Source organism: Scatophagus argus, chromosome 11 (genome assembly GCF_020382885.2).
Source record: "Scatophagus argus isolate fScaArg1 chromosome 11, fScaArg1.pri, whole genome shotgun sequence".
Lineage (NCBI taxonomy): Eukaryota > Metazoa > Chordata > Actinopteri > Scatophagidae > Scatophagus > Scatophagus argus.
In genome coordinates this window covers 14562619-14850976 of record NC_058503.1, presented here as the reverse complement: position 1 = coordinate 14850976, position 288358 = coordinate 14562619, and the positions used below count along the sequence as shown (strand labels likewise).

At 39.7% G+C, this 288358-nt stretch overlaps 9 protein-coding genes across 20 annotated transcripts; 4 read left to right on the top strand and 5 right to left on the bottom strand.

Moving 5' to 3' along the window:
• The first annotated feature begins 121537 nt into the window (after positions 1–121537).
• On the top strand, positions 121538–143494 carry vwc2l (von Willebrand factor C domain containing 2 like). The gene is made up of 5 exons (XM_046404319.1): positions 121538–121714; positions 122600–123130; positions 128049–128168; positions 136260–136389; positions 141360–143494. Exons 2-5 carry the CDS (start codon positions 122717–122719, stop codon positions 141509–141511), a joined length of 816 nt encoding a protein of 271 aa, XP_046260275.1. The 5' UTR covers positions 121538–121714; positions 122600–122716; the 3' UTR covers positions 141512–143494.
• Positions 143495–146321: 2827 nt separating this feature from the next.
• Positions 146322–166562, bottom strand: bard1 (BRCA1 associated RING domain 1). 2 transcript variants are annotated; one of them, XM_046404317.1, is made up of 11 exons: positions 166348–166562; positions 165407–165463; positions 164631–164779; positions 162972–164032; positions 162143–162223; positions 160337–160509; positions 155733–155859; positions 155496–155628; positions 153453–153545; positions 148577–148674; positions 146322–146846 (listed from the first exon to the last, which is right to left on the bottom strand). In XM_046404317.1, the coding sequence occupies exons 1-11, from the start codon at positions 166437–166439 to the stop codon at positions 146499–146501; spliced, it is 2412 nt and encodes an 803-aa protein (XP_046260273.1). In that variant the 5' UTR covers positions 166440–166562; the 3' UTR covers positions 146322–146498. The 2 variants fall into 2 exon arrangements, with proteins under 2 accessions (XP_046260273.1, XP_046260274.1); XM_046404318.1 differs by having other exon boundaries at positions 146709–146846; positions 148577–148666.
• Positions 166563–167087: 525 nt separating this feature from the next.
• Positions 167088–230757, bottom strand: abca12 (ATP-binding cassette, sub-family A (ABC1), member 12). Its single transcript, XM_046404335.1, has 71 exons — positions 230422–230757; positions 230105–230182; positions 229867–229960; positions 227374–227518; positions 226105–226226; positions 225656–225729; positions 224651–224803; positions 224302–224495; positions 223359–223477; positions 223102–223199; positions 222605–222751; positions 221370–221536; positions 220670–220803; positions 219929–220059; positions 218655–218816; positions 218193–218401; positions 217632–217765; positions 217015–217129; positions 214023–216641; positions 212584–212696; positions 212296–212363; positions 211776–211924; positions 211438–211568; positions 210924–211066; positions 209616–209783; positions 209176–209393; positions 207153–208094; positions 206904–207010; positions 205590–205696; positions 204728–204927; positions 204240–204316; positions 202625–202755; positions 201541–201711; positions 199366–199530; positions 198927–199119; positions 198570–198709; positions 197975–198094; positions 197721–197811; positions 197149–197328; positions 196281–196608; positions 195243–195357; positions 194807–195136; positions 194244–194313; positions 194029–194163; positions 193215–193376; positions 192833–193016; positions 191944–192162; positions 190969–191165; positions 189658–189815; positions 188278–188511; positions 187931–188078; positions 187178–187424; positions 185396–185485; positions 184321–184408; positions 184012–184139; positions 183234–183321; positions 182778–182886; positions 181093–181147; positions 179218–179395; positions 178834–178949; positions 176250–176412; positions 175743–175996; positions 175144–175348; positions 174442–174551; positions 173782–173932; positions 171215–171349; positions 170434–170537; positions 170048–170140; positions 169721–169826; positions 168378–168515; positions 167088–167913 (listed from the first exon to the last, which is right to left on the bottom strand). The coding sequence occupies exons 2-71, from the start codon at positions 230168–230170 to the stop codon at positions 167809–167811; spliced, it is 13440 nt and encodes a 4479-aa protein (XP_046260291.1). The 5' UTR covers positions 230171–230182; positions 230422–230757; the 3' UTR covers positions 167088–167808.
• Positions 230758–232453: 1696 nt separating this feature from the next.
• Positions 232454–239396, bottom strand: pofut2 (protein O-fucosyltransferase 2). Its single transcript, XM_046404768.1, has 9 exons — positions 239181–239396; positions 237565–237818; positions 237212–237356; positions 236674–236784; positions 235914–235980; positions 235632–235757; positions 235184–235364; positions 234783–234906; positions 232454–234260 (listed from the first exon to the last, which is right to left on the bottom strand). Exons 1-9 carry the CDS (start codon positions 239354–239356, stop codon positions 234107–234109), a joined length of 1338 nt encoding a protein of 445 aa, XP_046260724.1. The 5' UTR covers positions 239357–239396; the 3' UTR covers positions 232454–234106.
• A 760-nt stretch (positions 239397–240156) lies between these two features.
• On the bottom strand, positions 240157–246567 carry LOC124067293 (tubulin alpha chain-like). Its single transcript, XM_046404544.1, has 4 exons — positions 246410–246567; positions 242169–242391; positions 241741–241889; positions 240157–241366 (listed from the first exon to the last, which is right to left on the bottom strand). Exons 1-4 carry the CDS (start codon positions 246410–246412, stop codon positions 240392–240394), a joined length of 1350 nt encoding a protein of 449 aa, XP_046260500.1. The 5' UTR covers positions 246413–246567; the 3' UTR covers positions 240157–240391.
• A 3917-nt stretch (positions 246568–250484) lies between these two features.
• LOC124066584 (tubulin alpha chain-like) lies at positions 250485–252013 on the top strand. The gene is made up of 3 exons (XM_046403074.1): positions 250485–250622; positions 250756–250904; positions 251024–252013. The coding sequence occupies exons 1-3, from the start codon at positions 250502–250504 to the stop codon at positions 251996–251998; spliced, it is 1245 nt and encodes a 414-aa protein (XP_046259030.1). The 5' UTR covers positions 250485–250501; the 3' UTR covers positions 251999–252013.
• A 1704-nt stretch (positions 252014–253717) lies between these two features.
• LOC124066583 (tubulin alpha chain) lies at positions 253718–257299 on the top strand. The gene is made up of 4 exons (XM_046403073.1): positions 253718–253869; positions 255230–255452; positions 255828–255976; positions 256184–257299. The coding sequence occupies exons 1-4, from the start codon at positions 253867–253869 to the stop codon at positions 257159–257161; spliced, it is 1353 nt and encodes a 450-aa protein (XP_046259029.1). The 5' UTR covers positions 253718–253866; the 3' UTR covers positions 257162–257299.
• A 1294-nt stretch (positions 257300–258593) lies between these two features.
• dnajb2 (DnaJ heat shock protein family (Hsp40) member B2) lies at positions 258594–268956 on the top strand. Of its 11 annotated transcripts, none has more exons than XM_046403081.1 (11): positions 259292–259697; positions 260608–260704; positions 261146–261255; positions 261533–261586; positions 261818–261934; positions 262451–262525; positions 262853–262985; positions 263495–263565; positions 263859–264122; positions 264938–265074; positions 268331–268375. In XM_046403081.1, exons 2-10 carry the CDS (start codon positions 260640–260642, stop codon positions 265072–265074), a joined length of 1026 nt encoding a protein of 341 aa, XP_046259037.1. In that variant the 5' UTR covers positions 259292–259697; positions 260608–260639; the 3' UTR covers positions 268331–268375. The 11 variants fall into 11 exon arrangements, 10 of the variants coding, with proteins under 10 accessions (XP_046259033.1, XP_046259035.1, XP_046259036.1 ...); XM_046403085.1 differs by lacking the exon at positions 264938–265074 and adding an exon at positions 268598–268956 and having other exon boundaries at positions 259295–259697; positions 263859–263973; positions 268331–268402; XR_006844631.1 differs by having other exon boundaries at positions 259296–259697; positions 264898–265074; positions 268331–268376.
• A 281-nt stretch (positions 268957–269237) lies between these two features.
• Positions 269238–287928, bottom strand: ptprna (protein tyrosine phosphatase receptor type Na). The gene is made up of 24 exons (XM_046403072.1): positions 287610–287928; positions 284592–284642; positions 281175–281285; positions 280623–280740; positions 280339–280486; positions 280008–280197; positions 279636–279794; positions 279353–279478; positions 279123–279157; positions 278787–279034; positions 278455–278541; positions 278275–278354; positions 278044–278108; positions 275625–275834; positions 274332–274592; positions 274080–274227; positions 273313–273386; positions 272856–272933; positions 272576–272695; positions 272059–272225; positions 271193–271246; positions 271035–271099; positions 270402–270475; positions 269238–270236 (listed from the first exon to the last, which is right to left on the bottom strand). The coding sequence occupies exons 1-24, from the start codon at positions 287683–287685 to the stop codon at positions 270165–270167; spliced, it is 2817 nt and encodes a 938-aa protein (XP_046259028.1). The 5' UTR covers positions 287686–287928; the 3' UTR covers positions 269238–270164.
• Between the last annotated feature and the right edge of the window lie 430 nt (positions 287929–288358).

Sequence of the window (288358 nt, the reverse complement as noted above, 5' to 3'; positions counted from 1 at the left end):
GGACAGAGCTATGAGCTAAGCAGCTGCTCTGTTGTTAGCTGTAAAAATGTATACAAGTCTTATAATCTCATCTGAGTATGTAACATTTTGTCCTGTTACTTAATTTTTTGTCACTGCAGTTCCTGTTCAGTCCTGTGAAGAGTAGCTGCTCCCAAGGCCAGAGCTGGAAACCGATTGGAGTCTGTGGACCAAACACACCGCCACACAACTCTTTGCTTATTGCAGCAAAGCCTGATTCTGTCTGAATGTTTACCATTAATGGCTGAAGCACATTTTTTACCATCTCTCTAAATGATTATCAAGGAACAACATAGTCACACCTATTGTCTGCCTACTTGCAGATTGTGAATATTGGCGGGTGGGGTGGGGGGTTGATTATGAGCCCCAGAACTATGACTTTGTCTTTGTCTGGAATGATATGTGCTCATCATTCAACACACCATCCATCCTTGTAAACGACACAGTGTGACAACAACATGTGACAAATGAAACGCCGCACAGGCTACTATTACTCTCCTCCTCTATCTATCATAAAACCCAGCATTGCTTTATGTGTGATATGCATGTTGTGCCTCTGCATTTAAAGCAGACTATCTCTATAGGAATGCAGACAGTAATTAAGCAGCATGCAGGTGGCGTTTAAACAGCAAGGCACTTGGGGGGAACTGGATCAAAATCAAACTAAACTGAACACCTGAAAGTATAGTGTATGGTTTATGTTGTGAATGTGTGTTATACAGCTTGACAAGTGTGATATGGTAAGCACTGTGGGGCAGTTCTCAGGCTGAAGAATTCACCATGATATAAGAAAATTTGCCAGACTTTCAATGCATGTAGTGATGCAAAATCTATCTTCCATCCTGAGCTGGGGGAACATTAAGATATAATTAGTCAGAGCTATAAACTGTACAATACAAATGGACAGCATATTTAATTCTTTTTGATTTGATTGATCTTTTGCTTCAAAGCAGCTTTATCCCTTGCAGCAAGTAGTTTTCCCTAATCCCCCCCCATGGTACTGGCCTGAGCACTGACCAACTTTACTAGAGCACATTAGAAAAAAAATAATGCTTTTCATTTATTTTGTTTTATAGGTCTGCAAATGTGGTTTAAATTCAAATTAATTATTTACATTAATTATAGTTTAATAATTTATAAATTCACATTTCTAAATATTTTATATGTAAGGAAAGAGAACATGAAAAGCCACAAGGGTTGTATGAATAGACAGTATCAGACTGGAAATAAAATTTGCACTTGGCAATTTTCATCGGGACTGGCCCCATTTTTTCCTAATATGTGCAGTTATGAGTTGAACTAGCAGTAGCAGTGTCATCTGCTGAGATGCTGTCATGTCACTCCTTCTTGAGTTGGCAGCAACCTCCTCTTTTTGGCTTTGCCCTCCACTGGAATCAGTTTGTATTTACTCCATCCAGACTTCCTCCTCCACCTTCATTTGGCACTGGTGGACCATTATCACTGCATCTAGCCTTCTTTCGCTCTCTGATTTTGACTCCTTCACCTTTTTGATTTATCGATTCTTTATCCATTTTATTTTCAATTCTGCTCCACAGTGTTTTGTATAAAGTAAACTGACGTGTTGTGGTAGCTTTGAGAGGGTAATTCAAATCATTTTGTTGCAAAAATAGCATTTTGAAAGAGGATTGTTAGGTTTTGATTGGCTTTCATGTAGTCTGAAACAATGATATGTAAGCAATTATAAAAAAACTGTAATTTGTAATGTGTACACTGTATACTATGTACTGACATGAGTATATGCTTGCATCCTTTCCTTTTTAAACCCTTCCTCTGAATGTAATGTAAGTTGTGTCTTGTAAGCATACATGAGCCAGGCACCTTTCAGTGTATGGCACTGATTAATGGTAGGGTATTCATTGTTATACACAGTATATGTGCAAGTGTGATTGGGAGGGGGGTGTGCATCCCACCAACACTTGCTGTGTTCTGCATTAATGCTGTTATCTAAAAGCCATTACAAGAGAAGTTGTTCTAATTTCTCTGTGTAAAGGAGTGGGAACTTGGCAAAAACATCCCCTTTTCCACAAAGACCTGTAGAACACTGCATACTGTGTCCACAGCATTTTACACAAGCCTGAGGACTTTTGCCAAAAGTGTACCCTTATCTCTTGTAGTCAGAACCCTGAATCACAAATGTCTGGCCCTCTTAAAACTCTGGAATGCAAAAACTGTTTTTCTTCTCTGAGTTCCAGTTGAAGTTGTCCTCCGTTTAATACTCATATAGCTGTACACTTTGAAAAAAGGCCTCCCTACCTACCAATCTATCTACCACTTTCCGTTAATGAAGATTGGACTATGAAGAATCAGAAGTAAGAGCTAAAAGTTAGGGAAAAAATGACTTTCCACTTCCTTCTCTAGTGTCACTTTTACATATGCAGGGTGGTGTAGGACTTTGAAAAAGAAAGAGAAAGTGTAGGGCCACTGACCAAGCTCTATTTGATGCATTTGTAGTCAGAACAGGATGACCTGTGACCATGAGATAAAAGGTATAATTTGACAGTTTTCACAACTTTTCACATTTGTCTCTAAATTCATCTTTTCAGAACTCACACAGTGAGCACAGCAAAAGTCAGCGTGGTCGACACTGTGTAATCCCTTCAAACTGATTTCACGCCAAATGTATGCAAACGCCACATCAAAGTGTTTTTTCATACAGCGCAAACAACAGTAACAAGAAAATAAGGGTCCATGTCCAAAGCAATGGCAGGGCATTCGGGACAGCTGAAATGAAGTGCTTGTATGTTGAAAGAAAAAAATGATGCACGCTGGTTTTGACAGACGTGATGTTAATAGAGGGTTGACTACACAGCTAAGAACAACCTTACAACTCATCAGCAACACTCCAGCCAATCCACTTCCACATATTGACTTTTCTGTCTCTGTTTTGAAACAAAGATCCTAAGTCTTCTGCATATACTGTAATATATACTGCATTAAGCCAGCTTCCTCCATCCACTTCAGTAGGATTCAGAATTCGATGGTGGTAGATGAAGAATGGAAAAATGTCCGTGGTTGAAGAACCAGGTGCAGAGGAGAGCAGCCTGATGGACTCTTACATTGTCCCACATGATGACGTATCTGGGCTGCTCTAGGCCATCCACCTGCTTGGCTGGAGTGACAATAATATGTGGTGTGTCCAGGAAAATTATTAAATGGGCAGTATTGTAGGGGTCAGAGCTTGAATGGTAATGGAGCAAGTCATGGTGATTTACAGTCTAGTGATGTTTCCCATTCACTGACCAAGAACCTCAACAATGGCATGCAGGACAATAGTGTTCCTTCCCTGGATGACACGCAGGAAAATATTGGCAATAGAAATTTTGAAAGAGAAGTTCTTTCCATTCATTCCAAATAGTTTGGTCTGTATGGAGTGACTGTCTCGCAGTGAACTGAAATCTATAGATGTCTTTTACAGCAACAAATGCAAAGGTTGCAGAGCAGAGTAGGAATGTGATGTTGTCAGATGGTCTCACAAAGCTTGGGTTACTCTTCCTCATGATTTGCAACAGAAACATGCTTTTCAACATAGGGCTAATGCACAATCATCTGACAATAACCTTATCAAAACCATATACACAACTTACTGATGTTTAGGGATAACTTATCTGAACAGCTAACTACTGATTTTTTTCTTTCAGTTGGTGCATTAGTTGTTCAGAAAACATTACAGGGTCTGCAAAGGTTGGCTTCTGAACCTGTTTTCATCTTGGCATTTGAGTGCGTTTGGCTCTCTTACTTTTAGTTTGCTTGCTTGCTTCATACACATTCTTCTTCTTAGTGCAGGTGGGTATGTTGAAGACTGGCTTGATGAGAGAAACTGAAATATTATAAACTGAAAATAACTGAAACTGAAAATATTCTTTAAATACCTTTAATATTTTTGCATGTTGACATTTACGTCTCTATATTTCTGTTAAATCAAATTACAACACCAGCAATTGTCTACTGCAGTGACCACGCTTGTTTCTGTGGTCTACACTGCGTGTTGCCACTCAGGTGCAACAGTATGAAGCTTGTGCCAATGTTAAACAATAATACACTAATTTGGGAAAACACACACACACACACACACTGCTGCCTTTCTTGCCACTGGACGAATGTAGTTGACGACCCCTGTACTACAAACAATCTGACATACAGTGAACCAAGGCCAGCTTGGTATTCCAGTATGAATACTGTTTGGTTTAGGAGCTCTGGGCAAAATGTGGAGGGGAACATGTGCAGGTGAGCTCAATAAGGACCCACAGTTCATTTTTTTGCCCCGGGGTGCTCTGATGGGTTAAACTAACCCCCAGAGGCTGTAGCTCAGTTGGTAGAGCAGGTTGGACATTAATTCTAGAGTTGTTTTATTTTCAGTTCTTTGAATGACCTTGAGCGAAGACACAAAACCCAAACTGCTTCCAGTGTGTGTATGTGTAAAAATGCAAATCTCTTTGAACAAGAGCATCTGCCAAAAGAATGCAATGTTGTATTAGATTAAAATATTTAGAGGGTTGTGCAGCCTTGCAGGGGGTAGTTTTCCACCGACCTTCAGCTGTGTGTGTTCAGTTGTGTTCACCTGTTCTATAGCTATAATATTCTCTCACTATGACCCAAGAAAGAAGAAACAGTGGTTCTCGAAACATAGCTGACATTATATCCTACAAAACAAATGGATATTAATGAAACAAGCTCAGCTTTCTAAAATAGGCTCAATAAGGTTGCTTACCCATTTAATATATATATTATAATTTATATATAATATAAATATAGAGTTACAGTATAATGACACAAGATTCTTTTTTTCTAATTATTGGTCAGTCAGGAGGAGACTAAATGTTTAACCCAAAGTTCAAACTGTCACTCCTCTCTCCCCAAGTCCTTATTGTGCTTCTCATGCTGAGGCTTACTGTAGTTGTTTGATGAACAGTTTTCCAAAGTCTCTCAAAACAGCCAAGAGCGACATCTACTTCCTCTCGCTCTCCCTCAGTCTCTCTGTCTCTCTCTTTCTATTGCAGGCCAAGACTCTAAGTTTTCACATTTCAGCATAGTGAATTATTGATATTTTCTTTCCAGCCATTCCATCACTTTCTTTTCTGCCTGCAACAGATTAAATCTACCTTTCAGCCAGTTTTAGAAATATGTAAAAGTGTGAATGTTGAACCTTTCCAACTCAGTTAAAAACATCTTCATAAAAAAATCAGTAATTATGATGACTTGTGTTAGCATTATAAAATTTAATAATTAATGTGAAACTAACTGAAATTAACTGTCACTGCAGGCTGCTTCTTTAGTTCTATACTGGTATAGTCGCCACAGATGACCTAAGATTCTATACCATGATTTGCTGTAAAAAAGATGTTAACTGATCTCCTATATAAATCTACAATAGATGCTGATTAACCAAGATGTAGGAGTGCTTTATGATACACAGTGAGTCTGACTGATCTCTGCTGTTGTCTTCACTCTGAATCCAAATGAAAGACAAATCAATACCAGAATTGGACTAAGGGAAAGATTGTGTGGCAAAAGCAGGCTAAAGGCTCACAGCACCCAGAGAGGGTTGAAAAATCCAATTACTTTGGTTAACAAGCTGACCTTAGCACACATAATGCCACAGTGTCCCTTGGCTTATTTTCTTGGCAGAGCGTAAGCACTCCAGGGCCTCGACAAAACTCTGAATATTGCAGTGATTGCACTCAAAATTAATGTCCACTGAGTAGCTTTGAAATATCTGATAAAAAAAAGGGCTAATGAAGAACTGAGGGTTTCTCATTTGAGCCTAAAAGCCAGCAAAAAGTACGGAAATGTGTTTTTTGTTTTGGGTGTATGGTTTGCCATCTACAAGAGCAATTTCACTGACTTGAATATTCATGAATGTATGTCATTACAGGGCTCCTTTATTCTTCCTTCAGGCAGGGATTCTGAGAACCAAAAAATGAAATGTGCTGATTTACGAAATGTTGTAGCATCCTGAGAGGCATGTTTGTGGGAAGGGCTCCAAGCATGCGCCGGAGCAGTATTTTTATGGACATGGACATAAATCTAATTTTATGCGTTTTCCTCCAAGGGATACCGCAACACTTTGCTAGAATCAAACACTAGCAAGTCTTGAATCACCAGTATCGATACTGATAGTTTTTAGGATTACTAATGTACTGGGATGTATGGGACAGCATGTGTCAAGAACCAGGAATACATTTTCATTATCACTGAACTATTTGTGATTTCTCTTTATTATTTTCTGTTCATTGCGGTAATATGGAAATTTAAGTTGCTGTACTAGTTTGCCCACCCCTTGTGCTGCATTGTTAGTGGTGTCATCTGAAGGATGTTCTGTGTATGATTAGTGACAGTTTACCCATTGTGCATGACAGTATACCTATTGCTGCCAAAAGAGCAACTCTACAGGGAGAAGTCATTGAGTACGTGCTGCAAATCTGAAGTAAACATAATGCACTGAAATTCGTCACCCTGTTGTCCTTGCTAAAAGGGAAACAATTACAAACACAATGTGTTGATCTTTTCAAATCAACTATAGCAGTAGGGATTTAAATTGCAGTCCTTCTCCAAAAAAAGCTTTTAAATGACTTGTGATGAACATGGTGCCTACTTGATAGTTTGTCATGGCAGCCATGCAGATGATGAGTAAACAAAAGTGGGCTTTCAATTTTGAGGTATAATGTATGTGGCAGCCTCAGAAACTGAGGCTCTCTCTTCCTCTCATGTTGAGCCAACAGTGCATGCTTCTAAAGGTACAACCATTAGCATAATTGGGTAATTTACACCACTAGGGGGAAAAAAAAATAAAAGAGCAAAACATATCAGCCTACCGAATAATGCTCCAGAGCTTGCATTAGCTTTGCAACCCTGTGGGAGGTTGTGCCAAAAGTACTCTTTGGATAAACAACATGGATTATTGGGCTTCCCAGGGTGATGAGTTGCTGAAAGCCCCACAAATCCCCACTTTAAAACACTGCTCGGATTTCACTGCCTAAATAGAAATAAGATGTACATATTAGCTGGGGTTGCCCAGAGCAAGGTTAGCTTTCTGATAGGTCTTCCAGTGCTAACTGGCAATTTAATATATTTTGAGGTAAGTAAAATGGAATGAAAATCTATTTTACCTCTGCGGTGAGCTAAAAATGGTTCACGATAGTCTGTTCACATTCATGCATTTAGTCTTCACTCTCACACTGTGGGTTAGTTATTGGACTGCAATAACAGTAAACAAACAGATTAAAGTAGCACCAATTACAACGTAGAGGGGCGCACTGAGCACTATGTCTCTGTCTCCTCACAAATGATGAAAACATCTGAGGCAGTTGTGTACAATGGTGAACTGGGGGATACGTGTCTGTTTAAAACTTTAAAACCTTGGGTAGATACTCTACACTAAACATATAGATGGGTGAAAAGTCCTATTTGTAGGTGTAGGTTGATGTTAGTCAGTACCTTCCAGAATGCCTCATATGACTTTTCTAAATACTACTCATGCTCATTTGTAAAAGGACAGCCAGCATTCACACAGCCACCTCTTATTGATAACACCTAATTGCTCATGATAATCTGTAAACTGAAGATGTACTAAATGTTAGTCAATGCCATACTGAGGAAAAATTAAGGAAAATTTAGAATTTTTTCCTGTGATTACATTGGTTCACATGTTGGAATTACTGTATTTCAGTGAAATTATCCTTGTGTGCTTCAGCATTTTGTGAAAATGTTATGAATTGATGTTGAATTTGCATATTATGATAATGAATGGAACAACACTGTTTATCAATAGCTTACAGGTTTGTTTTCGGTGTCGGTAACATTTCGTTTAAATTGCTCTTGGTAAGTGAACATGTCCGTCTCTGGGAGTGAGAATGATAGTCAGCCTGCTGGAGCTGTGGATCTGACTTCCTGGACAGTTGAGGAACAAATGGCTGAGTTGTGTCCTACATCAGCACCTTTCTTGCAAAACAACAACCCAAGGATAGAATAGACAAACAACAGGCCCTTTACAGCATAAATGATCTAAGGAGGACTTTGGCCAGCCGCTGTTTCAACAGCAGCAGTATACTTCCCTCAATACACAAAGAATTGCTGACAGGTAAGACAAGTTGTTACAGCTTTGACAGGCTTGTACTCTACTTGTGGAAGTTCACTCACACCTCCTGAATGCTTCAGTGATTCAGTGCATAAGCTGGAAATGGCCTAATGGCTCCTTTACCGCCATCCTATTAACATCATTGTTATTTTCACCAATACAGCAAAAATAACAAAAGTTTATTTGGAAAATTATGGCAAAGTGGAGGTTTGTATCAAAAAATCATGCATGAGGAGCTTTTTAATGTTCAACATGGAAAATAATCTGCAACTGCATGATGCATAATGATACTCATGACTTTATACACTCAATCACAGGTACAGTCACATACATAGCCAAGGAGTTTGACTGAATATTATGTCCAGAAGCAATAATGGATCCGAGGGATGCATTGGGCACAGTATTTTACACAGCTCACTTTTGAAAACTTGTAGCTTGTATTCTGCACCGCTCATACCCTGCAGGACCACTGATTCCCATTATCCAAAAAGCTGGATTGCATCACTTCCACAAATTGTCAAGTTCTTTACACTTTAAATTCAGTTATTGCAATGAATACTCTGAATCTATTATATCACAATGAAGAAATCTTGTGAATACACTTTTGAAAGAGGAAATAACCTCAATCAGAGCTGAATAATTGTCATATTACACAATTCAACAAACCCTCAGAGAGCTCCGCTGTCATACACTTCCAGATCCCTGTTCAGTTGCTAGCATGGTGCATGTTCGATCCACTCATGAACAGCTCTATTTTCCCCTGATAGACAGATGTGCAGTGCCCATCCTTGGCACCTGTAGATACCTCTGGGAGAACACCATGTCAAAAGGTGCACAGGAGCAGACAGCTGTCAGACTCAAGAAACGCATCCCAACTAACCTTCCTGTCAACGAGGAGGACAGTGAAAGAAGTCGGGTTGACCCACCAATACTGCTGTCAGAAGCATCACAAATTTGAACAGTCCCACCTCATGTGTTTATGTGTCATGCAGCCTGAATATGTAAATATTGTTATAATGAAACATCTGCGTGTATTTAAACAATTCAGTTTTTCATAATGGAAAGAAACTTGTAACCATTTTTTTTTAAAGTCAGCTGTCATTAAATGTTGTGCTGTAGATACATATACAACATTAGTTATTCACATTTATATACTTATATATATATAACTGGTATATATATAAATAAATATGTTAACATATGTGAAAATGTATGCCTGAGGGTGTGAAAGTGAAAACTGACAACGAAAGTGATGAAAGTGTTGACATAATAAAGACTTTAAATAGATCAAATCATGAATTAAACATGGCAATTATTTCACATTAAAAATTTCATTCAATATGAAATGTTATATATTATGATGAATAACAAGCAAACCGTCAAGTCAAAGAATGCACAGCTAATCTACAGCTGATTATTATTGCTCTGCTTTTCAAATACATGCCATATCACACATGCTGTAATATACTAGAAGTCAATACAATTCAATGGGACAACAGCTGAGTTTCTGAATAAATCAGCAGTCAGCATTCAAGTTCAGTGGAAGAACCTACAGGCAGGCTTTATGGCTGCTGAAAAAGCTGGAGGCAACACTGATGCTGATGGGAGACAGATGAAAAAGAGGCTTCCTCTCATCATGCCTTCATCACCATAGCACCGGAGGATGCCGACAGAAACAGAGAATTATGGCAGCTGGAGGGAGAGTAAATCTCAAAAACCTGTTCTCTCTCACGCTCCCAGGCTTGACCATTAATTTAAATCACCCCAGGAGAGTAGAGTAGAGGAGTTTGTGCACATCTGTGTACATGCTGGTTGGAGCAAAATTAGAGTGGCCATGTACTGTGTAAGCCGAGAGAGGCGTTCAGTGAGGGATGGGACACCTCGCAAAGATGAAGAGAGATAAACCACCATTATATATCACCAGCTGATAGAGATATGACACACATCACACTTTGCAATCATCTGAAGCTTGAAAGCATCATCATTATTCATTGGCTTGAAATGTGGCTGGATTTGCTTGTGTGCATATCGTTATGAGAAATTTTAAAAACAAAAAATTCAAGTTTGAGTGAACATGCAAGGTTTGTCACTCGTCCTTGCATGATATGCAACATGTGTGTATTATTTCACCATTAGTAGCATTAACAGTGAAGTGGCTTCTCACAGAGGAAGGTCAGAAATCTATCATGGAGTATATAGTATATAGAATAGTTTATTCGAATTCAGAGGAGAGGATGATGACTGGTTAGGCCTCACACAATCCACTTACTGTCTTACCATATACACTATATATACAAAAGTATCCAGACAAAGCTGTTTTTCAGGTGTTGGACTCAATCCCTTACTTCAAGGAAAATCTTAATGGTTCAGTATACCAAGACATTTTGGACAATATATGCTTCCAACTTTGTGACAACAGTTTGGGGAAGGCACAAAACAAGGTCCATAAAAACATAGCTGGATGAGTTTGGTGTGGAAGAACTCAACCTCAACCCTTTCAAACACCTTTGAGATGAACTGGAATGGAGACTGAGAGTCAGGCCTTTTCCCTCAACATCAGTGCCTGTCATTAAAGTCCTTGTTGGTGTAATGGTCAGGTGCCCCAGTACTTTTGTCTATGTAGTGTACCTCTCATGGACAAGCAAACAACAGGGTGAAGTGTTTGAAGCATAAGTCATATTTGGGTTTATATATCTAAGTGATCAATTTATTGTCTGTAACGTAGTTTGTCTTTGCTGCTACAGAGTAAACCAAGCAAACTTTTAAATCTTTGTTTTAGCAATAGAACAGTAAAACAAACGTCAAACATCAGCGATGCCGAAATGCACATCTAACTTCAAAATCAGAGGGGTTGACCACCACAGCTGCTACATACAAAATCAAACCTAAATATTGATGCAACACATTGCAAATTTGTTTGAAATAATTGTTTATTTGTGTTGCTGTTGAACTTGGGTCTCCTTTTTCACACTACCAGCTGTCAAGAGAAGAGAGGAGATTTCTACAAATGAGCAGATATGTTTCTATATATGAAGAGAACAGACAGAACTCTCTGTTTCCTAAGCATCTAGTTTTTTTGTGTGTGTTTTAATCCACATTGTGCCAGATAACAATGCAAAGCACTTATATCCTCAGAGATAAAGAGCACCTGTTCAGTGGTTTTGACAAATAGCAGCCATAAATCATCAGTTTCTCCAATACACAGGACAGAATTATATGCTATAGAGCAAACTGTCAAACCTCTCTGCAGAATGTGTCTGTAATGAAGGCTCATTAACTTGTAGTTATGAATCATATAGATATTATTAACATTTTCTACAAATTATTTAAGTCAACTGTGTGATGTTTATTTATAAATGGAGAAATCGCTCAGTGATTTCCCAACTGGCTGAACTTGGGTCAAATGTGAGCAAGCAGAGTAGGCAGCAGGAAGTGCCTGGAGATCATCTTGCTCAAAGGTTGTGCCGGGTTGGCGGAGAAAATGTGGGCAGAGAGAGAAAGAGAGCTTTGACTAACTCTTTCCTCTTTTATTCACTTTGTCCCATCTAGTGTGCCATAGACCTAGCAGTGCTCAGGAATCACCGGTAGAGGAGTTTGTTTTCACTAGAATGATTTCTGAATCATTAAATTAAAGTATTTTTAAAGGAAAATTTAGATGGGGTGTAATTACATACAAAGTCGGTATTGATAGGTAGCAACTGCTTGCCATTTGATTAAGAGACATAAGCATCCACTGACAGTGGCATGGTTTTCAAAATCCTTTGATGGAAGTCAAAACTTCTGTATCTAAATGTATGGAAAAATGTAGAAATAGCTGCAGGTCTATGTGTGTGTTCCACCAAGGGTAGCTGAGCTACATTCACATGCAGAGTGGAGAGGCAAATGCTGATGCATTCACCCAAAATCTGGCAATGTGGCACCTTCCAACAGGGTTGTGTGGAAGTGTGGGCATTTTATTAATGCTCTAGAATATATCTGTTCTGAAACTACAGAAAATAATATCTTAATTCTCTAATTCACTGCTTTGCTCTCACTAAGTATACATTTAACGCTTCAGTAGCTTGCGCTGGTAGTTCATGTCTATTTGACTGCCATCATATCTGACTTTGTATTGTATAGGCAGTAAAACCAAAAGTGAAAATTAAGTAGAAACATGTTACCACATGTGCCAGCAGTGTGAGATTAAGTTCAACTGGTACTTTCTATTCAGTCTGACCTACCTGTGTAATTCTGACAATATGTATATGAGTTCTTCGAAAACACCTTAAGGATTAAAATTAGAGCTTTATTTACATGTAAACCTCTGTCAGCACTGAAGGTGTTACAGTTTTAAATTCAAGTCCAGTCGCATCAGTGTGATACAGACTGCTTGGTATTTCTGCACTTCTCTCTGCTCTGCCTCCCTTGAGGTTTGCTGCCAAGGGGTTTCAGAGTTTAGAGAGAGGTTATCAGGTGGCCCTTTCCAAGGAAATGCAGCTATGATACCACACACAAAACAAAACTACAGTGGAAAAGAAATGGGTTTGCCAACTGACATGTAATTCTGAAACATTCAGTGGAGTAGGTTGACAACTGGGGTAGTTTGAAATATTCAGAAGGGCTGGAGTAAAAAACTTGGCATCAAGAGTAAAAAGCAGATTCAACACAGAAAATTCACACAGTCGTGAATGATTGCTATTCGGAAGGAAGCTAGAACACCCAAAGATAATAAGTGCAGCTACCAAAAATTTGCAAGCTGTGCCCTGTAATGTGACAGTGTTGTGTCGCCATTGATAGGAATCAGTCATCATGTGTATTGTTTCTAGCTATATATATATTAAAGCCATTTTTTTTTACTATGACACCCATAAATATGTAGGATATTTCTTGGTAATTCTTTGAAATTGAGGTTATGTGGTTCCCTCTCTGTTGAGGAATGTTTGAAATAGATGGGCTATTTCACCCCTGCTTTCAAAATATCTGTCGTTGAGGTGTGAATACTATAAGTGGTATAGAAAATGGATGGATGGATGTTTACCTCATCACTACACTGACACTTGAACTGTCCATTGATGTCTGGGGATGTGACTGTGCTAACAGCTGTAATAATAGTGCCATGTAGTCTACCACATTTAAGACTTTCATCACAGTGAATTTCAACTGGAGGCTTTAGTCTTAATTTCTGAGGATTTTCAATACAAAAAACAATTAAAGGCTAATGCTGACTCATTTCACATGTAGAAAATGCCAACTTTCACTTTTCTTGTCTTTAGAGATTGGCAAAGAGTTCAAGTAGAGTGCAGTGTGAATATAATAACATTTCACTTTATACAATTCATTTCCTTTTAGTTCTGCCATCTTCCTCTCTCTCTCTCTCTCTCTCTCTCTCTCTTTTGACCGTATGGTTCTTTTCTGAGTCAAGACAGGAGACCATTCATCACCCATTCTAATTAAACATACCCTCATAGTGGAGCCGTGGCAGCTGCAGGGAAAAGAGACAAGAGAAGGAGATCAATTGCCATGGGAGAAATAGAAAAAGACAGAGGTGGAAGAGAGAGGGGGTGGAGAATGAGACAGAGAGAGAGAGCAGTCACTGTGATAGAAAATACAGAGAGGATGTGAAAAAGCTGTGGTGGCCAAAAGTCAGCTCTCCTGCCAGATGGGCCAAGGCCCCCTACCTGGGTAATAAGAAGAGTGACTCCCTCCTCAGGACGCCTGACAGCCTCGTCTTAGTCCATTTCTTTAACAACATGTGGCCCTTTTTCCATTCCACTGGAGACTGATGGAAGTTGTGTGTCAGCAACTACACCTTTGGGGCTGGTAAGGCTGCACAACAGGCTGGAGATTGATTCCAATAGGACTTCTTGATTTCTGATCCCTTTTTTTCACTGACATATTGGTTAGATTATCTTGACATCACTGGTGCTAGATCTCTCTGATGTTGTGTATACCTCTGTCACTCCCGGTTTACTTACACTCAGTGCACATAAAATGATTTGCCTGTGGGGTGACACGCCGATGTGAGGCAATAGCTGCAGCAATATATGATACAGGTCCTGTGTGTAGTGGTATGCCAAAGGGGAGATGCAACTTAACAAGATTTTTTGTATCCAAAGATGTAGTACAACATTGCTCCACTGGTGAACATGGGTGTACACTTTGGAGATACAGCAAGACTGTTCTGTCTGCATCATTTAGTGTTATCCATAGTGAGATACCTTTAAGTAATTGAGTTTTTCAACAACAAAATATAGAGGTAAATCATGATATGGTGGTTTAGTTTTGTCACAAATACACCTTCCACAATTACTGTACTGACATTATCAGTCATTCTACAGTGAAGAGCATCTGACAAGATTAAAAGCAAAAAGCAAGTGATCGTGTCTTTTCTCTATAAATGCCTGTTTCTTGTCACCGTTGGTTACATTCTTGGATTCAGCGGAAAAACACATCAGCCTGACCTTTTCCCTTGATGTAGCATAATTTTTCATTCTGTGGCTTCTGTTCAGTTGAGTCTGTTGCAATTCATTGTTCATGATAAGGACTATTAAATGTCTCAATCTGACTCATTGACCTTTATGGAGCAACACAAATATCAAAACTATCACTCTTCCCTGCAATGCATGAAATGGAAGGCAATGGGCAGGGGCAGGGTAAAAAAATAATTTTATAATCATCAGCTTCTTGTTGATCGTAACGAGAAAGTAGGGCTAAGGATAGAAAACTTTGCACTCAATAATAACTGCTGATGCTGCTGTATAATCACTAAGCTCGACTTTTTTTAAGTTGCAAAACTTGAGAAATACAAAATGTTAACCTCTAATAGACAACATTGAAGCAATGGGCTTAAATCCAAGTCAGGTATTAAGACCACAGGGTAGACCGTGAGTACAACTTCATGTTTCATGCAGTCCTGCAGAAAAATACAATACATCTCCTTTTGCTGTTGCGACACAATGCAAAACACAAAATCTGTAATGAATTTCAAGATAACTGTTTTTTCGCACTAAGAGATAGATTTTAATAAATCACAAGTCTCTTCGGATTTAATAAAGTAAAGAAGTCATTTTGAAGGTGTATGTTTTTGCTTTTAGAGAGATGAACTGAGGGTTCACTTTCATGAGCTCAGGTAAATGATTATGTTTGGGCCTCAGTATGATGGCTCTAAATCTTGAAACTGAAGAGGTGCCTGGAACTGATAAAAGGTCAATGGTATCAGTATGGAGCAGTGACATGGACAACTCACACAGCCCATCATTTTAATTAATTCAGTCTTTTCAGTCTCTACCTTTGGATTACCCATACTACTATTGCTGTCATTCCCATTGTCGTTAAAGCTGAATGACCACCGTCAAACTAGTGCAGTTCAGGCAGGATGATGAAGTGATAGTCCAGTGATTACCAGATGATGTCCCCAAGTGCCAGCTACCCAGAGCAAATTACATTACTGCATCTGAACCTGGCTCCATTTGCTGGCCATTGCTGGGATACAAACTGAAAACACATCGACCAACCTTCACTACTACTCTGTTCAAGATGATACTTCACTCCACATGTCCAGCATCTTATGCCTACAGGGAGACGCCTCTGCAGTTCAGGGTTAGGGTTAGGGTTAGGGTTAACCCTAACCCTAACCCTAAAACTTTGGCTTGCACAGATGAGAGACAGAGACATTGATATGAGTCATTCAGTTTTTTGCTGTGCTTGTGGCATGGCTACATGTCTTTCTCTAGAAGTGAAAAACTGAAGAACAGATTTGAATCTTTGGAAAAAGAGGAATAAATCTTTGGGGAAAAAAATAAGTGACTCTCCTCTCTGAGTGCAATGAGTGATTTTCATAACTTTGAAGATATACAGTAGATTTTTAATTTTAAAAACATTATTGTAAGAGAGAATTACTTTCAAATTGTTTTATTTCCTAAGCTTATTTTCTTTGAATCAATTTCAATTCAATTTCAATTCAGTTTATTTATCTAATTCACAACAAAAGTTATCTCATAACACTTTCCAATTAGAGCAGGTCGACACCAAACCCTTCAATTAAATTAGCACTTTACCGTTTAAAAAACACATTTTACTTTTTTTTTCAGTTTTCAATTCAGTTGATTTATATAGCGCCAATTCACAACAAAAGTTATGTCATGACACTTTCCAGTTACAGCAGGTCCAGACCAAACGCTTTAATTAAATTGTAATACAGAGAACTGAACATTCCCGCTTGAGCAAGCACTTGGTAACAGTGGCGAGGAAAAACTGCCTTTTAGAAGACAGAAACCTCAGAGCAGACCCAGGCTCTAGATGGGCATTAGATCAATGACACTGTGGGCAACTAATATAACCTAATAATAATAAGAACAACTACAATGCAAAATTCAAATAACATGACATACAGTATATTTGGCAGTGCTGTGAACAATTAAAAAAATGAATGTCAGAATAATGTAAAGGTACTGGAGAAAAAAAAAGATGAGGACAGAGATACAGAGTACTGTGATTTATATTTTTCACCCTCTTTTCCCTCTATTATTGACCCAAACTGCCACAGCAACATGTAACAAAATCAATTTATTGCTGCTGTGAGGGCAATGAGTTGTCACAGCACAGGGAAACAAACACCCCCCCCCCACACACACACACACACACTGTATTGATAATTAAGGAAGAAATAGAGTCCACAGTGCTTGAAAAAAAGAAACAATCACAGGACTGAATGACTGATGACTGCAATCACAGTTTCAGAAAATAAACAAGCTCAGTGCTTCAAATTAGAAACAGCAAAGGCTGTCGTGCAGGCCATGTAGCATAAGTGACGTAAAGCAAAATGGACACAATTGTTATAATCTCACATCAGCAATCACAGACTTCAATGTGCCTTTAGGTTTTAGTTTAGCATTTATAAGAATGACTGACTGAGGAAGTGACCTTTCATACTGACACACATTCATTACCAGGCAAAGGTGTAAATGTCTTTTAATGTGACTCACAGACGCCTCCTTAATATAACAAATATATAATCTGCTCATATGGGGGAGTTGTGAGGCAGAGTGTGAAATTAATTCTTCTCTCTCTCTCTGAGGTGCAATAAATAAAGTCCTTAGTTTATCAAGGGACAGAGCCCTTCTGCTTGCTTATTAATATACTCACCCACACGATGGAAAAGGCTACGCGTATTGTATTCAGTGTTGATTCATGGCTCTGTTCCTTAATGTCAGAGCAACACACGTGTAACTGAAGACAAAAGACAGATTTGCTCAGATGGTGAGTGTTAACGTCTATCAGATTTCAAAGAATAATTTTATGATGCTTTAATTGTTCACATCATGAAGAAACACAAGACAAAATAAACAACACGAGGATTTAAATAACTCGGATCTGATTTTGTCAAATTGGTGACCTTGTTCATAGATTTGATGAAAAAGGCAAAAACAGTCCATAAAAAATTAATTAAATTAAACAAACAATGCGCTTATTTAGTTTCCTTGAATTTTTCAAATTTTAGTTACTCTTAAGAATTTTGCTTGAAAATGTGATTAGCACCTAAAAACTACTTTGTGTTCTCAGAGGTTTTATGGTGATTATTCATGTATAAATTGTCAGTGAGGAAATCTCTATTGCTGTTATACAATGATTTTATATGTTTACTTTTATAGGTATTATTTACTTATTTAGCAGGCCATTTAGTTTGATATTGTAGGAGCCATTTTTCAAGACTGGGGTTGTGAAAGTTACAGTTATGTGAGATTCCTCAGCAAGCAGCAGTGATGCCATCTGATTCACACATGTGGTTTCCTTGGGGATGAGCTCTATTTCCTTACCCAGGATACCTTCATCACTGTCCCATGCAGAAATATCAAGAGACATAATGGTGATAAAAGGCTGAGCAATGGAAAATTAATGCTGGCTAGTGATTAAATGTTGGCAGGAATAAAGAGATTGCAGCTGCTACTTCATGTGCAGGTGAATGCACTGTAAAAAAGACTAGATAAAATTCAAGAAATTAACACTGAATGAACTTAATACTAGCCACTGATCCATTCATGCATCAAGATCATTTTACAGGACAAGAGGCCTTAAAATAAGACAAATACTGTGTTGACTTGATTCTGAGGCTGTACAGTCATTATAAGGAGTGGTACAAACCTTTTTTTCCAATATTCCTTTCCCTTCCTTATGAAAATGAAGGGGGAACATAACCTCATCACGGTTCTATGTGGTAACAGACTGGTCACTGACTTTTGGCTGTTGTAAAACCAAAAATTCCCTTTACCACAATGCCTTTCATTCGCTCTCTGGTAGACTGAACGTTCAAGGGAAAAGAATAGAAAATCATACCCTGATACAAATCCTGCAGTAACAGGATAAACCCTGCATGGTTCATATCAAATCAGTGTGAGGGATTGCTGTTTTTGGTTGTGTTTGAATTTGTATTTCTGCCTGACCAAACAAGAATTGCTAGCTGATATCCCAGTATCATGTTTTGACACATTCTGTGTTTTCAAGCAGAACCAAAAATTGAGGCGATAAGCTGACCTCGGAGCACAATTTGTTGCATCAGCAATACATTCTGTGAAGCCGAATGGCTATCAATACAATGCCAGAGTCTCTAAGTCCCTATCGGACTGATCTGATTACTGTACATAATTTTTTTCCCTTTTGCAAAATGTCCCTAACAGTGCTTAAGGTGAATCAGTGCTGCAGTCACTCTGTTCTGTATGTGTGTTCACTGGAATCTCTGGCTAAGATTTATGATGTCTCCTACATATGTGTATATAACTGTAAGGTCATAAAAGCTTTGGCATAGTATCTCTTAGAATATTGCATAGCAAGAACTATGAGCTTATCTAGTTTAATATGCACTCTGTCACTCTTCAGCTCTCTCTGTCCAAGGAAGCTTTTTATCATCACTGTCTCAACAGTAGTTCATCCTCAAGAGAAAATTCATGTTAAAATTCAGCTTGGAGTGACTTCTAATCTGCTGTTCCCCGGGTTACATCTGCAGCATCTTCGAACAGTCGGTTGTATACTGTCTCTAACAGCATGCGTGTTCCCGGGAGGGTAGTTTATTCCACATGGACCTCTGCCCTACAAGCTGACTCCAAGCCAACCAACACCACTTGTTTCATCTCATTCTTCTGGTCATAAAAAATCTGCTTCATTGTCCATGACGCAATTTCAACCTCTGGAATGCAGTCTGTCTGTTCTCCTGCTCTGTCTTCATGGCCACGGTGCATAAAACATCTTCAACATGCACTATATGTTGTCAAAGAAAGGTACCACACTGTGCATTATAAAAGAGATTTTCCACCAGCAGCTGTCACAAAAACGACATTGAAACCGATGAAATATTACCAGGTTGCAAGCTGCTGTGAAAAGTGACTGTGAGTTATCACACTCAGATCATTTACTTCCTTTCCTGGTAGACCTTTAAGTCTGCTGAGAACCTATGTGGTTGAATGCTTTGACCATTTTGACATGTTTATGATTTTACTTTCCAGTTGCACAGAAAGTCAGGATTTTGTTATCAGCTACTGTATCACTGAGTCTTATTTTAGTAGCTTTCTCAAAAACCTACCCTTAAGAAATCTGTGGCCTGTAATAAATAGTTTATATATTTCCCCTATCTTTAAAACTAACGAATTTCCTGTCATGATCTCTCTATTATTCAGAATGGCATTAGCCTCTCACACCCCAATCTAATTAAGGCTTAAGAAAATGTAATGAAATCCAATTCAACAATCTAGCTCTGGTTTCCCCACACCATGTCTAATGATCCATTGCTTTTCCAATATAGAAAGGGAGCTAAAGGGAGAGAGCAGGCCCCATCACATCAGCAACTATTCAATCCTCTGACGGCGATGCTCTTCCCTGGGTTATTAGATGAATCTCTTTTAATCAGACAAAACTTTTCTGCACGGGCGCAGCAGCAACACAAGCCCCACTCTTTCCCTGTCAACTGCTGATGCATTTGATGCACCACCGTCTGCTCCAGGGGAAACTCATATCCCTCAACAAATTATCTGGAAGTTACTCACCATACTGTGCCATATTCAATATTATGCTTCTATGTAATATGCATTATCTCCAATCATAGGCTCTCCTGTCATCTCAATTGGATCTATGAATCACTATGGTGAACAACACAAAATTCCAAAAGTAGTTTTGTGGTAAATGAAAATTTGTTTTGTTCAGGCCCTGAAGACTTAAGAGGAGGATAACATTTTTAAAGGAGTGCTGATCTTCACCCCACTCACCTGTGTGGGTTTTTTTTTTTTTTTTTTTTTTTTTTTTGCAAATAATATCTTGCAAACTTAATTTTCACCTGACAATAATTCACTATTTGGAGGTGTGCAGTTACTATTAGTTATATACTTACTATTTTTGTAAGCATCACTAGCTGGTAATATAGAGTATATATTAGTCAAAGGCCAAGTGCATCTTGCAAATAAGACTCCAACTCCCACCCTCCACTGTCTGATTGTTGCTCTCTCAAGTGGAAAGAGAACATCAAGATACTAATAAAACAAAGAAGCAATGAAGCTTAAAGAAACTTTAAACAGATGACTCTCCCCCCAGGTTTCTTTTTCAGAGCAGTCCAGCTAATGCCTGAGTCTGAGCCAGCTGATTTTTCTCTCAGTGACTCTCTCTATTTCATCTCATCCCTTCGTTTCTTCCTGGGAAATGCTCCAGCAAATCGCCCTGGGCCGAAGGGCCATTTGCTTCCTCCAGCTACTCTGGCCTCCCAGGATGCCCCAGATGGATCCCGTTCTGGGTGTTCATTGAAATCATTCCAACTACCCAGTCCCTCTGCCCACAAAAAAGGCCCCCTAGCTCCCTATGCCTCCTCTTCTAACACCCTTGGGAGTCAACTTATTGAAGAGTCATTTTTCATTTGCAGTGAGCTGATGGGTGAGCTGGTCACTGGCAAGCCTAAGCCCTGACTTCTTTTCTTCAGTTGATGATATGCCACACAGACACGGCAACATATAGAAAGCCTGCTGCCCCCCCCCCCTCCAAAAAAAAAAAAAATTCAACCAACCACAGAGGGAAAAGACTTCAACAAATATTGTCTTTCGTTACTATACTGCACATTTTAATGACAAGAGGTAACAATTTACTTTGTTACATAACATAAGAAACTTATCATTTTCTTATGGTAATTCACAGACTTTGTTGTAATCAGTTTCATTCTGGGAACTGTTTTCTTCCTGACAAACTACATCACTACTACTGTATCACTGCACAGAAGGGAACATGCATATTCTAGAGTGAGGAGCTTGTGGTCATGCAGGGTAGAATGGAAACATCAATGGTGCCCTCTTTTGCAGAGCTTTGAAATCAGCTAGCTTAGTTAGCATAATTTACTAGCTCCTTGCTAGCTAACTTCTGAAAATTTGGCATTAAAATAATACAGTTTTCTATTTTTGCCTTACTTCGTTGGATGATCTGTATGACTTTGCTTTGAACATGTGTGTGACTGAAATGATTACTGATGCATATACAACCGTGATATCTCATTTGATATTATATTTTGCAGCATACATTACCAAAAACTTTTAGAGGCACAGATGAGCTACCATACAACTGCTTTAAAATCTGGACAGGCTGTTTTGGTTTCAAACCAGGTATGGCCCTTTTGATGCCATTCTTTTAAAATTTTGTGTTGGGGTTAGCGGAGTGGGCCACTAGTAATTGTTTTCAAAAGGTGCATTAGAACTCAAATTGCCTGAGTGCTTTGTTTTGAAGAACAGAATGGGGGTGATAAAACCCTGTTACTAAAAACCTCTCTCACTGAGAACCTCTAAGTCAAGTTGACTCACCAACTACTTTGCCTGATCCAGTGAGGGCAGTGTGTGTGTGTGTGTGTGTGTGTGTGTGTGGGTACTGTGGAGGATGAGGACTCACTCTTCTGAGTTTACCCATAATATAGTTGTACTTGCAAGAGATACGTTATCGTTCAATGGAATATAAAATAGTTTTATTTTCCAGTTGTAGCATTGTTACTGCCACAGTGCTATACCAGTACAGGTTGTGTGTGCCAGCAGCTCATTACGACCCATATTTATGTTTATTGTTCAGTGGAGAGCTGTAGTGTCCTGAATAATTTTTACAGGAGAAAAGGGGGGAGTCAGGTGACTTAGTATTAAGAGCAACAAAACCTAGCAGTAAAATGCAAGACTGTCACCCAGGAGACTGGCTTTTATTTTAATATATATACATAACTTATCTAAAGTATTTAACTTAAGATACAGATACATAACATAACTTGATTTAATTATAATTATATTTAACCCACCCATGATCTTTCCCTTAACCTATACAAGCAGTTTTGTTGCATAAGCCAAACTGTGGCCATTTCAAAACCATATGATGAAGAACATCAGGTACGCATGTCTCCAGAGGTCATACATGTGCAAGCAACCGATTCTGACGCACAAAAGATGTCATTCAAAACTCATCTTATGCCTTACAAAAATATGATGATGACCTTGACAAGACAACATTTTTACAAGTCATTCATTTATTATACTATTATACAAGATTCTGACACATAAATATACAATGCCAGTAAAACAATTTCCCCAAGTAAGAGTAGGTTTTCTGATGAAGTGATGAAAATTGTCTATAACTCACTGAGCAGATGAGGCACTTACCTCCACCCATAGTCATTTATTTTCAGTCTCAGTCAATCAATTAAAAAAAGCTAATTACTTTTGGTCCAATTTGTTCTGTCTCTACCCAGGTCCGGCCCCTTTCTCATTTCTGTTATGTGGTGACATTTTAATAAAGATGGACAAACATCAAAGGTAGTGGTGAAAAGCTGAATGATAAAAGGCTCAAGTGTCATGAGGCTCTTACAGTCTCTTATGCATTTACCAGTCAATCATCTCAGCCTAATGAGCCAGAACTGGCAGCAGATAGAAGACAGAACAGAGACAGCAGCCAGCTGAGTCAAATGATGCCGGTTCGACTGTTAGTGTTAGTTTCACAGCCGAAACTGTTAGACTGAGGTGAATAGGGACAAGTTAAGCAAATTTGGGGTTTGGATAGCTGGTTGTGTAGCTCCTTTTGGTATATTTTGTTGAATCAACTTTTCATGAAGTCAGTGCTCTTGTCAATGTCACATTAATGGATCAGTGACAGCCTTGATGTGGCAAGAGTGCTTATGATTATTGACAAGTTAGTACCTTATTGACAAATTACAGATGAACCACCAACACAGACCACTTTTCTTGTACAAGGATTTAGTAGAGGAAAAAAATGATAAATGTTGGTATGTAGTATACAGTTTCCACCCCCTTAAAAATGTTAATATACTGTCAAAACATTGTTTTTACCAGAGTTGATGTCAGAAGTACCTAATGAGCTATCTTGCTCACTTATCATCTCTGTTGACAAATGTACATGCACATTTACCACACCACATCTGTTGATTACATTGCTTTGGCCAAGGGTGGGGTACCGAGGCCACAGTGGCTGATGGAGACACAATTTTCAGAAGGGTATCTTGGCCAGACAAAGGGCAAGAATGTTTGTTTGTTGGCGCTCAGCAAGAAAGCAAATAAGACTATTTGCATAATGTCAACTATTTCGTAAATGTCTTGTAAAGTCTTGAAAAACACAATTTTGATGTAAATCAACTCTCAGCCTCTCTTTTTTCTCCTAAGCAAAATAATCACAGAAAATCCTGCTTTTAGAAAAAAAATAAAATCTGAATTCAAAGGGTGATGTCTCCCCTCGTCAAAAAAAAATCACAAGCAAGGACAATTTTTGCTTGAAGCATGGATGCCAAATGTGACATTTTTCTCTCCATACCTGGGAGAAACAAAACTGTCATACACAGGACTGATCTCCCTTTCAAACTGTAAGCATTGCACATAGGTGGCTGGGGGGCCCCACTGGGAATGACACCGTGTCAAGCCTCCTTTCGATTGGAGTTGTCAGTGAGAATGAGCGATGTAAAATGCCGATGTCAAAAAGCCCTGTGTTTAGCTTGTCCGTGCTGACAGGTTAGGAAATGGAGCGTGCTCCCTGACCAGTGTAAGAGAATGGCTGCCCTCCGGTGCCACAGCAGTCACATCTGCAGGCTGACGATAAACAAGTTTTCATGCCGTCAATCAGCTTCAACACTCCTTATTTTCTCTGTGTTTTGCTCTCTCTCTTTCTGACTCTCTGGCTCTTCCCTGCCTGTCACAATAACAAAGCAATGCTGTCAAATGGACCACGATTGAACTCTTCAGTTAGTTATTTGTCAAATGAGAACTCTTTAATGTACTTGGTGGTCATTTGTGTAGAGTGCAAATTATTCACAAGCAGTTCATTGTGTGCTTCCAAGTGTGTTATGAAGCATTTGTAAGTGATTGTTTGTCGCATCATTTCAATTTCTCTGATAGCAGTAATTTGTAAAAAAAAAAAAAAAAAAAAACAACAAAAAAAAAACCAAAAACATAAACAAACAAAAAACAATCAATCAGAAAAAGTTGTGCAGTGTGTTTTCATTTTTTCATTTAAACACAGTAGTTTTTCTGTTGTTCGTAGAACTGATTCATGATGTGAATATTCTCTCATCACTGGGAGTCAACCAAGTAAGACATTTTGATCAACATTCAGGTTAGTGAAATTCCTGATTTGCTAGAGCTCCGTGCCTAACATCTAGGATAAATAGGATAAGGAAAGCATTCTCTTATAAATTCTTTTTTCTGCCTGCTTTTGTGCAAACAGCGATGTACGTAGCACACTTCTCATTTTCAGCAAGCGTTCACTGTCACTTTTTGCCAGCTTAACTGTCAGTTAAGATTACATCAACTGTAGCTAATTAATGTTAATAGCTTATGTAAATAGCTCATCCAAAGGCCAAATGAAATTTGTCTATTGCCTGGTTGATGTTCTGTGTCTTTACTCAGCCAAATATCATTTAAAGTTCCAGTGTGTGGGATTTGGAAAAAAACTTCACTTAAAAAAGTAAATATCTAAAAATTATACATAATCATTTAATATTGTAAAAAGACACAAGAGTGCAACCATTTGCCAACATGCCGTTGGTGCAGGAGTTTTTAGGCTAAAGGTTTGCTCACAACAAAGTCTGCAGGTTATATTTGAGAGAAAGCAAACATCTTTTCAGCCAGTATCTCCAAAACTCGGCAGGTCACATCAAGAGGATCTAGATGGATAAAGAGCACTACAGGTAAGAGGAAAAACTTTTTTTTTAGGGGTGAGCTGTCCTTTTAAAGTTCCAGGTTAAGACATGTTATGTAGTCCCTGTATAAAGAATGAGGGTACACATGTGCCTGTAGGAATATTCACACACCTTCTCACACTATTCCTGTAGTAATGTTAACTGTGCATCATTAGCATGGCAATAATATCTAACAATCCGTCACTTACAAGCAGTAATCCCAGTGAGCTGCGTAATGCTTTTATATGAGAGGATTTGGGAGCTTCTAGTCTGACTCACTATGAAACATCTGAATTTCTTTGTAGCGGAACAGACAGGGTGATTTTTCATAACCATCTGAGAGGAGAAATGAAAAGAGGATCGTTTGAGCTTGTTGCAGCCCTGGTAGTTGAATTCATCCCATCATACTGGAATCAGCAATGAGTTCAGAGTCAGAAATGGATAAGCTAAAATGTGGCCATAATGATTGGACGGCCTGAGGTGGATGCATCAAAACGTTTTATTCATATATTTATTTTCTTATTTCATAGCTGTTTTTTGGTTACCTCGATGTGGTTATTAAAGGGGCTGAAAGATTCCAACAAAATCATTTTGTAATAAATCAGCCTCTGCAGCAGCTATTTGTTTTTAAATCTACGTCAGAAGGAGAATGAAGATCTCAAAGATATGTGCAGTATAGACAGACATTTATAGATCACACCTTTTCTGGTACTAACAACTAGAAAATGAGATCCTACAGTCTCAAATGCTGTTGCCTAAAAGGAGAACAAGGTTAAGACTGCCCCGTTGTGTCAAATTTTATATTTTACAACTTCTATTTCGAATTAATTACCTCTCAGTGACCTTGTTCCACAACTTATGAAGAATGCATATGAATTGCAATTACGCCCCATAAATTCCATGGCCCAGTGCCTTAAAAATGTGCGTAAACTCATAAATAGATTCACTGGATACTAAGTAAGTGTCGTTGAGCAGGCAGAGACAAATGATTGTTATTAGCAGCACAGAGTCTTCCATATGTTCTGCAGCAAGTTTAGAACTCACTCTAGGATCAAATCATAGATCTGGATCCATTTGGGAGCTAATAATCAAATGTGAATGAAGTAATGTGATATACGACTGATGACAGATGACCATGACAAGAAAAAAGAATGACAATACTGGTATCTCCTAATACATTTTATTGATTATTGCACTGAAAAAAAAAAATGTAAATGCAAATACAATGTGCAGTAATTCTCAAAAGGAAAGACTCACCAAGATAATTATTACAAAGTATGATTTGTTTGGTCTGTTTGAGATCTTCTGTTTACTGGATGTTGGCTGCCATGGCAAGGCAACAGTCATAAGTGCAAATCAGTGAAAAGGAAAGACAAAATTGAAAGGAAGAACCCATTCAAAACCTTTACAGATTAGCTTTGTTCACCATTTATTCTCCAAAGGCTGGATTTCTCTTTGCCCTACAGAATAAATGCACACTTCACAGTAGCCTTTTAGAATGAATGGCAGGTGTTGAGCTATGAACTAGAGAGGATGGGAGCAGAGAATTCTTTTTGGGTTCCAAACAAACATAGTTTTAACATTACAGCAAACTTTCCAAACCTTTAACAAAGAAAGAAATTCTTTAACTGTATTATACAGTTCCATATCAGTGAATCTGCCACCTGCACATAGTTATTGTTTGAGCATTATCCAATGACAATTTCTTTTTTCCTCTACAACCATTTGAATCCAACTGACTGTCTCTCCCACCATCATAGCTGCACACCCACAAAAGACTATTGGTCTCCTGGTAAAATATGATTGTGACACTATATCCATTTATATTTCTTGACAGTACCTACTGTAATATCCCCCAAATCAAATAAATGTCATCATTCATCACGCAATCCAGCCTCCTCTGATTTTAGAGGTAGAGAAAAATTCAATTCACTTTGAGTTGACATCCATCTATCAACATTGGACTCTCTAATTGAACTTTAAGGTTAAGGCACTGTTGTATATTATTCTTCACTGGAACTTTAAAACTTTTCATGCCTTTGCAGGCTAAGAAATCTGTATGCTTGGATAACTGTTTCACCAATTCTGCACCAGTTTTAGGATTTTCATTGTGCACAGTCCTTAAATTGAAGGACTGCTACATACTCTCCCCTGGTATCTCAAAATAATATCACCGTAGCAGTGAGTGAAGGAAGGCAAATACAATATACTGTTATTGCCATTAATATGAAAATGCATGTGTATCTCACACTTGGATGGGGAGCACAGCAAAGGAGATGCTATGCAATGATATTCTAAAGGCTTGGCCATTGGTCTTATATGGCATTAGACTCACATAACAGCCCAATCTCCATACCTCATTTTAGCACTGTGCCAGCACTGGGGAAAGGTCTGGCTGAACCCATTATCATTGTGGTATATGGGAAAAATTCTCTGGTTTGTGCAATTACTGTGCCGTTGCAAAACAATAACATGCAGATAGTGGAAGGAAAAGCGAATTCTGACTGAAATACTTGGCCAATCCCAGGCTTATACCCACAGTCTACTTCCTGTGAGTCACGCTAATAATGCATTAGGGTGTCACATTATCTTCACAAAGCTGTTAATAAATCCTTTTCTCACACACCAGCTAAATTCCTGGGAAAATATTGCTTGGTATTTTTTTTTTTATCCCTGCTTAGTGTTCATGTTACAAAAGTGGGAGGTTTAAATACGTGTTGCATGCAAATGAGGCAGTGGAAGGTGAGATGATGGCATATTAGTGAAAATTGAGTTTTTGGCATTGACGACAGATTAGACATTCAAAGACTGGCTGTTTTACAAGTGTATGACCTAACTGCAAAGCAAATACAGATTAATGATGAATAATTAGAATAATTATCCATTCAGTAGTCATATTTATAATAGTCAATAGTCAAACAATCCTTGAATGACACTTTCAGTATCTAAAATCAGCTAAATGTAGATGGCATGAAGTGGTCTATACTTTGTGCTGTGTATATTGTATATGATTGTAAAAGAACTTATTTCAAGTCATTCATAATGCTTGTCTTTTTGAACATCCAAGGATCTCATTTTCATATTGGATTATCTAGCTGAAAAATACCATGAAAAAACTGTTGAGGGAGTATGGCATGGGAAAGCTGAACTGAGAGAGGAAATCATAAAAGGCTTTTCACACTGTGAAGAGCACTGAGAAGCAGATCAGAAACGGCAGTCCCCCAGGATACACCGTCATTCTCAGCTGAGGTCACCCAGTCTGTTTGTTTTCACCACTGCACCGTTCCCTGAGTATTTCAACGTTTTAAACCAAATCCCTCAGAGAAAGATACAGCAAATTCTCCTTTAGTTTTTTTGGTACATTTAGGGATTTGGTATAAATGCCACTTGAAACAATGAAATGTATTCTACTTAATTTAAGTAATGTTTGAACTGTGATGAAATAGAACACTGGTGTCGGTGCTACAAAGCAGGATTCAGGCAACATGACATGAGTATCTTTCTGAATTCTCTGAGGCCATGTGTCATTTTCATTGAGATTATATCAGAAAAGAGAGCCATTTTCAGATGATATTGTGCTTGATAGGAAACCTTTAACCTTTTTTGTCTTTCAGAGATAGGACTTATTTCAACCACTTTTTTAAAGTGCATGTAATTATACTTACAATGTAAATATTCAGCATCTGTTGCTGTCATCATTTTGAAGACATTTATTCAACTATCTGATCAGACCAGATTTAGGTTCGGATGTTACATTTTAAAGAAAGATGCTTACAGATTGCAGAGGTAACTAGCCAGAACACTATGAACAGAATACACGACTTTAATTTTGTTTTACACATTTTCTTTTCTCTGTATCTGCCAACACCTGAGACTTCTGGGGCAAGTATCCTGGGGCTGGAAACAATGCGGTAAAGCAAAATATATAGAGGCCTGTAGATCAATATGCTTGGGAGGGCTGGCAGCACAAAAGGACAGACTAGTCTTTACACTGTGTAGGGACTTTGTGCCACTAAGCCCGTGACTTTCCCTTTAGCCAAATACACTGATACCAATGGATGTTCAGGCTCTGTATGAGACTAGGAATCAAAACCTTGAAAACAAGGTCAAAAAATGCCCAACACAAATGCGCTACTGAATATGTTGTATTCTAATTTTCATTTTATGTAATTAATTATGTCATTCCATCATGTTAAATACATAACAGTGATGCTGAAATACATTCTGTTCCCACATCATGCCATTGATGTATTTTACATTTTGACATATTATGCTCATATCCGAATATGCCTGCCTCACCAGTGACTCTAATGCAATGTTTGCCACCTCGTTGGCCATTTGAGCTGCCAGGGGAATTTCTAGAACAGCGATGCACTGACCTCTCCAGTCAGTACATGGATGTGTTTCTAATTAAATGCACTTTCAGAGCAGAGAAACACTGGATGATGTGGCTGGTATTGGTTTGCGGCAGATTTTACCTGTATGTTGTGAAACGGCTCTATGGCATATGCGTGAGTAAATACAGATGGCACTGGGAAATGCTGGAGACTGTATGTCTTTCTGCTGTGGGTATTTGTGTTGCCCAACACTGTTAAAGTTGAAGACAGTTCTGCATATATTTATGAATTATGTATTTCCTCTGCTATCTGGCATGCCTTAGAATAGACAGAAGGCAAAGAGAAGAGCTCGTGAACACTGAATGACACTGGGCCATTGACACTGAGATTGGTCTTTTGGCAGGGAACATATATGGAATTTAAGACAGGTGAAAATGTCATTGGCCTTATGCCAAAATGTTTTCAGATGACTTGGTCCATTTTAGCTCTGCACTCAGTTGGGGCACTCCATGGTCCAGTGGGTTTACACAAATTGTACAGTATGTATCCTTGTGGAGAGTTCATTTTGGGTTCTTCACCTACTGTGTACAAACCAACGAAGCAGAAAGAGCAGCATAAATAGCACTTCTAAAAATACAGTGAGTCAATGGATTGAGGCACAGCAACACGTGTCTAAAGCACCCAGACAAAAGCACATGTGATATTTTGTGATGAGTTGAGATAAGTCTGCGCTCTCTCACGTTAAAATGAGACAAAGTCCCTTTTGCCTCATAATAAATGAATTGTATATGAATATATATATAACTGAATATGTAGCAGCAAATCCACATCTAATATTTCGTATACTTTTGATATCATCTGTCCAGAGCATTGTTTATAGTTGTGACTTGTGAAATTGTGGCTATTGTCACACAACAAGCCACCCAATATGACTTTTTATGATTTTTCTGACGATTATGTAGTCTTAGGAAATGACTGTATTTCACTGCTATAGGGCTGATGCCACAATGAGTGTACTGCTGTTCCCTCTGTTGTCACGGGCATAGTCAGAGGAGTCGATGGTGCAGAAAGGTTCTGGGCTGATGAACAAGCACACAGCCCTCTGATTACAGCAGCGCTGTCTCTATTCAAGCCTTTGTGACACTCAGAGACGCAATTAGTCTTGACGAGCAAAGAGCTCTCTTGTGCCTGCCTTTTACCTGCTCCCATTCCTGTCCTCTAATTCAATTTATAAGCAGCAAATATGATTGCTATGTGGATTCCAGACAAAACTGATGCTACCGCTCCTTTGTTGTCTTCTTGTAATTGAGTCACAGATGAGTGACTGTCCTCCCCCCACATGTAATAAAGATACACATGAGATACTTGAGTGCTGTCAGCCTATCACAACAGAACCACACATCTGAGAGGGCAGAGGCATGTCGAGTTAATTTTTCATCAGCTCTTTTGGCTGCACATAGTAGGTGGCAGGATGGCAAGTTGGTACCATGAGCAGCCAATACTGCTCTGTTTGTACAGACATACTGAATGTGTTTGCAACACACATATTACCACACACACATTGCATGCACATATCAGAAGGTTAGACGGTGCACCCAGAAATGCCCAAACAATTAAATCAAAATCCAATGTCATTAAAATCAAAAGGCAAAAGGCACAGACAGTGCGAGACACCTAATTTACTTCTAAAATCAATTTCTGCTGGCCCTATCAGCCAAAACCTACAATATGTTCTATAAAAAGAATTGACCAGACAATTTCAGCATCTTTACAAAGGATGCTTTCATTAGAGAAAATCGGCTCCAGGTGGGTTTGCACTGTTGAGCTCTGTGTTATGGTTTAAAAAGTCACCATAGTACCTGTAGATTGAAGTCTTTGCAGTGGCTTTCACAAGAAACGTGAAATCTAGGAAATCCAACCTGGTAACTGTACTGCAAAGTATCCGCACTCATCAGTGAGAAGAAACTGCCAGAGCAGGTAGCATTTTCAGACTAAAGTACAACTGTGATGGCTATTTAGCTTGTGTTGATATGACTGTGGTAATTACCAGCATTGTTTATTTATATATTTATTAGACTAAATATACTAAGCTTGTTGATTGTGGTGTACTCACTGCTCACACATATCTCCCAGGTGAAGTTTTCCAAATATTTTCTAAATTGTAGTCCTACTTTGACTAGAAGTTCAGCAGTGTTCCACACATGGTATAGCAAATCCATGGAAAAAGAAAAATGAAAAAGAAAAGAAAAGCATTAACTAGATACAAACTAGAACTAGATACACAGTGTAAAGAATAGTGATATAACTAACTGTCATAGTTATAAAACTTTTCTAATGTAGTCCATTATATCATTAGCTGGCTGTTTAGCCACCACTTGTCTGAAATAAATAGCAGCGATTACATGTATCTTTGCAAAGTGATAAACAGGATGGCTGCATACCTTGACACATTAAATGGTACACAGTAGTGGAAATAGCAGAGAAGTGGGGTTACCACATGTGTGCATCAATAATATGAGTTTAAGCTTACAACCCTTTTTTTTGTCTGCCTGCCTTTCACACAGCAGGCCTTTTCTTTGCAGAGTATGGTTTAGTCTCACCAGAATCTTGTGTGATTAGGGCAGGACAACTTTGGTACTTGGTACTTTTGGTACTTTGGTACTTTTTGTACATTTCCAGTAATGTTTAGCAGTAACCTAAACAGGTACTGACAATGGGAATAGGCAGTGGCACGGAATGGCTTAGATGAGGGCAGTGTTGTTCTTGTTGAATTTATATTATTATTGCCACACATGAATAGGTTTTATACTTTGCAGCAAGTAGTTGAACTGACATAGCAGTTGTATTCACACTGTTAACATTCAAGCTGACACAAAAAAGCAAATTAGTGGTTACCATTTGACATTAAAGTCAACACTGGCAAAATACTGTGGTTCCTCACACAAAAGATCTAAGGCGCTTTTCTAATTATGGTCAATTATGTAGAGTTAATAAACCATTATGCACAGCCTACAGGAAATGAAGGATTTGAGCCTTATCAGTATTTTAGGGTAATTAGTCTGCTTTTGAGGACTCAAATTCAGCCCCTCCTTCTCATTCCATTCATCTTCCAGAGAAAGAGGTTCTGAGGTCACGTCCCTCCACCTCAAATGTCCTTCTTGATCAGGACTGTTTTGGTTTTATCCCAACACTGCACTGCCTGGTTTTGCATGTAGCGGGTTTTCAGGAAGGCAAGAGAAATGTCAGCGCAATGCACAAGGAATATTAAGTCAAACACCCTATTCTCTCCATATTCCGCCCCAAAGCTTTGACACCAAGCCAAGGTCACCTTTAAAAAAACAACAGGCACCCATGGATTTCCTGGTACGTCAAGCAAGATTTACAAGATTGTAAGAGGCAATTACTGTGGAGCTCTGTGCCCACAATAAGCCGACACCTGATCAGGATTATGATGCCCTAATTTCCATAAATCTGCCATCACCACAGCAGGAGGCATGAATGACTGATTGTAATCGCAAAGAACTTGTGACGATTAACAAACCTGCCAGGTCAAAGTACCAATCAAAATGCAGTAGCACTGTGGTTTCTCATTACTCCCACCGGGAGTAATGAGAAACTAGCTCCCGGTGTCCAACAACTTCATTGAGATGCAGATGACATTTCTCAACAAGTTTTTTTTTTGTTGTTGTTGTTGCTTTTCTAGCCGTAGGTGCGCCTCATGATCGCTCTCCAAGGACTGTTGTAGTTCCAAAGTAGTGAATGTCTTTTGTCACACAATAGGGCAGGATAAGAACCTGATCAATCATAATCAGGAGGCTTGTCTTTGTGACACTGACAGGTAGTATTAACCTTGCATTGAAGGAGATGATGTCTGTTAGAGTGCTATGTATGCAGTAGCAACAGAGGCTTTGTTACCTTTGTCCTTCACTTGTACATGACATAAATGAATGAATAGCCTGGTTTCAAATTGGAACCTGGCACTTGCAGAGATAGATGCAACACACAAACATGTTTGCACATAGTAGTTGCACACAGGAATCAATTACACAATTAAGTCAGTCCTTTTGCCACTATTTGCCTGAACAAAAAGCCCAAAAGGTGCATTAGCTACCATTGTAATGCAATGGACAGAGACTGACCGAGGTGCGCTAATATTTGCCATTCATTTCATTGTTCATATCCATCCATTTGTCAACAGAGCAGTCATCCGTGAATAGAGATTTTTTTTTTTTTTACTACCACTGGATTAATTAACTGTGCTGTGTCTTCTCTGAGAACAAATGTTCTTTCCCTGGTGCCAAAGTCATGAGAATCTTTTAAATCCAGTTTTAAATCTGACATGATTTTTTAATGCGTTGAGCTCAACCCAGATTAGTGATAAACGAATGCGATATACGATGGTTTGTTCTGGGCTTTTGTTTGGAAACACAAGTCAGCTGTTGTTTGATGCTGAAATTTTTCAGGTATAGTAGATGCTGGTTATCAGTACTGCCGTCTGTTCCTGTGCACCTGTCTAAAGGGATATTCCCCTGAGTCGAGTCTCTGTGATCCTCACCCAGCACAGATAATGGGATTGTAGACTGCCATGCATCAAAAGAAAAAAATGTTTGGTTGGCTTTGTTGTCACGGCTCAGTTGTTTGTTGTAATATTTGTCTCTTTCTCTACTTCTACCTCATTCTGATAGTTGTATACTATTGTTGTAGTATGTCTTCAGCGGAACAATGACAATGAATTAAGAAAATGGCTTATACATAATGACTGTAATGTGCATTGCACTCTGGAATTAGGAAAGACAGTAACGTTTCTGCCATGGCCTAATCAATAATAAATCTTGAATGATGATGTAGGTAGCAAAAGAAAAAGCAAATTAATAAATAAAAAACATCAAGAAGACACATGTACCGACAGGGCAACACTTTGGCCGTACAGCTGAAGATAATATGCTACACATATCTGTTCATCAGACAAGTAGCAGGCTGTTATTGCATGGTACTTGCATTTTTCATTCAGCCAGCGGCATAAAAGATGGAGTTGTGACACAGAATAAGACTTATGGATGTAGATCAGACTAATAAATTCTGTCCACCAGCAGAAAGGAGACGGGTGCATTAGTTTAATTCACTTACAGTGCCTAATGCTAGAAAGTCTGTCAGTGCCAAAAGCTGTGTCAGTCTACATCTTGTGAGACAGTGGCTGCACAATAGAACCATTTACTGTAGGACCCAAGATATTGACTGTCTTGTTCTGGACTGGATGAAGCTCAAGCTATGCTTCAGAGAGATGAATATGGTATGTGATGTAAATCTTTCATATTTTATTATCTATTAAGAAGTTTTCCCTCATAAATCACAACACATTGAATCATAATATTACAGATAATACCTAAATCTTTCCTCCTCTAACCATAAGTTACCCACAACAGCAAAAGCTAGGGCCCCACAAATTAATTTATGTTACCATTCAGTGACCCCAGCATAGTCAACCACAAAAACATATAACCAACTGAGCAAAGGGAAAAGACAAAACTGAAAAAAATTCAGCACCTTTGTTTATATGGTCCAATTGGCTTGTCTTCACTTAGCATGTCAAACATTGTGTATCATTTACCTTCCCAAAGATAAACAAAGTCCTTTGTGTCAGACATAACAGGATTGGATCACATGTAAAAAACAGTTTCTATTCTGTAAATATGTAAATGTGAATAGAAAGATGTCCTTGGTCCTGCATTGTGATTGATGAGGGCTCCTCAGCAATAGAAGTGAGCCTGACACTGCACATGTAGCAGATAAACTTAACGGGACAGTAAACTGAGAGTGTGTGTGTGTGTGTGTGTGTATAAAAACCAGGCCAATGTCACACACTGTATAGTCAGTGGTGCATTATGAAAGGCAGTGCCATACTGTAGTAGAGGCTCTCGGCGAGGCATCCGAGACCACACATTCATGCAAACAAAACATGCACTCACTTATTTTTCACTGCCCTTCAGGGCTCAATTTACCACATCACTGTGTTATAAAATGCATGTTGTTTGCCCTGGGCCTCTTTCAGACCGACAAACTGGTAAGAGAGCAGTAAAATCAACACCGACATTCACATATTCAATGATTCTATGCCATCACAACAATGGTTGCTAACCAACATAAATATCTGCAACATAATATAAACCACTTATCACTTCCATTTTCTGGACATATATATAAGTATGTATGTATATGTCGGGAAAATGTCCATACAATGGGCAGATTATCTCTGATGAGTTGATTTATGTGTGTTATTATATAGGTATGAATAGGCTTTGAATATTACTAGTGCAGATTTGTGGGCAGACACTCACACACACACTCTTCCTTACATACTAACACTGTGTATCACCAGACATGTTTCATAAATTCAAATAAGAAAATAAGATAACAACAGCAAGAAAAATTAAGAAGAAAATATTGTGTCTGCTGCTTGGTGAGAATATGACCAATCATGGGGAATACAGTATATACATGCAGTCTATGAAACAAAAAGTACACTTTACATTTCTAGTGCATGTGCAGTGTGTTTTAGCGGTTCAAGGAGAAAGCGCTCATGCAATTCCAGAACGCATGACAGTGGTATGATATATTTGGTCATAAAAGAGATGCTGGAATGAGTAAGATTAAGTGCTGGAAACGACAATGGAGGCAAAAGATGAGAGAGATTTTTTTGGAAATCACTGACATTTTTGTCCAAATGGGTTGCCTTTCAAATGGCAGACAGAGTATGCTGCTGGTTGTTTCACATTTAAAGATGTCACATTAGTTGATGTCAGCCACTGTGGAACTAACACTTGTGTCTAATACATCTTGAATGGAATCAGTTATAAATCACTCATGGTGTGAGTTTGCTGTTATCTTTGACTGATTTTAGGTGCTATATTGTTAAGAACAACATACAATATGTTTTTATGGTTATGATGGTGTTTATAAAAGTATATGCTTACATATGCAAGTATTGCTTGTTAAAATCAACATCTGTTGGCAAGAATATTGTAAACTCTCTACGACAAGATTTTATTCTCTGATATCTCCACTAAAGCAGCTGCAGTAGTGACAAAAGTATGTCTCTTATAAACAGCACCCACAGTACAATCACTCCACGTTTCAGCATTTATCCAAATAGTGTGGCTGGATGAAATAACTCAGACATAACTACAAATGACAGAATCTCAGCAAGTACCTGTTCTGGTGTTCCTAACTTGACTAGTCAGCACAAAAGTTGACTTCAGTTTCACCCACATGTAGTATCGCCATAAGGTAGTCATTCCTACTGATGTTTGGTTGAGTTTCCCAGCCATTAGTCCTTCCGCAAAGTTGCTACTGCCTTGTCAGCAGGCTTCTCCTCCCAATTACTGCCACTGCAGAGGCCCCAGCTACGCACTCTGATTCAGCAATTAATGCTCTGCACCAGTACTCTGGAAAGTGACCCACTATCTACCCCTGCTGCCCCTCCGATGCCTCTTTCGGCTTCAAGGTATGTCTTGAGGTGAGTTTGGATGCACTTGGAGCTGATCCAGAACAATAGCAAATGTTTTTCAGCACCAAGAAGCATTACACCCTTAGAAAGGTAAAGAAAGAGTGTTGCAGGTGATGAATGTGTTATGATTCCCATAGGAGAAAAGCATAAAGACATGCATCTCCTATCTGTCCATTTTCCCTTTTTTTTGCAGATTCCACATGCAGGTGCAGCATTCCACAAAGCAATATGCTAAATTATGAAAGTGGTGTTTAAGTGGAGATGGTGGTTAGGATGAAGGGACATCATGTCACATCTTATTATGTGTGGGGACTATAGGGGGAAGGGGTATTTTCACTAATATCTTTGTGCAGTCATCAGATTTCAAACTGATGGACTGGAAAACAGTCACTCTCGGTCAATTATTCAGACCTAGATGCAAATCCATCATAATTTGAAAAGATGTTAACCAGTGACAATACTGATGATCATGGAAATAGCCATTGTCTTTGGGTAGCTATTTAAAGGTGGGAATAGAAAGTTGTTTATCCAGCCTCTTCACACTCTGCTGAATTGGCAATGACTTTAAACAGCCTCATTTGTTCTGATTACTGCACAGAAGAAAGAAGTATTTAAAATTTCACAGTACTATATATACATGTACATCTGCTCTGGGCTTGTAGATATGAATATTTTATTTAAGAGCTTCATTTTGTAGCCTGCTCTCAGACAGACTGCACGTAATACTTTGAAATGCATTCAAGAGTATCAGCATTCTTTGCCTGGGAAAGGTTTGAAGGTTTTTGTTCATTTTTTTATTGTCCCCTGTTACCTTATATCTAATGCAACACTGGTGGATTGCTTTCTGAATTTTAAAAAGTCAGGTTTCATTTTAGTGCAGCAAATGATTGTGTATGACTTAATGACACTCATTGGGATGTGAAAGATGAGGGGAAAAAATGTATTGCACTGCAGAGATGCCTACTGCGAGCATGACTCAGTATGTACCATTCTATCATTTTTATTTATAAAGGCCTACTAAAAAATCTGCCCCACTATATCACTTCTCTTTTCAGATTTAAACCCTCTGCTCACCAGACTGGATCTCAGGACTGTGTAACTCTGTATTTACCCCTTGGCAAACACTAAACTTTGTAAAACTTCCTTCCACTACTTTGCACTTTATAAAAGGGATGAATTACAGAGAGTTTTAAAACTTGAATGTCTCACCCACTGGCCAATTTTAGACTTTGGAATTTGCTTGATGATGTCTGCGATTGTCTCTGATGCTTTATCTGCTTTTGTTTGTCTGGTTTGTTGTTTGTTTTTCTTTTTATCTGCTGTACTTGGGACGGTCTTGCAAAAGATGTTTTGATCTCAGTGAGATTACCTAAAGAAAAGCTTTGTGCCAAAACACAGTATTTATTTCTTGCAATACAGTTTGTAATTCTGTACAGATGAGTCACTTACATTGAGACACAGACATCCACAAGACTTAATTAAAAGATATCGGTTTTATAAAGTGAAAACTCTTAACTAGCATCTAACCAAATAAATGATGGTCCAAAATAATGAAGCTCTTATCCGATTAAATGACAATAACCCTTCACTTGTCCACATTATCACAGATTAGAGAGGTGCTAATGAACATCTAACTCTGATTAATGCCTCATCAAAGGAATGATTATATCGCAGGTGATAAGTATCCATAAGTCCCCTGAAACATGCATCATTTTGGTCGGGAATACTGCATGTGCAATTGTCTGTAGAAACAAGAATTTCCCTCCAGGGATTAATAAAGGAATTCTGATTCTGATTCTGATTCATTTCCTCCACCAGAGAAGGTGAAAGGCAGTTATATTTTCTTTATTGCCAGTCTGTCTGTCTGATCTAAAAAATGAATTCATTTGTCCAAAGATTCAGAAGACAAATCACACTTGAAACAATATTCTGTTGATTAAAGTTTAGCGGAGGTCTACTGAGTAATAACCACGGCAGTATGCTGTGTACCTGGATGCTAAACAACAGTGCATTCATACAGTCCAGATTTTGGTAGAAAGACAGATTTTGGAAGACAGTAAAAGAAGACCAAGTTCTTCTGAAGTTTTTCACTTTTCTACTTCTGGCTGCTGTTGAAGGAAATGCTGTAGAGGCCAAGACTGTTGGTTGAAAAAAAGGTGACTGCGTTATTCCATAAAGATACAAACAGACACTAGCGTTAACATCTTTAAAATAATATTTATGTAAAATCCTATGTCACATTGTGAGAGGTCTTTGGTTGAGGTGGCTGAGAATTACACAGTAATCTCTTTCAGGAACTCTCTAAGTAATTGACTTTGCTCTGCTTGTTGCATGAAAAATTCAAGTTCCAGCAAATGAAAAGATCCATCTGTTAGAGTGGGTCTAATGTTTGCTGTTCTCATAACAAGCAACAGAAGTATGCAAATATTTCAGGGCATTCTGGAGCTCTCCAAAAGCTTTTCATTTCAGTCTCCTTGTAGCTTGGAGAAATGCAGTCCCCTCTACATCCATGATTGGATACAGATTATGTGTAAATGGCAAAGAAGTTTCATGCTTAAAACATGTTAAGTTTCTTTGTGTGCGTGTGTGCTTCTGATGTTTCACTGAAGACCACAGTGTTTGTCAAATAACTCCACCAGACAGCACTTTGTGGTAAATTATGTATTTTTACAGCGTTTTTTTTTTTTTTTTTTTTTGCTAATTCATGCCAAAACTGAAAAGGAAGCAACATTATTAAGCTTGGTTGATAACTAAATACAGAATACTGTCTGGCTTCAATAATTTATTTGTGCTCCTATTCCTAGCACACGCATCACATGAGACAGTGGGGAAAAATGCACTGTATGTACTCAGAAGACGGTGACAAGCAGGATCACTATGCTTCAAATAGAGTGTGGTCTCATGGGAACGGAGCCTGAGGCCATGGCATCCATCAGACCACAGATGAATTACTCTGACATATACTCTTCAAAGCCTGTACCTTGTAAACAGTCCAATACTTCATCCAATCTAGTTCTATGTGTAAGAAAACTGATGGGAATTTGAAATAGTGCCATATGAATGAAAAGAATGAGTATGGAGTTCAGTGTTTATGTACCTAAAATGTATCTTTATTCCACATGGATCTGCCTGCTCTGGTTTCTGTGCATCTGTGTGTTCATGCACTACACAGCATGTACATGCCTCAATACACATGCTCATTTGATGGAAAAGGCTGGTTGAAGGCAGTGTGTTCTGTTAGTCCAAACATTGATTTGATTGTAGTAATATGCCAATCTGTGCTGTAGCTAGGGGATCAAATTAATTTGTCACTCTCCTGCTTGCTTTGGCGTGAACAGTAATGCTAACTGGGAAGAACAAAATGAAGCGAGTCTGATGGTGTTTTCTCCCAGCCAGGCTCACAAAGAAAAGTAGGCTCTGGACCATCAGGTTTTGTTGATGCATGTAGGCGCCTCCTCTGACATTTAGTCCCTTTGGCTCTGAAAACTCAGTTTGTTTGTGGAGCAGCACCGAGGAGTTGTATGTGTATGCATGTTTTTGTGTGTGGAAGGAGAGGCAGTGGGTAATGCCTTTTACACAATACTACACATGAAAAACACAAGCCTTGACTGGAGCACAAAAACAGATACTAATCACAATTGCGGCTTCAGTAAGAGAACTGTCCCACCTTGAAACTGTGTGCAGCGGTGAACAACGGTGGGAAGTAAACAGAACAGTACAGAGAACATAGAACATAGAACAAAGTTCCAAGAGCTATTGTGACTTACTAACCAACTGAGTGGCACGGTAGCAGTTAGCTTGTCTAATTTACTACAATTTCTTCACAATAGAAGTCCCCCATCATATTGTTGTACTGGCTTTTATTAAGAAGCAGCAAAATTAGGAATCGTTGGCTTTTAGCGTAAGACGACTCCTCCAGCTGAAAGTAAAAATGATGAAACAGCTAAACAAAGCAGATATGTCAAGGTACAGTGAGGAACTCGGAAGAGAAACTAAACTTCAGACCACATAGATTGTGAAAAATATTACTGAGAGCTTGTGGGAGAAGCTCAGCACAACTCAGTACAGTTTGACTGATATTGAAAACACAAATCAGTGCAGCATGGTCTGGACCAACCTATTTTGCATGGACGAGCAAATGACAGCCACTTAAATCAGGAATTTTGTACTAAGTACCTTTCCAGATAAAATAGCAGGTTAGCAAGTACCTTGTGCTAGTGCATTTTATGTTAATGTTGCACCTGCGGACATAATGCCATTAGTTTGTTGAGAACTGTGATGCGTTACACACAGTGGAGGTTTGCTGTTTTTTGCATTGGGATGGCTCGGCTTGGTATTTATCTTATATGAGAGCTAAGCAGGGGAGGCTTTAGTCTTTATTTAAAAGTGGCCCTGCAACTGTGTCTATGGACTGGCTGCACAGCTGATGTTTTGACATGTCGCAGCGGGAAAAACACAGGTGAACCAAATGAAAGGAACAACGACTCAGTTCCATTAAGTGTCATGGTGACAGTGAACCAGCAGCACAATAGCAGGAAATACTCTAAGCAGAGCGCGGTTATCATTACCTTGTGCGTTCCCTGCTATGACATGTCAAAATGGCAGCTGTGCAACCAGTCTGTTGATATTGATATTTAATTATAATGCTTTAAAGACAATAATGAGAGGAATCTGAATGCTATTTAAAGGCCTTATAATGAAAAAAAAGTCATGGTCTGAATTGAAATAAATATAAAGTAAGTTTAATAGTTTTCATTTCCAGTAACACAACAAAAGTTAAGTTTTGAATGCAAATTAACATTTTTCCTCTAACTCTGATCAAATTGTGAACCTGCCAAGAGTTATTTAAAGAGAACTTGTACATATCAATTAAGAAGTCTTGGTGACATAAGCATTCACCAATTCTTTAATTATCTAGTTCATTATCCTTCCTTTTCTTGTTGGATGAGTAAGATATTGTTTTATCTCTGACTACTGCTTTCACCCTTTCCCCAGGCAGCTGCAGATGAGCTTCCTGGGGAATCATTCAGTTCAGTTCCATAAAGGATGCTGACTCCTGATGAACGTATTGAGCTCTGAATGTTCAAGCACAGGAGGGTGATTGCTGCTTGTAACAGGATGGGTGTTTATATGCCTTTTGTGGTGTAGTCAAATATTGCTGGCTGTAAATAAATCTGTCCGGACACTTAATGCACCAGCCATCAAACCATCATTTATATAATGTTTTACCATGTTTGTGGACTGTGGAAGCTGAGGGGTTCCCACTATTTTTTGATTTGTCCTGACTGGGGTTAATGATGTCATTACTTATTTTTATTGTACAATCCAAAAGATTGGGTGGGTATGGGAAAATAACTTAGCAGAAAAGGGGAGATGATGAACAGACAACATGGTGACAGTTACTGCACTGGGGTGTCTTATATTTCTGCCTTGTTACTACCCTGACAACAACTTTGGTTTTTTGTGGTGTAGGGGGGAAGACGACCTCCATTACGATGATGGAAGATACACTACTTTTACAGGAAATGAGAAGTAGCTCATTTGAATGTCCATGATTTATTGCAGCAGCGAACACAGCTACTGGTAATTTATTATCTATTTCAAACTGTGCTGGAGGTGCGTTTCAACTGTGATAACCTTCCTCATCGTAAACTCACAAAAAAGTTCTGGTCACACCCATGTGAACCAACACAAACTGTTTCAATTAGGCAATTCAGCAACGACAAATAATACTTTTTGACAATCTGCTAATATGCTTTACAATATAATAGAATTTAGAGCCAACTGATTAACTCTGCTGAGTCCAGATTCCTTAAAATACTGCGTGAAGTCTCTCTAATGATGTTGGCTAGTCAATAGTCATGTTTGCAACAAACAGAGCATTAATAAGGGAGGAATATGTCTTATTTCTTTGCCTCCAGCTCCAACTATTGTAAATAAATATGATATACAGCCATTTACTGTATAGCTGAGATGGATCACGATTATGCATGTTATTTAATTAAGAGAGAATGAGCAGTGGTTAGCATCATGCAGAGCCGTCACCTTGACTCAGCTTAACTGCTGCTGCCCTGCTGCTGCATTCAGCTTTCTGCTCTTTTGCTTCCTTTATGATAATGCTATCGCCCCACTTTAGCCCTGGCTTTTTAAACCTATTCCTGTGGTTGTGGGCATTTATGCAGTTTAACAGAAAGCGTAGTAGTCAGTTGTACACTGTGAGTCAGAAGGTACTGCGCATTATCTGTTTAGTGTGTGATCCTTGAAGTCAGGCACAGACAGTTTTCAGGGAGTCTCACAGCCATCATCCATCTGGCCTGCAGTTTACAACTTGCTAGGCTGTGTGTGTATCTCTAGTTCGGAGTGGTGTTGAAAGCGCAATATTTGCCTCTGAGATGTATTGAAGTAGAAATATAAGATAGCATAAACTGCAAAGCCTCAATTAAAGTACAAAACCTTGACAATGTAGTGAAGCACATTACTTGAGTAAAGGTAGTTGGATTACAAACTGGTATGAACACAACTGTGTTGTTGTTAACTATACACACATTTGAATATAACATAGCAGAATCAAACACACACACACACACACACACACACACACAGAGTCATGTTTCCATCACTTCTGGGGACACATTAATTTCCTGGAGGACATAACCATAACAATAAACATTACCTGCCTAATCCTAATCCTAACCTTAACCTGACCTTAAAGGAAGTCTTCATCCTGATATTCAATGATTTATATTGTGGTGATTTGCATTTTGTCCCCATAAGTAAGGTGGGTCCTCATAATGTGACACACACGCACACACACACACACACACACAAAACTTCAATTTCATTGAATTTGAGCTCAATCAAAACTAAATCATCTTTCACTGAAAAAAGAAACTTGTAAACAATCATTTTATTACTAGAAAACTGCACTTATATTCAAAGCCTGCTCTGCTTAAATGTCAACATCAAATACTATCATATGGTACACTTGAAGTTATTCAGCGGGAACAGACACAAGCGACATGGCATCATTCCTGCCTTCATACAACCTTTAACAGCAGAGAGAGCAGCAATAGCTGTAAGCGGCTTTCCATGGTGTCTGACTCAGTCAGACTGTGTGGGACAGACGAACACTTATAAGGACATCAGTTTCTAAGGCTTAAGCTTCACACAGAGATTTCCTTTAGCCTCTTTTATCTCACCTCTCTTTGTCCCCTTGGAGACTTACCAGGGCTAAGCTATTTGCCGTCATGGTTGTCTGTGCTGTGACATCTAAATCTTTATAGCATTGTGTCACACATTCTGAGCTGTTCACTTGAAGCTACCAAATGCAAATTGTCTCATGTTTACATGATGAAGATTGAAGCACTAATATGGTCAATTGAACAGGTGCGACCATAAACACCTGATGAACATTTTACAACAACAAACAGTAGAGAGTGTCTCTAGCCACAGAAAAAGTTCAGATTTTAGTGTTCTTTTAGGGTTCCTCATCTAATTTTTTGAAATCAGCAGCAATGTAATGTTATTCTTTATTCTTTATTGTCTTTACTGTCAAACTGTCAAACAACAAACAAGCAGTCTGAAAAGTTTAAAGGATTATGCTCATTATTTTACTTATTTAGCTGTTATTTATACGGAGTGGCCAATGAGATTCATTTTGTATTTTTCATTGGTGCCCTGTGTACATAAGACAATACACAGTATGTATGTATTGTAACACATGTAAATGAAGGGCCCAGGCTTAAAAATAGAGGAATTTTTATACACTTCCAGCAATTGAAAAAAATATGAATGACTTATACAAGAGTGTGTTTGCTGCTGAATAATAATAATAATTAGTATGAATTCATCCACTCCTCATAATTTTACATTTTAAAGGCTGAATGGAAAATTGCTTTAACCATCAGTTTAGTGTATTGTGCATTTAGTGGTTTGCCACTTGTTTGGAAACATATCTGTTTGACTAGTTTCACTTACTGCTACCTCTGCATCAGTTGTTAGAATTTTGTTATTGTCATTAAATCCACCTCATTCTAACACAGGAGTATAAAGATCCCATCTTTAAGGTAATAATATGTCATCCAATGATTGCTGTTTATTCTAAATAATAAGGAACAGTATTTAGCACATACACATAGAATATCCCAATCTCATTTTAAATTTGCTGTATTGCAATGCCAGAGATAAGTCTGCTTTGTTTTCTTTGCTATGGCTACTGCTTTTTATTTACAGCGCATTTGGGACATTTCTTTGGTCGAACTATTTGTGAGTTAATATCATCATATCAAAATAAAGCAAACCAATGCAGCATCCCGCATCTTTAATGTAATATCCATCTGGACACTGAGTTTTATTACGAGCACCACTTTTGAATTTTACTCGTTCTCCCCAGCCCCAGTCTCCACCCCTCTCAGGAGTTTCTCGCTTGAGGTACATTCGAGCCCAGAGCATCTCATTCAGCTGTACAAGGGTACCGTCAGCAGGATGCAGAGGAAGATGTTATTTGGCACCCTGGCAATGGAATCAGTCTTGTTTGTCCAGTACACCTCTCCTTGGTATTCTCTGAAAGTCATTTATGTTGTTTCGGAGGACAGTCATAAACTGAAGATTGTTTTGGTAGTCACTGGCAAATGAACTATACTGTCATTTAGATAAGACATGTTGGACTAAAAACTTGCACAAGAAATCTTAAGAAAAAGAACAAAAAAGGAGAATTTTCCTTTCTAATTATATCCCTCAGCGAACAGGTAAATAACTGTCTTACCTGTCTTGCCCACATCCTACACAGCAGGGGTGTACACAGATTCCCCCCCTTGCTGAGCACACTAAAATGATTTACAAAATATTTGCTGTCCTTAAATCAATGATAGGCCAGAGTAAACATTATATCACTATCATTGTCGTGAATTCTTTTTACTGTGTTGCCTCTGTATTCTGCCCCACACACCTTCGTCTCTCCCCTGTCATCATGCCTGATTAAAACTCTCACTGTGGCTGCCGAAGCCGTCATTCATGTCATTGCCGAGGACAATCCTGTGATTTCCCAGTGGTGTCTGCAGCCAGGGACAATGCTCTACTTAACAATTTCTCAGATGGATCAATTCATCTGTGCAAAACCTGAAATAGTTTCACAAAGCCGATAATCTGATTTGGTGCCTGAGAGAACTGACACACCTGCCAAATAAGATTTCATAACTGCATGAAATTAGAATTTAACCCTTAGCAGAGTAAAATGTCGTCCTTTTTCTGTACTACGTACCATCAAAGCAAACAAGCTTAAGGAGTGTGTATAGTAGCAGCTTCTTCAGCCACTCTAAATAGCATATTACTACATCTGACATTTTTACACCCTGATGTGTTCAATCAAAAGTCCTCTGTGCTAATGAATCTAAATACCTTGTATAGACCTAAAAATCAGGCATGAAATGTTGTCTTGTGCCTAATGCTTCTTCATAGCCTCATCAAGCCCTTTTCAAACTATACCTCGCAGCCCAAACTCTTTGCTGTAATCAGCACACCAAATAATGGAGGGAGCGTACCTACAAATCAAATGCTATCTGACAGCTGCTCACTTATTCAGTGTGCTTTCATTTTATCCTGTTACAAATCAATGAGTTTCCACAGTGACAAAATCATTTGTCTTTCTTAGTTCTCTTATCGTGACACAAAAATCAAGTTCTGTGCTCATTTGATGGAAACATTGTATTTACAGGACTCGCCTCAAGTCAGCCGTGTGCAGGACGTTTAATGATGTTACGGTGTGTTGAAAACTAATTTAAACCACATTGGAAGTTGTCAGGAACTCAAAGAAAGACCGGATTGCTCACAACAATGGAGGTGAAACCTGTGTACTAAGTTAAATTTAACTACAATTTTCATTTTGGGGTCTTGAAAGTACTGTTGAGGTCCAGTCTGTCAGCCGTTGTCCAAATGTTATGGGGATGACTTAGAGGATACATAAGGTTTCCAGAGGGATAGACATGCTGCAACAAGCACATGCAAAAACACAAGAAAAACAAAAATTAACATGAAAACAAATGCACAGCATACAGGAAGTGCGGTACAAATACTCACAATACAACACATTGCAGAAAACCACTGCAAATATAGAAAAAGAGAACTTAAGTGTCTTTGTTGTGTAGAGTGTAGCTGGTTTTCCTAAATGCTGCACATGTATTGTCACAAGACTGCATTTGTTTTCTTAAGTTGCAGTGTGTTGTCCTCTCTCAGCCACTGTAGAATGTGTTCCATGCATGGCCATATAATCGAAGCCAACCTGTTTCCCAAACAGTTATTCATTTTTGTGCGCCCATGCGAAGCTCCAACTCACAATTACAAAAACGACAAGGTTGTTGCTAAGCACACACACACACACACACCTGCACAAGTACACACACAGAAACACACGTGTACAATGACTTGACAAAATGGCACAAAGATGTATGATTTTTCAGATGTGTATCAAAGCAAAAGAAAAACTACTTTGTAAATTCCTTGTAGCTCTGAAATATAGCCCTGAAATTTAATGAGATACACAACCTCAAAATCTTATCAGCCAAAAAATGTGGAAACTTGTGTCTTTATTAGAACATGAACCTGGCCAGAATGCTTAAACTTTCACAGTTTTCTTTGTTTGTCATTAACAGCTGCATAATTTGTTTTTCTGAATAGTTAAATAACCAAGGTTTGGCTCACATTAAAAAAAATGTCGCTTATTTCATATTCCATGCACCTTTACATTTGTCTATTACAAGAAAAAGGCAAGAGGTGGCCCGCTGGTGACTTGACCTTGGGATTCTGGCTCATTACATTCACAAAACATTCAAAACATGGAACAGCTCAATGAGCAAAACATACTGGAGGCACCGTCTCAAATTGAGAACATTTTAACAATTGTATGGTGCCTCTTCTACAGCCTGCATGGCAGATCTTTTTTTTTTTTTTTCTTTTGCAGGGCACACTGTGTTGCTTTATTTGTACAGAATAACAAGACTGTACATCTGTCAGAGACCTGTGACTCTGCAATTTGTATCCTATTTGATATTCTGTAAGTTTAAAATCCTGTCTCTAATTAATCATGTTCTTCTGCAACTAATCTGCATCAGCAATTTTGGGTTAATGCAGGAACTGGTGTGAGAAGAATAAGAGGGTGGTGGATGGGTGCATGAGGCTGTCCTAGACACCAGCGATTCGGTCTCAGATTGGACATCAGTGATGACATTTTCATTATTCACCATGATCTTGATCAGTCCTAATTTATGACTTAACCATAAGGTAAGGTAAAAATATACCTCCTGTTGCTGTGTTTTAATTGCATGCATTGCAATTAAGATCACGTAGAAAAGATTATGCTCAAAGTATAAATAATTAGCCACAACAATAAAATCGTTGATAGCTAAAGTGTGGAACATTAATCGGACGATGAGTTCTGGCAATCATGTGGATGTTCTTTATCACCCCAGACAATGCACGCCATCGCATTTCAAAAACAGCTCAGGAAAGTCTCAAGGACCACAATAATGGCTCTTTTGGCACCGTAAGGGATACCTACTGAAGGTTAAACAGGTGGTTTTAACGTTGTAGCTGATCAGTGTAAGTTCTAGTGCTAAAGTCAAATGATTATGCAAAACATGACTTCCCAATCCTCGTCTTTTATGCTATGCCAGCAATTCAGAAATTCAGTGACCTTAGACAGAGAACTGTTGACACATCTACAAAATTCAGGGCACACGGATCAGCTGCTAAATTTACATCAGTCCCTAACTGGTTAAGTTAAACTGTGACATAATCACAGCTGCATTTATATTTGGATTTCCTCCAAAGTGCCATGCCCAAGCTCACTTCAACATCTGGGGATGTCATCAGCAGATCAAACCACCAATGCTGGGATTAGAAGACAACCTCTCTTACCTTCTGAGCTACAAATAAAGTAAACAGAAAGCATAGGGTTTGGAATTCAGTTTACTTTCAACTTCAAAAGAACCTACTTTATGTGCCACTGTTAGAGGAAATTCAGAGGAACAAGACTGCCACTGTTGTAACACAATATTGTTTTGCGTTTGTTAAAAACTAGATCAAAATCAAGTGATTTAAAAATAACCATGACCCTGCCCCTCTTCCAGGATTTGAACCTTGGATGCAACCTATTCAAAGTGAGAATCATTTCTGTGGACATGCAAGCTTTCATGGTTGCTTTAATAATGAAATTGATTTTAGTTGGCATATGGAATAATTCTGATAAAATAACACATATGAAACTAACTGACAGTTTTGATGTGATGGTGGAAAGCACATCGCGTTTCCTTGCAAAGTTGGTTCACAGGTCAACATCAAAGTGGGATTTGCTAACATTAATTATATATTTAGTCACATTTAGTAAATGTGCATGTTATCCCCAATAATTTCAAATATGTTTCCCCTTTTATTGACTTGATCAGGGCAGGAAATACTCAGACAGTATAGACATAAAGTCAGTGCAGCACATACACTAACTGAAAAGTCTTAGTGGTTCATTCAAGCATTTCTGATTATTATTATTTTTATTTTTATTATTATGGAATTGTGGGTTGGATACCCCACTGTGCTACTCCATTGAGTAGAGTTTCACATTCCCTCCAGAGATCAAATTTAATTTGTCTGCCTAACTGTGAGCATCCTGAAGACCCCATGACTGATAGGCCATGTCAGAGGCAAAGGCCATGAGGATAAGTGAAGTTTCCTTGTAGTTTAATGGAGGTTGTAAAATGTAAAAGAGGTCTGTGATGCATTCACTGTTGTCCATAAAATAATACTCCTCAGATGGCCGCAATGATGTAGAGCCACCAGGTCTCCACAGGCTGTATCTTTATCCAGTTTTCATGTCAACATGCATATCAAAGTGCGTTGACAACATATTAAGTGCTGAAATCTTCACTCTTAAAGCACAGCCCTTTGACCTTGAAAATAAGCTGGTCAACAAGCAGCATTTCCTCCAATCTTAACCACATGTTTTTTGTGTGTGTGTTTGCATGATTTCATATATTATCTGAGACAATATGGTGTAGTGGTAATGACAGCAGACCACATTCAATTACCGGTTGTTTATCATAATTAGAGTCGGTAGTCTGAACGTCTCCCTAACTATAATGAACGAGCTGTGCTAAGGGCAGCATGTTGGTCAGCAAATGAACATTCAGCTTCCCTGTCCATAATGTCTGCCATTAATCTTAGTCAGCTCTTGACTCAGTCTGTAATGAAGGAGTCATTTTTGGCCTCATTATTGCAGACACATCTCATCCTCATTCATGTTTATTTTTCATGTTTATTATTATTATTATTTGTATGATTTGAACAGCCAAACAACAGAAAAAACTATGCCTACTATGACAGTGTTACACAACCTATAGTATGAATTTATTATGGACACAGTAGGTTGTGATTACTCTGCCTTAACGCAACATGAATGAACAGTAGTAGTTTGTGTTTTATCCATATTGGCATACATTCATACATTCCACTGGATTAAAATGGAACCACTACTCCTTATTAAACTGTGCAGAATCAGTGTATTGAACTTCCATTCATACTGGCTTTTTTTTTTTTTTCATTTCCAGTGCACATGCTTAACTTGACTGGACATACTCAGAGTTAATTGAGAGTTAATTGGCTGTTCTGGAATCAAAAACTCAGAGATTCCTGTGGCGGTACTATAGGATGTGGTAGAAGATCTGTTTGTTCCATCAAGCATGTAACCAAAACTATATTCATCTGTTTCCAGTAATGACAAGTCAGTCAATTTGAGTTAGAAATAAATCCCAACAAAAAAAATTATTAGAGTTGTGAGATAAATAGAAAAAGAAAACATAAACTGCTTTGAAATAAGCATTCTTTCCACTGACATACTTAGTATTTCAGTGTCAACCCAGATATATTTTTAGAGAAATATATGGGTCATATCTTGCATTGGATGGAAAACTGTAAAGATCCATAGCAGCACACTGTCTGGTTAGGTTTATTAAGATTTTATTAGATAAGAATTGCCACAAGAATTTAAGGCCAGTGTTCTACTTTCAAACAGTGCAAAAATGATGCGTAACTGGATGGTTGAGCCTAAGGCCACACGACTGTCTCGTTGAAATCGACAGACTCAATAGTGTTTTTGTAGGTCACTACAAGAAAGAACTATAGTCTCCTCACATAGATGGCCTCGTTTTCCATTAAGGAACAGGATTAATGAGATCTATTTGTATGTTGTTCTGCCTCCTCTGCTGTTGACAGAATGGGCCACTCTTAATAATCTTGCTGCAATTAATCATTTTTAAAGCGTGTATGTTTTCCTCTATTTCTCTCTGCTGAGGAACACAAGGTGCATAGAATATATAGGTTCTATATGTCTATACGTTCTTGAATATAGAGTATATTATGATTATATATAGCCTATGGTGTATCAGTGTAATAAAAAAAGATACTCTTTTATGAATGTCAAGAAAGCAATATAGAGAAGAGACATGAACATGAGCAAAGTGCTTCTTTGATGGCTTTCAATTATTAAAGTGATGAAATAATAATGCAGGTTATACTTGAAATATTGTTTTTCGGGTTGTGTTTCAGAGGAACTTTTCATTGCAATTTTATAGGATGTTTGCTCTGCATGCAGTGCTTTAAATAATGTATATGTATATGACTAAACTATAATATAGGCTATATTAAGTCACATGAGTGAGTTATACATTTGGTTATAACCTTAACATAGCTAACTTTAACCTCATAAGAGTGTGCTTTTGTATGTTAACTTTATTTAACTTTCACTTAATGTTTCTTTGAATATTAAATTTCAGCGGAATTGTCTAGAGTATGTAGGTTTTGATAAATGATTGGATGCTCCCAAAATACATATATCATAGATCTAATAAAGGCATTTAATGCATTCAGAATCCTCACTGTAAGAGAATATATGGCTATGCACAGAGCATATTACTCAAACAAAAAATGAGAAAAGATACTGTAAAGTGCTGGTTTAAAACACATAAATGTTCTGTTGACTAATTCATCTCTAGCTGAAGAGTAAATGATTTAACTCATCTACAGTCAATAGTCAATACATAATTTTGCGTTCAAAGAATTTCCCTTCGGGGATAAATAAAGGAATTGTGATTTTGGCACCATAAATTGACACTAAAATATCTTTTCATATGGGAAACACTGAGTTCTCTTCCATCCTCAATGCATTTACTTTCTTTTGGCAGCTCTTGCTTATTGTTTTATATTTTATGCAGAGTGGATAGGTGGAAAAGTTGCCCAACAATCATTACAAGTGAAATTGCTCCTGTAGCAGGGGTTATAAAGTAGCCCTTCTTGTGAATCTTAAAGTTATGTCCAACCGGGAGGCCAGGCTGTAGCACATTGTAGAAAGAATAGATATGTTTTCATTTCCCATTTTATACAGCCTAATTCAATGGATACAATTCCAGCCAAACCACTTTTCAAGGATAATAAATATTTTAAGGCTTCACAGAACACATACTATACATTTATTACCTCAGCCAAGAAGGTTATGTTTTCATCTAGTTTCTTAGTTTGTTTGTCTGTTTGTCAGCAGGATTATAAATAAAACTACTGACCTGGGTTTCATGAAACTCAGTCGAATTGTATAGCATGGGCCATCGAAGAACCCATTAACTTTTGGAGAGGATCTGAATCACAGGGCAGAGACATGAATTATTTTTCACTTTCACAGACTGAGAATTGGAGCCAGTTGTTTGATGGCCCCTCCTCCCTGGTTTGAGAGAGCTGAGCAGCCAGTCAGTGAATGAAGAGAGGGGCTGGCATTTGTGACAACAAATGCGACAAATCAGAGATTATTTTCTGATTGTTTCACAGCAGTTATGTTCTAAAGCACAACTACACCCACACCTCTGCACAATCCTGCAGGAAGGTTACGGTGGATTTTGTGTGAATTCAGACAAAGCACACGTCAGATAACAAACCCGAAGCTTTTTAGAGGAGAGACTGACTGGGACACCTCTTGGATGTCCATGGACGTGGAAGAAAAACGAAATATTTGGACATGTAGGCAGGATGTCTTTTTGGTTCGATATCTCAATCTCTGAAATGTGTCACTGTTGCTGTTGTCTGATGTTTTTTGACAAAGAATCAAAAAAAAAAAAAGTTGAAGTAAAAATAGTAAACTGATGTTATGTAAGTCTTTCAGAATTATTTACAATTATGTAATCATTGCAAAATTTTGCATAGAATCAATTTCAATAAAAGCCTTTCCTTCTATAATCCTGATTATAAAAAATTTGGGACACAAGCAAACACGTACACTGCCCTCACTAAAATCAGTGTTATTGAATACCATGTTTTGGTCATCCAACCATGGAACAACAGCCTACCTGATAAGATTTGATGACCACAGATGCCAGATACCTCTCTGAAATCAAGTTCTCAGTGGCTCTGGTCCAAGTCTAATCTTTGGCACCCTGGTGCAAAGAAAAAATGCGTGAAATGATACTGTAAAACTTTGATTTTGAACTCTTTAAACAGAGAGTAACTAAAATTGCTGAGGGATGAGAAATGAAGAAGGTGATTTGTTGCAGAGGGCACACACATGCGACTGTCCAGCATTAGAAGATCGAGCTGTCTAATGGGTGGCCATTTGTCTAAAGATGCTTGATGGGACTTAATGGGCACAGGATGTGAATTAATAAACAACACCCTGTGGTACATGTGTGGACAATTAATAGTACTTAACGAGAAAGAAGGTGACTGGGGGGGCTCGTGGTGGACCGGAGTTTAACAGAGTTGGATGTACAGGGCAGCTCATACATCGCCCTGCTAAAAGAGACATAACTTAATGGGGTTGAGAAGTTGGGGACAGAAAGCTTTTAATCATGGGAAGCAGGCATTAGGGAAGCTAGCTGAAAGTAAAATATAACTCATTACTCTTGTATGGTATTTTCATTATGACCCACAGCTGTATTTTATCTTATAGTACAGTGTTTTCACTTTCCCATTCCCTTTCTTTCCACATGCAGAGTTCATAACGGCCAAGGTTGAGTGTACTAAGTTTATGTGGGATTCTGTCAGTTTGACTCAACCCAGAAATCTGCCCAAGAGGCCTTTTGACGTTTGAATAACTGCCTACACCAAAGTTGAAAGCCTCTGTGTAGGCAGCATTGTAGCACCATTACATTTGTTAGTCATTCTTTGTTGTGTAATGCTTTGAATTACACATCTAAATGATTTTATGAGCTCAGAATAGTAATGAATCCTGATCTTCTTTATCATTTCTATATTACGGTGAGCATTTAGCATTGATCTCATTAAATATTAAACCTGCTCTCCTTCTGCATGCTACTAACTTTTAGGCTCTGGTTTGCTGCAGCCAATGCAACTTCTTTAACCTGCAAAGTAGGGAAAAAGTTTGAGGCCATTCATATTCATAGAGAAAGGTGAAGGGAAGAGCATTACAAAACATAGAGAGCGTTCTGAGCTTGGTGATTCAGCACTGGGCTTGTCTCTATCAGATAAGATGACAGACTAATATTGATGGGCCCTGTCCTTGCTCAAGCTGATACTGTACGGTGTACACAGATGCAGAGCTGGACCATTCCCTGGGGCTTCCCCTTGGCTTTGCAGCACAGAGAGAGTGACAGATAACTGCTACAGGTGGATAATCCTCTGAGGTGAAGAACAGAATTGGTAATGAGAACTGAGCAAGTAGTATTTGAAGCAATGAATAGCAAGCACATTTTTTTTCTATTATTGACAAAATGCCTTTTACCCGATGAGGTCCAGGAACAGGACCTGAGCCCATGTTGACTCATTGTTTGTCTTGTTCAATCCAAAAAATGAGCATCCATCATGGTTTACCGAAGAGGTGTTTGCAGTGACCATGTTTACTTGAAATATTACCTGTAGACTGAATAGAATATATTTGAAATTCATATCTCTATAAACTCTGGTTTTGTCTTTGTAAAAAGAACAAGAGAAATTTATGGGTTCAAGCGCTCTGGTGATCAGCAGTTTGAATGTCTCTTTGGTGACCATGCCCACATGCCCACCGACAGCCTCTCTTTCATAGCCGTATACAGTGCTTCCAGAAAGTATTCACACCGCTTCGCTTTTTGCACATTTTGTTAAGTTACAGTCTCATTCCAAAATGGATTCTATACAATGGAATCTACACAAAACACTCCATAATGACAAAGTGAAACAAGCTTGCTTGATTTGTTTGCAAATTTATTTAAAATAAAAAAACAAAATATAACATGTGCGTAAGTATTCACGCCCTGTGATAAATACTTTGTTGAAGACCCTTTGGCAGCAATTACAGCCTCAAGTCTTTTTGAGTATGATCCTATAAGCAATTGGCACACTTATTTTTGGGCAGTTTCTCCCACTCTTCAATGCAGAACCTCTCAAGCTCCATCAGGTTGAATGGGGAGCGTCGGTGCAAAGCCATTTTCAGATCTCTTCAGAGATGCTCAAGAGGGTTCAAGTCTGGGCTCTGGCTGGGCCACTCAAGGACATTCACAGAGTTGTCCCGAAGCCACTCCTTTGTGATGTCGACTATATGCTTAGGGTCGTTGCCCTGTTGGAAGATAAACCTTCGCCCCAGTCTGAGGTCCAGTGCACTCTGGAGCAGGTTGTCAGCAAGGATGTCTCTGTACATGGATGCAGTCATCTTTCCCTCAACCCTTACTAGTCACCCAGTTCCTGCTGCTGCAAAACATCCCCACAGCATGATGCTACCACCACCATGCTTCACAGTAGGAATGGTATTGGCCAGGTGATGAGCAGTGCCTGGTTTCCTCCAGGCGTGATGCTTGTCATTCATGCCAAAGAGTTCAATCTTTGTTTCATCAGATAAGAGAATTTTGTTTCTCGTGGTCAGTCCTTCAGGTGCCTTTTGGCAAACTCCAGGTAGACTTTCATATGCATTTTACTGAGGAGTGGCTTCAGTCTGCCTCTGATTGGTGGAGTGCTGCAGAAATGGTTGTCCTTCTTGAAGGTTCTCCCCTCTCCACAGAGCAACGCTGGAACTCTATCAGAGTGACCATTGGGTTCTTGATCACCTCCCTGACTAAGGCCCTTCTACTCCGATCACTCAGTTTAGTCGGGCGGCCAGCTCTACGAAGAGCTCTGGTATTTCCAAACTTCTTGCACTTGCGAATTATGGAGGCCACTGTGCTCTTTGAGACCTTAATGTTGCAGAAATCTTTCTGTACCCTTCCCCTGATCTGTGCCTCAACACAATCCTGTCTCTTGGTTTGTGCCCTGACATGCACTGTCAACTGTGAGGACTTGTGTGTGCCTTTCGAAATCATGCCCAATCAGCTGAATTTACCACAGGTGGACTCAACTCAAGTTGCAAAAACCTCTGAAGAATGATCAATGGAAACAGGATGCACCTGAGCTCAATTTTGAGTGTCATGGAAAAGGGTGTGAATACTTATGTACAAATTGAATAAATTTGCAAAAAATTCAAGCAAACTTGTTTCACTTTGTCATTATGAGGTATTTTGTGTAGAATTTTAAAGGAGAATTTTAATTAAATTCATTTTGAAATGAGACTGTAGCATAACAAAATGTGCCAAAAGCAAAGTGGTGTGAATACTTTCCAGATGCACTGTAGGTCATGTGTGCAAGGAGTTTAGCAGGATTAATATTTACATTCATTGTTAACCGGTGAACTCTCGTGGCTGTGATAATTATATGATGGGAGCAAATTAGAAAATCAAGAGATGTAGTATATGAGAAACAAAATCCACGGCAAGAGGAGGTCAGCATGGGTAGGAGGGTTAAACAAAGACCTAGTATTCACCTAGAAGACCACTGTTCATATCCTGTGTGAAACCTAAAGTCAGTGGTAAGTTATTTTAACTCACATAATGTTCTTTTTAATTTACTGTACCATACCTTTTACATGAGTAGCTCACTTACAAATGAAAATCTAATATGACATTACCCACTGGTTTGTGGAATGCCATTTTGAAGCCTCAAGTTTGGCATCATGGTCATCGTCATCTTGGAGCCAGAAGTGATTGATCCAGAAGCTTATTTGGACGACAGAACGGAGCCTGGGAGTATAGGCATTGCTACATCTCCGTCCTGATCTGACTGAGGACACCCTGGGTTAATGTCTGTTTTACACTAAATGGGACTATAACTTACAAAATTAACTTGTTGGTGTGCTGAAGAACACTTGAAACTGTGGACTGGAACCATACACTTATTAGGAAATTGTTTACTTAGTTATTAAATTAAGTAAGAAGTAGCATCATCTTCTCCTAAGCTTAAATCTCTCTCTCATTTTTATGTCCCACCAAATATGATTGCAGGTTACTCTACATCTCCACTTAACACATTACGTTCGCGTTTTTTTGTCGGACAGTGACGATATGTAGTTAAGGTAATCAACCTAGTCATTCATTTAGGTATGAGCAGCTATTGCCCTTGAATTCTAAGGTTGGCTTCAGAAGCCCAGTGGGAGTAAACAGGAACTAGCAGGTTGAAGATAGATTGGTGAACAGATTTTAGTTTATCTATGAAAATCCATTCTACATTTCTTGAAAATTAACCAATTACCCGACTGAATCAAAAATGTGAATGCAAGAATATCTCTAGTTTTTTTTTTCTATATCTACTGTGAGATTTGTTTCGGTCCCCACTATCTTAACACTAGTGACTATGGACTATGAGTAGCACAGAATCCAATATGTCTTCCAATAAGTTCCACTGAAAAGCCATTAAACCCACAGTGCTCCTTCCACTGAAAACCCTAATGGCCTTCTGCTTGGGACAGGTGCTCCACAAATTGCTTCCTCTAAATGATTAATGAGTGAAGATTTATAAGAGGGATGGCCAAGGTGGATGGACTATGTGTGTGAGGAGTGTGTGTGTGTGTGTGTGTGTGTATGGTTGACAGGAGTGTAGAATAGCATGTTTAAGTTACAGCAGACTTAAAGTATAAATTTACAAATTAATCCATATTGAAAATTCAAATGTACATCCCCTTTTAATCACATCACCAGACTTGGGGCATACTTTATTTTGTGAAATTTGGAAGCAACTTTAACGAAAACTATGGTTGTCCTGAGACACAATGCGGCAACATGCATCAAATAATCAAATACAGAAAACACAAATAAATACACAACCCCACTGAGCAATACTCAATTTTAGTAACCTTATAGCCACAAATGGATGGGCCTAGAGAAAGATTGCAGTCATGGCAAAAAATTTATGGTTAAAGAACTATTATGTTCAGATGACTAAAACACTTTGCATTTATTTTTTATAAATTAATATCATGTAACATCCACTCCCGGAGGAGTAGATCACACTAGAAGGAAGGTGGGAAGATAAGGACCCCAAAACTTTACTTGGATACTAAATCAACATGGGACAAGAAAAAAGTAGAAAACTCCAAGACTTGTTCAATAACATACACTGCTCAAAAAATAAAGGGAACACTTAAACAACACAATGTAACTCCAAGTCAATCACACTTCGGTGAAATCAAACTGTCCACTTTGGAAGCAACTCACTGACAATCAATTTCACATGCTGTTGTGCAAATGGAATAGAAAACAGGAGGAAATTACAAGCAATTAGCAAGACATCCCAATAAAGGATTGGTTCTGCAGGTGGTGACCACAGTTCCTATGCTTTCTGGCTGATGTTTTGGTCACTTTTGAATGCTGGCGGTGCTTTCACTCTAGTGGTAGCATGAGACGGAGTCTACAACCCACACAAGTGGCTCAGGTAGTGCAGCTTATTCAGGATGGCACATCAATGCGAGCTGTGGCAAGAAGGTTTGCTGTGTCAGCATAGTGTCCAGAGCGTGGAAGCGTTACCAGGAGACAGGCCAGTACAACAGGAGACGTGGAGGAGGCCGTAGGAGGGCAACAACCCAGCAGCAGGACCGCTACCTCCGCCTTTGTGCTAGGAGGAACAGGAGGAGCACTGCCAGAGCCCTGCAAAATGACCTCCAGCAGGCCACAAATGTGCATGTGTCTGCTCAAACGGTCAGAAACAGACTTCATGAGGGTGGCATGAGGGCCCGACGTCCACAGGTGGGGGTTGGGCTTACAGCCCAACACCGTGCAGGACATTTGGCATTTGCCAGAGAACACCAAGATTGGCAAATTCGCCACTGTTGCCCTGTGCTCTTCACGGATGAAAACAGGTTCACACTGAGCACATGTGACAGACGTGACAGAGTCTGGAGACGCCGTGGAGAACGTTTTGCTGCCTGCAACATCCTCCAGCATGACCGGTTTGGCAGTGGGTCAGTAATGGTGTGGGGTGGCATTTCTTTGGGGGGCTGCGCAGTCCTCCATGAGCTCGCTAGAGGTAGCTTGACTGCCATTAGGTACCGAGATGAGATCCTCAGACCCCTTGTGAGACCATATGCTGGTGCAGTTGGTCCTGGGTTCCTCCTAATGCAAGACAATGCTAGACCTCATGCGGCTGGAGTGTGTCAGCAGTTCCTGCAAGATGAAGGCACTGATGCTATGGACTGGCCTGCCCCTTCCCCAGACCTGAAACCAATTGAGCACATCAGGGACATCACTGGGTGGGTTGCTGGTTCGATTCCCCGTACCGGTGTCCATGGCTGAGGTACCCTTGAACAAGGTATCTAACCCCCCACTGCTCCCCGGGCGCTGCACGCGGTCGCCCACTGCCCCGGGTTTGTTGTGTGTGTGCACGTCACTTGGATGGGTTAAATGCAGAGCACGAATTTCGTTGGAGTGAGTTCCCTCCAATGACAAACATGTCACTTTCTCACGTCTCGCTCCATCCACCAACGCCACGTTGCAACACAGACTGTCCAGGAGTTGGCGGATGCTTTAGTCCAGGTCTGGGTGGAGATCCCTCAGGAGACCATCTGCCACCTCATCAGGAACATGTCCAGGTGTTGTAAGGAGGTCATCCAGGCACGTGGAGGCCACAAACACTACTGAGCCTCATTTTGACTTGTTTTAAGGACAATACATCAAAGCTGGATCAGCCTGTAGTGTGTTTTTCCACTTTAATTTTGAGTGTGACTCCAAATCCAGACCTCCATCGGTTAATAAATTTGATTTCCATTGATAATTTTTGTGTGATTTTGTTGTCAACACACTCAACTATGTAAAGAACAAAGTATTTAATAAGAATATTTCATTCATTCAGACCTAGGATGTTATTTTAGTGTTCCCTTTATTTTTTTGAGCAGTGTATATTTACATTGATGGACAAGGTACAAAGGTAATGACCTAATCATCATTGTGCGATCATCATGAGTGAAGAATGTGGGAAAATATTCAAGGTGTGATCATCCATTTTATAAGATTCAAGTTGACAGGTTTCATATTACTTTAGAATCTTACCTTCATGTCTGAAAAACGAGGAGGCAAAGATCTTGCAGCCTCTCAGTAAATGATGCACTCAGCCCCTCTGACACATTACACCACTGCAAAATTTGAACAAGATACAGTACATAAGTGCCTCTCTAACTTCAGACATCACTAGACCAAAATGCATTCATTTGATACAGAGACATCATCACACACATCCTGTCTGAGTGCTACTTCTTTGGTGCTTAACACACTCAAACACAATTTAGCTTGGAGGCCATTTCAAGAAAAGAAAAAAGGAAAACAAAAGACTCTAATATAACCATCAGACACTGTAAGTAGTTTTCTATGTGGTTGCTCTAATTATTTATTTATTTATTTATTGTTTAATGTTTAGAACCGATGCTAAACTACCTTTAACTAATGGGATGCTCCTTTGTTTTAATTTTAATTTAATCACATGCATTTTTTCAGATAATTAAATTACTTCATCTAACTGGTTAGATGTTTTCAACTTAGATGGTTCAAACGAACATGTTCAGCTGCTGAACACTAAAAAGTGAAATAGGGGGGAAAACATGCATCTTTAAAATCCTTGGAAGTTTTATAGAAATTGTAACTTTCACAATAAGGAGAAAGACTGAGGAAATATTACATTTTACAGTTGCACTGGCAACAAACAGCACATGTTAACACGATGCACATTATAATGATTTCAGAATTTGTGCACAGCTCATGTGCAGACTTTTCATCCACCAAATGCTGACTTTCAGTCACAAGTCAGAAAAACGTAGAAATAAATTGTAAAAATATTTCAAATCCATCCCAGTGTGCTGGGTTTATCTTAGTCTATTGTTGTTCTAAGCACCAACATGTGTTCAGCTGATGTTTTTCCTTGATATTTCAGAAGTCTGTCGTGTATCAAGAAGTGATTTTGAGTATCTTTGTCCTGCCAAATCTTTATATATACTGTGCATGCCAGTGCAGTGCCAGTGCCAGTGAAACGGCAAAACACTTTTTATATTTCTTTGTGTTTTTAAAGGAACACATTTGACCACCATGGATCAGATTAACATGTAACTACGTTGGTGTTTTAATGAAAGGCAAAAGGAAAACCACGTATTTGCTAACATCAGTGAAGACTGTATTCCATAAAGAGCATGGTCTGGCATTGTACATGGTTGCTCATTGGAATATTTTGCTGGGACACTTAATGAAGGGTTAAGCCATCATTTTATTAATTAGTTTTGAGTTCTTCCTACAGGACCTAATCCTAGGATTTTTAAGGCCTTTTTCATAGCAGAGATTTTGTCATTGTCCCACAAGCAGAGCAAGACAAGACACAAGGTTGAAGTGACCAAACTTTTACTTGAGCTAACTAGGAATGTTTCATCCAAAACATAGTCTTTTAGATTGATGAGCAAAAAGGATTCATGTGGTCTCAAAAACATTCTCCTCTGGGGCTAGAGACTGGTTGATCCAGAGCAAAGGCTGGGCAACAAGGGCAGAGACTGAGCTTTAATGGGCTGACAAACATGAGCCAGTGAACATGGACAACCAAAGACCAAAGGGTAAGTTTTAGAAGTAAGTAGACGAAGTAAGAGACAGAGATCCAAAGATTAAAGGAATAAGGAATGAAAACTACTGTGCCGTGTGAGTGCAGGAACAATCTGACACGAAGGCAGGTGAAAGCCAGTCTTAAATGGGCTGAGCTCAGGATGGAGTTGATTGCAGAAAATTCAGGACAGGTGCACTGCAGGTAAGACCATCCAGCTTCACTCTGGATTGGAGCAGGAAAAACACAGACACAGGCAAGGGGGAGGAGAGAGGGCAAATTCCAGGAGAGGCATGATCCTCACACCTGGATCCACTTACACCATGCTTTTAGACACTGGATAGCCATCTAAACAGCCCAAGAGGCATGAAGTATAACTATGGCATTTTTTATGAAGCAAAGATTGCACTTATGTGGAAAACTGTAAAGGTAGGGGAGGGAAAGCAGAAACGTGTTGTTGGTGCTGCTATATGAAACAAAGATAAGGTCATAGTTACCTGTTCTTTTTTTACCAAGCACAAGACATCACACACACTGCTTTGGTCAATATGAAGTTATTTCTCTCTGGTTGACAGTGACCATATTAAGAAACAAATATATTTTATAGTCTGTATGCAGGCTTAGATCAGGATCATGATGTGGATGTGGATAGGCGTATGATATCACGACTTGACTTCATATTTATGGTGGCCTAGAGAGCTTTATGCACTGAAACTGCAGTGTAGAGCAAAACACACACACACATACACACACACACGCACAAAGAACATATTTATCAATTTGAAAACACATGTTCAGAATGAAGGAAACACACTACGAATACTGTCATGGAAATTGTCTCTGAGCACTGGGGACTTCATACAGACGACACAACCAAATACAGAGATGCACTGCCAATTCAGACAACACAACACATGACAGCACTGAAAATACAGAGAAAGAACACAGAAGTGTTCCCAGAGGATACTAGTGCTGAACACGCTTTGGACATGTTTGCTATTGCTATACGGTTTGTGGCTCTTGATGTTACTGACACTGGCTGGGTACATGCAGCAGTCACTTTCCACACATGCACAGAGTACAGCAGTGAGTCCACAACACAAACATAAACAATTACACAAACCTGGCTCCAATACATTTATTTCAGTCAGACAGCTTGGGATTCAAATGTTTATCATAATAGCAGAAGATGTTAAAGTTTGCGTGAGGTCCACATTGCTTTTCTGTAATGTGTCTTGGTGTTTCAGCATATTCCTGTGTTTGGTTGTGTGTGTCTGCAACATGTTTGTACATTTATAGCACATTTCCTTCCTTTCCTTAATGCTGCGCATCTCTTGTCAGATTGATGAAGATCTTAATTCACTTTTGTTTAGTCTGTTTTACTGTGTTTTCTTACATTGCAGTGAACTGAGCTCTCTCAGCAACCAAACATACTGTAAATGATTTTGGCAATAGCTGCAGTTGTTCCTTAAATTGTTTTTGTTGCCAGATCTCAATTGCATTTCATTCTTGAAAAAAAATAAATAAATAAGTGAAACAATTACCCATAACTTTGCAGATGTCAAGATCCTGTGTTAACAAAATGTGTCGTCAGCAAAGGTTTTGCAAATATGCTCAATATGAACATTCAGATAAAAATCCCTAATCCAGGAAGTGTGTGCAGTTCATACTTTAAAGTAGCTGTACAGAAATGCAAATCATGTAGGATGTGGATGACTTGGCTATGCTGTCACTCAGCAGTAATCCCAAGATGCCTCTGGACTATTTTTTGGAAACATAACACTAAGAGTCACATCAAGTTTTCGGAGGAAGGAGAGAGAGACAGAGACAGAGGGAGAGAGGAGGAGGAGGAGGACAGGCTACAGTGATAAAAGGTTTATTTTTTCATCGACAGAAAGACACACTATGTAACAATATCTGTCTTGCAAGAGTCTTATCTCATAACAAACCTTTGGCACATCATATTGATGAATGTACAGCTGTGCCATCTTTCGGCTGTAACAAAAAAATATCCTACAAATTTACCTTGAAAAGTACAAGGCATTTTTCTTAATTCAATATCTTTTTATTTATTCATAACACAGCTGAGGCAAGAGCATTGCAGTCCTGACATGTTATCTGCAAGGGTTGCAGCATTTAATGTCACTTGACAGATGTTTTGTTTCAGGTAATCAAGGGAGAACTATTCTTGAATGTGCATTCCTCCAATTCAGAGTGTTAGACAGACATTGAGCTTGTGTTCAAGACTCTTTTTGTTTTTTAAAAATGAGATTTCCTGCAGTGAATCTGAATGAGGGGAGAAGTCTCCCCCAAGCTGAAAACTCACTCTGCAGTGTGTGTGTGTGTGTGTGTGTGTGTGTGTGTGTGGATCTTTGTTATCCAGGCACAGACCGCTAGGCAGCAATGATTAAATTTAGAAATTGGTGAGCTTTCTCTGCCAGGAGTGTTCACATTACCATGCTACTCATTTAGAAAAAAATATAACTTTGAAAGATGTAATACCAAATAGTACTTTTTCCCCCTTCCACAACTGCCATATGTTCACAGTTCAGAGGCAGAAATTCTGTATTGCTGACGGATGTCAGATAAAAAAAAGCATTATCTCTCCCCAATATGGCCATAATTATCGTGACCTAGTGTCCTCCTGCTCAGTCAGTGCTTTGGCGCAGCGACATGGGGCCACAGTAATGGCTCTCGAATCATTTTCACCTTCACCACTGCCATGCTGAGAATTCAAATCATATAAAGCAAGCCAAGGCTCAGATTGGCTCTCAGATTTGCTGCTTATCCTGAATATCTTCCCTGCAACCTCCAAGGGCACCAATCAGAGAGAGAAAAAAAAAATGATTTCCTGACATTTTTCTCAACCCTGCTCTATAAATGTCCACCATTTTGTATTATCCATTCTGGAGAACTTAGGGTAACTAGAAGGGCATACCTCTGCCAAGGCCAACAGTTCACCCTTCTATGACAGTTGTTCTCAAACTTTTTCACATTAAGGACTCCTAAACTGTCCCCAGCTTGATAATATTTTGTCCCAAGCTCCCCCATCTGGAGTTGTGCTTACAGGAAGTGAAATGAAACCTATGAAACAAAACATTCATACTTTTTGTCACTGTGGATGGACTTATAATGAAATAAATTAATACTCTTTTGCTGCGGACACCCTGGAACCCCTCTCTGTACCCCACTTTGAGACCCATCATTCTATGATGTGCAAATCTGCAAAGGCAGCCACTATATGTCTGGATATCCTTCCAAAAACTACTATATGTATGATATAATATGTCATCTAATGTCAAAAATGTGCGTTACTGAAACAACTGTGTTGCCCCTCACTTCATCACTTGACCCACTAAAAGTGTGTGTATGTACAGAATCTGCAGAGACCCCATATGTCCCTGTATTTTCTTATTCTTATCATTTTTGCGGTGTTGAAGATGTTTCCGAGGGTCACCCTTGGAGCAGATGGCTTGTTGCCCATAGTCAATAACAGTGCACAGAGTGTGAGATTGGACTATAGACTAAAAATGTCATGTACATATAAAAAGCTAGAGGTGTGAAGTCTGATGTCTGTTGGCTTCATAGAAATTCACACATGATCTGTTAAGGTAGCACCTTTTTTGCAGGGTTTAATTTAGTTTTATTAGAATCTCCAATAGCTATAGCATTGCAGCAGCTATTCTTACTGGGGTCCGCAAAAGCTTTACATAGTAACAATGCATCATAATAACAGGTAAAATTAGAATTAAACCTAGCATCACATACATCACTGCTTTCACAAGTACTACTCACTCTCATCATTCTCTGTCCAGCTCGTTGCTCAGGAAGAAGAGGTCAACCCACAACTGAATCCTACAGTCATTCTGCAAAAGAGAAAAATAATTTGTTTCCCTGCCCTGTGATTTAGGTCTGCTCCAAAGTGTGATCGGTTCTTCCTTGGTCTTTGGCCCAGGTAGTTTTTCTGTAATCTTGCTAACAAACCAAACCAACAAACCAAATAAAAAATCCTAACTTCCTCATGAAACTGAGTAATAAAAGGTGCAATGCAACACTTTGATGATTTGTACAGAAAGCAGCTGTACTGTTGTTCTGTGTCTACTGATGTGTCTGCAGTCTTTAAATTTAATGACTTTTTATAACTTTCAGGATATCATCACTGCTTGACTCTGTAGTACACAGCTAGAGGAGCACAGTGATGTTTTTGAATCAATGCATTTTTGAATTAATGGATGAATCCAGTAAGATTTGTAAATGTTGTAGAACATTAACAGTTTTTAAAACATCCCTCAGAAATTTGTCGGCCATTTGATTTTTAGAAACTGTGCAACAAAATGTTTGTCAATATTTTTTTTTAAAGTAGTCAATTGAATTATTGTGGACTTCCCGTTTCAGACTTACATTTTACTGCACTAAGAGTAACCTGTCAAGAGATGATAGACTTTTCTCATACCAACATTTTTTCTTTCCTTTTTTTTAGGTTGGTGACTATTTAATATGGAAGAATTAAGCTGATTACTCATCTCTATGGTTTTGGTCCATACCTTTTGGTTTCTTACATTAATTTGTTTACAGGACATAATTTGCTTGATACAAAATTCAATCCAGGTGGGTGCTGAACAGCCAGCTGCATGCCCTGGCAGGACTGATGTCTCTCTTAATGGTTTGGGGTCTATTGTGATTGATCAAACATCTATAATCAATTGGTTGGCACCCAGTAAGGAAATGATCAGACAGGAAAATCTGCCAGTTTGACATCAAGTCAGTTCCTCAACTCTCCTCAGGGCTAGTAAGTCATTAATCTACCTTTAATCACCATAGTGTCCATTGCAGCTTCTGTTTCTCCTGGCTGTCAAAAACCCATTAAACTCCTCTTAGACTGAAGGACGTGTCTGGCACATCACTTAAACGCTCGGCCACCCCATATCATCTCCAGTCCCTTTAAACATCTATTGAAACTGGCAATCAATGGAAACAAACAGTACTGGCAATATTTTTGTTAAATATTTGATTTAAAAGGTTGAATTCAGTTAGTCATCTCAGTGTAAGTGTGCACAATAATGTCTCTTCTGTTAAAACAGTGAGAAAGACAATCTGTTCACTTACACAAACTAAGCTATCCTATAATAATCCCGCTGACAGAGCAGAATTTATTGTAATTATCCAGAAAAAAACAGGGTTTGGAGATTGACTTAATGTAAATAGTCAGCTGCTACATGATTTCACTTTAATGGAACATATCAGTAGTCCATAGAAAAGAACCTAGAAACCAGCTAAGAGTCAAAATATGTCCTGTGCATATACTGGAGACGGAAGATGCAGCATGCATTCTTCCTGCTGATGTCTAACATCTATAAAGATAACTTTAGAGATTCTTACAACAGGTGTGAATGACATGACTGTCTGGTGATTTTGTGTGAACCTCAGCCAACAAAACAACTGTCACGAAAAGGTCGATGGAGCAGATGGTTACACGAGTAACACTGTTGGCACTTTTTCCTTCCAATTAGCATGAATCACACGCCCGCACGCATGTGAACGGTGGTGAAGCCATATATATTTCTGCAGTAACTTCACACTCAATTCATTTACAGGCACTAAGAAAAGCAGCAAAGTGACAACAGAATTCAGGGATAAAAGAATGATAGCTGATAGTCAACACTCATGTCAAAAATGCATAATTTTGCAGCAAATTCAAATGTTTTTTGAGGGAAATCAAAGCACTTAATAGGTTTTCACACCTCAAGGGAACATACAGTGTGTTTGAGTATCACTGGATGTAAACATAAAATGTGTTTGTTAACAAGAAACTCCACAGGGCACATTTAACAATAGAGATGGAAAGGAAACAACATCAAGTTCACCTTATAAATCTGTTTTTAAAATATTATTTAAACTCTTTACATCTATCTAGGGAGCCTTTAACTTACTGAGTGAGTGGGGGACTAATCCAGGTTAATAGTTTTATAGAGGACTCAGGGATTATGACCCCTTTTAAGTAATCAGATGTGAGATGCCTCTTTGACTTCACACTAGTAGCTAAAGATCAGTCTTTTAAGAGAATCTTGGGATTCAATGTGTTTATCCCGTTTGCATCTTCACTCAGGTTTGCTAAATTGTCTTTTAAAACTCAGGATTGTAATTACTAGTATATTATTAGCTAAAGAAGGTGGGCCAAATAAATACCATAGGCTTGTGCTGTAAGTATTTTACTATCCCTCTCCTTAATCTTTATGTATCTTTTCTGCTAATATTATTCAAATGTTATAACACTGTTATTGCATTATATGATAAAACAGGTGATACAGCCATACCTAATGGTTGGAGAAAGCCTCTAAATTCAAAGTAAGGTAATACTGACATGTTTAGTGGCACAAAGGTCTGATTGAATGCATTTGATGGCCCCTATTGATTTTGCAATAGTGTGGCTGTTTTATCAGAAGACAAACTGCTTCTGCAGATAAGCTTGGGGACTCAGACGTGGCTGCAGTCTTAAGAGGTAGCACTGGACATGCAATAATACCATCCACCTACAAACCACAGTACAGTGCACCATTCACAAGGGACTGTAATTATCCTAATGTTTATATGTTAATGGAAATTAAGTATTGCCTGTGTTTTGTCAAGTTTAAGTATCTCCAAATGTCAACAAAGTCCTGCTTTCAGACAGAGATATTGAATAAATATGAAATAAAACTGAGAGGTGAGGAAGAAAGAGTCCTTATTGTTTATGAGTAAATATCTTTGAACATCCCATACTACATTTCCTTTGGCTCTCAACCAAAACAAAAATAATGTGTCTGACTGTTTAACATAAAGACGCCCTGCTGTTCTGCAAGTGCAAGTTATACACATACCAATCATCCGGGAGGGACTTGAAATCTCACTCATAACAGAGAATGATAACACTAAAGCAACAAAAAAAGAAAATAATCCTACTAAACTGAGGTTGTCATAAATTCCTGCTCTCCTGTTTTGAACTAATAACTCTCTGTGTGTGTGCCTTTCACATTTGTGCTCAACAATGAACTGGTAAAAGGTGGTGAGAGCTGGATTTTCTTCCATTTAAGCTTACCATTTCTGGTTCAGAACCAAGGCTTGCTGTAGTAACACACTGCAGAGCCACTTAATTGATGAAGCTTAGTTCTGTGGTGTCCAAAATTGTCTGTATGTTCACAAATACATGTTGATGTATCCAATACAAAGGGGATAAAAGAACAGAATGTCCTATTCACCATATTTGTGTTGTTGCATGATTTAATAAATACTGTATATATTTAAATTCTGACCAGCAGTATATTTCCCTGACTATCTACAGCACTACTTTTCATCTCCCCACTTAAAATTAATGTACTGGCATCATCTACCCAACTGCAGTGACTACAAAGGTAAACAAAGCAGTGGGAGCTGTAGGCTGGTTGCTTGACAATAAGAAAATAAATGAATAACATTCTGACCATCTTCACACCTGCCACACTCCCACACTGCAGGCAGGCAAACATTTATAATACCAAAAACCCCTGTTACACATGGAGCAATAGTAGATTTTCGGTATTTCTACATTTTTGGATAATGCATGTGAATTGACATGGCTCCACATCTGTTTTCAGTACCGTTAACAGCATGTTGACCTTGAGAGGGATTTGTGCATTCAGGTTTTTCAAAGTTAATTGTAATAATTTATTTGCATGCACCGTATGCCTTAAAACACAGACCAGCAGCTGTTTTATTCAGAACACAGTGGTCTCTCAGAAAACGTGGGATGGTTCATAAACCAACACACTAATATAAGATCCTGAGGATTCATTCTTGATTGATTCCATTTCCACTCATGGCATGCCCAATGAATGCTGCCAGTCTCCAAAGCAAAGAACTTACGTTTAGATTTAAAATCAACAATCAATAGTGACAGGTATATTCTCACATCATTTCAATGATTATGCTCGTTTCACTAATTCAATAATATAAGGGTATCATCCCAGTAAATTATAATGAAGGGAAGTCCTTGTTGGCTAGCTGAGCTTTTATTTATTCAAGTTTATAAAAATGCAGCTCTGTAAGAAGTTCTTTTACTCTTGTGATCAAAAACATTGGTCTGAAACTCTGAATTCTGCAGCTGCTCTGTAAACAGTCTCCTAATAAATAATAATTATAGTAACTACATATCAACCTAGATCAATTTCAGGTTTAAATTAACAACTTCTGGTAAGTCTGCCTCACACAGGCTCTGCCCTTAAGGGCACACATATTAACACTGGCAAAAATTCACCTCCCATTCACTCTTTCATTACATGCAAGCAAAAGGGTGAAAAAAAAACAACAGTCCCTTATAGCGATGAAGCAAATTCCCATCTTGGTGTTGCATGGAGTTCAACTCTGGTGAACTCTGACCTGCAAAGTCACAGTAACAAAATGTGTGGTGGAACCCTCAAGCAACTGCCCTGACAGACAGACACTCATTCCTACTGCTTCGAAGGCCTCCATAGACAGCCGTGTTCAGCAGCCACCAGAATGCAAGGAATCCTGTGTGCTGCCCAAGGTTCGACTCCAACTCTAAACCCCTTCTCACCGGTACTCCGCCACTGCTCCCTGCTGAGACAACTGCTTCAACTCCAGATGAAGATGGCAAAATCTCCTCAGTGTTAGTAGCGTCAGCTTCACGTGGAAGTGTAATACCAACATCTGCCCATCAAGATTTCCCACTGGATCCCATTTCCCATTAGAGATGACATTGCAGCAAGCTCCAGTGAACCATTTTCGTCACTTACATGTCACTGGGACTGTTGCTCGTACTGCACCTACAGGGGTCGTTTGTCATCCTTCACTTGGATGCCAAAAGGCACAACAATGCTTCTTTACCATTATCCATTCAGTACAGGACAATCTCTGCTCTCTGTCCCCACCCTCCCCGTTAGTGGAAACACCACTGGGATAATTGACCTTGCATGTCCCAGTGGGCACAGATGGAAGGGAGCCTACCTACCTGAGGGGAGCAGTAGGAGCTGTAAGGTTAAACAGCAACCTCCTTGAGTTTCAGGCATTCTTCCTGGTTCTCCAACAATGCTGCATTGCTTATAATTGTGGTGCAAATTTTGTTATTGTGCTTGAAACCAGTAAGTAAAATACAATGTGGGGGAAAAAAGCAAACTTGATACTCCCCGTCAGCAAATGAGCTCCACAGAGAGCAGGTGAACTGCAGCTTCACCATGCACTGGATTTGTTTGTGGAGATTTAGTCACATCAACAAACCATGCAGCAGTAGCAGCAGTAGTGAATCGACCAAAGCAGATAAATTATTGGCCTGTTTTTTAAATGACCTGGTCACGCTGTGATAACCATGTTGGCATCACTGTAAGCTTTCCTACAAAAACAAGAACAAAGAAGGAGAACACAAAACATGAGAAAAGCAGTGCTGCTTTGCATGTCTGTCAAAGCCAACTGACAGTCTTTCAGGAGCTTTCATTATCTGCTGACAAATATGTCTTTTCTTGTCTGACTGATGGATCACTGCGAGCCAGAAGACAGAGTGAACTGGAGGTTGTGGAGAGAGTGATGACTTTTAAAGGATCATAAAGAACCTCTCGGGGACAACTCTGTAGAGGATTATTCAAAAGCATTTTAATTTATAGGGTAATTCTAAGGGAAGGGCTCTCCTTATCAATGAAATGGCTTCAGTCGGAATGTGAGCCCTCTGACATTTAATTTGGTTCCCCCAGAGCTCCTGGTTTTAAATAACATCAGCAGTTGCAGAACTCTCAGATGGACATCATTATGAGCAATATTAAAACATCCTCTGTGGATAGTGACACACACGTTGAATGACCACCACCGCTGCCCAAATTTAAAATGACACATCAAATAGCACACATTTTTTTAGCCTAACTTTCATCATTGGACACCTATCTTGTTTGTGACCATATTTACTTTAGTCTGGTGCTTTGATCTCAGGCTGTCACTTCCATTAAAAGAAAATAAATTATAGAAGGTCATGGGCATTGGTAAATAGCACCCCTTGATAGCTGTTTCTGCTGAGCAGTTCGCATTAAATAGTTTGGTTATTAAACAAGGCGGTTAACTTTCATTAACAATATGTAGTGAGATTTTTCCCAAAGGGTGGGTTGCATGTACATGAGAAAGTACTGAAGCTTTCAAAAACGGACAAGAGACTTTACACACAGCTCTATATTCAGTACCACAAAACACAACACAAACCAAATAAACTAAAAATGCAGGACTATAATTTTTTCAAACAAAAAGCAAAAACAGTAAAACAGCTCCCCAGTGGCAGTCATTTGTTGGAGTTTGTATCTGTCAGGGTGGGGAAGTTGTATGTCTTGCATCTAAATGGTGCAAAGTGTGGTCACATGGCTGATGTTTTATCAGTCTTCCACAATTACAGGATTTTTTTTTTCTTTTTTGCTTGAAAATGAGAGGATTTGATGCATTTTCTTAAGTTGTTTGTCCAACTGATTGTGTTTCTGGCTGGCAGCACATGACAAACAAGTGCAAATCTCACCTCAAATTTGAATTTTGCCAAGAGAGAGTGCATTTGAGTGTGAAATTAACAAGTTCCAAAGTCAAATTCGTATTCTTTATATTGAATGCACAAACTTATGTTGTGAGTTTTGGCAGCCCCACTATAAAATCTCCTTGGATGCTATCATCAAGTACCGTGTCTTCTTCCACTCTGCTTTTGCACACATATTCAGGTTCATTTTTACTTCAGTTTATCCATAAACACGTCTTGACTAAGTTTTGCTTCTGTGCTTGCATGGGATTTAAGCTGATGTCACTACAACTATAGCATTTGAACTGGTTAGCTAACATCACTGTGTCAACAAGTAAATCATCTCATTGTTTCACAGTGCTAGAATACAGCAGGTAGTGCACACAATGTGAAGTAGGGCAAGGTGAATTATTATCTTTGTGAAATTAAATCTTTGACATGTCAAGAACACGGTGACTGCCATCTCTTTCCTCCCAAACTCTACCACAGAGCTAAATTGCTCCTATCTCATTAATTTTTGATATTCTATCTGTCAGTCAGATATTAAATGGAGGAAGAAGGAATCACTCTTGCTGTGACATGATGCTGAATGTGTCTTTAAAAGTCATAAATGCTTTCATAGTCAGTGGGTCACTGACAATGACCCACTGACAATGACAAGTGAAACACCAATCAGAATGAAAATGTCCATCACAGGCCTCCTGGCAGCTGGCAAATTGGAAGGAGTGTACTGGAAGATAAATCCCCTGAATACTTGGTAACATAGGTAGGATTTTCTGCAGCTGGGCAGACAGACCTTTCCATGAATCAAGGCCATTTCTGTACCAACCCTTGTCCTTCCAAATATATGGTCTGCTTGCCATCACCATGTAAGTGAGGGAAGAAACAGAAAGTATATCACCTCTACCAAAGTTTTAACACTGTTGCTGACTACATGGTTAACAAATCTCCACCATAGGAAAGAAAGCTCAAAAACAACTGTGCTTTTTAAGGAGTCTTAAGAAGACTCCTTAAAAATTCCAATGATAACTTTTGAACAAGCACGGCAAACACGCTCACAGCCATGAGGGCTCTGCAGCAGGTGATTAACAAGATCCAGCACATTACCGGTGGCCATTTATGAGGTATCAGTGAATGAGGCGTCGATGAGGCATCAGCATGAAGCAGGCAACACCTACCTGAGCCACGGCCAGTCCACACCGCTGCACTCTAGCAACTGATACAGAAGCCAGAGGCATCTGCTGCTGCTGCACAACCAGACTAAAGAGAACTTTTTTCACAATGATTGACAAAATTATTATTTTTTTAATGTTTTATCATGGAGCAGTACACTGGTGCAGCGGTTAGCACTGTCACCTAACGGCAAAAGGATTCTGGGTTAGTGTCCTGGTCTGGGCCCTTCTGTGTGGAGTTTGTATGTTCTTCCTGTGTCTGTGTGGGTTTTCTCCGGGCACTCAGCTTCCTCCCACAGTCCCAGTCTTAGTTCTGTAATGATAATTAGTTTAATCTTGATTCTTAAATCTTGAACTGTATACTGGATCAAACTATTTTACAAATAATACATTTGAAAATAAAAACACACAAAAAAAACATCTTTTATACTGTCATCATGCGAGCCTGGAAAAAACACTGATCTCAAATCAAATTGTTAATATTGTGATATTCATTATCCTACACACGTTACTTTAACTCTGAACTCTGACTCCTTCATCAATTTAATTTTCTATCTAGAATAAATATTTTAAGCATGTTTCCTCCGAGTTTCTATTTTCAGTCACTCGCTGCGTTTTCGCTGCACAGCCTCAACCCTTAGAGATCTCAGAGAGACGAGTGCAGTCTCTCGCTCCAAAGAAATATCAGCATCAGCACCACAGGTAGGGACTGCCACGGGGCAGAGGCTGACAAGAGAAACAAACCCCAGAGCTTGTGGGATGAAAGAGAAAGGGAATTAATGAGCAGGTAGCTGGTTTTCCTACAAATACTGAGCTCACACAAGTTGTATATGTTGTTTGTGCTACCCAAACCTTGCTGCCTCACCAGAAGGAGTCTGAGAATGACTGACGAGGTTCACTGGTTGACTTGTAAACAACGTCAAATCTAGTGCTTCAACACTAGATCTTTTAGTGAACTAACCGAAATCACACAAATTGAAAAAAAAAGCACAATATGCACTTTGACTGAACTTCTTATACTTCTTTTGTAACTAACAGTCAATCGGCATAGTGTTTGTTCAGCCCTGAATGGCAATCCTATTCGACTTCCACTGGGCATTACCAAATTTCACTTGGTGTTTGTCCAAAAATGAAATGATGTTCAACTCCTGCCATATGTCATCCTAATTTTTTTGGAAAACAGGGAGGCTATAAATGACTGGAAACAGTGGCAGGAGAAAAAAAATGAAGGGGCTTTGTAATTATGCCTGCAGATTCCAGTACGCTTGAAGATAATTACATAATTAATCCTCCATTGCTGTCAAGTGAGCGCCGTTCGCCTCTCTCTGACATTCCCTCATACTTCTAAGACTGTGTTCAAAAAGACATTAGCAGTGAATGAAAACCAAATGCAGACTTTCATTCATTTTTACTGTATGAGCACAAGGCATTGGCACTCTGCAAGGATGCGGAGACCAAAAAAATTGCAGTGGTCTGCAGCAAAAAAGTTACACCACACACAACTTTCGCTGCAATGCAAAACAATGTCATCCAGCAGGTGCTGCACTGGCCTATTAAATATATGAAAGTACATGTGAGATAGAGAATTTTTAATAATGATGGCATAATTGAGACCCTCAGTAGAATGATTGCATCACCACTAGAAAAGCCATTTTTTGGGATGAGAGGCCACAGAAGCATTTCACCAGTGAAGACATTGCACACTGATGCCTGCAGTGTGCCACACCAAACTTATACACCTAAACTTATTTTAAATTTACTTTTCATCCTTCTTGTTGAATCACCTGTTGAGTAATGGTTGTCCTACTTGACCTGGCAACTGAGCCTATACTGAACAAACATTAAATAACACTTAAATGTTTCTTATACACTATATAGAGAAAAATATATAAATATATATAAATATTGGGATGTGGCTGTTTCTTAGGTGCTGGGCTCGGCCCCTTACTTCTAGTAAAGGGAAACCTTAATGCTTCAGCATACCAAGACATTTCGGACAATGCTATGCTTCCAACTTTCTGGCAACAGTTTGGGGAAGGCACGAATTCCAGCATGATTGTCCCTCAGTGCACAAAACAAGGTGCATAAAGACATGGTTGGATGAGTTTGGTGTGGGAGATCTTGACTGGCCCACACAGAGCCCTGACCTCAACCCCATCCAACACCTTTGGTTTGAACTGGAACGGAGCCTGAGAGTTAGGCCTTTTGGTCCGACATCAGTGTCTGACCGCACAAATGCTTCACTGCATGAATGGGCAAACATTCTCACAGAAACACTCCAGAATCTTGTGGAAAGCCTTCCCAGAAGAGCAGAAGCTGTTAGAACTGCAAAGCTTTCTATGTGTTTAGAATGCAATGCTGTTAAAGTCCCTCTTGGTGTAATGGTCAGGTGTCCCAGTAATTTTGTCTATACAGTGTAAGTGGCTAAGTGGGTTATACAGTTTTAGTGGTGACTTTTGGGGTAATTTATTATATTAGTAAGAAGTGAAAATTTTTTGTACATTATTTGGTACATTATTAATATTATTAATAGCCTCTTGCTTCAACAGTGACACACAAATATGCTGCTGGAGAATATCTTCAAAAGGGTATGCGAGATGTTAACAAAATGCTGGTCATTATCTGAGAATGTATCAATCAAAAATAGTATTTTTGTCAGCATATATTAAAACTACACAGTCTGTGATGGTGGGTTGAACATGTCACTGTGCTTCAGTGTTATTCAAAAGCTTGTGATTGCACAGTAATTAGCAAAACAACCAATCCTAGATTATCCAAAAATGAAAGGGCATCTTTCACTGTGACAGAGCAGGCAAAACTGTTAGAATGCAATACAAAGATTTTTTAGAGCATAAATACTTGCTAGAGCATATAATAGTCAGCAAGAATCAGACTCCAATTCAAGCAGCAATAATATGACACTGCACCTGAGTTAAAAATTAAAAAGGGTTATTTCCATGATCCACAGAAGCACAGTAATCCTGAATAAAGACCTTGAAAGTCCCGATCCAGGTCTTTTTAGCAAGTATAAGCAACTTAATCTTAGCAAGTATAGCATAAGGTGAAAAAAATTGCTGATTAAAATTGTTGCCTTATTTGTATAACTCCCAGCCAGCCACAGCACCACTGATGATTTATCTTTGATTTCAAATGGCTTGCATTGGCTTTAATGGGAATCAACTTCTCAGTGAGTCATTTTTTTTTTTGTCGCTTTTACCAGACCACTTTGGACTTTTTCCAGAAACTGCTTACAATTTCCATAATGTAAGTCCAGGCTCAGCATGCAGGTGTGATCAGCTAGTCGTTGCAGCATGGTGACCAAGGGTGTAAGTGCAATCTGAGTGCAGCATGGTGCAATGTAGTTTTGTGGAGAAGAGGCTAGAGCAGGAAGAATCCATTATTTGTAGGAGGAATATAATATCAGCAGGTGGAGACAAGGTGACTTCAGTAATATCAAATCATATCAGTTTCTCTTATCCTAGCTTAATGTGCCATGGACGAGAGGTCAGGGAGGCTTCTTTGATGAAAAAAAGAAACACTAGCGTTGCAAGGCACAACATTATAATAACTCCTCTATGTTAATGGAAACCAGTTGCAAATTAGTTACAAATCTACATTTTGGGAGTCAATGAAAATATGTGTCATCAGGCACCACATATAGACAGGATGTATAATTCTGTAAACAGATCAATATATCCATCCATCCATTCATCCATCCATCCATCCATCCAATTATTAGCATTATTATCAACACCCTGCGGTCACTTCTCCAACTACGGCTGACCCCATAAACCACTGTCCCTTTAGCACTAAATGACTCTTAAAACTTTCTATTTTAGCTCATAACTCTAATTCATACTGTATTGCCTTTTCCAGGTTGTATCATGCTCAAGAGGGACATATTCATTATCTCAATATGCCTTTAAACAAATTAATTAATAGCTGCAAAATGAGCCTGGCAGCACACGGAAAGTTGTTGGTTGCCTTGTTCCATGAAATCTTCCTGTTCCATGAGCTTTTTCAGTTGATGAAAAGCTAGAGCAACTGGCACAGCGTCAACATTAAAAATAATCAGGATAATGGAAATGCACGCTACAAATCAATAACATAATGATAAAATACTTAATTCTGTTTCTAAATCCGCTGATCAATGACATCTACCATATGTGGCTGTGAATGAATTCTCAAGCCACATTCTTTTAATAAATATATCACCGTGTTGATGACCGATGAACTATTTTGGTGTCCTTATGTCAGCAGCCGCTCTCAAAGTTCCATCCATCCTTTTCTTTAACTTGACTGAGTATATGAGAAAACTGTACAAAAAGTGAGGACATTTTGTGGCCATGTTTAAGAACTTTAAGATTGAAAGCAAATAAGAAGAAGATTCTGGTTTCTTTTCCTCCTCTGATAACGTGAGTGTACCGACATGACAGCCTGCTAACTGAGTTCAGCGCTCTCTATGGTACAGTGACTGGCACATGCCTCTGAGTCCCAGTCAGGCTGTTAGCTGAGCTTCGCCTCATGACCAGCTGTACAGATGGATGTCCAGGGGGCATTCAAAGATTGTGTCCTTGTTTATGTATTCATGTCAAAGCCATTTAGCTCTTTCTGATGATGAATGGATGGAAATTGATTTTACAGTACACTAAGTCAGGAAAAAGCTGGATGCATTATTTCTAGACTAGTTTAAATATTCAGTAGTCATGTTTCATATAAGTAGTACAGACTTATGTACTACTAGATATTTCATATTGTACTGTATTTTATCATTGAATTATTATCAACTTGGTTCATGGTCTCTAAATTCTCCATTGCTAAAACCATTCAACAACTTGCTTGAGCTTTTATTTTGTACATTAGCGTCTGCATCAGGTTGCCACAGTTACAATCAAAGCTCTGTTAGAATAGCATGGATATGAGCATGTCTAAAACATCATGGATGTTTAAAGTTCACTCTAATATAAATGACTTGACATTCTGCACAGTCGAATGCTTTAAAGGATCCACCACTATTTGATTCAATGAGTCATACCCCCATTTTTTTTTCTTTTTCATTGCTCATCCACCATAGACGTATCCCAGAGGCTCTCATTCTTCCCTCTGCAATGAGGGCAATCCCTTAGTGACCACCTCTCTAAGCACTTTCTGATAGTCCCTAAAGGCTACAGTCCAGCATCCAATGAACATTTTAGAGCACAGGGTGGAGTTGAGTTTAACTAAAGCTGCTGACCTCAGCTCTCTAACCTTCCCCATTAGCAGCCTAGATATTTCTTTGCATTCACTGTGCAGGAGCTAGCTCCAGGGTTGGTGCATAAATTTAGCAATGGTGGATGTTTGTTCTAATTAGATTTATGGGTAGGAAATGTTTGGAGGAGCAAGACAGCACTGTTTTATTATTAAACTTAGAATCAGGTCAGATGAAAAGAGCAGCAATGAAATGCACTTTGATATTTATGAGCTCTGAAAGGGAAACAAGGTACCCAGCTGTAAAAAAAAAAACGGCATGTACAGTAATTTTTCAGGACAAATAAAGAATTGCTGGCAAAACTCCACAGATAAAGGATATTTCAGGGATTTATGACCGTGAATCCATGACACATTAGGTCAAATGAGTCAAGCCTAAGTGGTGAGAAGATATCCTGGAAAAAACTACTACTACTACTAATACTTCATAGATATATGGCAATAAGTGCATCATTTCTTGCATTTTTACTGCATTTCCTCACATCATTGTTATATAAGCCTTAAAATTTTTTGATGTGACTTTTTCTTATCTACTGTACCTTCTGTCCAGTAATAAATTCTTGGTGTGATCAGACCTCCTGATAGGCTGTAAACTCACTAGAGAAGCCTGTCATGCTCGGTTGCTTTTTGTGATACTGCAGTGAAAATCAAAGATCTATGGGAAGATGAAGATGGCTTAAATGCAAGTAATTTTGCCAGTCACTCCACTGTTTCTTGTCTCCCACAATCCTACAGAATCTCACTGCATTTAATAACAAAGTTTAGGGTTAATTGGCCTTATGATCGAATTTAGAATGAAGAAATGAGATAGGAGGCTATTATATGCTAACCCAACATAAGCCTATCAATCATAATATTCATAATGGAACATTTCATTTGTATTTTAGCCTCGGCCACTGCAGCAATCAATCATCAACCTCTGTCAAGCTTTATGTCTAAACAACGGGAGATTTATGGTATATTACTGACCAAAATGCACATTTGTGTCATCAGTAGCATGAAAAACATTAATAAGATAATAACAATCAGAGCCGATCACATGACATGATTCATTTGGCTGTTGTAATCATCAAGCGTTATCATATTTGAGGAGGTCCAGTCCTAAATAATTTATTTAAAATGTTATAACCAATTTCAACATTTGTAACATTTTAGTAATTTGGCATTAGTATCTATGTGCAGTGTGATTTGCTGTATAGTAGACTGAAATAGAATTACAAGAGTCCCACCTGGCTGTTGTGAGACTCAGAGGAGTCAACTAATTGAATAAACCAAACACTACAATTGAGTCTTGCAATGTGACCTCGTACAGTCCACGGCACATCCATTTAGATTCCATCTGCTCTGAATTAAGGATGAGCACATTCTCATTTCTGTCCCCACTGCTCCAAGCAAAACAACCACTGTTGAGCAGAATCACATAAGTACTGCCAACTGCTTGATGAGATGAAAACAGCTGCCAGTGACTTGCAGGTGGAATCAGACTACATACACATATGGAGTTTTAGATATCACTTCAAGCATTGATCGTGATCTTTAACATCTGCCCTTTCACACAATGCAGTGTGGTATGCAGTGGCTCATTTTGATAAAATACTTCTATAAAAACAGATGGCTCTTATATACACATAGTGGATGCATTAAGAGAAGGCAGGAAGTTCATTTGTTCATTTAGATAGATCTCTGCAAAATCATCCATAGTAAGTCTTTATTTCTTTGGTGTTTTATTGTTTCTTTAACTTCAGGTTACTGCTGTATTCAGTGTTACTTTTAATGTACTTTATACATTTAAACATGTAGAAGAAATACACATTCTGAGAAATATCTACCCTAAGAGTCAAACCACTGACATATATATAAAGATGGACGACGCATGTCCACTTCCTCCCACCGTATGAAAGTGAAGCCAAAATATTCTTCTTGTGCTGGTGACATTTAGCATGAAAAATGCATACTAATTACTGTGTTACTGATTACCACAACCTTTATCAGATATGTGACTGTGCTAGGTCATCTATTTGATGCATGTGATCATATCTCAATCCAACTGAGCATCACATTCCTGATTTTAGTACCGGAATTTAGTTTCTTTCTCTTGGAGCTCAGTGCACAAAACCTTATTAGCATTAAAACATGAATTATGAATGACCACAGAGCTCTATATAAAGGCTTATGTTATTCTTGTACTGTATTATTAAACAGAAAACTGCTTTGCATGCCAAGCTACAGCAAGCAAGTTGCTGATTGTTTGAAGTCTCACACTTATCTTGGATACAATATACTATATATATAACTTTTCTGAATTTTTTCTGAACTCCACTCATGCAAAGAAGGGAGCTGACATCCATATCATAGGTTCATTTACCATTGCAGTGTTAGTAAGCACTGCTGAATATGGATAACAGGCAAACAGACATTGCATAACACCAAATGTTGTTTATTTCACATAAATGTTACTGAATTAAAAAATTAAAAACACAGTTATGTTTCAGGGTGTATAACACAGTGCTATTTGACACTTTATGTCGAGTACCAGCAAGAGCACAGTTATCCCTGCAGGCCAACACATGAACAAGTTTCAGACCCAGCACTTTAGTTTATTAGTTGTGTCCTGCTGAGTACACTTAAGGTTGCAAGCCCAATTAGGCACATTTGCTACTTTTCCAGCCCCAGTGCTGGATCATTGGACTCATTTTTCAGGCCAATGCAAACAAAATAGGACATGTTCATTCTTAAACTGTACTTAAATTTTACAAATTACCTGACCTTACATTTAATTAGAGGCACAGGGGCTCTCCCAAGGGCATCTGAAGGAAACATTCACGGAGCTCAGTATCACTTTAACAAACTGTTACCTGAGCCAAATGAGATACATACTCACTTATGTTAAGTGCTCAGGAAATCATTTAACTTGAGTGAAAATAGAGAGAGATTTTTTGGGAGATTCTTGGTATAAACAGGCTGTCTCGATAGCTTGTCTCGGCAATTAGGCTAAAAGGCACTTGGGAAATTTTAAGCGGCTGCATAGCTTTATTTTTTTCAGGTTAACTTTAATATATGAGACTCTTTAAATATATCTGAGGACTCTTGGGAGTGCCTTAACGATGCGCCGAGCATCTGCACAACAAATGAAGCCGTCATAAGACAGAAACAGATTGTGAGACAAAGCAGGGAGAGATAAAGTGGAGACAGAAAGTGGGCTGGAGTTGTCATTCCATGTGCCGCGCTGTAGTTCAAAGTCCACACCCCCACTCAAATTATTCACACACACACACACACACACACACATACTAAGTTTGAAAGAAGCCACCCACTCACACATTTTGTAATTGAGAGCAGGCAGGGTGAATGCCTGTTCAACGCATCACTGTCTTCCTCTCAACCTTCCCACCACCACTTCCAAAGGGAATGTATGGCCACAATGACCACGCAAGGTTATTGCTATCTAAGCAGCTATTAAGCTACATGCAGTAACTTGGGGAAATGCACGACAAAACAAATGCAAAAGCAACTGGACATGAACAAACACAAATCAATGAGTCAATGAGTTTGACGGAAACTGACTTTTTTTCAAGTGAAGTAGTAATGTTAAGTGGAGTGATAATGACAATGGGTTGAATGGGTTGCTATCTTGTAATCTTTCAGTCATTCAGTTTCAAATGGAATAGGAGTAGATTCATTTCTTTTCTCTTGCATTAATGCAGTGGTGTTCATTTACATAAGCTAAAGCTATTTGAGATCAAAACCTATTAAAAAAAATGTTTTTTTTCTTAAATTGAATCACTGTTACTACTGTATTCTGCTTGCTCAGGTTCAGCAATCAACCTCAATAAGAGAGGAAGGAGCTAATGTTGCACAGGTGTGATTAGTTTTAATGTTTGCCTTCATCTTGTAGTTAACGTTGTGGACATGTTAGCGTTAGCGTAGAGAGGCATTCAGCTAGGAGCAGAGGAAATGGGGGCAGGGTGTGAAATAATGCTCAGAAATATTAACATTGAGCTCCTTCATGTGAACGAGTCTCAACCAAATCCAAAATTGAATACCAAAAGTATAAAATCATTGCTTAATATGATGGTATGTGCTGCGCTGGTGAATACAATATCTTGGGATCAAAGACATGGTGCTGAATTTGATATTATTGAATAAGACAGTGAAGAAAACATACAGCGCTCATGTCCCACCCCCAGGCCCCCCACACTAAAATTTCTGCTGCAAAACACTGACCTCTTATTCTGGTAAAAAGCCACATAGTTGTACATCTGTGCACGTAAGTCTATTAATTCGACCAGTCAATTTTATATATTCGTATGATGTACTGTTCGTGTCAAATTTTTTATTTATTGCACCAAAATAACAATAGCTACCTTATGTTAAATGAAAGACATTAGTCAAACTTAGATACAGAAACTGAAAAAAAACAAACAAGGCATAATCACCACTAAATGATTAAAGTCCCTAATTACTTAAGACAAGATGCTAAATTACCCTGCACAGATCACCTCTCTCTCGGAGGTATAGATATATATAAATATATATTCGTATCATGTTCAGGGCATCACTAGTGATTAGTTTGTTGATCGGAGACAAACTAGTTGATTGTTTGTTGTCTCTGATCATGCAAATGCAACCGGGTTGGGAAGGTGATAGTCATGCCAATAAAGCCAGCATGCTATGAAATAGTAGATTCTAATGATGCTCTGTTTCTGAGAGGGGCAGGTTCAGATGAAACCACAGTCTGAGCAATGACAGATGCATTCAGCAGAAGAGAGAGTGGTCACAGACACAGACATGTCTGTGTCTTGCTTACTGTAAGACACAAAAGTGTCTTAAGCACAAGTTGACTGCACTGTCAGTGTGTTTTACAATTCAGCTACATGTACCACCACAACAGCAAAACACACAGGGGCTTATTGAGCATCATTGTTCTTGTTTTGAGGAACTAGTAATATGCCAATATGTGTGTCACATGTTCTGTAAAGATGAATGCTCTCAGAATAGTAGAAATGGAATTAACTTTATTGGCAAAGTGGAATTCTCTTCTTTTGGTTCTGGATTTGGTAGTTATTGGAGTACCTTGTGGCTGGGGGCAACACACCCACCGGCCAGTGGCTGATGCTCCACATGTCCTGAACACAGCAATGCACACTTCAGTTGCATCATAAGTCAATTATGAGTGTTGTTATTACGGTTAGGTGGTGGTTAAGCCTCCAGAAAATGAATGTAAGTCTATGTAAAGTCCCCAGAAGTGATGGAAACAAGACTGAAGAGGACAGAGAGAGAAGCCGACTATATTGATGTTAGAATAAAATAAAATTATTGCATTGAGGCGACTAGTAGAAATATCAACAGAAGATTTTTTTTTTAATTTAATGCATACAGTTCTAATAATGTTGTACAAAGGTTTTGGTTCAGTCAAATAGTTTTAATTCCAACTATAAGAGAATCAAAGGCTTTCATATCGCACGTCATCTAAGCAAGTTGGAAAGAATGACACTGACATTTGGATTGCCACTTTTGGATCACATCACCACATATCCCTTGCCCGAGGCTGCATGCAGCACAACACCACAGATAGCTCAGTGTGGACTGAGTAATGTATTACAGAGGCAAAGCTGCTCATAAAGTTGCTGCACTTGCTGGATTTTACACACTGGAGATCTGCACGTGCCAGGACTCACAGGCTTTGTGGAGGGATTCATCTTTGATCTTGCCTTCTCAGCACTTCCTCTATATTCATCTCAGAGCACCAAGGTTGTTGCATTCATATAATGCCATCCTTTTCAGGTATGAGCACCAAGTAAATCCAGTCACTGGTTGAAATTTTAAATTTGAGGAAGAAATTGTTTAGATACGGTAAAGTTTTGAAAACCAAATTAATGAATGTATTAGTGTACATGATATAGTACTTCTTGAGAACAGCACAAAAAAAAGAATGACTTTTTCATATGTGTGGCCCACATGTAATTTTAGCCGTACAGTCACTTTCGTTCTCCTCCGCTCAATCTGTGTGCCTGTGTTTTTCAAAGATTCTTCTCTGTGACAATTCTGTGTGATTTCACCACTGCCTGCTGTGGCTTGTATGCAGTCCGTCTTGGTTTTGATCACCAGACTTTAATCCAAATATTTCTTTTATGCTCCCAGACATCTCGGACCCTGTCTCGAAATGAGTAGTACAAACAGCTGAATCAAATGACTGGTGCCACTGCTGATTTTAAGGGCTGCTGAGGAAATGTCAGTGCAGCTTAAATTACGCATGATCTGATAAATGGAGCTGCTTTGTTGACATTTCTTCCTTCGTTTATTTTTTTCACAACTGCAAAAATGCCAAGTGGTTTTTGAGGAGTAAGTCTGGTGCAGCCATAATGATGTTTTTCAAGATTGAACAGATTTTTATGTGTGTATGCGTGCTTGTGAAAGTAATATAGTTCACCTATATTGGCAACCAGTTGAACTGCACTCACTGATCAAATTTATCTCATCCTTTTCAGTGACAATCATCTTCGATGCATTTTTACAAAAAAAAGAGATGTAAGAATGTATGAATGAATGTAAGATTTTTTACATTTTTTCCACTTGAGGTTGTTTTCTCTGAGAGTTGAACACATTTGATAAACACGTTTGATGAAGAACCATCATTCCTCAGCCCCAACCCCTAAATCTAACCACAGCTGCTTGTACATGAAAAGATTTTTGAGAGCTGTTCACCTGCCACATATGTCAAAAAAATTTTGTGAACCGAATATGCACAGTAATGTTTCTGTCCTCTGTTCACAGAAAGTTTTACTAATATAAAACCTCCATGGACCAAAATTTCACAACAGAAAGAGTCATAATTGTCCTTGTTATTATTTTATAAAGTCATGGTCTATGGGGGAAATGCTTCTTTGAGCTACAAGGGAATTCTCTTGCACAGCCTCTCACTGGCCAAAGCTGGAAGCAGGGCTGTGTGGTGCCATTGTATCCAGGTTTAAATAAGTCATTCATGACATGAAAGGAAAATCGCCTGACTTTGTCCTTTCCTACAAGTGCAAAACTCATAAAAAAAGTATTAAAAGACTCACAGAAAATTTTAAAGTGAGTGACATGACACAATGTTAATGTTATGGCATGTACACCCACGCCATGAGATAATGTTGCATAGAAACAGTCAGCAACATCCAGTTTTAAATAGTCTCAGAATCAGAAAAGATTTTTATTTAAAGGATGTGATGCTGTACAATTTTCATTTACACTGCTCTCTTCCCACCTTTTTGAAATGAAAAGCCAAAAGAGAAAACTTGTTATTGCACTTAAAGTAGTTACCTGTAACTCATAACAGTGGCCTGTGACTCAGGATTGATTGCTTTCTTTGTTTATATGAAGCAGTCCATGTCTCTAAATCGTCTATCACCTATTGTTCGATAGTGAGTCACCACAGGCTGCTGGCAAGAGCAGAAAATCAGAGCTGATATATCCAGCCGCTCATTATCTTGTGATTGCTGTAGCACATGAAGAAAAAAATGACAAACCTCACCCTGGACACACATACAGGGGTACACACCATAATTACCAGTGGTATGGAAGACACTGCATGCACTGAAACACATCCATGTCTGACATCATTTCTGCTTAGCCTTGAGCATTGTCTGTTTCTGAGCTGCTATAACAAGCTATCCTGGTGGGTGAGGTGAGGGTGTTGTTTAGATTCCAAATTGCTGATAAGTTGATTATTGAAGTCCTCTGCAGCACTCTCCAATCTATCCCAGTCTGATAATAATGTGTGGTATCAATGAGAATTAATGCTAAAAACAATGATGACGATTTTGATTGTGACAGTGATGATGATGGTGATGGTGATGATGAGAGGCTGTTTTCCAGTAACCCTAATTACAGTTTGAAAGTGATTACATGATACAGTTGGGATATAGTGCACAGCAGGTTTTCCTGCTCCGCTGAGTTGTATTTGTCTTAATGTGGCTGCTACCCAGCACAAATCCTTCAGATTGCACAGTGTGTGCTTAATAGCATTTGCATGGGAAGGAAATTAATAGACAAAGAAAACAGCCCACATTTCCAGATTGCACAACGACCCATGATGTGAAAAGAAGAACAGTTGTCTGTCCTCTCAGTTTCTTTTCACTTGACATTGACATCTAAGGTATATTTGGTGTTGCTATTTTAAGGATTTTGTCAACTGAAACAACACATCTCATTGCCTAGACCCAAATCAGGGACAGGGAGTATGTCTGGAGAATGACATTCCCAATATAAATAAGGGTCATTGTTCAGGAGTGCCTCATTGTAAGTAGGCTGTTTGGGGCTTTAAGCATAATGGAGATGATTTACCAGGTTTGACAAGTAATTTTTGAGGGATATTTTCCCCTTAAAAATTGCTTCAACTCTGTATGTGACAGCATGTGATCGGGACAGTACAGTATTTCCCTAAGGAAGGTCTTTATGACATTCTGAAGAGTTTTGGCCTTTTTGTAGGGAAAATGCTTTCACTGCATCAAGCATTCTGTGAGTGCAAATAACTCTTAGAGCAAAACAATAAGGAAATACAAGCATTTTCATTGCCTGGGATAAGACCTTAGATTCTTGTATTTCATGAAATACCAAAACCTAAGTTTGTATATGGTTTGTATACATTTGAAAAATCTAAATCAGTTTAATGTGTTGCTTGAAATGGCACTCTTCCTTTTTCAAGAGAGTGAGCACTGTTGAGTTGTACATTTGAGATTTTCTTGTCCGATTATTATGAACCGTGGAATCACCTTAATGTATGTTTATGGCATGTGTAATTGGGTTTGGGGAAATAAAATGTGTGGTTTCCTGGAACAAACTGTCCACATAATGATGTCAGCATATCAGTAGCTGGAGGAAATAAATACCCGCTGGCCATGGCTGTGCTGGGGAGAACGTTGGTGTGACCAGGGCAGAGTGTGCCGACAGGTTGTGTCTGTGAAATAAAACCCCTGCCAAAGAAGAATGGCAGCATTTACAAAGCTCTCACATTTGAGCACAGGCACACAAATACAAAGGGGTAATGGTCAGAGTCTGCCCTCTTGTTACTGCAGAAATGGAGGTGTTGAGAACAGCAGGGGGGGACAGTTACTTGATAGAAGACATCACCTCAACGCTTGAAATAGAATGGTAGAATACAAATGTGATTTACCCTTCTGTGTGCTCTACAGTGCACAGAACTTTGAGGGTAAATTCTGCTCTTATTTACAGTCAAAGAGCCATTGATGATTCTGTCATTTTGGAGATTTTTTTGTTTGAGGTGAATTACCAGTCAGAAATAGACAAAGTGACATCACACTTTTGAAAGTTTTATAGGAATAAACGTCCTTCAGTGGAAAGAGAGGTTTTAAGATAAGATAAGATAAGATAATCCTTTATTAGTCCCATAACTGGGAAATAACAGTGTTACAGCAGCAAACAGGATATAGAGGGTGCAAAGCATGCAAGGATAAGGGAAGGATGTGCATTCAAAAAGAATGAATAGACAGGAAACAAGTACCTGCATCTGTACACAGTACAGAAAAGAAAAAGACTATTCACACTAGAGTCCCTCAAGTTATGATAAGTGGATGGATTGATTATTGTACCGATTTGAAGTATGTAGGTACTGATCCTAGTAGTAGTGTTACATGAGTAAGGATTATTTCACAATTATTACTACACATGTGTTATTGCAGGTCTGGTGTGACCATTTGTCCCCATTATTGCACATGATTTATTGTCCAGTTAACACATTCAACAGCTTAAATGTCCAGTCTATCAGCTGTGCTTGTTGAGGAGTTTGACAGCAGTGGGCGGGAAGGAGCGGCGGTACCTCTCCTTCACACAGCGTGGGTGTAGCACCAATCCATGAATCCTTGGATGAGTTCTCGGTACTCTCGGTCGTCTCCGTCCATGATGAGGCCGACGATCGCAGAGTATTCTGAGAACTTCTGTAGGTGGCAGGTTGGAGTGTTGTACCTGAAATCAGAGGTGTAGAGAGTGAACAGAAAGGGAGCCAGAACTGTTCCCTGTGGTGCACCTGTGCTACAGAGAAGCATGTCAGACTCACTGGTCTGCATCCTCACATACTGTGGCCTGTTTATCAGGCAGTCCATGGTCCAGGCACTGAGGTGGTGGCCTATTCCTACACACTTCAGCTTGTCTCCTAGTAGGGTGGGCTGGATGGCATTGAAGGCACTGGAGAAGTCGAAAAACATGATCCTCACAGTGCTCCCAGCCCTCTCCAGGTGAAACTGTTAAATTTGTCACAATTAAAATACATTGCTTGTCCAGTTTGTTCAGGTTTTGTTCATTTAAAAAGCCAATAAAATACCAAGAAGCAAAACAACACTTGGCTTTTACATTCTGTCATTAATAGTACGTTTGAATATATTCCACCTTTACAGTTTCAGTAGAAGTCAAAGAAGGAGGCTTAAGTTGGAGTGAGTACAACAACAACAAAAAAGCATATTACAACCTTTGATCACAGAATAGCTCCTCAAATGTACGGTACTGGACCTCATGACAGCATAAGAGCACATTGTGACAGTGTACATATATTTAATCTTAATAATAACAGCTTGTCATATTTTCACGTTCATTTCACATCCCTGAGGCACAAAGCTATTTTACCACAGTGTTGCAGAAAGAGTACTTGATTAAAAATGCTTACTCAATGAGAGCTAGATTTCTGGCTTTCAAAATTCTGAATGAGTTTTGGAATTAGAAGATACCTGAAATCACACCAGCCCATTAAATAGCAAAGTGATGAAAATAGAACCGAAAAGCTGATTTTGGCATGAGACATAAATTATATAGTTTATATCTTCTTATTATCTAGGTCATCTAAATTTTCAATTCCACCTGTAAGCTTCATGCAAAGATAGGACCCCTTGCCTTATCGGGCCCAGGCTGCACTACAGAGCTGTTGTTGGTGTAGTAGCTTATATTTGGAAGCCAGATGAGTCAGTTAGCTAACAAGAATCAAGAGTCTTTATTGTCATTATGTGAACATTGCAAAGTTTTGTAGAGATTCCCGGCTTCAAGGCACACATATAAATAACACAAATACTTAGAAATGAACACTTATGAAAAATATAAAACACAATGTAAAGTAAGTGCACTTAGTGCCAGCCTATGGTATATGGTGTGGTATAACGTTAATGTGCCAGAAGAGTCGTTATGCACATAGAACAATCTTCAAAGTTGGTATCAAGAGTCCGAAAAAGTAAATTTATTCTTTGGGCTCCATGTTAAAGCTACATCTCTACTTCTGTATTACACAGCCTTCAGTCTTAGTCTCCATAGGGGCAGAGCTTCCCTCATAAATCGTTTAAGGGAGGCAATCTGCACAGCACCTGTCACAAGCAGGAGGCTAATAAAGTTTTTGGTGAAAGAGGAACCACAAACTTAATGGTTGAGGAGTAAAGCTTGTTTACAAAATATTGCCTTTTCGGAGTACTTGATGAGTGAGCTCAGCTACAGGGCAGTTTTATTCCAGAGGAATGCATGCGCATTCAGTCAGGCCTTCGGAGATGGTATCCTCAGGTAAAGTGTCTGCTTAGTCAAGGAACACTGATTATGATTAATGTTTGTTTTGCTTCTTTTCCATTGCCTCAAAGTCTGCATTGGAAAGGCCCTCACAAGAAAGGATTGCACTTCTCTTCACCTGAAAAAAAGATCTGATTTTAGCAATACAATATTTTGGTAAAGTAAGGTAGTGTTTCAGTCCACCTAAACTTCCAGTTCTTGTAAGACAAATCTCAGTATAGCATCCGTATTTTTCCGTCCTCCTCACTGCAGTCTCTCCACCTGTTTCTTGTATCAAGCCATTTAGGATTATGGGGCTGCGATGCCAACTCTCTGGGGACTGTCCAGTGTGTGCTGTCACTGGTCCATGCTTAGTACAGTCCCACAGTGCCTTTCTCTCCCTGTCCTTCACTTTCTGAGCTTTTGAGCCTTTCCCACAGTGATGATAATGGCAAGAATTGTAGCAGTCCGTCCATAACAGACGTCCTGTAGATAACCTCCCTCAAGGATCCAGTCAATAAACCATATAATAGGGTTCCAATGCCAAGAGACCAAGTTTGCTTTGAAGATGGTGAACTGAGACTGGCAGGAATTGTGTGTATGTTGTATGAAAATAGACACTTGCGGCCCTACATAGTTCATAGTACATAGTTCTCTAGACAAAATAGGAAAGAACAAAACCTCTGATCTATTATATTGCCAAGTTACCTGTCAGTTACTTGTTGTTTTGACAGCAAGTTCTTCAGTTTTCTGGACATGCACTCACTGACTAAACATTTAAAGTAACATGAATACCTACAACTGTACAAACAATAGACAATCATCCACTTCAATTAGTTGGTGTACTTGTATATTTCAAGACATCCATGAAAGTGCTACAGATATGTGCTTCCCTTTCCTTTAGCGATATATGTCAGTTTCCAAGACCAAGACAAGTTAGCAGTTCTCTTATCCATCAATTTAATGTTGGATTCTTAAAGCATAGTGCAACTGTATTACCGTCCCAAAGGAGTCCAAAGTCAAGTAAAAATGTCTGTCTCCTTGTTGCTGGAAAGTCCTCTTATTAAAGTATGCAAACTTAGTCACTGTATGGAACATTCTTACTGAAAATCTGTGAAAGACACTGTATGATTTTTTTTTCCCACAATAAACTAATTCTTAATCATTCCCAAACATATGATAGAGTTCACTTCTCAGAATATTTTATACAAGACTCTGCTTTGTTAGGGGACATTTTATTGAGTTTAACAGGGGTTGTGCACACTCTCATTAGCTTTTTATGTTGCAGTAGTTTAAGACTTGTATGTATGACTTGTTTTTGTGTTTTCACACAGGCGAGTTCTGTCTGCACAAAGATCTGATATTTTCTTAATATCCTTGTCAAGCCATGTTTTAAATCCCCTGTCCGCTTGGCCTGGAGTGGAACTGGCATTAGAAATACAAAACATTTGGTTGTACTACACCTTCAGTGATACAGCTGCATGGTCATTTGTTGCGATATTTTCATGCTCACAGTTCTTAACATTGGATATTAGTTCTGCAGAAATCACAAAATAGTCTATACATGAGTAATAGGTCTTGCTGCAATGACAAGAATATTCTCTTATAAAAGGGCTTTGTGCTCGCTACATATTAATAAGATAATTTCATCTCGTTAATATAATACATAAAATACATTTATGTATTATGTATGTCAGTTAGTATTTTTCTAATTTTGACATGGGTAGTATCCACTTGATTTAATCTATCCATCACTATCTGAGGTGCAACTGAAGTCACCGCCTGTAATGTAATGATCCTGCAAGGTGGACACCTCTGTCAGAAGCTTCTCAGAAATTGATGGGTTATCTTCACTGGGTCCATAAATGTTAACAGAATTCACTTTATGTAATAATATGTCACCCTGAACAGTAACATATCTGCCAAATGGGTACTGGATAAGCTTTGTGATGTGAAATGATACTGACTTGCGTTTATGGTTAACCACCCTTCTCGAATAGCTGTTATAAGAGTGTTAATTATTTTTCCTGGTCGTCCTTTTTCCAGATGCTTCATATCAGCTATGATGGAATCAGTTTCCTACAAAAACATTACTTTAGATTTAAGATATGTGGTTTTACTGTTATCAATTTTCTTTTCTGTTCCAGATATTGATATCCAATTCTTTATCTTGGGGGGAGGAGGAGACAAAAATAGTCTAACATATAAACTTATTCATACACATTTACAGATACAATAAAGATGAACAAAAAGAATAAAAAAAATTACAGCAGTGTTATGGACTTTGCATTCAAGCCAAACTGCTGTCAATGTAGTCCAATGTTGGCCCAAACCCTGAGTGCATTGCCTTTAGTTCACTTAACATGGCATTCATAAAAGCTGCAGTCCTAGTCTGTGAGCTGTTCAGTGGAAGAGTTATCGATGTCGTTTTTATATCTGCCATGTATCCTCTTGTGGGCATTTCACTCTGTTGTGTGGTGGATTGATCCATCTCATTTAGTGCCAAACAATGTTCTGAGCTGACAGGCTACGTGACCTCCAGATAGGACACTTTCTTTCATTTTCAACATTTAACTAAAAGGGAAAAAGGTATTCAACCACTAATTGAAATATGACTCAGATGATCAACATTCTCGTTTGAATTGTCTGGAACTTTTCTTTGTATCATATGCACTATCATGTTTGTAACATGAATCCTCTTGATTAAAGGCGTAATTGGCTTTTTTAATGAAGAATCACCAAGTGAAGCTTTTACTGACTGGGTAATTAAAGCTGGTTTTAGAAACAAGCCAGATAAAACTGGAAACAATAGGCAGAGGAAATTAATAGCTAAAAGACAACAGCACGTTCTATTGTCAGCCTCAAGAAATACAGTACTATACATTATCAGTTTACCAATGTAATAACATAATCCAGTAATGAATGGCAATGCAAAGAAGGATTCTATGAAGTCCTCATTGTCTGCAGTATCTTGTAGATCTAAATTGTATATATAAGGGGAGTACACTAAAACTATAGATTACGTTCCACTACTTAAAGCATAAACACTTTGTGCATAGGGAGTACCAATAAAATATTTAACTTTGCACCTTGCTAGGTACAAGAAACAAGTAACATAAGTAAATTGGAAGTGACAAATCACAAAAATTTTGTGTAAAAAAAATGAATAAATTGGTATCTAGTATAGTGAGAATCTGAACACATGTTTTTGCTATGGTGCAGCAGCAGTGTGTTGCCATAGTTCCCATATATTTCAATCATCATAACTTTAAAAGGAATTCTAATATTAATAATTTAATCATGATATGAACACTGTTAACCCATTTTCATCATTTCCTTCTCCTTTTAAAAATCTAACTTGGAGTTTTTATAATAATAATAATCATAATAATAATAATAATAATGCTCTTATACCTGATGGAATCACATTTCTATTGTAAAAAGGCGGTATATCACCGGAGCTCAGCAAGATAATAAAATGACATGCAATGTTCATGCAGTATTAAACTTTTTCTCCACTGTATACACACAAAAACTGGAACTATGCACACAATTCTGAAAACTTGAAGTTCATGAGACAAAACCAAAACTCTAGACTGCTAAACTCAAATTTTTGCAAAACCCTAAGGACAAATCAAACTTTGTTCATCTGGAAAAACCACCTGGTCTCTTCCACTTCTCAAAACACTGAACTCGCCTGTCAGACAATAAAAGAGGCTTTGGGCGACCATTTCCGTGTTTGGAGAAAAAATGGAGCAGAAAACGACAGGAAGAAGAAGACGAGCCAATGTTTCTAATGAAACTGGCACAACTTTTGTTTGAGCTCTAACAATGCTAACAATACAGTATCCACTATGAGTTGATACTGCAAGCTGGGTTGTGAGTTCAGCCCACTTGGAGCTCACTGGATTATTCTGATACAATGGTCGTGTCAATGGAATATCTGTGTAATTGTATGTATGACTAATTGCACACATCCCTAGTTCAGAGTTTTACAGAACTGAGCTACAGTATCAGTAAACATAAATAAATAAGTGGGAAAAACACAGGTCATAAATCCTGACTTTTGCCACTGCAGAATCCCAAAATTCCCTGTCAATATGAAAAGATGGGACTGAAGGAGCTTTACAGCAGCAAAAGAGATGTTCTAAAATGAATTATAAAACAGGGTCATTTCTACATGTATAGTATTTAGTAAATGACAGTGAATATGGACTACCATTTAGAAAGACTGTGAAAGGATGTAATAAGGCTCCCTGCAGTGTCATACTGACTGCAAAGTAAGGGTTTTCTTTTTCTTTCTCAAACTTTTATTGTGTCACACAATTGTCAAGTTTGGTCGGTGTCGCCGACGCAAAAAGAGCTGAACCCCGATGCAGAGTCAAAAGAGCAGGCAGGCAGATCCAAGCAATAGTCTTTAATTAAACTAAACTAAACACAAAAACACACTTACTGTGGAAAAAAAACAAGGCAAGGCATGGCATGGCATGGCATGGTATGGCAAGGCAAGGCAAGGCAAGGCAAGGCAAGGCAAGGCAAGGCAAGGCAAGGCAAGGCAAGGCAAGGCAAGGCAAGGCAAGAAGATCCTGACATGACGTGGGGAATAAACACAGACGCTCTGAACATGGTGACTGGGAAGACAAGGACTAAATAGACAAGACAACGAGACACAGGTGACACACATCAGGAGGGAAAAAGCAATCAGGAAAACTAAAGCAAAGCTACATGAAAACAGGACACACAGGGGAAGAGACACTTTCAAAATAAAACAGGACATGACAAAAACCTTGAACATAATACATGGAAGCACAAGACAAACATGGAACATGGCACATAGACAGAAATCAAAAGACAAAGCATAAGCAAAAAACACCAGGCATGACAACAATATCAGAATTTCACACAGTATTGTTGTCCTGTCCTCCAACACAGACAAGTGGATGAGATTGTTGTTCAAACTGTGTAATATTTTGTGTGGTGCTGACTCCAAGTCAAACAAAAACAAAAAGATAAATTCCAAAGGGACTCTCATGACTGTCTTAATGCAGTTTGGATCTTATTTATCAGTACTGTCACTGATGCACTTACTTAGTACCATCAGACCCTTTTTTTGACAACTGCATGGGCTGCTGAGTGCTTCTGTGACATTAATATAATGCAGACATCGGTCCAAACTGCCTTTGTTAGGCATTACCAGTTAATGTAGAGATGGTGGTGTCACATTTTCTGGGATGTCCCTGTCTGCAGAGCCGGACCTCTCATCTCTCTGGCAGACAGGACCTGGACAGAGCCCAGAGGAAGGGGGAATACTAATTCACCAGCCAATGCGCTGCCAAGCTGTTATTAATCTCCATGCAGCGCCAATGCTTTGGTATTAAACATTTATTCCATTTGCATACAAATTAGAATCCCAAAGAAATCTAATGTCAAAGCTAAGGCTGGGGTAAAAAGTTTTCTTTAAACATCCATGTGCGGCTGATGTGTGGCTCATCATCCCGGTTCTGGAAATGGTTGGGAATGAAGTCCGTGCCTTGACTTGTTATGTGAAACGCAGAAACCCCCTCCGGCCATCAATTGACCGATAATGAAACAGCAGGGCTAAAAAGTAATCACATTACAATACATTATTTTGTCTATTGTATTATAAATTGGATTCATGATGAGCTGTAGATTTAGAGACATTCTAATGTGTTTTTCTTAATGTCCTTTAGTAGGGCATTCAGTGGTTATTGTATGGCATCGTTATTCCTTTGTTACGTGTGAAGCAGCTCATAATCAACTGGGTTTAATTTCCTTGGGTTTACAGCTACCCATTAAGTTCCGTTTGATCATTTTACAAATGTGTAGCAAAATCCACTCTTTCATTATCAATTTATGCACCTCTATGAACGATGTTTGAAAGGCAGTCAGTGCCTTTGGCAAAGTCAAGAGGTGGGCTGCTGGTTTGGGGTTCTGACAGGCCTCTCAAGTGTGTTCACAGCTCAGGTCAACTGCAGTCTTCCCTAAAGGTTGGCCTGTAAGCAGTCGCCTGGCCACAGGAGATAAGGGTGACAAACATGGAGGCCACTGAGAGGGGAAAATTGCACAAACACAGCAGGGCAAACAGAGGGCAAAAAGACCATGGTATTCCAGCGCCGCAATGAAATGCAGGGGCAGTGACCCTTATGAATTGGATATGTTGCCCTCTAAAGCTTGAAAAAACAGTGCTTCTTTTGGCTGGATGAACGGGTAAAAGGATGAGAAAATATTGTGTTTGCTGTATGGTCTGCAGCTGCAACCCTGCTGTTGGTCTGACAAATTTTTTGGATTAGCCAACAGGTTCATATGAATAGTTTAATTTGAACATAATTCATAATTTCAGGGAAGAAACAGGAATATTTTTTTAGCTTCAACTTTTAAGTACTTCTAGTACTTCTACATTCATATCCCCTATGTGCTGCATTTTCCCAGGACACGTGGCTGTTGTAAAGGATTTTCAAAGATTTTAGAATTAAGGCAAACAAAGTCCTACACACCACATGGTAGATCATCAGCTGGCATAGCACGCTTTGATAGGTGAGATGTAGCTGAATACACAAGCAGAGCCCTGAAAGGTACACTGAGTCTTCTTAAACTTATGCTGACAGTAAGACAGCAGCATTTCAGCAGCAGTAGAAAGAAAGTAGTTGCTAATAGTCTCACAGTTAGTTAAATGGAGATCACCTGAGTGCAGTGATTGCGTCTAAAGTGATTGAAGTGTCTGGAAGGTCCGGTCACTGGTTAACCGGTATTACTGGCTACAGGTACATCATAAAGACAAAAGAATATTCCAAGCAACTCAGAGAAAAGGTTGAAAAGTATAAGTCTAGAGAAGGAGGCCACCAAGATACATACATATGACGAGACTGTAGGAGTCAAAAGCATCAGCAGTTGAGATGGAAGAGACTCTGCCTACAACAACTGTTGCCCAGGTTCCTCAGCAGTCTGTTGAGTAAAGCGCATTTAAATCTTAAGTTTCCCCAAAAGCAGGTTGGAGACTGCAAGTTCAGCTGCAAGGTTAACTGCAATGTCAACTGCAAGAGATCTACGACTTCGGAGTCTTTGGCCTCATGAGACCAAAAAGGAGCTTTTTGGCCATCAGACTAGACGCTATATTTGGCAGACACCAAATACACATCACCACAAACAAACCATCCCCACTGTGAGGCTGTTGCGATGCTTCTCAGCATCTGGAAGGCTTGCAGCGGTAGAGGGTTAAATGAATGCATCAAAGTATAAGGAAATCCTACAACTTGGGAGTGGTTTTAGTTTCCAACAAGACAATGACCCGAAGAATACATCGAAAGCTACAAAGAAAGCAAGTTGAAATTTTTGGAGTAGCCAAATCAAAGGCCAGCCCTCAGTCCAATAGAGAATTTTTGGCTGGACTTGATCTCTAAATCACAGTGTCCAGATGTGCAAGTGTGACTGAGGCTTAGTATATCCACACAGATTCAGTGCTGTGATTGCGGCAAAAGACGCATCTGCTAAATACTCAGCGCTGGCTGAATTAGATCAATCACTTTAAAGGGGGTGAATATTTATGCAATCATTTTTTTGTGTTATATATTTTTAATTAACAGACATTACTTTGTAGAAATCTGTTTTCACTTTGACAGTGAAAGTTTTTTTTCTGTAAATTTTTGTCAGAAAAGCCAAATTATGTTGACCATGATTCTATTCATAAAAGCAATAAAAGGGGAAAACATCCCAGGGGGTGATTACTTTTTATAGGCACTGTATATTATTATATTATGCTATATTAAACTATACTATACTATATGGCACTATACTATTTCATTCTATACCCTTCAGTGTCTCTGTGAGACTCACAGGGCTTTAAACTAGCTCTAGTGCAATTTGTAAAATTATATTTTATACATATTATATCAATTTTCAGAGGTATCAGAGAGTTTCCCGCTTTCATCTCATTTTTATTGATATACAAATAGTCATTCATTACAGCTTTAAAATCATCTCTTTGTGTAATGCTTACCCTGCTTTCAGATACATCCTGCAGTTTAAGACCACAACATCCATGAAAGTACTATTAAAATGTCATGTCATGTTTGTCAACATTATTCCATAATAAGGTACAACTACAGTTTTTTGTTCCTTTATGTGTTTTTTTATTTTTATTTTTATTACCTTCTCTGCATTATTATTTAAGCTCCTGATTGCTTTTATAAAGCTGTATAATTTCCGCAATACAGAGCAAGTCACATAATAACATTTGAATTTTTAATGCTTTAAAAAAAAACACATGAATGGCAGCAATTTCATTCTTAGCTCCCTCTCATTAGTGTTTTAATCAGGACATGATAAGGGGAGAAGACAGGGTGCAACAGCTCATGGAAACAATTTAGTGAACTTCAGGGTTTCCGGCAGTAGCAGTGTGTTTAACTTGTGTAAAGCACATTTTGGTACTAAAAGGTATAACAATTTATTTATTTATTTTTACTTTTCAGCAGTTACAACACTGCAAAAGCAAACCCTCATTTATTTCACAGAGAGGACGCCTTTCTTTTGTAGGAACATCCTGATCACATTCACACAGTTACACCCATTCATATCTGAAAGCTGGCCACTAAGCAGCTACATGGGAGCCGCTGAGGTTAAGGCGTCTTGCTTAAGGACACCTCAATGGAGGTAATGAGAGAGTGGAAAACATTTCTTTTTTTCACTTTTATGCCAGTCCAGGGATTAAACCTAAGACCTCCCGGTCACCAGCTCACTTCTCTAACCTTTAGGCTACCACTGTCCTGCTCGGCAAGGTCAGTAAATGTCCACTGGAGGAATAAACGTTTGGAGAATTAAACGCTGTTTTATGCATAGTACACAGATTCATTCTGATCATCGGAAATTAAAACTTTTAGTATTGTAAAATTCAGACATCTGAAGCCCTCAGACATTTCTTGATGGTGCATGTAATTTATAAGACTATAATGCTGAAAAGAGCATTTTGAATAATCTTAGCTTCAGTATTTTATTCATTCAAATATGTATGCCTGCAATTGTTTGGACATAATGTATGTATGAGGTGCATTTACAGGACCAGAATGCAAAATATTAAAAGACAAAGGTTTTCAGCATAAATCACAGTGGGACTGAGGCAACTGCAGACATGCAGTGATGAGACTTCTAATGAGGGCTGTATGAAGCACCCTGACCTCCGCAGAGACATTGCATGATAAAACAAAGTGGCCTTGATGCAAAACAAACAAGGTGATTTTCATCTTTATGTGATTTATCTTTAAATCATGTTGCAGCCATAATATGTTTAAAGACATTTAATTCAAAAAGTGGCATGCAGAAAACAGTGACGTACATACCAGAGATGGGGACTGGGGACTTGGACTTAAAAGTTGAGACTCTTAAACAGTCCATTTATTTATTATCACTTAATTAACATGAAGGAAAGTCAGAGAAGTATGTGATGAATGTAGTTCCTTCCTTTATTATCATTTTGCAGCTGGTGCACATGGCCAGAGATGATGCTGCATTAACTACACCATGGCGAACTGCTTTAGTCACAACCTTCAGCTATGATAACCTCCCAAAAAGGTCCTAACAAAAGAAACACTAAATGCAGGGTCTGCGCTATCACAATACAGGATGCTGAATTGACCACATCAAGCTTCATCGGTCACCTGAAAATACATTGGATAAGTGAGTCACCTAATACAGGCATCCAAACTGACCAACTGACCACACACAGAGTGCAGCTCTTAATGGTGTGTTTTCTAGCACAAAAATAATGACTTTTAAAATTTGATTCCTTAAGAAAACATCTTTTAAACCTTCACTTTATGCATTATCCCTAATATTCATTGTAGTGCACTCATAAGTTTTGCACATGGGTCAATGACATGTAATGTAGTATTTGATTAAAGCTTAAGACCGGTAAAAAGAATTGCTTTGTGCGCCATCTATTCATTACTGGGCAGTCCTGCTGACAGGACTGCAGGAGTGCGATTGGCATCTATTCATTTCCTCTGATGTGGGAACAAGCTAAATCAGAGTCAATCATTGACCCTTTCAGACAGTCACCAATGACTGAATGATGCAGAGGATTAGCTGGCTCAGCCATTGCCTTGTTTACTTCCTGTATTCGTATGCCAGAACCGCTAATCACAGCATACAATTTTTCCCTCCTACTGTAACCTCTTCCCATTTAAGGGCTTTCATTTCCTGTTCAATCTCTTGACAGAAATCCAATCAACAGTGGATCATAATTTATTCACACTTGGAGAGAGAATCAGCTTCAAGTATATGAAGACATCTCATTATTTTAACACACGCACACACACAAGTGAAACAAAGCCCACGTGCTTTCTTAGCAGGTAGCAGAAAGGGATTGCGTTTTCAACTTGATTGACAGAGAAAATGGATAGGAGTCTTAAGTAAATATTAATTATTTTTCTTTCCAATAAACAAAGAATGGCTGACCTTTTGTCTGGCCTTCATTACAGGGACAACCAATCAGGTGCTTGCTGACTGATTTTTTAAAAAAAATAAAACGTATTGTTGGGCACACCTTATTTTTACCAGGAAGATATTCCAGTACTTTCACTATATTGAGATACTGAACGGAGAAATTTTCCTTTAAAACAGAATAATACCTTACCAGCTGACTGTGATTCCAGTGCTTTTATGTACACTGTCCACCACAGTGTAGGTGTTCTGCTTTTCTGACGCTGATGACTGATATGACTCAAAAAAGAGTTTTGAGTGATCTCTGCTGTACAGTGAACAGTCTCTTAGTGGAAAAACCCTTGATCTTTGATTATCATTATTATTATTAGTGTTTATTTTTGTTTTAAGCAAAGGAGGAGTGAAGACTGAGCATTTAATAGCAATTGCCTTAAGCAAAGGAATCAATGTTTGCTCTGTCCATAATATCTGGTCCTGTAAAAGAAAAAAACAATTTTGGGTGTAGTTAATTGGTACATCAGTTGCCATTTTAATGATTTTTTTTTATTTAATAAAGCTCTTATTTAATCAAAAACTGCTATATTTTTCCATTGCCACCAGTAATAAACATAATCTTGCAAATGCAAAAACATATTTTTAAACACTAACCAGGGACTGCCTATAGGCTGAAAAAAGCTGAATAGATAGATAGATACTTTATTGATCCCGAGGGAAATTCAAGCATCCAGTAGCCCATTACAGCTGTGTAGGTTAGTTAAATGTAAGCAAACAAACAACCAAACAAGGCCTAACTGAATATTGAGGAAACATGGTGTTAATATGCATATTACATAAACATAGTAATGTTTCGTCCAACAATATAATTTCACAGTCTGCATAACAAAAACAAAACAAGCCGTTCTTGGTGAGGGAAGATGCAAGTAAATGTGGAAGTGGAGGTTGTAAAGTTATGCAGCTGAAGACAATAAATGACTAATGTCCAGTGTGTTGCAGATGAAGATGTAAATGATGGTAGGCCTAAGCTGTATTCATAAGCACAAGATAGAGAATGAAAGCTTAGGTTAAATATTAACTGTGAAAGGCATCACTGAGCAGCTAAGAGATGTTGGAAGCAAAGGGTGAAATATTTGAAGTAACTCGTAACTATATTGATAGGACATCTCAGTTTTGATCTAACCCAACTGACAGCAGACACAAGTGAACACAGAACAAATATGGTTCAAGCTGAACAGGTCCGGTTGTAAGTGGAGGCTAAATTGATATTTGTTCAAAAGCCTGACTGCGGTTGTGATAACCTGTGATAACCTAAAGCAAAAGACTCACTTATTGCATGGTGCTAAATCAGGCAGCTCACTGTGCACGAGAACAAGGAATGTAAGTTAAGAACGTTGTTTTATTTATTTATTTAATCTTTTCTGTTTCTCTGCAGTGTGGGCTGTTCATCAGCATGGGTTTTAATCGTGTAGGCCTAAATTTAAATGTGTTTGATTTGTGGGTTTACTGCACTCCTGGAATTAAAAAGTCAACTGATGCATGAAATAAACAAAAGACAGACTATGACATGGCTTCTCTTTCCCAGTAATTACCAGGCAATGAAATGCAGCGTTCACACTCACATAGATGTTAACACACATCACTAACCTTCCGTGGCTTTAACGGCCTAAAACATGACAGGAATCCAAGGTTCAGCAGATTCATTCTGTGTGAGTGAGGATTGTGGTGCATCGTATGGGCACAGGAGATTATCTGTTCAGCAGTATTTACTGTGGAGTTATCATGTAAACCTTCCTACTGTATGCTACAGGGTTTGTATTTGCTCTGAACCTATCTTTGAAACTATAGGCCATTTTTGTAAAAACCCCTCACACTAACCACAAAACTCTACACCAAATAAGCAATCCACCCATCCTTTATCTATAACTGCTTATCCTGGGCTGGAACCTATCCCAGCCGACCTTGGGTGAAACCAAAGGGCTGACATATAGAGACAAACAACAATTCATCAGCTTGCACGTTTTTGGACTGTGTGAGGAAGCCGGAGTACCCGAACCTACTGCCTTCTTGCTGTGAGGCGTCGGTGCTAATCACTGCACCGCTATGCCGTCCTTACGCCAAATCAGCAAAACATTTTATATCTATTGCAAAAGCAAACAATTCTTGTAAACCTCTTCAGGCTCTGGAAGGATGACTATTCCAAGCATGACACATTATCAATGCAAGTAAGTGGGAAGATTTGTTTTCTCAAAATGTTCTTACACTTCTCAAACAATAAACGCAGATTAGAAGAAAACAAAAAGTCTCCGTGTTAGGAAAAAAGAACTGACAAGAAAATAGGCCAAATCTTGACATCTTTGTGGGTTTGGTTGTGCAAATGTCAGCCTCCAATGTTGTCCAAACCAAATGTCTACCTGTGGCCAATTTACGGTGCTCAGGCTTTGATTTGTAAGTGAACTTATTATCTAAAAGTATCTTCAATCACATTGAGCAGCAATGTAGAGACCAACATTTACAGTTTTGCTTGAAAAGTGTTAATAAATTGCAAACAGGGTGTAAAGCAGTGAGTTTTATTAATACTTTATAAAATGGATGTCATAAAAGTGTAAGGCAGAGAATGTCTGTTCAGTTTTACACGCTTGGTAAATGTTTAAAAGTGTTATGTAATGTGTCAGAGATGCTAGTGTTTCGCATTCAAAAGTAAAAACTATAAAAACTATATGCTGTATCCAGTATTTTCTATATTGGCAGAACATACTAATAAAAAAATATATATATACAGAATAATGAGAGTAATTGGGGAGAGACATGTGGTTCCCACAGTTTATGACATAATTCAGTTAATTATAGTCCACTTAAAGACTTTTCCAATCACATCCTGAGATTTGAAAGTTTTATGCTGTCATTTTATGCACAAAGGGGATATGTCTCATTGCGCTGCCAACAATATTAGTATATTGTGCAATGTGCAGCAGTGCCTCCACAATTGAATTGTGTCTCTCCTTTGAGCTATGACATAGAGAGAACAGAGACTGAAAACAGTTTAAACTCAACCTCTATTGATTTATCCTTTATTGCTTGAGATTTATGAATTATTGTAAATCTGACGGTGTCTCTCATAATACTGCCACAGGCTTTTTAAATCAAGCTGACAGGCTTATTATTGAGCTCCGGCAGAGAAGGCAGCGTAGCATGGAGGAGTGTAACATCCCTGATCCAGCAGGAGAAAATATTACCCCACACTCCCTGGTGGTGAGAAGTTGTAGCACCAGAGCTACGTCCTCAAACAATTGCCACGGCACTCTCCATAACTCATAGCGGTGAAATAGCATTGGCCTAACAATAATGGAACCCAGAGCCTCTCACGCTAGCAACAGCACCGTCTCACTTTACAGTCTGTCGTGAATGTGTATGTGTCTGATGATAATTTATATGGCTCCAAATGTTGCATTATTAGTAGATGCAAACCATAAGGGAAACAAAGCAATAGGCAATGTGTGAGGCTATCTGCTATTTCCACTTTTCTTTTCTGTTTGCAAGAAGTGACAAACTGAAAATAATACTGCAAAAATGTCTACTAAACAGCAGCAATCTATAGAAAAAAAGGAATGGATGAGCCAATTAAGTTCAATTTTTGCAACTCTGTCAAAAAAAATGAAAAATTGACAAAAGGTCTTGTAAAGAATGGGAAAGAATGAATGCTGACAGAAATGCATCAATTATCATTTATGTTTGCACAAGAATATGAAAAGTGATTCTGTCACACAGCCCATAATGTTACATTTGAAAAGGCTCTATGTAACATCAGTGCTCATCTTAACTCAGAAGAACAGCCTAACCTGCACGCCTCATGAATAAAACTGAAGTCTTTAAAATGTCCTTCTCTCACTGCTCTCTGTCCTTCCACTCCGTACTTTACAAAGTATTTTTAAAACCACCATTACGCTGAGGCAAAAGGAATATGCCTTGTTTTCTAATGCATCAAATCTACATGATAAACTGCATCTCAGATTCATCTTGGGCACCACGAGAAATGAAAATGTGCCTGTATTTCTGTGAGCTGCTGCCACTCAGTTTAATCAGATCCACTCAGGAGCCCTCACAACACTCCACCATCCACAATGTTTGATAGTAAAATCTTTTTCTTTTTTCGCAACTCTAATTTATGAGCTCAGCCTGAGATTAAACAGATTCAAATTGTCCAAGATTCATATTTCAATTTAGGAAACACAGAAGATAAGATAAGGCAGTATAGAGATTAAACAATTTGGACACAGTAGAGAGCCCTCTTTCTTTTATTTTCCATCATCAGTTAGTTATGCCTAACATGGCATGCATAGAGACTCTTCAATCCATTCCTAAAATATAAAACGGTTGCTCGGACTCATTTGAAACAATGTCAGAAAAAATGATGAATTCGTACTGTAGCAAACATTAAACTGCTGTAAGATTAGTGGCACTTTTTGAATAATACTGAGGTCTGTTTGGTTCTGTGGTGTCAGTGTGTAGTACTGTGGCTTGAACTATTAGTAGATGAGGTTGCAACTGAATATCTGCAGTGGTTTGCTGTTGCATAGCTGACACGATGGGCTACAAAGCTTTCGAACAGAGATACTCAGGAAGCCTGTGCGGTTTCCAGTAAAGGCAGCATGCATGCAAATCAATCATTTGTCATGCTGATAATATCACTGATAAGATCTCACCCCTGGCTTTGCCATTTAATTTTACTAAAACATTTTGAGTCATGATGTGCTAGGTTTTCAGCTCGGTTTGTTGCAAATGTATTCATTTCTTAGTCATGGTTTGGGATTTCCTTTTTTAATGTTTGATCTCATCCTCAACTCCAAGCTGACTGTTGCCAGGCCACCATTTTATTGCATTTTTAACATTAGAATGGCTCGAGGGAAGGTCCATCATTTTGGTCCTGACTGAAATACCTTGACAACTACTGGATGGATTGTAATGAAATTGTATACAGACATTCATGATCTCTAGAGGATGAACTGAGTCTGGTGATCTCCTGACGTTTCCTTTAGCACCACCATGGGGATCTGGTGAAATGTCTTGACAGCATGGATGGCATTTGGTGCAGACCTCCATGTCCCCTTAAGGATGAAATGAAATAAATTTGGAGATCCTATCACCTTTCTTCCAGCACCATCATCAATATTTTAATTTGTCCAATATTTTAGTTTTCGGCCCATCAGTCTCAGCACTACTTTGTGTTAACACTAATTAGCAAATGTTAGCATGCTAATCTACATCTGTTGCATGTCACTGTGCGCATATTAACACTGTGTACTTCCTCACAGAGCTATTAGCATGGCTCTTGTTTTCAGTGCTGGCAGGTTAAGTAACACTTCACAGTAATCACAGTAATTTATCATGCCATACATCTACTTTTAGATAGCATGAATTAATCCCTGTGATAACTAGCTGTGTTATTCCACATATACAGCGACATAGACACAGTGAAAGAGCAGTTTCCAACTAACCTCATGAAGAGATGTTTTCGAGAAGTCTCCAGAAAGTGATTAATACATTAAACTAAACCACACTATGTCACAGCTGTTTCTAAACGAGTTATAACTTGTGCTACGATTTTTAAGCAAGTTAAGTGTTCTGTCTTACACCCTTCTTGAACAGGAAATTATGTAAGGAATACCTACTCAGTCACTGAACAGCCTTCTGTGTGTATTAGTAATCACTCTGTCTTTTTTTTCACTGGGTCAGCGACATTGCTTGGGGGGTAGAGCAGCTGAATGCTGATGGGAACAAAGCAGTGGCCACAATCCCATTTGAGCAGTCACTGGTGCTTTGCCTTAAATGCTTTTCAATCTGCTGGAGATCACATTAGGCGGTTTCTTCTTATCGACTCATCTAAAGAGTTTATGTCTTCATCTAATTACGGACAGTGCTTCCTTAATAGCTCAATGCTTATAGGCTGAGTTATTTCATAAGTGTGTAGTTTGGCCAACAGTCCACTATGTGCTAGTCCACTGTCAGCTTAAAGTGATACCTCTTATACTCCACAGTCATCCCCGGTAATAACTGTGGTTATTGTCATAACAGACCCAGAGAGTGTTGAGCCCAGTCTCATTCCCAGCAAGCCAAATACTAGTGTTTTGGCAGGTTTCACAGCTATGGTGAGAAGATAGTCACTATTATTTTCTTATTTTAACATAAATGTAGTCATTACATGACACAAAACCAAGGATTATGTCTATGAACATTTTTGGTAATTTTACCCTGGGTTCTGTCCATATTTACTGTAGGCTGTGTCACTTTGTTGATATATTGCATCCTCTACCTGGGAGACTCAGTGAAGCTGACAGGATCACAGTTCGGACAGATATGTGATGGGTCCAATGTGTCCACTGCCAGGGCCTGCCAACTCAGCCTGTTTTCATGCTGCTCTGTGTGTGATGAGGGCAAGCCTCCTATTTAGACAAGGGAATGAAAGATGGGCCTGAGATGTTTTATGCATGTGAATGCAGGGGAGGCAGGCATCTGCACTAACAAGTCAAGTCACTTTCACAGGGTAACACACCAGCCTGTCTTCTCCCTTCAAAAATATAAGCTGAACTCAAAGATAATATAGTTGATTCTCATGGAACACTGCAGTGAACACTTGCCAACCTTTTCATTATTTAATCATTTGCAAAATATTTATTGAAAATTCACATGCAATATCTTATCTAACATCTTTTGTCACTATTAATTTGATGAGGGAGACAACTTATAGAAAGCTTCTTCTTCACAGGAACAATGTCCTTATGTCCAGTGTCCTAAAATGAGAACTTTGTGCATGTGGTACATCACCCATTATTTTAATATCCCAGTTGTCTTTTGTTTTGAGGCTACGTGTGATCTATTCCTATTATTTCTGTTACCAGAAGTTAAATATCATCACTTGAAGTTGCTGAGTTCAAGCGCTTTTTGTGGTTTCTTATTCACTTCTTTTGTCAGCATTTACTCCCAGTGAATGATTAAGTTAAATGCAAAAGCGCCACGAACTGAAAGTTCTTTGGTCACCATGCAGTATAAATGTCACCCTGTGCATCAGTTATGAAAAATGTACTCATAATGTATGAAAATGCCCATGTCGTCTGGTTGTGAATTCCATATTATTCCAAAAAAATGAAACAATCTAATGCTATGTATGCACACTTGAAGCATGTTGATAGTCCATTAGAGGGAAGGTATGAACCTAAGGCCAATGTTCATGATGATACACAATGAAAAGCATTATGTAGAACAGTTGATATTTCACAGGTAACTATGAGTGGATGAATTTGTATGTTTGTAGGACGTTCTCTATTCTAAAAGGTGGATATTTAAATCACCTTACCTTTCTTGCACTGCTGATTCCCTCTTCTACCACCTGTGTATAAGCACTGTCTATCTCTCAGGAATCTATGAACTGTCTGCATTTTACACAATGAACTTATTTCATGGATGAGATCAATGCCAAAGAGGTTTTACACATTCATACAAAACATCTACATTTTACTAATTTGTCTGCACTTGCTCTTGGTTAGCTCCCATCAATAAACAATTTCTGAAATAATATCCAAGGGGCAATTTGGCACCAGATTTATTTAATAAATAGCCCTTCAAGTGAGCTGCATTTACTTGCAGAATGGCCCGTGTCCCAGAGAAGGTTGTTGAAAATAAAAGCAGCTATAAAGGAGCCAGTCCGTTATTAAGGGATTGCTCAGAAGAGGAGCCAATCTTCTCCTTTCTGTTTGTTGTTTTGATGAGCCTGTTGCTTGTGTTGTGGGCTCGCTCTGTTTTATGACTGCAGATCAGCCTCTGCCAAACCACAGTCTCATTTTGGTCATTCTCATCTGTCTGCTCTTTATGCGTTATCTGTGTCAATAAAAACGGAGGAAAAGCTATGCCACTGGGATGTATGATGGCACAACTAAAAATCCATATCAAATGAGAACTCATTCGGTTGAGGAGGAAAGCATATTATGTTTTCTCAGCGGCCTGGGCGTGTGTTCAGCTTTCATTTGTCATGGAAACAGAGGTTCCTAAATCATTCAGTTTTCTTAAATCATTCCCTTCACTTGATTATTTGCAAGTTTGATTGTGATAAAAAAAAAAAAAAACTATGGTGTCCTCTGTGAAAGCAGTTGTTGAAAATCAGTGAGTACATTATCAGCTATTTATAAACATTACAAAATATTTTATGAAATAATTTTAAAAAAAACAGTTCTGTTTATTATGCAGCAGGTTCAAGGAAGATTTACGTCCTTGTTGCAAAATTTGAGGACCTGCATGTTCGTTGTTCTTTTGTTAAATTTTTATTATTATTTTTGATTTTTGATTACAGGCTGTGGTTATATAGATATTCCTCTTGTAACATTTCTGAAAAGAAAAATTAATTCATATTATTTCTATATTACTATATCTGAAGGAGCACAGAGTGGTTTATTTCATTAGGGTGATAAAGTTGTGAATAATTAAGCATCCAGTCTGGCTTTAGTGAACATGCAGACTCAATTTAACTGACTTCAAAACATTAGACTGGCCCTATTCACAGACAGGCCTCGTATTAAAAACCTGTGAATGGTTCTGCATCAAATTATCCAGAACAAACACAAGAGCTGCGCAATGCCAAAATAGGAATTAAGAATTCATTTGTAGCGTAATTGTGATGCAAATTAAGGCAGATGTCTACCCCAAAACGAAATTCACATTTGCTGTTCTTGTGATCTTGGAGCAGTATCCCAATGGCCATGAGCGATGCACTTTATACTTGATAGAAACATCACATGCTGTCTGACAGTACCATGCAGTGATGATTATTTGGGATATTTCTGAGCATTGTGTGAGATGGATCAGTAACAGAGTGGAAGGTGTGGCTTTGCCTGAAAAACAGTCTAGCAGACTCCCCAGAGATCAAATAACCACAGTATTGAGGTGGATGTCCCAGTTAATATTTTGGCTTTTGATTTTAGAAAAGGTCTTTCTCAAATAGTATTAGTATTCATGTCATGAAGCACCACAGGAGACAGCATAGAGTATATTGTACAGCCAAGTGAAAAATTAAACTCCATGTCCACTCTATTAGCTGTTATTAATGGTTGCACACACATTTATTGAACAAACAACATCAATCAATGACTGTGTTTCTGTGCTGTGTAATCTAACTGAAACATGCATTTTGTAAACTGTATGTGGATGATTAGGAATGGCTGCAGTTCATTGAACAAAATCAGGAATCTGGTAGTAGACGTCTCCCACATTCTGATTCTAAATGTGCTTTAGATTATTCTTTTGGAAGTCACAGTTTAGGCTCATGTGTATGTGGACAAGAATTCACCAGTAAACCCACAATGCCCTCTCATCTTAAACAAAGAGAAAATTCCTGTATTCATATTCAACAGAATAGAAGGTCAAGTACAGGCTAAGTGTAGCAGCCACTATGCTGCCTTAAGGAACAGAGCAGCAGAAAAGTGAAATAATGCCCGTACAGTATGCAGTGTCTTCATTGTATGCCACTGTATGCTGATATTTTTTACACATTTTACACCAAAAGGACATACATGCATACTTTATATCTAAAAATGGAAATACTTTGTCTTTGCACCGTCCTCAAAGAAAGCAAGGTGAAAATGTAGAAGGCCAATCTACATAACTACTTCATGTCTTTTTTTATTTTGCCATGTCTTTCGATGTACCATTTGTAAAACTGTGAGTAATCAACAATAAAATGTTTACAAGGTAGCTTAACTTAGCTCGGCCACACACATTAGCCTACCATTTAGCACTGCTGTGTTATTAATCTGGGATAGTAAGGTTCCTTATCAAGGTGTTGGTTCATTAGGATTGGTATAATCTGATTTATTATTAACGTTTTCATTGAGACTAGCTGTTTGGTCTTTTCATGCAGCTACTTACATGTTGCTACATGTAGCAGTAGTTACTAAGTGCAGTTACTAAGTTTAGTTGACTTACAGTACATCCAGAAAGTATTCACACCGCTTCGCTTTTTGCACATGTTGTTAAGTTAGTCTCATTCCAAAATGGATTAAATTCATTAATTCTCCCTCAAAATGCTGTACAAAATATCCCATAATGACAAAGTGAAACAAGTTTGCTTTTTTTTTGCAAATTTACTAAAAATGAAAAACAAAAAATATACACAAGTTGGCAAAACATTCAAACAAACTTTTTTCACATTATGGGGTATTTTGTGTAGAATTTTGATAACATGCGATATAACATGCAGTATTGAGGACCAGTCTGATATTCTCAACTCTATTACTCAATTTGTGTAATAACAGATAAGTCAGGATGCATTATGTAGATTGAGTATGCTGTGCCTGGGGATAATCTATTTGCCACGGTTTGCTCTGTAGTTCTTGTCACTGCGCTACTCACTGAACAATTAGTCAACAAGTCAGGAATGAGTGGGTGTGTATGTTTGGAAAGTACTTTCATAAACGGATAAAGGCATGAATATTAAAAACATTCCAGATGCTGGGCTTGCTGCACCACACACACTTAACAGTTAAATGTGTTTGTATTTTATTTGCAGGCCCATTTAAAATGCAGCGTCTCTTGTGGTGGAACACCTGCTCTTATTAGTATAGTGCACAAATCCACATTCTGCCATCTGCAGCAGTGATGTCAGCACCTCAGTGGGTAACTATTCCCACCTCTACATCTCCCAGAAACAGTGATGGTAGATGGAAGAAAGAAAGCTGATGAAGAGTGGGATGAGCAGAATGAGAAATAGAGGAGATGAAAATCCCTGCCGTGAGAGGAGTTTGATTCTGCTGGAACCCAGCACTCCCTTGAGAAAGAGTCTCTGAGCAGCAAAGATGGGGAAGATGGAGATGGGCCATGTGCAGTAACTCTTCTGTATGCTGCTGGCTAATTATCAACCCAACAAGGAACAACCAGCTGTTCACATCCACCACACACCATTAGACTAATATCACAAATTAGCATGAGGAATATTTGCCTGTCATCTTTGGATAAAAGAAGGATGCAACAGATGATGAGTAAATTCAAATTATATATCTTGGCTTAGGCTACAATATTATATTTCTTGTTTTAACAGCACAAATCAAAGTGGCATTCTGAATATACTTATTTGTTGTAGTAGCCTAATGACTGAGATTCACAAATGACAATTTTGTCACCTTCAAGTGAGCTTTTTGACATTTGAACCCAAATTTTAGAACAGTTTTTATCATCAGGCTTTTAGAACATAATGTAGATCTTAAGATACCTGACACTGTCACATTGTAATAACTGATGAGGTTGTATTTATTCACTAATTCTTACTATTTCATTGTGCTCACCCACCTAAAAGTATTACGAATTTATACATTTTACAAATCATCAGACCAGCAGATAAATGCATTAAATATTACATAATTCCTATCAACTTGGTTTTGTAGATACATTGGAGCAGCTCTTATAACCACAACTCCAGCTCATGTTTTGTTATAGAAATTTAAAACTAGTAAAGCTATCTTTGGTGGAAGTCAACACAGGCCTGCTCTGAATGCAACTGTCACTGAATAAAGTAAGCCCCTGTTTATCAAATCAATGCATTGGCTTTTAAACCTGTTGCATCACAAAGGATTGACTTTGTATTTACATTTGTAGGAAACAGTCTCCTCCTATGGCCAACCACTAACCACTGTTTATACAGCACTAGTCAACTAGCACAAATGTCAATACTGCTTTTAGGACTTGTGTGTACTTACAAATTGATCAGAAATCAGTTCATTGGAAGGTTACTAACAGACCCATATAGTATGTATAACATTAAAGAAAAACATTTAGCACTCAGAACAACAAAGTAAACAGATTTACTCTTTCATTATTATTATGTTTCAATGTGGGTAGATTGTAATTTGCAGTTTATTAACATAAGAGAGGAAATTAATTGAAATTCAGACCAAACAGTGAGTCAAAAAAAAAAAAAAAAACCCCAAAAAACCCAGTATGATTAAGACTTCACATTTAATGTGCTGGGTTTTTTCTCTCAACACATTCTGTGGGCGAGTTTTTATCTCTTATTTGCTCTAAATGCCCCTCTGTTGCCACAGCAACAGTTTGGCGTCTTCCTCCTCGCCTTTCATGATGTTCAAACATTCAGTTTGCAGAAACCATTTTCAACGGCTCAGTTTTCTCACATCAAGAACAACATTATCACACAGCATACCTGCCTCTATAAGGACTGAATGTACCAAACATGTCAGTAAAGGGGATGATTACAGAAATGGCAGCCCTTGGTTGAAATCTAAAAGCATTATGGTCAGGTTCAGGATTTAAGAACACTGTAGCCTGCGAACTCACCATGACTAGATAGGCTGGCTTCCACTCAGAACACACTTATTTTTTCTATCATTCTGTGGTGAAACAGGTGAAACAAACAGACTCAATACAAGGACAAAGAACATTGTTAATGCTGAATTAGCATGCTCTTGTGTTTACTGTGTACCATTATGAACACACACCTGTAGCTAAAAGTCTAACAGGATTTTGTCCCTCACCTAAAGAAACAATATGGGATCCACGCTATTGATATGCACAATCGATCAGCTAATTTAATCTCAACTGTTTTTCACATAATACAGAGTTGAGCTGGAAATGATAGTGGAGATTAACAGTGCAAATGTCCAAATTCTAGCAACATTGTAGTAACAAATTAAATGTTCCCCACTCATGGTAAGTGAAATGCAGCACTAATATTGATGATTATACAGTATGATTTTCTGGTTATATGGCTGGACAATAAAACACAGAAATGCAACAAAAAGAATAAAATGCATGTATCTTTAATTATAGCTTAACAATGAGAGTTTTGTGACAACAACACGAGCATTTTGGCTGCGACAGCAAAGGCCACACTTTTGTGATTCACATCCCAGAGGTTTGTATAATTACCATTGAATGCATTGTGCTCATGACTGACATTCTTTTACAGCCTTTATGTGGAGTGACAATCAAGGTAACTGGCTGCAAAATGCTGGGCAGCATTACACCTTTGCACTGCCATATGAGCACAGTGTGAAATCTGAGGAGGTTCATGCTGTATAACACAGTGTCACCATGTAAAGCTAAGTCAGAGCAGTCAATACCAGTCATCATTATGACTTGTCCCTGAGAGAGTAGTGCTCAGAATGTACAGTAAGTGGATATGAGAGTCACCTATGCAGATTAATTTGAATGATTGTCACAAATGATTAGAATGATGCTATGCCCACACTGCTTGCGTGTAATTTAATCATGAAGGAAAGTGTACAGATTGAAACCAGACTGATTGTGTCATTTAGTGATACTATAAATCTGTCAGAGGTTTTGTCACATCTGCTTCACAAGTTACAAATAAATATTTTAAAATGATAAAATTCTCATTATTTTTGTGTATGTTGACATGAGCATTTTAAAGACACCATCTGTAACATTGCCTAAAGACCTTTGTTATATATTTTGTTGAGTTCTGTGCTCATATATATATATTACATGTTTCCAACAATCACATAGAAATCCATAATTTTATTCACCATGACTATAACTACCAGAAGTGAGTCAGTGACTGATGAAGACAAGTCAAGTTTCCCAAGCTACTTCTGTATTATCAAACTACATCTTTTGCTTTCATTGTTTTTTATGAGAGGCTTCTTGTAACAGAAATTAGATAGTGTGCATTTAAAGGTCCAGTGTGTGGGATTTAAGATGAAATGAATGTATTCTTAATTATGTTTTCATTAGTGTAGAATCACCAGAGCTAAGCATCATTGTGTATTTGTTATCTTGAATGAGCCTTTTATATCAACAGGAGTGGGTCATCTTCCACTGAGTCTGAGACATGGCAGATGTTTCTACAGTAGCTCAGAATGGACAAACCAAACACTGGCTCTTGAGAGGACCTTTTGCTTTCTTTTCACTGTAACTGCACTGCTAGATGACACTAAACCCTGCACAACGAACTTTCAGGTCCTGGAAATTTATTTTTCTAATGATTACAAATGATTTAATCTATCATGATTTAATTGTACCTGCTTTTGAGCCACACTATATAGACAAATGTATTGGGACACCTGACCATTACAGAAAAGGAGACTTTATTGATATCACATTCGAAGTGCATGGACATTGGTGTGGAGTTGGTCCCACATTTGCGGCTATAGAAGCTTACACTTTTCTGCGAGGGCTTTCCGTTGCATTTTGGAATGTTACCGTCGAGAGTTTTCCCATTCATGCAGTGGAGCATTTGTGGGGTCAGACACTGATGTTGGACCGGGGGGGCTGGCTCGCAATCTCCATTCAAGTTTGTCCCAGTGGTGTTCAGTGGGGTTGAGGTAAAGCCTCTGTGCAGGCCAGTCAAGTTCTTCCACACCAAACTCATCCAGTCATGTCTTTATGGACCTTGTTTTTTACACTGGGGCACAGTCATGCTGGAATGGAAAAGGGTCTTCCCCAAACTGTTGGCCGCAAAGTTGGAAGCATAGCATTGTCCAAAAAGTATGCTGAAGCATTAAGGTTTCCCTTGACTGGAAGTAAGGGGGCCAAGCCCAACCCCTGAAAAGAAGCCCCATACCACACCTGAATTCAATAATAAAGAGGTGGGTTAAAATGCTTTTGTCTATATAGTGTATTTGTTATATGCTATTTTCATTTAATATTTGTATTTGTCTACATGAGGAAATGGCCAATGATTTTCAGACTTAAAACAGAATGAAAGATAAACAAAACCTGGTTGCCATATATTGTTATGTGACCAACTGTTCTCTAAGGAGTGGAACCAATTCATGCCCAAAAATTGTAATATGTAGGAGAGGAACCAGGGCAAAAATAACACTTTTTATACTGTCATTCATGCAAACAAACTTGACAACTGCCACACCGAATTCTGTCAGTAATTTCTCACCCAGTGGTGATAACATTTGCCATGTCAAATAATTTACTCCAGACTGGGTGTAGCAACATTAGACACCTGGGTCAAGATAACATGGTGACCTGATTAAGGTAGGTCATTACTACTACCAAAGCTTTTCAGGCAGGTTAGGCGTATATAACACTGTGAAATCCAGTATATTACATTCGATTCGTATGCCAAATTGTCCCTCCTGGCCTTTTCTCCACTTCAACTATATTTGCATGTCTAAAGTAGTAGAGTCATTAAGAAGCAACCAACCACAGCGACACAGTCTCAGTGCACAGTACCTCCCTGGAGCTGCTGAAGCATCATTGTCAGCCTCTGGAGAAAGCGAATCAGAGAGTCTCTACAGGTCCCCTATGGGAAGAGAAGAGGGCTCTTATTCTAACTCGGTGGAAAATGCTAGCACCCACAGGGGCACCGTTACACATAGCTGGGATAATAAGTATCACAGGGAGACCCACGAGCCACCAGCAAACTGAGACCAGAGCAAGGATTTCTCCCCCATTCACTACTGCCACCAAGCTGACTCACCCCAAAAAGCCAATGAATCTCTTTCCCCTTGGTTTGGAAGGGCTATTTGAATGTCTGAATCAGTGTGCCATGTAATACAGGATGTGGTTTATAGGACCACAGGGGAAAGTGGATGGGGTGAAACAGTGTGGGGCTATGAGATGCATTCACTGGAAGGCAGGCTTGAATTGAAACACTTAGGCACATAATGCACACAGGCACACAGACTACAAAAAGCTTCCAGTTTAAATCTATTACACTGTTGTATACTTTCCACTTAACATTCAGTTTCCCCTTTGTTTCTTTTGAGATAGTTTTAAGATTGTGAAAGTCATCAGAACCATCACTGTCTGACAGCATCATATTATGTATCTATAGGATGTTAACTTGAGGTTTCTCTCTTTTACTACCTTGACCAATGTTTTATGTTCCATCATGCAGCCTAAGTGTATTGACTTCATACTTTTCATGCTCTGTGCAGAATCGTATGAGAAGCATCTATAAAATCAATACCATTTAATTGCTAATACATTTGTAATAATAACAAGTTGACAAGAATTATTTTAGCAACTCAAAGAAGAATCTGCAAGACTTTTTAAGCAGTGTGTGGATCAGTAAGAGAGACATAAATTCCCATTGTTACACAGTCAGATCAGCAGGGGATTGTGGGAGCTCAAGCCAAGGATTAAATTTGTCACAGTAAAATTGTACTACTAGTGTTAATTTAAAGGCACGAATGGAATATTTAGCGAGTGAGAGGCATAACTGCGTTGTTAAACGTGAATTTCCCTGCCAGAGACATTAGCACAGAGTCCTTGCTTTATTAAGCGTAACCCATTTACATGGAAGAGGAGAAATGTATGCTTCACTAACACAAAAGTCTTGATTCGCCTCAGGCCGACCTCCCCTCTTACTATCTGTTTCTACTCCTTTGACTCTCTCTCACTTGTTTCAGCTCACACTGCTGTCTCCATCCCTGGCATTCAGTTTAATATGTTAGCGTGAATAGCTGTGGCCTAGGATAATGCCTAAGACCCACTAGCAGGTTATAAATGTAGCCCTAACGGCTAAACCATTATAACATTTGGTACAGACTCTGCCATGGTGAATGTAACGCTGCAGGAAAACAGAGGTGGTGGAAGGCAGGAGGCTGGGGGATGAAGATTTCCCTTTCCATTAGCTGATTGAACTGGAACTCAGTCCTGTGGCCTGACATTAAATACAACTGAGATGTAAACACTTCTGTTACCGTGCTGAGGTAAATGTCATATGAAAACACTGTCGCACCAACAGCACTACTTCACCACTTAGCAGTAAGGCACAGGTCATCTGTTTATAGAGACTATTGCTCTAGTACATTTCTCAGTACCGGTGTTGTTTTGTATCATCCACCCGATGTTTTTCGTGAGCCAGAGTGAAGGCCTAATGGACCATGTCGTGCTGGAGTAGACAACACATCTCACATTAGGACCCAAGTGCAATGTCAGATTTAATAAATGATATATACATACTTGTTCTGGCTTCATTGCAGAGAGTGGTGTGAGAAGTGGTAGGAAGATGAGGGGCTTTGCGAAGCGTAAGTGCTCCTTGTCTCTGTAACCAGGTCAACAGCCAAGATGTTTTTGTATAGACAGTTGGGGAAGGCATGTGGGTGGGGGTGGTGTAGCATATTTAAGCTCACAGTGACAGTAAAGTACAGGCTGGAAAATGTACATTTTATTCCAGATAAACATAGATGTATTTAACAGAGTATGAGAGAAAGACACGCACTGGCCACCACACTTTGGTCTCATTAAAAGTTCACCCCAAAATCAAAAATATCTGTTTTTTCTCTCACCTGTAGTGCTATTTATCCATGCAGATTGGTTTTTGAATTGCTGAGTTTTACAGCTATCAGCTGTAGAGACGTTTCTCTTGAAAATAATAGAACTAGATGTCAGTTGCCCACTTGCCCTCTGTCATTTGTTCTCTTTCTGTATCACCACACTGAGTGAAGAGACATTGCTGTTTGAGTTTTTCACATGTGTGTTTCTGGCACATGGACCACCATGAGCAAAATGCTATTTGCCATCAACTACATGCTTCAGAGAAGGCAGACATTTCCTCAGCTAATATCTGTAAAACTCAGCAGCTCACGCCAAAATAGTGTGAAAACAGATGAATAAATAGCACCACAGGTAAGAGGAACTGTCCTTTTAAACTGATACAAAATACATGTGTTTTTGGAGGAGACATGATTTGAATGGGAAAAGAAGTCCAAAAGTCTTGTCAGAAAACGATGGGAATTGCAGTCCACACATGTAACTTGTCAAAGCTTTTCATTGATGAGAGTACAGCAGTTGACGTTTGAGGCCTTTAAGGGAAATGCAAGCACCCTCTGAAGATGTATTGACAATAAGCCTTCCTCATTTCTGCATCCAGTGGAGAAAAAAAGTTAATAGTGTAACCTCAGTTTGGCCCCATGTGTTTGCCTGCTAAATGTTTCAGCTGACACAGTAATTATGCACTTTGCGTGTGTTACGAGCAGTTTGACAAACCCCCGCTTGCCACAGGTTTTGTTGTGATTGCAGCTTTGCCAGCATCTGCATTTCAAACACCTGCCACCTTTTAGAGATAACTAACCCCCGCATGATCCCTGTCAGTGGCACTGGCTGCACTGTCTCACAACCTTGGACTGTGACTTGGCACCACGCTCAGATGCTATATTATTTAGTCTAATGATAGAGATCATATTCATATTGTGATTCAAATTTTCAAGCATTTAGATTCTCTGGGATTAGCGAAATAATTACAGGAGTGTAGCTGACAGGAGCTGGCTAACATATTGCTCTTTAGATAGAGTGTTAGTTACAGAGGTTGAATGTCATCAAGCTTGATGCTAAATTTACTTGAAAAATGGGACCAGAGAGCAGGCTTGGTGATTGCAGCCCAGAATCATATTCAAAGGAGAAGACGCTTGGGATGTGCCGATGCATTAATGAGCATATACACTTGATATATTTAGGAGGTCTTCTTGGTGTTTAGCTGCTGCACGTTTTTTCAGATGTCTGAAACATTTAAAGTCTGCCTCTAATCTGTCTGCTTCTCTTTACGTCCATCTCCTCTGTGAGTAGTGAAGATTTAATAAAGGAGTCAGCTCACCTCATCAGCTGATGCAGAGCCCCTTCCCTTTGTTTACATCATATTGTTTATGCAAACACTATATAGACAAAGGTATTGGGACATCTGACCATGACGCTAAAAGGGACTTTAATGACGTTGCATTCTAAATACATAAACAGCTTTGCAGCTAACACAGCTTTCACACTTCTGGGAAGGCTTTCCATATGATTTTGAGTTTTTCTGTGGAATTTTTTGTCCATTTATGCAGTAGAGCAATAGTGACTGATGTTGGACACAAAGGCCTGGTTTGCATTCTCCTTCCAGTTCATCCAAAGGGGGTTCAGTGGGGTTGAGGTCAGGGTTCTTTGTGAGCCAGTCAAGTTCCTCAACATTCAAACTCATCCAGCCATGTCTTTATGGACATTTTGGCACTGTCCAACATATCTTTGTACGCTGAAGCATTAAGATTTCCCTTCACTGGAGATCAGATGCCGAGCCCAAGCTCTGAAAAACAGTCCCGTATCACACTTGAATTCGATAATAAAGAGGTGTGTCCAAATAATTTTGTCTACATAGTGAGACAAGAGATGTTTATTGTCCATACCTGCAATGCTAGGGTCATCGTAATATTCATCTGTGTATATATGACTCTATAATCAGACAAATAAATCTTTTTTAAGCACGCTTTCAGTCAGGTAGAAAATTATGGATCACATACCCAGTATTTATGCCTTGACCTGACATGCAAATGGATTTTGTTAATGAGGCTGTTCCAGTTAGATTTGACATTCCAAGATGGGTCAAGTATGCATCACATGTAACTGCATCATTTGTAATACTTTCTAAAGGTGAAACTGACAGGTGTTTCGAGCAAAAGAGCCCCTGTAAAATAGCAGGTTTTAATCATTACTCAGATAAAGATCATGAACACATAGTTATACTTTAACAAGATAGGCCAAAAGGTTGCTGTTGATAAGGTGTGCGTGATTCCTCATGGGAATAGCCAATTAAGTGATAGTCTTGTGGGTCTCGGCTCAATCATCTGTTCTCAGACTGAATGTAGTCAGGCAGTGGCCCCTTCGGGCTACCTTCTGTAAATAAAGCTGATGCTGCTCTGCAAAGCCATATTGTTTTTTTGTTCTGTTGTTAAAAGGGCTGAGAAGTCAGTCTCACCTTTGCGCCACAGAATACAAATGTGTTTCTGAAAACTGTGCTGTAAATAATGAGTGACTCAGTGAGACGCGCTGCAGGTCATGTGTGAAGACACTCATGTGTACGTACGCAGACACACGTGCACAGACGCATAATGACACAACCACACAGACCGGCGCACTCGTTTGCATACACAAGGTACTCACGCACATTTGACACTACCAGCCTACCTCAATTGCTCTTCTGGTAACCTCTCTGAATGCTGACCACTTCTTGCGTTTGAGCCTTCAACTCTTGCCGGACCAGTTGAAGATATGCGGTCGGAATTGTCCTCGGATCGTATGTGAGCGTTGTTGTGTCTGTGGGCGACAGAGGGGGGAGGAAAGGGGGCGCTCTGCTCTGCTCTGCTCTGCTCTGCTCGGCTCGGCTCGGCTCAGTGCAGGACGCAGGAGACAGTCGCTCTCCAAGGTGCTGAAAGTCGGAGCGCTCCATCCTCAGTCTCTCTCGCCTGCTGACGACGAATGCGACCTCTGCGGCCGAAAAAAGCGAAAATCAAATAATGATTGGCTTCAATCCCGTTTGGTTTGATTTTTTATTCCGTTACTTCTGCCCTTCTGGATTTTTATTTTTTATGCAACCGCTGGATGTACACACACATGTGCAACAAGACTGACTGCTGCTTTCTGACGTTCACCTGCTTCGTTGGGAGATATTGAATTGACTAAGGAATCTCAGGGAACGCTATAGAGGATTTTTTGTTTGTTTGTTTGTTTGTTTGTTTTAAAAAAAAAAAAAAGCTGTTTTTTTCGGTCTCTGTCTCTGTACCGCATGCCTTCGGACGTGAACTGCGATATTGTCTCTAAAAGGTGAGTCCTTTGAGGATAATCATGAGGCAGACCTACTTTTATGTGGATATCATTTTCTTTGGACTGGAAAGGGGGAATCATACCTCCAGAAGGCTTGTGTTTAATTGCTTTTAAACCCGTCCTCACGATCGAGGGGGAGGATTATAGTATCTCATGGAGTCTGGCGAATTTACCCAGTGGATAAAGTGAAGTTTCCGATAGACTAGGCGGCTATCTTTAATCTACTCTAACCCTCTATGTGTTGGCTTCTCTGGCTTCACAATAAGTGGATATCAAGCATTTTCTGCTCGGTGAGTTTGCCCTTCCGTTTAATATACATCCCTGCTGTCAGCAGTGTTTCAATTGATCTGTCAAGACACGCAGCACTTAGAAACCAAACGATTCCAGTCAGAGATGAGATATTCATTTGCACCTAGCTGTGTGGATTCTGCTCTGTGGTCTTCCCCTTTTTCCGAAGGAGTGATGCATTTTGGGTTAAATCATTGCGCATTTATGATTCGGGACATTTGCAATGTACCATGTCTGCTTGAGTAAGAATATATTGCTGTAAGTGCAATGTTGGAGCAGTAATTTGTATAATTATTGGCTTCAAGCGAATCTGAAATAGACTACCTGTTGTCTCTGCTCGCTCTCATAGAGTTTGACATTGTACAGTTATTGCTAATATGTTGGGTTTAATGAGAGTGGAGAAGAAATACTGTGACGAGCCCACTCCACCCACTTCAGATAATGGATGTTGTAACCTTTTCCTCTGTTGTTGGACGTTCAGCCACTGCTGAGATTTTGCACAAAGAGAATCATTTGAATCTGACCCCCCCGCATCACCACAACCATCAGCACACCAACCAAGTGCACACACAGTAAAGACCTCACGCTTTTTATGTTAACAAAGGTTTTTGTTTTCTTAAGGGATTAGTTGCATTAGCCTGTTGAGTGAGCTGCGATGTGGAGTCCCATTTGTATCTTTGGAAAAAATAAGAAAAATAATTAATAATAATAAGAAGAATTATAGAAACTTGAATGATCCCCTATCAACACAATTGGTTGCAGAAGGAGGATAAAAATATAAACAGGCCTGAGTCAAAAAAAAGAAAAGCATTTGTTTACTGGTTTGTGTGCTAAACAACAACAGTGAATCATCATCCATCATATCATCTCTCTTTTTTCCACTGCAGCCTATTTCCTCAAGTGAAGATGATGACGATGATGATGATGAAGATGATAATGAAGCGCAGGACGGATCCGGAGAGGATACCGGGAGCCTAGGGATGACATCCACACACTCTTGTTGAATGTGGATATCGATGCCACGGCGAAGGATGGGCCCTCTCCTCTTGGCCGCCTTCGTCCTCCTGCTGGCCCCGAGCCCCGTGTCTCCGGCCTCGGTGGGTAACCCCGAGGATTACGCTGCGGACGAAGCGGAGCGGACCGCCAGCGATAACATCGTCTTCGATGACTACCGGGGGAAAGGATGCGTGGATGACAGTGGCTTCGTCTACAAACTCGGGGAGCGCTTCTACCCGGGACATTCGAACTGTCCGTGCGTGTGCACGGAGGACGGGCCTGTGTGCGACCAGCCCGAGTGCCCCAAACTGCACCCCAAGTGCACAAAAGTGGAGCACAATGGATGCTGCCCCGAGTGCAAGGAGGTTAAAAACTTTTGCGAATACCGGGGGAAAACGTATAAAATTCTGGAAGAATTCAAGGTAAGGTCTGAGATCCAACCTGGATCATTTTTTTTTGCAATTTATTTCTTACGTTTTCTTACGTCCTTACATTATAGTTATATTGAAACAATTCTTTCAGGTGCCTCAAATTACAGTCCAAAAATCAAAGTTTTACTAAAACACACTTTTAACATTTCCAATACGCACTATAGGTTGCTTGCCTCATAACAGTAGAAGCACTTGTGATTTTTTAAAAACATACTGTTTATATTCATCTTTGAGTACAATAATATGGACTGCCAGTGCCCAACTGATGCTCATGAGTTGGTTCCATCTTGCCAGTTTGATTCAGTCAGTTACAGTCAGCAACCATCTTACATGGCAGTCTGCCTGGGAAACGAACTCCAGTGCCATGATGGTGTCATTTTGGCAGTAGCCACCATGTCTCACGGGAACGGAGGTCAGCCCTGTTAGATCGAATGCCATAGACACTTGTTTCAGTTTTGCAACTTGTTGACAGCAACAAGTGATGATACTTATTGTTCAACAAATTGCAAAATACAGTTCAGTAACAGCACTGACCTGTGGTGGGAGGTTGTTAGGGTTTTGGTTTTTGAAGCTTTTGCTTGGTGAGAGCATATAAATGGTTCTTGCTGTACTGTAAAGTACCATGAAAATGTGTTTATTGGCCAAGGGCATAAAAATGGCTGCCTCCCAGAGTGATGTCACCACCCCCTCCCCCAAACACACACACACATACACACACACACACCCCTACATCGTCGAATGAACATTCACCCAGCATTACTAAACTGACAGATGCTGTAACAGTATTTAAAAGCTTTGGTTTGTGGACACTGAGTCATTGCTGGCAGATTCAGTTTCCCCGTGTCTCCTGCAATGAGAGCACTGTTTTTGCCCATCAGACCAGCATCTCAGCGGCTGTTACAGAGCATGACAGTACTATCTTACTTTAAATGACACTATGAGCCTGACAACTACAGTCTGTGTTTAAACTGTTGTTGCCCGTGGGGAAACCTCCTCATTCAAATTCCTCACAAGTGGACTGGGGCTGCAAGTGATTGAGATATAATATGACACAATGCAGCCTAAACAACAGTTGGCTATAACTCTATTGTTAATCATGGCATTTGTTCATGTCTTTTACAAATATATCAGTAACCAGTTGACATTAACATGTCCATTGTACTTGTGTCAGACAAATACTATAAACCTCCAATGGAAAAGTTCATTATGTGTTGGATCTACTGATTTAAATGAGAAATATATCTTGGTTTCTACCTATTATACACCTGAATGTACCTTTTATGGATTTAACAAGTCGGCAAACTGGTGATTACATTTTCAATTTCTTCTTGACTCTTCAAAACAATCTTTTTTTTTTAAATAAAACTGCATCTGCATGACCTGTTTCTTACATTAGGTTTATTCAGAAAGTGATTTATGTGTATAGAGCTTTTTTAAACAAACAGCCACCAGGTTTTTTCAAGTTTAAAACATGAGATGTACAAACCAAGGATAACTGTTAGAAATCATTTATATTACACTATTCAGTCATCCATTGTGTGCAGCCAAATTGACAGACACTCCAGAACTAAATGAATACCTAAAACTATAAACGGTCTCCAAGATTAGTTAGTATTGTCAGTGGATGATCAGCAGAGTGTTTTTTAGTATCAGTTTCCATTATAGAGATACAGATACAGAGATCAAATATGTAAATCCAGAATAGAAAGAAATGAGACTGATAGGCATTACATTCATTCTTCAAACCATTTCAAAGCTTTGGCAACATATTTCATATCAGTATTTTACAGAAAGTGCATATATGAACAAAAGACAACAATTGCTCAACTTCAACAACAAATCTGAGAATTTCATCAAAGCCAGAGTTGTCAAACTCATGTTCATTTCAGGGTTGATCAACATTTTAGCTGCTCTCAAGGGGCCGAATTTCATAATTAATAAGCATCTCTGAAAGCTGAGGTCTAGTATGGAAGTTTTCCATGGAAAAACTCTTTGACCATTGGGCTATTTCTTCAGTTACGATAAAGTTGGCTTTCACTGCATCATTTTTTTGCTGTTTTTAGCCAAAAAAATATATTCTGTTGAGAAAGGAGACTGCCTTTTAATTCTTTGATTTTTCTTGCTTTTCTTGGTGGCTAAGGTTAGTGTACTTTGCTCAGTGCTTGTTGTGAAAGTGCGGCCGTAAAGTGTACTCCTTTGGCACTGCCCCTGCCTTGTTGCAAAAAAGACACAACGACTTGTCTCCATTCAGCCACACACACTTCCTCATCTTTCATTAAACTGCCTTCCCTCTTTCTCAACATTTTGGATGGGCAAGACAGCTACTATTAACAATATTAGCTACAACCACCGGAATGCCCCCACTGGAAACAGTTATATGATAGTGAAAGCTATCTTGGCCATACTGGCACCTAGTGCCAATCACGAAATGAGGATGTATTCTGGGTCATGTCTGTAATTCTGTAACACAACATAGAATTGTATTGCACAAGTTTCGAGGACCACATAAATGACCTCATTTATGTCAGTTCGGTTTGGCCACATGTTATCTAAGCCATCCTTTGAGTTTTTAAAGCATGGACATGTCATGCTCCCAGTTTTAGAAAGATAGATAAGACTGAACATGTATTTAGCACTAAAATGCTTTAAAATATTTTGTTAGATACACTACTGAATTCAAAAATGTCCTTGGAGTGTCAGAAATTATGTTCATGTTGTTCATATCAGCACAACCTTCAAATTAGATAGGGCTAGAATATACTGTATATGAGTAGCAACTCCTTATGGTATGGCCTGGTTAACATCTATGAAGGAAAACCATGTAGCCGAAGGAGTACCAACTGCCCCTCTTTTTTGTCTGGAACAAGCAGTGAACACGACCTTGATATAGTATCACCACATGAAGTCCTTCAGGTGAATGTGTTAGCAAACAGTTGCGAATTTACACCACAATCCAACAAGTGTAGAGCAACATTAGCATTCATTTGGAGTTGTTTTTCTAACCACCTGATGAATGCAAGTTAAATACCTACTCTACTTTAGCTTTGTTTTTTGGTCTCTACCAACCATTGGGAATTACTGGACACTAAGATGAGAAAATTATGCATGCCTCATCGTCTACTTCTCATTTGTTAGCATTCAAAGCTTCAGCAGAATGTTTTGCAATGTGTATATTTGTTTCCATTTGGCTTCATGACTTGAAGGCAAAGCAAAGAAACCTCTGCTGAGGGATGCTGGACCGTGTCGCACCTGTGAATATTAGCATGCCATGACACTGAAACAAATTGTAGCAGGCAGGGGGCTAAGCCACATAAAATGTAAACAAGCATCATTATTAACCATTCAGCTTGAACAGTTTATCTGTGTAAAGGCAATTTAAAAAACAGACAAGTCCAAAGGGGCTGGGAAAAGTGTAGGAATTTAGTTGTCAAACCTCTTTTTTTAATTGTTTTTCATTTTCACTGGCATATTTCTGCTTCTACAGTACATTCAGCTAGTGGAGTAGCGAGCCACAGTATCTTGGTTTTCCACTGTTAAAAGAAATTGTCCGCCTTTTGTAGGGGCCGTTATTGCTAGTGCTGAAACAACTGATTAGTCAAGTGAAATACAAGTGGATCAGAGACAGTTTAGATATGTAATAAATCTTTGGGAGCATTCATCCAAGAAAAATTCAAAATACCATTGCTGGCTCCACTCATATTGCTGTTTTTTTGTGTTTTGTATTAATGTATAGTGAATGTCTTTGGGTTTTGAATTATTAATTGGACAAAAAAATGTAGATTGATCAAAAAAATAATCAAGACATTTCTCTTGAAATGTATGAAAGTGAAATGTATGAAAGTGTTAATCAAGGGCGTGTGAGATCAGACCATTTAAGACCTTTGTACTTAATCTGTACTGATTGGTGTGTTTACACGTCAGACAGCATCAAGCTCAGTCTTGCATTGGGATGCAAGCCCACATATTTTGTAAGGGCCGCTGTGAGTGCATAAGCCTCGCAGTTTGATGTGAGATCAAGTCCATCAATAGTGCAGCTCACCCTCCTGCTAACCTTGACTGGAGGGCCCATAGAGGGAAGGACGTTTCTTCGTAGTTGAGGGAGGAAAAAAAATTCATTTGTTCTTATTGATTATCTCAGTGAAAATGACATGACAGAAATAAGGAGAGAGGAGATTTGCTGTTGTTGCTGGTTGTTCCCCTCTCCTCTATCTAAGACCACACAAGTAACTCTAATGTCTCAGTAGACATCCTGAAGAGGGTTGGGTTTCCTCAATGAAGACATGAAAGCTCTGGAACCCTGCAGAGTTCAAGAAAATCAAAGGTCATCAGTATTTGTCATACAGACCCCTGTTTAGAGATGCCGACAGGTTAACCTTTGGTGTGGGCCTCATCAGCATTTCCTTTGTGGTGATTGTGCTGCATTGTGCAGACGTTTGCCTTTATATTCAGTAGCAGATGATGGAGAAGAAATGGCGGACATGTCATCTCAGAATGGTGAGGTGAATGAAGAGATGTGGTCCATTTAGAGCTTCTAGGATGCTCGGATGAATTAATTTAAATGAAGAATTGACCAAAGTATATGTGGTTTTACATCAACCGACCAGTTTCGTTACGCTGAAAATCCCATCGTGCAATAGGTCAGTCATTGTCATGCAAGTGGTACTGGGCATTCACCAAGCAGCTGACTGCAGTGCAATGTCAGTCCACCATTTGCTGAATCTAATTCTGGTATAACTCATGCATCAGCAACCTTGCTTCAAGTACATTTCTCAGTACCATAACTTGACCACTTATTTAGTTTAAAAACACAGTATTTAATAAAATGTAGATTTTACAGGTGCAGATTTTCTACCAGTGGGTGTACTACTGTGGGTTCTCTACTCTTCTGTTTTCTTGCCCTGTGAGAGAGTCATGCCACTCAACCTTACAGGGTTCCCCATCAGATGAGGAAGGGACCAGTCCGCCCAGCATGGCTGCCGGAGTGCCTCAGGCCTCAGCACAGCTGCAATCAAGAACCAGGATATATAGGGTGAGTTCAGATCCCAGATTGTCAGGCTAGGGCTGGGATGTGAACTCAATTGTGAACAATCCCGTCCATGCTTCCTGCGATCCCCCACCACCCACCCAACCACCCACCCATGGAAGGGATGCAGAGCTGAAAAAGGGGGGAGGGCTCCCACAGTTTGAACCATCAGAATGTCTTGGATAACTTTTCACTTAAGGGAAAGTAGTGTTTATTGATTTGCAAGTAATATGCTAAAACATGCAGCCTTAATACTAATATGTCCTCACCTTTCCTTAAAAGAGACAGCTGCTAATATATCCAGTGCAGTACAGTTACAGCCTACAATTGAGTAGGGCTTCAAATAGTGAGGCAATTCATTTTCTGAGAAAAACATATTGCCTTTCACCATCATCATTCCGATAATCTTTTGTAATTTCTGTTTTTATTAACTGTTTTTTGAATAGAAAAAAAACGTCTTCGCAGAACTCAAATATACCATAATTATAGAAATGTACAGTAAAATCACAACCTCAATAATAAGTTTAAAATATGTTTGTGTGTGTACACACACACAAACACAGAGCTGCCTACACGTCACACACAACAGTAATTAGTGACTCTGCTTTTCAGCACTAACACCTATGAGAGACATCAGCCATAAAAAAGCTGTAAAAATGATTGCTTAAATTGATTTTCCTACCCAAATTGCCGCCGGCGACAAGAGTCCTAATTAGAAAAAAAATATTAAGTGCAAATAATTAGGCCACAAAGAATTTCAAAATAAGTTTTTCTGGCTTGAACTTGTTTGCACTTACAAGTATCCAGGGTGTTTTTAGCATCCAATTCTGCCCATCCATGTCCAAGTCCTGCCTCCTCTTCCTCTCTCTGTATTCCCTGACCACCAGTAAAATATTGTTTTGACTTAGACAGCAGCAGCATGCAGTTTGACTGTCAACCCATCCCCGTCACTGCTATTAACGGCATGAGTGAGATTCCTGTGGCCCTGTTATGCAGCCTGAAAGTATTTCACATTACCATCTGAACCCCACTGAAGGTTATTTGACTATTCATTGCTTCCCCGCCCCGTCTCCACTTGTCTCAGAGTGGGAATGAAAAGCATGAGCAGACTCACTCTAATACCCAGCCAAAAAGACGGGGACAACAGAAGACTTTCCACCAAAACATCTGGCAGTACGACTAAATATGGTGCCGGTGCTCCATTTTCTTTTTTGAGGGTGGGCTAAGGCGTGACTGATCCTCTTCACGGCAGATCTCACACAAAAGGACGCACTGAAGGCACCAGGCACCACTGAATACACTGAAGGACTGTGCAATGTGTCCTAAGTAAATGAAGTAGTTTTCTTTTTCAAAGACATTTTTAACAAACTTATGCCTATGAGATACCTGCACTAGCAGGCTTGCACTTGAGCTCTCTTCATACAGTTCTCTTTACTGACATCCAGCATGGTACAACAGTTAATCTCATGTTCACAATGCACCAACGCAACCAAAACACATAATGTACATCAACGCTGACAACATTCAGCTGCCAACAACACTCATTAAACAGTGACCTAAAAACATGGGCAGCATTACGAAATGGATCACAATAGTCTTTGAACAGTCTTTTATTTGTGTGTTTATTAAGTATAAACCAAGATTTCACTAAACAAAAAGGTCACCTCTTCATCACATGGATTTGTTATCGTCAAGTATATTTAAGAAATGAATAAGAAATGATACAATATGCTTCAACAGATTTTCAACAGACTGAAACTAAAGTTATTCCAATAACATAATCAAAGCTATACGTGCTCACTCTACATACACACGGAGGAGAGCTATGGATCTAGAATACAACATCAACCTTGTCTCATCTCATCAACATCACACCTTGTGTCCTAACTTGTGATCCTGCTGGATAAGAAGTGTTTTAAAAAGTGAACACATTATTGGGAAATGTTTGTTACCAATTGTCAAAAAAATACAGCCTGGATGAAGTGGTAGCTGTAAGATCCAAACACATCTTTGGAGGAGAAAAGTGCATACAATGTGCTGGTTGCTTATTCATATCATTTCAGTTCAATAATAATAAAAATGAATGTGATCCATAAACAACAAAGTCTCAAATCTCCTGTTTCTGGCTGACGCTCACTTTCAGAATACTGATTGCACTGCCTCAAACCCATTGAGTAATATATGTTAATTCTTATGTTGATTTTAATTCCGATTTATTACATTTTACCAGCAGCCACTATTTGAGACAATGCATTTGCTAAGAGTAGTAAACAAGTGAAAGATTTAGCAGACCTCACTAATGTGCACTTTAAGGACTACATGATGCCTAATCAACTCCTCTATCCTCTAAAGATGTTAATATGCCTTATGGGGGAAAGGGGAAGCAGTATCCATGCCATATGCAGGCTCAGTGAAACTGTGTGTAATTGTTCTCACTGTTTTGTTGAAGAGGAATGTTCTTGTTGTATGTTTGGCAGCTGATCAAATATCAGTCAAAACTGGTGTTAGCTGGATGCTTATGGTGCACTTAACTAATTGTCCTGCTCCCAAAGAGAATTTGTTTTAATGCTGTGCTTTTACCCATAATTAAATACTTCAAACTAACATGTAATCCACCATCCCCTGCAAAGGCCCTGTTAAGAAGAGGAATGTTATGTTGCTTTTACAACCAGAAAAAGGCAGTAATATTAGTGAGCTGAAATTTGATTAGATGCACATTTACATACACACTAGTGCCTGGGATTTAAATCTTATATTGGAATTAATCATATTCAGGATATTTGCATGTGCCATGAGAAACCTGTATATTCTTTCAACAATATCCAGGTTTTTGGTTGTCTGCATCAATGCGCACCTGCCTGACTCACTCACATCCAGCCTCTCATTTTTGTACCCATTGAGCTCTTTCAGCATTTAAGAGTGAGCTCTTTTTTGTTTCTGGCTGCCACGACTCTGCTGCATTCCCCTTATAGTTTCTGCACTCATTTTATCAGCAGTAATAAAAGATGAGAGCCACAATACAGTTAATGCTCTGCATTAGTGTTTCTTTTTAGACTTTCTCTTCAGAAAAAATCTCAAATACATGGTGCAGATGTGATCATCAGACAGTTTTGTACCCTGTAGTTCTTTTTTTACATTCTTCACATGGAATGGAAACAAAGTCAAATTTGAGTACATGTTGGTTCAGCACGCCAAAGACATGTCTGCAGGTGTAAAGCATGAAGTCTTTCATAATAGGGATGTGTGTCTCTTCCTCTTTATGGTCAATCTTTGGCATGATCTTAGAATCCAGGGTTACTACCACCAAATTCTCAAACTTCACCAGGTTCTACAACCATATGTAAATTGTTCTTCTTTTTGCACCATCGTTTCACTAACTAATAAGTAAATAACCTAAAACTGAGGACACATTTTCATACATACTGTGAACTGATAAAGAAGTTAAGGTGTTCACATGCCACAGTATCTTAGTTTTTACCATTGTAGGCTTCCCAAAAATGGTTAAATGCTTTTCCAGGTTTCTGAAACCAGGATAGGATGTTTACATGCAAAAACATGGTAGTCTGCAACAGGGACATTAGTGTGCATGTAAACAAGCTAAGTGAAATCAGACCTCCATTTAAAGACTGTAATAAACTCACAATGTGAAGCTCATTATTGCAAGCTGCTGTTGCTTCCATTCCCTGATGAGACATATTTATTATTACCTAACATAATCTTTACTGAGCCTAGGTTTCTGTGGCTGGCAGTGTTAATTTAAAGTAAGGTGTAACTGCTATTATATTTTGCCCAAGGTTACCGCACTTCATCTTCACTCAACTCAAAAAGTGCATATATCAGATGCAGGTGCAGATATCTAATTACTAGTACTGAAGCCAAATATTTCTGCTGAAGAAATAAGCAGATTCTTGAACCACAAATGCAGCCATGACATCATGAATCAAGACTGTCCCCTTTGCGCTCCAATGCTGACCCTGAGTCCCACCTTGCCTGCCCCAACAGATTAAGGCTGTCAGGTTGACAAAATGTAGTCGATCATCCATATGTATGAGGCAACATCCTCTTGTATAATTGGAACATTTCTGTGTTAACGCTCAAAGTGACACAGGGTCACATAACTATAGGGTGTTTAACTGTAACATTTCTCTTTCAGATAAATATTTTTGCCATGATATATTTGTGAAAGTGGACTGGTGGGGTAAAATGTGAGTGCAATTTGTGATTCTTCCCAATTTGCAATCAAACTGTTTTGCAATACCAGTGTACCAGTAAAATACACCTGATATAAACACGTAGGTACAAGGAGCAAGTATTACCTATCCGGTACTCATTCTAATATGAGCCTGACCACCCTTGAGACGTGAGTGGCAGCTGAGAATGATCTCCTCCAGCGTCACTGTTAAGTAACAACAGAGATATGTGTTTGCACAGCTGCTTTTAGTCTGCTTGGTGCTGGATGCAAGATGAAATTATTCAAATAATTTAGGGTTGAAGACCCATTAGAATGACCCAATGCTTATAATGTAATTTTGATTTGTGATCATTTTTGTTTGTGATCCTTACTATTCATGACGTTCTCACTGTGACAGGACATGAAGACATGATCATCTTCTCCAACAGAACAAACTACAAAGTAAAAGAATGTGCCCAGTTTTTTTTTAGGAATTAGTTTGCTGTTCTCATTTTTATATGTCACCTACCCATCCAGTGCTAATATTATCATTTTGAAATAAATTAGCATATTGATGAAAGGCTACATAGAATTCATTAAACCCTTCTTTCACTAAACTTCAAGGTTTGTTTCTCAGTGAGTCATACTCTAACTCATGATAACAGACTAGGTACCGAGTAGATCTACCGTCACTCCCTTACCCTCTCATTTCCTAGTTTCACATATGTATTGATACACCAACAGTATGAAAAATATGCTACAAATTGAGAAGAATTATGCCGTTCATTGTGTGCTATATGCTAAAGCATTACTGAACTTTTGACTGGAATTTTTAATGAGAACTGAGGAAAGTTTTAGATGTTTCGGCACCATCTATGTGTGTACTTAAAAGTCTATAATTTCTGTGCAGCTAAAAGGAAAGGCCTTGAAATATGGTTTCCATCAGAGAGTGGCAGCTCTAAAATATGCAACAGACACAATGAATGAGCAGGCAGAATAGATCATAATTAACATCACAAAGAGTGAATCCTTTAAAGCACAGACACAGGACACAGCTTTTCTTACAGAACACAAACGACTTACACATAAACACATAAATGCAGTCACTGTTCTCTGACTGGATTCTGATTTTTAACAAAATATACAGAGAATTTTTAGTTGACCTTTGTAAACATCATATCTGACAGATGATTTACATCCTGATTTTTAATCCCAGACAACTGTCTGACAAAGCAGAGGAAATGCAGTGCATCTGGAAAGTATTCACACTGCTTCACTTTTTGCACATTGTTATGTTACAGACTCATTCCAAACTGGATTAAATTCATTTTTTCCAAGAAACAAGTCTGCTTGGATTTCTTGCAAATTTATTTAAAAAAAAAAGTCTCTATATATTGCTGCAGCCACCCTTTCATGTGGCAGAAATCTTTCAGTACCCTTCCCCAGATCTGTGCCTCAATACAATCCTGCCTCAACAAACTATTCCTCTGACTTCATGACATGGCTTGTGCTCTTACATGCGCTGCCAACTGTGAGGGCTTATATAGACTCCTGTGTGCCTTTCCAAATCATGCCCAATCAACTGAACTTACCACAGGTGGACTCAACTCAAGTTGTAGAAACCCCTGAAGGATGATCAATGGAAACAGGATGCACCTGAGCTCAATTTGAGTGTCATGGCAAAGGGTGTGAATACTTTTAATACGTAATACGTTTTTCATTTTTAACAAATTTGCAAATAATCCAAGCAAACTTGTTTCACTTTGTCATTATGGGGTATTTTGTGTAGAATTTTGAGGGGGAATTAATGAATTTAATCCATTTTGGAATGAGACTGTAACATAAAAAAATGTGGAAAAAGCAAAGCAGTGTGAATACTTTCCAGATGCACTGTGTATCTGAAGAACAGTATTAGGAATTTTCTGCCATCAGGAGGGAAAGTGGAATAATAGGAGTTGAGACAGTATAGGTTCATGTCTCATGTCTCTGCTTTGTCCCTTGGATACAGTTAAATGTCTCATTTCAACATGACTTTGTAGCTCTCCTACAACATACAAATAGTTTTAAGTACGATCACAATCAGGGAATGGAATATAAATATGCTTTCCTTTGCTTTCCCTCTTTTCTCTCTGTCCATGTTGCTCATTTTCAATTTATAGCTACGGTGTATAAAGACTGTTATAAATTCCATTTTTAAAAAAATCTTGACCATTTACCATTTTGTGCTTCTTAATGCATCCTGGCTAAATTAGCTGCTGAAAGTCGCATTAAAACATTCAGTATTACCACAGCCCATTTATCTCTCCACTAAACTGGGTTGTGAACAGCAATTGCATAGATGTTGCTATAGTTTAACTTATTATGCAGTCAGTATCTGTAATGGCATCATGACATTAAAACATTAATTCCGGAGCACAGCAACCAGCATTTAAGTGTATAGTTGGAAATTCGAGGTAAACTCAATTTAGCTGCTTTATTTCTGAGGGTTGAATGAGAAGTTTGATAGCACTGTCATGTCTTTACAGAATATATGTAGCTGAAGCCAGCATCTTTTTTATCTTAGCTTAGCATAAAAACTGGAACCAAGGGAGAAAAGTCAGCCTGGCTGTGCTCAAAGGTGACAAAAGCCACTTACTAGCACCTCTAAAGCTTAAACGGTACAAAAAGCAATTGGTCATTTTATAAGGGCTTGTTTGCTAGATTATTTCTTGGTTTTGACAAGTAACTTCCTGAAGCCTCCGTTGTTTAGGCGGCGACTAAACAAACAAGACACGACCTGTTATTTAGCAAAATTTAGAAATGCCGTTTACAGAGCCAGGCCAGCTATTTGCCCTATGCTAAGCTAAACTAAGCTAACTGGCTTGCTCCAACTGTATACTATGTTTATCTGCAGCCTTGAAAATGGCATCATTGTACTTGTTTATCTCTCAGCTGAACTATTCCTTTAAAAATGCATACAAGACAAAGCAACATTATATACTCAAAAGCGCATTATTAATCAGCCCAGTGTCATTCATGGGTCAACATTTACTTACAAAGTAGCTGGTTTTGAATATAAATGATGTGCATTAAAATACTGACCGCTGCAATTTGGGAAAGTTGTGGACTTTGATTCGAATGGATAACTCACCCAGTTTATTGACTTTATTATTGACTTATCTGAACAATTTTGTTCGGTTGCAATTACTGCTCTTCACACAAATGGACCTACCTAACCAGAAAAATCAATATTTTATCAAATGTAAACTGCAAAAAGGTTATGAAATGCTGGTACCCTCCAAGGTTAGTACAGTGAGCTGAGTTGCTGACAGAGCAGACCCAGTGCAGAGAGGCACTCAAAAGACTGCTTATATGATGAGTAGAAAGAAAATCTAATATGATGAACATTTGACCTTTCGTGATTTAGAAACAGTTTGTATTTTTCCACTCCATGTAATTGCATTATAGTTCAGTTTCTGGTCAAGAGACTTTGTAAAGACAGAGTCAAGTGAGAGGCAGCAGCACAGAGAGCTGCATAGCACTGATTTACATGTTGCAGAGGTGGTATGATAAGCTTCTGAACTGTTTCCTGAGGCAGACCGCAGCAGAATGCAGCAAAATACCAAGTATCATGAACACTATACTCCCTTATTAGTTATTTCTTGTAATTTGATTCAAAGTCAGCTTCAGGGTCTGTTTGTTAAGAGGCAAGTAACCTAATAAAACTAGTTTTGTGAATAATTTATTAACTTGCATCTTTGTTTATGACAGTATGAGATACATATAACAAGAATATTTTTAATTGGGAAATACTTGCAAAATGTGAACACAGGAGCAGGCTGTTTCTTCATCTGACCAGTAATAATCATATAGAGCGCTCATAAAAATGAAACCCACTGAATGATCTAACTCCAATTCCCTGTTTCTCTTCCCCACTCTTCCCACAGCCGTCACCCTGTGAATGGTGCCGCTGCGAACCAAATAATGAGGTGCACTGTGTGGTGTCCGACTGTGCCGTCCCAGAGTGTGTCAACCCTGTGTACGAGCCGGAGCAATGCTGCCCCATCTGTAAAAATGGTAAACACTCATCTCCTCTGGAATTCAACTCACACTCCTTAGAAGTCATTAAATTTTCATTAAACCAATGACGGCAAGTTTATCTGTGGTATCGCCATTTGATGGCCGCGCCTTTAGAGGATTAGGATGTAATTGATGTTTTATGAATTAAAATTATTACCTTGGGCCCGTTGGACACTAATGAGCAGTACTAGTTTTAATTATAAATGACACACTAAGCAGAGTAAACATTAGCCCATTGATTAAAGGCATGGTAGGAGGGACTAATGGGTCCTCTGAGAGCCTTTTATCTCCCAGTGCCCTGACGCCCTTGTCACACACAGAGCCAATCCCTAAATTAGAATTATAGAATACCAATGGTTCATTGGCTATTTACAAGGCGAGGTGGGAGATTTCCCTTTGCCAGCACAAGTCCTGAGGGACCGATGGTGCTTTATGACTAAAGTACAGTAACTGCAATGTTATCCTGCCTGTAATGATCAACAGCAAGGAGTGCCTACGGGGAATATCAAATAAAATTCACACATCAGAAATATTTATTTTGTAATTTTGCACAGCTCAAATATATGCTTCAGATACTTTGAGAGCTGAAAGAGCTGGCAAAGAAAGTTTTCCTGAACTCAAATGAGAACCTGACAATAAGATGTTCTCTCATGATTATATGCCTTGTTATTGCATTGCGGTCTTCTCATTATGCTGAGAGTCACACCAAAAATAGACAAATTGCTCATGACTATTCCTTTTGAAAGGAGGCAGAGCAAATATCTTAAAATATTTTTTTTTTCCCTTTTTCTTTCAAGCAGCAGTTGACCTATAAATGTGAAAAAAGGAATTTTGTTTGAGGCGGATGCTAAATGGTTATTTCGCCACAACTACCCACATTTTCTTTCATTTCTTTTTCTCATTTCCTCCTTATCCTCCCTGCATTCTTTCTTTTATTTCAACACACAAACACCCACACTAACAAGGCTGCAGAAGCTGCTATAAGAGAGCTAATCCAGCCTGACAGGACACAGTGACACCCTTGGCATTTCAGGGTAGGCCTGCTGTTTCTAGGCTCCCCAAGGGTGCCTGGTCAGGCTCCGGCAGACAGATAAGTCTCTATGGGAGTGGATGGTTAAGGGCTGTGGGGAGAGGACAATGAAGAATGCTGTTTAGCTCTCATTTTTGGCCAACGGACAGGGGACTGTGAAAGGAAGACATCCACTTATGTGCTCCAGTATACAATTAGGAGAGACGGTCAGACATTTTTCTTTTACTTTACCTGCTGCAAGCGTTTCAAATAATTATGTGAAATGAGCACAGCCCTTTTAAAATGTTAATGTGTTTTGTGCGCAGCTCTCTCTCACTGGGAAATAATTATAAGACACAGACATGAATGGCAGCAGTTGGTGTGGTGGCTGTTTTAACACCAGACCACTCAGAATCACTTAATTCATGCATTGTGACACATTTCTCAGTTACACACTGAGTCAACAGCAATGCTAGCATGTTGTGCTAAATGCTAACGTTATCATACTAACATAGTATCAGTGTTAATGCTAAGACAGAAGGTAAGGTAACCCTTTCTTGAACAAGAAACACACCACACATGATTTCATCACAGGCATATGCACTGTAGCTGCAGCAGTAATGAGCCAATCACTTTGCATTAATTCAAAGAATCCTTGCAATGATTGGACACAAGCAACGTCATACAAATAGTCTTTTTTAATCTAGATCCAAGTCCAAAATAATTGAATGCAGGTATTATTTGACCAATATCAATAGAGATCAATATCTTAAGGTATTGCATACCAATATCCATTTACTGTTCCAAAACCATAATTATTAGGTACTGTAAGGTGTTTTAACTTCCAGAGGTACAGAAACCGGTCTCTCTCTGTGTGTGTTAATTAAATACACTTTGATTTTTCGGTAAAATCAACATACGAGTAAATGTGGTTGATTAGTGAACAATTTATAATGGGAATAATGACATTACTTCAATTTTTAAGGAAGATCCTAACTGATGTGTGTATGTCTTTTCATCTGGAAATCACCAAATTCGTGTTTATGGCTGCCAACCTTTTGTCAAAGCCTCCCGTTATTAAGATGTAGCTTTTCAGCTTGCATTTCACCCTGAAAACAGCAACAGAGAGCAGAAGACAGCACAGCGGAAGACTTGGCCAGTGGGAGTGCTTATCTCTGAGCTTCACAATCATTGAGACTGACTGGTCCAGCTCGAATCTTTATCATGAATAATATACTGTAAATTTTCCAGGGGATACTTGTAATTATACAACTGTCGTGAAAAAAATGATGAGAGGTAGTCTAAAAATGGCCACTGTTTTGTCAGTATGATAGGATTAAACCATCTGCTATGTTATCTGTCTGGAGGTTGTCATTGTGTTTTTCTTTAACAGACATATCATAGGGTAGCAGTGACATAGAGCTGGCAACAGTTAGGTGACACATTCAGACTGACATATTCTAGAGAATATGTCAGTCTGAATGTGTCGTTTGAGATGTAGTTTTTTGTATTTTATGTAGTTTGCATTTCTGACCTCAAGGCGAGAACCGTAATCAAATTTAAGGCAAATATACTGTAAAGACTCCTAAATATGGATTCACTCTTTAAGCCATAGTCAGGGAAAGTATGATATGTTGAGACAAGTTTGACACAGGACAAACATTTTCTAACTTCATCAAACTTTATTGGCCATGAATTGATCATGGGTGACAGTGTGTCCTTCGAACGGATGACAGGTAGCCGAAATCGTGTCCTTGCGCCTCCAAATCCATCTGGCTATAAACAATCACACTTGGCAACAGCACCAGTCACCCTCTTCCGTCATCAACCTCCACTGAGTTTGTCCTGTAACCTGTGCCAGCTGTCCAGAGGCAGATCAATGAGAGTTAAGACTTGGCAAGCGCTCTCAATGTCTCCTCTAAGCTCAGATCAAAGGGGTTTTATTAGGTCCAAATAGAGCATGGGACTCACCCGTGCTGAGGCAAAGGATGGGCATACTAGGTAGCCTCCAGCTCCCTTTGTCAATGTCACATGGATATTTATAGTCTCTTGCACCTTGTTTTCACTCATAAACAATACAGAATTTAACCAAATCCCTTGGACACCTGAAGCAAAAGCTTGTGGAATACTAAGTTGCTGGCCAACCCTATTTGCAGATCATTAGGTTAAATACGTTAAATACGTTATTAAGCTAAAAGCCTTGGTTAAATATTGCCTTGTGCTTTGACTCAGGGTCACTTTTTCAACATTTAAAACTCTTTACCAAGCCTATACCTTATACTCAAGGTCTTTAAGTTGCCTAAACATCACCATAACAAAACACCACTGATATTTTGTCACAGTAGGAAAAGCACAGGTGTAACTAATAACATCGACAATGGTTCAGCTCTCTTCCAAGTATTGCAGTGAGCCATGACAGTGTGACACCAAGCCACATTTGAAAACACCAGGACTCTGGCACTGCAGCAGCTGAACTGAATTAAGCAATCATTAATTCTACTATTTACTGTTGTGCTTTTGCTATTTTGACATGTCAAAATTTCTCCTGTGAACCAAACCCTGTCAAGCCCATGATTCCTATAGGAGACAGTTAAGTAGTGCTGTAGTGCTGACATGGGTCAACTGCAAAAACAGAGACTGTGAGCAGAGCTAATAATTATATATTAGAAGTGTATATAATAAATGCCTCCTAACTTAGCATCTTAGGAGCTCAAACAGGTCTTCAAAACAGTTACTTTGATTTTTTTTAATAGTAGGAATAGCAGCTGATGAGGCTAAGTCAAAATGTGATCCATGAAAAAGGGCTATATGGTACCCAAGTTGGGTTATCTACCCTGTAACTACGTTGCTGACTATCTATACTGTTTCAAATTTACATTGTTGGCATTATGTAGGCCTGTACTAAATCAAATTCACTGGGACACCAAGGTGTCCATGAATATTAGGCGTGCAAGCCACTGTGTCTTCAAGAGTTATGAGACATATGAGGTTTTTATGACTGCTCGTAGAGGAGTCTTGAATCCAGCAGGTTTTACAGAGCTGAAAACTGAGAGCAATCCAAAGTCACCGTCACACCAATTGAGCTGCTGATTGCTTAATTTAAATGATTAAAACTAGTGCGAATCCTTGGCACCTTCTGGCTCCTCTGTCACAAGAAGCAGATACGAGGCAGAGATACGCCACCTCAAATCGCCCAAAGGCAGGCGAGACAAATTAGGTAGAATAATTTCATGTGGTATTTACCAATAATGAATGTACTGCATTCCCACAAAGGTAACATTATTTGGCTTCTTCAAACACAGATCCTAAAATATACACCAGCTAAAAAGGTATGAGGTGCTTAAGTGGTACACAATCAAACAGGTTTTAGAATTAAAGGAATCTTAACGAACAGGATCCACACAAGGAAATCCTACAGTGTTTAAAGGATAAATCAGATGTCAAAAGTAATCTGAGTTCTTTATTGTTTTGGAAGCAAGTACGGAGTCTGTGTGTGTATGTGGAAAGATACCATGTAAGGAATTACTAAGGAGTTCTGTGGCCTTTTCATACTGACTGAAGTGATTAACACCATCCTCCCTACTGCCTCTCAAATCAGCTTTCCCTCTCTCTCTCTTCCTCTGTCTCTCTCTGTACTCCAGCCTCTCTGTACTGCCACGCCAGCGCCTGGCAGGCTTCTCTGCTCGAGGCGCATTAGGATGCAAAGCGCTCCATGTCGAGGGAGAAGGGGAGACTAACAAAAGCGCTTTAGTGTTGCAAAAACAAGCCCATCGGTGCATGCCCGTGAAAAGATCTGTACGTCTGCTCTGACTCCCCTAACTCCCTGCAGCTCTCTGCATCAGTCCACCACCCCTCCAAAAAGAGAAGCTCTCTGGAGAGCCACATCCATTTCTTGTCGTTCTCATTCCTTCTTTCCTGTCTTTCTCTCCCCTCCTCTCCCTCCCTTCCCATGCGGCAGGTCCAAATTGCTTTGCTGGAACAACGATCATCCCAGCCGGAATTGAAGTGAAGGTGGACGACTGCACCATCTGCCGCTGCCACAACGGAGACTGGTGGAAGCCGGCGCAGTGCTTGCGGCGGGAGTGCCTCAACGGCCAGTCGTTGTCATAGAGAGACTCCACTGGGGATGGTGGAAAAGCTCAGGCAAGGCCCTGCCTACTGCACCATTTTGTATGATTGACAGGGCAGGAGCACAATTCCTAAGCAACCTGAGACAGCATAGTATCGAAGAGACGCTCTCACAAGCTTCACACACACATAAAATTAGCCACTGGGAAGAAGACGGAACATGTCTCATGGCTGTTTCCACCCTCCAGTTTTAATCGTCCTATATATTTTCAGAAGTTGACTTGCTTGACTTGCTGCTTTCACACAAAAAAAAAGTTTCTAAGCTCCTTGAACTTTTTCCTAACCATTGGCAATGTTGAATTGCTCATGTTGATTTCTGTATGTAAGTCATCTGCTTGTTGTACTCGTCTGTCACAGTCACGCAGGTGTTGTAAAATTCCAGCAGCAGGAAAAACAAACCGTAAGCACACTTATCAGCGCTTTTTTTTGCCATACAAAGATTGACACCAGTGAAAGCACTGCAAAGGTTTGCTTGAGTTTCACAACTTCACTCAAAGAGCTTGTTTACAAGATGCACATCACACATAAATGTTTGTGTCTTCATAAGACTTTTTATCGCTATGGCAGGAACTCAAGTCTAACACTTAAACGATGCTACTGTCGATTTTATAAACTGCTATGAAACTCCAAAACGCTGAGTTTATTGATCAACACACCATGGATTTGAGTCATGTGTCTATATAGCAGCAGCACATGGAGGGAAGGTTGCTACTGTGGAATTAGCTGAAAAGCAGGGAAGGCAGTAGCCAGAAAGTAGAAGAGAGATAGCTGTAAAATTCTGCAGTACTGCATCAAAACAACAACTCTGGGCAGCCCCTTTTCCGGCTTAATTGTCGTTATTGTTTTCTCTCAGAGGTCCATATCCTCCAAAATATTCCCACTAACAAACTGCTTGAACTTATCAAAGCAATTAGCGAGCCAAGAGCAGCCTGCTTTAATTTCCCTTAATCAAGGAGTATTCTGTGATAAATCATCCAGCTGGGTGCTTGGCACTGCCGCAGCCTGCATGCTGGGAACACTCAACAAGAACCAGCAGACAAAAGGAGGGAATCTGCATACATCTAAATGCTTTTAAGCAGCATTCACATGCACATTGTCCATGTGAGCATACACAAGCATGCCACTCATCCCACAATCTCATAGCCACAGTATGTTGATCTGCACACACCCAAGCACTTAAACCTGTAAGGCTTGTTAAGATACAAAGCTGTAAATTATCCCACTGTTGTAGATAATGTGATAAATTTTCAGTTCCTCCACTCCCCGATATGTTAGAATAGCTTTTTCAATGTGGTGTGGCTATGGCCAAAGCTATAACATGGAGACAAGCTAATGTATTGCCTTGATGTTTTTTCAGACCTGAGTGGTCCTCAAGTGGTCCAGTTTGAAAGAAAAAAAGCACCCAACCAAGCCCCAAAACACGATATATTTTAGATGATAAATACTAGTCATTAATTCAGAGGTGAATTCCAGTAAGCTCATGCCATTCATCACCAGAATTTTTTCCATTTCCAGAAAAGCCATTCCTGTTAACCTTTTAGACGCTATTCCTGGGTGGTGATGGATGGGCTGCTTAATAGCAGCTTCCAGCACTCTGTAATGAGACAGAAATGAACATAGGATAAAGACCAATGACTGAAGAGGTAGATTACCTTAAAAGGCACTAAAACTCATTTTTGGAAGAATCTCATATTCTGCAGTGAGCTGCATAGTCTTAAGCTGTAGCAGGTAGCAGATGGAGAAATCACACAATTAAAAGAGTATGATTGGAGTTCACTGTAAGGCGTAACAATGGCGTTAGGGTCATTTTCATCATTAAGCTACAGTGATTTAGTGTCTTTCATTGTGAAAAGACAGACCTCATCTATCTGGCTCGAGGTCTACAGACTCATAAAACAAAACTGACATCTATGGTTTCCCAATTACAGCCTCGGTGCTCCAGACATTTTAAGATTAATAAAAAAAAGAGCCTCAGTCATCTTAATTACCTTAAATGCCAAATAATTATTCAGCCTACACATGTATCCAAAAATATATTGGAATCACTTTACTGGGTCGCCACACAGACGGACTAAAGTGAGTGTGTCAGTTGACAGGGCTCAGAGGCATTGCTGCCACCGCCGATGCCTTATTGGTACTGCTCCAGATAAGATTCACAAAGCATGGCCTTTGGCTTCACACAGTAAGAGCCCAGGGCGCTTTAAGTGCTACTTCTTTCACACCACTCTGTGCAATAGTTTACGGTTATGAATTACCCAAGACTAGTTGTTGTTTTACCCTTCCATATCCCAGCGGAGTGAATGAGCAAAAATCACAGCTCTAAAAATTCAGTGTTTTTTGATAGAAGTAAATGTAGAAGCAGAAAAAATGGCAGATTGAGGCATCCAAGCGACTTGATCCTTATGATAATGTGACATTGCAGCTAATTGTAGTGTTTGATTGTTCTGATACTGCTTCCTTCCATGCTTCTGAGTGCATTGCATTTTTTAAATGAAACTAACCTAGGGTGGCATCACTGGCTGCCATCATCACCTGCGTGTGACGGTAGGAGTGTGGAGGTTGAAGTGGTTGTCGACAGTCACACCATTCAGGCTATGATCATAAGAGCTGAGCTGTGATCCAAGCTACTCGTGGGAAGCCAAAAAATAAAATAAAAAGATAGAGAGAGGGAGAAAGAGATGAAATCAAACAGGAAGATCATATTTAGAGCAGGTAGTACAGTTAAAGTGTAAGATTTTTTTCACAACCAGAATGAAATGAGATGCAGGCATGCAGCAGTACTGTGCCAGTACACATGCTGCTCTGTGCTAGAAGTAGGCTGACTTCTTAAACAGTTGGTACGAAAACTGCTTTTATCTAAACAGGACAAGTTTGGTTTCAGTGTAGATTAACATACTGCAGCTTCCTTTGTGTGTTGTTTGAAAGAATAGGCCACATATATAAACACAATAAAAACAGCGCGCGTGTGGCACACCGTACGCTACACACATCTCAGCGAGTGAGAGAGCCTTGGCCTGGGCAAACACATTTCTCCTTGCAAATATGGGAAGCTGCGCAGTTTCGCGAACGGATCAGATAAGTACCGTCTTTGTTCATTTTCTGCCAAGAAACTGGAGTCTTTATGTCTGTCTGAGAATGTCTATTCCAATTACCCCATCTGTCCCCCCCCCCCCCCATCATTCATAAACTGCAGGCTTGTACATGGGCATTTTGTAAAGGTTCGTTCTTTCTGTGAGACACCGACTTACTGTAGCTGAAAGATTGTTTTGTTTTTTTTTTCCCCTTATGTTTTGTTCAGCGACAAAACTGTTACATGAAGTGTGCCTGAAAACCAACACAGATTACTATCTGGGACACGGAGAGAAAAACACTGTTATTATACAATCAATTGTATTTGTTTTTGGAGCACCAAGGGTCTGTTCATTATGGACTCAAAACGTGCAATGATTTCTATAACAATTTGAAATGTACGTTTAAAATCAAGAGCATCTTTGATTGTATATGACTACTTGCTCGCACAGGTTCAATCTAAGCTGTACAAGAAACAAAGGGTCCAAATTTTAAAAACAACCCTTGGTGTTCCCCATGCTGTTCATATGTAAATATCTTCAAACGTATAATGTGTATTCTGAAATCTGAGGTGGAGTAAAAACAGAAAAAAAAAGAGATAAGAAATAAGAAAATGTGTATCATTCATCAAGACACAAACTATTTTGTTAAATAGACTTGAAAAGAAGTGTTATTCGGCAAAAGTGAGTGTGGATTTCTTTTTTTTTGTTCACAAGATCACTTAACATGGCAAGGAAGCACACCATTAACATCTACTGAAAAATGTGAAAGGTGCAGTGGTTCTCGGCACCCGAGTGTATGCTGGGTGCATCATGTGAGGTGAAATTCAATTGGATGCTGTAGGACAAATCCTCCTTGATAGGAACAATAGGAACAACAAACGAGACTCAAAACTACAGCTGACTTAAACACAGAAAAACTCCAGCTAACCTTTTTATAAGCAAAACATTTCAGAATAAATAAAGTATGGTATTTTCCTGGCTCAAGGCTGTGTGAGAGAAAAAACAAAAGAATACTAGTGCTTGATGGTTTTGGAATGCTCAGTGAGTTCAAGGGCATTACTCACAGGTTCATTTCTCCATTCTATTTCATTACAAGTCAGTCGGGGCTTCTATCTCGTCCGCACTACTAATTGCCTTCTCCCACCTCCCACCGTGGACAAGAAAAGGGAAGCAATTTTATGCAGCACATAGCAATCAATAGCAATTAGGTGCATCCCTGACTAATCCCATTGAAAATGGGATCTTGGGAGATGGCCAGCAGAAGACCTCTAAAAGCACATATACCTTTAGACCAGCATTGGTGGTATGGAAGGCACACACACACACACACACACAATCACACACACCATGTGGACATAGCACGTTTCAGTGCTTTGATGGAACAATTAATTGCTTTGTTTTTCCTTCTCTACACTTTATATTGAATCTCTCTTCGATCTTTGTCGGGGGGACACACACTCTCCATTTATAATCAAACAAGCGTTTTCAATTAGATAATTGGATAATTATCTCCCTCCGGGTAAAACTATGCAGATTATGGAATATAATCCAACTCTAAAACAGATAAAACCGGTTTTACTGTGACACACACAACACAAACAAAACATCAGCATAAACGTGTCAGTTTTATCTTTTGTCCCCTTGGAAGGGGGGCTGGTTTATACAGTACTATGCAAAAGACATCATCACACTATTAACCACAATAATAAAGAAACAACATATCGTGTAGATAACAACTTTAATTTCAGATGTGAATAGTGACATTATTGTATCATTTTTGTGTTACGTGGTTTGTAAGAAAAAAAAAATTAAACAAACTAAAATTACATTATGATCGTGCTCAAAGAAAATATATGATATTTCACTGCAAAATTATTACAGAGTGTCTAAAAATTTGTTTATACCAGCAATTGAGGGTTCGGCACAGGGAGGAGGCAGAAGGCTTTGATGCAGTCAATGATCCAGGCGGAGGGAGCTGACCACACCTTTCCTCGTCTCAATACTGCCGGCCTATGGGGGCCTTGGGGGTCAAAGATGATGTACTGGGTGCAGGTGGCCTGGTCAGAGCCTGGCAGGGCGTGGTAGGCAGCCGCAGTCAGGGTCTGAGTCACATCGCTATCTGGCTTGGGCTGCCGGCTCAGGAGTTGACCTCCTCCCTCCCGGAGCAGCTTGGTGAGCTCATCTTTGGAAGGCGATTTGAAAGATCCGAGGAGGAAGAAGAAACAGCCATCGAACAATGGTGGGAGCTGTGAAACAGTGATTAGAGGGGAAAAAAATCATCCAAAGCCATGCCGTGAAAAGACCGCTTATCTGTTATGCTCTTCCTTTAAAACATGTCACTCAGTGCGGACATCAGATAAAACATCTTTGTGAATACAGTGGCAGAACTATTACAGTCTCCCCCCTTTGCTTATGATGAAGTTAAACAAAGAATAATGTCATCATCATTTTTCCATATTATCTTCATATATTATAGATGTCTGTATGGATGCTTTGTATTTACTTCTTTGCAGCAAAGCCAAGAGACATTTTTAATCAGCCAAACTCTGCTGCTTTAAACAGCACTGTTAAGTGGTTCAGTGAATTGGGCCACTGGAGACAGTTCTATTCACAGCATTATTGAACTCAACTGTTTTGAGGTGTAAACTGAATCTCTCAAGAGGTTCTAGTGAGAACATTCTTTGGCTACGCTCTTTGGAGGTTTGATTTCAGTGCTGCTGGTGTATGTCCGTCTCCTTTATTTTTACAATTATGGAGATTTTATTCTGCGTAACAGAGAAGAAAAGAAATGAAAGCACCAATGGGGTTGTCTTAAATCAGCTAATCTATAGTTTATTATCATGTCCCCTTGCGCAGGATTATAACGTCAACAAAGTCTGTACTCTTAAGCCTCTCAAAGTGCTTTCAGGGAATATGAAAGGTATTTGTGTATATTTGTGTACCGGTATATCATTGTTTAAATGCCTTAAACCATTATGGACAAAATTAAGAATAAACTCTAATGACAGAGTCTAATAAAATTTCCACAAAATTACCAAAACTAAGTATAAAAAACTAAATTCCAAAAAAACACTGCAGGCATTTACCCCTTTTCAAGTCACTATTTAGCAGAGACACCTTTAGCAGAAAGTACAGCCTTGACTGTGTTTAGTCAGTATCACCTTTGCCATCTAAACAGTGCAGTGTGTCCCATTCTTCTTCAGCTCTGTCAGGTTTCATGGAGACTGGTGAGTGAGCAGCAATTTTCAAGTCTGGCCACAAATTCTCATTTGGACTGAGGTCCTGACTTGCCAAAAGCAAGAAATTAATGTTGTCATTTTCAAGCAACTCCTGTGTAGCTTTGGCTGTGTTTGGAGTTAAATAAATCCTCTCCTAAATCGCAGTGCTCTTGTGGACTGCAGGATGTTGCAGTACTTAGCTGCATTCATTTTTACTCTCTACCCACACAAACCTTACAGTGCCTGCTGCAAAGAAGCATGCCGACAGTCTGATCCTGCTAACACCAGGGTTTGAGGTGAGGGAGGGTACGTTTCTATTGATAGTGGATAGTGTTTGGATAACACCAAACCATAGCCTTAGACACTGTCAGAAAACACTGCTTTGCCTAACTGGTACTTTTCTGTATGTCTTTCGGCATGTGTTTGTGCCTGTGTATCTAAAAACATATGCTGCACAATCACAGCTGTATGTGTGGCACGGCAAAGGGAGTGAATTATATATAAAGATGGATTTATAGAGAGTAAAACTATATGGTTTGTCTGGATACGTGTCAAAAAAGCCTAATTGCATTGTGATTTATATATTCAGAACAAACAAAATGAAAAAGTTCAAAGAGAGTGCTTCTAGTGGCACTCTCTGCTGCTGAACAATAACCATGTGTCACTGGCTGGAAAAACACATTCTTCCCAAGGACGGAGGAGTCTAGACAATCTATACTCCTCTATTTCATCTGTTTGTTTGTATGCTTCTCATTTACCAAGCTACATCTGTTGATGCGACTGCGCTGGGGGCCTTCTCCTGCTTCATGCTCGATTTCGGGCATCCACTTGCCTGCCTGCAGACATGCCTGCACCCCTGGTATCAAAGACAGAGAGAGAGAGAGAGAGAGAGAGAGAGAGAGAGAGGGAGGAAAAAATTAAAGCTACAGCTAATTATGTTGACTTGAAAGAGTGTGACAAGGCAGTAGCGAATGGAGGATGACAAAGCTCATGTCTGTTTAATCACAACGAGTTGGAAGATTTCAAGTATTGGCAAAGCTGCTGTTGTTGACAGAGAAAGATGCCCACAGCGTGATGGAGTTAATGATGCAACCCTTGTTTTAAGCAGCTGAAGCTTAAGAAGAATTTGAGCATCGTCTCTTCTCTCTCTGTCTCTTGAGGTTTTACAGAGTCAGATTGTGACTGCGTGACAGCTAGCATCCCGGAGTTTTAGAAGGAGTTAGAAAAGAATCTTTTGTTCTACATCTTTAAGAAAAGCATCTCAAAAGACAGAAAAGTTTTAGAAAAAAAGTACAGGCATATACAGAGGGGAAGAAAAGTCATATTTTAATGACCCCTCACTGTCACAGATTAAAAAAAAAGCTTCTGAACATGATAAAGATCACATTGCTGATGTTCTCCGTAAGCGGTTTTATTACCGAAAATAATATGCTGGGGGTATATTAAAAAAAATTCCATCTAAACAAAATGAAACTACATTTGGTTGAAAATACTGCAATTTGCTATATAAAAAGTATAAAAGATGTCAAACAGACCTGAGTATAAGGCTTGGTCTGAATAACGAATAACTTTTGGCGGTGAGTGTGCAGACTTCTCGCAACACTTCCGACCGCAAGAGATGCCAACAATCCCACACACCTAATACACATCTGCAAAGTATCTCCATTTCACTACATCCACACAACTATTCACTTCAGCTTTCCTCGCAGTTTAGTGTTCTACACAGTTGCTTCCAGCTGCAAGATACAGTGACATGAACAGATTAGGGTGGGTAAGTGTGTGTGTGTGTGTGTGTCTGTGTAACAGCAAGTTACACACAAACACACACACACACACACACACACACAGAACATGGGGTGGAGTGTAATTACATTTCTTCATCCTCCTTAATTACAGCTTTCATTTATGGGGACCCTGCCAGAGACTTGGGCAGAGAAGAGGGGAGATACTGGGGTTAATCGGTCCGGACGGTGGCGCTTAGTGCTGAGGAGTCATTAGCATATTTGCTAATTATGTTCACAAAGACTGAATGCAGAAAACTTCTCAAACCCCTTCCTTCCTGAGTCACTGAATGAGTGAACACCCAGATGAACCCATTTCCTTGATTAACCGCCAGACCGACTGCAACTGCGATCTCATTATGAAGACCGGGGAGATGGGGAACAACAGCTCATTCTTAGTCGATAGCATCCTTAAAAAACAACAACTGTCACGCTACAGGACAAAAAATAAAACGAGTATTCAGGTGTGCACAGCAGCGAACTACAAGCTCAGAGTTGAGTCCCTCATTCAGTCCCCAGTAGGCATGTATCTGGCAGGACTGCGTGTCCAGCAGGGGCAGCTGCCTGAGTAAAGCATCTCGTTTGCAGCTGCAAAGAAGCAGCTAGAACTCATATGTATTGGGAGGAAGCACACACAAGCTCAATGGACCAACAGTGGGAGCAGCAGTGACAAATTGCTGGGAAATTAACCAGTACAAATTGGAAAATAAAGGAAGAGAGGAAGAAAGTTATATTAAAAGGAACAGTTCAACATTTCGTGCTTTTTTTGCTTTCTTTCCAGGAGTGAGATGAGAAGATCAATCTCTCCCAGGAATGAATTTGCCCTGCTGGGTAAAAAGTGAATAAAATATGTGCACCAGCATGTCTAAAGCCACTTTACTGACTTGTTTGTTTAACCAATAAAAGAACGGAAATGTAAAAACTGTCAGTCAATGCAGCACTGTAGTGTGAGGTTGCCAGTTAAAGATGTTTTGGTTTCTGTACAGAAACCTGGCAAATACAGAGTAATACAGTAACAGATCTTTGCTGCCCCTGAAGCCACAAACTGTCATTTTTATATTTTTGTTTGTGTACAGGTTACATACATGAAATACAACATGTTAATTAGTGAGACACTAAGCTAGGCTAAACATGTCCTGAGTCCAGCTTCTGATCTCACTCTTACACATTCAAATACTTGTATTCCCTAAAATGTGCATGATGTACCGGTAGATTAAGCTCATTGTATGATCTTCAGTGAAAGTTTAGTTTAGACTTTTAGCTGAAATGGAGCGGCATCAGGTGAGATGAAGTTAATTCTTATAATGTGTTTCAAACAGAACACAGAAGCCGCCCACCCAAGGGAAATGAGTTACAATAAAACATAAGCCTGATAAAGAGGTAAGCCTGGGCTCGGCCAGGCTCACAGTGAAGGCACACAAAGGCAGGTGACAAAGAGAACTGAGTCGTTTGTGTGCGCGCACACACAAAAACAAGGACGGAGAAAGATAAGATGCCACAGTGATTGTCATAAGGGAGACAAGCTGTGTCAAGTGCTCAGCCTGTGTGGAGAAAAGAGAAGGGGAGGGGCAGAAAATGGTCCAAACACACAGAAAATCCTCTACAGCGACACAGCCACACACCTAAACACACACATTCAAACTTGAAACGGCTTACTGGCAGAGATAGAGACAAGCGTGCCGTTTTACTCTCCCCCAACCTACCCACACACCCGCACAGAGTACAGAGATGCTACTGACGGATAGACCAGTCAAGGGCACGACAAGGTTCCAGAAAACTCTTTGACAGCAAGTCTCTTTTTGCTTCCCTGAAAGCAGCCTTCCTCTGAATATCATCTTGGTGATGTGATTCAAAGGTTCCAGGAAACCTGGCTAAGAATACCTAAATTTTTTACTAAGTATTCATCTTGGTATAAATCAAACAAGAAAAAGAGAGGCCGCCATCTTTTCATCGCTCAAGATGCTGAAGCCTTGAGATGCACTGATTCCTTCCCCCCAGTCACCCACCTCTTCTATTTGGCTGTCAGACATGTAAAAGCAAGTGTGCGCACACACTCACAAACAACAGAATTTACTTGAAAATTGCCGCATGCAAAAAGTTCTTTAATGTTTTCATTCCAAGTGTTGGAGAAAAAAAGGTAATGTATTTGGAAGTTTCTGTTCCAAACACAGCCTGACCTCACTGACAGGTTGCGGAGGAGAGGAGGTACCAGACTGAATGTCTCAGAATAGTTTGGTACTGAGGAGAAATTAACACCGGAGTCCCAGGAGGACTTTACGATAAGAGAGCAGCCAAAAGATATGTTTACCCAATTAATAAAAAAGGGTCTCATGTTTCCAGCAAAGTTTGGATGCCAAAGGGATACATCAGCCAACACATCTCCATCGCAGCCTTTTCGGATAGAGATGGAAGGTAAAATGTTCTTTGGGATTCAGGGAAGAGCACAAAAGCCATAAGATTACTGCAAACCGCTTGTGCAGCACAATCCATTTGTTCTGCACTGTGGTTCCAAGAGTCCAATATTTACCTCCTAAATTTTTCATTTGTACAGTACTATTCCAAGAGTCACCTTACTGCAGCAAACATAACTTCTAATGCAGATAAAAATAATGACTAGAGCACCCTTGAGTCACTGAACTAAATACAAATGTGACCTTGCAGGTAGCACACCGACAACCCAAACAGCATGATAAAAATGGATGCATATGAAGAATAAACTTGCTCAGTCAGCTGGGTTGTTAAATCTAATCATGAATGTGTTCTCACAAAAGAGGTTTATGAATTACAAGACAATCGCATGCTACATTAACAATCTAAATCTAAGGTTAAGGCCAGATTGCTTCTTACCTGCAGCCAAGCAAGCAGCAGTGATTTTGATCTCAAAACAAAAACAAAAAAACAAAACAGTCTTCCACATAACCTCACGTAAAATGATGAGTAGCAGTTTTTAGCCTTTGGTTTTTATATGGGCTAAACAAACAAGATTTATCGCGTTAATTAGCAAGCACTGCTAAGAAGGCACCTTTTACTATCTTCAGGCAGAGTCAGGACAGTTGTTTCCCTGTTTTCAGCCTTTATGGTATGCTGAGCTATAACAACAAGATGTTAAGAGTGGTATCTAATGCTCGACAAGAGTATTTCTCAAAATTTAAGAACTGTTATTTGTGCTCTTTTGTCTAATGATAAAGAAGTTATCATAAATAACCAAAGCACAAGTTCTGCTGCCACAAATAGAATATTACAGAAAAATGCTTGAAGAAAAGTCAAAAAGGTTAAAGTGAGCAAGATTTACACTCATCAGGTCACCGGGTTGAAAAATATTATATTATATAACATTCACTAACTTGCCTCATGTTGTCTGTTAAGCTGGAGCAATCAAAAAAAAAAGTTGAAGCCATCTAGACTGAATCATTGACTGTCAAGAATGAAAAAAGCTGCCAGAGCGAAATAAATATCCAAACATAATTTCCATTCATTGTTACAATGAACTCAAATCTCTGTTAGAAGCCCCAAGATAGAGGAGATAATGAGGCAGATATTTGAGTTTTGGATCTAGAGTAAAATTATTTGAATTTACATGGCACGAAATGTGTGGATTTTCTTTTACAGCGACAGCTTCAGTTTTAATGGAGGCTATCACTGGCCATTGTTGCCTGTTGTGACTGAGAGGTCATCTCCTGTACACTTCACTTGTGTTCAGTGCAGTATATAATTACAAAAATACGTAATTTAAAAGGCCAAGCTTCAGTGTCACTGCAGCAAGAAGTTACCCAGGTTCCAGCAGCTACATGAAATCCCCAAACAGCTTCTACAGAGAAGAACTCCAGCTGATGCTCTGATACTCCATACTCACAGCTGTATTTGACAACCCAGCAGCCAGCAAGAAGACCCAGGAGAGTGGAGTAGGTGGTGGGCATGGGTCCTTCTGGCAGCACAACGTGGCTCACTACAGGAAGAAGGCAGACACACACAAACACACAAAACTAATTTAAAATGGTTCAGATGAGTTGTGCTACACCTACACAAACAGCTGCTACTGTTCTCCTTGTGGATCTGACTGACTCAGGACTGAGTGCCCAGCTACACAGGGTGTATCTATGTTACCAGTGAAAATTCAGTCAAAAAGATACACTATATAGACAAACGTATTGGGATGGGGTTATTTTTCAGGGGTTGGGCTCGAAATCTTAATGCTTCAGCATACCAAGACATTTTGGACAATGCTGTGCTTCCAACTTTGTGGCAACAGTTTGGGGAAGACCCTTTTCTAATCCAGCATGACTGTGCCCCAGTGTACAAAGCAAAGGTCCACAAAGACATGGCTAGATGAGTCTGGTATGGAAGAAGACTGGCCCGCACAGAGTCCTGACCTCAACACCATCCAACACCTTTGGGATGAACTGGAACGGAGACTGAGAGTCAGGCCTTTAGGTCCAACAGTCAATCAGTGCCTGACTTCACAAATGCTCTAATGCATGAATGGGGTGAAATTCCTACAGAAACACACAAAATCTTGTGAAAAAGCCCATTAATCAATCCCAGTAGAGTGGAAGCTGTTACAGCTGCAAAGCTGTCCATGTATTTAGAAGGTGATGTCATTAAAGTCGCCGTTGGTATAAGGGTCAGGGGTCCCAGTACTTGTTTCGAAGGTGTAGCTTAAATACTATCACATTTTTTTCCAAAAAAGTTGAGTTGCTGTGTCAAACATGAACAAAACAGAATGTGATCATTTGCTAATAGCATTATATTGATTTATCAGCCCAAACACAGCTGCAGAAGATAAATAATATTTATGGTTTTGATTCCTCATTCATCCCCCTAAACACAATGCATTTCTCGACGAGTTAATAACTTTCTGATAGTGAACAGGTAAACAGGTAATGTAAAACCTGTCAAACTGTTCAGAACAACTTAGCAAAAGGACAAGCAACAGCTTATTTCATAAATAAGAATGTATAATTTTATGTTAATTAAAGTTTAAATATGAACTTAATGACTCTTCATTCAACAGGTGAGTGTGGCTGACAAGAACAAAATGAATATAATTATATCTCCAGGGCAAAACATTCTTACATTGTGTATTGACTGTGGATTTGTAGCCTTTAGTTCAAACTGTTAAAGGAAAAAAAAAAAAAAAAAAAAAAAACTCTTTGAGAGCACCTGCGTTCATCCCTCCAGTCAGAGGAGGAAGAGTTGCTGTTTCTCATTAGTTCTTATTCATCACCCTGACAGTACCTCCAAACATTTTATGAGGAATGATTTCAATTACTTTTGCTCTCTGGTGTTCTCCCAGCCATTACTATGCAACAGTGAAGGAGCTGCTGTATCACAATGATGAATACAGCTTTAAAAGCACTTGTTAGTTACTGTTGAACCTCCATGAGTGATCATGTTCAAGCACCTACTGTTGGCTTTTACAATTTAAAGGGGTCTGTAGAAGGAAGCAAAGCCTGTAAATTTTGCCTCTGGAGGAAAAGGATCATTCTGATAAAAACCTCATCCTTGTGCTGGTGAAGGCAATGTATATAATCTCCATAATAAACACCATGACCAGGGCAAGTGACATCCTCCAGATTGCCTCAACACTCTCAACACTACAGAGCCAGAGGCTGAGTCTGCAATTTATCCATCTAATACATCTTCCATTTGAACAGAGCATCCAAATGATGATTGATTACCTTTCAGAGTGTGGGGCAGCAAACAGACATACCAGTCACACTGAAAAGGTACCAGCAACTGGCTGAAAGCTGCTGTTAATTTGCAGTGTTATTGAGCGCCCACACGTCTCATACAACATTAAAAAGCAATCATGTGTGACCAGTACTCTAAGAACTTCGCCTGGAACATTAACAAAGTTTGAGCACCCTGGAGCAGGTGTTTCTGCACCAAACACTACCTGAGCCAGAAAAGGTGTCTGCCATCCTCCCTCCCAGTAGTTCTCCAAGTTTGGCCAGCTGATGCTGCTCTGGCTGTGACAGCTTGCTAGCAAGAAACACCAGCATTTCATCCTTCCTCACATGGTTGCGCACCTAAGAAATGGCATGGCAATGTCTAATATTAGCAATTGAGGATTAACAATTTCAAGGGAAATATGATGAGAAAAATAGTTAATTCACATCTCACGTAGACATACCGCAGAGAGACTGGCTGAGGGGCTAAGAGGTGTATTAGCATACTGGGTTCCTTCTGAGGCTTCCTGGAAAATCTCCAGCATCTCCAGACTGACTGCGTAATCTGCGGGCCGCTTTCCATGCAGATTACTGTGAAGAAGAAAACACAAAAGATTAAGTGTGTCAGTGTCTCACAGCACACACACATTTTATTTATGCATTTGCTACAATGCAGACCATCTGGTGACCAAAAAAAACAACTGACCAAAAACCTTCAATCGTTAGATTTAAGATTTGTTCACCAGAAACCAAAAGATACAACAACACAAGCTAAAAATGGATCAAAATGTGTAGAAAAGCCAGTTTCACTTCCCAAAAATGACCAGTAGTTTTTCCACATTTATGGCTACAAATGATGAAACTTGCTGTGTCACTGAGTTTAGATGCAGAGAGACTTCAAGATTTTGGTGAGGTTTGTGAATTTGTAGGACACACAGTGACACGATCCTGTTGATAAATCTGTTAATTTCCCTGAGAGATCTGTAAGTTATTCTTTCTCAGTTCTAACTGTTACAACTAAAACACAACACGTAAGGACTTGTAGCAAAGTAAAATTGCTAAAAATTTCACTTCACCCTACACCAGTCCAACTTACTTGTTTACTTTGCCATAATGAATGGAAACAGAAATATTAAAATAAATGTGTGAAAGCACATTTTAATTAGATATTTTAAACATTTACTTGTTGGCCAGTCTTGGGGCTAGCAAAGATTTTGTCTGTCCAAGGACCTCAAATAATATTTTTTATACTTTGCAGAAAATCATGCATTTTACCTCATCGTAATGTTTGAGAAATATTCCCTTTCTAAAATGGATTTTTTGTTCTAGTCTCTTAGCAACCAGCAAGAAACTTCAGATGTTCTAATCCTAAATCCTACCAGTTAAACATACTGTTTTTTGACCAACCTGTTGTCATGTTGGCTTGCCAGCCTATGTGACAAAGACACTAACACAGTAATGTTGTTTCTATGTGCCAAGCGCAAAGCAAAGCCATTGCAATCCATAAATAAAAAAATATATATTTTTTTAATGTTTCTTTAAAGTCCAGAGCATCCAGAGAGTATAGGTATTTTACTGCAATACATAATAACATTCAACATCCACGTATATGTAAACATCAAACATAAAAGCAGCATTTTGTAGAGACTGAAAGGCATGAACTTGCTGGCTTCCCCTGGTTAAAAAAGGTATACCGCAAAACCTCATTTAAAGTATGCATCTATAAGTTCGAGGGAGCAGCAGGAAGCAAGGCTGAGATGACCTTGAGGAAAGAGGAAGAGGAGGAAAGAGTGAAGAAAAGCTCAGGGATGAGGAGGCGGAGGAGGAGAGGAGACAGAGAGAAGAACCAAGCCCAGCAGGTCGTCTCTAAAAGATTAGGCGTCAGCAAAGATAACACCTGGGGGACAATTAATAGGTCCACTGGTCCATAAAATATTTCATTTGGATTCATACCCCCCAACCCCATACACACACACAAACACAAACAAACATAAAACGTCACTGACACTTATACTTTTATGCAGCTGCACGTGAGGTGAATATCTGAAGAAAAATAATAAAGTGTGAACATTTTGCAGGTGGTGGAGTCACAAACACTCTGCCAGAAGCCTCTGCTTAAGTACACAAGTGGGAGGAAGGCAATGGTGATTCTAGAGGAATCCACCGTAGCCATCGATGTTACTCTAAATGGGAGGAGGAGATACAAATTAAATTTCGAGCTGAACACAACAGAGTTCAAAACCTAACACCACTCGACAGGCTTCCTACACTAACAAACATAACAACATAACGTCACCAGATGTGATTATAATACAATACTGAGCTACAGAGTTCAAACACAATGAACTTAATTTACATGTGTTATGAAAAATTTCTGTTGCAAATGTACCTATTCTTAAAGAATACCACTTTTTTTAAGACTTTGTGAAGTCAACTGAAAAATTGACAGCTGACAGAGAGTTTGCACTCTGTCAGCTGTCAGCTAAGCAGAACGTCTTAGAAGGAGTCATAAGTTTAACTACGGCAACACGTGGCAGGCAGCTGATGAGGCAGTGGGCGAGGCCTGAATGCATTTTTAATCAAAAGGTTCATTAGTTACATTTCCTTTTTAAATAATCCACTCTCAGTTTCTTGTGACGGTTGGAACAGCTTGCGCATTATAACCTATAGTTAATGAAATAGTACATGACTCACCCAAGGCCTCCATTTAAATCTGTGGATGTACTGAATATTGTCCCATAATTATATTGCAGATGTCCCTCACTGACACGAAACTGCACAAAACAGGCTTTTCTTGATGGTCCTAAAAATATCTTCATTCAAACCAACACAAAAATCTTCTTCATGCGAGCATGGGGAAAAAAGTGTAGTCCAGTGCATGTATCCATTGGAAAGGAAACATGTCGTCTCATCATGCAAACCAAGCAACATAACAGACATTATATGTCACCATAATGTCCAGATGAAAATGTTTCACCACTTTTAATTGTCAGATACTGTATTCAGTACGGCACGTGTTATGCATTTGCTAACTGTTCATGTATTTAGCATTCATTGCAACATTTGGAGATTTACTGTTTGATTCTGTATGTAGCATAAGTATACTAGTCAAATGTATTGGAATTGACATGCCAGTACGAGGCACACAAGTGATATTAATTAAGGCCAGTATGGATTCGGTGCTACAGGAATGGGTTTGTCAGTCCTATCCAGACCAATTCACATATGTCTTATTTTTCTCCATCTCATTAACACCAGTGAATTTTCATGCTGACACGACATGAACAAACAATCAAAAAAACGCAGTATGATAAGAAAAACAGAAAGCGGTAACATATACAAAATATAAAAAATACTAACACGGTCCTTTTATATTTGTTGACGTAACGTAATGCGCCAAATGTGCTGCACTGGTAGATATTTATGCTTATAGGACTGAGACTTATAGTCAGGAGCCCTGCAGTGCAGGCTGTGTGGCTTCTCAGAAAATGCAAACCTGTTGTTTTTGAGATAACAGGGAATGTTTGACTGTAAAAAACATTAATATTCTCTGAAGAACTTGCCTGTTTTTCTAAAACGAAAATCTGCCCTGCAAGTCAAATAAGTAAGCTGGAGAGAAAGTGAACTCACTGATTTAGTGGACAGGGCCCAAACAATGATTAAACACAGTCCAATCATTCATGTGCACACAAATGCACAAAGGAACAATGAAAATCTGCAAAACCTGTATTTCCAAATCCCAAACTGCGTGCCAATCACTCCATTAGGGATTGCATTGGCAGATGACTTGGGTTGCCTCTTGTGTGAGTGTGTGTGTGTGGTAAATGGGGAGGCTGGGGCAAGGATTGCATTCATCTTGCAGAGCCCTGACAGACTGTCCCAGCTGCTGCCTCTCTTTCTCTTTTGTCTGCAGTCAAGTAACAAAGAGAAGAAAATGTAAGACCCAGAAATCGGGACCCATCAAAACAATGAGACAAATAGAATGAAATGAATGAGGGAGAAGACAGAGGATGATTGGTGTAAAATGAGCGCAAAGAGAGCGCTAACTGAGCAACATACTGACACTGATCAACTACTCTATTGATCACAATGCTTAACCAGCATCCCCTTGCTCATTATGGACATTGTGCTGTGCATGTACTCTGCATCCACAGAACAGAAATGCTGATACGGCATCACATGATTGACAGACAACTAATCAGCCTCAGTTGATTTTCTATCTGTGCACTTATGTGCTGCACTGATGCACTGCTGTTCTTGATAATAAAGGGCTGAATGCCTGGTACAATAACTAGAAGATAGTCATGTGATGACTTACTGAAAGAGAAAAAGCACCGGTTCAGAATAGCAGAAGCACCTCCATGATGTAATGCGATGAAACACAATAGCCGTGCATTAAATATTAAGGTACTTAAAGTGTCCAGTTTCTGTTCAGATTTCTACTCAGTTGAAAGTTGTACGCCTCAGTTATTTACTGCAAAAACATTCAAGAGACCTCATGAATTAAAGAGAACTCTATATGTAAACAACGCCGCAAACGATCTCAGTGATGCAGCCCCAACAACAGTTTGCACTTTCACAAATTGTCTCGAAGGTACAAGACTGTTACATTGGATCCAGGGGTTTTTGTTTTGTCTGTTTGGCATGGCAGTCAACACGTTGTGGAACCTCCTTGTACAGAAAGAGCCCTTCAATCTATGACCTCTTTGTGGTTGGGACAAGAATCCAAAGTATCTGACTAAAAATTCTGTTCAATCGTTAGATATATCTATAAGAAAATCTTGTTTTCTGGTCAGACTTCTTGTCAACATCTGGAGATTTTCACAGTAGTGCTGAACAAGCACAGTCATCTGTGAAGATAATTACTTGCTCTCCACCGGTCCTTTTTCACAGTGTCCTACATAATGTGCACACAGAGCTTATGATAGGTCACGATGTGACTCATTTGACCTGTAGCAACCCTTTATAAAAGCCTCACGATGTCTGCAGTACGTACGTAGTATGACAGCATTTCATTTGTAAAATCAATAAAAATCCAAGTCTGAAAAAAATACTTGAAACGGCTTACAGTACGTTCTGCGAGGCTCCGAGCCGCAGCAGCAGTTTGACAATGGCTGGATGACCGTTTCTCACAGCATCATGGAGTGGAGAGTCATTTTCATAGCCAGGCGTATTCAACAGAGCTCCCCTTGAGACCAACACCTCCACAACAGCCAGGTGACCAAGGTTACAGGCTTCATGCTGGAACAAAAAAGCAGTAATGCTCATAAGTTATCACCTTCTGCTTTGATCCGTTTTTCTTGGTTCAAAACACAGCCACATCCTTAACAGTGCATTCTGAATTCTCATCCATTTTCTGTTACTGTAATATTTATGTTTTTTATACCAGTTTCCAGTTCTATATGTTAATATTTTAAATGAAATGTTTAGTTATTTGTTGGAATGTTTCAAAAATATAAGGTGCTCAGAAAACATCATAACAGTAAATCAGAAATAACAGCTTGATCACAGTTCATTTGTTGTGCATACTGACTACTATCCTAATCTGCTTTTTTAAAAACAAAAAAACATGAATGAAAGATAGAGCTTAATAAAATGAGCGTTTTATAAGACCTTGAGTTACAAAGATCCATTGCGACAACTGCACCGCGTTTAAAAACAGTTATGATTCTTTAAATAAATTTAATGGCTGAAAATTTTATTGAGAGGCCAGCTTTTGGTCCTGTTCAACGTCATTTGTCAAAACAGCACACAAGCATGATCTTTATCTCCCCCCATCATGTGGTATAGAACACACTTCCTTTCCAAGGGTTGTGGGGTTAAATTTTGCCTCCTCCCCATTTCCAACAGTTACAAATTAAAATATTTTGCGACAGCTGCTTTATATAACGCTGGGATTCTCAAATGTTTATTTTGATTACAGTAAGCAATAATGTATGGATCTGTTAAGTATGTTTGTTTTTGTAACAATTTTGGGCTTGAAAAACAACAGCTGAGAAATAAACCAAAAAAAAAATCCATACATATAAATATATATGTATAAGTACAAACGAGGAATGTCTTAGATTATTATAGAATGTTGAGTTAGACAGATCGAAATTCGAGATCTGTTAGAAACTGTCAAAACTTAAGTCTGAATGGAGAATCTTGACAGCAAAAAAGCTATGTGAGGCGCTGCAATGAGACAGCCGCTAAAACTCTCCTGCTCATTCACAAAAGGAAACAAAAACACGGCTCAGATAGCACTGAACACAGTTTGTCATGTGCAGGCAACTTAAGGCTAAACTGCTAAACGAACACAGGCCACATATTTTGGGGAAAGTCAGCATGCATAAAAAATGACTGCACTCACAGTAATGGACTCACTCAAGATTAGAAGCCTTAGTTTCTGGCATGATATACTTTAACTGCTAGTAAGCATAAAGTCTTTGTGGCTATGTTATACAATAACATGAATAGTACAGGTTGCTTATTATTTTTTTATTATTTCTTATTAAACTACAGTTACTTTTTAGCTGCGGTGCAAGAAAGGCAAAAATAAACAGCACAAATGTCTACTTTCATAAGCAGAAACAGATGTTAGAATGCAGAAAAATGTAACAAAAGAGCTATTGAGGGGAAAACCGAATGCATACCTCATATAACATAACTCACAGTGACTGTAGATGTTGGTTTACTGGAGAAGGCAATACAATAAACAGCAAATGGCAACAAGCAAATGTTGTAAGAGTTGGCCAGAGAAGAAAAACTACAGTGAACAAGCCTTGTGCCATCAAAGTCTGACAAACCATGAAGCTGATGAAACGTTTTGTCAGAGTATCTTCACGTGATACACATGAAATAAAGCTTTCATGTGCATCACTTGGTGTCTTACCAGAGGTGTCCACCCAGCATTGTCCTTCAGGTTGGGGTCAGCCTCCTGGTCCAGGAGTTCCTTGACAGCCTCTACGTCTCCCTGCAGGATCCAGAGGGAACAACAAACCCAAGGTCAGAACTGCAGGCCTCTAAAGGCAACCCTTCAAACACAGTAACTGATCTCAGTGTACCAAAGTCCCCGTGTTTATCAATCACAATGGGCCATTGATTGCCTTGTCTGGGATCCAGAGGAGGATTACAGCTATGTTTACAGGGATTACTGCAAGACATCCAATTCTCAAAAGGCCAGAACATGACAATCTGATCATTTGAAGACTAATGTGTTCAACTCAGGGGGAAATAACCCACAGGAAAGGAAAATATTTAAACTAGCAAATTTATCTTCAGTCAATCTTGAAAGAAACTAAAAATTAATAAGAAGCATTAAAGGGACTTCAAAAATATTTATAGCAGAGATAGCCTGTTTCTTTGACAAGACCATCTTTCCAGAGGTGAAATTCATCTGCCTGTCCCTTTATTGCTCTTTATTGTCATTTAGTTTCTTATTTGCACTCTTCATCCTCATCATTTTAATTAACTTTTGAGAATTTTATTTGGCCATTTGCTGAATGATGATAGACATAGAAGGAGGAGCAATTTGAGGAAGGACATTATTTGATCTTATTTAATTTAGATTTAACAAATTAATACTTATTTATTACAATTTTTACAATTTATCTAAGGTGTCGTGCAAAAAGCAGTAACTGTTTTTGGAAACTTTGCATATGCAGAATGCAACAGAAAATGCAGTGAAGTAAATAAAGTGAATCACTCAGAAACTTCTCTACCTTTATCGCAGCTATATGGAGCAGTGACTCTCCCTTGTGATTCCTCTTCATTACTGCAGGGCTGCCAGAGGTGGGCCGTCCAACGGATGCACTGGGAGTACAGGGGGATTTTCTCCCAACACCGGCTCGGGCAGAGGGGCTGTCTGTCTGTGTCCTTATGATACTCGTATCACACCTGGGGCTCGTCAGGGATGGAGGGTTAAGGACAGTTGGGGACATCTGCGATTTTCTCCTCCTGCCTGGGGAAGCTCTGGGCCTTTTTGGGGTCAACTCCAAAGTAGAGACCTTCTCCTCCACTTTGGATCTTTTTGAGGAAAGTTTAAGGGATGATACATTGTCCTGTTTTTCAGGACTGTCAGATGGGTTGAGTTCAACTGTAGACTGTTTGTCATGGTGCAAGACACTGTCTGATGTGCTCTGACCAGGCTGGGCTCTGTCGCTCAGTACAGTGCTGCCTCCTGAGAGACTTTCCCCAATGGTGCTCCTGCCAGGGCTGAGTTCATTAGTACTCCCCTGTGGCCCTTCAGGCTGAGGCTTGTCAGATGTGACAGCAGGGCTTAAGAATGAAACCCTCTTACTGGACCTCCTTGCCCCTTCAGCACAGGGCTGCTCCTTTTCCTGTAAGGCATCTACCTCCTGTGTGATCCCCCACTGCTGGTTTATGGCCTCCAGCCTGTTCTTCTTTATCGTCTCCTTGGTTTGTTTACGTGTGGCCCTTGTGCCTCCTTGCACCTTCCTGGTAGGGGCATTTTTCCTAGTGGATCTCTTCTTGATATTCCTATTTTCATTTGTGCATGTTTGAGAGCAAGAAGAGGCAGAGTCTTGGGAGGACGAGGAGAAATTGAAAACTGACAGGTCCCGATGCTGAGCAGTAATGGTGGCAGGCTGTGTTACAGCTGTTTCTCCACAAGACTTGCTCTGCGGTATGGTGACCTCTGTAGGCTTCTCCACCACGCAACGCACCTTGCGGCTTCGGGGGCTGAACCAAATCTTGAAGTTCTTCTTGTGTTTGAGGGCAGCATTGCTCTCAGATTGTGCTTGAATCTCAGCTGGAGTAGAGTCTGCAATGAGGTGGGAGGGGGGATAAGTTCAGAAACACCTGCACGTACTATAGCTTCTCTCTTTCTAGTTTAGTCTCTTTAATGCTTTCTAATCCACTACATGTTCAGATGAAAAAAAACAATAATGTCAAACTTTTAAATTATGCACTGTCAACCAATAAAACTGATATCTGACTAAAGAAGAGAAGCATCCAATCAAATTCTTAAACCCTTATCTATTTCTGTGTAAATTTAGACACCAAAACAAGCTGCAGATTGGCTCACATTTCAACTCCAGGGATCAGAAATATGTTCTGCTGTTCTTTGTCAAAGCTGAGATCTACTCACAAACTAAACACAACCGTGGTTAATTGCATTGCGTAATTACTGTCATTAGTGTGATGCTGGATGGGTGGTGAAGATAATAAACCAAAGGAACAAGCCACTACTACTGTCATTCAGAGATTAGATTGGTGGAGAAAAATGTTTAATGTTTCAACCAACTATTGATAGAAAGGGTTGTGGGCAGATGAGATAATGAATAAGACGCATGGGTTTGAGAACATAACTTGCTAATTGTGTGTTCAAACAGCTATAGAGTGTGGTGGCTATCATCTACCTTGTTGTTCTATGGGATTGAGCAGGGACTCCAAACCAGAGAAGAGCTGTATGATACTGCTGAGCTGCCTGTTGATTTGGATGTCCTTCACCCATGCAGGACTATGACACACAACACAACCATCGCCTGCTTGGGGTCCTGCACAGGACCTGAGCGAGAGACATATTTTGGATCAGGATTTGACTTCACAGTTAAGTAACAGGAAATACAATGAGCCTATTGATATACCTTTAAAGACCTTTCAGTCATGAGGGGAAGGAATAAATTGAAGCTAGAGTTTATTTCTACAGGGACATTAATTGCCACTGACATGGATATGCATTATTTCATGTGCACAAGAGATAAGCCATGTAACAAAATAAAAGCATGTTAATTAAGAAATTTCCTCACTAACAATCACTTATTTTAAAATGAGCTGTCAAACTACTTTGTTATTATGTATGACCTACCATTAGTATTGTTAAAGTTGTCACTCTCACATTAGTGCTGAAACAACTTGTTATTATTACTGATTAGAATGTGGAATCAAATCTAAACTAAGTCACTCCTCCTAGTAGGAAAGGCATGCAGTAGGTACAAACAAAAAAATGTATTATCACTCTATTCCTTTTCATGCACCAGCGTGCACGATATCAGAGTCCTGACAGTCAAACACCTGAATGGAATAGAGTCATGATTAAAACTATTAGATGCACCTGTGTTAGACAAAAAAAATGTCACCAAATGTGACAGGACTATTGTCAAGTAAAATACATTTACCTGAGGATATACATTACCTGCACAGCATATGCTCACACATTCCTAGACATACAGGGTCCTTCATTAAATTCGAGCTAGAAAAACATAAAACATCTGAAAGTGGTCAGTACTGTCAGAAAAGGCAAGACTACCTGCACCATACTGTGCGCTGGTGCCTTCAAGGTCTGTGTGCTCAGTTCACTGTTACTTATCCTTCAGAGCCAAAAATGGAGTAACAGACACTCTTCTTTCACTAATAATCAGTATTGGCCATGAAAAAAATAACATATCAGTAGCTTCCCAGACCCCAGCAGCGATACTACAGTATGATTTGGTAATTGCATAGTATAGTGGAGACAGCAGAGAGATCTGAGATCTTAGTCCGTACATTAAGTAAAGTTATCACAAGCTCTGCAGCTCAACAGCCAACAGTACTACGGCACACCCCTCCTACATTTCTCACAGACTGTTTACCTTATCGTGCTATGTAGATCTATGTCTAACTACGCTACATCGACATGCTACAGTGTTACTGCTGCACAATGATTTTAGAAAACAGACTTGTTTTGAGGCAGCTTGAATGCCAACATAACCCAGCAGAGGTTAGCTATGACTTGGAATGTTAATTTCAACCCTTAACCTGAATATTTCACCCAGCCCCAGTTAATGTGAACGATGACTGTTAAGTCATTTTTAACTGAATTACGATAATTTCGCAAGCTAACATTAAACACCAGTATCCCGTCCAGTTAATATAATCATGTGTTGTTGACAACTACAAAGTATATGGGCTAACGTTAGCCTTAACTGTAACGCTAACATACTTGATGCACCATAGTCTATTCGAAATGAATCAGTCTAGTTTGACAAAAAAAAGCGCGGTAAATGGTACTGGTTGTTAGCGTTAGCGTTAACGTAGCACAACAAAGGACGTTGATTCTGAGCATGTTAGTTCACGTCTGCAGTAATTTTAATTTACCATTTGGAGCAAAGTAGAAGTCGTCGAAAGTTCGCAACCGCCTCCTTGGTGTTTTTCCAGTCTGTTGTCTGCATGATTACATCGTCATCCATTCTTATAAGAGTTCTTATTTATTTCTCGGCTCTTCTGATACAGCTTCGTTTATGAATCAAGGTTACAAAACAAGCCAAGCACTTCCTGGATACTTGCATCTCCCGCCAAAGATTTACGGAAGTACCCTGTGACGGTTGCCATAACTACGACAATGACGTGAGTTTCGGCCCTCCCCCAAGCATGACGTAGGATATAAATAAAAACAGTTACAGATCAGGACAAGATTAATCAAGACGACAATATTTGCTGCTATTTATTTAAATATAATAGCTCAACAATAGTTGTTACAATCAATAGCATTAACTTCAACCCATTACTTATTATTACAGTAGTGTTCCATTAATTATTATTGTATTATTTAATTATATTATAATATATATTATTATATATAATATATATTATTTTTCTCTGTCAGGTTTAATGCCATATTGTGGTATATAGTGGTATATCCAACGCCTATCCAAGAAATACTATGTTTGAGTCATCTGGCTAGCTCATGTGCAGTAGCAGTGCTTGTTGATGAACGTGTTCATGTGTTCAGATGTGCGATTACCTACTTATATTCATCAGGACACTGACTTTTAAGAAAATAGCATCGGACATAATAATACAGTACAAGAACATCAAGCACAATATACAAGTAAATAGAAGTTGCTTTTGAAAAATAGCTTTATTAGAATAAAAATGGCATAGATACATTTAAGACATCTGGAACAGGTCATAAGCAGGAAAGAGCCCCTTTAAATATCCAGTATACTCAGTTGCACTCTAAAAGATAGGTATGCCCTTCAAGGATGTGTTAGAGTAGGGGGAATGAGCATATTGTGGATCTCCTTCTAAGTGTACTGTCCTTTCTCTAGTGTCATCTAGTATACACAATTGCATGTACATTGTATTAAAAAAATAACCTCTTTTCTCAGATGAATGATTTCAGATCAGGTAAAATCATGACTATGCTATGATAATAAAACAGTGCCCTAACCACAGAGAGAGAAATTAATAGACTACTCAATGAATTTATTCCTTGCTGGATGATTACAGGTAAACAGACCTGTAAGGTAGTAAAAAAAAAAGTGAATAAACAACAACTTCAATTTACCTTTTTCCATCTGTGCATGTATGCAAATGTGCATTTGCTCTTTTGCTTTCCATAAATAGCTTCATATGGAAAGGACAGACATGTAAGTTAACCTACATATGATAGTCAAGACATGTACAAGAAATAATCAATATTTTTATAGCAGGAACGGTTTATACTCTTATTCTTTCACATATAACGAGTAGATTAAGGGTAGATTCACTATAAACAGATTCTGTGCTTCATTTCATCGTGGACACAAACAAAATGGCAAAGAAAATATGTCAGTCCTATGCTTCTACTGCCTTAATGGAGCCAAGGTCATCACTGCCATCTTCGTTGTGAATTGGTATGTTTTCCATGCCAGAATTCCCCATGGCAAAGTTGATGAAGACCTGTGAAGGTTCAGTAATGATTTCAGTACAATGCCAATAAAATTATTTTACCCTGAACTCTATATTTATATGTAATCTGCTGGTCAGTTTCCCTCCCTGACACCCCTCTCTTCAGTCTGCCTATGGTATCTTCCAATCCCAGAGCCCCACAAGAGCAGAGTGGCTGAAGAATATCAGCACTGGCTGCACACAAAGCTCATGGATTCTCTCCCTAACTCATATTCCATTTATTTTCCCTCAGGCATACCCTCTGTCAGTTTCCCTCTGTCTCTTTTAAACTTTCTCAACTCACTCTTTCACTCCCACTCAGCTTTCTTCTGTCCCTGCTTCCCCTCCCATCCTCCATCCTCTTCTCTCATCTCCTGTCCCTTTTTCTCTGTCCCTTGCTGCCATCTACCCAGCCTTACAAAACCTCAGACTAGTCCTCACTCTCTCTCTGTCTATGTCTTGTCTCTTATTCTCACCTCATCGAGTGTGGTCTGGCTCACAGAGAAGTGTTTGATCTGCAGAGCATTCTTGTTGGACTCCAGCTGGTCAAAGATGTCAGCCACCCCTCCTGGAGCAACTGGTACGTGGTACTCCACCACAGTGGAGTGCTGGTCCTGTGTATTGAGTTAAAATGTGCAAGCAGAAAGTTACATATTTTGAAACGTGATCTTTGTGTCAATAGAATTCTGTAAAATACATTCAAAAACTATCCATGCCAAACAACATCAACAAACAAACAGCAAAAATCACACACACAAATAGAATACAAATCTCACCTTGCATTTCACAATAATGCACATACAAAATTATTTGCTGGGAAAAATCTGTATTGTTGTTAGTCTAGGTACAGTATACTGTGATATATACAGTATGTTGAATGTGTCTAGAATTAGTGGACTGGGGAAGACTAATACCTGGAACACAACAGGTGCTTATGTGATGAGTTGCTGTCAATTCTTACTTAAGTTAGAAAATTTTAATGAAGAAAGTCCCCAAATGGGTAGTGAGGTATTAATGCCAATAACACATAGTTCATGTTACATGGATTCTTTCAAGCTAGACAAGTTAGTATTCACAACAAAATGAAGGAGTGTGTGCAACGTGAAAGGTGTCAATTACAGACACAAACACACAGAGAATTAATACTCAACTCTGCAGTTCCCCCTTAGCTTGATCGAGTTTTATTTTGCAGCATGTTTCAGCTCATTATTTTGGATTTACAGCCCACAACTTTGCTGTATTGGTTCACTCTCGCCACCCTCAGCAGCAATGTTTTAAGCTGTTTCCCAAAGAAAAGCTTCTGATAAACCCACTGTATACAACCCTGCCCAACACCAAACAACTAAAGGACATAAAATAGAGAAAAGCTTGGAAATAGGGTGGAGCATTTAGCTTTGAGGAAGTCGAAGAAAACCGAAACAAAAAGCTCAAGGAGGAGCGAATAATTGGACTTACATTAGTCAGGCGGACAGAAACACAACTCCAAATGACTGCTAATATTATTTCATATCTGCGGGATGTCTAAGTGGGCAACTGTTTGCTAACATTTTCGTCTTGACAGCTTTATCGTGTCATAACATCAGCTTGTTCCACTTCCCACAAGGGGTAAAAAAGATCGATCTCATGCTCCGTTACAACTATAAACAGCAGCCACTTCAAACAAGGGCACATAGATTACAGATGGGGTTTGAATATCATAAATGATTGCTCCCTAGAGCCTTTAGCGATAAAGAATCCTAGAATACTGCAATTTATACTTAATCTTTTCAATTTCTTCACCAAGTGCTCTCGACTACTTTGGATAGCTGGTAAAGCTCACCTTGAGATAAGTGCTGGGGAATCTGCGCTGCATGAAGCCAGTGATAGCCTCTGTGCCACGGGAGGCCTCAGCCAAGTACATCTTCACAGTGAACCCGCTGCCAAACCTGCAAAAAAAAAAAAGATTTTACAAACAAAGCGATATTATTATATGTCATCGGGATGGGTGTGAGGCGTTGTCGGGGCAAGGGAACACTGTTCGAACATGTAAAACTGAGCATTTAGCTGCTCAAAGGACCACAGGAGAGGGAAGAATACAGGGCTGTGGAGATGGGGGTTGGGGGTGGGGGGTAATGGCTCAGCTGGAGGATGAGCAGAGGTCACTCACCTGTTCTTAATGTGCTGCAGGGAGCCCAGGCATTGGAACTTTCCTTTCACCATGATGGCAAGACGGCTGCACAGTGCCTCACACTCCTCCATGCTGAGATACAGAGACAAAGGCAGAAAGATAAAAGGTCACACTGAGACCCTTTGAGCGTGCGGTAATTAGCTATGCCTGCTGTTATTTAAAAAGCACATTTAGTACATGTTCTGATGATATCTACAATATACTGTGAAAGATGGCCACCTTACACACTACCTGTAATTGTAGCTGTAATCTTAAACAATTTGTGTATTCAAAATACTGGAATTGAGCAATGTGTACGTCAAATGTTTTTCTGTGATGTTCAATGACGGACAGTATCAGATGTATGCATGGGATGCTCTTCTAACCTGTGAGAAGTGAGGACCACAGCACATTTTCCTTTCACTTCTTCAGAGATGATTTTCCACAGGTGACGCTTGGTGCGAGGGTCCATGCCAGAGCTTGGCTCATCCTGTGGAGAGAGGAGAAATAAGAACGGAGTAGAACAGAGAAACTACATCGACAGTAGCATGATGTGTAAAAGAAATAAAGGGAGTTTGAAAACAAGACGGAAAGATCAAGGGAACAAAAGGGGCTAATCATGGAAGGCAGCTTTTTTGCAAACAGTATGCAATACATACAGAAGGTGAAAGGAAAGACAAGGACAAGGTGAACAAGAAAAAGTAAACATAAGGAGGTAATTTCAAAATAGGAAGGGAGATGGGAGGTTCCAGGGTTAGACACAAAGCAAAAAAGATTAAGGAAGGGAGGAAATGAAGATTAAAGCAACAAGAAAGACGAGTAGCAGAGGGAAAATTCACAGAGAGGACAGGGAAATTAGGAAGACACAGAGAGGCAACGAAAAGCATGGCGAGCACAGAGGAAAGGAGACAGAGGAGGAAAACAGAGACTTTCATTGAGACATAAGGTAGAAACAAAGTAGAAAGTCACAGGGAAGACCACCCCTGAGTAAGTCTGAGAAAGCAGACTAATTAACAGTATGAGATCTGTCAAGTCTAAGGGATCAATATCTGTTTTACTTCAATGACCCTTTCAGGGGGAACAATAGTGTATAGTTAGCTGAATATTTGTTGTCTGATGGCCAGTTAGGCAATTAAATGGGCAGCAGCATCAAAAGTGGATCCTCACCAGGAGCAGGATTTGAGGATTCCCAATGAGAGCCAGCGCAGTGGACAACTTCCTGCGAGTGCCGCAACTGTAACCGTCAGTAATGATTTTTCTGTGGTAGTCCAGCTCCAGCCTGTTCAGTAGGTACTTCACCACCTTTTAAAGGAAACATTTAGGGGGATTATTATATATTATTATACACTGGATGAACACCATAAAAAAGCACAATATGAAGAAGGATTACAGTTTTAAATCCACTAATGTCAACTAGAAGATGACAACAAACAAGAATCATATTGAATGCCAATTAGTGGCAGGTTTGACCTTTTAACATGACAAAGCAATATCAGGCACCAAATAAATGAATCATTATTGCATGGACAACCACTTTGAAATATGTTCTGAGATGCTTAACATGCCTGTTACTAAATACCTCAAAGACTAATTAATTTCACACACCAAGACCAACATGGCTCACAGGCAAACATATGATCTGGCGTAAAAAGGCCAAACTTTAGATGATAGGAAAGAGTACAGGCTGAGGTAACAGTATGCCTTATCTTCTTCAGAATACGTTTATATCTGAACGTGTGTGCTGAAATCTGCTGATCAATGGAGGAGATATGTGGTGGTCTTTTAGCCGGGAATCGATAAGTTTAATAATTGCTATGAATGGCTCTACAACCATAAAGGAAGATGAGACACAATGGACCAGCAAGCTGTCCCCTGGCTTCAAGCACATAAGGATAAAGTCAACTGCCATCTGTGGCTCCAGAAACATAAACAAGCCCTTTAAAGGAAGTTAATTTTCCATTCATTTAATCTAGTATCATCATCCACAGTGGACCTCTCTCCTGAGAAAGTCCAAATTTCCAACCAGACACAATTCAGGACCTGATTACAGCAGGAAAGAAAAGGTATATTCAGAGAAAGCTTTTCTAAGGGCAAAGGGTGGTGCTACATCTTACTTGCTACTTGATATTCATTTCTGCTATTGCTTCTTTCTATTCCGGTCCAGTACAGCTGCACTGCAAATAACAGGTATCTGCCTGTCCCTCTCACATGCATTTTTAATTTTGTTTGCTCAACAGTGATGACTTTACTTGGTGACTTCATTCTATCTAAACTCCATGCTGTCCTGAGGCTGCAGCTTTGGAGAGCAGAAACAGCATAATCTGTTTGGTGCATATCAATTTATCCGGTGGGTTAAACCACATCGAAAGCTGGAATGAAAAAAAGAAAACTTTAATGGCTCATAACCATTTCACTCACTTAAAAAATCCCCATGCTTGCCTATTAATCACATGAAATAGTATGCTGTAACTACCAGTTCATCTTCAAATAGCTTGAGGTGATTTCCCATCGGTACACTTCAGCCTTTTTCCTATCAGATGGCAAGTTTGGAAACCAGATCAATGAAGCAAGCTGGTGCGATAGATAGCTTTCTCTGCTTTTTTCTCTCTAAGAGGATTTGTCCTGAGTGTTGATTTTTCCATATGATTCTGTGTGCACTGATCCAGGTTATTAGAGTGTAGGACATTGCATACTTTAGACAAATACTCAGTATTAGCAGCTAGATTTGAATGATTAGCACTGGCAACATACAGCACATTACAGACTGGTTCAGATGAAAATATGTTTTTTTTATGTCCTCTCATAAAAGCCCCTTTCTATCACCTTTGATGTAACAGCTCATTAAGCCTGACAAAACCATGTCAATGCAAAATGACCCCATTAAGGCTTGTCTCATTATCCACAGCTAAGGGACTGTCAGTGGGAGACAACATAAGAGGAACTCTACATATAACCTCAAGTTTTTGAATTAGCACCGATGCTGTGGCCATTACAACCATTGTTGCCAGAGGAACTGTAAAAACAGCAGCGATTACAGTGCCTCACTGTCTGAGTAAGTACATGTGCATCTAATGTGCGTGATTATTTCTGTATGTAAGATGAAGGACATTGTCAGAGACAATCAGTGCTTTGTGCTTCTGCATCTTTTACTGTAAAATGGTGCAGAGAGAGGAGGAGAGAGAATTACACACAGATAGACGGGATGAGCTCATTCTTTTTTGTTCAATTTTGTTTTAAAAAATCAGGAAGGAAAATCAGAAATCACACCATCTTGTTGACTGGTTGCTCTGCAGATTCCTCTCATGTCAGCAGCAGTGGCAGAGAAATGCAGGCTCACTCAGTAATCACCACAAAAGCAAGATTGATTAGTTATCAGAAAGATAAATGGGAAGAATGGGGCTAAAGTGACAAGTCAAATGAGATCCTCTCATCATCAAAGTATCGTTTAAATGTAAATTTGTCTGCAGCGAAGCGTACAGCATCAGCTTAATTCTGAAGTTTGGACTGCACAAGCTGACAACAAAAGCTTTTCCATTTTGCCCCAGATAGTGCAGCTTTCAGCACACATCACTCAACACTTAACACGCCCTGATTCAGTATGCATGAAAGCACCATCAGTTACAAGTCCTGCAATGGGAGAACACCTTTGAAGTTATATCAGATCCCGTGTCATCTTGTGGACACTGCTGTCACTATCCAGGGCTTTCAAAAGCAGCACAGAGTCTCTTTCTTACCCCGTCTAGGTCCCTTTTTGAGATGCCTCGAATGCGACCGTAGAAGTACAAGTGCTCTTCTCCAGTGAGCAGATTGTCCAGTGCATCCACCTGGGGACAGTAGCCGATGTTAATTCCCTTGTTACGGCACTCCATGATGTCTACCAACCGCCTGGGGGAAAAAAGACAAAGAAAAGACATTTTCTCTTAAAGATGGACATAGAGAGTGTTATATTGGTCTTGCTCTATGTCATATGTTGTCCTCTGCTGGGAATATCCACCACACAGAGCTGTAATATGAAACTCATGAGTACAGTGGTGGTTTATATATGTACAGGAGAGTCTGAAATACAGCTGCTACTTGCTAAATCCCAAACCATTTACGTTCAAATTTCGGCTGACGCAAGGTAATAACAACCCTCATTTGAGGATATCTGTGTTATGCAAATACAATCAAGCTCAGATTCAATAGACAGTGCAGCCTGGGCACCTGTAAAAATGAAATCAAAGCTTTGTCCTGTGATGGGTGTCTGTCATCTGCTCTACAGCGATTATCATAAATCATCTTCAGTTTGCGGGAATATATTGTAAGTGTACCAGTGTTAACTTGATATATGTGAATGTGCATGTAGTGCCACAAGTATAAATACTGATGAGCAAATAAACTCATGAACAGCTTACCCATCCCTGTCCCTGATCTGTGCTGTGCCGTCAGTGGGGCTAACATCTCCAGTCAGCATCTTGAAGGTGGTAGTTTTTCCTGCTCCGTTCACTCCCAGCAGACCAAAGCACTGTATGCAAACACTCACCGCTTAGTAATCGTGAAGCATATGCCCATTTTACGGTACCATAATGCTGTGATGGCCTTTTTCAAAGATTACATAAACGTAATAGCCAATAATCACATGTACAGGCCGATAAAACACAGAAGTACACCAAGCATTTTTCTTACAGCAAAAAATCAAGCAGACGAATATATTTTTAAGCAAGTTCAGAAATCAACTCATAATCACAGACTGTATGTATTATTTATTATTATTTATTACTTATTCCTACAGATAAATCTAACTTGGAAATGAAGGTAGCCTATCAGTATGTGGCTGCTGTTCATCGTGTGTTTCCAGGTGTTTGAAACTCAACTGTGAGCTGTGTTGAGTTTCAAAACACCAGCTGAGAGCTATAATTTAAGTTGCACAAAATGACCACTACATACCACTCTTTAGCAGTAAGAGCAACGTTGTGATTATTTGGATAATAATTTTGGTCATGCTGTTGTCACAAGAGGCTGGTATTAGTCATTTATTCCACCTTTGTTATCCTACTGACTTAGATTGATTTCATTTGTATTAGTAATCCATATTGCCACTATAGATAAAGGCTTACCTCTCCCGCAGGGATGCCCACAGACAGCCTCTTGACAGCATAGACCTTCTTCTTGAGGTGTTGATAGATCTTAGTGAGCTGGTTGACCTGCAGTATGTCTGAGCTGGCTGCTCCACTGGACACCCTTAAGCGCTCAGCTGCCACATCGTCATCTTCATCCTCAACGGCCACCTGGGGCAAAGTTTTTCTGCCACAAATGAGGTGCCTAAAACGGAAAAGTAAATTTCTTTATAACAACTAATGTCCACAACTGGTTTGAAAATATCCCATTAAATCTGTGATTGACAGAATCTTGCTGCCACTTTTATTTCTATCTTAAGAGATCAGCATTTTTGGATTTAAATTAAAAAAAAAAATGAAGACATCTCACTTGGATCTTTTTGAGTTAAAAAAGGAGTAATTTAAGTTTAGTTTTGTCTTTGAGCAGAAATCATAACGTCTGGATGTGCAGGAACATATAGGAGATAGGAGATATATAAGAACATATCCAAGATACATCCAGTTGAAATGGATTTCGATAAGAAGACTGGACGCATAATGCAGGACTTTGTGATCTTTAACAGCAGCACCACATCATCTCTGGCATCTGTTTTCCTCACCTGACTTTGCGTAAGAGAAACTTGTTGAGCAGAAGGCGCAGGGTGAAGAAGACCAGGCCTTGGAGGAAGGAGGAGATGAACATCCAGCCCAGGGCATCGAGGGAGAATGGGTTCTTGTAGGCGTCAATGCCATAGCCACTGAGGATCTGGACCTCTATGTTCATTCTGGCCAGCTGCATCATGCCATTCCCAAAGCTGAACTGGGGGAAGACTAGGAAGGCATGGCTCAGCTTTTTGAAGATGTCCCGAATGAGCTGCAGGGGACGAAAACAGAAGACAGTGAGAAGAGAGACAGAGGGAAAGATGTGGGGATATGAAATTGAGTCTAAAGTGACTCTAAGGTGAGGATATGTGAGGTATGTTTGCCCTTCTCACTCCTCTGCAATTCTATATAACTGCATCTACAGGGACTGACTGGGCCTCATTCGTCATTTAATAAACAGTCAAGCATTTAAGTGTGAATTTAAGTACTTCTACTGCATCTCAACACAGACATCTTATTCTCACCTCAGGGTTGAGCAATGAAATCTGACCCAGGAAGTACAGAATGGAGGTGGACAGGATGGTGTTGACACTGATGAAGAGGTTGATGCACACAAAGGAGATGAAGGCCATCTCTGCATCCTTGAAGACACCTGATAGCAGATACATCCAGGGGAAGGTAGCAAACCTGAGGAATTGACAGTGACAGGATACTTAAAACGCAGCATCAAGTAAAAATAACTCCAAACATACACCCTAAAATAGCCTTGCTGGGATCAGGTTGAGTTGGCTCCAAATACAGGAAACCTACAAAGACAAACACACAAAGTGGAATGGAAAATTTATGCAGTCGTCCTCATCTCCCAAAATGGCATGACCCTGTACTTTCTGACTGAAGTGGTTCAGGCCTTTAACAGACTAAGCCTGTGCTGTGAGCCTGATGAAAACAGGCAACAAAAAATACTGAAGAGGGAGGAAGGAAAAATACCGCACCATGAGGAGGATAAACATCCAGTCAGGATGCCAAAAGAGGGGAAAATAAATTACTTCTTCACGTATTCCCCTGATGGCAGAAAATCCTTATCCTTTTTTTGTCTTGTTCTCTCTTTTCTCTCACATAATCTGCTTGTTCATTTGATTGGGATGTCTTGGTCAGAGAAGGAGGAGAAGGGGGTGAAGAAGAAAAAAACGGGGTTTGGAAAAGAAAGAAGACAGACACAAACAGATAGAGCCAGACAGAGACAAAGCATCTGCGTGCCACGTCCAAAAAAAAAAAAAAAAAAAAAGGTGCTGGATAGGCAGACTGCGAGCGCCAAGCCATGACAAGGAACAGAAGCAAGAAGGCTGCAGACCAGACCAGGTGGGTGCAGCCTGACAGATGGAGCACTGTGATTATTCATTGCTTGGGAGGGAGACATCTGTCTGATAAATGAGAAGCAGAGTGCTGACTTGGCCTCGTAAGATGTGGGGCTCAGGACGAGGCCTGCGACAGCAACAAGGAAACTGAGGGCTAAGCTAGAGCTACAGCAGGCAAATGATGCAAATAAAGTCAGTAATCCAGATGTGGGGAACATTTGGCCTGCCATTTTGTTTGATGACTTTCTAAAAATCTAAATCTCATTGTCAGATTGGATTTTAAAGCCTTGGTATCTAATGACCATAGCTAGCTAGTCATATTGTCATTTTAGAAAGGGGGCCATTTCTAAAATCCTTGGCTTGAATGGGACAAACAGAGTGGTAGTGATTTTTCTAGCAGCCTTTTAGTCCCACCACCATCTGTTTTTGCAAGGAATTCTGAAAAATGGAGCTTTGTTTGTTTTTGAAGAAAAGCAGGCTCCTTATGCTCAGTGTTGTAAATTAAAAAAAAAATCTTCGAATTGAAGCGAAAAATACTTCAGCAAATCCCAGATGGTCACTTCAATGATAGTGGGGGTTTTTAAAAATACCAGACGTTGATGTCTAGAGGACATTCAGATGCTGATGTTTTGGGTATATGGTGTACTAGGACTTTGCACTTTGTACTGAACTTATTTCTTGAAGGAAAGCAACTGTTTATTACAGCTTGTATTTTCAGACCATCAGGTCCTTTGGTTGTGCTAACAGCCTACACAACAGAACAGTCTCTGAGGTCTTAACAACTCATCATTGTTGTCCAGTGGGACAAGACAAACAAGTGGTCAGGTGATCCTACAGGTTGGAAGCAAACCCACAGTTTAGACAAATAAATTAGTGAGCACTAAATTTACAGCACAAACTGCTGGAAACATCCATCAGAGCTTAGAGACCAATTCACTGCTTCAACACTGACCTACATGCAGTCGCTGTGAAACTGGGATTATTACTGATATTATGAATGCAACCACTTTCAGTTTTGCCACTAAAACTGTTTGTTTCTCGTCGACCTACTTTTGTGATATAGGCAGTACTAAAGGGCAGACTATATCAGGACATTCTGGGTATTCGTGAAAATCACCGGCTCCCGCATACATCTATAATACTTTAGATAAAGTACTAAAGTACATATTCCTATATGTATAATACCGTTGTCTGTCCTGGTACATTTTAGCAGCCATTTACTGCACAAAATGAGCCCTTCTATTCTCCCCAGTCCATTAACTCTTCCCTCCTTTGTTGCTGGATTATTCACAAATATACTGTAGGCAGACATCATCATTAAAACACACTCTGTATTACTTTGGTATCTTATGGACGGACGCTTTTTCTATTTTGAGGAGGGAGTGGGGGGTTATTTTAGTTTTGATCTTATTTAGTTTTCTTACCTATGTGCTATCAAGGGTTGGGGTAGAAACAGAAGACTGGATCAATTTTTAGCAGTGTTGCAGGGTATGATAGCAATCTGTGAGCTCATTGTTATAAGAATTGGTTAAACAAATCAAAGAAATAAAACTGAACCTGTAATAAAAGAGAGAAGAAGGCAACTGATTTTGCCACACTGGCTTGGTCTTTTACCTCATTAAATCACTTTTGATACAGCCAAAGGACTGACCATTTTATTCAGTAAGCTTTTTAAATCAACCACCTAAAACTCCCGTGAACATGTTATTGGACTGCACACCATTGACAGATGTTGTGAGGCCAAATTACTCACCCGAAGAGCACCAGAAGCAGGGTGATGGCACCCAGGTTTTGCCGATCTGTGAATGCTGGAATCTGGAAGGCTGCGATCACAGCAACAGTCAAGGTCACCGGGATCAGATACATGACCTGCGGAAAAAGACGGGTTAGGATGCAGCAACACAAAAGCATTTCATTTTATAAAAAAAGGCTCCATATTAACAGTGACTCATGAGTGCATTAATAATCACGGAAAAATATTTTGTGCAGCTCCTGTTGTGCTTGTGCTAGAGAATTATCATGCACAGGTTTGTCTTTGTTTTTATGCGTGACTGTGACATACAAGAATTTGACTACATTTAGCCAGATTAATGAGAAATTCTTTTGTGTTTCCTGTTAGGGAATTAGCAGATGCTACCATGTCATAAAAGAAGTTCACAGTCCAGTAGAAGGGCTCGCTGATGCCCGCGATGTGTTGGAGCCTCTTGGAGCCGCTGTGGTGCTCGCTGACTTCATAGACCGCGAAGCTGGCTGTTGTGATTGAATAACCCGTCAACACACATATAGCCACCAGGATCTGGAGCATTCCCTGGACACTGTGAGGGAAAAAAAGGAATAAGATCATTGTTGTCAGTGACAACAGTGACATTAATTATCAGTCATCTCCATAATGAAGTACCAGCAACTCTCTTAATGTCTGTTATATTCCTGGATGCTAAACACTTGTGTTGTATTCCTTTTATTTTGACCTTTTCCTGAATTGTGTAGTTGCTATAGCTTCAGATCCAAGGACAAGCACATGCACAAACAAATCAATATACTCTGGTGTGCTGAGCCACTTTGAATGAGGCAACTTGATGTAATTTTTTCAGAAAACAATGGCTCATTTAAAAGCCTTCTACAAGCTATCATTTCATTCCCTGGTGAGACCTGACTCATGTGAACCACTGAAGTAGTTCACAATAATTGGAATTCCATTAATAACAAACAGCTTTGTTAGGAGATGCTTGCCAAGATGCCTCTGACAATATATTAACTGCAAATGAAACAGATGGCTTAAGCTGGTAAGTCAACAGTGGTGCCTCTGTGAGGCTGCAGAGCCTATTGTCCAGACTAGACCCAAAACAACCAGCTGAGGCTTTGATCCCTTGGTCTCTCTTCAACACAGCGCACTCATTCAAATTTTCTTGAGGCCGCTGCCTGTTCATCTCATATGCTCTCGTTCCTGCCCTGCATGCCGCTGTACTACCTTTACCTCTCTCCAATGGCTGGAGCACAACACAACCAACCAAACAAAATAAGCTCCAAAAAAAGGGGACGAGGATGAAGCTGGCAGAGTGACCGAGTGGGAAGGACAGAGAATAGCAGAGAGTGACATGTGGTGGGCGTTTCAGGGCAGTAATAACTACAGAGAATATCTAGCAGCAGCTACTGAGCAGGCTTGTTATCAGCATGGCCAAGATAGGTTTAAATATTCCCATGGCCAAAAAACTACCACACTGTGAGAATCTAGACATGTGAAGTAATATGCTCGTTGTAGCCTTACTGAGGAAGCAGAATATCACCCTGAAATGAGGAGTAGTTGTACACATGAAGCTGCTACAGGACCTTAGCAGGCTAACAGCTATGTAAATTCTATACACATAAAGAAATGTGGAGGTAGCGGAGAAACTGAAGGGCAGTAAACACAGGGAAATGGTCAGTGAAATGGTTCGTGCTAATAAGGCTCTGGAGAGGAGAGACTTTCATGAGGTCAGAGCTTCAGCTCAACCCACTCTTGGAATGATTTATTTGATTTGATCCCCCATGTCTGCATACACTCACACACACACACACGCACACCAGCACTCAGGCCACAGTCTGGGTTGCTAAAGCACAATGTGGAGTATTTTAAAATGAACTCATTTTGGGAAGTGGGGTAGAATCAATCCACCTCTGTGCCACCTTCAGGGTAAACACTCATTATATTGGGACTCTGATCAATAGTGCAAGCTCAAGAAAATCCATTTAGAAAATCAAATATGGGTAAATACTGCTGTCATGTACCTCCCTGCCCTCAGTCTGCCCTGACGTTGATGTCCTGAATTGAAAGGTAGGAAGCTTCCATAATTTTTTGTGGGCTCAGCCAAACAACAGCCAATAAAATTCATCACGGCTTGACTAATTTGGGGATATTTTCACTAGTCAGGAAGCTAATTAGAATCTTTTTTGCAAGTGCAACCAAATGTGCTTTTGAACACTACACTTAGAATACAGGTTCAGCAGAAAGAATAATTTAAAGAGCAGTCCTTACATCGTATCTTCATCATCCGCCCGGCCGAAGTATGGGTGACTGGAAACAGAAATGGCTGAAAGAGAAAGGAATACAGTATTGTGTTAGCAATAGGAAAACTACAGCACACAGGCTGCTATTTTTCATCATGAGAATCAAAGGAGCAATGATATTCTCTTAGCCTGAGACACAGTTAATTGAAAAATATAGTGCAAGATGATTTCATTTGCCAGTGCACACAAAGGAAATTGAATTTTCTTTATCATTTTTTTCAGGGTCTTCCTGATGCACACAGACATGAACCACACTCCGACATGTCTCCTGCTCACAATTCTCGAGAGTTCAACTGCAGCACAGCAGCCCTGGAGCCTGTTGGAGGCTCAGTGCTGTGCTCAGAGGCACTTTGGTGGAACTGATGGGTTCTATTAAGCCAAATCTGACCTCTAATCATTAACACTACCTCATTATTCCCCAAAAGTCAGATGTTCTCAGATCTGATTTGTATCTTTTCCAATGGAAAACCACAACTGCTGCAATGATATTCATTAGAGATTAAATTAACCCCCCTACACACACACAATTTTTCAGAACTCAAATTCAAAATTGCTGCTTTTGTCAAACACTCACAAACCCAAAGATATTAAAAATGGTATCATATGGGGCTAAGAAAAATACCAAATATTCACATTTGTGAAGCTGGAGCTCAAAACATGAGGGTTTTCTTTTTTTCAGTTCATGTCCTCTAAAGCTGGATTACTCATGTTGAACAGTTGTGTAACTGTATATTTCCTCTGAGGGATGAGGCAAACAGACTTCCTGTTGTGTGTATTAGAGATGAGAATCTCCTGTCCGGACAGCAAACAGGAGCATGATGGGCAGAAATCCTAAGACCTGTAAAGGGTCACAAGCCTGGAGTTGATACTGCAGTTCACAAGGTGATGGTCAGGGCTTCACATATGACAGCTAAACCATCACTTTGAAAAGTTTTCTCCCTAGATTTAAATCCCTCTGACTCCCCCCACCACCAATGTGAGACTGCAGGTAACATTTAAATAATTACACTACCCTCGAGCACTTTTCTCCTTCAGTAGGCAAGATATGTGCATGCACTGCATGTTTTCTTCATCTGTGTTAGTATGTGTGTGCTTGTGTTCTCCTGCTGGCAGACAGCTGGTCAGTCTGATACCCTGAGCTGAACAGTACGGAAAATGTGGGCAAGCCTTGTTCCCTTTAGCTTAGCTCCCTAGTGAGCGACCCTCATCAGTATTCAACACGCATGATGATGTGAGTCTAAGGACACACAGCACCCCCTGGCTTTAATCCAGTGAAATGAACCATGAGTAAACACACTGTTTACAGCTCTTATATTTAGGATACAAAATGCACTGAGTGCTCAATCAGTGGAATCAGAATCATCTTTTCTAGATAGACAGATTTTCATCATTCTGATGTCTGCATTACTGTTGCATGATCCCAGTCATTTTCTTCAGTTTACTCATCACAATCACGTCACAACTGCAAAGTGCTGTGTGTCTGCATAAATAAAGGACTATACCACCAAAAATAGTGTTTTAGAAAGTCTCTAAAATATGACAAGCAGTGGTCCTGGTTACTTAACTAAAATCTCAGACTGTATCCTTCAGCTAAAGAAAACTGAAGTTTTCCATTTTACTTGGGATTCACTTTTAGTGCCAACTCCAGCTCACCATATTTGCGTGGATCCCTGTCTGCTGGAAGATTGGAGCGTAGGATCAAGTTGCTGAGGCTGTTTAAGTATGCTGGCATTGTGTGATGACCCTCAGGGTTGAACCAGACCTACACCCATGCACGCACAAACACAGACATGCCCAGAAAGCATCAATCACACTGCAGTAAGTCCACTACATCTCTACAATATGCTATTCCAATGTTACGAAATCAATGCTTCAAAGATGCAATAAATGTAGACGTCATCATCTGAGGAAATTTGCACACTGAAACAATGGAGTAAAGCATTTTTATGATGACGTTGATGGTGTAATGATGTAGCTCCATCTGCAGGCGCTGATCTTGTAGCCATACAACTTAAGTGAGGATGTCATGTCTTAACTTAAAACTACACACCAGCACAGTGTTTAAAGAGATAATGAGAAAAGCAGCAGGGAAGATGGAGACATTCATACCTTTGACAGAGTACGGTTTTTAGGCACAGCTGTTAGGTCCATTTGTAAGTCAGGAGGCAGCGGCATGCCAAAAGAGAAGCCACCATACCTGAAAAAAATCCCAACACATATCGATCAAAACAAATAGTTCAGACAACTGCTGAGAAATAAGATGTGACACACTGTTTTTTTGTTTTGCTTGTTTTTCTTTTAGACAAAGCAAACGCTGCAGATGAGCAGCATTTTAACTTGGTTTATTTCTATAAAGCACTTTGTGACCCCAGAAAAGTGCTGTGTAAATAAAGTTCATTATTATTATCATTATCACATAAGTGTACTGAACATGGTTGACAATGTACAAGAAGCCCATTGCTATTAACCTGAACCAAGGCCAGCCAGTTATATTTTTGCACATCCTTATTTTTTAACTAATAAATTTTTGTTTCCATTTCAAATATTTAAAGCTTCTTCATAAATTAATTAACTGAAGACTGAAAACTGAAAACTGAAATGAAAATTAATTCTTTGACTCATTAAAGCCTGAAGAAAATTGAGCCCCATACACGTTTAACAGTAAGCTGTCTAATGTCACCAAAATGATGGAACATTATGAAATGTAATTCTAAATTGGGATATAATATGCAATATGACTGCATGGATTTTCCTGGAACATCGCTTGATATAGTTTGTGCAATTAGAGTATTGATTAAAACTCAGACAACAGCTAATTGTCAATGAAGCATGGGCTGAATTCTAAATGTGGCCTCATTAACCAAGTGTAAACACTGGTCACATTCACCTGTTCCTGATGAAGTCATTTGCTGTGGCCACAAGGTAGTTCTCCACATTGAGGCCACTCAGGTTATACACAATCTGAGATGAAGGAATCTTCTTATGGGGGGGCTCGAAGCCATCCCCATCACAAATCTGCAGTGCACAGAGGAGACAAACGCATTACGCTCGCCCTTTTTCAAACAACGTGCACATGAGCACACAAGGAGATGTTCATGTGAGGAAACACACAAGCATCAGAACACAAAAAATCACTCACTCACGCACACACAGGCACACACACGCACACACAGAGTTTTCGTTGACCCAGACCAACCTGTTCCTGATTGGTGCATTTACAGACATTAAATGCTTTTGAGCCATTCCCTTTAGAGCTCCACTTGTTTGTGTTTGTTGTGCAGGACCTAAAAAAGAAACATTCACAAAGTGAAATGAAGTGTGTGATAACACCACAAGACCTTGCCTTAATAAACCCCAGAAAACATCCTTAAAATAGAGGTTTTTAGTGCATCAAAGATCTACAACCCTTCATACTGTTTTTTTTTTTGTAACATCAGGACCTAAATACTTTCTGTGATATCACAACAATATTCAAAGCTGTTTGATATGTGCTGTAATATTATCTTCTTGTGTGGGTTGATGTCTGCCTCCCCCATATTTTGATTTCTGCCAAATACTTTCAGGGACACTTTGTGCAGATCAAAAAAGAAATTGTGGCATAACACATAGATGTGCACACTCACATAGACACCCGTTACTTTAATTAAGTTAACACTAATGACCATCGTTAGCACTTTAATTTCTGTAAAATTATTTAAATGCAGCACAAAGCATCCTTTTAGTCTTTGTCATATTGTGATGGAGCAACATGAGAAACACATAAAATCTCTCTTCTTCCCCCTCTCTCTCTCTATCTCTCTCTTTTTTTCCCCATTTATTTATTTATTTATTTTTTGCTGAGAATTTTAAAATGCATCTGAGGTCCGGTTCATGAGTGCCAACATTGATTTGAGTGCCTCTAAGGGCAAAATCTCCCCTATAAACACGGGGTGTTTATGGAATACAAATGATCCTCTCACATTGCAGGGTCCTGCTGCAGGCTTTCAGCCACATACATTGAGCTGAGCAGCGGGAAAATAGAGGGGAGGGACATGAGAGAGACGAGCGAGAAAGACAGAGCAGCAGGAATTGGAGGGAGACAGACTAGTAAAATGAAACAAGGTGAAAGAGAAGGCACAAAAAGAATGACAATGAATGAAATATGAAAACACTGTACATGAGGAAAAGAGCAGAACGCATGGAGAAACTGGACACTGGTGCACACACTATAACTGACAAATCTATCATTTTCAGGGAAAAAAACAGCTGGCTTTTGAGGTGTGATAACATACAGGCTGTCGGACTTGTCGAGGCACGCGTTATCGATCCCAGGGAAAGACATCATGGTGTCCATCAGGTGGCTAGAGTTGGGATTTTGGTTACTGTGGAGCCAGAAAACAATTAGGTCGGCTTCAGCTCAAAGGTAACAACAATAGTTACAACAATAATAACAAGTAACACAGACAAAAGCTGTTGCATAAAGCTCCAACATGGCATCAGCAGACAGACAGATTTTGTTTCAGTTATTATTGATTTACTAAAATTGTTGTTCGCAGCTTTTAAAGAGATTTGAAATTCAAGGTTGGCATTTCAAGTTTTCTTGATAGAGACGCAGTTTAAAGAACATTTTCTACCTCACAACATTGTCAATAAAATGACCATGGAGCCATAGTCAGATATAACATCCTTACAATATTTGATTTGCCTCTTCATATTTAAGTGGATGTCTTTAAGCCATCTTCTACCTTTGAATGAACATAGAGGTACATTCTTACATAATATTCATCACATCTGCAATTCATACTGGCAGGGCTGGAAATTATTCTACAGTCTATAGTTGACTGAAGTGGTCTGGATGAGAATCAGCCTTAAGTCAAGTCTGGAGCCAATTTTTGGATCTTTTTCACAAATAATAGTAAAATAGAGCCTGAGATCAGTTTCAGCAATGGTGTTGTTAGAGACCATTGTGATGAAGAGGATGCTGAGCGGGAGACCTCAGAGTAGACTCAGAACATGATGGAGAGAACATATATCACCTGGACTATATTGCTTAGCCTACTGCCAATGGAATCTGGTTGAAGATAAAGGATGGATGGATGGATGGATGGATGATGGGTGGACGCATTGATGGATGAAGCACCTTTGACAATCAACTACTTCACTTTCTAAAAGCTCTTTCGACATATAAAATGATAAATCCACACATTTTCAAACTCTTTTTGTATAACAAGCTATGGAGTACTGAGGAGAACATCCATAGGGTCTTTGATGAGGACTGGCACCTCAGCATTTTCTCCCTTGCAACATATCCCCTTGATCAAACAACAGTGCGTCTCAAGGATGAAGACATTCATAGCAACCTCCTGACACTGTTAATCTTGCTCACTTTGATCTCGCATCTCAGCCATCTTCATCACAATCATCTCCCTCCTTTATGTACTCTCCTGCTCTCCCTCCTTAAGGTCCATCTGCCCTTCAACAAACTGGAGCTTCAAATTCATTTTGCAACAAGTAAGACATGTTGGGGAGGGGACTGCAAATGATGCAGGAACCCAATCAAGAAACAAGATGCATCAACCTCTTGTTGCAGCTCTGTGGTTTCAAAATTTGATCTTTTATTACTGTGTTCTTTAGTGTGTATGCTTTGTAAAGGTAAAAATATGGCAGCACTATATAACATTAAGTTAGTTACATTATAACAGAGGTGTCTCACTTGAGATAAACACACCATGAAGATTTGTCTCTAGCCTTTGCTATAATTTACCACATTTATACAATGAAACCACAGGAAATTTGCAGTTTCCTGGAACTGCTAAGACAAATTATGTCAAAACTTGCTCGGACAAGACCCACTTTTTCAGATGCCTTGGTGTGGTTATCTGTTGCCACCTGAAAGGCACTGGTCTTACCCTCCAAATGAATTGAAAAAAAAGAGCAACGCTTCAGGGTTCGATTGAACTACGCCAAACATGCTTGGTGTAAAAGCATCCTGATTAGCCTTGTTTACTGCTGTGTACTCCTCTCTCAGTGGTCCTTTCTGTTTTTTTGAGGGGGCTTTTCCCATCGGGACTGACCTGAAGAAAGAGTAGCTTGGTCCAAATTTGTAAAGCGCAGGGCTCAGCTCCAGCTCGGGATAGTGTCGCAGGTCATTCTTTATGGAGCCAAGGCCCATAGCACACAACACAAACAGAACCGGAAGCAGGATCTGTGAGATCAGGCCCTTCCAGTCTCTGCGGCTGTGGTGGAACCTCTTGATCAGTATGGCGGCCATCTGCTGCCAGGCCAGGGACATGCCACACACCATGGACGAACTGGTAAGCTCTAGAGGGAAAGAAATGGAGACAGAATTTCATAATTTGTTTTCGTACTAATTCACTTCTTACTGTAATTTTCACTAAGGCACGTTGAGCTAAAGGTTTCAGGGTAGACTGTATCACAAAAGATGGCAGTCCAAGCCATTCAGGTTGGTGTTTCATCTATGTCAGCTGAGGAAATATTTTAGGTAAAGTATGAAAATTGAGAATGTAAAATAAAAAAAACACACACACAAGAATGTCTGAGAACACTGATGACTACAGTGACCACTGCCATTGATACTGTACTTACAGCTTTTATATGAAATTCATGCTATGTTTTTCTAAATGAATCCTTTTATTTTAAATATTTAATAATCCACTGAACATTACTGAGTCTATGGAGTGTAATGTTTGTAGGTGACAGAAGGAATGAGCAAAAAAAAGACGAATGAAAGGAATATAAAGGAAGGAGGGAATGATGGGAGGGACGACAAAATATAGAGAAGGTGAGGTAAAAGTGAGGGAACTCACTGATCTTGTCACCAAAGCCGGGGATGCTTCCGCTGATGTCTGGAGGGAAACTGTCGATGGATCCACTGTCAGAAATCGTCTCTGAGATGGACAGGGGGCCGTCTGCAGCCTCCCCTCCTGCACCGCCATGAGTCATCTGGAGGAAGACCTACACAAATGAAAAGAAAATATTATCATCTGTGTATGTCCACAAACTTATCATTATAATTTGATGACTTGTGATTATGCTTATATAATCATTTTACATAGGGAATATTTAAATGCACCTCAGCAGTTGAGTCTGATTTTTCCTACACTGTGTCTGCAGAGGAAACCTGTTTTTTGCACACTGGTGTGGGTGAGCTTACCTCCTCTAGGGTGGTGTCAGAGATGCCATAGCCCCCCAGCTGCAGGGCTTCCAGGTTGGCGTCAAGCGCGGTCAGGAGGGAGCGATATGAGGAGGCGTTAGAAGAGCTGAAGGGAGGCAGCGAGTAGACAAGGTCGCCCCCGAGGGCCTCTTTCAGTCGAGCTTCAGGGACATGAGCTTGGATGAAGGATTTCAGTTCAGCGTTGTCAATCTGCTCGGATTCAGGCTCCAGTATCTGCAGATAGAAAAGCAGGAATAGGTTATAACATGCTTTATTTTCAAGGTTTCACAGAATTATTTTTGCACAACTACAAATCAGAAGCCAGTGTGTTAAAATGATTTTTATTTATTTTATTTTTTTTTATTTTTGAGCCACGCATGCTCTATCAAGCGACCCAAAGCATAAACCCAAAGCACATAAATATGCTTTGGCAACCCGAATCATATTTTTATGCTTTTATGTCTTTACATACATATAGTGTGAGCTGTTAAGCAGCCTATGTAGACATATGAGTTGTTAGTATAGAAGCACATCTGTTGCATCCGACAGGAAAAAAAGCAGCTCAAATGCATCTCATGAAGACACAGTGCTAGTTATAAAATTTACTGCTCTGTCTGAGCATTTAAGGATGAGATAAACTTGGGAAACTGGCAACACATTTTGTTTGACACAGCCTGAGGTTTTCTGCCTCCAGATTATTCAAATGACTGAGCACAAAGGCATTACAGTCTGAAATAGATGTGAGAACAGTCAAAATACAGAATACTGAAGGACCAAAATATGTAACTGGCATAAAGAACACAATGTAGGATAGAAGGATACTTAATAATTCAGAAAAAAGTGAAAAAACAACTTTGGACTGCTACGCTAGGAAAGCAGCTGAAGATATAGCAGAAGAAAAGGTATGAGTCAGTTTTCAGCAGTCAGCAGAGTATCATTTGTAATGGATTTGCACAGTTTAGCAGTTTTTCAGTGTATGTGATACAAGTCACACTGTTGCAGCATGTATTGTGAGCAATTGCAGTGTCCAGTGTGGCAGAAATGAAACCTAGGATTTATACATATATTTATTTATACACACGAACAGGCCGGCTCCTTCATAATAATGTAGTGCGAAATGTTACTGTTTGTGCTGGCTGTGCAATGTCCAAGACGAGTCGCTCTTAATAGAAAGTCTGAGTGAAATCGTGTATCGGTGATAATGCTGTTGTTCACTCACTTCTAAGCTAAAGGTTGCAGAATACAATCACTTGATATCCACTTATGCTAAAATGGAGCACTGGAACCAATTGTTCGCTGGGAAAAATAGGAATAATTTGACAGGAAATAATATGGAAAAAACGTCTCATGATAATTTCATGAAAACAAAATCATAAATACCTTCTTGGTGAGAGTGAGTTTGTAGCCCTGACCCAGTTTGTCTTTCAAACGGAAGGGCGACCCGCAGCATTTTATTCCTCCTCTCTCTAGGAAGGCGATGCGGTCGCTCAGTACTTCAGCTTCATCCAGGTGGTGGGTGGACATGATGATGGTTCGATCTGAGAGGACACACACACATAAAACATCTGCATAAATTGTACATGCATTATACCATCCCATAACTATAACTCAATTGGAAGCTAAAGGGATTTGTGTGAATTTAGTACACAAAAACCCTATGATTTGATGTCAGTGAAGTGCACATCATGAGATTATGTTTATCGGCAAAGCTAGTCTGTAAAGAGTCACATAACATCACTGAGGCGATACTCAGATGTCTTTTTGGATTTTCCTTATTTTTCTATACTAGTTGGCCTCTTGAGTGTAGCTGCCAACGCATGCACACACATTCATAACAACATTACATTACAAAGAAAACACACAAACAAGCTGTGTCATGCACATAATCATCAGAGGAACACAAACAGCAAGTGATGCAGAAAGTTTATTCTGAAATAGAATCCCCTGGCAACAAAATCTCACCAACATCTGAGACAGGGCCAATTATGCAGGATATTTTCCATGTCTACAAATACATGGCATTTAGATGTCTCCCTGCCATGACTGCTGCTACCATAATAGAGTCTAAAAAAATACCTCTGGATTCCTTTTGGATTAATTATATGCTAAATTTAAAATCAGAAGTCTGAGCAGGGGAAAGCCCTCCAGGGTTGGCTCCTGATTCACTGCTCTTTGCTGTTCTACCCCCTTACCTGTAAAGAAACAGAACGGGACTAAACACAAAGGTGAGAGCTTGGTCTGTGCCAAGGGAGTGTGTTTAGCATAAAATGTGAATTTGAGTATATTTGTACAACACCACTAATCAAAAACGTTTGCATTCCTGACTGTCATCCATGTTTGCTAGGATGAAGATGATGCAATGTGATTAAATGCACATTTATTTTCTAATTGTTCAGTACCACAGTGGTTCTTCATGGGAACCCCCTTATGCTGAATTGCTTGTAACATTATATGCTGCCAGGGTGCTGCATAAGTAACTAAGTAAGTAAACTTTATTTCTACACCACCAGTCAAAACCAGAGCTACAAGATGCTTCACAGGTGCACTAAAATCCAATACCACAAAACCCAACAAGACATTCGGGGAATGGTCAATCAGAGGGAAATGAAACAGAATATAAAAGAACAACATAAAAAACATTGGAGTAATAAATTCTAAAAATTGCAGTGCATGTCTGCCCGAAAGACTCACTTTTCTTGTGCTGGATAACAATGTCCCAGATGTTACGCCTGGAGCAGGGATCGACCCCTGTGGTGGGTTCATCCAGAACCACCAAGCGAGAGCCCCCTATGAAGGCGATGGAGATTGACAGCTTGCGCTTCATGCCGCCCGACAGGGTGCCCACCCGTTTGTGTCTGTGAACGTACATGCCCGTCTCCTCTAAGATCCTGGTAGGGGAGCCAATGAAAAGCATTAACATGGAGCTCATGTTAACATACTTTTTCTATGCATTACAACCAATTTCTGAGCAATAGTTTCATCAGTTACCCAGTGGGGGGGATTTTTTTTGTTTGACAAGTTTCTTATATTTAAGTCCAGGCTTATTACTGATTACTGCTTCTCCCCCGAGAAATAATCTTATGATGCAACTGGGTTTGAATCTTTGCTCAATGATGTTACAGAATGAAAAATGATGTTTCTAACTCTTGTTCCCATAAGCTACAACATGAAGATGCAAATGAGAAAAATGAAATAAGACGTTATAAAATTCTTATGGAACATGTGAGCTTGAAACAACACAAGCGTTCTCAGTCTGCATTCGATGGTTGTATCTGAGATTTTCACAGTTTCTGAGATGCACAGGTGGGGACATTTTTTTTCCTTCATACTGCTTAGAATTTTGCACCGAGGCCTCGAGATATGAGTAAATCATGGCACAATCAGTTTGTCTATGACCATATCTGAATTATTACTTGTATTTTTGTATTAATATCCCCTTGAGTAAGAAGGCGCTGGATGCTATTCACTGTTAAACTCTCATCACCCCTGCCCATATTTCCTTTTTATTAGAAGAACATGCCGTTGACTGAGCCAACTGAGTTGTAAAATATATCAAATTGCACTGCTACACCATGCAGAGCCCCTGACATCATCTAATAGACACGGTGCATTACGGTACTGAGTGCACTGTGATACGGAGCGTATTCGCTGTAAAGGATGACTTACGTGCAGACTTGTTCACACAGTTCCCTGTGTGACCAGTGCGGGGCCTTGATCTGGCCATACAGCATCAGGTGCTCCTCGGTGGTCATGTGGTCAAAGAGGACGTCATACTGCATGCACACTCCCAGCTCTTTGCGGACATCATCGATGTTGCTCTGCATGTCTCTGCCGTAGACTTCAATGGAGCCCGAAGATGGGGCGAAAAGTCCAGTCAAGAGAGACCTGCACACAACACAAGATAACTTATTACCTTAGTGACAATAGTGAATTTATAGATTTATGAATTGTCATCAGAGATGATTTTGGTTTAACAGTTTATACAGAGGTATTTAGCATCATCTTATTTGGTTATTTTATGCCTCGTGAAAGGGAAAAAGTTAGAATATAATTCAAACATACAGACAGTTTTGATTAGGTCTGCTCATATTTGCTGCCTGGAGTACAATATGATGAAAATGCCCCCAGTTTCTGTACTTTCTTTCAAACACTTTCCTTTTAAGTTATGATTTAATGGTCCCAGGAATAATATGAGAAATGAAATCCCCTCTTAGTTTTGGTTGTTTTCAACATTGTTGAATCCTATTCTGCTGCTGCATTCATTGTGCAGTTCACTGGATAACAGCATCAGCAAAATTAAGTCACATTTAAAATGTAAATGTAAGTGCTCCAGTTGATGAAGACCCGTCAGGCTAATCTCTACCACGCTGCATTTGCTGTGCCAGATTTGGACAAAACAATCTCCCTGTCAGCAGCAGGCCCTTGAGATGATTAAAGGGATGCACAAATCAAATTAAAAAGATGCTACATACAGCATGTGAATGGTCAAAATGCATTTGTATTCATCTTAGGACATGCTGATACAGTGAAAAAGGGACAACTGTGTGACACATACATGGTGGTAGTCTTGCCAGCTCCATTGTGCCCAAGCAGTGAGGTGACATGTCCCTCGTAGAAGGACACATTAAGGTTTTCAATAGCCACCCGGTCACCATAGATCTTGCTGAGACCATGGAGGGCAACGCCCACTGGGAGCTCAGAGAAGTCTTCACCAGCCTGAGAGGAAAAAGTGCTCTGGCCTGAGAGAAACATGGAGGCAGAGGAAACTTGTAAATCAAACTAACAGGGGACAGGAATTAAATAAAAAGTGAGAGGGGAAACGTGAATATAGTTAGGCGTCTGGGTCAGAGAAAAAATGACAGACCATGAAAGGGAAGGAGACTGTGCTGTTTAACATTATTTGCCGTATTATAGTAAAGGGTCATTTTTTTCTTTACCTTTCCCCTTGTCATCGAAGAAGACAGGGTGGTTTTTCTGCATGATGTTGGTGAAGAGGAGTCCTCTGCCCACCTTACTGTTTGACCTAATGCAGCAGCACAGGTCAGCCCAGAAGGATGCTCTGAAAGGGAAGTACCATGGGGCAGGGATGCCATACTTTCCTAAAAGGAAAAAAAAAACAAAACAAAAAAACATATTTCCCATTTATATATGGAACATCATCTATAGACAAGATACCAAGCAAATCATAAACCAATGTATTTGCTTCAACTAAGGCTCATAAACATAATTATCATAATGGTGCATTTACCCCTGACAATACAGGGCTACAGCAATGCAGCCAGAGTGCACACATTAAATTGAAAGAATGACAGCATATAAAGAACACATCTCTACTTTCCGTTGAAGCCAAAATGTCCCAGATATGAACGATACCACCCCTCACTGGTAAAGTTTTGGACTGACATCAGAAAAATTAGAAAAACGAACAGTTGAACGTACATCACTGTGATATAGACTTTTACTTTCAAGCAAAATGATAGAAACCATCTCTGAGAAAAAATTATTCAGTGTGTACTTTGGGCCATGTCCCATCTGCTAAGATGGAGGGGGAGGGGTTTATGACCTGTTCTGAAGCCAGCCACCAGGGGGCGACTGAAAGGCTTTGGCTACTATCATCATAATGCGTATATTGTTGACCATATATAATATTTCCATTGAGCTCAAACAGCAGCTGACCTGACAAAAATGACTGAGTACCTTGTTCGTGTTTCTTAGTATCAAGGCTCCTTAATGTCATATCAATTTGTTTACCTGGGAAGACCATGCGGATGTAAGCCCCAGTGATGAAGTAGAGGATGGAGTCGATGACCATCAGCCAGCACAGCCAACCAAACGAAGATGTGTCTCCAGCAATGGGCGATGTGTAGCAATTGTTCCAATTAATGCCTTAAGAAGTCAACAGAATTATTATTAATGTTTTAATGTAGTGTAGTTTTAATGTCAGTAAGATGTCTGAATGCGCATACCTTCTCCTTGGGCCTCGTAGCGAGAGATATATTGACTGGCATAACTGAAACACGTCGGGGAAAACAAACTCTGAAGGAAGATGGGAGACAAATTAGACGGGATACAGAAACAGAAGCAGAAAGAAAGAATAAATAAATCCAAAATCCTTTGACAACATGATGCAACACTTTAAATATATGAAGTGATGTGATAAAGTATGCTGTAAATGTGCACAATTTATGCCAGCATAAAGTTAGAATGAAGAAAAACGGTGAACAGAAAAGTCAGTTTACCCTCTACATCCCTGCTTACTTTCAACACAAAAAATAAAAATAAAATCTCACAACAGAAGAAAAATACAGGCAAAAGGCAAAATCCACAGCTTATTCCAACATTTTCATAAAATTACATTTGAATCACAACTGTGAAATTATTTTTTTAGGATGCATAATGTAAATTAAATTTTGGGAGGGAAACAAATCAATAACTTGCTATTCCTGAGCAAATTATTTAATATTTGAAGTTATTACACATATCACAGCACAAATACTAAACGTGAGCCCTGAATAAGGAGAATCCTCACCAGGGCGCTCTTCTGGGCAAAGGTGAGAGACGTCTCCACGGCCATGACCACAATGAAGGGGAAGAAGCAGAGGATGTAAATCAGGCTGCCGCTGAGACCGGCAATGTAGGTGTTGTCAAAGAAGGAGCTGATCAGGTAACTGAAGGCCAGGATGCTGAAACCATAGTCGCAGAGATACAAGAAGAGGAGGAAGCCATCACTGTTGGGCAGGATGTGGCCGTACTTCAGCACCAGCGTGAGGATGAAGATGGTGAACACGAGGTAGGCGGCGCACTCCAGGAACCAAGCGAAGAAGTGACTGAGTGGGTTGACTCCCATCATTTTCATGTACTGAGGGAGAAGTAAGAACAGGGATGGGAATACATGGAAATGTCAGCAACAAAAAAAAAAAAGGCAGATTCTGAGCCTGCTCTGTTTATTTCAAGTGAGAGATTACCTCATGCAGCCTCAGCTCTCTCTCATGCACCAGTTTCTTCACAAAATCCGCCACAAACAGCACCCAGGCCATCATCAGCATGAGTGGGAAGACAAAAGAGATGGCCTCCAGGTACCTGGGGAATACATAGGTGCCAACTGTCAGTCAAATTTCCAGAAAACCTAACGTCCAATCACTGTCAACAACAGCAGTTGAAAAGACCTATCACTGGCCTGTCAGTGGCTTGACAGACAGACAGAGACGCAGAGAGTGGAAGAGCGATATTGGGTTTGGGGATTTCTGACAGCCGTGTTCTGATCCTCTTATTATTTACGCAAAATAAATGCCTCGCTATTTTATTTTTTTATTTTTTGACCTTATCATATCTGGAGTCTGACACATAGGAATATAGTGCTGGCTGTTTTTCATACTACACAGCTATATTTCACAGCTATCATGTCAGAAATTGTGTTGTTGAGTAATAAATCAGAACAACGGGAAGGCAAGGATCATCATATCTTATAGCTGGTAGAGCCAGAGACAGTGGCCCGCCGGTGCTTCTTAGATGAGATATCAGGCACTGTCTTAAGACGCACTCGAGGGCAAGCGCAAACATCGGCGTTACATTCAAGCATGATTTATTGGAAACAATGCAGCATACTGAAGCACAAATTAATGCCAAACCCATACTGGATTGGATATACAATACAGAGACACGTGCTATTCTTTACGGATGGTTATTAAAGGCCTGAAGGGCATTTCAGCAAATCCGTATATATGTGCACGGTCCTCAAAAATAAACGCACAATAACGGTGAATATTCATGCGCATGGTTCAGAGCCAATTATAAAGTGAAAGGCTCCTGTGAATGAGTACTTACTGTCACTCCCTCGTGACAAATGAATAATGAGAAAGCATATATTATTCCACATCAATGCCTGTACGTCCCCTCAGAGAGACACTGTGTATCCTTTCATGATTGTATGCCTACATCCATACGGAAACATGTTTGCACTGTATGTGTGTGTGTATGTGCATCCATGTATTCAGGGGACTCACTCATCCCGCAGATGACATGGATAGGGGAAGGGCTGCAGCTGGACGGCTGGCTCTGTGACTCTCTGTCCAGTCTGGGTCTCGATGATAGCCCGATCGATGTTCTCCTGCAGGTAGATGAAGCCCCGGTTGTAGCGCAGCGTGTGGCTGGCCGAGATGTGCGTGTCCTTTACAAAGTAAGGGTCCCGGACTCTGTCTGTACGCATGACGTTGTCCATATGCATGCGGATAGTGTAGCTGACTTTAGGAGGCAGAGAGGAGGTGGAGGCGGAGGATCTGGCCTGACGTTTCCTGGATGAGTCCTTGTCTTTTGGAAGCTTGAAGATGACACCTGAAAGACAGATTGCACCATCTCACCGCATGCAATTTATACTTCAAGACAAAATTCAAAGACCAGACTAACTCTTAAGTTCCTCGCCTCAGGTAAACTATTGCTGAGTCAGATCTCCTGTGAGCCTCTGTCTCAGGCTGGGCTTACACACGAAACCATGGCGTTATCTTACTCTAACAACAGGCACAAGCTCAGAAAAAGCAGCAGATTACTGCACAAAGAAAGGCAAATTAACAACCTAGCTGTTTGTAAAATTGGGCTGGAGTTCTCTGTTATATGAAAAAACTAATGCTTAACATGCAGGGCTACACCTATTATAGCAGCAAAGATTAATCAATATCATAAATCTTTTTCAAATTGTTATATTACAGCCATCTAGGTGAATTCAGATGACATACGCATGATTCAGCTGTCAAGACGAGCAAAATCAACAGACACGCAAGAAGCCTGGAGCCCTTTGCAGGTATTGAATGCATGCTGCGCCAACGTTTAATGAACCTGGAGGATGTGATGAGTCCACCCTACACAATATTTACTCACTTGCATAGAGATCACGGTTTCTGGCAAGGTCATGAGCTACGGCATCCAGCTCTTCAACAGAGTCATAGCCACGGTAGCGGTCGAACTTGATGCAGGAGGAGAGGTCCACCATGAGGGTGGACAAGGTAGTGATCTGTTTCAGGATGTGCTTGTTCTTCTCCAGCATGTCCGTCATGTTAGCTTTGAACACGAAAAAAGAAATTTTGAAAACTAAAGCAACTCTAAGTGCAGTTTAAGCTCTGACTGCTGTAAATGCATATTCAAATAACATTTGAAATGACATTTGCTGTGTCTGTTTGGTGCCATGCCCTGTTATGTCATATGTTAACTAAGACAGAAATATGGTCTGGCAATACAAGATAATCGAATTAAATAACCTGCACATAAACGCCAGACATGCATAATCATATCAAGGAGAGACGCCGTAAGAATTTCACGTTGAAATGAGTGCAATACTTCCTGCTAACTTCTGCTTTATGTGGATATTTTACAGGCAGTAAGTGAGGGAGGAATGGATAGGTAAGCCTGGTATCTGCAGCTTACAAAAGTAAGACCTTCAAATGCTCACTCACAGAAGCTGCTGAGCGTCTCCTTCATTTTGCCGACATCGATGTCTGTCTGCATCTCAATGAAGTTCTTCACAAAGGAATTGCCAAGGGAATTCTGACAGGAGGGGAGGGAGAGTGGAAGAGACAATGCACAACACCAAGATTCAGTTGCTAAAACTCGCTGAAGACCACTGCAAAGTTTATCTCCAAACTTGAAGAAGAAAATCAGCCAGTTACAATAACAAGATAAACAGAAGGCAGTTCTTCAGTTTTCATACCTGCAGCATTGGCAAAGTGTGGCTGAGTATCTGGGCAGAGTTTATGATGTAGCTGGATGATTGAATCCATTCTTCGGAATACTTCCTCAGATTTGCAAAATCCTGCAAGGTCGCATTGGCCTGGACAAGGACAGGACAAGGACGAGAACATGTGGGACAGCTGTGTATCGACAAGATTTCATAAGCTGCTGTGCTTGTGTGTCTGCGTGTTTAAGGCAGCAGTACACTGAAATACAAAATCAAACTTGCTCAAAATAGAACAACAGCAGAGGATGGTGGTGCATACAAATTTGTGTTCAACCCTGCAACTCTATTTCTTGTTTACTATGTGACTAAACAGGTAAGTATCACCTAGAAGAGAAGAGGGAGAAACAGCAGAGACAAAAGCCTCTCTATGCTGTTTTCTTTCTGACTGCCGACCAAACAGATTTACTTTTAAAAAATGTGTATAACAGTACAGTATAATATTTTCTATTAAGTATCTGAGATTGCCTCCAAAAGTATAGTGCTTGAGTAAATTAAGTTCTTAGTTACAGCACATTCCATCACTGATTAACTTGTGCATGTGCTCATGTATGCTGTATGTACTGCATACCTTCTCCATTATGGCCCTGGTGACAGGTGTGTCAGGGGTGTACAGAATTTGTCCCATCAGCATTGGTTTGAGGAAGGCCCAGGCAATGGCTCCACCTGTGGTGTTGACCATGTCCAGGTACATGTTCATACAGAAGGGAGCTACACAGGGAAAGAAGAAGAGAAGAGGCTCATTAGAAAGGTGTCGGGATACTCTTCTCTGTTACTCCTGAGTGGTGAATTATTTTGATAGCAAAATAATACCATGAAAAACACAATACCAAAACCAAATATTTTTATGTTGAGAATGCAACCGTGCTGAAAAAACAAAAACAAAAACAAAACATAATTCGGCCTCAAATCCGTCCTCCCAACGTACAGGCACTTGGCGGGATCTTGAACCTCTCAATCATCTCCTCTCTCTGTTGGTTGTCGAAAGAGGAGGTTGACTCCGACACGATGTGGAGTTTGGAGATTCCAAACAGAGCCAGGATGCCGTTACTGCACAGTGCTCGAGAGAGGGTGACAAATGTGGCTTTGCTAGAGATGCTGGTCCTCTGTCCTCTCGTCATCTGGGGGAAGAACAAATTCAAACTTTTAATAATTTACAGCTTTCATCTATTAAAAATTGATTATTTGTCGCACAAATCAGATTGTCATGTAAGACCTCCAAAACATTTTTAAGCATGAGCAAAATACACTGAGAAGCCCTTTTACATTCCTTATTCTTTGTGATATATTAAGTGTAACAGTCACACAAGCATACACACAGGAATACACTGAGAGTGAAACACTGTACAGTAGTAAAGACTACACACTTCATTAAATTCATTGTTGGCCACCAGGTTGAGGTCATCGATGGACAACAGGTAGCTTTGCAGCTGATTAATGGCAGGAAGAAACGTGTTCATCATGCTGGTGAGAGCCTCAGCCACCTGAAGCATAACTCCCACCAAGCTCTGCATGTCCTCGGACAACACCATCTGAAAGAAAGGGAAGCAAACTTTCAAACACGTTTCTGTGGTGTACTCAACAATTTGCCAGCTATACAGGTGGTGCATCACGCAGGAGCAAAGTGCTCTTTCACCAGCTTGAATCAAAGTGATTAACTAGCTTTTTTAACTAGAGTTTATTTTAAAAGAACCACAACTGGAAAGTCATAGTTGCATATTCTGCTTTTGAGCACATTGCAGGATCTGTCACATTTTTCTCTTTCTCATTATTTGGTTGATTCAGTCAGAGCCACAAAATAAATAAAAGCAACTATTAGCATACATATTAGGCAGACATATATGTCTTGTATTCAATTGCTTTTGAGGCCATTATTAACCAAAGCCAATCTTTGTTGGTCAAATGGTTTTCAGTTGTTGTTTTAAATGTGCACACTTTTAAAGTAGAGCATCTACATTTGCATTTTATATTGCTGCCATAAAATTCAACAGAGCACCTAACAATGTATTTTCAACACTTTCCATAGCCTGGTTCTGTATACAGCCTTGTTATTTGTTTGTTTATTTATTTTTACAAGTACAAGGCAGTTAGTGAGTAAAAAGGTTGGTGAAATTGTTATGGTAAATTAGATAATCAACAATGCAACAAACACTTAAAGACACTGGCATCAAATTGGTGATGGTGGTGAATTTAAATGGCAAGATTTTACAGGTTACAGTTTCTCCCATCTTGTGTTCGGTGTGTACTTTGTTGATAATTGGTAAACTTCCAACAACTGTTTTTTGTCCACTTGGGGGCAGCAGAAACAAGCTCTGAAAATAATACATTCATCACCTTACTTGCTTATTTACACATTCAGCAGACACGCAGCAATGTTATCATGTGTCTGGCCACCTGGATAGTATAAATCCAATAACAGATAGTTTAAATCCAATAACATATTCTCTGACTTGAGACTTGACCTGGACTCGAGATTTCAGACTCTTTATTATTATTGCCACTCGCTTTGCGGCTACAGAGGTTAAGTTGATTGGTTTGGCATTTGCTGAATATTTTGAAAAGATGAGGGAGTGTTTGTTTGCATAGAGCACCGGTTGTGGTTTGCATCTCGGTCTTCTCCGTGCATCTTTATTCACTTTAATCTTCAGGATCTTCCATTTGACTCACTGTGTACTGAGTGTTTTGTCAGTGATTGATATCAGGTGATTCAGTTGTGCACGCTTCCTCTTGCCTGGCGGTGCTACTCTGCTCCTCGCCGCACTGTTACAGTGTGTAACCCTCCGCTACACTTTCTCAAAGCTTTAGGCTTTATTTGTTCCCACTGCCCTGACTTCATACCTTCATGGAGGATGTTAAATATTCTACTACGCTGTGCAGCTGGGGCACATACGGGCTTCTGTATGGCACCATTACGCATTAACTTGCCACCATCAAATAACATTAATAAACAGTGCTCCTTATTCAGAAGTATGTATATTTACGGGTGATGGGGTTTTGATCAGAATTAAAATGCATGTCAAAAACCCAAAAGTAAGATAAAATACCAAATAAAATTCAGGATCAAAATAAGAAAAGAAAAAAAAAGATTTTATAGTAACAGAAAAGAGGTCTATTAAATGTTTCTTTTAAATTACTTTCTATAGGCAACAAGATTCGCCCATGTTGATGGCGTCCTGGAGTTGGGGAATGGAAAGTATTTGTTTTCTTAGATCAAACAGAAAAACATCAGTCATGAAATTTTTTAAATGTGTTTGGGAGACAGAGCTTCATCTAGAGAACAAATATTTTCAAGTACAAAAGCAAATTTCTCTCTGACTCATATGGTCCTCAAACAAAAACACTGAAGAATCAAACGTGTTTTTCAGCTGCGCAAGAGAAACGATTTCTTTGTCCATTCAGCCATTACAGAAGAATGTACAATCACCAAATCCTCACATTCTCTGGTATTTTACAAAATGAACAAAAAAAAAATGCATTAACTTTAGAAGAAAGAGTAGCATGTTTTTTTTTCTTTTCACAAAAAAATCTTAGTTCAGCCTTACTCTGTAAATGAGTTTCTCCACGTTGAGATGGCGAGCCATCAGCAGTGAGAAGCTGTACCACTGCTCAACAGACATGGAACAGAAGGCCTTTAAGATGAGCAAGTCAGACCCTTTCATCTCCCAGGATGCTGTGGAGTTGCAGTGACGCAGGTTGACCAACCAGGACAGGATCTTTTTTAAGGGCATGAGGAGACAGCAACAAAAGCACAGGAGAGGGCACATCATGACACCATGATCCTGATCCGTGCTCTAACAAGGCACCATCACCATTTTACTGTATGTTTTTAGACTGACTGATGCAGTATTAGATTAAACAAGCTCCATGCTGGTGCACCAGCCTGAGTCAAAGTGTATCAGCTACATGGCCCTAATGGAAAAACAATACAATGATGCAAGATCATATAAAATGCTGATTAAAAAGGGAAATCTTCATCTTCAATGTCATTGAGCACATGCAGTAAAATTTGGTTTGCACTTCTTTACTCCATTGAATTTATATGACAAAATTAGTGTTTAGTTACTTAGCAGTTTCAGATTTTCAGGACAAAATATTACAATTAATAATGAATTATTTAAAATCAGACCAAGCTTTAGCAGTGGTAACATTAATGATGTTTACACATCAATGCATAAATAATTATAATGTAATTATACAACATGGGTTATTTTGAAATGGTCCACTCTACACAGTTACTTCTACTTTTGCTACTTTAAGTATATTTTGACACTAGTAGATATTTCTACTTAATGCAGAACAGAGTATTTATGCACTGCAGTACTGGTGCTTTAATTAAAAAAAAAACAAACATGAATACTTCCATCTTGGCACAGATTTGAGAGTGTAGCAGTACAATGGGCCTCCTGAGCATAACAATCTGTAGAAACACTAACAACCATGAGTCATGACGATATGAACCATGTTCTACATTGTCTGCTGAAGAATTTAATTGTGTGATTTTTCTGCAGCAGTGTAGACTCTGACCATTACAACGAGTCTTCAAATGTGAGTGAGGGAGTAACTAAATGTTTGTTCGTACACTACATACTGAACATGGTTACAGAATGAAGATGTCCACTGGCTCACCATTAAATTGTTGTTCGGCAGAGTGGTTTCCAGCAGGAGGTTGAGAGCAGCCGGATCAAAAGCCATGCGTTGCTGAACATCCGCAATGAAGGCAGTTTTGTTCCTCAGCATCTCACCGACTGTCACCACTCCTGGGAAATAAGTGACAGAAGTGCTACTTGAAAAGTCTGTATTGTTTGCTTTTTGATATATGTCTTGTTTCACTTCTATAATGTTGGAAACTATAAACAGACAGCATGGAAAATCTAAGAATTATCTGAGCTTTCAGCTGCATTTTTTCATTACATTTTTCAAGTAGGTGTCTTGTAAATTATTACTTAATGAAGTGCCGCAACCTGATTGCATTTCCCGTTGAAGAATAAGTGTGACGGCTGCTTCAGGGTGTGCTCACATTGAACTTTCTTTTTGAACTGCAACTTACCAAAACTAGTTTTATAAAATATTTAAAAAAAAAAAAAAAAAAAGCATCTCGCTGCAATTTTGGCATCTTCAGAAGCTGAAAAAGTACAGCGTTGAATGACATCAATTCATCCTCAGCCTGCTAATCACACTGAAGAAGACACTGCTTCAGTGCTTACTAAACAACAATTCCAGACAAAGTGACACCAGAGAAACTGGCCACTGTAATATGTTGTTTGGTTAGATAATCAAGCAACAATCAAAGTGGTGGCATCAGACACAAGTGAGCAACAGAAGAGCTGAAATGATCAGTCTGTCGTCAAAGGTTCGCGACCAACTATTTTTTTACTGATAGCACATCAGACAGCTGGATAATATGCGATACAGTGATCAAAGTCTAATGTCATTTACTGAACGACAAGAGAAGTAAGATATTCTTTCAGGTGCTTTTTTAAGTTAAATAGGATTTTTTTATCTTTTTTTCTTAAAACCACTCCCTTAGTCAGCCACATCTCTCAGTGCTTACAGACATCAAAAGCACACTGTTGATGGGGGAGTTTTCGCTGCTCTGAAAATGTTTGTAGCTAAGACACTTGGGTCTTTAGAAGGTAAAAGCTGGAGGCTAGATTTACAGGAGGAAATCTCAGAAAACAAATGGTCTGAGGTACGCCCAAAGGCTCGAACACAGACAATCAACACATGGCTTAATTTGCTTCAATACAACTGGATTTTAAAAACACATAACACTATCAAACGTGTATCAATTTAATCTCAAAACTCCAGACACATGAAGCAAATGTAACAACGCTAAATTAACATTCTTTTCACTGCCGGTGAGAAGGTAATGTGCTCAAAGTTTTTGACAGTACTTGACATGATTAGCCAGATAACAAAGCTAAAGATCACTTGTTTGCCAAAATTGTGCATCCTGTATCCTTACCAAGTGCGAATCAATATGTGAAGTATCTATCATCACGAGCTGCTGTGTTTTACTAAAGGAAAGCTGAAAGTTTTTTTAAAATATCTGGGGTTCATGGAGTTTTAAAAAGGCATGGTGATAGTAATCCCAATACTACTTCTACCACTAATAATAATAATACTTTATTTATCTGCCTATTTCATTTACTGTCAAGGTTGACAATTTTATTGATATGTAATTTTTGTTTAAATTAGAACCTATTTTTTTTTCTAAATACTGTTTAGAGAAATCCCTCACCTGGAGTGGTGATGTTGACTTTAAGTGAGCTCAGGCTGCTGGTGTTAAAGCCCAAACCTTGAGTCAACACAGAGGTCCTGTAATCATATAAGCACATGCATTCCAATACACACACACACACACACACACACACAGCAACATAGACACAAACAGATAAATGCACTTCAGACTTTTGATAAAGCTTTGCCATTTGTCATATAATGCTGCCAGGCATCCTGCAGGCTAAATGGGCTGAGGTGAAAAACATTTCTTATTGGTCCCAAGCTACAACAAGAGATAACTGTCTGATTTTGCACGTTTCAGTACCCTCAAATTCTGTGCCGTGGGTTCTGAGACACAAAACAGCCCAGACTGCTCTGTGATACCATTTAATAAATTATACAAAAGAGATAAGTGATGTTAAGATGCAGAGCGACAGATAAGAGCAGCTTTTTATGTACAAACATGAACAAAAAAAAACTTAAAGAAGAATAAAGGCAAAGCTTTACCAGTTTGACCGGACATTGTAGGAGCTAGGGTCTCCGATGATGGCCTGGAAGAACGCATCGACCAGAGAGGTTGTGTTCATCATCAGACTGTCAACCAAGAACTGCAGGCTGGGCATTAAAGTGTGACACAGCTGACCAGGCTCCATGGAGAGGGTCCACATCAACAGACGCACAGACTCCGTTTTCTCCAAGGTGCAGACCTACAACAAATCAGTCACATAAGCACCAAAAACAGTTTCTGGTCAAATCGTAGAATCATTGGAATATTTTTACAAGATGATTCATTTTAGGACTTGCAGGGTTAGAGTTGGAGCCTATAGAAAATCTGTCTCGGTATGCCTCAGAGAGCTCCTAGGTCTTACTGAAAAGTTTTACTGCTGATGAGACTGTTTTTCAGCCTTTCCCTTCAAGCCTGAGCAAAACTTTCTGGGCTTTTTGTTGAAAATGTATGATTTGCAGCTATCTTGGCACAGGAAACAAATAACATCTTCTGGCATTTAATCAAAAAACATTTCACCATCTCTGTCAACCTACAAAAACCCAGTCTGCCTGGAGTCTAATCAGTGTTGTACTTGTTGCCTATTCATGTCCATGCTGCTATTTTGCTCCAATTTAACTGTCAGTTATCACAAAGCACATGCAGTGCATATGACTGGGTGGAAGACTTGACAACATTAGCGTCCTCTTGTATAACCTCTACAATATCAGTTACTGTACTACTAACTACTTCAACAACTACTGTACTTCCAATTATAAATTTGCTTATTAAAACACTGACTGTGTTTTCAGACATTTGGAAGTGCTATTTTCCCAGCAGTGATGAATGATAAATCTGTGAAATTTCAATAGTCAGTGCAGAGACCTGGCTTTTCAGGCGGTCAAGATGCAATGTGAACTGGGGGTCTGTCAGGCTGATCTGGAGGAGCTGAGCGGCGGTGTCGCAGGTCTGTTGCATGAGCATCAGGTTCTCTGTGAATGGAGTGGGAGAGAGAGAGAGAGAAGGAGAGGGGGAAAAAATGATAGTAAGAGAGAGGTTATTCGAGTCAGACAGGAAGATGTGATGGGAAAAGGAAAAGGGGGCAATAAGGTCTGTGAGGTGACAGAATAACATGACATCCCACTGGGCCTCATTACGACTCGCGCCATTACGGGGCAGCGTCGTCAGGCAGCGAGCAGCAAATGATGTGCTTAAAGTGAGGCCCTGTGCGGGACTGATGGGGCCAGGGGGGCAGCAGTACTAGATGCTGTCGTGCATTAAAACACATCTGACAAGCCATAAGAAAGGCAGTACCTCAGGCAACAAGACGTGATGACAGAATATTTAATTAGGCCAAAATTAGACAATAGTGACGTTTAATCTCAGGGTCCTCAACACCGAGGGGTCTTTGCAATTACAACAGTTCACTCTGGTTGTGTGTGTGGTATGTGTGCACGCGTGCATACGTGTGTGTGTGTGTGTGTGTGTTTGTGTGCGAGGAATATGAGTGAGGTTTCGGAGAAGAGAAGCTGCTGCTGCTTACAAAAGAGATTCTGCACACTAAAAATATTATCACACAAGCACAGACGCCAATTAAACGGAGGTCATAGATGTCCACTTGTGTGAGTGCACGGGGAGATGTTTAGCGAGGGCGGACGGGATAAGTGATTGAATTCTACTTTGCTAATGAGATTTAAAAAGGTGCTGAGTAGCTTTCTGCTGGAGAAGTGCCATATGGCCTTGGGCTCTTTGGGAGCTCAAGCTAAGCCGATGTGAAGTCTTATCCCTCATATCTCCAGAATGAATTATGCCGGGCTATAATCATGTATACAACAGCATTAACTAAACGATTTATGGTCTTCCCATGGTGCTGCAACGGCCATGAAGGTGTACAAAAAAGACAAGAAGGTGACACCTAGATACGTATTGTAATAGCCAGCGTGCAAACACAAGTTGCAGCATCAGTGTGAGCTCTACAGTACAGCAACAATTAGACTGAGCATGAGTGGGAGGGGAATTCACTGAGGAGTCAGTAGGTAAAGTTAATTGGAAGAAACTACAGGAGAACATCATTCATTTGGGGATTCTCAATTTAACTAATGAGTGCACATATCTCATTATGAAGCAACCTTTGGTTCAAGAAAGCACTAACTGTCCAGACAGAGTCAGAGAGAAGGTAGATCTGAACTGTTAAGTTACCTTGAGATTCATTGGCAAGCACTCGGGTGGCATTCTTTAACACAGAGGAAAATGGAAATCCATCAGGAAGCATGTCAGCAGCTTTCATCAGGAGATTCATTGACGACCTGGAGAAGAATGAAAAAAAAACTGTTAATGAAACGGGACAAAAGAGCAACTTAATAGTGAAAAATGAGGCAAAAAAGCAACGAAGCAGTTGTTTTTTTCAATTTCTAGAGTGATATCTGGGCTAGTGCAAATAAGACTTACGTCTGAAATGCATCAGGGAGAGTGAGGAAGGAGAGCACCCCAAGTGCAGCATCAATGGTCTCTTCCCGCGAGGCATTCAAGCCCCACAGCATGTTGCTTGTAGCACCCTTCACCACAACATTCAGGTCAGGATTGGCAAAGAGCACATGGGCTGTCGACATCATTTCTGCTGTGGTAGGAGGGACTGAGATGGCTCTGAACATGGCAGGGTAGTCAATGTAGAACAGGTCTATGAAGTCATCCATGGGGTCCCTCATCGCCATCAGCGGAGCCTCTCGTCTGCGCCGGCCCTTCATCATATAGTTACTGCCTGTCATTTGCTCCTGAACCATTCTCAGATAGTGGTCCATAGGGGCTAGAAGATCACTGGTGCTGACCATCTGCCTCAGCATTGCAATTATGTTTCCAGCTAGGTCTTCCAACAGCTCCACCAATCCCGGCGTGTCCATTCTCAGAAAAGCAGACAAGAACGGCCTGATGATGTCGTAGATTTTAGGGAGAGCCTGACTCAGCAGGTCCAGTCCAGACGCCTGAGTGGTGGCCAACCATGCAGACATCTCATTCAACTTCTGCACAATCAAGCTTGTGTTGTTGGATGCCAGAAACTGCTCCAGTGCATGGTAAAGCATAGGCTCATTGCCAAATACCCTCATGTCGATCATCAGTTTCATAGCTTCCCTGATCATGCCAGTGACAAGCGCTTCATTGAGACCAGAAACATTTCCCCACATCATATAGGACATGTCGTCCGTAGTGATGTTTGCAGAAGATAGGAAGATCATCGCTGCTTCTCCAAAGAGGTTCTGGGGCGGGTTGTGGTCTTGAACGAGATGGTAGTTGTCCAGGATGTGACACAGCGCTTTCTCTATAGCTTTGATGTAAGGCTGGAGAAATGGGGCCATGCTGAGCAGCTCATTTGAGAGCAATTTGATGGAAGACAAACTGAAGATGGAAGAAATTCAGTCAATGTCAAGTTAAGTTCCTACTGTAGTTATAGTCTTGTATAAAAAATATCAATCTGAATTTAAAAGATTTGAGATGACCGTTAGACCTAAACATTCTGAAGAAGACAACAGATGAAGCAACCATGTTTTTGATTGATTTACTCAACACAGTAATCCTATATAGAATTTTAATATCTCAGCTTTGACTAGAAGCAATATTTCTTCATCATCATTTTTACTTAATTGCATAATTTTTCCCATTTCTTCCTAGACAGTGGAGTCTTTCTACTGTGATCAATGGTCTGTAACTCATGTAGCTGGACCTGAGTGATTCCCTGTGATATGCAGAATGTGATCCTTATCAACATGCCCGGCTCATTACTGCAGCTGGCATATAAAGGGAAATCAATTTTAAGAGGATGTCTCAGCTGAATCATGGTTAAGCCGCTATCTGAGCAGGCTTGCCTGTTTTCAGCCAGATTCACATTAAATTAATCAGGGTGAATGCAAGTGTGATCACTCCAGTTCCTTGTGTAATATGTATGAATCAAATTGGCCTTACTGGTGCATTGTGGATAATGCTGTAACAACAAATGAAGCGGTGAGTTCATATATAGGTGTGTATGGGTTTATTTCTACAAATAAACTACCACGATCAGATTTTAATTTGCAGTGGGTTTCATTGTGTGGCTGCACCACATATTGATATGATTGAATTGCACTGTCCTGATATCCTGAGGCTTCAGTGTAGTTTGGCCTGTCTGATCTACTGCTGGTGAAAAAAAACTGGAAACAAAAGTATGCTATTATGTAATCTCTTCATGCAACTTTTTGCAATGAACTTGAACTGAACCTGTTTCAATCTAATGTTCTTATGCAACAAACCGATGGTTTTTTTCTTATGCCAGTTTTGAGAGTCAACAATGTGAATTTGATGTGATGTTTCATCAATAATCCCTTAACAATTACATGAGTCTGGAATGACAGATTGACTACAAATAACTTTTGCATGGTGGATTTCTTTCCACAGCACATCACGGTTGCAATGACATAATCTGATCGTAGCTGCAAATGGTCACCTGTTTTGCAACTGCATGTTCTGGAGCTGGCTGTACCAGTGAAGCTGTGCTTCAGGGCTCAGGGGCTGGCCTGTGAGCACATAGAGCTGGCTGGAGAAGGTCATGATGAGCTGCTGTGTCACAAGTGTGTGGTTGATGCTGACTTGGTAGAGAGACTGTACGGCCTCGACAATCCGGGCAGCTGTGGCGTTCACAGTCATTGGTCCCACACCCATGTACTGTACAGACACCATACAGCAGAGACTGTTAACAACATGGCGACTTTCTCTGCATATCAACACTGCCACCAAGTGGTAAAAGTGTTAACTGCACCTGAATAAGTGTTGGATTTATCACAAATTTTAACATATTAGACTGGTCCGAATTACAAATTAAGAATGTAAAGCCCATCTATCAAATTTGTTTATTTGCACTTTTCTATTTGGCATGCATCTACTCACACTCATGTTCAGGTTGGCATAGACGTTAGCGCCTTCATTGTAAGCCTCTAAAATAGGCTGCAGGTTGATGTTGCACCACGCAGTTAAGGCAGAGTGGCTTAACCCTGCTGCCTCTCTTACCGGCTCCCATGTTCTGACAATGTCACTGCACTCCAGTGTACCATTAGCCTAAAGGGAAAAAATGTCAACAAAGAGAAAAACATCTTACTGTGTTTCATATGCATTGTTCAGAGAAAACCAGTTCAGTTAGCAAGACAGAGATGGAAATAGAACAAAGTGTTTGGGAGACAAAAGGCAAAGGCACAAGGAGGAAACAAATATCTCTGTTCATGCAGTTAGCAGAAAAGAAAAGAAAGGGCAGAAGTCTCACACAGGTATCATAGTTTCCTACAGGTTAACATACCAAGTACACATCCACACTTACTGTTTATGCATGTATAAAGTGTGTACAAACACTGGGTCATGTTTAGAGTTTCTGCCACAACAGATTTGTCAGACAGGTTGTGACAAGGTTCCCTCTGAGGTATACACTGGACTAAAGTAAGAGTAGCATTTCATAATGTTCTGCTACACTATACAGTGTGTTTTCATCATATTGGATTGGAGTCCATCTGTTTTTTAAGGCTGATAATGATGTCAGTACGTGAGAAAAACACGTTCTGAGGCTAGTTGATAAAACACTGAAGTGAATTAAATGAGTAATAGTAATAGTAATAGTTTAACATTTTACACAGTTTTTGCATGAGTTAAAAATAAGATGTATAATACATTAATTTCTCTGGTAGTCAGATTTCTGCTAACGTTCAGATGTTTTTAGCTGCTTAGCTAACCGTCATGTCAATTTTCTCTAACTATTAGCAAGAAAGGGGATAAGCGTAAGTGCAATCCCATAAATCAGCCCGACACTAAATTCTATATTAATAACAAATAATCCTGATTCAGATTAACTTTCTAGTCATTTTAGACCATGTTTATTTGGTCAGAAAATGTTGTCTGTCATGAGACTTGCTGAGGAGTAAATAAAGAAAGCAAATGTCTCTGCACGCAGAGAGAACAGGCAGATTCCAAGAACTTAGAGCAACCGTGCTCTTACATCAGTGACAAGTAATGAGAGACTGGTATTCTTAATTGCAAAAATGCATGACAGATGTGCCACAAATGCAGTGAAAAAATAGATAAGCTCTCCTCCCCACTTCTTTCTATCTGTCACACACACAACACCTCAACAAGGTGACCGCAAATGAATGTAAAGACACTCAGACACAGTATGTTCAAATGCTATTCTGGGAGGATGAACGGCAGTCTAACCTGCTCAGCCGCCTGCACGGTGCGTTCAATGGCAAGTTGCATTCTTTCCGAGACATCAGACAAGTTAAAATGACTGGTATTCACAGACTGTGCGATTTCCCTCATGAGGGTCACCACAGGCTGCTGAAGGTTTAGTATCATCTCTAGGAGAAAAATAAGACAGGAGCTTTGACCTATATGAATGGCTTTACAAGAAGTACAGTACAAAGACAGGATATTGACACAAAAATTGGTTATATGTGAAATGGAAAATAGCCATATAACTGTTTCAGGTACTTTTAGGATGTGTTGTAATGTGAAATATTTGCTTTGCAAGGTTTAGCCAAACCAAATCTAAAGGTGACATCTGTGTTTAATATTTTACATGCAATGGATACAAGAATAAATTCTATCTTCAGTCAGTGGCTCTTGCTCCTTCTTGCTGTGTAACAGTGATGTTTCTGGATCACTGAACAGTCTAACCTTGTCCTGGCTACACAAATGTAAGACAGCAACTGTTCCATGGTGGTCTTACCGTTCTCTGCTTGTATTTGGCTCACCATACTTCCTATGACTTTTTCAAACAGTGGGATAACAGAGGGGATACTGTCCCACAGCTCTGTTCCTTTGAATGTTGACAGTAGGGCTTTTACCATCCTTTCAAGTCTGTGGCAAACACAAGGCATTGGGTTTTGATGTATGGACAAAATCAACTGATCAGCATTCTTTGTTATGAAATGTAGAAATAAAACGTACTATCATGTCAGATGTGACAGCTTTGCAAATCAGAACTAATGTACTGCCTAACCAGAAATGAGATATTACTTTTGGATTTTTTTAATTATTTTTTTTTTAAGTGGTAATTGAATTTACTTGTCCCATGTTTCTTGGTCTGCCTTCTCTGTCAACAGCTGCTCCAGGACTGGAGCAAGATGACCAAAGCTTTCCAGAGGTGGAGCAGTTGTATGTGAGTCTGGGCCTCCCATGAAAAGTGGCCACAGTGTGCTCAAGAGTTTGCCCATCTGAAGAAAAAATAAGAAGAAAAAAAAAGGGGGATTACTTATGATTGCAAGCAACATGTAACATCAACATAGTTTAATGTTAAGTACAAGACATATTCCTTTGATAGATGATTAAATCATGTTTTTGTTTGTCTTATTGTGATGATAAATGAGTGCATTTCAGTACTCTTGCAACCAGTTTATATGACCATGTGTGGTTTGGTACGGGATATTGGCCAACAGTTCCAGCAGCATGAGAAAGACTTTATCAGCATTTTTACCATAACATTTAACATCCAGACCATCCAAAGGTTTTATTTGCCACAAATGAATCCACACTAAAGGTGATGAAATGGAGAATAAGAATGACGTGAAAATGTATTATGCCTTACCTGGCCAAAAATTATGGACAAATTTTCCGCTGATGTGCTCTCAAAACTTGCCCAGAGACTCATGTTGCCTGGAATCACAAGAAATATTGTTCACAATGTGGGCGAATCAATTTCAATATCAAACTTGGAAGACAACATAAACACAGTGCTAGTTTGATCCGCAGTTGTTGCAGGCTGTCTAGCGTTAATGCTTGAATAATGAAGCACACAGTGTGAGCTCCAGTCCATCAGAGTTCATCAGGATTCAACATGTTGTCCACCTATAGTGACAAAGACAAGCTGACTTGCCTTGGCCAGACTCCAAAATGAACTGAGCGATGTTAATGAGGGCAGAGATGGAGGCAGAAGCTGTGCTGTTTGGCGGCAGGAGGCTCTGGACTGTCTTCATCTCATTCAAAATTCTTAAGAAACAAAGCACATCAAATATTTCACATCTGAACATGTTTCATGAAAAGGTCATCAAAGCACTGTAGAAATGCATGCACTCTATCTTTCTGTTTAGTGTAATTGATCCATCTGGACTGGAAAACGCAGATGCCTGCTGGTTATCAACTCAGGGACTATTTTTCTGACATACAAGATGAAGACAATTACTTTCTATTTACTAGTTGGTATGAGAGGACAACTGAAAGAACATTGAATACTAAGAACTGCAATGCTGATCACAAATGTTGTGTCAAATGTTTTGTTTATTCAGGTCTATTTCCACACAATATATACTTAATTTATCCTGCAAATGACTGATGTTTGACCACTCCGGCAGCAGAAATAATATTAGCAAAATTAGTATTCATCTGGAGCTCTGTGTCTGTCCACCTGATGAAAGTCAGTCTACTATTCGCTCTCCTGTAAGATCTGGTTGTGACTACAATAATCCCTTAGGGGACTACTTGGTTCTTCAGCTGCTAAATACTCCACTGTGTTCCCACAGCAGTGTAAACTTAACTTTGTCTTAGTATACAGTGTTCATTTTCACTACACCTGTCTGCTGTGTCTGACAGTAATGCCAATGAGGACGGTGAGGGTGAAGTTACAGCTCAGAAAACCAAAACTAAGAGCTAAAAGACACTAAAACAGTCAGAAGAGGTGAGCGATAATTCTCTCTGAGTCCTTCACGTACTCATGTCAGTCACATGATCTATTTCGACATAAAAATATTGACTGCAGCTGTTTTGAGCATTAATCTCTGTCACACACACACAAACATGTTCACAAAAATGTGACTGCAAATGACTGTGAAGATACAGTATGTACAAATGCTATGTTGGGAAGTGGCAGTTTAACCTGCTCAGCCGCCTGAAAAGTGCTGCCGACGGCGAGCTGGGATATCAGACAAGTTAAGCTACTTTAAGCATTAGTTTCCTCATCAATTATATCATTAGTTTTCTTGCTTAGACTGACATTGCAACACATTACATTAAAAGCATTTAATTTACTCACTAATAGTTACCTTGGCACTCCAAACGGTATTTTGATTTTACACATGTTTTGTGACTTCACAATGATGGTAACATACTTAAAATTATTTTGTCCAATTAATATTATAAATATAATGGTGTTAATAGATAATATTTAATGACATTTGTTGATAAGGTGCTATTTTTTCAACTGCTTAACATATTACAACCATATAGTTATTTAATCTCTTGAGTTGTTAGGGAAATAGATAGATAGATACTTTATTGATCCTGAGGGAAATTCAAGAAAAAAACGGTAGCATCACTTACAGTTGATTCCAAACGTCAGGTCCACTAGCTAGGGAGATCGTTTCAAAATATGTGGTTGCTAATCTGAGTCCGGAAAGCAGGTATTCAGCGAACATTTCTGGTACTGTCTGTTGGATGACGCTCTCAGCCTTCTTAAGGATGTCAAGGGAGATGTTACGTGATGAGGCAAAACTCATGTCTGGTTGGACAATGAGCTTAATTGAGTCCTGCACAATTTCCAGGATGTTCTGCTGTACAGAGAGTGGCAAGGGGGTTGTGCCTTCGGTCAGAGCCTGCATAGCAGTTTGGACTGCTTCCAAGATGGCAGCTAAGAAATGGTCACTCTGCAGGCCACCTGGTTGCTCTGCCACTATTAAGGCGTTGCTCAGCGAATGGGTGATATTGCCAATGATGGAGAGGTAGGCCAGTTGATCATCACTGAGAATAGTAGCCATCGTCTGCAGCAGGCGATGAAGGTCTGTCACCGGCGTGGACACATTCAGGAAGGGGTCTCCCCATTGGAGCATACTAGTGAAGACCATAGGGACACTGGGTTGTTTCATCCACTTCTGTATGAGGTCCAAGTATAGCTTAATTTGAAACTTTGTGGCTTGCAGTATGGTTGTGTTGAAGAGTGGCAGAGCACCTGGGACATTCTGAGCCTCTAGGTTGAGCATTATGAAGTCAGATAGACGCTGGAGAATCCCCACTGTGGTCTGGCCAATTATGCTAATCCCTGCACCATCTATTGGGTACTGGAGGTTGTTCATCAGGAACTCAACCTGGTTGCTCACGTATAAGGAAAAATTTGTCTGTGCCAACTGCAGTGTGATTTGCATTTGCGTGAGATAGAAAAAGTGCTGGAGGAGCGAGGCTGAGCTGGTGCTGGTTATATTTACCACCCTTTTCAGGTACCAATTTATCATCTCCAGATATACTATCTGAGCATGCATGGGGTTCATAGTCAGTGTGGTGTTGAAATTGTTAAATGGCTCCAGGTTGGCAGCTAGTTGTATCAGACCCTCCAGTACTCTGATTTCATTCATGATCTCGGGAGTGTTCAGGTTGTTCTGCTGGAGGCTCATCTTGACATTGGCCAGGGTAATGTTCAGAGTGTGTACAAGAGCCATGGTGGGATCGGAGCTGAAGTCAACTTGAACGATGTCATTGATGGTCTTATTGACAATAAATGGGATGAATGAGAGGATGGCGGTTTCATTACAGAGAGCAGGTAGGTGTGTCAGAAAACCGCTCACCCCGTTTATCAATCCCATAACACACTGGGACGTCACCATCGGGTTATGCTGTGGCTCAAAACACTGGCGAGCATTGACGATCTCCATTATATTTACCAACAGGTCATTTATGTTGGCAGCTCCAGCTAGTGCAGCAATGTTGTTGAGCTCCTCGAGGGTTAGGTTTGACTGTCCCAGAGCATTTTGGACATCAGACACAGTGATATTTGGTGTAGCCATGATCAGCCTGATGAAATAAAGAGTCTGTTTGAATGTTTGCACATAGGCAGCATCCCTTGGGGACAGGAGGAGTGAGAAAAATGTGGATGCAATTTCCTCATATTCTCTTCCCCCTAAAACAAAGTTGTTTGCAGCAATTGTGATGGTGACATTCCCATTGGCTGAAAGCATCATGTCCAATATCTGATCCAGGAATTTGAACAATTCTGAGAAACCAGCCAAACAGTTCTGGCCTGGACATTCAGCCAGCTGATACTGCAGAGCTTTGAAATCCTGGAAAAAGCGAGCAGCTTCCTGTTGGACCTCAGTTGGTAGCAGTGCCACAAATTTCTGTATAACAATGTTCTGGGCTGCCTCTGATCCAGCCTGAGTCAAGTTCTGAAGGCTTTCTGGGGTGAAGAGGCTGAGAAAGTCCTTGGAAAGCATGTGGAGGTCAGTGACTTGTGCTGCACTCAGCTCTCCATTTGGTAAAGGGAAATGTTGGATTTTTTGCAGCCTATACAGAGACATCACAAATTGTTGAAGCTGGTGTATATACCCAAGAATGATGTCAGTTGGGTCACAATTTGGGGCATCCATTACCTCCGTCAGTAGCTCAATGGCACTGAGGATGGCTTCTACAAAGCCAGCTGATGTCTGGTTGGTGAAAGGCTGGATGGCTTCTCTGAGACGGGCCACATCTTCAGGATGGAAGTAGTTTGAATAGGTAAGCAGAGTGTGTCCCATGATGTGAGAGAGCGACAGAGTGAGGTTACCCTCAAAGGAGAGGAACTGCATAATCAGCCGTTCCAGTTCAGGCAATGTTGGATCTGTCTCATTGAAGGTAAAAATGTTCTGGTTGAGCCTGCCAACCTTGGAGGCAAAATGAAGCACTGTGGAGACATTGAGGGGTCCCTCACTGACGAGCAGGGGCAGCAGTGGTGCCAGACCTGTGGACTGTAACAGGTTACCAACGAGGGGAAGCATGACATCAGGGTTAGAGATGTTTTGGTCAGGAAGCACGGAGATTGTCTGGACAAAGCCATCCAGGTTATGCATCAAGTTAATCAGGTAGGTAGAGAGCGCATCTCCACCTTGGATTTCTTGTTTCAAATATGATCCTGCCCATTGTTTATAGAAGTCACCGTACACATGCTGCAACAGATTCACAGTTCCTTTGAGACAGCTATAGAGACAGGAGAAGAGTGGAAAAAAATATGACAAAATTTAATGACTGGCTGATAGATGTATAACAGTTACAACAATGAATAATACTTCTTTTGGTGTTGTAACTCTTCTGTCTTACTGTGCTGAATTCCTCATTTGTTTTAAGAGGCTGCTTATTTAACTACGATGAACTAATATGTGAAATATATTGTGCCTTGCAGAGTGAAGATTTACACTTTCATTTCATATAAGATTGGTCTCAATACTAAAGTTTCGAACATACTAAAAAACGTTACACAGTGTTTTGATGTATTAAGTAGCATGTTTGTGAAGTGATACAAGTATATTTCTGTGGAACTATTAATTTTTCACTAACAAGATTTGTCACTTACTTCACCAGGACGTCTTGGTTTGGTGACATTAGAGCCTGAGTCATTGCTTGAACAAACTGGGGCCAGTTCAAACCTGTATTGCAATGGATGGCTAAGCTGTGTATGTCAGCGGAACCTAAACGGGTAAAATAAACATATAACATTCATTCATTCATTCATTTTATATAACGCTTATCCATCAGGGTCACGGGGGGGCTGGAGCCTATCCCAACTGACTACGGGCAAGAGGCGGGGTTCACCGTGAACTGGTTGCCAGCCAATTGCAGGGCCAACACACAAAGACAGACAACCACACACTCACACACGAACGCCCACCTAGGGACAATGTAGAGTAGCCAATTAACCTAATGCGCATGTTTTTGGGTTTGTGAGAGGAAGCCGGAGTACCCGGAGAAAACCCACACAGGCACAGGGAGAACATGCAAACTCCACACAGAAGGGCCCAGACCGGGATTCGAACCTGGAACTCCATACTTGAATTGGTTGTGATTATAAAATTAATTATTACTTGGTTTTGGGTCAAGTTTTTCTGGAAGATAACAGATTTTGCGATTTATTATTCCACATATTAACTTAATGAGAACTGTACAAAAGAGAAGAGAAGAAATAGGACTTACAATTTGCTTGCTGAGTTGTGACACCAGGCCTGTAGTTCAAAATCCAGAAAATCATGTGGAAATAGTCCTTTACTCCAGGCCACAGCTGACTCCTCTCAAGCATTTCTCCAAAATTCACCATGGAAAAGAGAATACTAAAAGCAAAGCAAAGCACTGTTGAGCTGGTGAAATGATAACTGACAATATGAACTTAGACACTGTGCACATTATCTAAAATACCATCATGGCAGAAAATGGATCATCCTATTCACATTTTTGTTTCTTTCCAATAAATTCACTAAAAATGAACCTTTTTTTTATAGCCTTGTCCAACTTTTTCATCAACTTCTTACACTTGGAAAAAAATGTTGGTGGGCCCGGGATGTAATTTTTTTTAAGTTTAATACATGCTATTGGTTTTAAACTTAACACATTAAGAGTGGTAATAACAAAAGAGCAGCATTTTTGATATGACAGCCTGTAAACAATCATCTGTTCAAATCAAAAGCAAATATGCAAAGCATGTTGGTATGCTGGAATGAAACATTGCACTTAAACGTAAATACAACACTTTGTCAAAACCTTTGTTGAAGAGTCACGCCAACATCTTGGGTAGTGTTGCCTGGCATCCAGTTCATCCAGTATGCTCCACCCAGCTCCGTGGGCAGTCTTTCCAAAAATGTTCCGAACTGCAGACTTTTATTGTACAACTCGTGCCACTCAGAGAGAATCATGGGAAGTGTCACATTGTATTCTGCTTGGCCTGTGATGGTGCTGTACAATTCTTGTGCCTGTGGAAACATTAATATTAAACAAGATTTTAATAAACATAGATAACTTGAAGTTGGTGTTATTAATGTGTTCACATAGGACACCATAAGTCATACTAAAAATTTAAAAATGTTCTTTTTGACTGACAGAACAATTCAGCGATAACATTACAAAATATGTTCCAAAACAATAAAGTATAGAGTGTAGCAGAAAGTTAAGGGAATTCATGTTTTTCACAAAATAACCCTAAAAATACAATTTAATAACGTTTACCTTCTGAACCACTGGCTGCCAGTCCATCAGCAGGGCTTGCTGCAGAGAGGAGCTGTTCTGGCAAATCGCTGATCTCCACACCTCGATCTTTATGCTGTCTGTGTTCAAGAGCCACTCGAAAGGACCGAGGACACCCTCACAGGTCAAATGCTCAGATGTCAGCTAGGAAAACAGAGGCAAAAAGCACACACTGTTACATGTTAGCTACTTTTACTGTTTACTCAAAATGAGGGTGGTCTGCTTCTCTTTAAGTTTCAAATAAATCACACTTCATGAACTTAAAATAAAGTTTTGTGAGTCTGGATGCTTGGTTAAATAAATAATACACAAGTGAGCCAAGAACAGTTTAAAGTAAAGTTCAGTTTAGTTGTTTTTGTAACCTGAGTTTTGTTAAGCATTTTAGCAATCTTTCGCTGTTTATGAGAACAACTGACAAAATAATTTTATTGCTGAGAAATATGAAATCAGCAAAACTTGCAGCTATAACTTCATGTCCTTTATTTGGAAAACTACAGCATAAATTTGAGCACATGCGCAAAAAAAAAACTCAGCCTGTTTTCAAACCATTCTTGCTTCTGAGGTTACATGCTCTCCGAGCCGTATCTCAGCAAGACATGGGTGACTAAAATGGTATGAAAGCCAAGCAGTTGTTAGAAGATCCAGATAAAGAATCCCTTGTCACAGTCCATCAACCTCCATTCAGCCAAACATTTCACCAAAACAACAAAAATACAACACCGTTCACCTTGAGTGCTCAGTTTCATTGCCTTGTACTTGTTACATGTGTAACGACAAAAAGATTTAGTCTAACTAAATCTAATCTAATCTAATCTGAAAAACTGTTTGTGCTCCTTGAGCGAAAGCTCCTAAAGCTCCTATTGTGAGTGACACAAGGTGTCACCAAAATGTTGTGTCCTACATATAGTTATCTCTAGAAACAGCTCCTACACCTACATTATTTCTATTTACTTTATTTCTTTTTTTTGTTTGTTTTTCTACTGCTGTGTTTTTTAAAGGAGTCCTTGCAATTGTAATTTCATTCTGCTGTGCATCTCTGATGTGTGCTGACAATAAAAGGAACCTTGAATTAACAGAATAATAATCATTAGCTCAAAAACCCAGTAGTAGGAAATTGCATGCATTCCTACTTTAATACTGACATGCATTCCTACTTTAAGCTACAAACATCAAGGGTAAAATCAAGGCTGTAAATTGACACAATTGTCCTTTAAGAGACAAGACGATTGTGATAACTTGAAGTACAACTAGCATACCTTCATAATTACTTCCATCATACTGTCCAGCACATGGGCAACCCACATGCTTGCCTCAGACTGGTTGGTAAGCAATGTTAGATAAGTCCATTGGAGTTGGTGTGCATCTTTCAGGACATTTATCATCATTTCTGGAAACAAGAGAGAGTGTAGAAAATATATACAACAACAACAAGTTGTCAAGCCAGTTTTTAGAAAGTAATGCACATTTGGACGCTTACACATCACTGAGTTACCCACTTAACTTTCACTTCCATCCCTGGTGGTTTTATATTACATGTTATAATTTTCCCTTTCGTATGTGTGTGTTTCCATTTCTCACATGGTAGCTACTCTAGTCCAACATCAATGCTTCCACATTTTCTGTTTCATCAGTCCCCTGAGAAAGGGTGTGAACTTGTTCCATTCACCTCTAGGTTATGTGAAACACGCACCCAAGTTAAGAGATGACAATAGTTACTGTGAAAAAAAGCAAGTCAGACTACACTGAGAACAATATGTCCTGACTTTTGTGTTCAGCCTCTAAGCTCTTTCTTTGCCACATTGTGGCCTGACACCAAACGCTCATGTTTGTTCTGTAAAATTTCATATTGACGGGAAAAGTGTTGAGCAGATACATATCGGAACAAGAACGCCCTTTTTAATGGCATTGAAGATGAAGGATGTCATGTTAACACTGTCACTGTGATGCAGCATTTCAACGGGGCAACTCCCAGAAAGACAGTCTGTGGGCAGTCTTACCTTCGACAGTGTCAAGGGTCAATGTTGCTGTATTCATGGACTGAAATCCAGCTCTGAGGATGCCCTGGACAACCATATCCAACTCAGGCACAATTTTTACAATCTCCATCACCACTCGACCGACCTCCAGGAACCTGTCAAAGCACAAGGCCAAACTCATTACATTAAATTATATTACAGTGGAGTTTAGACTTTTTGTACATGGGTCTCTAACATTTAACCTGATGTGTGCAAGGAGATTTTTTTTTAAAGTTTGGATAATTTCAGATGTATAGAATAGAACAGGTTGAGAAAGACTAACACGCAAGGGACAAACACAAGATGGTTTACAATTTATTCTTTATAACATAAAGCATCAAAGAAGAAAAGACTGGAAAATTGTGGACTAAATTATACAACAAATAATGAATGATAATGGATCTGTACAAAAAACAAAAATCTGTATTCTGTAAATAATATCTGCCAAACAAAGTTACTGTGTTCCCCTGTACAGTAGTACACAGATCTCCATGTTGTTACTAAACTTATGCACTCGTGCATTTCTTAAAAAAAATCCTCCCACTTGTCTGAACAGTTGTGTGATATTCAAAGGTCCCATTGAGTTCCTTCAGTGCGATTTTACATTTTGCAGAAATTAAAAAATGGGTGACCCAAAAAAAGATTTGCTTTACAGCTAACCTGCAGTCCAGAAGGTACTTACAGTTCCTCCTCAGTGTTTTGTGGTTGTGTATCTACACTACGCCGGGCCCTTGTGATGTTGGAGCCTCCCTGTCCACCTGGGGATGAACCTCCCATCAGACTGTGCAGCAGCCCCTTAGCGAAGGACACATCATGAGGAGCAACATGCTTACTCCACGCCAGGAGAACCTGGGAATAATATTGTTAACAGAAGGGAGGACACAGAGGGAGGACAAGGTATACTGAGTGAGAATTAATCATTTTCGCGAAATCGAAACTGTACAAGAAGTCAGTTAATTGCTGCTACACTCGTGTCTCTTTGTGTCAAACTCACTAAGCGTCATCATGTCTTTCTTCGTAAACAAAACTGTAAAGCAGGGCCCCAAGATATAAAGTGAATAAATGACACTTTATCATAATATTGTAAAATTAATTCTGTTCAAATCTAATCTTTTTGCCAAATAGAGTTATTTTTTTCTTTCACCTATGCAAGTTCTTCTAAAGAGCTCATCTGCAATTTATTTTCTTAAAATGCAAAAAAATTGAATTATGTGGCAAATATTTAAAACAAATAAATAAATATAAACAAAAACAGCTTTGGTACAGCTTAGTTTAGTTATTAAGTAATATTATACTATAGACATTCAGCATTACAATTTGTGCATCCCAATTGTTGGAGTTGTTAATAATTTGAATAATTTTAACTTAAAGAGATTTAATCAAGATCAAATAATCAGTTAATGACTAAGACATGTGTCATTAGCACACATGCATCATGACACTGAACCTGCAGGTGACATGTTTCATTAAGGTGACACATGCACATCACTGCTTTATGTTAGCATTAGATTGCTAATTGTCCACCTGATATTGTCATCTAACAGATTCTGATTGGGAATTATCCCCTCATAACACCTGTACCATAGAGGCAGTGCTAATTGGATTTCTCTGACTTTTCTGTTCCCAAGGTGCAAACAGAGAGTTGCAGTTGCTTGTTGCTATTGCCAACAGCGTTCTTGCAGTAGTCAACTAATTATTCGGTGCACTCTGACTGTAATTACTTGTGAAGGTGGCATGTGAGAATCCAAAGATAGAAAAGATAGAAAAACACGAGACGAGCAGTATGAGAGAGAGAGAGACAGAAAGAATGAAACAACAGAAAAGAACAATACCACCCTCCATATTACATGTTTGACTTACATCTGATGTCTGTGATTCTCTTTTGTTGATGATAACATTCATAACATTCCAACCTACCTGTTTAGCCACCAGTTCAGGGCTGATCCAGCCCAGAAGCATATCCATAATGCCCGTGCTGCATGCTCCTTGTAACCACATAGGGTTGCTGTTGTTGCCACACAAGTAGCGATGCACCATTTCTCTGTCTAAAGTCAGGGCGAGGGCCTGGAGAAGAGAATTACGGTAAATCTAATAGCATTGAGACTGGAGACTGAAGGTAATTAAATTCTGCCAACCAGCAACCTAAAAGCTCGGAAGGATTATTATTAGGGCACCTGGTTTTTTAACACAGACTTAAACTCAAGTGTGGCTTCCACGTTTGGGAGGGGGTGAAACCAGTGTGGTAAAAGCTGCTGCTTTTATTTTAATCTTGAAATCGGTGCATGAAAAGACACAAAACTCCACAAGGAGTCAAAAATGAAAGGGGATCTAATTTCATTTTTCAATTTCAATTTCAAATGGTGTAATTATTTCGAATGGGGATACACTATATAATGACTGTGGTTGACACGTACCTTGTCCAGTGGTATCTGCACCTGTAGAACATTTTTCAGCATTTCGCTTAGCGAGTCATTGTTCAACACGACAACCTCTCCAAGGGGAATGGACACACCTAAGCAGAATATCAGATCACATGTTACACCTTGATGCATGCATTGTGATACAACATTTTCAGAAATTATACTGTACCATAAAAGTACATTAAGTAACCAGTGGTTTAGTTGACTGTATATTTCTAAAAAAAGACTTTGAAGCTGAAATGACAAATTACCTCTGCCAGGCCAGTTTTGAACATAGCTGAGCAGGTTGGTGCCCGCAACAAGCAGTGGATGCACTGAGGAAAGTGAGCCATCAGCTTCTGGGAAATTGGTCTGGATGACACGTAAGGCACTAGAGAGACCACATGGGGAAAAACATTTAATGGTCAAAACAAGACAGAACCTGCAACCAACACTTGACAGAACTAATTATCAGACAGACACACACTCTGGCCTCCTGCTGCTCTAGACCCTGAAGTCTCAGGTACTGTGGGTTGTAAACAGGGCAAGACTGAGTGCTTGAAAGTCAATATGTATGTACTACAGTATTTCTAAACTTAGGTCACCAGGGTTCATTTTTATTGTACCTCATTTCAGTATTTCCAGTCATGCCAGTTATATTTATGGAGCACACACAGCATTCCTTAATGAGCAAGCTGGAAAAACTGCCTTTTAACAAACAGAAACCACAAACACAACCTGGCTCTGTGTGGGTGATCATACAGTATCTGCCTTGAGTGGCTGGGTTGAGAGAGAAGGAGGGAGGAAGAGAGAGAGTGAGAGAGAGAGAGAGAGAGAAAGCGAGAGAGCTTTCTAAAGCATAATAAGACATAATATGACACTAAAACTTTGCTCTTTAAAGCAGGGTGATCCATCAGGAAAATTCAAAATTACCCATTTAATTTATGAATTACTTGCAGAAATTGTGAAATATAAAGCAGATTTAAAATTTACAAACTATTTAAAGGTGTAACAGTGGACTTCACCTTAACACCGACAGACAGTTAATATATATTTTGGATAATAGCACAATTCTATTGTTACCTTCATATTTTTTGTCCTTACTAAATGAATTAGATAGATAGATAGATAGATCTCGAGGGAAATTCAAGACAAGACACAAACACACAGTTGCCTGTCATTCTTTGCATTGCTCCATAACTGACAGTACTTTACCTCTGTAAATCTGTGAGTAATGCCTTGGCACTGCTCAGCATTTGGTCAACAGAGCCAGAAGAGAAGAGTTGGGGAACAGCTAGCAGAGTGTCCCACAGTGAGGTCTGATTCTGCAGCTCATCGAACACCAACACAACCATCCCAGCCACTGTCGCCATCTCATCTGGCTTTGTCAGCATCAGCTCCATCAGTATCTGACAAAGGGGGAAATTTTAAAGCCAACAAAGCAAACTGTTTTTGTGTAATTCACAATTTAACATTGTCATTCATGTCCTGACAACATCAAGTTGACACATGCAGGCACAAACCCACATACTGTTTGTATTCAGGTAAACAAGCATGCACATACCTGATTGAATGTGCTGAGTGAGACCTCAAACACTGTGTTGTTGGACTGGCAGAAAGTGACCACAGCGTAGGAGAGGGGGTTGGGTGAGGTTGTGTTGATCATGGGCAGCATCATGGTGCAGATGGCCCTTTTCAACACTGACACCAACAACTCCTGCAAGGAATATGATGTAAATGGATTCTTATGAATACAGCTACAACTAAAGGTATTCAATGAAAGGTAAATATTATTTGAACACAAGTGGCTGAGAGATGCAATGTGGCATAAAGTTAATAAACATTACTTACAAATACTTACTGCCACAAACTATAACTATCAACTGCTGTGACCAGTTATTCTGAATATTTTAAATACTCTGACACTTAATAAATTCACATCTGAAATGCTAAAACTTTATCACCCAATTAGCAGTTGAACGTATAAACTTATTTCTGTGTTGTGGGCTTCACATTTGTATAAGTCAACAAAAGCAGGACTTGAGACTCGTCTGCTGTGACGCTTGATTTGATTTCACTTAGCCTTTACAGCAAAAATGTAATCTGTAAATTTCCGAAATAAACGCTGAGCCCACATATTTGTATTTTTGGTTAACTAGCAGTGCCACCGTTCATTGCAAAGGCAGCTGTTTTTCTTCAATTTTATCCCATGCTACTTTTGAACAATTTAGATGTTGCCATTTAATTTTATTTGAGTGACTTGAATGCTTTCCTCAAGGAACGAATTCAAATTATGTAGCTTACAGAACCTTTACTGGTTTTATTGTTACTACATTCCACTCAAACGTAAAGTCTTACTGCAAACAAAGAGAAATCTGTCTTTTAAATAAACCTTCTAACTATTTGTGTAACCATTTTTCATCAGAGAATGAGGCTTTATCTGCTGTTTAAAATAACCAGTACATAAGAGACCAAACAGTGTTTAGTACTGTGAGAAAGTACTTTAACGAAAGACTTTTCTTTATTGTCAGCAGTTTTGTCCCTCCCATTGCATGTTTACAATACCAACCTGATCTCCCAGAGAAGCAGTGCTGTTGGTGTTCATGAAAGAGATGTTATTAGAACTTCCATGGTAAGACGGGCCTTTAACACAAGAACACATTGTGTTGCGGTCAAAGAAATGCCTAATATAATAGTCACCTTATAATGCTCAAGAAAACTTTACAAACTTTTTAGATCAAACGGACAAAAAAGTTTCTTTTTTGTAACATGTTTATTCTTTTCTTGCAGAAAGTTAGATGAAATGATTATTACTAGTATAGTATAAGTGGACATTTTTGCAAAATTTGAACAAAGTTCCTTCAAAGTGTTCCCGAGCTGTGGAGTTCACAATGATGGGACAGACAAGCGGACAACCAAAAAACAACTTCAAAAGTGCGCAGTTTTAATGTGTGAAATTTGAAACATGAAAATGTGACTTTAAAAAGAGAGAAGGTTCAGTGAATGAGGATAACATACCTATAATGTTGTTCAAGAGCTCAACCAGTTCGGCAGGATCATTTCTGGAGTCACTGGGCAAAGCCAATCTGAAATCCCCCTGAATCAGACTTGCCAGCGGGGAACCGCTCAGTTGAATCGACCTGTCATACAGAGTCAAAAGGATCAGATGAGACATTTAAAAGATACTCAACCAAATCTATGAAATTTTAAACAAAGGTCTGTCACCAAAGGTTTTCCCATAGAGGGTTTCAATCATTTCTTAAACATTTTCCAGGGTAGTCGGTCGCAAATCTAAATTATGAACGACTCATCAAGTTGACCAAGTCACAAAAATAACTTGTACAGGTAGGTTGCTGATGTCAGGACACACAAATCTGATGGGATCACTTCACAAACACGATATCAAACAAATCTGAATTGCGTGCAGTCTAAACAAAGATTAAGGGAAAAACAAAAAGCAAAAAGACAGGACTAACAAGACTTTGCCAAGTTCTCTGAAGCCAAACAAAAGCTTAACTAAAAGCAGCTTGGCTGGGAATTTGAGCAAGCCATCAATCAGCAGGATGAGGGTTAGACAAAGAAGTTCACTATCACCCACTTCCATCCTGCGTCAGGACTTTAAATTTCACAACACAGCACGAATGCTTTAGTAACAAAAGCCAAGCAAACAATTCCAAGCCAATTCCACGAACTGAAGTTGGTATTTTACAATTAAACTACAGCGTAGAGTACAGGTTGCCGTAAAGAAACTGCCTGTCTTCAAAATGTCAAGTACCTCTGATTGTCAGCATCTGTCATTAACTGCTTTAGAACACAAAAAACAAAAAGCAGACAAAAAAATAAACTGTTCTGAAAAAAAAAGATGAAATATTGTCAAAATATTTGCTTATGTTCAGTCTTATGATGTAAAAGTGGATGAATATTGCTTTGTGAAACTGTGGCAGGTTGTGACTAGGCAAAGGAGACACCACTTTCTCCACAGGGGGAAGTCTGTTGTTGGTGTATTTCCATGATCACAAGGACTAATCATCTCATGTGATTCTGTTTTGTTGGGGTGTGTCCCTCTGTTGTGACTCGAAGGCCTTCATGAACACCTTTTATTTAGTTAGTTATGTCAAATCGTATGATAACAGGCTAACAAGCATGTAGTATATTTCAGATATGGAAGTTACATGGAACAGTTTAGATGCAGTGATAGCTACTGTAATTATAACATTAGTAAATAATGTTTGATGTTGTTGCAGGACTGGTCAGATAACAGATACTGTATTGAAGAATGGGTGTAACCTTGCATTCCCCGTCTGAGATGCCTTTGACGCTGTTGGGTCCGCCAGGCGTGATTTGTTATGACAGTTACTGTCCGTGTTGCACATGAGGGTTTGCAGGAAAGGGAAGAAGCCTGTGCTGGGGAGGTTTCGAGGTTCCACGTAACCTACAGAAGATATGACAAAGTTGTTACTGTCCTGAGGATGCCCAAAAACACTATTTCCATTCAAAACTGTTTCAGAATCATAGGGCATATCCTTGCCAAATTTACACTTTCAGTGACACTACTTTAAGAGGTAGATTATATTACAGTTGAGTCAACGTCATATCATTGAGATATGAGAAATATCATTACAGAGAGATTAAAAAGGAAAACCGTGAATCGGAAATATCTTCCATTTGTCTGCATCGTTACCAGTGAGCAACATGTGTCAGAAAACAATCTCAGCTATTGTTCAAAACAAAGAAAAAAATATGTAAATACAAGATCAAGTTGCAGTCAAGCTGCTGTGACTCAACTGACCTGTCTGGTATTCATTCCTGTTAATATTTCTAAAGAAAGCATTTTTTATCTGGGCACAACACATTTCACTGAAAGAGGATTACAGCTAGCAGGCAGAGTTTGACTAAGCTTAGTCATGCCATTTGTGGAAGACATTACGAAAATGACAGCAGAAATATTAACTTATGAAATGATCAGTCCTCAAAGTGAACAAATACAGTCACACAGTAAATGGCATAGGATTCGGGCACAGTTTACATAGCTGAAGAGAAAACAGTGATACTGCAAACAAATGACAAGGAGAATTAACAAGGCACAAGAAAAAGGCAAATATTTGAATAGACATTAAACTAAGGGAAGGACTTCTTCCATTCACACTTTTAGTTTTCAAACGACACTTTAAGCACATGCCTCTAAACATAACAAGAGCCATCTGATGGAAAACAGTTCTTGTACCTTTCTATAATAATCATTAAGTGTGAATTGGAGTGAATTCACATGAAAGCCATAAGAACAATAGGCTGTTAATCGGTCATACCCAAACTCATTAACAGGCTCACAGCCATTAGCCAGTCGTTAGACTCAGATAGCCAGTCGTTAGACACAGAGGGCCATCACTGGCAGTCAAACTTCATAGACAAATTTGCAGGACTATCAGATCCTTTGTTTTGTTTAGTTACACTTAGTCACACCCACTGAGGTATATATACTTGTTCCCCACCTAACAGTTTTTCAGAACTGATGAAGCTGCTTGGATTAGCAGTGAAATGTCTTCAAGTCAGTCTTCACAAGTCCAGACGCCTTGCTTTAACTCTTTGAAAGAAGTAACAACCCACTATACAGCACTTAAACGGAGGGAGGGAAGGTCCTAATTCTGGTTCAGATTCAGTGCAGAGACACTGTATCTTGCCACACTGGGGTTATTAAATTACATGTGAATCCCTGCATCCATGGAATCTGATCCATCAAAAAGGACTCAACAAACAGAAGTGGGAGGGTTAACAGGTTACAACATGGTCCTTTATATAATGTTAATTTTACTGGTGCTGTATTTAAGTGGAATATAAACTTTATCACACATATTGACACAAGGTGGCACAGGTGGATGAAATTCTGGTAAAAATTATTCTGTGTGCGAAGTTGGACCTTATTCATTAAAAAGAAAAAGGTTGACTCATCTTACTGAGACCTGTGGTATATTTGTCCACACCGACTGGTTACAATTGCTGCCCCTCCCTCAGTTCTCATGTGCGGTCACAGATGGCATCACAAAGGCTTGTATAGTAATAGCATAACGCTCCCACCTGAAGCACCTTTACTTGCATTTACTGAGTTTCAGAAATAAAGGAGTATTAACACTGTGTCAGCAGTGGAGGGATAGGCTCAGATCTGAAGAACTATTCATGTCTTCATGTTTACTTTGATTGTGAAATTCAAATGGCCTTCAGTGTGGCTGCTATCCATTAAGACGTCAAACAAAAACCCACATCAATTCACTATTGTGACAATGCAAACTTTAATCAACTGGATCTGCCCTTGTAGCTCTCCCAGTTTCAGATTTTTCTTTCAAACTGCGACTGAGGAAACACCACAGCTCACTAACGATAAACCTAATCAATCACCTGTTCAATATTTTCAGACATGGCAGGCAAAAAATGCACTTCAGTACTATCAAAATACATTTTAGATATAGAGACATATAAGAAATAATTGTATAATATAAGAATTTATAAAAGGATGTTTATTTATCAGGTTTATGGTAGTGCTGTGCCAGCTTAATTTAGGCATAGGGAAAAATAGGCTAAGCACACATTCATCACTACTTCAATATATTGAAAGCTTTCTTCTGTTTGCTCAAGTTTTTGGGTGTGCATAACATAACCCTGTTTGTGATTGCATAATACTTAGACTTTTCTTTGTGGAGGCATGCGGTCGAACTGAACGGTTATTAACGTACACGACACTGACACACTACAAGTCCTACAAATTTTTCAATGCATTGTTACACTTACATGTTTCTTTCACTATCGGGGGGAACTGGTTACGGGTCACAGCAATGATGATGAAGATGATCAGAGGCCAGATGATCAGAGTCAGGGACCAAAGCTATAACACAAGATGTGATAAAACAGTAACAATGTGTTTACTAGAAGTTCCTTTCAGAACCTGATTATTTATCTCCACAACGTGTCATCTAGAAAATGTGAAAAATGTGATGTAAATGTAAGAGTTCCCATTGGAGTCACTCACGGGCTGCCTGATGACTGCCAGCCCATTCTTCCACAGAAGAAGTTGCAGCTGCCTAAAGAAGGCCATCACCAGAGGAGGCTGAAATGTATGACACAACAGTCAATATGAAAACGACCCCTCCATTGTCAACTGCAAAGATTAAGGATTATGTTATTTTCAAATCAATGTATTGTTCTCATAAATTACAGTTAATTAAAAGTTCAATCGGAATGACAAAAAAATACGCCAACTTACTAGAAACTCGTTATTTTTTTTTGCTTTAACACGTGAACGCTGGATAATAAAGTAATAACATACTAATTAACCAGGTGGCCTACCTGTGCACCTGCCTGCCTGTCGGTCCACTAAATGAGTCCAGTTATTTGTTATCTGACTGTTGCTCGCGGGCTTGTTAGGTGGGACATGGCGCTAGGTGGCCCCTAGCAGGATGCCCTGTCCATCAGTCGCTTGTGAAAACCAAAACAGAAGAAATTCAAGACCGGAAATAAAGCAAAACGAAAAAAGAGAGAAATCCTTCTTGAGCGACACCGCAGCTAACCGCAAAAGGATAAACGTTACTACAAGAAGAAGAAGAAGAAGAACCTTTCCGCTCCTCGTCTCCTGTTGAAGTGGGCAGCTACACCTGCGTGTGAGAATCCACCTGTGGAAAAGGGCGTGTACTGCTGCAGCAGTCTACCCGAAGCAAAGCAGAAGCACATGACTGTGGGGAACAACTAAAGGTGCAAACACCTGTAATTACGGGATGTGACTGAAGGGGTTGTGCTCTTCGCATCAAGGCTACACAACACCTCTGAACTTGTTTACTATTGGTAATAGTTTCTCTGAGGATTATATTTTGTTTACGTCTAATGCATAACAGAGATTTTTGAATATTTTTATCTTTTCTTGTTGAATCAAGACATTTCTTTATAATGACCCACCACTGCTTGATGATCACCTTTTGCAGGTTACATGTGGAGGTTTTCACCTGAAGTAGCACTTGATTTGATTACAAGAGCGGTGCTTTAAAATGTTTGCAGCTGTGATTTTTATTCAGGATAACTTCTGGATAACAGAGACCAAGTTTCAAGTGTGATTAAGGTTTCACGTTAAAGGGTTACATTTTTTTGTTCTACAAGGGAGATCATTGATTTATAGTGGAAAGGGCAACTAAGAGCTTACATTACACAATCCATTGAGTTTGTGAGGTGTTGTTGGGCCAGTACAGGTCTCCACGGGGAGAAAAGAGTCTGATGTGGTGTGGGGGATCCACAGGGACAAGTCCAAACAAGGTAGTGAATTCTCTAGTCGCAGGACATCTTATGAATATGTTGAGAGGACAAAAACAAAAGAAATCTATGTTATTATGACAGAAAAGTAATAAAGTAGTACTTGATGGGGCTGAAGCTAATCTCATTTTCTCCATTTCTCCTCACATGCACTCTTTTCTAGCGTGAGTGTTAATATGCAGCTGTTAATATGGACAATGCAAAATGACCTGAACGCACTTTTCACTTTAATTCCCCTTGACAGACCAGCTTGTCTTTCAATTCCTTTTTTTAATTTTTTTTTGATAGTGTCATCTACAAACCAACAAGGCGCTGGCACACAAAAAAAACAAACAAAACAATGAACAGTATGAAGGGTAGGGCCAGAACGGGTATAGGTGACTTGTCACACTATTGTATGGTTAAACTGGAAAGTTCAGTAAAAAAATTCCATATCAATGTAGTCTACTGGTTGCAGATAAGCACACACATAAGCACAAGTGAAAACTACAGTTGCGTGCATGATGAATCATTCCAGTCGGCTGCAGCATCTGATCCAGAGTTTAAGCAAAAATTTCCACAATGGTTAAGACATTTATAAAGACATAGAATAAATAAATACATTCTGTGGGGTCTATCAATTTAAAGTCCAAGCTCACCTTTTTTTAACCTCTTTTAAAATATTGACTACACATACTCAACATTACTCCCGTGTAATCCAGCCATCGAAATATTACATTAAAATGGTTAGTCCCATTTTAATGTAATATTTCGATGGCTTGTGTATTTTCTGTGAAAATAATAAAAATCAAAACACCCTTTCTGGTAGCACAAGTAAATTTAAGAAGCCTGACAAAGAAATAGAATCTCTTTGTACCATTATTTAATTTCAGCTGTTGACTTACCTGGTTAAAATGTGAATATAAATGTGCTGGTGGAGTAGGTGCTGTTTGTAAAAATATTAACAACAGCAAACACATTTTGCTTGAATTTTCACAAATCTGTTTCCTGTTGTGTTTAAACTCTGCTAAAACATTCTTTTCAATGTCAAAACATCTACACACATACAGCTTACTGTACAAACCAAGTCATGACACAATGCTCACACCATACAAATTTTAATCAAAATGTGTATATGCTCAAGAATGGAAAAAAAAACAGAGTATAATGTAAGATAACAACTTGACTGTTGGCTTGTGTTGAAAAGACACAGTGGTTCCTTTATGGCATTTTAATTTCTTTCAGTAGTACTATCATTAGCAGTAACTCCATAATAATTCATGCCAAATAAAGGATATTGTCTGTGGCTGAAACAGCGAAACACTTTAATATAATCCTATGTAACAAATCTTGATACTGGCATTGTGTAAAAATATAAGAGAGGGAAGTTATTCCACAGAAACACCGAAATACAGTGGAAGCAGAAGAGAAATACATTTCCTTTTACCAAATCATAAAATGGGAACTGTTGGGCTCTGCCTGGCCTTCCGTTTTCAAGGTGCATCATGGAGCTTTTGACCACCATCAGCCCTATGGGGCAGGGCTTTTGTGAATGGAGTGAGACCAGGGACAAGTGGAAATGAATTATGTGTAATAGAAATTACATAATCAGACTGCACAAAACAATGAACTATAGTCAGATCAGATTACATCTGAAAAATGTGTAATTAGATTAGGCATACTAGCCTTTTCCTGTTGCTGCTAGAAACAACAACTGCCAAGCTCGCAACCAACATGCTGAAACTGGCAAGTTGTACTAAACCTAACTTAATTAACTTAATGCTGTGAACCTTAACAAGTTAGCAGCTGTTACCTTTTCTTTTGTTGTGATTAAGCTATTTCAATGAAAGGGCCAGTGTCTCCATGTGCAAAACAAGTTCCCAATAACAGTTTTGCAGAGCTACAGTGGTTGCCAGAACAATTTTTCCTCTATATTAGAATGATAAAGGGTGTAGCTGTACCTTTCTCCAGTGCTAACACAGCACCATGGAGATATGTCTGGCTAAGTTTGGCAAGTAATTACATTGTCAAGGTTTACTTGATTACCTTTTAAATTTTCTTTAGAATGTAGCAATTTTAATATTACAAAACATTTTTTCATGAATATGAATATACTGATTGTGTAAAGTAAACGACTTTTCTCAAGTTGCCAGTTTTGTAAATGGTGACTTAAATAATATTTGTTTTTTATTGTTTTTTATTGTTTTTTCAACAGTCAACCACAATGCATTTTGATAAGAAACAATAAATGTAAACAAATTTGGTTTATCAAAACTCTTCAGGGCAACTTTAGTTGAAAACGCATTATGTTAATACTATGTTCATGACCTGTGAATGGTGCGTCTTACTTATATAGTGTCATTAAAAAAAAGTTACACTGAGAATACTCATACAACACAACACTGTCGGCGGCAGTCATTATATCACTTTTTTTCTCACCAGTGGTGCTGGCGTCAGTAACAACTATCAATAATCATATAAAATATCAGGCTGTCATGAAAGATACACAGTCAACATAAAACCTACAAAACATTTGTAGATTTACTTGTCGAATGTTACAGTAATACACATCTGGCAGTCTTCAACATAAGCTTCAGTCACATTGGTCACTTCAGACCTGATTGCACAACTCTGAAACTACAAAAAGTAAAAGCAAAATACACCATAAAGCTGTGAAAATATCATCTATATTCCATACAAATAAATCTCACAGCTTTTGGCACTTGCGTGAGTGTCAGCAAAGTCAAAGGTTGCATCAATAAACAATTTTCCAATGTGTGGGCTGTTCACATTCTTTCTCAGTGTCCCCACAGAAACGATTGTATGTAGTTTTAGGGTCAAAACCCAGGATCTCCCTCTCTTCATGGATCCGAAAAGAGAAGGTCGACACCGATGTTCCAATGAAGAATCTGAAATAAGTAAATAAATACATACATACTTGCAGAAGTAAGTGTGGAAAATTACACAAGCACAGAGTAACTTAGTAAGTGAGAGCAGTACGTACAGCTGCCCTGACTTGTTTTTCAAGTTAAAATATTTTCCATGGGCTTGCCAATTATTAAGCCCTTGTGTTGAAAAAGTAAGTACACCTGAGGTTCACAGATATGTCAATATTTATAAGTCCTTAGTCATACAAATTTATTTGATATGATGAGGTCGCCACATGATAAGCCATAGGAATAGACTACATTCCACTCATGCACAAAAATACTTTTTAAGGAATTCTTCAAGGAAAATTTCAAAACTTACATTTAATTTGATTTAATTTAATCTTATGGGGCAGAACATAGTTGTTAAAACAGAGAAGAACGGCAACACAGCTATGAACTTGAACATCACAAAATATATGGTATCTTATTGTCTGACACCAGTAAGCTGACTGTTATGCTATTCATCCTGTAATGAACACATAACTAAGAAAACTACTTTACCTCGCATGAGCACATATCCACTGGTCAATGATGGCCACCCCTCCATCTTTAAGGAGCTCCAGGTCCTCTGTTGATGGCTCAAACCGCACCATTTCTGGCAACAACTTCTTAAGCTCCTTCAGTTCTACAAGATTTTATTGAGCGCACATGTTTAAGGTAATATATGAGTATAATTTTACTGATGTTCTACAAATATTATTATTACCTCTGAGTCTCCTATGGTTTCTAATTAAAAAACAATAGATTTCATCTGTTAATATAGTGGCCTTTAAAAAAAAAAAAAAAAAGTTGTATCAAACTTCAAAACAGAACTTCATTAGTCATGACTCATGTCAATGTTACAAATGTAATTCTTCCACATAAACTGTAAATGGGCTATGAATGTGCTAATACGTCATTACCTTCCCCATCTGCATCTGTCGCAACAAACACCTTGTCAAGTTTGTGCTTCTTCATTAAGTTGCGCATTTTTGTGACTGCCCCCTTAAGGCTGGGTACATCCTCTCTGTGACCCCAGATAAAGTCCTTCCTACGTAGGTGGACCCCAAGATATGGACCACCTTTAGCTGAGCCCAGCTTGGCCTGAGGAGCAAGCAAAGGAACAACAGATCAATGTTGATTAATTACTGCTCAAAACCCCATCATCCAAAGGTGCTTTGAGCATTGAGTGATCACATTGTGAAACTTTCAAAAAAACTTGCAAAATCAGTACATGCAGACTGAAGCAGCACATACAAACATCTACTACGTACAATACACGTATACAATACAATCGTCTGTACATGTCCACAGCATTCATGTCACCTGTAAAATGACATAATGATCTCACAATCAGATACACTGACTCACTTTCATGCGAGTCCAGTCCTCACTGTAAATGGTATGGTCGCTGTCATCTGTAGAGTTAAGGTACTTTACTCTGAAGTCATCTCCTATGAGTCGCAGGTGTTTGGCAAAAACCATACTGCGTCGGGTCTATGTCAAACAAAGACAAATGAACAGACTCCAACATCAGGACAAGATAGTGTGGCTTCAACTCATGGTGTAAGGACATCTATAAATGTTATTTTCAGTTAGAACACATCAGCATGACCAAAAAGGGTTTCATGTTGGCCCCTTCAATTGACTCACATCCCAGTAATCCTTCCCGGCATAGTGATCATGGAGGAGCGTCTCTGCTCGGTCAAGCATTACTGATCTGCAAAACAGCAGGATACAGACAAGTTCATTCCAGTTAGTATCACCAAAATATGAGAGAACAAGTTACGTAATACCGTGGTTACATAACAATGAAGGTCATATTTCAGCTATTCACAACTACAAAAATCAAAGACTTCACTTATGTTTAATATTGACTTGGTAACTACAGACTGAAATGTTTGGACATCTGTGATCAGTTTTGTGTCTAGATATTGTCATCTGGGCATTTTGTTAACCAACGCATTATTTAGTCACACTTGTCATTTCATGTGCACAATGGGATTAGTAATGGATTATAGCTTCGCATTACATTTAACTTTCTCTCTTGCTCTCTCTCATGCTGTAACTCTGACATGTGTTGTAGTGGACGTCAAAGTCAGTTCAATGTGTCATGCTAACCTCAATTTTTGGGTGAAATTTAATTTTTCTGTTTTTCACTTTCACAATAATGCTGAATTCACCCACAGACATATAAAAATGTTTCCGTTTAGGTCCCTCAGTTCATAACTTAGCCATGCAGGTGTACAGTATACTACGGATATATTCAACATACAGTGATTATAATGACAAAATTCAAAAATAGCAATATTGATTTATCTGCCACAGACACACTTTACCAGCCACTGGTGCTTGACAAATGTCAACACACTGTGTATAGTGCATTTTACATGCTCTTGCTCTGTGGACTCACGTCACTGTGATGTTTTTCTGAAGAACTGGGGCCATGATGGAGGCATGACCTTGGGCTGATATGCACTTCACATTACGAGCCCTCGTCTCCTCGTAGCCCCAAAACCAGCCCCTTGGAAACACACACAGACCAGATAAATGAGACAACTGATGACAAATGGAATTGAGAGAGATGTGTGGGCAGGAAGATAGCAATGGATATCATTAATACAGACATTCGGTTAATGTGATCTATCACTGTCTGAAGGAGGTCTAATGAGTTATTGTACAGCAATTACTAGTCTTTTCTTTGGCATTTAAGCTTAATAAATCACTACGTGTAGGAACAGTAAACAAACGGCTTGACAGAAAAAAGTTTGGTAACCTTCAGCATTATGATGACTAAGATGATGTAAAGAATACTGTAATCAAGGGTCAATACGACATTAGAAAGGATAAAAACTCGCTCTCTGGTGTGAAGTGAAATAATTTACATGCATGAATGCCATACCTAATTTTTTAAATTACTGTTGTGACTTTTGTATACTGTGTTGCTTTACCTGTAGTATCCCTGTTTATCTTTGGAGTACATCAACTTCTCAATGCACGGCCGCTCATCAACTTTTTCCTCCCATTTACCATCAGTCCATCCTTCAGCATAGTTTTGCAGTACCAGAACCTGGTCAATGAATGGGCCTCCATTCTCTAGACCCAAGCGAAGAACAAAACACATCATCTGAGCTATGTAGCAATCTGTTTTAACAGCCGACTAAAAAGTGGGGACTGTGCATTGTGAAAAAGACATTAGTTTTTTTAATTTAATCAAATTAACATTAGTTAAAAAAACAAGCTATTAATGAAAACCTTTAAGAAAATGAAACTCTAGTGTGGGTCATCCAAATTAAAAGCTCACCAGCGATGAATTCTTCATACTCAATGACAGGCACATTGGCCTGCAGGCTAGTGAGGCTGAAGAACTCTCCCCACGGGATGCGAACCTGGTAGAGGTTGGGGCTCTGCCAGTGGTAAAGGCGACCCCATGGGGGAAGCACCAATACCCAGTCATCCCCCTCCTTCCTCAAAGTCTTCACCAAGGAGGCCATGCGGATGTAAACATCTCTCCGCAGATTGAAACCCTCCGGGGGGTTTACGTCATACAAAAGGTACCTGAGCTCACAAAAGAAAACATGTGATTTGAGAGATAATAAGAGACTTGAGACTTGGCTTGGACTTGTGACCAAAGACTTGACTTGAACTTGGACTTACTATTTTTTATTAAAGATGTGTAGTAGTTATAACACCTAAGGCACATAATAATGTGCACTGGTGTCTCATGGCTTTTTTATTTTTCCTCAATTTCTCTCAAGAGATCCTGTATGAATCTTGTATAAAGAGTAACTATATTTGTCACTACCCTTGAGGGTTACCGGTACCCATGACTGTGATTTGAGACATGGAATCATTGTGTTTACACAATTGCCTATGTTTTGTTACCAGTAAACATTATCACCATCAACTCAATTTTAAGACGTGTGACATTTATTCTTCCAAGGCCAAATGTTTTCTCAGAATTCTTGGAGAATTTCCCCACTACAGAAGTAATAAAGGCCTATCTTAACAAAAATCCTCCTGTTTTATTGTTTAAGTAAATACCGTATATGTTGATTATGTAATCTGACTTTATCTGTCCAGGCAGTTCACATCCTGTGCCAAGAGGCCACTGTCTAACCAGTAACATTTGTGCTGGAGAATGACAAAACCAACAACAACAGTGACATGGCATGATTATAGGCCTACAGAGAGGTAAAAGAGGAGAATCAAGTACCAGTATAACACTGATAGTTCTAGTATAGTGTCAGTTATTAAAATGTTATGCTTTGGTAATTTCTTCTTAAGTTAAGCGATCCTTATTTCTGCTGTCCGTTTGCCAGTGCAAATTCACAATATAAATAGCTTTAAACAATTATTTTCATTCATCGACATTTTTGCACACAATTATGCATAATCCCCATATTCGGTTTAGTCAAACTAATCCACCCATAGACAACACACATATCGTAACGGTCCTGCCAAATGAGCTCCAGTACGTTAACATTGCAATTTCATCGTTAACGTTACTCCTACGCTGTAAAGGAGAAAAAAAGAGACAAAACGTGCTAGCTAATGAACTATTTTTATACCGAAATTTGCTAGAACACAATAGTGTTTTGAAAATGGTATTGAGTGAAAGATGGACAAAGAGTGTATGGTTCTAATACTCAAGAAGTCATTAAACTGGCGACTTTTTGAATGGAGTCAGGTACTTTTACCTTTCACCAATTTTACATGGCTTATCAACACAAGCGGTTAAGTCTAGCAAACGGGATATGAATACAGCTCTAACATGCCAGGAGTGTAGACTGAAGTTGTACCGTTCAAATAAAAATCACGGTTAAGCTGAACAAAAATTGAATGGCTGGAGCCTGACAACTATCTTAGCACAGCGTAGCTATCTGAGCTAACAGCAAGTTAACATGCCAGTAAACTCACCGCAGTTCCCTAGCGGCAGCGACGGACACAGTGGCTGTGTGACTTGCGCTGAACACATTGTCAGTGTTTACTGTTTCAAATGCTGCAAACGCGACCATAACAGACAAGCAGAACGAGGTAAAGGAGTAGACTGAAGCAATAAATACTGTCGGTATGTGTAATGTTCTGTGCGCCATATTTCCTCAGAGCCACGCACTTCCGGAAGGGTAAGAAGCGTCTGTAGAGTTGCCTAGCAACTAGTAATGACACGCAGTCAGAATTAATCGTAGTATACTGCTAGTCTATGTTTGTGCGTGTTGGAATTGAACACAGAATTTTAATTTTTCGAACAATTGTTCAACATTAGTAGTGAATATAAATCGATGAAAATCAATGAATTTGATTTGAGATTATTTTCCATCAAAACACTTGTTGCACACTGTTTAAAACACCATTCATCCCAGGAACCATAACTAAACAATGCATATTTTTCCAGATTTAATGTGCCTCGAGTTTGTTCCCCATCTGTTTCCTGGGAACAAGCAGTCACAAACAATGACGAGCAAGACTACAACCAAATCTAAATGTAAGCAAATAGATCAAATAGATTTGTTAGTCAATTAAGCTACTGATCCTAAAGGTAAATATTGAAAGTATTTCACCATGTTTAGCAGGTTTGGTGTTTTGCATTCAACAGCTTAATTGAGATATTTCAATACCAATGTGAGTGCGCACACACAAACCAAACAATGGTGGGTGCTGAGTTGAGATAGAGCAAAATATGAAAAAGACCGTCTCACACACTGAAGAGCTCCACTCTGCACTTAAATAAACATCTCTGACACTGCATGGCTCCAGTATTCACTTATTTAATGCAGTAAATAAGGGATGCAGTGTAGAGAAGTGTGAAGTATGGCTCTGTCTCAAGACGGGTCTGACTGGACCCTAGTGGCTGAGCTATAAAACTACAATGTTCTAAAAATAAACAAGCAATGTGTTTAGGGCAAAGATTTATTGAGCAACAACACAGGCTTCAAACATCAGGTCATTTCTGTACTGTCAAAAATAATAAATTTGTTGCACAACAAAGAGAGTATCTCAGACTTTTACAGGTAGGAAGATTTTTAAATTAAAAAGGTAAATTAAAAAAAATTGAAACCAACATGCAAAATGTTATATCTCTTAAATATTTTCTATTTAATAAACAGACCAATTTTGTTCCTGAAAAGAGTCTAATATTCCTCTCCTTCCTCTTCCTCTTCAAATGAATCAATCCCAACCTCTTCATAATCCTTCTCCAGGGCAGCCATATCTTCTCTGGCCTCGGAGAACTCTCCCTCCTCCATGCCCTCCCCAACATACCAGTGGACAAAGGCTCTCTTGGCATACATGAGGTCAAACTTGTGGTCGAGGCGGGCCCAGGCCTCGGCGATGGCTGTGGTGTTGCTCAGCATGCACACAGCCCTCTGCACTTTGGCCAGGTCTCCTCCAGGAACCACAGTTGGAGGCTGGTAGTTGATGCCCACCTTGAAGCCTGTGGGGCACCAGTCCACAAACTGGATGGTGCGTTTGGTTTTGATGGCCGCAATGGCCACATTGACATCTTTGGGCACCACATCACCACGGTACAGCAGACAGCAGGCCATGTATTTACCGTGACGAGGATCACACTTCACCATCTGGTTGGCTGGCTCAAAACAAGCATTGGTGATTTCAGCAACAGACAGCTGCTCATGGTAGGCTTTCTCAGCGGAGATGACTGGAGCATAGGTGGCCAGAGGGAAGTGGATACGAGGGTAGGGCACCAAGTTGGTCTGGAACTCTGTCAGGTCAACATTCAGGGCTCCATCAAAGCGAAGGGAAGCTGTGATAGACGAGACTATCTGGCTGATGAGGCGGTTCAGGTTTGTGTACGATGGGCGTTCAATATCAAGGTTCCTGCGGCAGATGTCGTAGATGGCCTCGTTGTCCACCATGAAGGCACAGTCCGAGTGCTCCAGGGTGGTGTGGGTGGTCAGGATGGAGTTGTAAGGCTCCACCACAGCTGTGGAGACCTGGGGTGCTGGGTAGATGGCAAACTCAAGCTTAGACTTTTTACCAAAATCAACAGAGAGTCTCTCCATCAGCAGGGATGTGAAACCAGAGCCAGTGCCTCCACCAAAGGAGTGGAAGACCAAGAAACCTTGGAGACCTGTGCATTGATCAGCCTACAAACACAAAGAAGCAATTACAATACAAAAGAAAAGCATTGCTTTATATATTTTTTTATTCACACTCTGAATTTTTTACTGAAGTCTGACATGTACGATCAAAAAAGAAAAGGAAATCAATATTTTGCTACTGTTGCCATAGAAACGACCAACAATCAAAGCCATCCTTAACTGCTGCATTCTGCCAGTCTATATCATGGCTGAAAAAAAATTATGCAGACTGAGGTCTGACTGCAAGTCTGTGTGCAGGTCCAACTTTTTTCAGTGTGTGGATTCATTACAATGAGTGTTTAACTGTATGGCGCCCAGTTAGGGCAAAGCCAGCATCAACACAAATTATAATCAGATGGCTACCCCTAGGAGTGCCTTACCAGTTTGCGGATTCTGTCCAGGACAGAATCAATTATCTCTTTGCCGATGGTGTAGTGTCCACGGGCGTAATTGTTCGCTGCATCTTCCTTTCCTGAGATCAGCTGTTCGGGATGAAAGAGTTGACGGTATGTTCCCGTGCGTACTTCATCTGGGAAAGACAAGAACAAAAGCAGCATTTCAGAGAACTGTGGGAAAGTCATTTATGTACTGTAATCATTTCAGGGGCTCAGCTAGACACCTCATTCTTTGAGCTATCACACCTTGCAGATGAAGAATGGATGATTAGGATAGTCTCTCTCTCAATTTCACATCAAATCCCCATCTTACAATGGTGTTGCATTATGTTCATCTGTGATAATACCATAGTCTGAAATTGCTCATTCCTGCTATCTAAAAAACTTAACAAGCTTCTCATAACACTACTGACCAATGACGGTGGGTTCCAGGTCAACAAAGATTGCTCTTGGGACGTACTTCCCAGCCCCCGTCTCACTGAAGAAGGTAGTGAACGAGTCATCGTGGCCTCCTACAGGCTTCTGGCTGGGCATGTGGCCGTCCGGCTGGATGCCATGTTCCAGACAGTAGAGCTCCCAGCAAGTATTCCCCATCTGGACACCAGCCTGGCCTACGTGGACAGAGATGCATTCACGCTGGAAGAGAGGAAGAGGAGAGGTTCAAAAACAAAAACAAAAACAAAAAAACAAAAAAAAGGGGCATGGAAAAGGAGAGAAAGGAAATACAGAGGCAGCAAGATAAAGTGGCAATGCATGGAAAGGGAACTCTCTTAACCACTGTGTGGTATTTCTATTCTAGTTGAAAGTTTTAAACAAAATGTTAACAAAAAATGTACACATAATCGCTATACTTGCAGGAATCCAAAGCAATAATTCATAAACTGCCACAAGGTGGAAGCAAAGTTATATGGGGGAAGTACAAGCAAAAACAGATTAGCTGCAGCTGTCACCAGATCTCATGTGACTGTCGATGAGCAAGTCCTATGAGCTGAAATGAAGGTTGAGTTCAGAGAACAACTGGGCTTTTAACATTAAGATGACCCAAATAAAGATACATGGCTAATGAAATGGCCAAAAGAATCACACAGTTCACCGTGTTTTCTCAGTGTTGAATTAAGAAGCAGTATTGATGTGCATTTTATCTAGAAAGATATTAGATCTTCTAAGATCTTGTCAGATATTAGATTTTAGCCAGGCCATCTATGAGTTACAGGACTTTATTACATTTTATATGTATTACTGTATTACCCTACAGTATTAGCTCAACGATATACTTTATGACAGACATACAAAACACACTCTGTGACCAACAAGACAGCAAGTAAAAAGATACAGAAAAAGACTTAACTGGCCACAATTTTCCCAGCCCACCCGTTTAACAACCCTGTTGGTATAATTAGACAATTGCTGGCAATGTTGCAAATCAATGAGAAGAGGTTCTCTGCTTTATGTCAGTGCTGGATATTTCAAATCATTGTGATGGAGAACCTTGATTTGTTGTGTATATAATTTGATGGCTTAGCCAGAAGCAAGACACTCCCGTCTGGTTATCTTTCTGTCACAGTTTTCAACGGATTTCCCAGAATCATAACAGAAAATTATTTTATCAGATTTTATCAATACTGCCCACCACCACCAGTTACCAGAGCATGATGTCATGTCTCAAAAACTGCTAATTGTTAAATATGCCATATTTACATTTGAAAAGATGGAACTAGACAACCTTTTAAATACTATATATCCCACCCTGCTTCATGTCAGCGCTATATTTACCCAGCCCCACCCCTAACTTTCCCCTTCTCAATAATCAGACAGAAAAGGGAAGCTGCTGGTGGCTGAAGGATGGGAAGAGAGTAGCCACAGGGTTTTACAGAAATAGTCTCCATAAGTGAAGAGTGTCTAAAATCTCACTAAATCCACCTTGATAGACAACGATTTTTATAACACCTCATCATCTAAAGCTATCCAAAGCAAAGGTGACCCTCCCCACACTGCCCTGGGTTTTCAGGTTAGCAGAGCTCTGTGCAGCAGCTATTTTGGGTTCCTCACGCTAACCTGACACCTAGCAGGGATGACTGTCAGTCCCCAAAATAGTGTCCACTGCCAGGCATGAACTGCTGAAAGTTTTCTGCAATCTGTAAACAATTTCTTTAATGATAAAGCTGAAAATGATACAAGTATCTTATGTGAAAATAATATGGATACTTGAATGCTGAGCAATGTTTTTCATTACCACAAGTGTGAGTAAATGACAGATCATTTAGGACTAGAGACAAAGTAGTCTCAAAAAGCAAACTTTTCTCTTGCCCAAAACCTGGTTCCTCTGTATGTGACAGGAACAAGGGCATGTCTGAGGTTCCACCACATGGTCTTCAGATTCTGGTTTTCTTAACGACTGGAATGATAAATGCAAATACTTTTGATCCTGACAGACAGAGAGAGAACAATTTGTTAAAAGCTTTTTCAGGTCAGCAGACAAGGGAGCAGAGATCCTTTAATACCCCATCGCCACAGTGCATTCTGCCTCTATAATAGGAAGGACATTATGTACCATAAAGACAAGGTGATGACAGATGATGACTTAATGGAATCTTGTCTAGACTCTAACTACTGTGTATTCAGTTCATCATATGTGGGCCTAGACCCCAGTAAACCATACTTCAAGAGTAAAAGAACACACTGAAACCATTCTTTGTTTGTTTGTCTTTCCATTTAGTATGTTTGCATGTTGTTTACTCCTTATTTCATTTATGATTTGGCCAATTCTTTAGTCTAGAGCAGCCTAGAATGTGTCTACATCTACAGACCACATTGACATGATATTCAGCATTTAACTTTTGCAGATTGTAGATATCTATCTATCTATCATGGACATTCGTGGTCTTAAGCAGAAGATTGTTATGAGGATCCTTTGACCTTTCTTCTGTGTCAAGCACAGGTCAAAATCTTGCCTTAAAAAAAACTCTGAATAAAGCATAATGTGCTGGAGAAGAGAAGTGCAATGTGTCTCTTTTTTTTGTGGATGGGCTTTCTGTGTGTGTTTGCAAAGTAGAAAAATGTGGAATGATCACACTAAACACTCTTTGCTATAAAGTTTAAAATGATCACATCAGAATACAGTTTGATGTGGATAATCATGCCAAAAGATGAACACTATTGAGTGTGATGCATAATAGATAACCTCTTTGTATTTCCTGTGGTTATTCTCCACTCTGGCTCAACTGATCTGGATAACCTTAATAAGATCTCATTAGCAGCCTATTATAGATCTGCCCCCCCTCAGGTTGAGGTTTTTAAAGCAAAAAAGAAAGAAAGAAAGTCAACTAAGTTAAGAAGCCAAATGCTAAACATGGAAAAAAAAGAAATTGTGCCACAACCTGCCAGATTCAGGCAATACCACACCAGAACCACCAATACATGAAACATACAGAAACCAAGTGGCTCATGACATTTGCTGAGCACATGAATGGATCAACGGTAAGCGTCTCTTTAGAATTTAATGCTTCAGATGACGATGTGATCTAATGTGCTGTGCTGAAATAAAACTTGTAACCCTTTGTACAACAGAAATGGATTATACTAATTCTAAAAAGTATCTTGCAAAAAGGGGAACGGGAATGTGAATTCCCTTGTGATCATTGGTCCTTTAAAAATAATAATAATAATAATTAACCTTTAGTTTATGTGTGAATGAGGGTCACAAATCAGGTTAGATAACCACTGTCTGACTCTACACCATGCATTTTGTGTTGGACTGTAAAGCTAACAACGTGGGAGTAAAATACTATCGCTCAAGACTATTTGATAAGGGCGGATACACCGTAGTAGTGTACACAAGAATACCATTTGGTTTATAATACTGACAATGTTTATACTATACAATGCAAACAGAACGCAAGGCTTGTGTGTGTGTGTGTGTGTGTGTTACCATGATAGTTATCACAGTTAAGTAACATTCAAAAGCTACAAATTGTGTATAGAAGCCACTTTGAAATATTTGTTGCTAAAGGTTGAGGACACGCAGGTTAAGCCACAAGCAACGTTAAATTTATATCATTTGCAAATAGTCACTGTTACAAATTTATCATGGCTGACTGAATTTGGGAAGAAAAACATATTTTCCTGCCCTGCAGAGACACAGTTAGTTTGAACCTGATCAGGCACTTTAACTTCTGCTCACACCACATAATACTCTGAAGGTAACAAACTGTTAGTATTACACTGTAAAAGGAAGTAGTAAAATACTGGGCTACTCATATAGTAAATGCAAAAATAAATGGCCAAAGTATTAGACAAACATACACACACACACTTAGCCTCATCATTTGTGTGTGTGCTGAAAAAGTGGTCAATCATTACCACCTGCTCATCCAGACCAGCTCAGCCTTTACCAGTCATCACCGAGTCTATTTCTGACACAAGCATCCAGGAGCGCACAGAAGGAGCAGTTCACAGCTGCCACACTTTCACTCTGACACATTTAATCAAGCACATTTAAATACCGCAAAACCAGAAGGTTCCCTCACACGCGATGCAAAAAAAACAAACAAAACAAAAACAAACAAACTCAAAACTTAATTTTAGAAAGACAAACAAACGAAACGTTAGAGTGGAAATGAAATTTCTCACCAAACCATACTAAAAACATACTTACCATTGTAGCTTCTTAGCAGACAGTTGTTTGGGGTGGGAGGGATACACGTGTAGCGGGCTTTAGCCTGAGGGGATCTTCTCACAGCAGCCGTCAATGTGGTCCGAGTGAGTAAGTACTGCCAGGTGGGCGAGGAGCTGTCACTCTATAGTCATCTGCAAACCACGCCCACCTGTCTGTTTGTCCATCTGACGGGAGCGCGCACTGGGAGCGCGCAGACCACTTTATTTATGTTAGGTTATTCATTTCAAAAAGCACCGACGCTGCTATTATATTGTAGCAGTGAGAGGTTAGCAGGCTAGCAGCAATTTATCAGAGCACAGTAAACATACTGTCCAGACTGCTATGGGCAGTAGTCAACTCCAACTCTCCAAACTAGCAGGAACAATAACAAACAACTCTCTGCCAGTCACATGTACCCTGTCTCATATAAATCACTGTCATGAATGAAATGACTAGCAGGTAACATGTTCGTGGACAACCTAGCAGACAGTCCTATTTTTAGCCGAACTCCCTTTACTTCAACATAAAGACACTCATAACATCGCTCGCGACTGGCCAATAGAGGGCGCTCTGAGCACGAAGTAGAATTACACTGACCTTCAGTGAGCAAAAATTACATCCTGTTAGATCTGATTCTGATCAGACCCAAATATCAGTTTGTATGCAGTCCCTTACCTACTGAAATACTATATATGACATTACAGGTCATGTTTAAACTCCATTTTAAGAATGTAAATCAGAATAATATCAGATTATAGATTGCTGCTGTATATGAACCGGTTGAGCAGACCTCCGCAAATTAAATAAATTATTGAAAAACACTATCAGACAGATCTGACAGATAATCAGTGATAACAACTGTTGTTTTTCTTTAATTTTTCCTCACATCTGCACAGATGTTATTCCTCATACCCCACTTACCACAAGTTTGCAAAGTAAAGACAAAGAAAGATATCTGTGAGACATCATATTGTTGAGTTGACTTCTAAACCCACTAAATCAGCTCTTGGATCAGACGACAGCCAGACATTCCCATCATTCCCGGGGTCTCGTAGTCAGTGCAGAGCAGCTGCAGCTGCCTGACTCTTAACTGTTTGTGTTTTTTGCTTCTTTTTTTGGTCACATTTTCCAGACACACTGCACTGCTCAGAGAGTCAACTGTACAATGAGGTCCAGCCTGACCAAACACCACAATTTCATTTCTATTTATTTATAATATATTTATTTATCCATCCACTTTCTATACTGCTTATCTGTCAGGGTTGTGGGGGAGCTGGAGCCTATCCCAGCTGACTACGGGCGAGAGGCAGGGTACACTCTGGACTGGTTGCCAGTCAGTCGCAGGGCTATATATTTATTCGTTCATTTTTTAATTTACCACCTGCAGTCAGTCATCTTGTGGGTGGGACATACATCCTGTAGAATAATCCATATGATCAGCCCTCCTCAGTCTTTTTCTTTTTTTTTTTAACCCGGTAGGCTTTTAGTCATTGTGACCATTTGAAAGCTAGAGGTCGTAGTTGCTCCACTATGAATCACATGAGCAAAGCCATGTGATATTCAGTCACGTGACATCATGGTGTCAAACAAAATTTTTTCACCACTTCACTATAATGGGTCCTGTAGAGTGATTTGAATGTATGTCACCCTTCACCTTCCCTGCTTTCTGTGTAAAGTGGGACTTTAAGCTTCTATAATATCAAGTTATATTGGCTACCATGTGCTGCTTCTATACTTTTTAAAGAGCTTTGCAACATACAGTATTTATCTCTCATGACCTCAAAAGTTTTTAAAATGATCTCCTCATCTTGTTTTTTGATCTGTTCCAGGTCTCTTTTCTTTCTTTACTACTGGCATTACTATGACCTATCATTGAAAAGACTTAACTGTGGGGCCTTGGGGACGTGTGCTCTCAAACAATGGAAGTGGGGCATAGCTTTATGTCTCAGGGAACACCTATAAGGGAACAGGAAGGTGTGTGCTCTCTCAGGAATATTTAACAATAATTCAGCTCATATGGACCAATCAGAAAGATTTTTAAGACAAGAGTTCACATGTGCTATACGCTGTGTTGTGCAGGTATTAAAAGGTAATTAATGAGTGATTAAGATATAATCATCCTACTCTTCTCTGCAAGGTAATAAAACACATTGCAGGTACACGTATTAAGCACCAAACCAAAATGTTTTGATTAGCTATAACACTGCATACTTTATGTACACCATGGTGCTTTGTGAGCTTTGTTTTGAAAGCTCATCAGTTACCTTATTTGTTACCAGTGAGTCCCACAGCCCCAGGTGAGAAACTGCCCTTAAAATGAATAGTGGGGCAGTTGATAGTCGGCTTCCTTGATGCTACAAATATATTTCATACAAACATTATTAAAGTCAGTGAGTTTTTCTGAACACTGAGTTAATATGACTTTCACCACTGTTTTGGTGAAAATATAAAAGCAGTTCTAAAACTATTCTGAATCAGTATTACCATATGGCTCACACTCTGACATTACAGCGGATGCCTGCGGGTTTTTAAAGTGGTTTGACTTCTTTTGGGTATCACAGAGCTCAGCATTCTGCCTTTGAGCCATGACATTGTGTCATCAGTTTAGCTTATTCCTGACAACTGAAACAGACAGATACCTGACTGAAACTCATGTTGGGCAGAACTGTTAGCATGTGAACAAAACAACCTATTGGATATGAATGGCTTTTTATGTTTACAAAGTCCAAGCAAGAACAAGGACACCACGGATTTTATTGCCTTTATTAGCTCATTTCTGCACTGTTTCTGAGGTTGACTTTAATGTTGCATTTTATGATACCACTCTGACTTTGGTGTTTACTCCTTTCAGTCAATGGACGTCTCATGAGGTGGTTTACATGTATTTAGTTTCTCTGCTCTCCCAAGAGGAAAGGAACTAATAGGGAGGGAGGAGCAGGTCTCATATATATTGCATTTCTTTATAAAGACTTATAATGCCAAAATATCGTGGGTAAGTGCTATGAATGACAGCAAAGTATTTCATTTTTTTAAATCTGTACGTTTTAGTTTGTTAAGGTTCCAATGGGATTCAAAACGAATGTCCATAAAAATACATTAAAAATACATTTTAACAAAGTCTTACTTTGTATTTTAGCATGCATTTAAGTTGAGAATGCACACAAATCCTATTCAGAACAACAAAAATGAATTTACTTGAAGATCACAGTCAATGAAATTTGATGGATTTAGCAAACTTCATATGTTTTCTGGTGTCCAGATATTAATATGGAAAGCATAGCAGTATGATACTGAAAATTCTATGATAAGAAATAACTGTAACAGATCTTCCAAATTATTACATAGGACATACATTTGACACACTGAGACAATTGGATTCTTTCTCAGACTGTTGCTTACCAGAAATGTTCCCACTCAAAACCAACCTGCAAGAAGAATTGTTTAAATTCTGTCATAAGCTGTACATCATGAAGTGATGCTTTAGAAATTACCAAGTGAAACTACATTAGGTTACCTTCATCAGGGGTTCTACTTTCTGAAACATGAGGTGCACATATACTCCAGTACAAAACACTTACAGACTCCAAACAATGAGCAGGGTGGTGGCCTCCTTTTGCATTGTGTGTATGACTGTCAAGCGGATGACCTTATCCTGGTCTCATCAGTAGGTTCTCTGATTACAACTGAGATCAAATCACTATTCACCTTTAGCTGCAGGTATAAAAACGCAGAGTAACACAGTTGTATCCGGCACTACGTCTTCTTACCGATACCTGGACATTGGAGAAGAGAGATAAACTATGGTAAGATGTGACTTGCTAGTCTGTAATTTCAAATGCATTTTAATTAACAATTGCGAGATGTATTTATTCAACAGTGAGCTGATTTTTTCTTAATTAAGCTGCAGTAGTCACAAAATTCTGTTAGGCAGAAATGTGGAAAGTAAACAGATGCTTCTGGTAACTGAGCCGTGTTGATCACTCTCTGCAGCGCGAGTGTATCTCCATTCATGTGGGCCAAGCTGGGGCTCAGATTGGCAATGCATGTTGGGAGCTGTACTGTCTGGAACATGGGATCCAGCCAGATGGACAGATGCCAAGTGACAAAATTACTGGAGGAGGAGATGACTCCTTCAACACTTTCTTTAGTGAAACAGGAGCAGGGAAACATGTTCCCAGAGCCATCTTTGTTGACCTGGAACCAACTGTCATTGGTCAGTACCTCAGCTGATGTTATATATCATACACTCTATGCTGTAAGATGTTTTCTTTTGTATTTCTGCAGTTTTATTATTAACTTAAGCTTTACTTATTTAATAAATCTATCATGATTGTCTTGTTCTCCAGATGAGGTGCGCACAGGAACTTACCGGCAGTTGTTCCACCCTGAACAGCTGATTACAGGAAAGGAGGACGCTGCCAACAACTACGCCCGTGGACACTACACCATTGGGAAGGAAATCATTGATCTTGTTCTGGACAGGACCCGTAAACTGGTGAGACAGTCTTAAGAATGCTGAGGGTGCATGTTTGTGCTGTATTGATTTTTTTCCCCTTTGCTCTACTAAATGATTAAAGGATAAAAGAGTTCATTTTTAAATTGTTCATCTTTCAGGCTGATCAGTGCACTGGTCTACAGGGATTTCTAATCTTCCACTCCTTTGGTGGAGGCACTGGCTCTGGTTTCACATCCCTGCTGATGGAGAGACTCTCTGTTGATTATGGCAAAAAGTCTAAGCTTGAGTTTGCCATCTACCCAGCACCTCAGGTCTCCACAGCTGTAGTGGAGCCTTACAACTCCATCCTGACCACCCACACCACCCTGGAGCACTCGGACTGTGCCTTCATGGTGGACAACGAGGCCATCTACGACATCTGCCGCAGGAACCTTGATATTGAGAGGCCAACTTACACCAACCTGAACAGGCTGATTGGCCAGATTGTGTCTTCAATCACAGCTTCCCTTCGCTTTGATGGAGCCCTGAATGTTGACCTGACAGAGTTCCAGACCAACTTGGTGCCCTACCCTCGTATCCACTTCCCTCTGGCCACCTATGCTCCAGTCATCTCCGCTGAGAAAGCCTACCATGAGCAGCTGTCTGTTGCTGACATCACAAACACCTGCTTCGAGCCAGCCAACCAGATGGTGAAGTGTGATCCTCGTCACGGTAAATACATGGCCTGCTGTCTGCTGTACCGTGGTGATGTGGTGCCCAAAGATGTCAACTCTGCCATCGCTGCCATCAAAACCAAACGCACCATCCAGTTTGTGGACTGGTGCCCCACAGGCTTCAAGGTGGGCATCAACTACCAGCCTCCAACTGTGGTTCCTGGAGGAGACCTGGCCAAAGTGCAGAGGGCTGTGTGCATGCTGAGCAACACCACAGCCATCGCCGAGGCCTGGGCCCGCCTCGACCACAAGTTTGACCTCATGTATGCCAAGAGAGCCTTTGTCCACTGGTATGTTGGGGAGGGCATGGAGGAGGGAGAGTTTGCAGAAGCCAGGGAGGATATGGCTGCCCTGGAGAAGGATTATGAAGAGGTGGGGACTGACAACATAGGGGAAGATGATGAAGGAGAGGAATATTGACTTTCCTAAGGCCTGCATTTAAACTAGAGTAAACGGATACTTTTGATAGCTTATTTTAAAATGGGGCAGTGAAGAAGAAAGTATTGACTATATGAATAAACCGACAACAATACAGTTCTAGTAAGAAAAAAATCGTGACAATAAAACAAAATTTCTCTTAAAATAAGTTGCACCACAAGGGACTTGGACATTTTGTGTAAACAAACCAAATCCAGAATCTTTACTGCATATTGTGAAGCTTGAGAACATGAGGGTTACATTTCACATTTGAACATCAGCTTACATTTAAACATTAGCATGCATTTAAACATTAGTTCTTGTTTTGGGCCTTTAAATGACTTTTTCCTGATGTCCTCTATCAGACTGAGAAACTTAGACCAAACCCTCTCTTTTGTGCACCTCCCCCCACTATCCTCTCCCATGTGGAATGCAAGTTATGAAAGGGCTCCTATGTCAGTCTCTATATACCATTCAGCTGTGACTCAATGAGAGCAGGAGAGAGAGAGAAATAACTGACGAGCTCACTGACTGGTGTTGTTTGTGCAGCTCACACTCAGACACTGGCTTGCAGCAACAGTTATGAGCTCCATGCTTCTGTAAGAGGACTGTTGAAAAATTGTACCAAGGATATGCAGACACTGATGGCTTCAACAATTTGTTTTGTCTTTTAACTTTTACATTTCAGTTTCCAATGTAAACTTTCTCTGAATTTGCAGATTAAACTGAACCCCTGCATTGTTGCCATGTCATTTGTGTCTTGTAAAGTACACAGTAAAGTGCACATTTTTCTGCTTGTTTTTATACATGTTGAATGTTTGAGCTTCACTGCATAAGCTGATGTGCAGAGTTCGACACTATAATCCTTTTCGCATTCATCTACTGAAAGCGTAAATTTTGCTCAGTGAAAATCTGATTTTAAGGGGCAGGTTTGCAAGCATGATTTGTGACACCAAAAAACAATTTGGAGGCAAATACTCGACTTTCAAAAGTGTAATGTGAAAACCTGAGCCTTCAGTGCACACACACACACCGTGAATGATGTTTACAATGAAGCAGCAAACACCTGCTGTCTGGCAGGAACTTTAGAAATGAACATAATTTACATGTTCATATCATCTTGTTTTTGAACATTGAAGAGGATATCAGACATTATTGTTTGTAGTAGACTATCTGCATAGCAATATCATAATAGTATGTTTGTAGAAGAATATACGCGTAATGGATTTTTCCATTTTCCGCATATCTTTCCCCTTATCATTACAGTATCTCAGGAAGCAAACCAGAGTTGCAGTTGGACTCAATATAACAGCCAGTGGATAAACCAAAGCCACGTCTCTTTCGCCTCATAGACCAACTTAGCGGTTCTGCGACTGTAGTCCGACCGGTCCGCTGCTGCCATCAGCTCCGGGGAATGAATGCCCGGTGATCATTTGACGTGCATTCACCAACACAACAAACTTAAAGCTTCCTGTACAAGTAAACAAACTCTGCATAGTCCCTCACTGCAAACGGTCGCAGTCGCTCAATTACACACACTCACAAGACGTGAAAATGGGGGTAACAATGAATATAAAGAAGCATATAAAGAAAGAGGTTTGTTTTTACGCACATATTATCTTCAAGATAGAAACGTAGCGGCGAATAACAAGACAGATGTGTTAGGGACATTCCCCCTTTTTTTTATTTCCTCATTTTTTTTTTTTTTTAAATTGCTGTTCCCTCCCGCCGATGAGCTATGCAGCTGCTGGCTGTGCTTTCCATCCTGCCCCCTCCACATCCTTGCCTATATAAGCCCTGACTCTCCCTCTCCTCCGCACTTCTGCCTTCTGTCTGAATCCTCAACGTCGGTCGAAGGACGAGCAGACAAAATGGTGAGTAACAGCCCAGCTGCTGACGTAGGCTCGTAGAAATTTCACATCTCTCTTTCCCTCAGCCTCCCTTTGTTTCTGTGTCTCGGCGTTATGCGGAGATGAAGGTTGTAGATCCAAAGGGAGCTTGGTCGTTTTGTGTAACAGTAGTTTGGAGCTTCATTTATGCAGTGAAACTTCTTAAGGCTTGTCTGTTGAGAATTTAAGGAGATGAATACGCTGGGATAGTCACATATGACCTCAGGGGTCCACAAGTCATTTTTCTGGTCTTGGACAATTTAGGTCAGATGACACATACTTTATGATTAACACAGCTTTGTCATTTTCATACTTGTTTGATGTACTAGAGATAGTCATAAAGTAGGAAACATATGAAGATAAATGGAAAATATTAGTCTGAATCATGTTTGTCGAAGAATCTTAGTATTCTTGACTAAAAAGGAGTGATTGGGGTAACCGTGGCAGTAGATGGGTGGATAGAAAGACCAGAGGAGTGGTCTGGCCTGGGCTGTAGGAGTTCATTGGCAGCCATTTTGAAGCTGCTGTTAGGAGTTTTTGGTTTGAGAGAGATGTAGAGAGAGAGAGAGAGGGAGGGAGCCGTCCCTGACTGTGACACAGCACTATGCAGCTGGACAGGATGGGGGAGGAGAGAGAGACACAAAAGTGGAGGAGATAAGGAAAGGGAGGAGGCACAGGATGAAGAAGAGAGGGGGGAAGGTTTTTTTCCATCTTCTTGAGGCATGCCCTTCCTGTCTGCTGTGTAGTGCCTTGGTTTTTGTTCCACTTCTGTGAAGGGAAACACCATAAAAATGGTTCTCAGGCAAAAGAGGGAGGGGTCTTTTTTTTCCTGCCCACATTTTCTGGATTCTGTTCTTACAACCCATAGGGCTGACTCTGGTCAGTCTAATAAGTGCTTTCATTTAAATGCTGGCTCTCTCGTGCGCAGTTTTAGCAGATGAAAGCTTTGACACACTGCTCTGGCATGCAGTATGCAGCATTCAGTGTGTTCCTTCTTTCTCTGTTTACTGTGCATGACACCAAAGATGGTGATCACACAGGAAGTTCAAACAAAGGGACATGGGTGCCATACAGTAGATGTTTGATTTTCAAAGTTCTTTTTCCCAAATAATATGAAACTACACTAACTGCACATACAGTACTTGTGACCTGACATACAATGGTGCACAGTGTCATAGTACTGGTCAGGTACTTGTCAGTGCTGATGGGAGTTATCTGCAAGCCACTGATGTTGGGCCAGACATAAAAAGGCAAATACAGTAATGCTGTCATTTGAATAGTAAATGTATGACTGATAACACAGTAACCAGCAGCCCTAAAAAATACTCTCCCCTCTTTTCTGCAGCGTGAGTGTATTTCTATGCATGTCGGCCAAGCCGGAGCCCAAATGGGCAATGCATGCTGGGAGCTGTACTGTCTGGAACATGGCATCCAGCCAGATGGACAGATGCCCAGTGACAAAACTATTGGAGGAGGAGACGACTCCTTCAACACCTTCTTCAGTGAGACGGGAGCAGGAAAGCATGTTCCCAGAGCCATCTTTGTTGACTTGGAACCCACTGTCATTGGTCAGTAGTGTGTAAATTGCCTTTAAATAAACTTACACAGGAAGTTATATGTTTTCTCATTTTGGAAAAAAAAAAGCAAAACATTCTAGTTCCATTGCATATTACTTCGCCTTCATTCTTTATTTTAATTTGTGTAGAAATATAACCACCACACTTAAAATCCATGAACCAAGTTGGGACTTCACAACTTTAAATTCTTAAAACACAAGGTACACTTAATGTATACTGATGATACTCTATACTTCAGCTGAGAACAAAGTATTATAGCTTAAAATGCTTTGTAACATATAATTACAGTATGTGAAAATATATATTTTAAAAATTCATACCATGGACTTTAGCTCTTAGTCGTGTTCTCGATTTTTCCTTTCATAGATGAGGTGCGTACAGGAACTTACCGGCAGTTGTTCCACCCTGAACAGCTGATCACAGGAAAGGAGGATGCTGCCAACAACTACGCCCGTGGACACTACACCATTGGGAAGGAAATCATTGATCTGGTTTTGGACAGGACTCGGAAATTGGTGAGAGTTTAGTAAGTTTTGTTGGACAGGTTTAACGTTTGGGCAGACTGGACTTTGGTTAAAAAAAGAAGCTATTTTGCAGATTAAAGAAAAATGGAGTCAAGTTTTGGAAGAAATGGTCAGGATCGTGATTTTTTTTATGTGATGTCTTTGAGGTTGTACAGCTGGAATTGGATTTTAACTAACTGAGGCAAAATTTCCTTTCAGGCTGATCAGTGCACTGGTCTGCAGGGGTTTCTAATCTTCCACTCCTTTGGTGGAGGCACTGGCTCTGGTTTCACATCCCTGCTGATGGAGAGACTCTCTGTTGATTATGGCAAAAAGTCTAAGCTTGAGTTTGCTGTCTACCCAGCACCTCAGGTCTCCACAGCTGTGGTGGAGCCTTACAACTCCATCCTGACCACCCACACCACCCTGGAGCACTCGGACTGTGCCTTCATGGTGGACAACGAGGCCATCTACGACATCTGCCGCAGGAACCTTGATATTGAGAGGCCAACTTACACCAACCTGAACAGGCTGATTGGCCAGATTGTGTCTTCAATCACAGCTTCCCTTCGCTTTGATGGAGCCCTGAATGTTGACCTGACAGAGTTCCAGACCAACTTGGTGCCCTACCCTCGTATCCACTTCCCTCTGGCCACCTATGCTCCAGTCATCTCCGCTGAGAAAGCCTACCATGAGCAGCTGTCTGTTGCTGACATCACCAATGCTTGTTTTGAGCCAGCCAACCAGATGGTGAAGTGTGATCCTCGTCACGGTAAATACATGGCCTGCTGTCTGCTGTACCGTGGTGATGTGGTGCCCAAAGATGTCAACTCTGCCATCGCAGCCATCAAAACCAAACGCACCATCCAGTTTGTGGACTGGTGCCCCACAGGCTTCAAGGTGGGCATCAACTACCAGCCTCCAACTGTGGTTCCTGGAGGAGACCTGGCCAAAGTGCAGAGGGCTGTGTGCATGCTGAGCAACACCACAGCCATCGCCGAGGCCTGGGCCCGCCTCGACCACAAGTTTGACCTCATGTATGCCAAGAGAGCCTTTGTCCACTGGTATGTTGGGGAGGGCATGGAGGAGGGAGAGTTCTCCGAGGCCAGAGAAGATATGGCTGCCCTGGAGAAGGATTATGAAGAGGTTGGCACTGACAGCATGGGAGAGGAGGATGAAGAGGGAGAGGAATACTGAAGGGCCTAACATCATCCAGGCTTCACAATCACCATTCCAAAAGTTATCATGAAAGTAACACATTCCCAGCAACATTCTGATAACCTGTGGTGGTAATAAATCAGTATTATTAATAAAAAAAAATTCTCATGAACCTTTTAAATGAGCTTGTGATCATTTCAAAATTCTTCCAGTATAGCCTAAAAGTCAATTTAGCAAATATTTGATTGTAAATTGCTAACAAAACAACAGTAAAATGCCTTATTACTGATAAGCCTTTGTGCAGATTAATGAGCTACACATTAACTCTTACGAATGACAAATTAAACCTGTCTTTCAGAAAGGAAACTGATGGCATTAGCACTGTGAGAAGAGTAACTGTACACAATGTACATAGACAAAACATATGGGCAAAACAAAATCATTATGATCACCGGAGTAAACATAAATTCTATGCTGTAGGCTACATTTTGCTATTGCTAATGTTATTTGCTATCCATACAGGGAATTTTCCAGCTGAACTTAAGAGTGTGTTTGCATTCACTTCCCATTCATTTGCAAAGGAAGCTCTAGGATTTGGCAGGTTCCTGCCTTTTTTGTGCCATGTCTGTGATCAGCTGCAAAGTATGTAATGGGCTGGGCTGGGCTGGGCTGGCCTGTCAGGCCTACCTGCAATTCCTTCCATCAGCCACCAGATGGGAGCAGTGTGACCAGCCAGTAAAGTTGTGCTGGTTGGCTTAGTTAGCAGACTGTAGCCTGTATGATCAGTCCAAATGACTAAGACATTACATAATAAGCTCATCTTGTGATCCTGACCAAAGAAGTCACACAGTGAACTAAAAGTCTGCTTTCTGGTAAGTTATGCTTGCGTGGTCTGCTAAATATAAATGAGCCTTCTGCTCTCACCTAAGCACAAGATCTCCAAGGGCCCTCTTATGACTGCTGTATTATTATATATGGACACACTTATCTGTGGTTATTATCAGTACGAGAGGAATTGTTTTTATTCCTTTATTTGAATAGACGTTTTACCGCAGTGTAGGGTATAAGTCTTTTTTTAAATTACAGAACTACCATCAGGCTACTTAAAATATCAAAAGTATAGGCAGCCTACCCATTACGCTATGCAGCGCAATCGTCCTTGTCAGAATAAAGTTATAGGCCTGTCATGCGATTATTTTTTAGTCTAGTAAGTTTTAGGTGCTCGATGTCGGTCTAATTCTAACTACTAATACGCCCTGTGTTCTTGAGTGCATAACAGGCCAATTTCTAAACTTTCCTCATGACTGGCAATTTCAAGCTTTAAAGCAATATGGCTGTCAGATAAAAAGAGAGTAGGTATCCCTGACTGCCATCAGAAACTGCTGGTTTTTGCTGGTTAAAACGCGTTATCTCAGAGAAACAGGCGGACTTTAGGACAAGGCTGGTGACGTTTCCGAATGCTGGTATTTTCTAGACGCTCTATTTTCTTCTCTCGGCTGAGGGTGACGTCGAGCGGGCGGATACACACAACACACAGCGTTAACTTGCTCAGCTGAGTTGCCAAGTCTGTTTAGAATCCGCGAGTTTGGGCTGAATTTTTTTTTCATGAAGTCGTATAAATAAAAGCACGTGTTTCGCATTTGGGGGCTTGTTGAAGATATGGTTCCTTGTTAGGAAAACCTCACATGACCGGGCCTCCATAAGCTGCTGTCCACGGGATAAAGACCTGAAATTCACTTACCAACACGGCTACGAGGTTAGTCCAACTGTATTCTGAGTTTGGATGTGCTAAAAGGGAGTGTGTTAATTTCTGTTATTGTTTTATTGTGCGTGCGAGTCAGGTCGGTGTGCTCCATCCTTATGAATTTTGGAAAAATATAAAATTGACCCTCCCGTTTGTATATAAATAATTAGTTAACACAGTGGACGTATAGGTTGTTTGTTTTTATTTCTAAACACATATTTCGTCTTAGAAGGCGGCAATCACATAAGTCTGTCAGTAGTCAACTTGTACTCATTACTGAATAATGTTTTACAAGTTGTCAGCATCACCTAAAATACAAGAGTAACTACCAAAATAATACGAATAAATTTTGTTTTTTGCTTTTAAAAGTCCCTTCGGTTTCATTTTAGTATTTTGCTGGCTCATCGGCCTGTTTACATAGAGGCAGTTATCCTGTTAATAAGTATTGTTATCGGGTTTATTTGGGGTTTATTTTCAAAGCTGCGGTTCCTTGTTTTTTATCGCGAGAGTTGGAGACGGGGATCATGGATTATACCGCAGAGGTGTAGCGGAACACTGTGGGCATATTGTTATCAATTACTTGGGTCCTAGAGGTGCAAAGTCAGAAGAAGAAAGAAAGAGGAGCTTGTTCATGCGCCTGTCACGAAGAGGAGTGGGAGGCACCGCGGTCATAACTGACTCATTGTCGCTTCAAACCGGTGAACAAACGGATAAACTGCCCAGACTAACGGCAGGTCCAAAGCTTCAGCTCGTCGTGACAAGTTGCGGTTACCCGCAGTCATCAGACCGTGGAAATATCGTGTCATCCAAAATAACTAAATCAGGTTAATGGTAATGTTAATGGCACACACTTTAATACAGACAAGCACCTGTTCCTGCAACTGCATCTGTCCGTGTGTCTAAGTTTGTGTAGGCCTACACTGTCATGTCAGCAGCAGTTGTTAGATGCCATGGCACTAGAAATAACATCGTAATAATTCTTGTGTGAGCGCATGACTGTTCCCGAGGGGACGTAGAAAGTTAAGTTTAGTTATTTTACCTCAGTTTGGAAGTCCCCCTTCAGACCCGAAACTGCTGTAGTCCACTAATGGGACTGGCATGTGGTCTTTGTGGCTATAATGGAATCACTGACCATATTAAGGGGTTATTAATCATTTCAAGGACATTTCTTGGTCGTTGCACTTTGAAATATTTGGCTCAAAACATAACACTTTAACCTTATTCGGACATCCATCATATGTGCACATCCCTTCTATAGATAATTTAGTTTGTGCAGTTAGTTCATTTTGTGTTGTTGTTTTTTTTCCTGCACACAAAAGAAGCCTTCCTTATACCTCCTTGTACCCTACAGTTCAACTGCTACACCCTAAAATCTTAATTAACAGGGGTTTTTTATAGTAGCTGTACAGGACTATATTGACAAATGGATAGATGTAAGAAATCAACAGTTCATGAGTCATTGTTTGTGTGATACATGATGACTCATTCCTGTAACTCTTTGTAGCGAATGGCTGAAGCTTTGAGGAGCATCTCTTGTCAATGCCGATCACATGTTAGCTGAACTTGATATGCCTTAAATAAAATTATGTTGTCTTATTGTTTGTTTGTTTGTTTTTTTAAAATGTAAATAAACATCTACAGACAGTAGAAGTCGTCCTAGATGTAGCAGAACTAGCAGGATAGTGAGTCCAGTGAGACTTGGATCTACTCCTAACAGGAAACTGTTGTATTAACCTTTCAGGGGTGTTGTGGTGAGCAGTGACAGGACGCATTATGGTGGATTACTATAATATCCTGGGAGTGCCCAGAACAGCTTCTCAGGACGACATCAAGAAGGCGTGAGTATTCTGGGAGTCTATCTCAAGTGTATAATAACTCTTTACCTTAAATCATTAAGCGGTATTTCACCTGAAAAGGCTGTAAAATTCAGTTCGTGAGACTATATTTGAAATGTAGCTTCACTTGGCCAGATTATATAAGCCTTGAAACAAGCTGCATCTAAACAAGTAGTTTCTTTATGAGTCTGGATTTTACGAACTTTAGGCCACATTTGACCTTTATTTCAAATAAAAACATTCTCATTATAGACATGACAGGACACCGAAACTACTATATGTCATTATGCATTGTAGCTAAGCCCATAAATAGAGATATGGAATCTACTAGTATGAAAAATGCAAATTTCTCAAAAATATGCAGTGATGTCTTATTTTCCGGAGCATATTTGCTTGAATGTGTGAACCAGTGTTTTTTTTTGTATTTTTGTATTGTGTGATCAGGTACAGGAAACTGGCACTGAAATGGCATCCAGACAAAAACCCAGACAACAAGGAAGAAGCAGAGAGGAAGTTCAAAGAGGTGGCTGAGGCCTATGAAGTCCTCTCTGACAGTAAGTCAGGACAGTGTGTATCTTTCTATTTATGTACAATATGTGTGTGTGCGCCAGTGACATGACTGGCAGTTGATGTGTGCTGATGCTGCGAGAGTCTGATGTCAGGCTGCACAGAGAGGAACTTAATTCACAGAACCCTTACATCTAATAGCTGTATTTTAATTGAATTTAATTCATGTCTGCATGTGTTTGAATGAGGTAAAGACAGAGGTGTGCTCTGGTAATTGTGGGCTTTTATTCCATCACTAAATTGTACTCTGTTTTTCTACTACAGAAAGTAAACGTGATGAATATGACAGATATGGAAGTGGCAGAATGCGACGCCCAGGTAAATAAAAACCTGTTGCAATGAGATTTTGTTGCATCCATTCTCTTTCTTTTTCTTGTTTTTTCTCCCTTTTCCTCCTTCCCATTTTGCTACACCTTTCATATGATTTCATCTCTGCCCTGCCATGGTCCCCCCCCCCCCCCCCGTGTTTTTCTACATCTACTCCTTCTCCCTCTCTTTCCTCTCCTTCATTGCTCTTCACCTGCCTGACCTGAAAATGTAATTTTCCAGGTTCCTCCAGCTCAGACTTTTCATCAGATTTCCCAGGATTCACTTTCACATTCCGCAGTCCAGATGAGGTGTTCAGAGAGTTTTTTGGTGGACAGGATCCCTTCGCTAGCTTATTTGGTAAGTCATGTATGTACATGTATGTTGAGTTTTATTAACATTTTTATGCATTCATACTGGTGATGCCTGTGGCCAGAAACATTATATTTTCAGATTGTTTGTTTGCCCGTGTGTCCTTATGTCTCATGTTCATGAACGCTATATCTAAAGAATGCTTTGAGTCCACTTGGCTTGTAGGATGAACTGATGTTCATCCTGTTCAACTCCATATCCCAGAGACAGAAGGTCAGATACTGAAATAGGGGAACTAATCTTGGGTTCTCACCTTGAAACTGCTGATTGTATAATTCTTCTGTGCTGCAGGGCTCAAGATGCGTGTGAAGCATCATCATTTTAGAGTTTTTAGGCTCTTTTTTTCTAACATCCATATTTAAAATGTCTAGTCCACCACAAGCTCACTGGTCTTGCTGATATTGAGCTTTAGGTGTTTGCACCATGAGGGAAAGTCAGTAATTACACATATTTAATTATAATTAAAAGTAATTCTGAGTGTCTCTCTTTTCTCCTCTCGTTCAGATGACTTTCCTTCCTTTGAAGGCTCGTCCTCTCACCTCGGGCCCAGTCGGTTCTTTTCTTTTCCTTCAGCTGGTGGTAAATTGTTACATACCGTACATGCTATGTGACTATAATATCCTCCACTATAGCTAATTCTAATTAGACATCATGGCATATCATATTGTGGCCACAAAGTTAAAATCACTGGCTTTTTGGTATAAAATCCATATTAATCTCCATGCAGTCACAGCATTTGTTCTTCAAACTATACTGGACTGGATAACTCATTGTAGACAATAGACTTCTCTATTATTTTGTGTTTATTTTCAAATATATCTCTAGCCGGACTGAGGTTCTGTAATGATGCATCAAAATTAATCAGCCTCTTCTTGTCTTCTGCTTTCCTTTGCTGATCATCTTCAGTTGACTTTACCTCCTTCTCCTCTTCCTTTGGTGGTCTTGAAGGGATGGACAGCATGGGTGGAGGGATGTGCAACTTCAAATCAGTTTCTACCTCCACTCGCATCATAAATGGCAAACGCACCACCACCAAGAAGTACGTAATACCATCCTCAGAAATGTTACCCCACATGAGAACAATAGCATTTTGAAATACAATTCAGTGATGAAAATATACAGTACATTGCAGGGACACCCTCCCCAACAATCAGACATGCTCAAAATGTTCCATCAGCATATTGATCTAAAAATACGAATTAACAATTACTATGACACAGTGCTGAACCACATATTGCAATCCAAAATAATCATCAACAAATTGTATTGTCACAACAACAAATTGCCATTATTATTACTACCAATTGTAGTACTACACTGTACCACGGTTCTGTGTGCGGTTTGTCCAAGTATTGTTGCCATACCCCAGCAGAAGCAGGTGCTCGACTGCAGGTGGGAGGGCACGCTCACTGTCAAACTCCGATAGTAGACAAATAATAGATAATAGATATTGATAATATTTAGAATAGATAATAATAGACTAATCCAAAACATGTCATACTTGCAGTTTTATTTTCCCATTTTAATATGACTGTGTTTTGCCTACAGGATAAAGGAGAATGGGCAGGAAAGAGTAGAGATTGAGGAGGATGGGGTGTTAAAGAGTGTCCTAATTAATGGTAAGACCACACGTACCAAATTTTGGTGCTTCCACAGAAGAGGCCTACAGTATCTCGAAATGATACCACATACCTCAAAATAGGAGTAAGAGATCCAACAAGAACAGGAACTATTCAGTTCAATTCAAAAACACTTGTCCCCAGGGGGCAATTTAATTTTGTTTTGGTGACATCCCTGCAGAATGTTGATTTTGTCTCTCTTATTACTTGTACATTTCTGCATGTGTGCGCGTATATCACTCCAAGTTGCCTGTACATATACACACCTGTGTTGATGTGTGTATTGTTCCCAGGCGTGAACGATGAAATGGCCCTTGCACTGGAGCTGAGTCGACGGGAGGGACAGAAGCCATCGCTTGCCGAATCTGACAGATCCCGCCCCAACGCTTACTCTGCAGCCACACATAGGTCAGTTAGCTCTGCCCCCTTCTACAACTACGGGGTTGCGGCAGACAGCGAGGATGATGAAGAAGACGAAGACCTTCAGATGGCTTTGGCGTGCAGCCTGTCAGAAATGGAAGCCCAGCAGAGGGCAGCTGCTACTGACTTCATATCAGGTGCCGGGGGTAGGGGCAGAGCCAGGGTTGTTAAGAATGAGGTTGGTAGTGACAAGTTTGTTGCAGGGGAAAGCGATGCAGAGGGTCAGTTTAAAATGGGCTCAGGGCCTGAAGGTAGATGGGAAAATAAGGGAAATGGAACCATGAAGCCAGGCTTCTCGCCTGACTCAAACACGGCTTCCAGCAGTATGTCGGCAAGCAGTGAGCAAGAGTATGAACCTCCCATAAAAAATAGTGATGGCAGTGTGAAAAAGAAAAAGAAGTGCGGGTGTATTGTGTGCTGATGCCGTGTGTGTGTGTATGTGTGTGTGTGTATTTGGGATGCCTTATTCTTCATACTTACCTCAGTGTTGTGCCTACAGCCAGACTTTAATATAATGAGATTATAATGATGTGACTATTAATTTGAAACAGTGCCTCACCTGATCACAAAGCTCTCATGCAGTCTTAACAGTGTTTTCCCATATGATCTGCCAAGACAGTTAAAAGTTAAATAAGTTGCATATATGAGACTTGAACACTAATATAGCAGCAGACAACTAAAGACACTAATGCCATGTTCAGAAAGAAAGCTAAGTTTTGCCTTGTGTGTTTGAAGCTGGGATCATTTGTGTTTATTAGCCCACAACAGCTAGAGTACCTAGACAAACTAGGTCTGTGTGTGTTTGTTTTCAGTTTAGCCTCTGACTGGACTCAGCACTCATGAGAGTGCTCCCTCCTGTCTCGCTTCTTCTTCCCCCTCTCCTCTCTGTGCATACATTTCCCCTCCATTCAGTGGTCAACATTGACTGCTTCTCCGTGGCTCCCTGTTGCAGAGAGGTTAAGAAGGGAGAGTGAAGATAAGTCCAGTAAACAGCTCTCGATCAGAGCAGAAACCATTGTGACTTTGGTGGTTGAGTCCCCCAGAAGCTGCCGCTCAGCTACAGCTCTCTTCAGAGCTACCTGGATTTAGGTGAGATGACAGATTGAAGACGTAGCTGCTTACCACGCTGAATGTGTTACTAATGTACAGCTGGGAAAATTTGAATTAAGGATTTATTTTGACCAAACCAGGGTTGGTAAGACTAGCTAAAATGTTTTGATCCTGTCAGGTTTGACTGAAGCGTGTTTTATAACGATTATGAAAGGTAAAATTACTGTTTATCAATGGTGTTTGGTGACTTTGAGGAGAACAATACCAGCCCATTCTCATCCCTGGTTACCAGATACAGCTACTTTGTTGTGCTACACACAGGCAGGAAGGTGACATATTGTGCTGTTGCTCTGATTGTCGAACAGTCAATCAGAGTATGAGACAATCAGAGTATGAGTGTGTGCATCAGAGATACATTAAAGCCTGGTTGGCATCACACCCAGATGCTAAGAGGTACTTTCTGTTAGAGATGAGAGGCCAAAAGATCTGCCGAAACAGTGTTATTTCACACACTGAGAATGAGACCAGGCTCATATAGTGGGTCTTTTGTTATGGTGAGGTGTGGCCGATGTCCCCATTTGTTTTGATCAAAGATGCTGGTGCTCTGCTGCGACATCTAGTGGCAGGGAATGGAGCTTTTAAAATGGTGCAAAGTAATACAGAGTATTGCTTCAGAATGTATGTAAATTTTCTGAATATTAATGTAGATTGAAAACAGTGGATAAAGAGTGATTTATTAAGCGGTAGTGATGTAAATCTCAGTATGCTTACGTGTGTGTGTGCTTGTGTGTGTGTGTGTGTGTGTGTGTGTGTGTGTGTGTTGAGGTCATTTGAGATCCTGCCATAGAATTTCTCATTTGGACACTCAGTCAGAGGGAATGTATCAGAACTGTGTCACAGACAATAAATCAAAAGCCTAAGTAGGCCATGGAACTCTGGTCATTTCAGGCATGACATAAAAGACTAGTTTGATCCAAAAAGACCTGTGCTTACATAGCTGATGCTTATTTTTAGAATATGTGTAGCAAGTTGTTGAAGCATAGACTCACACACATACCTTGCAGGCCTCCCGGTGAGAATTGTTAAAACCAGTAACTTAGTGTTTACACTGTTGCATGTAGTAAGGAGCTCATTTATCATGAAACCTTTGCCTAAATATCATTATCATATTTTACAAATTATCTTCCAAACCAGTGGCAAGTCACCATATAAATTGTGTGTATTTTGATCCTTTTGGTGCCTTTGCATATTTTTATTACTTTACTTTGCGTTTATCTTGCTTACTTTGTCAGAAAAACAAATGTACTTCCAGCCAAACAAGACTAATTTAATCTCTATCAAATAAAATAAAATTAAAAGTAAAGTACACACCGTGCGCTGAGAGTAAATCTAAATAGTGTTTGTGTTTTCGTTTCCAATCGTGATGTTATATTTTTGCAGTTTAGTCATTCATTTATCTCATTCAGCTGCGGCTGAGATGGCTTTTATGTCCTATTCAAGACCCCAACACGTTTGATGCCATATAAGTTCCCACATTTACACCAGAGTGAGACATACTTTCAAGTTTACAATGTAGTAAATGGTTTTAGGTGGTCGTCTGTGCTCAGTCCTGCTGCCACTGCTGCTGGAAAATTATTAAGCTCGTCTGCCTGAGGTGTAGACGTGTTATGTGGACAGAGAGAGAGAGAGAGAAGAGGACAACTGAATGAAACTCAAATTAAGATGAAAACAAAATTCAATATTTAGTCTGATAATTAGGCCACCTCAACCTGTGAGGCGCACTATAACACTTTCATTCAGAGTGGAATACGAGTTACTGTTTTAAATGTGATTGTTGCTGTATCTGTGCAATCAGGCTGAAAGTAACACAAAGCCCTGTTAGTGCCAAAACACAAGTGTGTTAAAAAAATAATTTCAAGTACACTTCTATAGGAGTACACTTTTCTAATGTATGTAATTTACTCATAGAGCTCGTAGAGCTCATCATGTTATTTGTTATTTGGTTGTCCTAAATTTGTCATGAGTGCTTGATCTGTTTGACTTTGCATGAGTTTTGCTTTCCCCTTTAAAGGGTAGATATCATCACTGGCAAATAAGCACAGCTGTGAGAATATTTAAATATTTAAACCGGTTCAAATAATTTTGAAGCTGAGTTGTTTATCATTTCTCCTCTCTAAACTGTTATTGTGTTTGAAAAGGGAATAAGAGGTAAAGACGTTTCTCTAATATATATATATGCACCTGTATTATTTGTACTACGCTGACATGCCATGTGTTTTTGTTATTTTTATTTTCAGAATGTCAAAGGGGAAATAACAAATAAAGATTGAGCCCAAGAGGAGTTGAGATATTTGATTTTTTTTTACTGATATAAGGCAGTAATAGCTGAATGGATTTTCCACCAATGGCCTCTGATTTTGTGCTGTACTAGTATTACATTTACCACCGCTAATAATAGTGATACATTCGTGATATTAATAAGAAAAATGAACTGCAGTGACGCTTGCCATTGTATTCATTGTGAATGAGTCCTCTTGGGTTTGTTTTCCTGGATCCCTAAATACAACAGTTGTAGGTCAGCTATTTAGAGAAAATAAGGAAATGAGAGTGCTTATAATTTAACTTTAAAGATGATAAGAGCCAAGAGAATTTGTTCGCTATGCTTACATTTGATTTCACTCAGTATGTTCTCCAAGGCAATATGTTCCTGTTTACTTTACACTCCGTCAAAAGCTGTGTGTTGATCATTGAGTTAGCTGTTCATCTCATCTTTCTGCTTATCTCTGCTTCTTAATGTAACATAACAGGAGGGTTAAGCGCTTTAGCGTGTGTGTGGTCATCTAGTTCCTAGTTTTCTAAACCTTATTTTATGTCACACTGTGTTGTGTTGTTGTCAGGATTTCACTGTAACCATTTACTTGAAGAAGTGACAATCTTGTTTTACTGCCAAAAACCAGTGTAGATATCCAGACCTGTTCATGCAGACTGCTTCATGAGGGTGATCCCGGACCAGTCATCAAATATTTTAAACGCACACAGCGCATTATTTTCTCTCACAGTGTGCTATCAAACATTAAACTTTACACCAAGCTCTGCTCCATAAACTGTTCTTCAGCTAGCGATGTGCTGGTACTGTCGTGCCTTGTCATATAATATGTTGAAAATAGATCTCATCCTTACGTCAGAGAAATAAAGCTTTTTTTTTTTTTATTTATACTGTCACAAAACATTATTGTGCAACATGAGTGAGACTTAAGCTGTGATTTTGTCTTACCCTCCCTGCTTCCTGTTTCAGACTCAGACTTCGAGGCCTTCACAAGCTAACTTGAATGGCTGTTGCTGCTCTGTGCCGTAGCCCAGCCCTGAGGTAAAGAACCAGTGTGAACCTGAAGCACCGTGAAAGTTGTTCAGTCAGTCACTTGTCCCGCCCCGTAAGCCCCGTTTAGTTCAGACTGGATCATGAGTCCCATCTTTGTTTGAAGTCATATTTATAACAAGTGATGGCTTAAGTATTTGTATTGCTGATAACGGGTAACGTGTCCTTGTACATCTACTCTTACAGGTCAAAGGTCAATTCCCCATGATGCACTTGTCTCTCTCCACCATGGCGCCTACCTGCTGAATGACACTTAAAGATACAAAAAAAGAAAAGAGAAACAAAAGATGTGTGTTTTGTATGTATGTATGTGTGTGAGTGTGTGTACATACTGCAGCTCAGTGTGGAGCTAAAGACTGGAAACTTTGTAGTCTGAAACCCAATCAAATAGTTTTAATTATCTATGCAGTAACTGACTACTTTTCAGCTGAATTTTAACAGCACCTGCAAGTTGACACTGATGAATACAGTAAATAAAAAATGTTTTCGAAAAGTTTAAAGCAGAGTAATAAAACACTTCCTGCTGAGTACTCTGGATCAGTTGGTGGTAGTTCATCTGTGCAACAGAAAATGTCAAGGTTAATATGACAAAAAGTGATTTAAGCTGAAGAAAATCAGCTTGTAATGCACTTGTTTTTGGCTGTTCCACCCATGTGCTGCAGGGTGTGCAGTCTGAACAACTCTGAAAGTGCTGTAAGTACACTACTGATTCATTTTGGCTAGTTTAAAATCAATATATAATACCCACGAGGCAGAAGAACTGGTTTTAAAGGGGTTATTTTAACATCTTTTATGAAGCAAAAAGCACACCCACAAAGCAACATCATGTTTTTGCTGCATCACATCACAAATTTATTCAGGTCAAGTCAAAAATACATTTTTATAGGTATTTTCTATCTGTCTGCTACATGAAATAAACACGATCATCAGGGTGAATTATTTACATTAACCACAAGGCCGTACACTGAGTAAGACGATAAAAGAACCCAAAGTTACTTTGTGTGGAGAGAGACGGCGATGTGTACTTTGTGGTCAATGTGCAGCATCCGCTACCAAAGGACCAGTGCAGAAAGCAAACAATCATGTTGTCAAGGCAAAGACAAGCCTCACAGATAAAACAAACAAAAAAAAAAAAGAAACTTGCTAGAAATCAACGCATGCTAAACAGTAGCATACAGTATCTGGTGGACATGTAACATCACACCCACAGGGTTAAAACAGACTGAAGTCTTACTGTGCGTCAGCAAGATGGATGTCTCAGAAATGTAAGTTTGTGAAGGGATTTTATTCCAAGAAAACAGCTAGCCATCCCTCAGTGTTTTTGGTAAATCGTCCCTTGATAGTGACTGGTCATTTGAAGTCCATCTGAATTCAGTATGTGCAAGTTTCTACTTTTTGCATTTTACATTTAATGGCCTCATTAGTGTCCAATTATGTAGGAACTTCAGAGAATAAAGAAAGATCAAATTTGCACCATAATGGTCAAATATTTGATTTTCAAAATTTTTTTTTTTACTGTAATGCACTTTTAATAAACTTTAGTTCCAAAACATTTTAAGACCTCGGAAGATGAGAGCAGGTGGTGAAATACTGCATGCTGAAAACAAGAGTAGGAACTGCTCCAAGTGTGGTAGAGCAAATTCTTATTTACAGTGATGGTCAGACATACATGACTGCATCATAAGAGTGTCCATATGAGTATTTATTTCTATCCGCCTGCACATCTCCTCACTCTGTCCTCAGCTGCTGCAGCTCACTGTGGCAGGGCTTTCAAGATGGCGTTCACTTCCTCAGCTACTGCTGTCAGTGCAAACTCAAACTGATCCTGATCAGAGAGAGACAGAGGTGGAGGGAAGGCGTAGCAAGAGGGATGGTTATAGATAAAAGGAAAGAAGGATACAGTTGGATTATGACTGACGTCCACTTTAAAAGTGCTTAAACAGACACGCGCGCGCACACACACACACACACACACACACACTGATGGTACCTTGGTGCGGACCAACCCGGGTCTCTGGTCCCTGATGTGCTCCAGTGAGGCTGCAATGTCGATCTCCTTCACTCCTATCAACATATAAATAAAATAATAAGAACAGATGACACCTGAGTTTCCATTTGTTGTCCACTGCATTTTCTTTGAGAAGTCCATTATTAACATTATTTACAGATCTAACAACTGTTAGATCTGTAAATAATGGACACGGATTCATTTAGCTATGACCTGTGAAATGCTAACATTTAGCATAAATGCTAAGAAGCTGCTACTCATTCAGTTATTGCACCAAAAATGATATTACACAAAAGAAAACAATCATTATGCCCATCCTACTGATATCAGTTTGACACAGTAAAATAAAACATTAGTGTTAAGACTAAAAATATGATTTCATTATTCATGTCGAAATTTTTACAAACAGGTTTGTGGAAATTACTCCCATTAAAGATACACGGACTTGCATACACGCATATCCTAGTGTGAAATGATAACTCAGGTGTTACATTAAAAGGTAAATGACTTTATTCTCTCTATGGCCCTTTAGGTAACACATCAACTTGTATGAAGAAAACGAAATGTTTCATTGCCATTTTACTTGGACGGGCTGTGTGTGTGTGTGACACTCACCCTTGGCCATGCGGTTCAGAACCATGTCAATGAGGATGTATGTGCCAGTCCTGCCAGTGCCATCACTGTGGGAGTGACAGAGATAAAACAAATAATGTAAATGCACATGTAATTTCAGTGTTTCTGACGCTCATTAGATTTTGTATTTATTTTTGTACCTGCAGTGAACGATGATTGGGCAGGAACGACCCCTGTAGCATTTATTCACCTTCCTGAAAAGCAGGAACAGTGGATAGCAGGGAAAGAAAGGAAAACAAATTACAAAAAAAAAAATTGTTTTGAATGATTCATGACAAAATTTGTAATCGCAACTAAGCTTGTTCATAGATTCTATGAAATTACATAAATGACTTAATCAATACATCGATAAACCCACAGAGCACAACTATTAATCTCTTTTTGTGCAGGTTTAGAAACTTATGCATTGTGGTTAAATTAAAGGCAAGAAAGCAGAAAGTGTAGGAAGAACAAAGGATGGAAAGACATACATTAATGACAGATGCAAACTTAAGAGCGGCAGAATGGGAGCAAACAGAAACTGCATGAGGCCGAGGATGACGGTGAGATGGCAAAACAGGAAAGAAAAGGTGAAGAGGAGTCACTGTCCCTCTTGCAGTAGCCAATCACACCTGCCAATGCTCATTTTTGTGACTATGCAACTGGAGCCAGAGTACTAGCTGCAAACCACAAAAATGACACTGGGAGATGTTAAAATACAAACCTATCAACCTGCACACTGAGAGAGAGGGAGAGAGAGAGCGACAGCTAAGAAGATGTGAAAATGGTATGAAAGGTACAACATGTGGATCTTATTTGATTTCACATCATGCAAAATGATAGCAAAAAAAAAGAAGATGAAAGTTTATGGAGATGATTTGGAGAGAAACAGTGGCTACCTGTTTGCTCTATTTTGTGATTAGTTATTTAGAAAAATGACTGAATCTCGTGGTACCTGTTGACACCAAGAACAAACGTGGCGCTTGTCCGTGTGTGCGTCTGTGTGTGACTGCGTGTGATTTCTAACCTGCGGAAGTCGAGGAGCGGTCGAGTGGACGATGGGATGCCGTCAGCTGGCCAGCTCAGCAGGTGAAACTGCGTCAGGGTTCTGGTCTCCTGGGTCTGGACGTTCTTCAAGTAGAAGCTGCGCACCAGGAAGTCCTTACACCAGATGTGCTCTGACACCAGATTCACCTGATCAAAGCACAAGACAGAAGGGGAAAGGACAAAGGTCTTGATGTTTTGTGTCAGATGTTGCAGGTGATCAAGTGATAAAGGGGAAGAAAGCTGGGACAAATTTTATATGGACCTAATTTGCAAGAAAATGGAATCTGCAGGAGACAAAAACTCATAACTATGATGTTTTGTTGTTTTTTCAGTCAGAATTATGACTCATCTTTAAAATCTGCATTTACTTTGACAGATTTGACTTCATGCAGGGAGCAGTACCCATTAAACCGAATGTTTGTTACTAAGAAAGCATCACAAAAGGACACAGAGCCACATGTGACATTAAAGTTTAGAAGTTACAACAGGAAATCAACCTCATAGATGTGGTAGAGTGATGAGCCCTCATCAGGCCAGTACCGCTCACACTGTTTCTCTCCATCTTCCACCAGAGCTGTCATCATCACGATCACCGTGCAGCCGTTCTCCCACACCATCTGTGGATGGGAGAGAGCACGCATGGATGTACGCACACTAAATGGTCCATTGGCCTATATCGTTTTAATTTGTCACTGAAGAGCAAGTAAATCCACACAGGGACACACGCACAGAAGAACAAAGAGGCAGAGAAACAGAAACCACAGAGGGAAGACTGACCTGCCAGAAATCAGCAACAGTGTGGGCGAGTGGTCCCTGTGTGGCAATATATGCTGGCTGGCGAGGGTCATGATCAAACTGTGGGTTGAAAAAGGAAAAGAAAGAGTGGAAAGTTTCTTCAGTTTTTCCTGCAGATGATTCTCAGATATGAGACACAGCAGCAGAGCAGTAATATGGTTATACACACATGGAACAGTAACTTTAAGATCTCACCGTGGTTAATTGTTCTTTGGCCTTTTGGGCACCACATAGTAACAACACTGACAAGATTAACAAAGGCAAGTGGAAGAAATCTAACTGCTGTGTGATGGTAAATGGCTTGAATGTTACAGATTAGTCTTCTTGTGGAGTTCATTTGTTACAGCATCTTCCCGTGGCGTTAGGGGATAAATCCCTATTTAACAAACGACTCATTTTAAATATCATCACGTTCTGCAGCTGTTTGGAGGATTCTTACAATGAAGCTGGCGTTGATGTAGTCTTGTTTACCGGAGTTTGCTTCAGACTTCAGTTTCACCCGCGAGTGATCGTCTGTGAAAGAAAACAGATCAATAATAAGTGACTGAATTAATGACAGGAATCACAGTCGTCTCTGCTTTTCCCCATTTACCACTTACTATTATTATATTAGTCTAGTAAAATGAAATAAAACTGGTATGATGCTTTGCATGCATTACTGTGCATTTCCTTTACCTAAAGTGTCAAAAATGCCTTCTTTAGAAGTGTTTATTATGTAATATTATATTATTGTGTAACTATATACTGGAGCATTTTAATGTTGGAATCCAATTTCTGATTCTTTGTGTATTACTGGATAGATTTAATATTAGACCTATAGTACTGCATTATATACCGATCAGCGGCAACATTAAAACCACCTGCTTAAGATTTTGTAGGTCCCCTTTGTGCTGCCAAAACAGCTCTGACCAGTCAGGGGAAGGGACACGGGACCTCTGGGGGTATTTTGCAGTCAGGTTGTTAACAGATCATTAATGTTATTCACTTCAACTGTCAGTGGTGTTATTGTCGTGGCTGATTGGTGTACTTTTATGTAAAAATTAACAGATAAGAATAAATGTGAAATAAATGCAATAAAAATTAAAACACTTCTTCCTAGAAGTATAAAGGCAGCATAAGATTGAAATACTCAAGCAAACTACAGGTATGTGAAAGTCTTTCTTAAGTACAGCATTTGACAGAAAGGATCAGAGCTGATGAACTAACAGGGGAGGGATTCAGCATGTCTGTTTCTGTCCATGTTGTTCGGGTTTTGAGCCACAGCCACTGAACTGGGATCAGCCTGGTAGGAACACAAAGCTTCCCACTCCTTCTGAAGGCGGTCCTTGTTACGCAGGTGATCCTCCATATATGCCTGAAGGAGAGATGACATGCAAATGAAATGTAGGGGGTTAATATAAAGGGAAAGGATGTTTTTATTCAGATTCTTTTGATGAACCAGGAAGTACATTTTCTCACAAGTATCATGTGACCAGTAGAGATGTCCATGTTGGACTGGGCTGGCTCTTCGCTCCAGGATGGGGTGGAGCTGTGAGTGGAAGATGGGCTGTGCTGAGGACCATCGCTGAACTGGGAGGAAACACTGCTGACACGGGATGTGTCCGTACCCCTTCGACCGCCAGCGCCTGTGGCTATGGCGGACCCCACCATGCTCCCACCACTGACACAGTCCTGACGACACAGTGTGGATTTGGAGGCCATGTGCTGCCGACATAGCTCCTGAACGGAGAGTAAGGAGAAGTAGAATGAAAAAAAAAAGCAGGGTCATTAATTGACAAAAGGGCTGCAACTATCATATCAATATTGATTTATTGAACAATCAGTTACTGTTTAACTCTGTGTACTACAGACAAATCCATTTGAAATCCTTGCCTTTTAAAAAAAGCTTTAACCAGTGTAACTGTAGCTTTGCTTGCTACTATCTGATGATTGCATTAACCTGACTGCCTCAGTATTAATATGGACATGTTATTCACAGAAAGGAGGACCCACAGTGCAGACACAGACGCAAAGGATAAGCTGAACAGAAGAAACTCTGATAAACAAACTTTCTACAGAAAGGGACAGAAACAAAAGGGTGGCTGAGAGACCAGGACTAAAGGTCTAAACAAAGAATTATCTGTATGAGAGGGAATTAAACAAGCTCAAGCACCACAGGGAAACAGAGATACGCAGAACACAGAGAACACAAGGCAGACAGCAAACAGAATGCAGGTTACACAGAGAAACACTGAAAAACAGCTCACACAGGAAAAGCAGAAAATACAACAGATACCAGGGACCAAAAAAACACAAATGAACTGACAACACACATACACAAGGAGAGCACAGGTATATATAGACAATGGGGACAAGACACAGGTGAAAACAATCAGGGAGGAACAGGAACAAAAACAAAACAGACAGACAGGAAAAGACAAGCTAAATCAGACAGAAGAGGAGAAAAACTACAAAATAAAGCAGCAAATAACCAAACACACACTTCAAACCATGACCTTAACGTTCTAAGAATAACATACTGGCACATACATCCTCATTAATCTACCTGATCTAAGAGACATTTCTTCATTAAGTGACAAATGTCAATTCACACATTTATTGTCGTTTTGACCATACACAATGTGGTTTCTTGCATACAATCCATTATACCATCGAGACATTGAGACCAAAGCTAAAACAAACAAAGAAAACATCTGGGAAATTGTTTAAAACGGCCTTTCGTCAGTCCCGAACCTCCTTTTGCTGCCTTACCTGGTAGTCAAAGTGTGTTTCTGCTCCTCCCTCTGGACCCAGGCCAAGCTTGCCATTGGCCACTTGCTGAGTGTAGTGCCTGAGACAAGCTACGGCCATGGCCAATACCAGCACACCACCTATGACTGCCATGGAAACAAGGGTGATGACTGTCCCGCTGGAGCCCTCGGAAACCCTGGTTACCTGAGGGAGACCCCGTGCATCTGTCCTCTGGGGGAAAAAAAACATCATAAAGAGTGGTGGGTAACATATGGGCGGGGGAGAAGGAACACAAGTAAGTCACGTAAATGCCACCTCTATTTGTTGACGTGCAGGAGTCAACCAAAGCTAAGCACCTCCAGGGAATCTGCTCTCTCAAAGGTCACGCATTTCGTTTTTACAACACATTTGTTTCTATGTAACTGTGCATGACAGCTAGGTGTGCTCAGAGAGAGGCTGGTATTGAGTTTAAAAGACAGAGGTCAGAGAAGTGAAGGTAGGATGAACCAGGAAGCCATTAAAAAGACAGCAGAGGTTTCATGAAGATCAGTGAACTATGATGCAGTGCACGCCACACATCCACACTGTTTTCCAGTTGTGTCTTTCCTCTTCTTCATCCTCTTTCTTTCTTTTAAAACAGATTTTACTATGCTGTCCAACACAGCAGAATTCAGCTTAAAAATCTTGCAATTTTAATTTCCAAACACACAAACACAGACTTCCTGTGTCACATTCCTGTTCACTCAAAATGGCACTACAAAAAGATGCCAATAAAAGGAGCCTCATTTACAAAGATGTTATTTATTTGTCCTAACTATGGTGAATAATGATAATAATAATAATGACAGAGCTAATAAAGCTTCCCCCAAGATTTAGTACCACCACTGTTTACCCTTTTACCCTTTTCTTGAAGTACTTAACATGATCATGATAATTTTTATTTTTTTTCCCCACTCCTTATGTGTCTGGGGTTGACGTGTTTCTCTCCTTAGTATGTTTTGAATATACAATACACACACTAACATTACACTCATGTAATCATTTCTTGCAAATTTTTTAATTAAGCATATTAACCTGAAAAAAAAATTACATTTATGAATGAATTAACCCGAGGCAGACAAGCACTGTTAATGAGAAAACTATGCTATGGGTCATTTCTCTCATCTTGGAGATCAGATCAGTACAACCCAAAACACACACACACACGCACACACACACCATTATATGCCAAATCTGAGATGCAGACGATGACTCTGACACCAAGATTCAGGCTGGTTGTGTGAACAGGAAATAATGAGGTTAATGACACCTGTGACTGTTGCCATAGCACCTGGGATCTGGGAGCCACAGTAGGGGGTGGGGAAGTGGAGCAGATGAAGCACCATAGCAACAAGTGAAATACTGGTTGTTATGAGGTGTCGCCTCGCTGAATCGTTCTGGCCACTTTCTGTCTGGATGGCACATGCACACACACAGTCTACAAGACCCACACACAATATAATGACACAAAGTGTAGTGGTAGAAGGAAAATAAGCTGTGTAGGTCAGACAGATGTACTGCCTGTCCTTTGTCTGAGGTGCCACACAGAGTATAGCCCAATGCTTGTGCTCATGAAGTCATTTTGATTGATTCTGACACTGAGATAAGAATATGAGGTTGAGTCATCAATAGCTGTGTTTTACTTAAACAAGTTTTCAGAGATACATTTCTATTATTGTTATCCTTGTGTACGCATGTATGTGGATATATATATATATATATATATATATATATATATATATATATATATATATATATATATATGTGTGTGTGTGTGTGTGTGTGTGTGAATATGCATCCATTTTCTATACCGCTTATCCGTCAGGGTCGCGGGGGGACTGGAGCCCATCCCAGCTGACTACGGGCGAGAGGCGGGGTCAGTTGCCAGTCGCCAGTCAATCGCAGGGCCGACACACAAAGACAGACAACCACACACTCTCACACTCACACCTAGGGACAATGTAGAGTAGCCAGTTAACCTAATGTGCATGTTTTTGGTATTGTGGGAGGAAGCCAGAGTACCCGGAGAAAACCCACACAGGCACCAGGAGAACATGCAAACTCCACACAGAAGGGCCCAAACCGGGGAATCGAACCTATGAGGCGACAGTGCTAACCACCGTGCCACCCATGTGTGAATATACTGTACATATTCATATTCCCTGTTCTCACAGCGGAATATAAAGTAATCCCACAGGAGGCAGATCCATACAAACAACAAAAACTTCTGAAAGCCTGATAATCTGTAACGAACAGATTTAGGTGAAAAATGGTGTAGAATACAGAGTGATTATATCTCTGCTGTCTTGATTACTGCTCCGTATGTTACTGATACGAGGGGTTGCAAAGGAAACTCTCCACAGAGGTTAAGTGTCTTTGTGTGTATGTGTGTATCAAGTACCTCTCCCACGCCAGTCTGTACAATCTTCAGGCCTGTCTCAGACTCCAGGAAGTTCTTTTCAGATACTGTCAGGGCGAACAAACAACAAACATTTTATGTTTTATGCAAATTTGGTGAAACAGTATTTGAGGAAAAAAAACTGTGTGAGAGATGGCGCGATGTGCTCACATACTGTCTGTGTGGGCAGGTATTTTAAGCGTTTGTGTGAGTGTGTGTGTGTGTGAGCCTCACCAGCTTTAGCAGCCACCTCGGCAGCCGTCATGTTGTGTTCATTCTGGCGGATACGGAAAGTCAGCGCAGGACCCACCACACTGGCAGCACAAAGCCGAGGGGACACAACAACTGTTCAGAGTATAATCGGAAAATGTACAACTCTCTCACACACCGACACACACACGATGCTGCCGTTACCTGATGTTGATGAAGCTGCTGGTTGTCAGGTGTATCTTATCAGCTAGTAGCTCCAACAGCTTCACTCCATCATACAAACTCAGAGGACTACGAAAGAAAAACTTTGTCACCCTCCTTGCAAAACACTGCGTTTTAATGCTGTCACTTTTGCTGCTCTTTAATTAAGATGACATTTAGCGATTTCATGAAAGCAATTGTCCTACACACTCAGCCTAAAGTAGGTCTTTGCTGCGAATAATTACAGGCTCCAAAGGAAGAGATGTGCTTAATGTGTTAGCAATTTATTTGTCACAAACAGGAGGACTGAAAGCTGAATGTGATCAAGTGCTGACCTCTGGTTGGTGACAATGTACCCATACTCCTCTTTTGCTCCTGAGCCCTCCACCATTGGCGGCCCTTCCTCCTTCAAGACTTGTTCAGTTCGAGCAGGGGGAGGCTGGGAGACAGAAGTGGGGAGGCGGGTGCTCTTGGCTGGAGGTGAGGGTGAGACTGAGGCGGAGGAGGGGGCAGGAGGGCCCTCAGGAGCAGGGGCAGGCTTCTCAGGCTTACGGGACACACTGTCTGTTTTTAACAGCTGCATCTGCATGGAGAATGATTGGACATCTGTAAGTGAAACATGCACGTGACTGCTTCCTGTGAACAGTGCAGACAAATGGATTCTGACGTACCTCCTTGAGGGTGATGAGGTCTTTCTCAGTTGGATCTGTGTTAAGAGAAACAAACTGATATTTTTGAATAAATATCACACTAAAACAACTCATTTTAATCGATCAAAAACTGCTTAAGAAACACGTAGTTATTTTACTTGAGAGGCTCGTGTATTAGCACAAGGGGTTAGTTTTGTTTCACATACTGTATTATTCTGAACAGAAGGCAGGTATTATGTGAAAGACCGGACCTGTTTTTTCTTGGGTCTGCAGCAGCTGCAGAATGAGGGCTAGCTTGTAGAGCTGCTCTAGACTAAGCTCTCTAGGGTCCACTCCGTACCTCTGCAAGACTCCCGACACCCTCTGGAGCAACCCATCTAGCATAGGATATCAAAGTTAGTGTTGTCTTTGCCCAGTTAGATGCAGCAATCAAATTCGATGGATGTTTTGAATTTGCAAGTGTGCACACAACATAAACTTGTTGATATGAGATATGTCATGTAAATTAAGTTTGAAAAAGCCCAAGTTCCTCACCATTCACATTTCCAGACAGAATGCTGAAGTCTTGAGGAACTTTTTTATTCTGCAACGATTGTTGTTGTCTGCCAACAGTACCAAGTCTCTCCTCTACGGTGTAGTCTTCCCCATAGTCCACAGGTATCTCCAGCTCCAAGTCTTCATAATAAGGCAAACCTGCTCATAGGATTATAGGTTATGCTGGTAAAGAGAAATGTTTAGTTACGTTTTATCTAAATCCTTAAAAATAGCTCACAAAAGGCCTTTTTTTTGACCAGACAAAAAATTCTGATTCGCGTTTTCTTGACTGATACTTCATTTGTTAAATGATTTCATCTTTTCACAATTTTTTTTCTTATTTTGGAAATTTGAAAATAAGGGTGTGCTCACCTGCAGGAGTCATCGAAGCAGCCCCTCGGTGGCGATAAAAAGGCTGTGCCAGGTAGAGAGACAAGGCTTCCTGTAGCAGCTGTCTGTCACGCGCTCGCTCTCTCTGATTGGCCTGAGACCTTGAGGAGGGACGAACATAACTGCTTCCTGCACCAATGAGGGATCTCTCCACTTCATCTTGATACCTATGCTGGAATTAGGTGAGATAGGATGTTGATTTAATGCTGGGTACATACATATGTATGACATCTGTGATGTCATGTCTGGGGCAAGTTTTGAAGATGACACACACCTGCTTTTGGATGATAATGAAAAGTGTGGGTATGTGTACCTGGGGGTATGTGTATGGGTCCATGGAAGCTGTCTGCATGCGTAGTGGGGACTGAGGAGGTTCAACAATCATGTAGTCCACATAGTTGCCACCAGGAGTTGTGGACCCCGACTTGGGACTGTGATGGTGGGAGGTGTGCTGTTTGGACCTGGCAACCCAGAGAAACAAACAAAGAGAGGATTATGGTAGATACAGTGAGGTGGAAAGGAGGGAAAGAAAGAAAGAAATGGTGACTCAAGGTGACACATTTCTTATTAAGATTACAAAAACAGGAGGCTGCTTACTGAGACAAGTGAGGAGAGGGGGAAGAGGAGTTTGGCTTAGAGGGTTGGGTGGTATGGGGAACTCTTTTCAGCTCCATTGATAAAATAGATTGTGTGATGTCATCTTGCCAGGAAAAACCTACACACACACACACACATATGAGACAGTGAGAGAAAGACTTTCTGATATCAACACTGTATCTTTCAGAGTTGTGTTGAAGAATTTGTATTATGAAAACATTTTTGCCTGAAGGCCAAGATGATCAAAATAACTTCAGTATGACAACACGGTTACTCAGCTTCTTGGTCAGAACAATAGTTTATCATTTTTTTTCACCAGCAGAGAAGCTCTAAGGATGGCGAGTTAACCCCCAATTTTTCCTCTTGCACAAGCCCTAGTTAAATTTAATTCATATAAAAACAGTTCCAATTACCCACAACAGAGTATATAACGTAATATATAATAAAGTAAATCATAAAAGTATACATAGCTATGTTGTTTAAACCTTTGATTTTGTCACAGTTGCAGAATCAGTTGGGTGTGCAGTTTAAGCTACAATCTGTATCTCTCACCTTGTAGCATGAGCTGTTTGAGGACTTCCTGCATCCTCTTCAGGACAGGGACCGACACCTGGTACTGGACCTTGTCCTGCTTGGAGCTGAGACATTGACCAAACAGCCCGTCTAGAATGAAACAGAACGCAAACAGAGAAGAAAAATAATGGCTCATTTTGTCAGGATAGTCTCCTGAGATTTCTTTTTAAAGTGACTCCTGGAATAAAACCCAGCACAGTTTCCAGACAATAAGCAACATTTCAACATGTCACCATAGAAAAAGCACAGGTGTAAATAATAAAATGATCCTTGAATTGATTACATTTATCTGCTGTGGGTCCCGGTATTGTTCATGCTGGCTTGCTGTCACTGTCATGGCTTAGTCCCAGACACTTGCATAAAACAGAGCCATTGGTAATGTTATCAGTAACACCTGTGCTTTATCTTCTATGACAAATTAAAACTGCAGTCTGCAAGTGACAAGGAATCAACTATGGTTGCTATTTTCTTTTATTTTTAGCTAAATCTGTATTAATTTTACCACCAATATTTCAACTAAGTTTGCCCTCGAGGTACTGTACAGTAGTTTTTGTAACACCCTGAATTCTGAGTCATAATTTTGAAGTACAGCCCACGCTTATACTGCTTGTCACATTCCTGTCAACCTCACCCACTACAATCCATCCACTCTTTTGAAACACGCTGATGCATTTCTAAGCTTCACAAAATCAGATCATCCTGTAGGCTTGTATTGGTGTATCTGTGTAGGGCCTGTATTGAGGAGTTTATCCCTTCAGCTTCAGATAGAAAAGAGTCAGGAGCGGAGAAGCTGTGAGTTACATACTGTGAATCTGATATTAATTACAGAACTGTAATTAAAGGGATGACAAATCACATCAGCAAGTCCTGTTTCTTCCACTAGGAAATCTGAGAATTTCCAAACATGATGTGATGAGAATAAAGATAAATAAGAGCAGGCTACGTACTATGTGGTGCATTGATGAGTCACCTCAGCTTTTCACTACACAACTCAACCTGCCACAGTGAAACGGTGACTTGTTAACAAATTGGTGAAGGTTAGCTTATTTTGGATCACTCAGTGAATGAAAGAGTAAGTAAACTAACATGTTTTACGACTGAAATGTTTTGTCTTTCTCAGTTGGTGGATATACAGTCAGGTAAATGTCTTTGCCTTGTTTTGGTGTTATTACAAAGTTGGCCATTAGTCTGACCAGAAATACAGAATATTGACTAGAGATACAAAGTGAACACACAAAAACACTAGACACATGATGTTATAAGACACAGGATATTATATCCTGGCAGTGAATTGAACTGATAGAGACAGTCAGTAGCTGCTGCTGCACTGACTGGTGACAGAGAGAGAAGAAGAACGCGAGGAGGAGGAAAAGGAGATGAATGGGAAGAAGACTGCAAACTGCACGGCTTGATGGGATTGGGACTATTTCTAGAGCTGGGGTTATTTCTGAACATATTATTTTTGTGATAGAAACCGGTTGTGGTATTCAGTGTTGGAAAGGGGAAGCTTTCAAATGTAAAAAAAAAGAAGAAAAAAAAGCAATATTTGGGTCAGATAATTCCAAAGTTTCTATAGCAAAATCCAGAGAAGATAGAGAGTTTGTAGCATAAATCACTTTGATCATCCACTGGTTTGAACATGTGTGTTATAAGCACAAGCTAAGCCCCCTGATGATGTAGCGTGTGCAGCTCAAATCTGCATGAGCTGCTAGGGACAATCACGACAGACCCACCAAACCTTCCGCGGTGGGCTGTGCAGATGCCTGGTGCACATCAATTTGTATCCACCATGTCGGCACCTCAGGGAGCAGCTGACTGACAAGGTCGAGGTGCTGCATAGGGAGCTCAGGTGGTAATGTATGCATGCCTAAAGCACTCCACGGGTTTACAGGTGTCACACTTAGAGGCACAGTGCCACGAACAGACCGGCAACAAAAACCTTCCCCTCTGACTTTCTTTGACAGGGATGAGAAGAGCAAAAAAGCCCTGTGTCCAACACCTGCGTACTCCACTACTACTGCTACCAAATGTACAGAGACTATGTCTAACTGGCCCTGCACAGGGTGGACATCATTTCACATTTTTAGGCAAACTGTTTCCCAAAGGCGTGGATGCACCACTACCTTGCAAGAAACCTTACAGGATGCTGTTAAATAAAATGACAAGAGCAAACATTACTTTGCTGATTCAAGTAAGTTTGTAGATTCATATTTACAGCTAATTTTTCACAGGGTTTTAATTTATTTTAAACTAAGCTAGAAGTAATCCTTTTGGCTGCCTCCTGTACCTGATCAGTCTCTACATCAGCGAACACAAAGAGAGAAAACTGATAATGATTCTCCAGTAAAACCCCTGGTAGGACAGCAAACAACACAAGAAGTTACATAAAGTAATGAAGTAGAAAAGAAAAGCAAAAAGAAACATTAACATGACTGCTATGCTAATTTTAATGTAGCATTTCCACATTATCTGTGAGAGGATAATTTAGTAAATATGCTACCAGTATTAGAATGTTTCATGACATCTGTGATTCCTAGAAAGTCAAACGTGTCATCCAACAGGTAAAACGTTAATTTACACGCCTCTCTATCCAAACTCCAAACACTGTTCACTATGGACTTTTTATGTACATCTCACGAGATAAAAAATCAGATCAGTTTAATTTGTTGGTGTCTCATAAACACGCAGATTTACTCAGTTTAAACAATTTGTGGATCATTCGCATTTTAGCTTCTTGAAGAGACAGATAGACGCAAAACTCATTTCAACCAATTACACTGAAAACCTTTGAGTAGTTGCTACACCAATTATTGTCCTCCCCTGTTCCCTCCTCAGACCCACAGATGTGCACAAATAAAGTCCTGCCTCTGCTCCTCAGCTGCAAGTAAGCTGATCCATTTTGTATTCTGTCCAATGGCTGCGCGTGTGCGTAAGTGCAGTTTCCACAGAGAAGTGCGTAAGTGTGTGTCAGTGACTCATCGCTGTATTAGCACAACAACTGTGGGGGTGTCGACCTCACCGTGATGTCAGTGTTGCCATGGAGACAGGAGGGCGGAGGAGGGGTTTAGATAAAGATGGGGAATGGGAGAAGGGCAGGTGACGGAGAGAGACAGACGCAAGGGAAGAAAATCCCTGACTTGTTTTTGTATATTTTCATACACTGTTGGCTTTGTGTTGGCGTGCTTTCAGTGACATAGATTGTTTGTGTGTGCGTGTGTGTGTGTGTGTGTGTGTGTGTCTGTCCAGCTACGGGGTTAATCATATGATATGGTGTAGAGACACAGAAAGGATTAAGAAGGTAGTCTGTTCTAAAAGTGTAACGTTCAAGAGAAAGATCATGTTTGACTGTGTGTGTGATTGAACGCGTGCACGCATGTATATGTGTGCTGTACTCACCATCTGAGCAGAACTGATCCCTCGTGCACAGTTTTCTCTCAAACAGGCAACCTGAGGTAGAAAGACAGAGAGGGCTAACAGGTGCTCAGAGTAAAATGTTTCACAACAAAGTGAGCTTAGCCCTGACTCACTCATTATAATTACACAGAGGTAACAAAACACACACACACACACAAAAACCTTCATCCTCTCTTTTATATTTAAATGCTGCCATTGTCAAGCCAACCTACGCCGCACTTATCATTTATAAAAACCTTTGTATAATTGCATAAGCCCACTCCACGTTGTGTTATTCATTTTTGAAAATCTTGAAATACAAATCACATTTTCATCTGGACATTTTTTGCTGCACGGTCATCATCGAAATGAATAACAGGCTGAACAGGCTGTCAGTGGTTCAACAAACATCTCTGATAAGCACGACTGACGATAAAACGTTGACCTCAATTCTGTGGGTGCGAAATACTGATTCATTAGAGGGAAGAGATTATTTTTAATAAATTACAATATATGATTGAACAGAGGACACAAATGCGGTGTTGTCATTAGCATCTTTGCTAATTCCCTGGATATTTTATTTTTAGCTGTTCCACGGCCTCTTATTTTAAGGTGGTGAGTAAGACCTTGAGGGGATGGAGATGTGGGAAGGAACAGGTGGCTGGTGAGAGATATGAACGTAACACAGCACGATATGCCTGGATTATTCTGCCTGTCTGACATGATGTAGCAGTTTCAACTGCTCTTTGAAGAGAGAGAAAGAGAGAGAGAGACACACACACACACACACACACTGTACACACAAAGCTAACTCTGAAACCCGAGATTATGTTTCCTAACAACATGCCTTTTATCTCAGACATCTGAACTCAACAATCTGCGGAAGATTAAGTGAACATTGATGTGAAGCTCAAACAAGTTTCCAGCTAAAACACAACTGGTTATTAGTGCATCAGGCAGCCAAGAGGTATCCAAGTGAATGAGGGACAGACACACACACACACACACACGCATCACTGCAATGTTGCCAAGTTGCATGTAAATGCTAGTCATCAAACACTGATTGGCTAAAACAAAAAAGCAAAAACACTTTATTTTTCAGTTAGTTCATAGCTTGTGTGTTTGTAGATGAGCAGAAAGACAGGAGTCTTGCTCAGATGATCTGCTCTCATCATAAGACTCCCCAGTTGCAAGTGGAATAAGCAGCCTGGTAGTTTATGTCCTGCCAAGGTCAGTTGGACCAGCAGCCACAGCAACAATTATCATACAATTGTCTTTATTAAAAAATGGGACAAAATGCACACTAGTGTAGCAAAAAAAAGCGTAAAGGTTCCAGTTGGTGACACTGTGTTCGTCACAGCAACACGACATCCACCTTTAGGGAAATGTCTCTACATCATACTGTGTGTGTGAGGACGGACAGTGGGACATATGGATGGATGGCTAATCAGATGAGCAGATGGATGGATGAGTGTGTGTGAGAGAGCAGAGACAGAAACAAAGAGGCAGGAATGGATGAATGGACAAAGGGAAGTAGCAGCGGTTACTGGTTTCTCTCCATGGTGCTGAAATCTCATGTTCTTGCTGCATGGCTTCCCACTGAGCCGTCCATTGTTCATTGTTGGGGATTTTTTTTTTTTTTTAATGCTGATGTATTTCTCATAGATTTTCTCAGTGGTGTGATTTTTTTTTTTAATGGAAAACTGTACAGGAACACCAGCATTTTACTACAATTTTATGTTCAGTTTCGCTTGTTTTTAATCATTTCTTATGGCTGTACAGTGTTCAAAGTAACAGTTTGAACAACATGGCAACACACAGGGTTATTTGATATATTTGATATTTACATCCCATTGTAAATGAAACAAAACATAATCATTTGTTTCTCAGTAGCTTAATGCATCACATTCGGTTGATTCCACTTACATTATAAAACTAAGGCAACATAAAATATAAAGCACATGACATGTGCCTCAGCTGTTTCAAATGAGTTAACACATTCATAGTGTGCAGGAGAAATAATGAGGTGACCACCCTCCTGACGTGAACAAAATCGTGCTCACTTGTTTTTGCCGGAGAAAACCTTTGGCCTCTCTCAATATCATCTTGAATTACTCATTGAATTCATGCCACACATCACAAATATCCACCTACACGTGTCAGACAAACAGGCTTTTTTTTTAAAAAAAATGTTTGCCTGCAGAAAATAAAATAATGTGGAGAGGAAAAAAGCAATAACACCTATTTTAACAGGTGGAAGTCTAAATAGGAGATGCAAAAATTCACTTGTTGCATCGTTGGTGCCAGGACAATACATCAGTCTACAAAGAGGAAATGAATTAAATTGCTTTCTTTGGCACAAATCAGTAGTCTGGTCGAAACTATTGTGGCTGCCATTGTCAATAATATAAACAATAGCAATAGCTGTCATTACTGATGTCGCTGCTGCCATTTCTGCTGCTGACAGTGAACTAGAGGAAACTGTTCAGACATACAACCTATTATATAAGTTTCTGTTTGCTGAAATCTGTTCTTTTTTGGTATTATATAGAACTAGATGCAACTTGACTTCAAAAACATAATTCTGCCGCCTCTCTTCTCAACAGAAAAGAGTCCAGATAATACAGCTAATACATGTTGGTATGGACCATAATTCCCTAAAATGCATTACAAGAAGTGGTAATAAAATACTAACTAGACTCAGTTTTCATCGGCTCTTTCACTCTTTCCACCCTCCATCTCTTCCCCGTCTCAGTTTCGCCCCAGCAGTCTCTACATTTCTCCACAATGCTCTGAGGCACAACCATTCACATATCAGATCGGTTAATCGGTTAAAGAACACATGAGTACAGTCCCCTGAGGCCAGAAATAAATACTAATATCCCTGAATGCCACAGTCTGATGCATTCACGTTAAAGTCAACAGCTACACCGTGAAACTGTGGGAATATTACAGAAACATAACAGGTGATTTCCCCCACGGATTGTGCCCTCATCATCATCATCTTCGTCTTCTTCTTACCGTATTTCTCCGACACTCCTGGCTGACACAGCACGGTCACAAGCAGCAGAGCTCGCCATGGCTTAAGGTGTTGCATGATCCTCTGATGCCTCGCAGCAGCGGAGGAGATGCTGAGAGAAAAGATGCGGAGTCCCTTCGCTTTTTCGTACCCGCTTTCAAATCCCCATACTGTTCAAAACGAGCCCGTGTCGACAGCTCACACTGCGACCCAGAAAGCCCATGTGACGGAAGGAGATAAATAAACGAGATGGAAAAAAAAAAACTATTTTCTCACGGTGAAAAGGAGGGGCGTGGGGATGATCGGTAGGAAGGGGAGGAGGGGCTCGTCTGTCGTTTTTCCAACTGGGCGTGGTCTCATCTTTTTGGAGAACCGTCAGATGCAGGAGACGTCTGTCGGTTTGCGAAGATGCAACGTAGTATCGACCCAAGACTGCACAAGTGCGGAAATAACGTACAGCCTCGGGGAGACGAGTGCTCTTCATCGACGTGCAGCTGCGTCAGCGCGGCCTTCAGACGCTGAGAAGGAGATGAACGCCAACTTTTCCATTTCATCCATTCATCAACGTCATGCATTCGTGATTTATAAACGTGCACACAAATGCAGCGTTTCTGTCCCGGTCTTCACAGGTATATAAACCCAGGTGCCTTGTTTTCAAGGAAACACTCTGGTCTCAAGCAAATATTTTAATCTCACGTTTGTCTGATTGAGTTTACAATGTCTGACATGAGCAGTGGTGACATAAGATGGA

What these genes read in the sequence shown, in the direction of transcription:
- vwc2l (XM_046404319.1), top strand. Translation starts at nt 122,717, where the DNA reads ATGTGGATATCGATGCCACGGCGAAGGATGGGCCCTCTCCTCTTGGCC. An exon ending in CAAGAACCAGGATATATAGG is followed by an intron (nt 128,169 to 136,259) that starts GTGAGTTCAGAT and finishes CTCTTCCCACAG; the next exon opens with CCGTCACCCTGTGAATGGTG. An exon ending in CTGCCCCATCTGTAAAAATG is followed by an intron (nt 136,390 to 141,359) that starts GTAAACACTCAT and finishes CCCATGCGGCAG; the next exon opens with GTCCAAATTGCTTTGCTGGA.
- bard1 (XM_046404317.1), bottom strand. Translation starts at nt 166,439, where the DNA reads ATGGATGACGATGTAATCATGCAGACAACAGACTGGAAAAACACCAAG. An exon ending in ATGCTGGGTGGACACCTCTG is followed by an intron (nt 160,510 to 162,142) that starts GTAAGACACCAA and finishes TTTTTGTTCCAG; the next exon opens with CATGAAGCCTGTAACCTTGG. An exon ending in GGAGCCTCGCAGAACGTACT is followed by an intron (nt 155,860 to 160,336) that starts GTAAGCCGTTTC and finishes TCTTCTTCACAG; the next exon opens with TAATCTGCATGGAAAGCGGC.
- abca12 (XM_046404335.1), bottom strand. Translation starts at nt 230,170, where the DNA reads ATGGCCTTCTTTAGGCAGCTGCAACTTCTTCTGTGGAAGAATGGGCTG. An exon ending in AACCAAGACGTCCTGGTGAA is followed by an intron (nt 216,642 to 217,014) that starts GTAAGTGACAAA and finishes CTGTCTCTATAG; the next exon opens with CTGTCTCAAAGGAACTGTGA. An exon ending in GGAGACGCTCAGCAGCTTCT is followed by an intron (nt 197,329 to 197,720) that starts GTGAGTGAGCAT and finishes TCGTGTTCAAAG; the next exon opens with CTAACATGACGGACATGCTG.
- pofut2 (XM_046404768.1), bottom strand. Translation starts at nt 239,356, where the DNA reads ATGGCGCACAGAACATTACACATACCGACAGTATTTATTGCTTCAGTC. An exon ending in GCTGCCGCTAGGGAACTGCG is followed by an intron (nt 237,819 to 239,180) that starts GTGAGTTTACTG and finishes TTGTGAGCTCAG; the next exon opens with GTACCTTTTGTATGACGTAA. An exon ending in GTATGAAGAATTCATCGCTG is followed by an intron (nt 237,357 to 237,564) that starts GTGAGCTTTTAA and finishes GCTTGGGTCTAG; the next exon opens with AGAATGGAGGCCCATTCATT.
- LOC124067293 (XM_046404544.1), bottom strand. An exon ending in CCTGGAACCCACCGTCATTG is followed by an intron (nt 241,890 to 242,168) that starts GTCAGTAGTGTT and finishes TGTCTTTCCCAG; the next exon opens with ATGAAGTACGCACGGGAACA. An exon ending in TGGACAGAATCCGCAAACTG is followed by an intron (nt 241,367 to 241,740) that starts GTAAGGCACTCC and finishes TTGTGTTTGTAG; the next exon opens with GCTGATCAATGCACAGGTCT.
- LOC124066584 (XM_046403074.1), top strand. Translation starts at nt 250,502, where the DNA reads ATGCCAAGTGACAAAATTACTGGAGGAGGAGATGACTCCTTCAACACT. An exon ending in CCTGGAACCAACTGTCATTG is followed by an intron (nt 250,623 to 250,755) that starts GTCAGTACCTCA and finishes CTTGTTCTCCAG; the next exon opens with ATGAGGTGCGCACAGGAACT. An exon ending in TGGACAGGACCCGTAAACTG is followed by an intron (nt 250,905 to 251,023) that starts GTGAGACAGTCT and finishes TTCATCTTTCAG; the next exon opens with GCTGATCAGTGCACTGGTCT.
- LOC124066583 (XM_046403073.1), top strand. An exon ending in CTTGGAACCCACTGTCATTG is followed by an intron (nt 255,453 to 255,827) that starts GTCAGTAGTGTG and finishes TTCCTTTCATAG; the next exon opens with ATGAGGTGCGTACAGGAACT. An exon ending in TGGACAGGACTCGGAAATTG is followed by an intron (nt 255,977 to 256,183) that starts GTGAGAGTTTAG and finishes ATTTCCTTTCAG; the next exon opens with GCTGATCAGTGCACTGGTCT.
- dnajb2 (XM_046403077.1), top strand. Translation starts at nt 260,640, where the DNA reads ATGGTGGATTACTATAATATCCTGGGAGTGCCCAGAACAGCTTCTCAG. An exon ending in CAGGACGACATCAAGAAGGC is followed by an intron (nt 260,705 to 261,145) that starts GTGAGTATTCTG and finishes TTGTGTGATCAG; the next exon opens with GTACAGGAAACTGGCACTGA. An exon ending in TCCCTTCGCTAGCTTATTTG is followed by an intron (nt 261,935 to 262,450) that starts GTAAGTCATGTA and finishes CCTCTCGTTCAG; the next exon opens with ATGACTTTCCTTCCTTTGAA.
- ptprna (XM_046403072.1), bottom strand. Translation starts at nt 287,685, where the DNA reads ATGCAACACCTTAAGCCATGGCGAGCTCTGCTGCTTGTGACCGTGCTG. An exon ending in TCTGTCTGGAAATGTGAATG is followed by an intron (nt 279,479 to 279,635) that starts GTGAGGAACTTG and finishes ATCCTATGCTAG; the next exon opens with ATGGGTTGCTCCAGAGGGTG. An exon ending in ACATCAACGCCAGCTTCATT is followed by an intron (nt 272,934 to 273,312) that starts GTAAGAATCCTC and finishes TTCAACCCACAG; the next exon opens with TTTGATCATGACCCTCGCCA.